The sequence below is a fragment of the Semicossyphus pulcher genome, unplaced genomic scaffold (genome assembly GCF_022749685.1).
Source record: "Semicossyphus pulcher isolate SPU_LCO1_2020_fin unplaced genomic scaffold, fSemPul1.0.p SCAF_20, whole genome shotgun sequence".
In the NCBI taxonomy this organism is placed as follows: domain Eukaryota; kingdom Metazoa; phylum Chordata; class Actinopteri; order Labriformes; family Labridae; genus Semicossyphus; species Semicossyphus pulcher.
Genome location: NW_027211694.1, coordinates 13,089,601 through 13,343,703, shown reverse-complemented (window position 1 = coordinate 13,343,703; position 254,103 = coordinate 13,089,601). Strand labels below are relative to the sequence as shown.

The 254,103-nt window shown below is 41.0% G+C and overlaps 10 protein-coding genes across 14 annotated transcripts; 6 read left to right on the top strand and 4 right to left on the bottom strand.

Annotated features, from left to right (window-relative positions):
• Positions 1–2,926: 2,926 nt before the first annotated feature.
• On the top strand, positions 2,927–8,955 carry wnt7ba (wingless-type MMTV integration site family, member 7Ba). The gene is made up of 4 exons (XM_069670702.1): positions 2,927–3,009; positions 4,188–4,414; positions 7,638–7,909; positions 8,471–8,955. Exons 1-4 carry the CDS (start codon positions 2,927–2,929, stop codon positions 8,948–8,950), a joined length of 1,062 nt encoding a protein of 353 aa, XP_069526803.1. The 3' UTR covers positions 8,951–8,955.
• A 1,904-nt stretch (positions 8,956–10,859) lies between these two features.
• Positions 10,860–21,113, bottom strand: atxn10 (ataxin 10). Its single transcript, XM_069671149.1, has 11 exons — positions 20,968–21,113; positions 20,316–20,504; positions 19,934–20,019; positions 19,736–19,832; positions 19,227–19,391; positions 19,016–19,096; positions 18,705–18,861; positions 18,367–18,484; positions 17,763–17,944; positions 15,248–15,311; positions 10,860–12,900 (listed from the first exon to the last, which is right to left on the bottom strand). Exons 1-11 carry the CDS (start codon positions 21,111–21,113, stop codon positions 12,716–12,718), a joined length of 1,470 nt encoding a protein of 489 aa, XP_069527250.1. The 3' UTR covers positions 10,860–12,715.
• A 2,723-nt stretch (positions 21,114–23,836) lies between these two features.
• Positions 23,837–33,760, bottom strand: LOC138599639 (fibulin-1-like). The gene is made up of 17 exons (XM_069671390.1): positions 33,706–33,760; positions 33,324–33,432; positions 32,398–32,533; positions 32,102–32,255; positions 30,865–30,927; positions 30,587–30,676; positions 30,033–30,170; positions 29,678–29,815; positions 29,454–29,597; positions 29,212–29,334; positions 28,863–28,988; positions 28,618–28,737; positions 28,359–28,490; positions 28,115–28,238; positions 24,790–24,926; positions 24,116–24,256; positions 23,837–23,976 (listed from the first exon to the last, which is right to left on the bottom strand). The coding sequence occupies exons 1-17, from the start codon at positions 33,758–33,760 to the stop codon at positions 23,837–23,839; spliced, it is 2,070 nt and encodes a 689-aa protein (XP_069527491.1).
• A 618-nt stretch (positions 33,761–34,378) lies between these two features.
• Positions 34,379–48,888, bottom strand: trim24 (tripartite motif containing 24). Of its 2 annotated transcripts, none has more exons than XM_069671002.1 (19): positions 48,194–48,888; positions 47,642–47,760; positions 47,362–47,512; positions 46,668–46,800; positions 45,462–45,578; positions 45,182–45,296; positions 43,939–44,085; positions 43,702–43,816; positions 41,902–42,050; positions 41,542–41,787; positions 40,861–40,983; positions 40,608–40,755; positions 40,435–40,492; positions 38,193–38,319; positions 37,650–37,945; positions 37,287–37,398; positions 37,045–37,119; positions 36,244–36,405; positions 34,379–36,071 (listed from the first exon to the last, which is right to left on the bottom strand). In XM_069671002.1, the coding sequence occupies exons 1-19, from the start codon at positions 48,465–48,467 to the stop codon at positions 35,502–35,504; spliced, it is 3,237 nt and encodes a 1,078-aa protein (XP_069527103.1). In that variant the 5' UTR covers positions 48,468–48,888; the 3' UTR covers positions 34,379–35,501. The 2 variants fall into 2 exon arrangements, with proteins under 2 accessions (XP_069527103.1, XP_069527105.1); XM_069671004.1 differs by having other exon boundaries at positions 47,365–47,512.
• Positions 48,889–49,197: 309 nt separating this feature from the next.
• Positions 49,198–51,971, top strand: LOC138599258 (aldo-keto reductase family 1 member D1-like). The gene is made up of 9 exons (XM_069670800.1): positions 49,198–49,402; positions 49,522–49,689; positions 49,836–49,952; positions 50,060–50,137; positions 50,297–50,419; positions 50,651–50,760; positions 50,920–51,085; positions 51,209–51,291; positions 51,371–51,971. Exons 1-9 carry the CDS (start codon positions 49,310–49,312, stop codon positions 51,411–51,413), a joined length of 981 nt encoding a protein of 326 aa, XP_069526901.1. The 5' UTR covers positions 49,198–49,309; the 3' UTR covers positions 51,414–51,971.
• Positions 51,972–52,204: 233 nt separating this feature from the next.
• On the top strand, positions 52,205–69,045 carry kdm5a (lysine demethylase 5A). The gene is made up of 29 exons (XM_069670799.1): positions 52,205–53,434; positions 54,196–54,273; positions 54,678–54,800; positions 54,948–55,118; positions 55,559–55,750; positions 56,146–56,224; positions 56,335–56,426; positions 56,529–56,687; positions 56,810–56,929; positions 57,065–57,223; positions 58,223–58,404; positions 58,549–58,711; positions 58,819–58,938; positions 59,023–59,217; positions 59,324–59,505; positions 59,592–59,716; positions 59,805–59,955; positions 60,308–60,428; positions 60,569–60,745; positions 60,844–61,022; positions 61,121–61,259; positions 61,410–61,589; positions 61,921–62,481; positions 62,609–62,767; positions 63,095–63,223; positions 63,313–63,460; positions 63,666–63,886; positions 64,086–64,562; positions 68,032–69,045. Exons 1-29 carry the CDS (start codon positions 53,288–53,290, stop codon positions 68,347–68,349), a joined length of 5,247 nt encoding a protein of 1,748 aa, XP_069526900.1. The 5' UTR covers positions 52,205–53,287; the 3' UTR covers positions 68,350–69,045.
• A 1,381-nt stretch (positions 69,046–70,426) lies between these two features.
• On the top strand, positions 70,427–76,873 carry LOC138599829 (sodium- and chloride-dependent GABA transporter 2-like). Its single transcript, XM_069671583.1, has 15 exons — positions 70,427–70,433; positions 70,806–70,997; positions 72,264–72,398; positions 72,634–72,774; positions 72,864–72,951; positions 73,050–73,182; positions 73,289–73,423; positions 74,115–74,218; positions 74,320–74,444; positions 74,581–74,693; positions 74,904–75,041; positions 75,666–75,768; positions 76,275–76,375; positions 76,463–76,633; positions 76,724–76,873. Exons 1-15 carry the CDS (start codon positions 70,427–70,429, stop codon positions 76,871–76,873), a joined length of 1,836 nt encoding a protein of 611 aa, XP_069527684.1.
• Positions 76,874–78,575: 1,702 nt separating this feature from the next.
• On the top strand, positions 78,576–99,010 carry LOC138599396 (ubiquitin carboxyl-terminal hydrolase 15-like). Of its 4 annotated transcripts, XM_069671055.1 has the most exons (22): positions 78,576–78,676; positions 79,430–79,557; positions 79,897–80,027; positions 82,347–82,473; positions 83,000–83,145; positions 84,281–84,342; positions 84,755–84,844; positions 88,647–88,794; positions 88,957–89,130; positions 89,560–89,718; positions 90,004–90,228; positions 90,316–90,399; positions 90,795–90,889; positions 91,185–91,373; positions 91,560–91,678; positions 91,762–92,043; positions 92,287–92,357; positions 92,905–93,020; positions 93,134–93,283; positions 94,163–94,266; positions 94,901–94,989; positions 97,064–99,010. In XM_069671055.1, the coding sequence occupies exons 1-22, from the start codon at positions 78,588–78,590 to the stop codon at positions 97,409–97,411; spliced, it is 3,126 nt and encodes a 1,041-aa protein (XP_069527156.1). In that variant the 5' UTR covers positions 78,576–78,587; the 3' UTR covers positions 97,412–99,010. The 4 variants fall into 4 exon arrangements, with proteins under 4 accessions (XP_069527156.1, XP_069527154.1, XP_069527153.1 ...); XM_069671053.1 differs by lacking the exon at positions 84,755–84,844 and having other exon boundaries at positions 78,588–78,676; positions 88,692–88,794; XM_069671052.1 differs by lacking the exon at positions 84,755–84,844 and having other exon boundaries at positions 78,588–78,676.
• Positions 99,011–103,302: 4,292 nt separating this feature from the next.
• LOC138599558 (protein phosphatase 1H-like) lies at positions 103,303–136,798 on the bottom strand. The gene is made up of 10 exons (XM_069671281.1): positions 136,270–136,798; positions 127,920–128,103; positions 124,856–125,227; positions 121,730–121,842; positions 121,463–121,547; positions 119,220–119,338; positions 115,231–115,294; positions 114,222–114,329; positions 108,066–108,217; positions 103,303–107,816 (listed from the first exon to the last, which is right to left on the bottom strand). The coding sequence occupies exons 1-10, from the start codon at positions 136,503–136,505 to the stop codon at positions 107,669–107,671; spliced, it is 1,581 nt and encodes a 526-aa protein (XP_069527382.1). The 5' UTR covers positions 136,506–136,798; the 3' UTR covers positions 103,303–107,668.
• A 790-nt stretch (positions 136,799–137,588) lies between these two features.
• On the top strand, positions 137,589–155,522 carry il17rel (interleukin 17 receptor E-like). The gene is made up of 19 exons (XM_069671274.1): positions 137,589–137,653; positions 142,020–142,285; positions 143,692–143,719; positions 144,954–145,103; positions 146,173–146,276; positions 146,707–146,821; positions 147,133–147,177; positions 147,690–147,829; positions 148,154–148,225; positions 148,349–148,403; positions 148,520–148,683; positions 149,006–149,050; positions 150,643–150,700; positions 150,895–151,040; positions 151,613–151,669; positions 151,758–151,815; positions 153,319–153,450; positions 154,972–155,013; positions 155,098–155,522. Exons 2-19 carry the CDS (start codon positions 142,184–142,186, stop codon positions 155,199–155,201), a joined length of 1,617 nt encoding a protein of 538 aa, XP_069527375.1. The 5' UTR covers positions 137,589–137,653; positions 142,020–142,183; the 3' UTR covers positions 155,202–155,522.
• Positions 155,523–254,103: the final 98,581 nt, after the last annotated feature.

The window sequence follows — 254,103 nt, the reverse complement described above, 5'->3', positions numbered from 1 at the left end:
GGCGCTAACCACTGCATCAAAATCTGAAACAAAATTTATGAACTGTTAAAGGGCCTGTAACGTCCTTTACACTTTAAATTGAGTGTGGACGCTATTGTCGAGTTGTATGAGCCCTGCTATTGTACAGAAAATGTCATGTCATTGATGAATGATGAGATGTTTATTATTATAATCAACAATACCGTGTACTCAACAACCCAGCTAGAGCTTCTGTGCTTCTGAGCCATTTGACACCATTATGACTCTGCACTCTTTAGGCCTGCTTCCAGCTGGAGGCCCCTCTATCACTGCTCCACTGTCTCCCTGCCTGTCTCCAAACCTGTCACTCATCATCATCACATGCATGATGATATCAAAACTACAACTGTCAAAGCTCTGACAGCCGTCCTGATAGATTTAAAAAACAGAAGTCATGTGTGATTTAAAGCCGGTGTAGTCAATGATCTGACGTCCTGTTTGACAGTATGAAGAATTCCTGTGCAGCCTTCAGTCTCCGCGTTCAGCTCGTTTCCTGCGCTAAAAAATCTGAAAAGAAACAGATATTCTGTGTGGGCGCCAGGACAGTGAGTGCACGCTGCTTAAGTGCTATCTTGGCTTTGGAAATTGTGGTTTAGGAGGATTATTTTGACAGAAATTGAGAGGGGGAGAGAAGGAGAGTAAGAGACATACAGAAGACACACACGTACAACAAGGGTTCTGCCTGTGCTGATCATGATATAATCTATGAGTAATGTCCTGAAAAAGAGGAGAATGAGTTCCTGTGACAAGTTTTGAGCAGCTAAATATGACTGAGGATACATGACAGCAGTTTTAGTTACACACAGTCTGAGTGGGCTCAAGAATCAAGCCAATCTTATGACAGCCAAAGCATGAGAGGTATTTCATTCTATTACACTCCAGCTCGGTGCTATCTCTCACATTGCTTTGCTGGCAGCTGCAGGGTATTTAAATTAAAAGGTTGATTTCCGCAAAACTTCCCTCAAACATTTTCTAAGAGAAGCTCTCACTTCTGTTTCGATATCCTGGAATGAGTTCTATTATCTCGTGGTGGTTATTTGTCCGGCTCAAGTAAAGCTCAGAACGTCTCAGTTTTCAGTCTCAACAACAAGCGGTGAAATTTGCACTTTGTCCTGAGTCCGCTCTGTGAAGCAGACCTATAAAACTGTTTGTCCTTTGAAGGTCTTGCTGAAATGAACAAGAAGGTCCCCTCCCAATGTACCTTTTTTTTTTTACTCTCTTTAAAGTTCCTCAGCAAACAAGGTGTTGTTTGCTTTGGGACATCTTTAAAAGGCTTAAATTCCTTTTTGTTTTATCCTTGTTGTCTCTTCCATCTGATTACACCTGGACACAATGACTATTATGTAAGATGAGTCACCTTTAAAAGGTGGCATCTATTCTAACATAGAGGTTAATCAAAAATGAATCCTACAGTCTGTAAGACATCTTACAAAAGAAAGTAGAACTTAAAAAGTGTTGCTTGCAGCGCTGCCTGCTGTTCTCTCCAGCATCAAAGTTTAGCTGGATGTTATACTGGGATGACATTTCCTTCATGCTACCACATGAGGGCGTATTGATGGTTAGGCATATGAACTAAAAGACAAGAGTCTCAATTAAAATGACTGAGAAGAAAAGCATCTGTCCTTCTAAAGAGCCAATACTAAAAAAAACAGGAAAAGGATTAGTTCGCTTCGAATAGGAAAAAGCAAATGTCCCTACAGTTATTTAAAGGCCTGCAACACCAGGTGATGCATGTCAAAGATATGGCAGCCGTAAAAGTTTATTCTTTGACTCATTCATCTCAGTCTAGCTTTCCTGAGTCCCAACTAACATTCATGTATTTGTTGGTGATCATTATATCGACTATGTGATTTGGTTTTCTGTCTTTAACATGCCTGAGTTAAAAATAGCCATTAAAATAGACATCCAAAACCAAAACATATTCCTTTTCTGAGCGTATTTGCTTAAAAAATGAGTAAAACATTTTAAATAGATGCTAATTAATTTTCGGCCGATCGACTAATGAATAGATCGACTGATCGTTTCAGCTCTAGTCGTTACCAGCTTATTACACAGGAGCATGTTTTTCATAAATAATTTCTTAATTACATACATTCATACACAATTTCATATTGACTTTTTCTCTTACTTTAATACTAATTTTAAAATAGTAACCTGCAACAATTACGTAGGTATAGGAGCTATGCAGGCGGGCCAATATTTGGAGTGCCATGACATTCTTTTATTGAGAGACAAAGATGAAGAATTTAGATAATTAGTTGACAATAGTTGCAAAAAATGGTGGCCTTATTATGTATTTATTACATTCTTAAAGCAAAATTCCCTAAAGTTGAGTTTTGGGTTGTTTTGGTGGCAAAATTGTTTCCCAGAGGATCACAGTTTGGATCTCACAACAAGAATGTTGACGATGTAATTTTATCCATTAATGATCAACTTTAAGAAGAAAAAAAGACTGGGGGGGGGGGGGGGGTTGGAGGTGTGTTGTGGGTGTGGATACGGTGGGATGCAGGGTGCGGACTCATCCCGGGGGCTGGTGCCACTTTTGGAGTCGCGAGCGGCGCGTATAGTTCATCCGGAACCCCATCTGCCCCCACCCTCTCGCTCTCCCCGTTCCTCTCTCTCTCTCTCTCTCTTTCCCACCCAGTCCTCTATCAGTCCAGGTGGCAGAGCGCACAGCGGCCGTGGGATGCAGCCTCTCATCTCCGACACATGAAGAGCGGAGCTCGGAGCTGCCGCAGCGCGCCACGGCTCCACTAGCTGAAACACCACCTCACAGAAACGGGAAAAATAAACGGCACTTTTGGACTGCGTATAAAAGGATTTACCTGTTCCATCTTCACTTTTTTTTTCTTCTTCTTATCTTTTCCAACCACAAGAGAGCAGAACCAGTTGTGTTCAATGCGCAACCATGCTCATCATCTCGTCTCGCAGTGCGCTGCTGTCCGTCTACTACCCGCAGATCTTCCTCATCCTCACCAGCGGTAGCTACCTGTACGTTTCTTATCACTGCACTTGCTTTATTCCAACACAGTCGGTTTCGTTTGCTAGCGAGGAGCGCATTATGCGTATGCATTACGCGCACATTGGCGCACGAATTACGCATGAATACGGGTTCATCGCACCTTGTTTGTGGCAGGTGTTTTATTAAGAGGAGAAAATGCTGTTTTTTACGCTTTAAAAGTCACATTTGTTTAAGCAATTGTCTATTTGAATCTTATTTGAATCCTTCTTCTTCTGTTGTGGCACGGGAATTCTTATGGATAGGGAAAAATTAGGAGACATAATTTAGAGGACATAGTTTGGAAATGTGTGGCTTGTCTCCTTTAATCACATTTTTTCTCCACAATTCAGTCACTTCATAAGACAGAAAAAGAGCTGCTGGTTTGATCCCCAGAATATGAGCTGTTCTGCCACATTCATTCCAACATTGTGTCATAAATCCACCAGAGTAGCCGAACACTTGAATGAATGAAGCCAATATTAAATCTACAGGATTTTCTTCATGTTCTAATATAAGCGCAGCTGATGAGATAACCTGCTCGCATGGATTTACACATCACACCAGAACCACTTTGTCTGAGGAGCACCTCGTCAGACAAGAGCCGTAATTGGAAAGCAGCATATGGAAAAGAGTCGTACTGGTCTGCCTCATGCTCCGCGTATAGGAGTGGGGGGATGTAATGAGCTCTTTCTTATGGCATTAAAAGACCCAGGCCCTCACAGAGAGAATGATTGCTGCACCATACATGCCTCTCGTACAGAACAAGGGCAGGTCCTGAAACTTTAAATAGCTGTGGTGGTGGTTCATGTTTTCTGTAACACAGAGAGAGAGACGATGGATTTCAACCTATTTCTATAAGTAACTATTGTTCTCTTTCATGTGTAGGGTAAGGATGAATGTTGCAAAGTCTGCTTTTATCTTATTTGTGACCTACAGGCTGTCAGCTGTACTGAAAAGTTTGGCAAAAATGTTATTGCTTATTCGAAGTTTTAGCAATATTTCCCCAAATTATAGCCAATAATGTTCAACAGGAGCACAGAACTCAGTCCAAACTAAATATTCAGCATGTTTTGGTCCATTTTTCTTCTTAATTTCTTCCCATTTTTCCTTGTAAAAACAGTCTGTCTTGAAGTCCCTCTCACGAAACCCTCTTTCCCTCCCTCTCCAGGGCGCTTTCCTCCGTGGTAGCTCTGGGTGCAAACATCATCTGCAACAAGATACCGGGACTGGCCCCCCGTCAGAGAGCCCTCTGTCAGAGTCGCCCTGATGCCATCATCGTCATCGGCGAAGGCGCCCAGCTGGGCATCAACGAGTGTCAGTACCAGTTCCGATACGGCCGCTGGAACTGCTCGGCCCTGGGCGAGAGGACCGTCTTTGGACAAGAGCTGAGAGTAGGTCAGTCTGTTTGAAACTCAGCTTCTTTTGATTTAAGACATATTTAATTATCTCAATACAGACAGAAGGAAATCAGCTAAGTAGTCTGAGAGAAGGGAAGACTTCTTTGGATATTGTTTGGCAATGATATTTGGAGGACAGAGAATGAGCAGAGAGAGATGGGAAAGAAATGCAACTATGGTTTTGGGTTGGATGACAAACACTAGTAAACATTCAGGTCAATCAAACCAAATGTAGACACAGGATGTAGAAAACAAAGGCTTGAGCATGGTTATGGACTGAAGATGTGTTATCAATTAGTCACATACGTCATTTTGGGGTTGCATGTGTCAACGTGATGTTAACTGGCCTAAGCAAACCAATAAGATCCGTTAGATCTAAGAGAATTGTGTGTGGATGAGCAAAGTTCTGCACTGTGGTTTCTTCTCCTTCTTCCCGTATTGTCCTCAAACATCCTGTAACCGTCAGTGGCATCAGAGAAAGCTGCAGCGTGGCTCGACTAAGTGGCATGAAATGGGCTCCGAAACGGATGGCAAAACTTAAATGAAAGCATTTTTGGCATACCACACGCAACAGCCGCAGAGAATTTTCTGCCTTATTTGACACAAAAACTGCAACTCAAAGGCCTTTCTAGTCCCCCAAACTAAATTTAGTCTGTAGTTCATGTGTGTTACATCACTGTGACACACTGTCTCAGCAAAGCAGTGGTAGTCTAACCCGTCTTCTGAATCAAACACACGCTAACACATCGATCTGGTTTTAATTCAACATTCTTCCCAGTTTTATTTCCTCACAGACGCCTGTTTGCTCCTAATGTGAACCTCTTATATAAATTGTGTTGCAGTCCGAAATGTTTTGTTGCGGTCTTGCTGTGGGTTTGGACCCATGTTTAATCTAGCAGCTCTGGGAGCAATCACTTTCTTTGACACGAGAGACGGGCAGACAGACGTCTGGATCCCTTTAGTTCTTTTGTCAGAGGAAATGTCTCTTTTCTCTTGTGGTGTGTAAGCGAGCTCGCAGGGACACTTAGGGCCCAGTTATGATCCACATGTCCTCTTCATGCTGGCAGTCTGACTTAATAAGAACTCCCTAGAAGACTAAATGTGACTAGAAAGATATAGCGCTATAATTGATGTAAAAGAGAAACATTAGCATGTCAGATTTCCTGTTTCAGTACGATTGGTTTGCTATCTCTGTTCATGTTTAAAAACAGGAATGAAAGCCAGTGCCATACCCCCTCTTGTGTCTCTAACATACCATCCACCGCTTGGTTTGATTGGCCTGCCGGGCCTGTGAGCTCATTAAGCATTGAGAAAGAGCAGAGAGATTCATGCAAACCACTAATTGAAGTCAGCTCCAGCAGCTGGATGGCAACAATGGAGCCCGGCATGCGCTGCTGTACAATCAAAACAAATCACAGTCAAGGAGATGGCTGTTTGGCTGTGGCATGCGCCTGATGCCTTGAGAAATGCTCACCATACAATACATCTGAATGGGTCGCGGATTTAGCCTGATGAGAGAAGACTTCAGAGTTTGTTATGAGTTATGGACCTGGGGAACCGCAGGCCCGATGGTTTCTGCGAGTAAGTTTGTCAGGTTGGAGAGGAGCCATTAGAATCGCCTCTACCAGAGACGCGGCATATTAATACTCTGAGCTGAAAAAAAAGGCCTTGCATTATCCTGATTGGGGAGGGAGGGTATCCTCTTACCAATCATAGTGCCAATAAATTCATTTCCTCCTCCACGCCATAAATAACAACGTGTTTATTCTGAAGGTCAAATGGTGACATACAAAAGCTTGGAAATGGGCGCATCTCAATCGAGCCTGGCCACAGATTATTTCAACATGCAGCACAGCGGTATCATTTGCCATAATAATGTGGACCGCCTAAGATGGTCGCAGAATGACACTCAAGCCGCGTGAGAAATTCCATTGATGAAAAACATTAAGACAGCAACTGTGTGAGTGGAAGATCCAGAAGAATGCTCCTCTAGTCAGCCAGTAGATGTCACTTGTGTTTGCTACACTGTAGTTATTATCATTCTTTCAGTGACTGACTGCTGATGCAGATCAGGGATCTGAAACAAGGCATGAGTAAAAATCTGTGAGTTAGTATGAGATCATATAGATGCTGATTAATGCTCTTCAAAGGTAGCGTCTAATATCCAGCCCTTTTTATCTGCCTATTCAAAGTTAACTAAGGCTGAAAAGAGTAATATAATCTCCCACTGAAGTTGTGTGCCGATACTTGACACTGATAAATATCGGGTGTGGAGGACTTTTGCTGGAAACTTGTCAGATAAAAAGCTGAAATAACAAAGAGGTACTTAGTTGCATACCTACATTTATGTCATTAAAGGGCCAACACTAACGTACTCTACAAACTGACCATGCACAATATCACATAGTTACAAATATCACCAAGTTACGACTATGACACAAGACACATATTGCAGAATGACAAAGCAGTCAATTCAAACATACACACACCCTCTCTCACAACCACACACACATACTGGCAAAGAAATATATGTTGCTCAAGTTAAAGCAGGGATATAAAATCACCTATAAATCACTGCCTCCAATGTGCAAGCAATCTAGTAGTAGTCGAGCAACTTAGTATTGTACTTATATGAGTTGTAAGACTTCTGTTAATTATTCATCATCATTAATTTGCATTGCGCCTGTATTGGAAAGCCAGGGGCATAACATGTAATAAATATCCCTGTCCAGAATCGAACCGTGCAGGTACGTGGTGTGCACCTGAATGGATAGGCTACTAAGGATTTTATTTATTTTGCCTGAGTAGATCGTTTCTTAGGACTTTGCACATGTTCAAGTCTCTATACCTTGTATAAGTTTGATTGCATTTTTTGGATGGAAAAGAAGAAAGAAGAAAAGACCATATAAGCCAGAATAAGTGTAAAAAACTGTCTTACAGGCCTTCAAAATAAAACTTATATGGTAAAAATTGAAACAGTGGTAGATGAGTTACACTGAGGTTTAATCTTTTGTGTCAAGCTTCATAAATTCCGATAATGCAGTTGTGCATCTTTCATTTGAAGCTGAGGCCTTCTAAATACCCAGTTGTACGTACCCAGGTGCAGAATTTAAGGTTGAGAAAATTACTGTTATTAATAATTGTAATCATATTAATAAGTTATGTGTGACTTTGCACTATTTCTACTCAGATTGTATTCAGATTGTGCTCTCTCTCTTCAGGCAGCAGGGAGGCAGCATTCACTTATGCCATCACCGCAGCCGGAGTTGCCCACGCGGTGACCACAGCCTGTAGCCAAGGCAACCTCAGCCAGTGCGGCTGTGACCGCGAGAAGCAGGGCTACCACGACCGAGAGGAGGGCTGGAAGTGGGGGGGCTGCTCGGCCGACGTTAAGTACGGGGTGGAGTTCTCGCGGCGCTTTGTAGACGCCCGGGAGATCAAGAAAAACGCCCGGCGGCTGATGAACCTGCACAACAATGAGGCTGGGCGAAAGGTAACGGCAGCAAAGTCGATGTGACTGCACTAGGAACAGATTTATAAAACTATATCTTTTTTGGGGGTTAAAGGATAAAAACATACAAAAATGATGAGCTTAGGTGCTCAAAAATCAAAATGAAAATGTATGCACTTTTCGCATCCACTTCAGGCTCAGTCACCTGTCAATTTTATCATCTGAAACTCTTTCTATGGCATTATAATATAAATGTGTCCCCAACCACAATGTAACTTTATACGAATACGGTTGCACAACAGGTCTGGTCAGTTTTCTCGCCATTATGTGGTCTGAGGAAAGGTAACGTTAATTAGAGACTACAGTTTTGGGGTATGAGCTTTCTTCCCCAGTATTTGACATAAAGTTGGCAAACCAGCTGGTGTGCTGAAAATTGAAGTGTCCGCAGAAAGCTTACCAGAAGAGAGAACGATTTGCTATTAAGTGCTTCCAATACAAGCCATGGATGTGAATTTAAAAAGAACGTCCCATGTATGCGTCCCACAGAATTCATTTTTAGTGTTAATATCTCTCTTAATGTCCTTTTCTACTCTCTATGATCAGATCCTGGAGGAGAGGATGAAGCTGGAGTGTAAGTGTCACGGCGTGTCTGGTTCCTGCACCACTAAGACCTGCTGGATCACCCTGCCAAAGTTCAGAGAGATTGGTTACCTGCTGAAGGAGCGCTACAGCGACGCAGTTCAAGTGGAGCCAGTCCGCGCCTCGCGGCTCCGCCAACCCTCCTTCCTACGACTCAAAGAGGCTCGAGGCTACCAGAAGCCCACCGACACGGACCTGGTGTACCTGGAGCGTTCGCCCAACTACTGCGAAGAGGACACAGCCACAGGGAGCACGGGGACACGGGGCAGACTGTGCAACGGCACCTCGACCCTCACAGACAGTTGTAACGTGATGTGCTGCGGCCGGGGATACAACACGCACCACTACACGCGCATCTGGCAGTGCAACTGCAAGTTCCACTGGTGCTGCTTTGTGAAGTGCAACACCTGCAGCGAGAAATCAGAAGTGTTCACCTGCAAGTAGAGAAAGAGGAGATGGAGCAGGGGAGAGGCTGGGGCAAACGGACAATGGGTGGAGGTTAAAGGGGTTATGACAAAGTGGAATTTGAAGTGAAGGACTTGGAAATATTTATTCAACTATTTGCACATTTTTACACTCTATTTTGGGATTCTTTAAAGAAAGGAAAAGATGTGAAGTTTGAAGAATTCTGAACAAAAAAAGAAAATATTTTCTCGCCTGTGGTACTAAACTGTAGCATGATGCAAACATGCTGCAGCTGAAAGGATTCGAAATTCTTTGTTTGCTTTAAGCAAAGCAACATTTGGAAGACAACATCTTGTGAAGATGTTACTTACAGATGTCACGCCCAAGAGGAAAAACAACGAGGGCTTTTGTGGGATTTTGGAGAAAAAGGCGCTTCAGACTGCCGTGAAAGGCTCCGGATGAAGATGAAAAGACGGCAGTGGAATACTTTTAACTGTATGCTCACACTGTATTCTGTTTGAACACTGAAATAAATCTAATTATTTATGTAAAAAATATCTTTCATACCTAAAGTCTTGTAGGACGGATAGCAAACTCAATTGATCTTTAACACTTTCCCTTCTTTTATGATTGCTACTGATACATTTCAAGCTGGGAGTAATCACATTGTAGTGAAACTGGGGTACATTTACAGCCACTAGACAGCTAATTTTCTGCTATTTCCATATGTCCATTAACTGTTATGTATTTGCTATAATGTAGTTATTTCTCTTTTTCACTCACATTTCTTCCTCTCTATCACTAAGTTTGGGGATTGCGTTGTTGATTGCTGCGCTGACATCTCTCTCACGGACACATTTCTCCCCCAACAGCCCAGACCTTTTGTTATGCCGTGAGCCAAAGAGGCAGAAAATATTCCCATACTATTTTAAGCATCCAACGTGTCAGTTTGAGCGCCACTTTCCATCCTGACTGTGTTCATCGTTTTGTTTTCAGAGGGCTCTTGACTTCTGAGAAAAGCATGTAAGCTTCATTGGAACTCCATAGAGGTGCAATCAGGTTCAGATACATCCAACATTCCCATGAACGGCAGAGACGTGGAATTCCACATCACGGCCTCTGCTTACACAAGGCCTTCCAGCGCGGTTTAGGCCTGCCTGGGTGGATGGCATGTGCCTTAACCACACAGAAGGGGGTACGAGAGGATCAAAGGCCTAAGAGCTATTTTTGGACAGCACCCTTAATGTATTCAGAAATGTTTATTTAGGGTTTATATAACTTACAAAACAATTTGAAGAGTATATTTTTATATGAGGAACGTGGCACTTTATGTCATTTATAGATGGAAATGAAAGTCACTATTTACAAGTGTTTTTTTTCTAATGTCATTGTTTTCAGATTTGAAAGCTATAAATTATTTGGAATTTCTGTCTTTTATCAAGTTTCCTAAATTGTAAATACTCCACGTGTTTTTCAAAGTAGCCCAGATTGTCTATCTCAACACGATCGTTCACATTTCAACGTAGCTCAGAAAAGCTGAGAGATTCATTAAGTGTTGGAAAGTAAAGGAAATGTTGTGGAAGTGATTGTTAAACATTTGCGAGTTGATAATACTTTGTTAGCTTCAGAAACCAACTGGTCGTGCAGCTTTCAAACAATACATTCTGTGTTTCCAGCGGCCTTCACAGCTCTTTCAGACACCAGAAACAACAATGCTTCCTCAGAGCGTAGTTGTAACTTCACATACAGCTCATTTAAGTGACATTATTTGTTCTGTGGCAACATCAAAGTCTGCATAACTCACACATGTTCAACATGGACAGTTGTATTTTCTTTTTTACCAATAAAATTTGAGCATCTTTTTTTTTTTTACGCCTATCGAGTTTCATTGTCACATTTAGCCTTTATTGGCTTTGTTAAAATCATTACAAACAGATGTTTTGTCACATTCAATACTTTATTAAGCTTAATATAAACATATTATTTGACCCAAACATGAAGTATATACTTTACACCCTGACAAAGTTGTTTTTTGCTGAAGGCGAATATCAAATCAGAAGGCACAGATACAATATAGTAGAGGCCTGTGTTATAAAATGCTGATATGGGAAACGCAGGAACTTCTGGCCCCGGCCGATGTGGGACTAATGTGTTAGGAGGTGAACAGACGGCCGCGACCGTGCCACCTCATTCAGCCCGGCTGACTCGCACAGCCTCTTTCCTGTGGGGCTGAAAAGCATTGCAGCCAGTCAGCCGAGCGCAAGTAACAGCTGTTTTGTTAGCTGTCTGAAATCCTGGGGACCGGAACCGCATAAGCTCCCCTCACTATGCCGGCGGATTGAGGGGAGAGTCCAGCCGATTGTTTCAATACATTTTGTCATTAAAAATCAGAGGCAGAGCAAACAGGGTGGAGCAGGGTGTGGGCAGGCCTGTAAAGCACTACATTGTTGAGGTGTCAGGACCATTCAGCTTATCCAGCAACAGGAGGAGCAGGGAGGGATGTCATTCTGCAGACTAATGCTTCTGGTCTGATTCCCTCACTCGATCATTCACCCCATCATCTATGGATGCAGAATAGCTATCAAAAGAATAAATACACACGCAAACACGCGGCTACAACCTAATAGAAAGTACAATACTAACTCAATCTTAAAAAAAAACTAAATGTGAAACTAAAATGCAGCTTGCTTTTTGCAGAGAAAGTGTTCTAAGGTGTAAAACATGAACTCAATGATGTGAGTGTAAAGATGGTTATTGACCTATGATGCATGCCATATTTATCTATGGAACTAGGAACTATAGGATTGAAATAGAAGATTAAGAATAAGATGAAGAATAAGATAATATTCACTAGACTATGTTAAGTGTTAAACTCATTACTGTTATTACCTAATACAAGAAGCATTGCAAAAGCAAGCAGTGAGAAGCTCTTACTTTATACTGAGTATTGATTTCAAATGAAAAACATGCATAGCATTAGTTTGTTATTCATTTTAGTAGTGCATTTTTCACTCACATGTCCCACGTTGACTATATTAACAGTATTATGCCCTTTAGATAAGCAGTTATTTTACGCCCTTTGAGTAAGGAAAGAATCCTTTGTTCTTCTCGCAAAGACACCACCATGTTAGTAGAAAAGGCGGTGAGGGGGTTGATTACATCATGTTTTGGTCATTCTCCGTTTCGTGGTTACTGCAGAAGTCACTATGGGCCTGGGATTAAAACCCCAACCCCTGCTGGTAACATCAGTGTCTGTGAAAAGTGAAAAGCCACAGACACTGTGGTGCCCTTTGTCTTTGGATTAAACCACAAAGGATCAGCCTTGCCAAAAGGTGCCAGCATGTGCTCGCCTCTCCCAAACTCTTCATTTCCCAGACTCGGGTCAAGACAAAACAAGAGCTCCTAGTTGTATACCAGGGGGACCCTATGGGTCTTTTGTGTACCAAGAATACCTTAAGCCGCATTTGGGCATTAGTGCAAGCATTTCTGAGGTAGAAAAGTAAGTTAGGCATACTTCTCTCATAGAAATATCTCATTCAAAAGCATTTTTTTGCTTAATATGTCGGCAGTGTGGCTGTCAAACATTCTGGACAGGCACTGACGCAGGTGTTAGTGGACAGGTCATTCACCCGCAAATGAAGCTTAAGTATTAACATTATTGAGGCCTGTAGCATAACATGAGTACATGTTCATACAAGCGTATATGTGTGTGCATGAACTTTAATCCTCTCTTAATAAATACTACGCATGATAACCTGCCTGTGGGTGGAGGACCTCCACTCTCTCGCTGCTCCTCTAAGCATTTTAAGAGTCCTTCCTCACAGGTTTGAGCAGCAAGCTTCCATCTCGCTCCTCCACCAGGAAACCCAACTCCTTGAGCGCAGAGTAGTCGGCAGTGCCACGGCGTTCCAGGGCAGCCACCAGCTCCTGGTTCTGCATGTTGTGTTCTAGGAGGTTCCTGATGGCAAAGATAGCCCACTGGCTGATGACTAGAGGCATCAGGTTAAGGACAGGAACGTCAGGATTCAGCTTTGAGAGAATTAAATGTTGTCATGTATTAAAAGATCCAAACATGAACAGTGTAAGCGGGCTTTTGATCATTAGGAGTTCATTAATTAAACAGCATTTGTATAGGAAATACTTTGTCCTAAACTGAATGGCTGTCTACAGACTGGGTGGGCACAGAGCTAAAACCACAAGAGGCCTAATTCTCTTTTGCAATAATTCATCAACTGTTTAGAAATGGGTCAGCAAACTGACTACAATATGTAATAATAAATATCAGCGTATATGAATAGTGGCATTAAAATGTGCCAGAAGCCACCGACCCCCCTAGCTGGCTACTTTTTTCCTCCTGGCCGACTACTCTATACGTTTTATGGAAAGCCCAGTATATAGATATAAGGTAGACTATACGCTAACCGTGGTACATGCAACACAGACCAAACATATCTGACTCAGTATGTCAAACTCATGACCGCCTGGTAATTGCCTCAGGTCACTGAGTACGTGCAGAGGCCGACAAACAAATGAGCTTCACAGACAGGTTATGTTTTGTGACACAAAACATTCTCAGCTCACCGCTCTCAAGTTACCCGCATAAATCCATAAACATTTTTTCCTAACACAATCTTTTTCCAAAGAGAAACAAATGCTGACACCTACATTAAATTGGTAGATGAGTGTGTGAGTGTGTGAACAGTGTGTGCGTACGAGTGTAAGTATGCATGATAGAGGGGCAAAGGGACAAACGCTTGGCTCAAACTATTGACCTGGTTAAAAGACACCCTGGCACGGTGTCCACACATTAGCTAGCTAATCTCTATTTATAGATTCTACCTAGAAATGTAGAAGCTGTAGGCAGGGACGTGGACTATAGGGATGGCAAGTGTTCTGGTTTCCATTTGTGCTACGCTTGTAGTCCGAGTAATATTGGCCAATCATGTATCAGCAGGCTGCGGCATATGCAGGAAAAACAGTCCGTATGGAGAGCAAAAGCAGATGGAACAGTAATGGCCGTAATAACATCCCGGCTCCCATCAGTGGCTATCTGACAACGATTTATCCTCTTATTAATCTCTATAAACACACATCTGCAGGTAAGTTCAGCTAACAATCTGTTCTAGATCTAAAATTCAACTTGAGATAAATTCCTTTGACACGGCGTCACGAAAGCCGTTCAGATTTCTTGACTTCCTCGAATGCATCAGAAGTGATGGATCCGACCTCCGTTCAACAAACGAGCATTTTAAAAGTTTTGTTCTCCTCTTGATGACAGACCTGACAAAGCTTCATTTTTACTTTTTTACAAATCTGCATCATGGTGTTGATGGTTGGTAAGAGCCGTTAATTAAAGTAAATCACAAGAAAAACGGTTTAGTTTTCTCTAAACAATGCAGCACGTGGAAAATGAAGTCTTGACTGGAAGTCATTTATTGCTAACCGCGGGCTACATGCTCGGCATGTTCACCGTTGTCCCCAAAGGCTATATCGTCATCAGACTATAGCCGATGGGATCCCTGATTGCTAGCTAATACGAACTGGTAGGTAGCAGCATGCCCAGCTGGGGCAGAGATGAAAATGATTCAGGAATTGGGAGCTCAGTGACCAGCAGTGCACTTCAAATATTTCTGTGTTCAAAAAGTCAAACTGATGTGATAAAGGGAACCAAGAGCAAATCATGTACACGCCACCCAATTCTAGGTCATGTTTATACCAAGTTGTTAGTGGAGCCGTCTTTCTGAAGCGTGCGCTGTTTTGTTTTTGTTGTGTCAGACATGTTGAGTGAAGCGTAGCTGTAGTTGGTGATTTTGTATTGAAAGGCATTTATAATACTCAGCCCCTCATGAATGTTAATGAGGTCTGACAAAACTTTTGAACCACAAATGAAAATGTGATCTAAAACAAAGCATCACAGTGGTTAGAATTATTACCATGGAACTGAGGTAACTGTCGGATATAGTGACAGACTAGACTTTAACGCTCTACAAAACAACAAGTATCTTTTCCAAGAAGCACCAAAAGACTTCAATGATGACATAAAGCAGACAGTCAACACTGTTGATCAGCTTTAAGTAAAGATGTACTAAAATGTGGCTGAACAGTCTGTGAAAATTTCAACAAGTTGAGACAGCATATTTGCAAACAGTGCAGCAATCAAACTCTCTTTACACAGCTTCCCTGTGTAAACATGCCAAATTCAATTGTAAAAAAGTGCCAGGATTAGATACACAGTGACTTGGGGGCATAAATATAAAATGATGACTTGAAATATATGTGCATAAACACAGACATAACAGTATTTCCAGACCATCAACTTCTGTAAACAAAGGATACATGGGTTGTTGCTGTCTATGTTGCAGTTGTCCAAGATGAGGGGGATGCCTTCCAGTTCTCTCACCTGAGGAGACAAGTGAAGTCAGATGTGAAAAAAGGACCCTCTGTGGAAAACAAGTAGAGAAAGTATTTCCCTTAAAATAATAAAGATTTAAAAGACAGCAGACAGCACTGCTTGACAAAATCATTAAAGAGAAAATAAATGTATTTAACCTTAGTGTCTCTGTCCTTAACAGAGCCCCACATCTATACAAAAGCAGCAGTGTGGTTGTGGGTTAGTTTAAGAGCGTCACAACAGGGTGATCTGTTCTTCATCATGTGCTTCATTCTATAGGCTTAATTATTTTCTTTGCTTGCTGTTGCCCTCCATTTGCCGCTGTGGTTTCCTCATACTGGAGCGAGCTGTAGAACATTACAAAGTGCTGACTTTCACAAAATGGAAATGTCATTTATGTTGTCAAAGAAACACAGTCGCTGACTAGTACAAGCACCCAGCTCTGCTTTTTCCACTTTAGAAATGATGGTCTTAAGCTGCTAACATTTTGTCCAAACCCATAAAGAGATGAAAAACAAGCAACTGGAATCTGTCTTCAGCCCGGTACATACAGTTCAGCACAGTGCATATGCACATCTGAAATTACAATCTCTCCCAAAGGTGAACAGAATGACATTTGGTTTACTGGAAGAGATCTTAGTGAAAACAGATATGGGGTGATTTCTGACCACTGACAGACCGCAGATCAGCATCCATAAATATTATACAGAGGCCAACTGAGGGTGGCCATCCCACAAGCATTCCACAAATCTGTTTCTATTAAGTAGGACTGAGTCTATAATGTGCCGCAGAGAGAGGCCAACTCCTCCCCATCCGCTTTATTATCTATCTGTGCTTTCTCTTAATAGAGAGATGCTGACAGATGGCAATGGAGGGAAACTGATAAAAATCACTAAATCGAGGGAGGGAACGTTTCACATTTCAGTGCAAACCAAGTTGTTATGTTGAGAGAACTTGTAAGCTTGCAGTCATAGAGACACATGGTCTCATGCTACATTAGACATTATATTCATTTGCAGTGAGTCCTCAGGAGATCATGTGGTTTGTTACAACAGCTAATTACTGGCACTTGTACTCAACAAATGCTAATTTAGTCCAGAGATAGGTCTGTCAAAGCAAGATCAGGAGGGCCTCCTAGACTGCCTCTTGACCTATGACCTCATTGTGTTAGACTGATTAAGGGTGCTTACTCAATCTTAAGAGACCTAAGATGCCATTTGAAGAGGGACATGAGTGGATAAAAAGGAGAAAACGCCTAATGAATAACAATACCAACCAACAACAATCTCATTCTAGCTCTTCTCAGTTTCTTTCTTTTTCCTTTTCTTAATTTCTCCAGACCTTAATTTATTGAGGATTTTGGTTATATAACAAAATGATGGTCACTTTAAAGAATCTAATTTCCATTACATCTTCCTTATTTTTCTAATGGCAGATATCTTTCCTGAATATGGTGTAAATGATGGAAAAGCATATAACCGTAGAACTGGAAATTGTGCTTCCTAACACCAGTTTACAACATATGGAATGAGGTGGCAGAGGAAACCTACCCATGACGTATGGCTACATCTATTACTTTAAAAATTAAAGGGGCCATATCATTTGAATGGATACTCTTATATTTTGCATTGGTTTTTACATATATGGGTGTTTATTGTTCACAGTGAAAAAGTGAAAACTGTATAATTCTGTGTTTTTCCAGAATGACATTTTAAAAAAAAAAAGTAGCCTCTGAAATGCGCCGTTCAGAACAGCTGCAGGTTTCTACGTAGAACCTTGCTTTCGCTGAAATTGACCAATCGTCATTCACCGTTGTTCACCTCGTGCTGCCAACTTACCATTCCAATACCTCCTGGTGATTCTGGCTCGTACGTATAAGGCGGAATAACCGATCCTAGAGCAGCCATGTTTTCTACAACTTTGGAGTGACAGTGCAGTGGCCGCTCCCCCACGTGGGGGAGGAGCTACGTGGCCACTCAGCCAATCGTGGCTAAGGTCTAACCTTTGAATGGCAAAACGGCTTGTTCGTTTCAGGAGGAAGGAGAGGCTCCGAAAAATAATCAAATTCAATATGTATACAATTTTTAAAACAAAAAAAAATTGAGCTAAAATATGTCCCCTTTAATCATATTAATTCACAAATATCCATTCACTCATTTCTACCAATAAACAGCATGTAAAGATGTAGCATCAGCATAATTACATGATGGATATGGTGTAATTTAAGGTTGCTAATTAATTACTCAATGCATGTGGTTGCTTTCACCCATAATTGTTTGCCCATTGGGTTCTGTTTGTTAGAGCTGGTGTGAAAGCTGTCAGTCAAGCTCAATGGTAGGCTAAATTGCTTTATGGTTACAGCCGTCGTTTGTTTGTATTAAATACATGTGACCAAAAACTGAACAAGCAATAAAAGGCAATTATATACATGTTTTACTCATCCATCCATTAGTCCCACACCTTGTTCTGGTTGTTGGTATTGCTGTGACAGAGGTTCCCTATCAGCCTGATGAGGTGGGCCTTGAAGCTGATGACAGGAGATTGGGAAGAGTCTCCATCTCCACCGAAGGAAGAGAAGTTTTGAGCAGAACTGAAGATATTCTTACTCGCCTTCCCTATAGCATGAACCTGCTTCAAGAGCTCTGCAGAGAAAATGTAAAGGGTGAAGAGCAGGAGAGCACATACAGAAGTCAGTTGAAGAACAAGACAAAAACACATTTTATTTCCTGAAAATTGGGTTCAAGCATCTACAGCCAAATACTGAAATTAGGAATTTGATTTCTACAGAAGCTAAATCTAATTTAGACATTTTGTATTGCAAAAGTCATACTTATTAAATCTCTGCTCAGTTTTTATTGCCTGCCAACATAAGCCATGAGTTGAGGAATCCTTATTTGTTTTCTGTGCACAATCTGATGGGGATCTGGATCTGCCACAGAACCATATTAAAAAGTGTAAATTGTGCACAGATGACATGTTTAGCCATAAGTAGGCAAAATCTCACACACAAACTCCTTTTGTGAAGCTGTTTCAAGAGGTTATGTGGGTGTGCGTTCTCATTTACCAACAGTGGTCACTAGAAGATCTGGATGGTCCTGTAGGAACATAAACTGCTTGAGGTCTGAGGTCATCTCACAGAGCACATCCAGCAGACTGATCACTGTCAGTGCCTCCTGCAGGACCTACAGGGGATTACAAACAACAGGTGAGACATGTGGAGAAGGATTTTGTGTGAGGTAAAGAAGGGGACATTATCAGTACAGAATTAGAAAATAAACACTAAAAAAAAGGTCTCGATACATTGCCTAGTTACTTCATGAGTGAAATAACACCAACTACAGTTCACACTCGTGCCTTTCAAGGCCTAAGAAACCCCACATCAGCCCAGTGTTCTATCTGTACCTCATCACTAGAAGCGGAGCCAGTTGCGAGTGTCAGCACAGCTCCACAACCTTTATGGAAGGAACTAGCCAGGAAACGAGCCACACTAGGAGGGATGCCACATTCCTCTGTGTCCTCTTCTCTTAGCTGGGCAAAGAGCAGCTCTAAAAGAGTAACTCTGGAAAACACGAAAAAACACTCTAATGAAACATTTATGAAACCTTTTAATATTAGACATTTACAGTCAAGTTAATCCTCCATTATGTTTTACTATAGAAAGTAAATCTCCATGGTGACATTTAGTTTGTGTCACTCCATTTAAAGTAAAGTACCTTTCATGGTGAGACATCCCTGAGTACATGCTCTCCACCAGAGCTGAAGACTTGAGGAAATGCTGGGTAGCAATTAGAACCCTGTAAATGCATGAAAACCAAATAAATACTTCGCCAACAAAAAGTAGAAGATTTCTTGAAATTATACACACTTGATAAACTCTTATGACATAATTGCTTAACACACATCGACACAGACACACACTCTTACGTCCAGTCCAGGTCAGGTTGGGTCCTACAGAGCTCCATGACCCTGAGAGCAAGCTGGATGTTCTGTGGATCAGACATTTCTTCCACCTTGGGTTCATCAAGACATGTGTTGAGTACCATGGAGGCGTAGTTTACCGCCTTCTCATCATCAGCACTGAGCAGCTGCCTGTTCAGACATGTTGGGGTTTACTCAATGGACAAATGTTTATGGGTCCGAGCTAAAGCCTTCACAAACAAACATACTGAAACATAATGTGTTTAATTATAAAAAAACAGGACTTTATATGGTCTCAGAAAAACTTTTAATTTTAATATAAGATGCCTGTGGTTACTGTAAAAACACAGGGTTCTACATATTATGTGAACTATAGCCCATGAGCCACCAGGATGCCCCTACAAAAAGTTAATTAAAACGTTACGATCAAAACAGAGAGAGTATTATTAGAATTTTATGTAACAGTGTAGCAAAGTGTGATAAAACATAGCTGCGACTGTGCACACAAAACTTACAGGAGAAGGTTTGGGAAGCTCAGCTGCCAAATTTCATCTTTACACATTTGGTTTCCAACCGCTAAGTTACCGAGGAACTGGATCCCACAACGAAGAGCTGGGCCACAGAGGATGATTTCAGAAAAAGATCAGAATCAAGCAGATGACCGAAAAAATTTGATTAACTTATTTTGGATCAATAATCTCATTTAAACTTACGTTCAAATATGCCATCTCTGCTCACCAAATTAGTGTTCTGAAAAAAGCTCAGAAGTTTGAGGGTGACATTGATGAAACCAAGCTCCCTAGAGAAAAAAACAGAATTTTGTTCATATTTGTTTACAATAATAACTTGAAAACAACACAATACAACAGCATTGTAAAAGGCAAACAACCATGGAACATACAAAGTTGAATTCTTGTTGAGACAGACTCAAAAATGTATTTTTTCAACCCTAAACAAATTTTCCAAACCAGACAGTTTTTACAAATATATCTTTCTGATATTCCTTAGTTTTGAGATCTTTGAGGCTAAAAACCACCCTTTTCCTACTTTCCCATTTCCACCTTCTCATATACAGTGCATTGTATGTAGACTTACCTGAGAATACTTTGGTTGCGAGTGTTTTGGACACAGGCGTTCCTTTGAGCCCTGAAGCACTCAGCGGTTAACTGGAGCTGCAGGGCACCAGACCCCAAGTCCTCATCCTCAGCCTCAGCCTGCAGCTCATCACACAGTCGGGACAACACCTTGAAAAGGCTGGAGAACGCCTCCTCTTCCACTGCATCTCTGGGAGCGGAAAGTTGACCACCAAAAAAAAGAAAGGAAGGCAGCACAGTTAGTTTAGTGCAAAGGTACGCAAGCCCATGGGCAACCAGGGGAGAGTAGTTTCATTAGACCTAACTCTTCACGGGAGGCATATAAAATCGTCTAACACAGGTGTAACTAACAGTATCAAATACCTTCAATAATTCATCATTAGCAACACCTGTGCTTTTCCAGCTATTACAAGTCAAAATATCTAAATCCTCAAAGAGCTTAGACACTCCAGGCTGAATTGCCCCATACCTCAACTTACTGTTCTATTTGTACAGAAAGGATATCAATCGGGCCTGAATAATATGATAAGGTGGATCCGTTAGGAGGGGCTAGACGGTTATATTTGACAGTACGTAGCTAACGGACTAGCTTAGCTGATAGCCTAACACCCGCAGTCTGTACTTAAAAAGGTAGTAAAATACTTTGTCCGTACCTGTATTCCTTGTCCCGTAACGCAGACGTAAATGTTTTTAAAACCAGCAGGTGCTCAGGGCAGTGTTTTTCATTCAAAATACCAGCTATAGACGCTGAAAGGTCCAAATTGCCGTTGGTGGAAGCTGCCATGTTTGCTTTCTTCATGCGTGTGGGCGGGACTTCCGCATAAACTGCTGACACGATATTGGTTGAATTCAGAATAGAGGCGGAGTCAGAGCATGTGCTGCTGTTTTCACACTCAAAACCAGTCCTCTGTGGAACATGACAGTTGTAAGAGCCAAAAACAAAGACACTGGAGAGCGATCAAACATTTTTTTTTATTATTAGTAAAAGTTGATAAGTAATTACTTATTGGCACTAAAGCTAATTAAACGAATTAGTTATTATTAGATTTTAGATTTCAGATTTTCTATTTTTTGTCTAGTCTCTTCTTTTTGACACAGTATATAGTTGTTTTTTTTGGGGGGGTTCTTTGTTTTAAATTATAGTATTGTTGTGTTTTTTTGGTTTTTTTATTGTTTTCTTTGAAACTGGGACCTGAGTACCTAATTTTGCTCCATCCCATTTACTAACATGCTCTGAAGTGAGAATAAACCTCCTTGAATCCTTGAAAGATATACCACATTGTCTTTCAGTGTTACTGACAAATTAAGTTTCAAAAGAGAAATTCAGGCAGGTAAAATGTAAAACAGTGCATCTTTCTAAGAATGCACTGTTTTATATTATATACTGTATGTAAAGGGGTTTTACAAGTTAACTTATAGCTATGCTATTGGTTAATTACTAATTAACATATGTTGTATAGATTCATTTCTAATCTATTTACGCAATTTACTTCTTTACTTGAGATTCATCTGCATGTTATCTTTATTGTCTTAAGAAAAGCTATGCAAGATGTTGGAGAAGACTTTTACAAATAAACTTTTAACACAGGTCTTGAAACATATACATATATCCACCATGAGATTTATATAAGGTGATTGAGAGTGTTATTTGTTGATCACAATATAAATAATTTAATTCAGGTCCAATGTGTAGATATACTTAAAATACCTACAATATTACAACCAAAAACTGCGTAGAAATTTGTACAGACTGTGAGCTGCAGCTGCACTCACATCTGAAATCCATTTAACCAAAGCAAGTTTTAAGGGTCTACAGATCAATTTATTGAGCCCAGAGAAGTTGAGGAGCAATTGTTGCAGCTGCAACAACAAGGCCTAAGCACAAGCCTTGGGGATTTTCATGTAAAGTGGCAAATTTAAGATTAAACTATTTTCCTGCGTATGGTTGTCCCCTGTGTTTTCACTGGCTAGGCACAGCACGGCAGTGGTGAAAGGCAGAATCGATGTGGAAGAGACTTGATTATGGATGGTAAGAAGTATCCACCTCAAGCAATTTGTCAGCTTTAAGATGAGGTATTCAAAGAACCACACATTCCCAGTATAGGAGTCCCATTATTCACTCTTTGAGTGGAATAACTGGAAATATCCTCACAAACTGGAAGTGGTATGGCATGATGGGGAATCTTAAGAGTTGAGTTACAGGAAAAACATGAAATACTATCAGATTTTTGTTATTCTGGAAAGCTCATTTATGCTTACTAGAAGACGGTTGGTTTAGTCTGCAGTGGTAGAAGATCTAGCTCTTTTAAGTACTTGTTATATTTCATCGTTGTAATCTGCAGATGGACCTACAGTCTGATGGCGAAAAAAAACCCCATTCAATAATTAAAGCAAGTCCATAGATGAAGCATTTCATTATCAAATGAAGCATGTTACATCTGGTCAGAAAAACTGATTGAATTGAGCAAATATGAAGCAGTTCCACAGGTCAACCAACAGTCTATCATAATGGCACTTATGACTACAAAATTTAAGTTAAACAGGGTCAGGTAGACAGATGTTAAGAATAAAAAAACGATCTTGTATGTATAATAATATTTCAGTAAAACAAAACGATTTTGTTGTGTAACAAAATCCAATACTTTGATTTTTGAATGAATACTACAACATTGCTGTCAACCCCAGCTGTAAATGTTAGCTAACATACTAAGATGTTAAACATAATGAACACATCTTATTAATACATCCATGAGTAAACTTGCTAAACATTAACTATTAATTATTAAGGACCTTGTAATAAGTGTTAATTAATAAGTAAATAAGACCCTTATAAGTCTAAGATGCTTATTAACATTATATATATGTTAATAATAGTATCATAATCTTGTTTATTGGAAATTATAAGATATTTATAAGCACTTACAAGAAACTTGTAAACGATGTATAAACAATTTAAGAGCATTAATAAAATCCTTACAAACTCATTCATTGAGTCTTACTCACTTTCCTATTATGCCATTCATTGTTAAGCCTTTACAGTTGCTTTATTAAGATTAATACATACTTTATTATGCAGTAATTTGCAATTAACTATGTGTTTATTAACAGTCAATTATGCTTTTTTGCAGCTACTGGATCTAAAGCGAGAACAGTGGCCTATTAAGGTTAATACATATTTTTATTGCCAAAAAAAAATATTTTTATGAGATGATTTATTTACATTTTATCAACCTTGACCCCACTGTAGTGCTTCACATGGAAGTTACAAAAAGCATAGTTAATAGGTGCATAATAAAGGATAAAGGGTATTATTAACACTTATATAGTCTTATTAACATATATATAATGTTAATAAGCATCTTATAAGGGTATTATTAACTATTAACTAACGCTTATTACAAGGACCTTAATATAAAGTGTTACCAAGTAAATTTAACATTAACTTACAGTAACAGAATCCAGTGATTTATCTTACATCCATGTACCTTGCATTGACATTTGAGGTCTTTGTTTGTTAATAGCTCAGAACCAGAACTCAGAAATGATGACACGGATGACGACAATGTTGCTATGGGAAATGATCCCTGACTTGACATAGTTCATGGCCACCTTGAGCAAAAGGTCCCTGGGGCCAATGATAGGTTTCACCTGCCGTACCACACCTGAAGGAAGGACACAGATTGGGATTAGTGAGTGAAATTCTGTTTTGAGAAAGAGATGCAAGTAAATGTAGTGACTGTTATAAGTAAAAGTTTGATAAAGAATTGACTGCCGAGTTCAAGTGATACTCTTTCCTCTTACCCATGACCATGCCCAGGTGAGAACGCTTCTGCACATCAAAAGAGAACTGGTCATCTGACGCCAGGATGTCAAAGAAAACATCAGTGGCTCTGGGAAGAGGAGCAGGGTTGGCCGGTGCAACTGTCCGCAGGAAAACTATTTCTGTGGGAATAATTGGTTAAAAGTTTTTATTAGTCTGATAATAGCAAACCACAAAGTGCATTTGGGTCGTCACCAGATATTCTTGGCTGCTGTGGGTTGAAATAAGTAATTGAAGCTCATGCACTGTGGCGGATTGGTGGGTGGTTTTGTTTTGATTATTTCTGCTACTACTTTGCTATTACAAGCTACTGAGTTAACCTTTTCAGCCCAAAGTAAAATCCTTGTTACTGTCCTATATGTACTGTACTTTCTGTTTTTTTTAATAAGAATAACAGGAATATTTCAAAGTGAAGAATATTTTATTAAAAGAGTTACTTCTGTCAAACCAGGTTTCCAATTAGGGGGTCCAGACTCAACACTTAGAATGCATAATAGTTGATAAAAAATATTATGACAGAAAAAAGGCTTAATAAGGCCGAATGAGGACTATTGGAAACAACCAAACTCCAATGGGACTAATAAAGTCAAACATTAAATACATATATCAAATTAGGCTGCACACAAAAATGTCCTGTACTGCCACCTGGTCTTACCCTCTGGTTCACTGAATTCCCTGAAGGTTGGCAGAGAGAGGCTGGTGTGGGTGATGAGATTGACGGGGTCTAGATTACAGCCGATGTCGTTAGGTTGGCAGGCCTTAATACATCGCATACTGAATGAAGCATCTTGTCTGGATTTGAAAAGGACAATGGAAAGAAGAGAAGGAAAAGGAGAGCTATATTAGGGTATGTGCCACAAAAAATGAATTAAAAAAAGAATACACACAATCTGAAGGCAGATTGTGAATTTCACATAATTTCAAACGATATAATATACAACCGTATTTGTAAGAAAAGCTAAGAGGAAAGCTTCAATATTGAGTTGTGCAACAAGAACCTGGCAACACCTGAATAGGCCCATAGACCTCCATGGTTAACCAAAAAACAGATGCCTTCAAAAAAAAAAAAAAAAAGGAAAACCTGGATTCCACAGTCTAAACTCATGTTTGTGAGGTTACCCAACGTGAAGACAGTAGCTCTTTCAAACACAACCTCAAATCCAGCAAAGGGAGCAGAGCCATGTAATTAGCAGTTAGCAGGTGAGTCCAAGTTGTCTGCTAAGCATGAGGCCAAAGCCACAGTGATGATTGTGTGGTATTCCATAACAGCAAAATGCCTCTAGGGAAAAAATGGGAAGGTAGAAAACCACAAGAGGGTCTGTAAGAATGAAGGCCACTTGATGATGCACTGACATCACTTTTGCATGGTGGATAAAGTGAATAGGTAATAGCATCAACATAAATGTGCCTCTCTAAAGCAAAAATATCACATACAGACATTATTATGATCATTATAATACTGAATTTTAAAAGTTTTAACTATAAAAATAATTAATCTAACATTTTTGAAAGCAGGTGGTTATGTAATCCAAAGATTGAAGTGAAAAAATGCCTCAGATATGTCATATTGTTGCATTTCAAATCATCTCTGTAGGCATTAAACCCCAAAAACCACCAGTGGAAAATTTGTCTGGCTTCATTCATCCATCTGACCAACACAGCTACTAGCATTTTGGTATTATTTTCAGTAAATTAACTGATAACCACCCAATACCAACACTCAAAGCACCATCCATCTTATGAGCTGAAATGCTGCTCCACCACTAATTGAGCCCCATGCTGGCTTCACCCCAGGTGCCCATAAATAAGTTCCACGCTTATTTTTCTTGCTGTCCGCTAAGGCATGGCCTGTTTGATCTTATGGTGAGGCCGCTTGGAACAGATCATAGGAAAAATCGGTTTCAACATTAGAAATGACCGCAGCGGAGGAAGCACAAGAATAGTGGCAGAAGCCATTGAAAAGCAGAAACCATAAAGACTAAAAAGACATTTTTATCTGTCACTTTTTTATTTCAAATACACAGAAAGCACACATAAAGGGAAGCAGGACAGACATGAGGTAGAGTGCGCTGCCATCAATGCAAAAATAATCCTGTCATGGTGTTATAAAGATACTCAACAGCTAATGAGCCCCATCTAGTGGTACAAGGAACCAATCTTATCTCAGTATCTGCTGCTACATCATATGCTAATACCAAACAACATTTCTCAGACCACATTACGTATAAGCCACGAAGCAATTAAGTTGCAAATGTTGCTTTGAAAATCTAATTGACTGAAAAATGTATCGTTTTAATTCACATAAGAGGAATAGTTTAAGTTTGTCTTAGAGGAATTGCACTTATTACCTTAGTAGAGCAGCTAGTTAGCTTGTCTTAGCTTAAGACCGGAAAAGGCTAGCTTAAGCTTGGCTTTAGCCTAAGAGAATAAAATCAGCTACTAGATCCACTATAGCTCACTAATTTTCTACATTTCCTTTGCTGTAGTTATATGTCGAGCTCTTTCTTGGCAGAGTACAGTGACTTCCAGGAGCATTCACCGGACAAAGCCAGTTTCCTGTTTTTGCACTAGGCTAAATTGACTGCTGGCTGTAGCTTTATTTCTAGCATAAGAATGTAAGAGTGGTATCAATATTGTAATGTAACTCTTGGAAAGAAAGCTATTAAATGTATTCCAATATGTTCAGGAATATACTGTATTTTTTTTAACCACACAGGTTGTATTTTCACAATTATCCATTACTTTCTTTGTATGAAGAATTCAGTTCTGGCTTTTTTTAATCTACAGTCATTAGCAATCAATCAGGGACAAGCTAACAATCCCCATTTATTGCAAAAAAAAGCATTCTGCCGTCCAGCAATTGCGGAGTCCCACAGTGGCCATGGAATAAAAAACAAAATAAAACAAGGCCACATTTTACAACCTCGTGCGCACGATTTACTATCTCGTGCGCACTAAGTAGTTATTTCTTGGGCACAAGATAGTAAAAAATGTCTCTAATAAATATGACATTTTGACTGATACGATAAACTGAAATAAATAGCATCATATTAACTTCCGGTGAGTTATTGAGTGTTTTTCCACTCAACAGGAATTATACATTTCCTTTATTACCTGCATTATAACTTAGTTAGAAAGTTGGAGATGTCGGAATCACGAAAAGGATGAATATACATAAAAAACAAAATATATACGTGATGATAACAAAATAGTGATCGATCTCAACTTCTCCAAATCATTCCTTTAAATTTCACAGACTTCTAATGTGGAAATGTCCTTGAGGGCCGGATGATTTGCTCGTGCGTGACAAACACAGCAATCTTGGCCATGTACAGATGTGACGTCCCGTAGCGAATCAGCCTCATCTCCACAGTCAGGAAGAAGTCGCGGGGCTGGGATAAGGCCCGACGCAGCGAGATCTCTCCTCCATGAGCCGGCTGCTGCACCATGAAGTATCCCTCCTCGTCTCCAGAGACTATGTTGAGCAGCATTTTGTCTCCTGGCACGGAATTGGAGGGTCCCATCCGGAAAACATTAGCGGGGACAGGAGTGTTGATTGGGAAGCTGATGTTGTAGAAGGAGATTCTCAGCGGGAGCAAATAACACGACGCAGGGTCCTGCGTGAACTCGCAAGTTACGCGCTCGCAACGGCTGGAAGGGAAAAAATAAAATACTCAATGGACGGAGGAAATAAACGGCCGCAAACGTGTAGAAGAAGAGTAAATAAGACGGAGAAAGGGAGTGATAGACGGAAGTTGGAGAGAAAAAAAAGAGTTTGTGACCAAGAACTGTCTTCAGAAAGTAAAACTACCCAATCCAAATCATAAAAAGTCAAATAAGAAAAAGAGTTTAATAGGTGAAAGAAGTAATATCTGAGTATTCACTCTAAACTAAAGGTGAGTGAGATGCATCATTCTCTGCTAGGAACAATCAACCCTTTTGTTTCACCTCATCATAACCAAATAACCATCAGCTCTCACCCTTTTGCCAATTGCCGGAAGTTTGCAGGGCATGCATGGGACAGGCAGCGAAATCCTCCCTGGATGTTGAAACAGCTTTCAGAAACAGAACACGTGTGGCTCCCTGCGGCACATTCATCAATGTCTGAAAACACAGGAGGAGGCAAAAGTTAAACATTTAGTAAAAACTGTACAACTCAGTTTGTACAAGTATTTCGAAGGGCAGACAAGCACCAACAGAACCACTGAAGCTTCGTCTACTGACCTTGGCATGTGCGTCCATTGGGCCCGAGTGTGTATCCCGTGGGCGGGCAGGTGCAGTAAAAACTCCCTGGGGCGTTGGCGCAGCGGTAGGAGCATACATGACCTCCAGTAGGAAGTGCACACTCATCGATATCTGAGAAGAGCAGAGAGTAGAAGTGAGTGATATCTACTCCAGGTTATGTTGAGTAATGATGATTTACACGTGATAACATCCATGTTGATTTGTCTCCACCACTAAGCACCATGAAGTCAAACAGTACCTTCACATGTTATCCCATCAAGGTCACTCAGCTGGTAACCACGGCGACAGTAACATTGGTATGAGCCATATACATTGGCACACTCTTGGCTGCAAGGGTTGGCGTCACACTCATTGACATCTGTCAGCATAAGGATCATACAAAGATATTTTCTTAGCATTAATCGTACATACTCTGTATTAAATAGTTCTAACATACAGTTCTAATATATCTTAATGGATTAATGAAATGCAGAGTTATTTTACCTTCACAGTTTCTGCCATCGTGGGACACTTTGAAGCCAGAGGTGCAGCTGCACATGTAGGACCCCTCTGTGTTCTCACATTTGTGGGCACAGAGTCGCCCAGGATAATGCCTGCATTCATTGATATCTAAAGAATACAGTAGACAAACTATGAATTTGAGAGTTGAGATTTGAGAGACTCAAATACTGTTCTTATTTAGACATAAGAGCTAGATTAAAACACATCAACCCATGGTCGTTGTATATAGTGTTTTATGCCCCTTCTTTCTCCTCTACTCACTTAAATATACTCACCTTAATACATATGCACTGAATCAATTCAAATAAAAAGAGATGAATTTGTACTGTACCTTCACATGTTTTGGTGAGACTGTTGAAAACGAAGCCACTTTTGCATTCACAGCGGTACGTGCCCATCAGGTTGACACAACCATGGCCAACACACACATTTCCTGTAAGACACTCGTTCACATCTGTAACATGAAGGGGAGAAATATCATATATAAAATTTCAAAAAGGGAAATTAAGGTGAGATACAACAATTACTGAGACCTTACAAACAGATTGTTAGGTTTAGTGTGACAGTATCTACCTTCACAGCGTGTGCCGTCCTCAGATTGATGATAGCCTCGTCCACAGGTCACTGTGTTCCTGCGGCAAGTGTAGGAGCCCACTGTGTTGATACAAGTCTGGCCGGGCAGGCATGGGGTGGTGTGAGCCACACACTCATTTATATCTAATGAGGAAACACATTAAGCAAGCCAGCTCACCTTTTACCTTTGGAATGTTTTAACTTTCGTGTGACACTGAACTCACCGATACAGCTGCCTGCGGCGTCCTGAATGAAACCGTCTCCGCACCTCTGCTTTGGGTGGCAGCGGAACCAGCCTGCTGTGTTGGTGCAAAGAAAGTCTGGTCCACAGTTATGGGTCCCCAAAGCACACTCATCTATGTCTGGAACAGGTAAGGAGGAAAAATGATCATAGCATAAATATACATATACATGCATCTTGTTTAAACAAATGTATAACGTAACACTAGGTTATTATTGCCACTTTTTTGTCATGGAACTAAAATTACAGTATAAGAATGGATTTTTTGTAACTCTCATGCCAGTTTCGGCCACCTTTATCAATATATATACATTTTTACAGTGCTAATGACTTGTTACCTTTGCAATTGTTGTTGTCTGTGAGTTCATACCCGGTGCCACAAGCAGTTTCTCTCTGACAGCGAAAGGAGCCCTCAGTGTTTATGCAAACTTGGCCTGACACACAGTTATCACTCCTAGTAAGGCACTCATTAACATCTGAAGAGAGAGAGACGTCCACTCAAAGTTAAGAAAAGCAGTTGATGTACTTTGAAATGCTGTTCTTGGGGACAGCAGTGCTTTGAGCTAAATCCTAGTGTTAGCATGCTAACAGGCTAACGATGACTATGATAACAACTATAATGACTATGTACAGACCCTTATTTTTGCATTCTAGCATTTGCTAATTACCAGACAACACAAAGTCCAGGAGCTGATAGAAATATTATTAGTGTTGCAGGTATTTGGACATAAATCAAAGCACTAGACAAATGCCATGTTCTCTTGCAGGTGGCACACAAATTAAGGGATCCTCAAGTGCTCGCAGTTCTGCTTCTAAAGGCTAAAATTACTTTTATTTAAGGAAGTGATTACATTTAAGAATTGTGGTGAGTCATGCTTTCATGTCCACTTACCGTCACATTGCACTCCATCCTTTTGCAGTTGATATCCATCAAGGCATGCACATGTGCCATTTCCTACACACAACTGGGAGCAACTGGAATCTGAAAACAGCAGAGAGGCAAATGGAGAGGGAGACAACACATTGTACAGTGTCTGTCCTTGATCTTAGGACTTACTTACTAGTTGATAGTAAAAGAAAATGGCCAACAAGGGACTAGTGCTGAAGCCTCTTACAGCTCTTCTTATAATAAGAAAGCTTGTATTAAATAAAGAAATGAAAGTGCCAAACCTCTACAGGCGTCCGACTCCTCTGTAGGCTTGCCTGTAACGTTGGTCTCTGGCTTCGATGTGACTGGATAAAAAGTCGATTAAAACCAACATTTAGGAAATATTCAGCTTCCTGTCACAAAGTACAACTCCTCAAATCAAATGTTGGTATGCAGGCACCACTCTGGTTTGGATCTACATCTGTCAGACACTGAATTGTTTTCTTCACAAATAATGTTTGCCGCTCTGTCATGATTGTGTTTTCAACCTGAAGCCAGCAGGCGACAAAAGCTACAAGTCAAAACACCAGTTGGCCTGAAGTACCATTTGGCAAGGTGTCTACAGATTAACCTTTTGAATACCCCCTTGACCCCTAGAATATCTGTCTGTCTGTCTCCCCGGCAGCAATCTGCTCCACAGCTGCTACACCAAGGACATGTATCCAGCCCTTTATGGAAACAGGGCTGCTCTCTCTGCTGCTAGGAACACTGACTGTTTTGACGTGACGCACTCAACTCTTTTAAAACTGGCTCTTTTAACCCAAACATGTCTCTGTGAGTGTCAAGGTTTTGCTCCCAGTGCGAATACAGTTATAGGTTCAACTATTTAAAATTATACCCATTATACACCCATCTTGCTTTAACTTTTAGCTTTTCTAAAGATTAATAAAGAACTTGCTAATAATTGATTAATGAACAGTTATTAAAGTAGAACTCCTGAGATTTTACAGAGTGGTACAGAATCTGACATACGACATGAATATACCAGTGGATCGTCTAAAAAATACTACATTTCAAACCTGACAGTTTTGAACAAGACATGATATCAGAGGCGGGCGTTCCTAGATTGAGGAACTGTAGTTTAGCGAGCTCCCTGGCCTTTGCCAGATGACACGTTTTACATGGTCTGGCTGAGGTTGTCCAGGGCCCATTGGAGAAGCTCCCCATAATAGCATGATATGACTGAGGTTGAAAATCGGCAAACTGGCCCTTTAACACAAACAAATCTTCGGCAACATAGTCTGTGGTTTTGTTTTGTGGGCAATGTAGGCGCCAAGTTTTGACGGAAGATAGAGGAATAAAAAACACTCTGGTTTGGTCATTCTGTTTGCTACAAGCCATTTGGCACCCAATGTGTGCAAATTGCTAAGAAAACTGATTGTGTCACAGGCACCCAGTAGCCAGTCTTTCATGATAAGACACAGTGGAGCTAATCAAGACACAGACGACTGAAAGCACAACATTGTTTGGGTCTTTTACCTCCAACTGTTGGTTTGATTTCCTCCGTTGTGTTTTTACCACAGCAAGTCTTAGCTGCGTCTCCACACTGTCTCCCCAGCAACAAACCATGGAGCTCGCAGCTCGAACCACGGCTGGCTAGCATCAGACCGAGCACACAGCAGTCACAACACATCTAAACAGAAACAAAGGGTGAAGAAAGCCGAAAACGTCTAATCTCAAACGTCCTTCAGTGTATTGGTTTACAAAGGGCTAAGTCTCTATGTGAACAGGAGATGTGTAAAGGTCGAAGACATTGACATTTAAAGGAGGATAACCTTAGAGATTTTGGTTTCCCATGGGTCTCCTTGGAAAAAGGGCCTCTCACAGACCCCTTGCCCCCGGGCCATCTTGATGCCACTGTCACAGAGTTGGTCTCCTACTGCTGCTGCACAGCACTGCTCCTGGGCAATTCTGCACACGAATAGCAGACATTTAGCATAAAGCCTCTTACAGAACAGGAACTGTACTTTTGTTACTAAAAAAGAGTTGGATAACTTCCAAGTAAAGAAATGCTCACTATTTACATAAGATTGTCAGTCAGCTGGCTGTGAAAAGGATTTGTGTTGTAATATGTTGCACATTTACTTGCAAAAGTAAGTATCCTAATTTAATTAAAATTCAACGTAAACGCCAGAAGCAAGGTTTTATATTAAAAGTGCTTCTCTTTGTACAGACAAAAATGTGTCTTTCCAGTGTCTCTCTCCAGGCTTGTCCAGGGCAAATGCTCCCTTCACTGACCTCCATGTGTTGACCAGGTGTTCCTCTATTTCATCAATTACCACCTCTATGTAGTTACAGTCAAACAGGGGCCCTTTAGTGTTAAAAATGCTCCAGGGGGGCACTTAACGCCTGCACTTACTATGTAGTTACTATGTGGCAAACCTCCCCTGTTGTGGGATGGATGGTTGAGGGCTGTGGAGATGATTTGGGGCTTTTAACCCCAAGGGTATTTCCTGCTTTTAAAAAAATACCACTGCATTGCTGGTTTACCGGATTTGCTACTTTCATTTCCCCTTTTTTTGTGTCCCATGTGATGTATTTAGACCCCTAATTAATCATTGTACCCTTCATATGTCTGAAGTGCTGAGGGAGTCACACTGCAGACTCTAAACTCTGAGTATGACCTCTCCTTTGGTCCCTGGATCCCTACTTTGAGACCCTCCAAAGGACTGAGCTGTTCAGGAAACCAGGTGTTGCTTACCTGCAGGTGTGGGAAGAGGAGATGAGGGGGAGGATTGTACAGTCTTGTCCCCCCAGGCCCCGATCCCTTCCATCCTGACAACACTCTTGTACAGTAGGAGGCTGAATTTCTGCAGTGTTGAGATGATGGCACGGGTATTAGAAATAAATAGGAGAAGCTTGAGATACATTGGATGGTATAAAATGGCAAGACCCAGATCGAATCAGAATTTACTCGGATACAGATTAACAGATCATGAAAAATAGGCTATTGTTAAATATCTTCACTACCTCGCGTATGACATCTTCCAAATTATAGTGTCTGAAAGGTTTTTCAAACTACAAACATTAGAAAATATATTCAAATTCTGCATCTTAACGCCAAACTTTAGTTGCGCTCTTACCTTGTCCGTGCAGAAGTCCGTATAAAGAAAAGAAAATTATTGTCCACTGCGCCATTAGACTTATTATACGTGTCTCCTTCTTCCGATATTCAACTTTTTACGTTTATATAAATTTCTTGGAAAGTTCGGCGGCTGAATCACAGCAGTGGACGGCGTCTCCTCTGTAAAGTGACCCGTCAGAAAGGAGAACATCAACAGGCAACAGAGGCGACTCACATCTCTCCCTGAGAGGTCAGAGGATTTGGGAGGGCGGGGTGGAGGGAGATGTGTTCAACTGTCAGGGCTACTGAAGAATTAAAACACATCCGATTTACGGCGTTTTCACTGAAGGAGCTTTAAGTAGATGGGTTTTTTTAAGAAATGAGGTTAAAAAAAACAAAACAAAGCAAAACAGCGAAAATGCCGGCGATTCAATTAAAGGTGAAAAACACCATTTTGCGTGCGCTTTAAAACTTTGCAATGTAAAAAACAAAGAAAAAAATAGGCATACGTTTGTGTAGTGACATTATTTTCTGTTTTCCTCTTCTGTCAATCATCTTGTGACTCTAAAATTATCGTGCGATCTCTTATGGGGGGCACAGGTTGGTAACCACTCTTCAAGCCATGTGGTCTGCTGCTTTGTCTCAAAAACAAACAAAACGCACAATAAAGATGGTGAATATGGAAGCAAAAGTTCAAGTTATATCCACATGTAACCCTGTTTATTACAAATATTGTAAATACAGGTATTTTTATGCTCAACATTGTAGAGTTCATGTACAGGTCCTGTGTATCCTCAATAAATAATAAAAACAATGATATTGGACAAATAATGAAACTTAACTGATAGATCTTTCATTTCCAATGAGTTGATGTCCATACAGGAGCGTTTATGTAGTAGAAGCCTCATTAAAAAACAACTTTCTTTAACATTACTAACTTAGGTATTATTGTACATCTTTAAAATGATTTTCAAAGACCACCAAAACTCAACATACAAAGCAAATCTCATGTTAAAGTAATCACATATCAGTAGGGCAAGGACACACTTTGGAAACACAGTTGTCAGAGGACGATGATGAGAAAGGGATGATCATGTCTCTGAATGATCTCAGACTGATAAAAGTAAAGTCAACAAACGTCTGGAGAATTGTTCTCCAGATTAAGACGAACAAGGCTTCTGAATGATAACGCACTGTTGGGATTTGGGGGATAAGAGGCCTTAAACTGGCATCACAGATAAGCTTCCCTATTTTTTGCATACGTAGCATTAAAACAATACTAATACGAAAAATACTATTGCCATAAAACGTAATTTATGATCCAAATAACTAGTCCAAAGGAGCTCAAGCCTATAAACACAAACAAGGAGGCAATGTTATTCATATCAAGACGTCCTGCATGCATTGCTAATCCAAAGTCCTCTTCCTTATTTTCCTTGCAGCATGTGTGCCTTCAATTCTTGGCATTATACTGTATGTACAAGTGATAAGCAAGATAACTGATAACATACACATGATCCTATCAACAAAGAATATCTTTTGTGTGCTTTTCAGTGTTGTCTTCACAGAAAATTAGTTACAAGAAAATTGTAACCTCTGACCAGAAAGAGCTTACTTGCTCCATTCATAGTTCAGCTACAGCATGACCACTACTAAACAAGTCTATTTAGTATAGCAGAACCCTTTTGTCCTATTGCAAATATAACATATTACAAAAGTTGTCTCATTGCAGCAAATGCAGGTCCCCACTGGGGCGGCTTCTGTGGAAGACTGAAATCATCCGTCTTTCTACAGTCTGTCTTTGTTGTAATTCATCTAGCCCTCGTAGTCTATGGGCCCGTCTGCAGGAGCCGACTCCTCCTCCTGGCCTATAGGTGGATCTGCAGGCTTGTCTGATGGGAGCTGAGTGTTCTCCTCTTTTGGGGAGCTGGGAGCTTCCCCATCCTTTGTTTCACTATCAGCAGCCGGAGAGCTTTTCACCTCTTGCTCAGGAGTTTTCTCATCTTCCTTTACCTCCTCTGCTGGAGGCACAACTTCCTCTGCAGCTGCTACCTCTTTGTTCGTTTCCTTTTCGCTCATATCATCTTCCTTCTCTTTTTCTGGCTTCTCTTCCTCAGCTTGTGCAGTCGCTTCTTCCATAGGAGCCAAGTCCTCCTCCACAGGGGGGATTCCTTCCCCTGGAGGACTTTGTGGTTTATCGTCTTCAACGGGAGCCATACCTTGCTCCATCATCTCTTCCTCTTCTTCATCTATCTCGTCCTCTAAAGGAGGGATCATCTGTTCTTCCCTGCCTCCAGGGAACAGCCTATCTGGGTAGACTTGTTTCAGCTGATCCTCAAAGTAGTCCTCCAAGTACAAGCCTGCACTCCCCACTTCTGAGGTTGCCTGTTCGATTAGAGCACAGAAATTTACATTTATAAGAGTCTGTACTTTTAAGTAACAGATCTTTGGTAAAATGCAAATTTTTGTTCTAGAAAGCACCTGTAAAGACATTAAGGTATTTGCCAATAAGTAAAAAATGTGAAAACACTGACATTCTATATAAATGGATTTTTACCTTGTAGTACTTTGCACAGTTGGTAAATATGAGTCTGATGTCGGCCACAAACTCCTGCGGGCTGCTGTAACATTCACCCTCCCTCAACTTTGACTCCAGTTTCTTCTTCACTACTGACAGATCCATCGGGGTCTTGATCAGCTCCTTGTACCTTTTTGTCTCCTGCATTAGAAAAACAGTAAAAGTTAAGCAACTCATATGACTGATAAGACAAACAGCATTCCAAAAAAAAGTTAAAGGTACTCTGGAATTTTATAATAAAAACACATTCCAAGCTTAATCCAAAAGGCAACTGGACTTGGTTGAAGTTTATGCAGACGTTTCACCTCTCATCAGTTAGAACTGAAGAAGCCTTTCAGATGAGAGGTCGAAACTTCAACCAAGTCCAGTTGCCTTTTGGATTAAGCTTGGAATTAGCATGACCTGGTTGTTTTAACAGACAAATACATTTTTTGATCACACAAAAGGTGGAATTGTCGTCATGATCACTGGAAACTCAGAGCACGACAGCCCTTATAATACTGCGCGGTGCTTTTAGTGCTTTTGTTTGTGACTTACGTTCTTTCTGCCACAAGGCTCATTTACATACAAAGGGGCCAAATTTGCCCCAAATGTTTGCATAATGACTAATTTAAATACGCGCAACAGGACTGGAGCACAGAGACGCTGTTTGCTCTGCAGCACACTTCGGGGTGCATTCAACCCTCTGCGTGTGCTTGGAGAATGAGGCGGAGTCTTTTTGTGTCATTTGCACAAGTTTCCAATCATTTAGTGAATTCCGCCCACAGTGGAGTAACTTACAGATGGAGAAGCAGGCTGCTGGAAATCAGTGCTGAAGTCATTGCAGAACAGACGCAGTAACAGCCTCTCACACTGCTGAAAATGACAAAAAAAAAGGCAACAGAAGAAGAAAAGGAGATGAAAACTGTTGGATTGCAGACTGATTGTCTCGAATAACCAACAATGATGATAAACAAGGCTACCAGGCTTAGTTACTAAAGAACATCTCACAGGTTACTATATACAACACCTAGAAGGCATACCCTTCTATCAAGAGGTGGGAATCCCTCACAGACAGGGTCGTCCTTGCTATCGCAGTCGTACTGCATCTCAGGGGAGACGAGGTCTCGGCAGAAGGAACAGAACCACTCGCCGCTGTTTGACCACAAGAAATACAAGAACTGTAGTACAATAGCAGCATATGCAGCATTTCTTTGAGGTGTTAACCGTGCTTTTTAGACATATCAACAGTTTAATAAACAGTCCAATATCACAAATAAATTGTAGTTAAAATAATAATTTCAAAGTAAAATGGTCTTCAGAAAAGCAATTATAGCTTCAAATTTATTCATGAAAACAGCATTCATTTGTGCAACCACAGCACTGAGAGACGGTCTGTCCCTCACCTGGGGGACTCATTCAGGGTGGGAATGTGGCAGGCCAGGTGGAAAACTTTGGGACACTTGTCACAGCAGAGCAGCTCCCCGCCATTCTGACAAACAGCGCACCAGTCCTCATTAGGATCTTCCTCTGGCTCTGCCCTCTTTTCAGACTCTGGCTGCTCTGCAGGCAGAGGGCGCTGTTCTTTCCCAGATTTGGACTCGGATCCAGGGGCCAGAGCAGGAAGCTTCTGCTGATGGCGAGGCTTTGACTGAGCCCCGGTGCTGCTGTCTGGCAGACTGGACTTTACACTGGACTGCACCTGTAGCCCAAGACAATGAGTGATATGTACAGTTAGATACAATGAATCACAGACTATTGGAGCATTAAGTCTGACATTCAGGAAACAGACCAACTATATAAATTTGTCACCATTGAACACATATTTTAGACACAGGGCCTCCATAAGGTTGAGCTTAAATAAACTAGAATATAACTAAATAATAGTTTTAAAAACACTAGGTTTATAAAGTTATTCAGGACCGTCGTAACAAAAGTACTTTTCTTACAAAATGAACTTCATCTTCATCCTCTGGTTCGTCCTTGATGACGATAACGGGCCCAGGGGACGACCTTCTTCGTCGCTTAGCTGAGGGTGCAGACGGGGGCTCGATCGTCGGCTTCCAGGAGGACATCCTTCAACGAAAAGATTTTAAGAGAGATGAGGATAAAGTTAAAAAAACAGGCCTGTCTTACAGGAATTGGTTTGATGAGTGTTTTTATAGTTTGACTTTTAAATTAATTGAAAGTCACATCTTAGTAAAAACACACAAAACTAGTGTAGAGACTATAGATACAGACATCTTGTTTTTAACCGTTTGCTTCAGATAACATTAGGCTTTAAATTTCAGCAGATCATACAGTATATGAACACAGCATGTAAAGATTACTTTTCATCATCGTCTGACTGAAGCAGACAGCCAATGATCGCTCCTTTTTGTGCTGAAGAAGACGGCCCTTTTTTCTGTGAGCGTGCACAGAGCCTGAAGCAGAAACCTTTGTGATACCAGCTTTCTCTAACTCGGGCTTTAAAATATCACAGATTTTGAATGGTCGACAGCCCATCCCTAACATTTTGGTCCCATCTTGTCTCATCAAGGATAACAAAATATAAGTGTCGTCAGAGTAAATATTATCAAAGGTCTATTTTTAGCCCGTCAACATCTCATCTTCGTCATGGAAATGTTGTTGACGAACATTTATCGTCATAGTTTTTGTTAACAAAATTAACACTTATCCACAAGTATCCTGACAGTGAATTTTGAAGTGATTTCAATGTAGTGAGTAGTGTAGTCAGGCTTCTAATCAAATATCAATAACAGAGGTTAGAATTGCCCACACATCTATCTAGTTAACAAGCAAAGGCAACATAGAAAAATATCTATAATAGCTATTATCTGTTGGCCAAAAAAGCTTTCCTTAAATCTAAGTACATTGCGCCCTGGGGAGTGTACGGCTCCGCCAACCAGTCAACTTTAAACACCACCACTGTAACTGTGGCCGGGATGAAAGACAAGGAATTTATTTGCATACTGAAAATATTTTTACAGGAGGACCTAGATATCAAACATTTCTGTCTCTCTCTTTAACTCCAGGTTTCTCTGCAGAGCATGTGAATATCAGTGGACCCTTCTCTCAGAACAATCATAAGGAGTACAGCGAGGGGAGACTGTCCAATAACCGTTTTTTTTATGTTGTTGTTCCTTAAAGTGGTAATCTCAAAGATCTCAGTTTTCGTTGTCTTTGGCGACACCTATAGTGATATATGGTAATTGCGGGAGCACACTTCCCAGAGTGTCGAATTTGTTTTCTTTTCTTTGGATTTTCACTTATTATATATATATATTTTTTTTAGTTGTATCTGTAGTCATCGATCTTTTCTTTGTTTGTTCAGCCATAGTAGATTACTATTTACTCGCAATACTTGCAGAGACCGGAAAAGCAGCCGCTTAGCTCCGCCTACCCTCTCTGGCAGACCAACCACTGCTGGGTGAAACGCGTCACTAACTGGTCCGCTTGAGATTTTTTGAGACACCCAGTCTGTAATACTGCAAATTCGAAAGCTTTCATCAGTGGGCCATAGGCTCAATCACCATTGTGTGACCTCATTCGGCGATAGATAGTGACATTTATTGAAATGAAAATCTTTGAGATTATATATTTAAAATAGATTAAAATATTTAAAAAAAACAATATAATAAAACACCCACCAGCTTACTGTCAAAAGAATGGGATGGATGTGAATACCAAATCAGTTCAACTGTGAGTCCAAGTGGAATTTTGTAGATTATGAGACGCCTTTGAAGAATTCCTGAAGTACTGCATCCTCAAGTAAAAGTGGATGTTGATGCCACATTTAAAAATACTCCCTCAAGGCAAGAGAATGGTAAAAACATAATGCCTCTGGCCACAGATTTAGAAGTGAGATAAATAGTGACACAAAAAACGATCAAAAAAACATGTCAAATGAGAACAATGTGAGAATTGCAGGGTCTCAAGCTTCAGAGACGAGGTTAAACTTTCACAGCCGTTTAACTAAGTGTTCGGACAAGTTGTAATAAAGTTTATAAATGTGGCCTCTGAAACCAACGTCTGACATATTCGATCAGTTTTGGCATTAATCAACAGAGGCAGTAGTGAAAAAAGCTTCTGGGAAGAGAGTAAATACTTCAACACTCAACCATTAAACGGAACAATGGAAGGAGGAAGGGAGTAAATGTGATGAGTACAGTTTCAGGAATCTTTTCTTACCCTGTGCTTCTGTCTGAAGAAGATGGCTTGGCCATCGGGGAGTTCTGCCTTCCTTGAACTTGAGAGATAAAGAGAAAAAACATCTTTATCACTATGAAAAGCTTGATTTACAATTATTTTTCACACGGGAAAGTATATTAGGGAGGTTGCTACATCACAGCTGTGATATTGACCTGATATGTGATTAAGTGTGATTGTTTTGTCTGCAGCGGCTGATGGAAGACTTGTAGCGAAGCTTGGTTTGGGAATAGAGATGGTGATGGAGGGGACAGATCCTCCCGCCTCACTCCTCTTCATGTAGGATGACTCCACCGGGCCCCGCTTCAGAAACAAAAAAACAGGGTGGAATAAATAAAAATCCAAATAGTTTCTCTCTCTGGAAACGTGCTCAGCCTCCGTCTCGTTTTATTCTCCTCTCCTACTAACCTGATGTAGCGACGTCTGTGTGGCTGCTCCGGCGGACATAGGCTGTGGGTAGCGGGACGTACCCTGCAACATATCCACGGGTTTAGGAGGGAAGGTGGAGCTACGGATCAGTTCTCTCAGAGACTAGATGAAGAAAAAATAGCTTATGTTTTTAACAAGCCAGTTCAGATAGACTGTAAGTCACTTTGTGAGACTGAAGCCTTTCGCTCTACATTTGTAGGGTAGGAAGCAGCCGGTGTTTAAAACGCTGATTAAGACATTGACAAACACATTAAAACTAACAAATAGTATTTTTTTCTTTTATCATCCAGTAAAAAAATGAGTTCAAGGCATTTCAAGAGAGTTAAATTCTGGTAAAAGAAGCTAAACCAGTTTTATTGCCCACAGTTTTTCGAAGCAGACGATTGTCATTTCTTATCAAAACCTGACTTGTTTTTTCTGGATTTCATTTTCTGCTGTGCACCCGAAACGATACTTTGTAGCTTTGTTATTTTTGGAGTTATGCGCGCTACCACAGCTGTATCCATTTCTTATCAAACCCATGGGCTGCAGAGTAAATGCTGGGAACTTGATGTTTGACTTGACTCTGATAAGCTCCATCTCTCATGCACAACATTCAGAACATACAGTACATTCCCCAAGCACTGATATATTCTCGTCTGTCAGCATGCACTTATATACCTGAGCAGGTGGGAATCTTGTGTTGTGAAGCATGGTGGATGTGGGGCTCCTAGGGTTGGGGTTGGAGGTTCCGTATCTGCGTCCCGGCTGCACCAAGCTGAGGGGGCCTTGGGAAGGGGAGGACCCACCATGGATGGGTCTGGTTGGGGGTGGAGGGCCGGGGGGTCCTGGGAGCTGGACGTTTTGATACCAGGACCAGTGGTTAGGAGCTGGCTGTCGGTGGGGGTTCTGGGAGAGCTTGTCGACCTTGAACAGAAGAATAAAAGAAGTCAATCAATTAAATAAGTAAAAAATTAAAGTATAAAAGAGAGATTTAACAAATAAAATGTGATTAACTACCAACTGTGATGAAAATCCTACCTGCATCTGGAGCTGGGCCAGAGTGCTCTGTCGCTGCTGAGCTGCAGTAAGGCCTCCTGTGAGACCTCCTGTGGGTGCTTCTGGTCTGGGCCCTGCCTGGTGGTTGGTGATGGGGGGCCTGCCTGGGCCCCTTTCTACCACCAGAGAACCTGGGAAAAATAAGCAAATAAAGACATGAAGTGTACCCAAGTCCTCGCCCATGTTACCATACATTGGTGTTACCACTCAAGCTACGCTCAAAACAGTACTCTATCGTATTTGCATTGCAATCCTATAAAACTGTCACCAGAAAGCTTAAAAAAAGGATAAAAATCAATGCAGCACAATTGATACATTTTCTTGTCATACATTGCTCTGAAAACCTGTAAGCCAGACACAAATTAGACAGCTAATATAATATCTGCATTAAGGATTCATGCAAATCTTTTCTGAATTTCATTAAATATTTCAAGAAGTACCGTACTTTCACACGCTGATACACTAAAGTAGATAATGAGGGGGAGAGATTCCGTAAACTCAAAACTTGAGATAAAGAAAAAATGTTATTCAGGCCAGAGAAGATTAACACACTGACAGGCAGAGGCAGGGACGCAAATCCAATCCTTACTGTTTACTAGTTTAAAGAGCACACTGACAAATAAAGATAAAATAAAACTAAAGGACGACGCTGCAAATGTTATGTGGAGGTTTTCTTTTTTTCCTTTTCACAAATCTTAGCTGCTGTTATTTCAACATTACTGCGTTAGGCCTGCACAATATTGGAAAAAACATACATGGCAATATCTTTTTGTCCTGCAATACTGCAGCGATTTTTTAAAAAATACAGGCAATTTGCATCTAACAAAACGTAGAGATAGTTCAGGTGGATTTCTTTGGACGTTTCTTTTTAAATTACATACAGATAGACTTGTGGGCTGCAGTTGCGTTTTTTATACGGCATGTCATAAACCAGTTCTAACAACCTTACACTGTGTGTGTGCTGCAGGTGGAGCTGCTAACGGAGCAGCTGCTGTCACAGATAATCTCGGCCGGATGATCGAGGCGCTGTTATGTGGCTTGGTTCTGTGGTAGAGTCGGTCGTCTCTCAATCGGAAGGTTGAGAGACGACTGCTACAGTCACACGTCAAAGTGTCCTTGTCCTGAAACCCAAATTGCTCCCGGTGGCATAGCCATTGGGTATGAATGGGCATAGATCTGATAGGAGATTGGCACTTTAGGCCATTGCCATCAGTGTGTGAATGGGTGTAAAAGCAGCTTTGAGTGGTCGGAAGACTAGAAAAGTGCTATATAAGTACAGCCCATAAGTGAGAGTATTCCCGTTAACAGCCGCACCTCATTCTGGTGCTGGTTAACGCTAGGGTTATATCAACGGACGTGCCGCGGAGGGTTTAGCAGCTATACCTGCAGCACACACGGTGTGAGGTTGTGTAGGCTGACACAAAGCAGGAGATGTCACACTTGTTTACAGTTCACGGGCAGGTGACACTATGTGTGCTCTGTTGATGAGCTGCACTAATGTGATATCAGACGGACTTTTCCTGTTGATTAAGTCATTAAAAACGAGAAACTGGCGAGTTCTTGTTTGCACCAAGCAACAAAAAAGTGGCAGCTTGACGTATTTCACTTGATTTGCTTCACTATCACACGTCCTGCGATGTGACTATATGACACGCGCACATGACCATAGCAATAGTTAAACGATATATCGTACAGCCCTATATTGCATCATTGTTAGTTAAGCAAACTTGTATTCATTATGATTCATCAGTGGCAGAAGTAAAATAATAATGCCAGTCTTACCAAGTTCTACATTCGTGGCCCAGAAACCAGAGCGACACTGGAAGCGAACAGAACTCTGGGGGACGATGGAGGGATTACAGCTCGCCCTCATCAGGTAATGGATCTGAAAAAGGATCTAGAAGACAAAAAAAAAACAGGGACATTTCAAAGGGGTCACTGATACAATAAAAGATATAAGGTACATGCAACAATTGCAGGGTAAACTAATTCAGATAGTTGTTTGTTTCAGTCACTCACCAGTCTCTTGCAGTATAAGAGAGCTGTTCCACTATGGCTGGCTGTAGCCCATTTGGTAAAGCTGATGACGTGGTCAAGGTGCCTGCTCAGAGAGTTGACATCATCTTGCTGTTTTTTCAAACCCAACTCATGGTCCTTGGTCAGAGCCTAGGAATTATTGACACGTTTGTGAAAAGTCTTAAAACCAAAGTTATGAATGTAACTACTGTTCTAGGAATCCTGAATGACTGCCAGAAGGCTGTGCTAAAAGCACTGAATATTCCCTTTTCACATGCGCAGTTCAAGTATGCATACCAACAACATCACCTGTGACCCTTGGATGACCCGAGAGAGGTAATATCTCATCGTCATCAGAGGTTCTGTTCCTACTGAATCTTCTCGCTGGAACACAAGGATTCTGAGTGACAGAGCGCTCTGGCGGTCATTAGGGATTCATAGAACCGTAGTTATATTCGTAACTTTCATTTTATTTCATCCCTGCTGACCGCCAGAAGTTGGTGCTTAAAGCACTGAATGACTCATACCAGCAAAGTCACAAGGAATCCTGAGTACATACCTCACCGAGCAGACCCAGAGGACTCCGGCAGGAGGACCACACCCAGTGGATGGGTAGTGGCAACATTCACCCTATAGAACCTGGAAAATGTGTCACATATAGCCTCCAGGGGTGCAGGGAGCACAGACGCAGCCTTAACCATCAAAGGTTGTAAGCTTCGGCTACTAACTCAATGAAAGTCTAACCAAAGTAACAAATGCCAGGGGGATGGAGCACGGACGCTGCCTACGTCGACAAAATCACAACTATACAAAGTTAGGAAGTTCACTAACTGATATGAGATGTCAAATTAATTCAGGTACATACCTTACACCCGGAGAGGGGAGTGAAGCACTGCCATACCCGCAAAAACAAAAAGGACGCCACAGCGTCATGTGAAAAACTCACACAAACCAAGGAGGGACAGCCGTCGCAGCCCTTGGAGGGCGAAACTTTGTCGCTCCAACCGACATTTAGTAATGCGCTAGCTATGGCAAATGTTATGCGATGCAAACAAACTGCACGTGAGAAGAAAAGAGGAACAGAACCTCTGATGACACTACTTTTCTCAGGTCATCCAGGGGTCACAGGTGACGTCGTTTGTATGCATACTCGAACTGCGCATGCACAAAGGGAATATTCAGTGCTTTAAGCACCGCCTTCTGGCATTCAGCAGGGATGAAATAGAACTAAACAGATTAATCAAACCTCGAGCTGGTTAACCAGAATCTTTCCTTTCCGGTTGATCTCCATAATTAGGTTACAGATGGACTTCTTTATTTCATTTGTGACAGCCTTCCGGTTTTCTTCAACTTGATGGAGTCTGTCAGAACCAACAAAACAATGAAAATACATTTAAATGTTAATAAAATTGTCTGTTAATATATACAGAAGTAATTAGTATTCTAACCAATTTTCTAAATTACTTATACAAATATAATTCTATCTGAAAAGAAACTTTGATTAACTGCAAGCGGCAGAACTTTACCCAGTGCCGATACAGCTGGACACTTCCTCGATGGCTTTTCTTTTCTCTTGCAACTGCTGCGTCATGTTCTCCAAGTACTGCCTGTGGTTTCTGTACGCATCCTCCAAAAACTGGTAACTGCACACACAGAATATGAGCATTAATGCTTTGGACAAGCGCCTGGCGGTATGACTTAAAATCTGCATCACGGTATTTTTTAATATTCTGGCGGTTTCACGTTAGAAACATTTTTTCATGTGTGGGTCTTTTATATAGGTTTATGTAGGGGTGGCTGATATGACCTAAAATTTGTATCTATTAATATTTATTTTCCTTTTGGTGATATCGATATTGAGGTATTACAAAATGAAAAGGTACTCTACTTAAAACATGATTCTAGCTCTTTTTGCTCTATTGTCAAGGTAAGGGTAAACCATTAACAATTATACTTATTATTTGGGACTTTAAAGACTGTTTTCTATGTTACAAATCAAAAATCCCTCCTACTTTTACCACACTTGGTTCATCGACTGCAAATAGACTTGTGGGCTGCAACTGTGTTACTTGTCATCTACTGTTTCTAACGGTGTTCAAATGTCTGTTTAATCAGCCTGACCAGCCCGTGACGGTAACTTTTGGAAACAAAAGTCACACATCTTGTTGCCAAACGCGCAACCTAATGCCGTGTATGTGCTGCAGTTGTAGCCACTCCGTGGCACCTATGCTCCGTTAACGATCTGTTCATGTGGCTACAGTCTTAAACAACACAGTGGTGCGGTTCAGCTAATAACGTCGAGAAAAGCCGACGCGCGTAACTGCGCGTCTGACTTGATCATCCTGCCGACATTATATAGGACGGCTGCAGCGTTGCTCATGTCTACAGGCAAGTGACACACACTCTGCATGCAGAGCGTCAGGTCTCTGTGTGCTGTGTGGAAGAGATGCGCTATGTGATATCAGTCAGACTTTTCCTGTAGATAAGTTATGGAAAACATGTATGAAAACAAAAAAGTTTGTCTTTATTATGGTATTGCAAAATCCATGTCATGGCAGAACGTGACACCGGTGACGGTATGAAACCGGTATACCGCCCACCCCTATTTTGGACATTAACACACAGGATATTATCAAAACTTTTAGCATTCAGAACAATCAGAAGCATGCTTGATTAATTATCTACAACACCGTAACAATTATTTATATTGTAGGAAAAAAAAGTGGACCTACTTGTGATCCTTGTGCTTTAGCAGCTGACAGTCTCTGCAGGTTAGTCGGTCACACGTCTCACAAAACAACTTCAGTGCCTCTTGCTTGTGGATGTCGCAAAACACAGGCTTCTGTGTGGAAATACCAACTGCTTCTGTGATACGGACAAGGGGGATTTAAGAGCAGAAAGAAATTTAAAGTCAGCTTGTGTCTTCTTAAATCTTAACGCTTAGCTTTTTAAAATATCTATACTATCATAATATAATGACCCAACTACTGTCGGCATCTTTTCTGAGCATCTGCCAGCAGTGTAACCACCCCTCTATTCATTGTTGCAAAACCTGACTGCTAACTGTGCCCTGTGCTAGACTCATCTGTACTCTAACTGGGTGAAAGGCATAAAAGCAATGCACTGTTTGGCCTACAGTCATTAGCAGTTTGTTTGCATAAATGTATTTCAATATTGAAAAATAGTCATAGTAAACAATAGTATGTCTATCACATTAGGTAAATTCACATGGATCTAAGCAGACGGCAGACAGACAACAAGTCTGAGGTAGAACAAACAGTCTGAAGGTTTAAGCTTTAAAATGAATCTGAATCCTAAAAATAGTATGCATGATCATAACAATAGAGCATACAACAATGTCATTGTTATTTTAAGGTCAATCTAATTACAGAAAGTTGCCGTTTTCCTGTCACGTACGACACACACTACCTGGAGACATTTCCTCCTTCTGGCGTATGGTGTGATCCCTGGTGAACTTGACCCTCTGGTGCGCCTCAATACACGTCACACACAGAAACTCCACACACTCTACGCAGTAACCTGTCGCCTCCGTGTTGTCATCGCAGCTCATGCACACCTATCAGAGAGAAAAGTAAAGAACAAGTGAAACAAAGATTGAGCAAATTTTAAAAAGTACTGCAGTCTAAGGAGAGTGGTGTCACAAAAACAAACTGTTGTGTGATGATCTAGGAGAGCGATGACCAACCTGGCTGGTTTTCTCCACTGTGCTGCTCGGCACCTCAGCAGAGTCCTTAACAAAGAAATTATCCAACACATCCATCTCCCAGCATTCTTGTCTGCATACCGGACATCGAATGGCACCCACTAGAACAAGAGAACAGATCACCATCGAAGGTTTCAGCTCACCCATAACTACTAACAAATGTATTATTTTAAACACACATGGCTTAGTGATATTACATTGATTTAGGGACTTTTGTTGGCTGATTAATCTGATACAGCTTACTGACATTAACAATGAATGCCTTACATAACTACTGAGTTTCATGTTGTGTGAATACACAAACAAAAGTCTACAACTACTCATTTAATCAATGTCAAGCTTCCAAGTCAAAAACATCCTCAAATTTTAGATTGTCCACATCATGCAGCCCCACGAGGGCTGCACAGTGCAAAAAGTCCCATGACATTAACTAAGAAGGCTTGCCCAGATTTGTTGTCTCAATCTGACACTATTACTTCAATCTCAAATCTTAAAACTTAAAAGACTCCATATCAGTAAAGACACTATGCTCACATGGTTTGTTGTTGTCGGTTTGTCCTTGCGAGTCACGCCTCGGTTCAGGTCCCCTGAAGGGAGCAGGGAGACACCTCTTGCAGAAGGAGTGAAGACACGGCAGGAGTTTGGGCTCTCTGTTGTGGAAGCTCAACTTGCAGACAGGACAAGTGTCCATGAGCCCGAATGTGCCTTGCTGTTTCAGTCTTTCTTCCTCGGCAGGCAAACTTTCTGCCTCGTTCTCCACTATGATGACAATGTCGTCGTTGTCAACATTATCGGCACTTTCATCCATTTTTGTGCGGCTTTAAGATCGTTTCAGTCAACCAATCAATATAATGTTGCGATTGGAAACAAAGGGACGCCTATACTTTTCCTGGCTTACCCCAGAAAGGGAAAATAAATAAGAACACGAAGCATTATGATTTTAAGTCATGCTATCCTACCAGAAGGTGTAATAAACTATGCGTTAACAGCTTTAGCCGATATGTAATTTTCCGTTTTAGAAGCTAAATTAGCAACGTAGCCTTTTTTAAGTGCACATATGCTAAAGACAAAAAAACTATATATCCCCAGGTTTATGGCTTTTCTTCTTACAATGGGCGAAAGTTAAGAGCGCATAATTGCTTAAACATTAAAATTACGCTTTATATATAGTATTTTAAAGCTGATATGTCCACTAGAGATGCGACCATCTGTGAATTCCTAGCTCAAAACACATACCATATATTACCCAGACTGCACTGCGGTAAGTTAAAGCTACAGTGCCCATTAAGGGACAAACTACATTTGTTGAGGGCAAATCTAAATGTGACATTTTGAGCCTAAATAGTCACGTACCTATATTAAGTAGAGAAGCAGAATCAGATTTAAAATAATGATAATAAAAAAATTGAATTAAAATTCTTATTGTTAAATCTTCTTATCTATGTGTGAATGTGTTTGACACGGTTGTATTTTTATTACTCCCTCTTTTATTTGCGAGCTTGTGTGGGAGGCTTTTTTTAATCTGTGGGAGGAGTCCTACACAGGAGTGAGGACTACGATAGAGAAATTCCTGTCAAATGTGTCAATCTGTGGCTAAATAAAGACACAAACAGCAGCACAGGGAAATTTTGGACTCACACTTTGATAGACATGGACATGACAGCTGAAAGTCACTCCATTCCTCTGAGTGATGGAAACAGCATACCTTTGATAGGACTGGGAACTTATGGGAATCCACAGACGGTAAGATGCATTGTGTAGACAGAAATAAATAATTGACCTACATGTCAAAGAAACAACTTTAAATGTTGCTCTGATTTTGTAGGAGATATTGTTTACTCAAAACGTGTGTTTTTTGATAGACTCCTAAAGGAACTGCATATGAATCAGTCAAAGTGGCTATTGAAGCAGGTTACAGACACCTTGATGGGGCTTTGGTCTATTTCAATGAACATGAAGTGGGAGAAGCTATAAGGGAGAAAATTGCAGATGGAACGGTGAAAAGAGAGGACATCTTCTACTGTGGAAAGGTTTGCTACATTCTTTACTTTGTGACTGTGTGAAAGGTGCAGTTGTTTTGGTCTTCCAGTGAGCTTTTTCCCACTGCAAACATCATAGCTATCCTGTGACTGCTACATTTTTGCAACAACCTAACACTTTTGCACTGATTATGCAGTTGTGGAACACGTTCCATCCCCCAGAATTAGTGCGACCTGCTTTGGAGAAAACCTTGAAGACGTTACAGCTGGATTATGTTGACCTCTATATTGTTGAAATGCCCACAGCCTTCAAGGTATACATGAATTAAAAATCATATTGAAAGCATACCTGTTGCAATGAATAAAATTCCACATTGTTTTTTTTGTAAATCATCACTGAATATTAATATATTTTCTGAAGCCAGGAGATACATTTTTCCCAAAAGATGAGAATGGGAAGCACATATACCACCACACAGATCTCTGTGCTACATGGGAGGTGAGACTCTTTCAGAAACGTGAAATGTGACAGGCAGAAAGAAACCGAGTGCCAAATCCAGAAGTGCAGAAGGGTTGGGCGTTTATAAACAGTTTGTTCAAAGTTCAAAGTCTTATTTGGGTTTTTTTTATGACTGTGACCTTTATTTACGTTGAACAGGCTTTGGAGGCTTGCAAAGATGCCGGGCTGGTAAAATCAATTGGTGTATCAAACTTCAACAAGAGACAACTGGAGTTGATACTGAACAAACCTGGGCTGAAACACAAACCTGTGTCAAACCAGGTACACACAGGTTAATTATACACCTACTTTCTAAAAGGTTAGAAAACATTAACCTACACATTATAAATATAGGTCAGTGGCCTAAAAAAACAGCCGCTGTACAAACAGATTTAAAGATGGCATTAAGAAAACTGACGTGGCCTAGGAATACTAAATTATACAGCACACAAAATTCACTCATTACTTCTGCATTCAGCAACTAACATTGTTTTTTGCTTTTTACAAAAACAGGTTGAATGCCACCCCTATTTCACTCAGCCAAAGTTGCGTGAATACTGCAGGCAGAATGATATTGTCATTGTGGGATACAGCCCCTTAGGGACATCCAGAGAAGCATCCTGGTATGTGAGAAAAATACATACTTATCATATCAAGTTTGGGTGTAACTAGTAAATGACAAATGTTGCAATAAGTTATTTGCATGCATAATCACTCATAAGTTGGGCACTGTGAAACTTGTACTCTGCTGTGTCTTAGTATAATACTTATCATTTCAACAGGGTGAACCTAACCTGCCCCCCACTGCTGGAGGATGAGCTGCTGGTATCAATTGCTAAGAAGCATAACAAGACCGCAGCCCAGGTGGCCTTGAGGTTCAATGTGCAGAGAGGAGTGGTGGTCATCCCAAAGAGCTTCAATCATGTTCGCATTAAGGAGAACTTCCAGGTTTGTTTATATGGTTTCACTTTAGGCAGCAATGCATCCAGGGAATAGTCAGCACAAGACCACTGTAAAAAGAAGAAATACAATATGAAATGTGTCTTCACTGATCTGTTTTTAAACCTACAGATATTTGACTTCTCTCTTTCTGAGGAGGAGATGAAAGCACTCGAGGGACTGAACAAGAATATACGATTTGTGGAGCTTCTCATGTGAGTATAGTGCATACTGTGTGAGTGATGATCTGATCCTCTAATAAATAAATAACTATTTCTAATTTTGGCTCAACAGGTGGTCTGATCATCCAGAGTATCCGTTTCATGATGATTACTAAAGGCAACAGATACAAGTGCTGCTATTTTAGTCTACAATTTTCAGATCATAAATTTCTTGTGTTTTTTTTTTTTACTGTCATTTTTATTCAACTTTAAGTGCACTTGTATTTTACAATGTAAAACCAGAGTCAAATTGGTTGTATGTCAGTCCTTGCCAATAAAGCTGATTCGGGTTCAGATTGTACATTATATTTGATACTTCTATGAATTTACTGATTTAAATCCCTGTTTTGGGTGACATTTACTTGTATGTTTTAATCTCTGTTGTTTTTATGTTTTTAACCATAAGCCTTTAAGATGCATTTAAAGACAATTAGAAACACTGTTATTACTTTTTTGGACAGACCTACTTAATCCCTTAGCATGGAATTCCATTATGCGATTGTTAACTGGTCTAAAGACATAATGCTGCTACTGCTGCTTAGAATCTGCTTGAGGATGATTTGGGTCTGGGGGACCTGATGACTTCCATTCTATGTGACTCAGAATATGTTGACCTATGTTTTATTTGTGCTGCTGCTGTCTTGACCAGGACACTCTTTAATTCTTTAATCTCAATGAGGCTTTTCCTGTTTAAATAAAATAAAAACACACACACATATGTATGAGTTTGCTGTGTATATATATTTTACATTAATATCTATTTTATTAAACGCAAAATATCAGCTAGTATTCGTTTATATCTAGTACAAGTTGTAGCACATTGCTAATCAAAACACTGCACTTTATACTCGGAAGTAGTAGAACGTTTCCGAATGTCCGTGAAGGCATCATAACAGCTCACCCAATCTTGCTAGTTGTAGCTAACTCGTTAGCTAATGCGGATACAATACCTAAGGACGACGTTTAATTATGCTGAAAGTGACACTCGGTTAAACAAAGCAAAGGGATTTTGCCTTTTTTTCTAACGTAGTGTGATTACGACAAACCGACTCAAACCACGGCGGACTTTTCTGCTCAGCCGACTTCTAAGCTAATGTCGTGAACGTCAATGTTAGCTGCGCAACGGACAGTGCTAGCTAAGCTGATATTAGCCAACCAAATTAGCTGTATGCTAGTTTTCCATAGCCTCGACCGCTTCAATGAATGGGGGCTGTTGCATAGAGCGAAGGCATCGGCCAACAATGTACGCTTGCTACTGCTAGCCTCCTCCTTGTTGTGATCCAACTTGGCTCGTTCTTAGCTATCAAATGTACGGAGAAGTGGACGTCAAGGCAGGAGTCTATTTGGGGAAGCCTTACTAAGGAGCGTGATTACGTGAGGTAATGGACATTGCCAGCCTGCTACAGGACATAACCAACCGTGAATAACTTTGTTGGATACGCATCATCTCGAAGAAATAATGCACTACCCAGGTACCTAAACGTAGCAATAGCAATGTTAGCTTGCGTATCATAACACCACAACCACCACTTCTACCTGGAGGATTTGTTTTTTGTTTCTTTTTACATCCTGTGATTGCCAGAAGTCTTCACCACTGGGCTGGATATTGTGAAGCTGTCGTCAACGAGGAGGAATGATGGAGTTTTGGACTGACCCTGCCCTCCGTCCCAGGTAGGGGAGTGGTGGTGAAGACTCCCCGGCCCGGCCTGGCCCGTTGTGCACGGATGATGGGAACACATTGATCAGCTCTGTTGTATTTATGCATCCACTTTCAGAACAGATCATGATTGGGATGTCATTGAGGTGTTATTTTGGAGATTAAAGCATCATGGTGGACACAGAGGAAGCTCCCCGGGACGAGAATCATTGGAAATTATCAGGGAACGTTGTTAGAATGTTCGAATGTCACAATGTTTCAATTTCATTTAGCAGACGCTTTTGTCCAAAGCAAATAACATTTTAAAGACTGTTTCAACGGAACAAAACTAACATGTCTGCATTCGCTGAGTTCGTCCCCCCACCTGAATGCCCTGTCTTTGAGCCGAGCTGGGAGGATTTTTCGGATCCTCTCGGATTTATCAACAAGATCCGACCAATTGCAGAGAAAACTGGCATCTGCAAGATCCGACCCCCAGAGGTAAAGTCACACATCCTTTCACACATTTAAATAAACATGGGATTAAAGTCTCCCAGAAATAGCCTGCTATTCCTCCACGTAGCCGCTGCTGGTTTATTAGGCCCTGCGTGATTTTGGCGATAGGCAGCGACATGACTAGTTGCCATTACTCTAATAGAGGTCATATAACGCTTAATTTCTTCGCATTCAAGAGTAGGCCTAGACATTTTTTTTGGAGTGAAATTAAATTTCTGTCTCAGTTCAGAAAAGTTTTGTAAAGGCGAAATAAATCATATGGCTTCCGGTTACAATTCTTTTATTTTTGTTTTCTTCATGGCTAGCTAAGTTACAGTACAGTGATTGTACCACGTTAGCTGCGAAGATGCGACATGGGGCTACATGCAGGCCTGTCGCTACTGTTGGACAATTAACTCTATTTGTGCTGTGTTTTAAAAAAAATATTCCAGTATTTCTTTGGAACTTAACTTGTTGGGTGTGTCTATGTAGCCAGTAAAGCGTACTATCCTTCCAGAATCACACCTTCAAATAGAAGTATTTATGCACAGTTGGTCCTGTACAAAAATATGCACACCTGCCCTTTTCAAAATGTAGCAGGTTTGATATTGTGTCATAAATAGTTCTAAACCCTCACTTCACAAACTCTGTTCTGTTTCATCTTCAAACTCTGATTTATTCCATCCTCCAGTGTTGATGCTGTTTTATCCTCCTTTTCAATGTTGTTTTTAAGGAAGAGCTAACATCTCTGTTTTCTTGTCAATCAGGACTGGCAACCTCCATTTGCCTGTGATGTCCGGAACTTCCGCTTCACTCCTCGAGTGCAAAGACTGAATGAACTAGAGGTGAGTTTGCCAAGTAGATGCATAATGTCATAACATACTAAGTAAAGGTGTATCTCAGGCATTGCTTTATGAGGAACTTGAAAATAATACACACATACTCCTTGGGGCGCATGGTGAGCTGACTTTGTTTTCACCTGCAACGTTCTCTGCCTTGCACATGTTGAGATTTTGATGTGTGTTCTTCAAGCGTTCTTCTCCTTTTTAAATGTCTTACATCAAACAAGAGCAGCAGGACAGCTCCACGACCGGAGTTCTAAGGTTTATAACCAGAGAAATATGGTCGTGTATCAGAGTGCAGCTATTCTAACATAATTTTGCCTGAGGTGTCCAGTATGCATAACAGCAGAACGTCACGCTCCTGCATTTATAGTCTGTCGTTTCTCCTCTCTGTCCTGCCTGTCCAGGCCCTCACTCGGGTTAAGCTCAACTTTCTGGATCAAATTGCAAAGTTCTGGGAGCTGCAGGGATCCAAGATCCGTTTCCCACATGTGGAGAGAAAGGTTTTGGACCTCTATCAGCTCAGCAAGGTAAAAAAAAATTTTTTAAGGAACTGTCAGTCTTTGGCTGATTACACAACAATCACTTAATGACCTTTGATTTTTACATGGATGTTTAGTCTTTATTCTTATTTCTATCCTGGTAAAAATTAAATTTTGCCCACCTGTTTGTTTCAGATTGTGTCATCAGAGGGCGGCTTTGAGACGGTGTGTAAGGAGAAGAGGTGGTCTAAGGTGGTCAGTCGGATGGGCTTCCCATCGGGGAAAGGCACCGGCTCACTGCTGCGCTCCCACTATGAGAGGATCCTTTATCCATATGAGCTCTTCCAGTCTGGGGCCACGCTCACTGTGAGTGACGTTGATTCAAAGCTAACCCTTTTGACCATTAGTCAGACCATTAGTACAGCAGCGCAATAACATGGTTATAAATGGTTTTCTGACAAATCCAACCCACATAGTGAAGCTGTGACACATGGCATGTAAACACATTCTGTTGGTATTTGTGCATACTCTCATATTCTGTTCCGAGCATTAATCCATGTTGCTCCTTTCCAAAATGTAAAATACAAAATACATTGTTCTAAATATATTGCAGAGCAACTTTTAAAAATTAGATTATGTGGACATTCTGTATGTGGTTTGGTTACTTTTTTCCCTCGTGGACGTGATGATGACCAAACACGATGGGAACAGCTTTGTGCCAAATGGCAAAACATTAATACATATGTTTCTTCAAATTTCACACTCTGCTGTTGGTTGGTTTTCATGCTAGTCCTTTCTCCAATCAGGGCATCCAGCGGCTATACGATGAAGGAGATGATGTAGAAGACCTGGATGAGGGAGTTGGGGAGGAGACAGTGGAGGAAGAAGAACAAGATGAGGAGGAAGAGAAGGAGAGGGAGAAAGACGGGGAAGGTGACGCAACGCAAACCAAAGACAGGCTTCTGCCTGAGAGACGCTCCAGGCGCCTTAAATCTGAGGTAAATAAAACACCCAACCTAAGGAAATGTTTCGCAATAATGTGTCATGTTTGCAGTTGTTGAATAGACAAGGAGATCGGGATAAACAACCAAGCTAATCTCAAAGGTAAATAGCCTGTTAGCTATCATCAGGTTTTATGTAATAACATTTTTTGGTGAATGTAATTTTTTATCAAATTAATGTAGTTTGCAAACGCATCTTTTTGTGGTCAGTTTGCAAACTGTGCAAATCAGATCTAATGTTTATGAGCCCCTTTCTTTAAGAATCCCCCTCCCTCCCCTTTTTTAGATACTCACCTCTGGCAGGCATGGTCTCCATAGGTCTTCTTACATTTAGTCTTTTTGCAGGATTACTCTATTTCACACCCTGCTGCTGTTGTTGTTGTATTTTTTAGAGAGAGAACAAGGAGCCAAAAGGCCTAAAAATCTTTGGTACAAGTCCTAAGATGGTCGGCTTAGAGATTGTTCCAGCCGGTAAGTATAACTCTTGTTTGACTTGTATTTTTAACATGAAACTGAGCAATCAAAGTCTTGTTAGTTAGAGTATTCCTATGTATACACTGGGACTTGTTTCTCTCAATAAGATGAGGGATTCAACAAGAAACAGCGTCACCTCAAAGCCCAGGCCTTCGCCATCAAAATGAGACCACGCAAGGAGACCCTGGAGGTCAACTTTGTGAGTGTCAGTTCATAGTGTTTGACATTTTCATGTTGATTATGTATTGGTAAAACTCTGGGCATGACCATCCCTATATGTTCTGTGACACTGATCCCTCAGATTGACCTCTACCTGTGCCTGGTGTGCGGACGGGGCGATGAGGAGGACCGACTGCTGCTGTGTGACGGCTGTGATGACAGCTATCACACATTCTGCCTGATCCCACCTCTACAGGATGTGCCCAAGGGGGACTGGCGCTGCCCGAAGTGTGTTGCGGAGGTAAGACTGTAGAGTTGTTGTTAATTTCTTCATCTCTTTATATATATTTAACCTTCTTTATGCTATATTTGCATGATGTAAATTCCTGTTATGCTAAATGTGCTGTTTGTCTTCCCTCACAGGAGTGCAGTAAGCCCAGGGAGGCGTTTGGCTTCGAGCAGGCAGTGAGAGAGTATACCCTCCAGAGCTTTGGAGAAATGGCCGACCACTTCAAGTCAGACTACTTCAACATGCCTGTTCATGTATGTAAATTAAACTCGGTTAAGCAGGAAATTTAAACTTTAGCGTGGATGTCCTTCAACCATCTGCCTGTTACACGCTTAAAGTGTTGCTTTGAGGCTTTTCAAGATTTCATTATTTCCGCCTTGTGTTTCCAGATGGTCCCCACAGAGCTGGTGGAAAAGGAGTTCTGGCGCCTGGTCAGCAGCATCGAGGAGGATGTCATCGTAGAGTACGGAGCTGATATCAGTTCCAAGGAGGTGGGCAGTGGATTTCCTGTCAGGGATGGTAAAAGGAGACTACTGGGCGATGAGGAGGTGAGAAAATTGGTGTATTTCCATAATCTCTAAAAATGTTGACAAACCACGTTTGAACTTTTCCGATCTTTTTTTTTCAATATGACCTGTTTTTTAACATTTGTAGAATATTTAATATATCATATTAATTAAAGCAAAGTTCATACATACTCTTTCAGAGTTAAGTTTATTACTTACTTTGAGACATTTCCTGGGTCAGTTTATTTCTTATGCCCCTTTCCCACCAAAATTAGCAGGTGGACGTGGGTTTTTCAGATCTGGGAAGACCCACTTATAAATGCCGATTGTGTCTTCTCCCATTGCCAGTGGAGTATACTCTTTTCATTCTCTTTTCGCGTGCGGGTTAGTAAACAATAGTATGCACAAAGAACTGACATTATACTCTTTGGTAAGCAGCATTGCGGCTAGTGAAGATGTTACGGTGGTTAGGTCTTTATCGTATCTATTACTCATTCAGTCAATTTATCAAACTCTGCGCCGACAAATTTGGAACGATGTTTGAGCGCTGCTTGGACGGAGACGGACATAATTTGTAGCTGAGATGACAAGGAGTCGCGTGATAGCATCGCTCCAGAAAGGCGACGGAGATTAGCATGTCGACCCGGGTTTTGTGTTCCCATCATTGCCGATCGGAGCCGAGGTGATCATGCCGATTGTAACCTTTGCCACTAAGGATAAAAGCCGGGTGTAAGTGGGTTTTTTGACCAGTGGGAAAGGGGCTGTAGACTCCCATCTACAAGATACCCCAAAATCGTCTTACTTGAGGTGTTGGTTTAGCCCCCCCTCGGCCCTTTGCCATGTCTCACCCTCATTCTCTCTTACCCTGTTTCCGGCACTATCCACTGTCTTCTCTATCTCGTTAAAGGCATAAACGGCCAAAGAAATTAATTTACAAAAACAAAAAAAGCCTCTTTCTTATTTACTAAATGGAACTGCATTAAGTAAAATCATTACATCTACCATGTAGTGAAATGAAAATCCTTTATTTCCTTCCAATAGGAGTATGCCAACTCAGGCTGGAACCTGAATAACATGCCAGTGCTCGAGCAGTCGGTGCTCACCCACATCAATGTGGACATCTCGGGTATGAAAGTGCCCTGGCTCTATGTGGGCATGTGTTTCTCCTCATTCTGCTGGCACATTGAGGACCACTGGAGTTACTCCATCAACTTCCTGCACTGGTGAGACTGAACAAAGGACGCAAAAGACTTTATTACAATTCTGATATATGTATGCTGGTGGAAAGAATTATTAATGCTCATTGAAACTAACCTTATTCTGTTCCTCTTGTATGTTTAATATAAATGTATTCCTTTGTTCTCCAGGGGTGAGCCGAAGACTTGGTACGGTGTGCCGGCCTCTGCAGCCGAGCAGCTGGAGGCTGTAATGAAAAAGTTAGCCCCAGAGCTGTTTGACTCCCAGCCTGACCTCCTCCATCAGCTGGTCACCATCATGAATCCCAATGTCCTCATGGAGCATGGCGTCCCTGTATGTAGTCTAAGCCATGAATTTTTGGTTGATATTGGAACTGATTGCTGTTTGTCACATTGTTCATATTGATATTTAGTCACATATGTGCGTGTTTCACCCCTCAGGTGTACAGAACCAATCAGTGTGCAGGGGAGTTTGTGGTGACCTTCCCCAGGGCCTATCACAGCGGCTTCAACCAGGGCTACAACTTTGCAGAGGCTGTTAACTTCTGCACAGCTGACTGGGTAAAGAAAAAGCAAATTCGTTTATATTAAAAACCTCTTACGTTGAATGTTGCTGCTCATATTTCACAAATGTCCTTCCCTTAGTTACCTATGGGACGTCAGTGTGTGGCTCACTACCGTCGCCTCCACCGCTACTGCGTCTTCTCTCACGAGGAGCTGCTGTGCAAGATGGCCGCAGATCCAGAGAGTCTTGATGTGGAGCTGGCTGCTGCTGTCTTCAAGGAAATGGGAGACATGATGGAGGAGGAGACAAAACTTAGGCAGGCCGTCCAAGAAATAGTGAGCGTCTCTTTTGTTGTTGTGTTTTGTGCTCTTGTTAAAGGCAAGCTTAATATTTTGTTGGTTGGAGACAGCATTATCAGTTTCCTGTTTTTGTTATCTGCAGGGGGTTCTGTCGTCAGAGCAGGAGGTTTTTGAACTTTTACCTGACGATGAGCGCCAGTGCCATAAGTGTAAAACAACCTGTTTCCTGTCTGCGCTGACGTGTTCCTGCAGCCCTGATCGGCTGGTGTGTCTCCACCACGCAGCAGATCTCTGTGACTGTCCGCTTGGCAACAAGTGTCTTCGGTGAGAGATCTATACCCATTAGCTACATATATATTTACTTGACATACACCACATTCCTAAGTGTATTTCTACTTAATATGTTTCAGGTATCGCTATGATCTAGAGGAGTTTCCGTCCATGCTGTATGGGGTCAAGACACGGGCTCAGTCATATGACACCTGGTCAAAGAGGGTCACCGAAGCCTTGGCTGCCGACCAGAAAAACAAAAAAGGTTTTTATGCTTTAATGCTACTACATGTTTGGTCATGTGTTTGTGGTTGTACACATGCCATTGCATAATTGTTTTGTGTTTCTCATAGATCTTATCGAGCTGAAGGTTTTGCTGGAGGATGCAGAGGACAGGAAGTATCCTGAGAAGGCTTTGTTCCGTCGCCTGAGGGAGATGGTCAAAGAGGCAGAGACGTGCAGCTCTGTAGCTCAGCTGCTGCTCAGTCGCAAACAGAGACACAGGTCAGTGAACATGGATAACTCTTAATTCAATGCAAAAGAAATAAAACTGATTCTCACTTGTACATTTATTGAGTCTGATTTAGACCGTCCAAACCCACCAGTTACAGCAACTATAGTTGTGAGGAACAAAAATATTCAAAGGCTGTCTCAGGCATACGTGCTCTCACTGCCTTTCATAAGTCTGTGCAATCCATATACAACTCTTTCATTTACAATGACCTGTCCAAAATATAGCAACAATATAATGTACTACATGTAAATATGAACATTTTGTCTATTAACAAATCAATACTGAATCTGCTCAGGTCAGAATGTGGACTAACACGTCCCTCTTTTCCATGTGTGTCTGCAGCAGCCGCCTGCGGTCAGAGAGCAGTCGTAACCGCACCAAACTGACGGTGGATGAGCTCAAGGCTTTTGTAGATCAGCTCTACAGGCTGCCCTGCATCATCAGCCAGGCCCGACAAGTCAAAGTGAGTATCCTCTATACCTATGTGCTTACCCAGGTATCCAGTGAAATACAGTTGATAACCTCATTTCTCTTTGTTTTTCCATTCTTCCCTGTTATTAAAACTCCATTTACCTTCACTACCAATGTCTCTTTCACCTGCAGGAGTTACTGGAGAATGTGGAAGACTTCCACGAGCGGGCACAGGTGGCGCTGTCGGACGAGATGCCTGATTCCTCCAAACTGCAGGCACTGTTGGACCTGGGTAGCGGCCTGGACGTGGAGCTGCCTGAGCTGCCCCGGCTGAAACAGGAGCTCCAGCAGGCCCGCTGGCTCGATGAGGTGGGCTTCCAAAACACACTAACAACCTGTTTGTGTTGTTTAGGAGGTGTAGTTGTGTAACACTTCATGTAACACTTTCTGTCCTTATCACATCCCAGGTGCGTGTCACCCTAGCCGAGCCTCACCGTGTCACTCTTGAGCTGATGAAGAGGTTGATAGACTCGGGGGTGGGCCTGGCTCCCCACCACGCTGTAGAGAAGGCCATGGCTGAACTGCAGGAGATCCTTACTGTCTCAGAGAGATGGGAGGATAAGGCCCGTGCATGCCTGCAGGCCAGGTAAGGTTGCACCTATACAAATGCATACAATCCTACAAAAATTACAAAACAGTCTCTCTTTGATCCTCCCATGCCTTTCTGTGCTCCTGTAACCTCAGGCCTCGACACAGCATGGTGACCCTGGAGAGCATTGTGCTGGAAGCTAGGAACATCCCAGCGTACCTACCTAACATTTTGGCACTCAGAGAGGCTCTACTGAAGGCCAAGGAGTGGTCATCCAAGGTGGAAGCCATTCAGGTACTGTCTATATGTACACTATGTCATTTAAAAGCCCTCCTAACCTATATTCAAAGCTAGGTGTCCTATTGAGAATCTTTGATTTAATCTTAACCTTTATCACAACCTGTGCATAGTCTAAAATGTCAATAACCTCTCTCCATTACACAGAGTGGCAGCAGCTACGCGTACCTGGAGCAGCTGGAGAACCTGTTAGCCAGGGGTCGCTCCATCCCAGTGCGGCTTGATCCACTGGCGCAGGTGGAGTCTCAGGTGGCTTCAGCACGAGCCTGGAGGGAGAGGACTGCTCGCACCTTTCTCAAAAAGAACTCCACGTACACACTGCTGCAGGTGGGCAATCATGGAGAAAGTTGTATTGATGTTTCTGTTATATGTTTAAAATTCTTCTTCAGAAGATATATTGTGCTGTATTTGGGCACTCAAACACATAAATGCAATAAAGTGTTGTAGAGATCACATACACTACCAGTCAAAAGTTTGGACACACTTTCCCATTCACTTGTATGAGAAAATGTGTCCAAACTTTTGACTGGTAGTGTATGTTCTCTAAAGCCACAGCCTGGTAATTATTTCTTGCACTAAGAGGTTAAAAAATACATTCTTAAACACTAAACAGAATAAAAACCTTTCATTAATTTTGTTTGCCATCCTCTTCTTTTAGGTCCTCAGCCCACGCGTGGACATTGGTGTCTACGGCAACAGCAAGAGCAAGAGGAAACGCGTCAAGGAGCTCATGGAGAAGGAGAGAGGAGGTTTTGATCCTGACGCCCTGAGCGACCTGGAGGAGAGCCTCGAAGAGGTGCGAGAACCTTCCACAGTTGTAGCAGCCTTCAAAGCCAAAGAGCAGAAGGAAGTGGAGGCCATCCACTCTCTTCGCGCTGCCAATCTCGCCAAGATGGCCATGGCCGACCGCATCGAGGAGGTCAAGTTCTGCCTGTGTCGAAAGACGGCCAGCGGCTTCATGTTGCAGTGCGAGCTTTGTAAGGACTGGTTCCACGGAGCGTGCGTGCCACTGCCTAAGACGGGATCTCAGAAGAAGCTGGGTGTGGGTTGGCAGAGCAATAGCAAAGACTCCAAATTCCTATGTCCACTTTGTCAGCGATCGAGGAGGCCGAGATTAGAGACCATCCTGTCTCTGCTGGTGTCGCTGCAGAAGCTGCCGGTGCGTCTGCCAGAAGGAGAAGCCCTCCAGTGTTTGACTGAGAGGGCAATGAGCTGGCAGGTATGCAAAAAGACCTTACTAAATATGGCTGATGAGGTTACAACTATCAACTGCTTTTTTAACTTTTAATTTCCATGGTTTGTTTTTGATTTCTACTATCACCACTCTGGTCTAACTGTCTTACCAGGACCGAGCGCGTCAGGCTTTAGCAACAGAAGAGCTGTCCTCAGCCTTGGCCAAGCTGTCAGTGCTGAGCCAGCGCATGGTGGAGCAGGCTGCCAGGGAGAAAACTGAGAAGATAATCAATGCTGAGCTGCAGAAAGCTGCTGCCAACCCTGACTTGCAGGTAAATTAGACTTTAATTTTAAATGATTTAACATTGTTCTAATACAGCAAAACATCAGTATGCCTCAAGGAGACCTGTTTTGAGCTGCAGACGGTAATTCTTGTGGCTTTTAGTGGGTCTTTGGATGTAAACATGGAATGCACCAGAAGAGGGCACTATTGTGTCATGACAAAGACCACACTATTACATTGAGAGTCTCAAATGTGGAGAATGGCAGGGAGCTGGAGGCTACAGCATTGAAGAAGGTTTAGTTTAAAAGGATTATACAAACCGACAGAAACAGCCTGACATTAAAATATGCATGTATATGTTTCTTTCCTTCCTTAGGGCCACATCCAGACTTTTCAGCAGTCAGGTTTCAGCAGAGCCACATCCCCTCGCCAGTCTGTAGACTACGATGACGAGGAGACAGACTCAGACGAGGACATCAGGGAGACTTACGGTTATGATATGAAGGTTTGTGAAGGAGCAGTTGGTTCTTTTGTTCAAGCAGTGTATAAGCAAAAAGGATCATTTTCTTATTGTGTGATTGTTGTTTGCTGCAGGACCCAGGCGAGGTGAAACCCTACCTGTTCTGTGATGAAGAGATTCCTGTTAAGTCTGAGGAGGTGGTCAGTCACATGTGGCCGGCTGCCACACCCTCCTTCTGCGCCGAACACGCCTACTCCTCAGCCTCCAAGTCCTGCGTGCAAAGTGAGACTGGATTAAGATTACTCCTGCTGCTTTTAGTCTGACTACCCATAATTCCCTTCTGTGTTCATGCACAGATATTTCAACGATAGCTCTTATTTAGTTTTTATAATACACATTACAATTACACTCTTTTGAGAGATTCCAGTGTTGTTGTGTTTCTGATTTCTGTAAAATAAAGTCCATTGTCAACTTGTTTACGTTTCAGACCTAGGCACGCCCAGGAAACAGCCCAGGAAGACTCCTCTAATACCTCGCAGCCTGGAGCCGCCTGTGCTGGAGCTGTCCTCGCAGGCTAAGGCCCAGCTGGAGGACCTGATGATGCTGGGAGACCTGCTGGAGGTGTCCCTGGATGAGACCCAGCACATCTGGAGGATCCTGCAGGCCACGCACCCCCCATCTGAGGAGAGATTCCTGCAGGTCATGGAGGTAGGGAAATCATCCATTATGCAGACTGAGTACTCAGCTGGACCCCAATGGCAAATGTTTGAATCAATTGTTCTGGTTGCTTCTGTTGAGTAGACACATCGATAAAGGTCAAATTAGGGAAACACATGCTCGCAATAAGTACTATATTAGAAATAGAAATCGACTAATTCTCATTGTATCTTTCCATCCTTTTATACAGCCTGATGATTCTCTGATGGAGAAGCCCCTGAAGATCAAGCTCAAAGATTCAGAGAAGAAGAGGAAACGGAAGTTGGAACGAGCCGAGCACCACCACATGCTGATGGCTGCAGCCGCAGCCGCCGGTGGGGCTTCTGCAATGGGCGACATGCGACAGGCCAAGTCCAAAGAGCTTAAAAGGGTGGGTCTGGAACTGGGTCTTGGGGGCAAACCCAAGAAGAAGAAACTTAAACTTAACTTGGACAAAAACCGGGAGATGAAGCAGCTAGCTAAACGGTTAGCCAAGGAGGAGAAGGAGAGGAAGAGAAAGGAGAAGGCAGCGGCCAAGGCGGAGGCCATCAGAGAGGGCATGGAGAAAAGAAAGGAGAAGAAGATTCTGGACATTCCCTCCAAGTACGACTGGTCCGGGGCTGAAGACTCCAACGATGAGAACGCTGTGTGTGCAGCCAAGAACTGCCAGAGACCCTGTAAAGATAAGGTGAGGACTCTTTCATTGTTTCGGAAAAATACTGGGATTTGAAGAAATATGTCCCACAATTATCAATCTGGGTATCAGCACTGAGATTGTTGACAAGAGGTTGTGTTTTAGTAACAGAGGCACAAGGGGTGAATCATAGATGATTGATAAACACTACACAGCCACTGCTGTTTAGCAATTAACAGAGGTCAAAGGCGACCATGTGACTGTGCACCTTTCCAAACTCAAAGGTCTGCATCTTTTACATGTTTGAATACTGGTCATTGAGCAATATGTTTACAAGGAATACGGACAGAAATCATGTGATAACTATTTCAGCATTTACTAATAATAACAACACTTTTTAACTGAAAACTGCTGCAAGTAATTATTATTTAAAATGTCACCAATCTACCAATTATATTTTTTATTTAGTTTATAAAAAGTCACGATAGAATAAAACATGTGCATCATGGTTTTCCAAAGCCCAGAGAAATGTCTTTAAATGTCCTGTTTTGTCCAACTCACTGTCCTAAATATATTTAGTTTACAGTTAGAAACGTATAGTAATAATGTTTCCTTTTAATTGGAGAAGCTGATTTAGCCTTTGGGAGCGAATTTTCCGGGCATTCCGGTGTAGCCAGTGGTTAGCGAGAAACGACTTCCAGCAAAGACTTCCTTTTCTGTGCGCTGCATTGTTTACAGTCCAGTAAGCAACTTCAGAAGCGACAGTGTGTTCGTATCAAAAGGAAGGCAAAATTCGCCCCTCCAGATATTTCTGCAAAATAAACAGCATCATTACATCCCCTGGAGGAGGGTTGTAGTTCCACTATAGATAGTGAATTACACAGGCTGCACTCTGGCTGAATTCAGTGGTATGAACCCAAGAAAGTAACGTGTCATTTATTTGTAATTAAAGGGTCTTAAGTTTGCTGAATTACAACATCATGATACAGAATTGTAAAAAGTAAAAATGCAAGCTTTGTCAGGTCTGTAATCAAGAGAAGAAGAAAACAACTCTTAAAATGCTTGTTCTGAAGTGAGGTCGGATCAATCATTTCTGATGTATTCCAGGAAGTTGGAAAATCTAAACGCTGATTGGCTTTCGCAACACCGCGTCAAACTAATTTGTAGATTTATAGCTGACTTGCATACAGATATCTGTTTAAAGAGATAAATAAAAAGCTAAATCGTCGTAAGATGACCGCTGATAGGAGCTGGGATGTCATTACAACAGATTGAGTCCCAACTGTTTTTCCCGCATACGCCACAGCCTGCTAATAGGTCACAATATTACTCAGACTACAAACGTGCTACAAACGGAAACCAGAACACTTTCCATAATTAAATCCAGTCCTGCGCCTACAGATTCTACATTTTTATGAAAAATCTGTAAATAGAGATTAAGGGCTTAAATATGATACTGAGTTTTCACACAGGATCATGTATTAGATTTGTAGTAAGCTGAGATGTCTCACTTCTAGCAGATCAAAATACAACGTTTTAAATGTTTATTTAAAAGTTTATTCTGCGCATAGCAGCTTGGTTATACTTTTGGTACTCCCTTGCTTAAATTAAAGGTTGTGAGTAGATGTCGTAATGTTCTACTAACAGCCCTATCATCCAGGCTCCTATTGTTTGTTGTTGTTTGATATTGATGAATTTGTCAGGGTTACATAGGATTTTATCTTGCATGGTAAAGTCCCCTAAACTGCAGATTAAAGGGGTAGGTGTCGATGTTCTTTGGTGTTATTTTGATGGCGAACCACCGTATCAGTTAGACAACCGTCCATCCTCCTGCGAAACATCCCCTCCACACTGACAGAGTGGTAAACTCAGGCTGACTCTTCCATCTCTGCAAAGTTCTCCAAACTCCAAACACCCAGGTGTCTCACCCTGATGAAGGACACATGTTTCCTTGTTTGCCGAGTTAATAACGAACACTTTTCAAAAGTGGAATGGAACTTTATTGAATATCAACAGCTGATAACAGCACTGGAACACCTTAAAGAGAGTTACACATAACGTATTAACAGGACACTCCGATGTGGTCCTTCTCGGAGACAGCAGTGCAGACCGTCCTCTGAGTTAACCAGTGGCCAGTCTCCTTCCCCTGTGTGTCCGCACGGCAGCCAATCAGAGCTCAGGAAGTGGTAGGCCTGCAGATCTGTGGGAAGAGTAGAGATGATGAAATTATTCTTCTTAGATTTAAGAAATCTGTGGTGATTAACAGTTGTGAGGTGTTACTGACTTTTCCATTTTCCATTCAATCCTCATTAAAGAAACTATTGACACTCTGCAAACATTAATAATTTAATCCAGGATGCGACTTCCAATCTTACCATGTCAGCTGCGTGTTTTTATGTTTATTCTGTTTGCATTCACCCTTTAGTCCATAAACATGCAGGTTGGGAGTCTAAATAGAATTGAAGTCAATATATGCCGTATCTGTCCGTACGTGTTAGCTATTTGATAGACTGGCGACCTTTCTGAGGTGTACCCTGCCTCTAGCCTAATGCATGCTGCGATCATGCCCAGTAACTTTCCAACCTTTTACGAGGATCACTTGGAATAGAAGCAAACAAAAACACCTCCAGCATTCACAGATAAAAAATTATTTATTGTGGTCATTTGTTTTTCCACAGTTAATAAGGGGACTATTTTATCTGATTGCTGGAGTTGTGTTTGTTTCCTTTAATAACATCCCTTCACATATCTTCACCTGGTATAGAAAAATAGATGGAAGAAAAGACAGTGTCCGAGCAAAAACCGTATTAATCGTTTTGTGACGTGCCGTGTTTGTAAGCTGCATGTTCATAGCTGCTACTCCTTCACATCGAAAGGAGCCAGATGAGGTGGTTCGGGCATCTGATTACGATGCCCTCTGGGCGCCTCCCTGTGAAGGTTGTCCGGGCACGTCCAACTGGGAGGAGAACCCAGGGTAGACCCAGAGCCCGCTGAAGGGATTATATGTCCCACCTGGCCTGGGAATTCCTCGGTATCCCCCAGGAGGAGCTGGAAAGTGTTGCTAGAGAGTGGGACATTTGGGCTAACTTGCTTACCCTGCTGCCACCGCGACTAGACCCCGGATTAACGGAAGAAAATGGATGGATGTTCATAGATTGGACACTTAGTCTATTAAACAAAGTACACTGATTTTGCTTTCTCAATGTTTTGCTTTATTAAATCTATACCAGTCAGAAAGATGAAGATGTGAAGTGTTTAACTTAGCATTTAATAAGCATCTTGTCCTTAGTGGTGAATAAAACATATCTTAGGTCATCTACAGTCCATCTGCTTGGTAACACTCTGGCTCTGTTTTCACTTTAGATCAATCAAACAATGACCTGCTGGCAGCTTCAGCATGTCCTGTTAAAAATTACACCCTGAATTTTGTGTTTTGCTTGGCCGCCACATGTTTTTCAATAAATAATCTGCTTTGTTGTCCCTCCTAATCCTCACTCACATGTCCTTCGATGTGCATTTCCAGGTGGACTGGGTGCAGTGCGACGGAGGCTGCGACGAGTGGTTCCACCAGGTGTGCGTGGGCGTGTCGTGCGAAATGGCCGAGAACGAAGACTACATCTGCATGGACTGCTCTCGGAAGGCCGTCGGGGTTAGCGTTGGAGGAGGCATGGGGATGACCGTGGAGGAGGTGGCAGAGGAGAGCGTTGTTGTGATGTCGACGTCGATGTGTAGTACGCTTCCGCCGGGGTCTGTCGTAACCTCGTGGTCTCACGGGTCCTCCGCCTCTCACCTAAACCCAGCAACACATCAGCAGCAGCAGGAGCCTCAGCAGGGCAGTTAGCAGTAAAAACACAGCTTAGGACTGAGTTTGAATACTGTACCTCACATTATGAGCATAACACAAACCTAGTATCAAGGCTAGAGTTTCATCCTCTCAACCTGTAAGACTGTAAAGCATCTGAGGGATAGAAATGCCCTTTATGAACGAGCCTGGAAGGAGACAGACAAACCAAAGGCTGTTCTGTAACAGCCTGGATTATAGAGCACAAGACAGAAGAAGAGAAGAGTCCTACTGTCACTGTGTGTCTTCAACAATGACACGCCCTCTCTCCGAGCACTGAGATATAACGAAGGGGTTATTAGTACACAGACAAAGCTTAGTCCTCCTGCAACAGTTCTAGGTCAAGAAACATCCACCTGCTACTTCCTGGTCCTCCCCTGAACAATAACAAGTCATGGTACACGTATAGCTAAACAAACACCAACTTACTCCAGCTGTTGTGTTCAGTGCAAACAGGTAAATAAACAGACGTGTCGTGTTCTCCTGGACATCCTGATCCGCTCCCCCTCTGCCCTCCGCCCCGGCTCTGCAGACAGTAACATCTCAATATGTAGGACTCCAGACTAGGAAACACAAATGGTTGTAATGTAGTGGAATTATTTATAATGTACATACTTTTAAGCAATTAAAACAAATGGATTGTGGCTTTTTTTGTTTTGTTTTCTCACCTTTAATAAACTATTCCTAGTCAAATGATTGATAATTGTGAGGATTTTTCTATGTGTTGATTTCTTTTTCTGCAAATTTAGGGATGTTTCTTATGCAAAGACTTTGTTTTTGTCTTATTTACTCGGCTGAAAAGTCACTTTTTGACGCAGCAATCATCCTGAAGGAATGTGATTGATTTAAAGTGGCAAGTTAAGCTTCACATTTCCTGTCTTACTCATTAAGCCCAATTAGAGGAGAGATGTGGAAGCATGTTTTTTCCTCTCTGTTATGAGGACTTGCATGTTTCAGTCCTTGTTGTGACTGTTTTGACTAATGTTCCTGTGTTACACAAAATGTTTTAAATAATGAACAGATTAGTTTTCTTTTTTTTTATCCTTTTACTTTTCCAAGGGATTTTTCATTTTGACATCTGTCAACATGGCGTCGCACTACTTTTTTGCTCGGAAGAAGAGCAACAACTTCACTGTGATTATACTGTACAAGAATATCTGAAGAGAGTGAGGGGAGGGAAGGATTGTGGTTGGGAGCTGGCGGGGAGGAGGGGGGTTGCTGGTTTCCACTTCTTACTCAGCCGAGTCAAATCCGGTGCGAACTGACCTCAGCTGCTTTTGTGACTCACCTCTGTCACCGTCCTGACCGGGAGAGGTAGAAATATGTGATCACAAGCGGCTGCAAGGCATTAACTAAATGTACTGTAGTCATCGATTACATGACCTCCATCTTCATCACTTCCTGTTTGATGTGTCTATTGAGTTTTGAGTGTTTTTTTGATGGTATCACAAATCTTTCATAATCATCACTTTAATAAGCACTTTTAGATGCTAGCACTGCTAATATAGCCTGTATGTGAATTTCTTTTGATTTGTCACCACAAAAATACAAACTGCGTGTGCTTCCTCCGTCCATCTCAGAGATTGCAATTCTGCTGTGTTGAAATAGCAGCAAGTAAGACATTTTTTTGTCTTGTCTTATCCTTCTGTGATTATTCCTTTAGCCTGATAAACTGCATAGAACATGCGTATACACATTAGGTAACACTTGATTTCAACCTGAAACTTATTATAATGAGGATGTCACATTGATAAACACAGCTTTATTTTTGCAGGACCGTGCAATGGGAGTCATTATTTAAACACCAGTTATGATACGCTTACGACAGGAGAATCATTCTGTCATCCTTTTGGACTCTCCTGTTGTACCTCATTTAAGCTGTTGAGTCAGGGCAGGTGATGTACTTTGCTCTGATCGGGGCAGACGGAGGGAGAGAAAGTGGAGGCCGGCCTAAGTTTAGCATTACAAACCCCCCGCCCCTCACTCCAGTCCATGTTAAATACTAAAACTTGAGCTTTTAGACACAAATCTCCAGAGACAGCCGTGAGACGAAGAGAGAAGATCAAGTGACACTGCAATGAAAGGTAAGCTATAATCTGATTGGAGATGTGCAATTTCTACTGATTTATATTCATTATATTTAGTTCTTTTATTTATTTTGTTACTGTATTTTTTTTTTAAGGTAAAAGATAAGTGAAATTTATACAGTCTATTATGAATAGAAAGCTTTATATGTATTTCAATGTTTTCAAGTAGACTGAGCATGCATGATTTTCTGTCTATTCAGTCTTACACATTCAGATTTTATAGATGCATAGTAAAAACTAAATATTCCCACAATTTTCTTACTACTTAAAGGTGTCTTGGCTGTTCATTATGCCAATCCGCCCCCCCTCAATTCCAGCATCTGTAACCTGCTGCAACCATCCTCTTCTCCCTTGTCCGATGTTTTTCAGGAGACGCTGCCAAAGCAGGCCTCCCCAATGGCACCAGCCAAGCCAAGGACCTGCTGCCCCCGTCGGAGGAGAAGATGGAGGAGCGGGGCCAGTGGAGCAACAAGCTGGAGTTCATTCTGTCAGTCGCCGGCTCCATCATTGGCTTGGGCAACATGTGGCGCTTCCCTTACCTCTGCTACAAGAACGGAGGAGGTGAGTGGAGGATGAACTAAGAGGGTGGAGAAAGCGAGTTATGTATTTTCTATGAATTAATAAATAAAAGGCAGCAATGATAAACAGACCTCAAAATTAAAACACAAAGTTTTGCATATGGAGGAATCAAACATGCAGGATATTTTTGCATGCACTAAATGAGGACAGAGCAAATAAACACAGTAGACACATGCAAATAGGAAATTACAGACCACCTGAGAACCTTTTTCAGTGACAATATTCCTCCCCCAGCTCAGGTAAAAGAGATAAAAACACGTTTTCAAGGACTCACAATTAACTAAAATCGGACCCCGAAACATGATTCACCACTTTTGCTTTTGGGCATGCTTGTGTAGCTGCTAAATTGGCCACCCCTCTTCCTCGCTCCACGGGGCGGCAGGGTCAGGGTTCGGGGCTGAGCGGGGTCAGGCAGCTGTTGTTGCTCCTTGCTCACAGCAGCTGTCCCGGCAGAGAGGCGGAAATCTGAGTGCGCCAAACATCCCCGGCCGCCCGACGGGACACCAACACAAAAAGCAGAAAGAGAGTGGCAGTGGGTCAAAATGTCTGCGACCAAAGAAAATAGCTTCAACTGTGTGTGCCTTCTTGCAGTACTTCATGACCGTTAGGGCTTCAAATTTTCAGAAATCCTCAGACAATTAAGTTCACGTGTGGGCATGTATCCTGTCATATAGAACTTCATCATGGTTCTTCAGTCTTAGACGATCTAAAATCGAAACTATTTTAAGACGATCTTGTTTAATTAAAAGCTGTGTGTTAAGTCGGATACGGGAAATAACAAGCATGTAATAGCTAATTCATATTAACTAATACGTGATCCAAGAAAGGAAGAGATGGGGTCAAAGAGAAACATTGATCCTGCATGAATCATTACTATGTAATAGATGTGTAGTCCTAAATGTCACTTTAACCCAGGATTGACAGTTTGGTAAAGTTTGTTCCACATACAGGGGACTGTAGTGTGTATTCTGTAGTCTGTATTAGTATGTTTGCAGGGTTAGAAGGCCCTTGGGTTTTGTTTGGATTTTGCTTTGTGATGGGCTCTAAATTCTAAATGAATGGTTGAATAGATTTCACCCTACAACAACCAAGAAGGGGGAAAAAGACTCATATATATTAAAGTTATTGAAAATACAGTAAATGCATGGAGGACTAGACAGAGAGGGTCATCCACATCCAGTATTGTTTTGCAATATCCCGTATAAACAAGCTCTAACGCTGAATTCTTTGCTCTCTTTCTGAACTCAGGTGCATTCCTCATCCCCTACCTGATCTTTCTGTTCACCTGTGGTGTTCCCGTCTTCTTCCTGGAGACAGCGCTGGGCCAGTACACCAGCGAGGGAGGCATTACCTGCTGGAGGAAGATCAGTCCCTTGTTTGAAGGTAGGTGAGACAGGTGCAACACCATAAGGGAAAAGCCACATACGACATTATTATGTTAATGAAGCCATTGAAGTAGTTAAGGAAATTCCTCCAGTGGTTTTGCTGGTTTTGTTTATGAAAAATATGCATCTCTTAAGCAGCTTACTTTTGATATTCAAAATATATGTTCTGAGAAGTGATTATTTCTAGTGTTTATTAATGACATGCACCATATACTTAAATGCCATTCCTGCAGGTCTTGGCTACGGCACCCAGGTGATAGTGACTCTGCTGAACTTCTACTACATCATTGTTCTGGCCTGGGGTATTTTCTACCTGTCCTTCTCCTTCTCCTGGGACCTGGCCTGGTCATCCTGCAACAACACATGGAACACGGGTAACTAAAGTGCTTCAGAAACATCAGACGTTCCTCCATTTATTTTAATACCTGTCTACCATGTCTTCATTTTACTCTCATCCCCCCAGAACACTGTGTGGAGTTCCAGAGGAGAAACACCTCAATCAACCAAACAGTAGACCTAAACGCCACCTCTCCTGTCATGGAGTTCTGGGAGTGAGTCCTTCAGTCTGCCTAACCTCCTCTTGGTGATACATTCTGTTATAGAATTGACAGTGATGTCTCATCTCTGTGTTTCTTTCTTGTCTCTGCAGGAGAAGAGCGCTGAGGATTTCCCCAGGCATCGACCACATGGGCTCTCTGAACTGGGACCTGGCCCTGTGTCTGTTCATCGCCTGGGTCATGTGCTACTTCTGCATCTGGAAGGGGGTGAAATCCACGGGAAAGGTGAGTAAGAGAAAGTCACCCTTTTTTGTGTGTTTATTTAGTTTTACCAAAGGTCACATTAAGGATGACATCTGGTGTTTGTTTCTACTTGTGTGTGTCTACATAGGTGGTCTACTTCACTGCAACCTTCCCCTATATGATGCTGATTGTGCTGTTGATCAGAGGGCTCACCCTGCCTGGTGCTGCGATCGGCATCCAGTTCTACCTTTACCCAGACCTGGGACGACTGGCGGATCCACAGGTATAATGTCACACAAACTTCTTAAAATTTCAACCAATGAGGGAATTTAGGAGATTTAGTGATGTGGTCCCCGTGGGCGAGGGTGCACCAGATGCATGATTCCTATGGTTCTCTGCTGGGGAGCCCAGTTTCTGCTGGGTCCATCTGCTCTCCATTAAAGAGACAGGGACTGCAGGGATCAGATGCAGGGCCAGGACACCACTGGGACTGTAAACAAGAGCTCTACCAGGGCCGAGCCACAGACAGTTAGCTAACCAGGCTATTAAGATTATAGTTATTATTATTTTACCATTGCACTCTGGTTTAGCCGTTTGCAAGTTTGCCGTAAAGGTAAAAATCTTATAATCACTCTGTAACCAGAGCCTGATTTATGCCGGCCTTTTTTTTTTTTTGCTTGTCACTAGAATTTATCCGGTTATGTAATCCGTCACAGATCATGCACTCAATGTTTTCGGAAGTTTGCTTTGTAAATTAGTGTTAGGGAAAACGTCTAATGATCAACTTTTAACAGTACACAATTGTGCAACTACATAAGTCACTAATTGTGTAAACTACTCCGCAGCACGTGATTTCCTCTGGATTGTCAAAACACTGCATGGCACGTTTTTGTGTATACTCAGCCTAAGTATATGCGCACTACTAGCTAGCTACTACTAGCTTATTATTTCTTACATGTTTCTTTTTGTATCAGGTGTGGATGGATGCCGGCACCCAGATCTTCTTCTCCTATGCCATCTGTTTAGGGTCGCTGACTGCTCTGGGAAGCTACAATAAATACAACAATAACTGCTACAGGTATGTCACATATCTATATGCATACTTAATCCACAGCTAAATGATGCCGTTAAGCTTTCCTACATTACATAACCTTACTTTACATTTGCTGTCTGTTGCAGGGATTGCTTGTCGTTGTGCTGTCTGAACAGCGGAACCAGTTTTGTGGCAGGCTTTGCGATCTTCTCCATCTTGGGTTTCATGTCTTATGAGCAGAATGTTCCCATCTCAGAGGTGGCAGAATCAGGTGAGGCTTTCATGAACCACTTTAGAGGTTTAGAGAAAAAGAAATAGAAATAGATCACCTAACTGCCTCATCTATTCATCCACCATATGTTCAGTATTTGTTTGACAAGTTTACATTGTTTTCCTTTTTGTTTTAGGTCCTGGTCTGGCCTTCATAGCGTACCCCCGTGCTGTATCTATGATGCCTTTCTCCCCTCTGTGGGCCGCTCTCTTCTTCATAATGATTGTTTTTCTGGGGCTTGACAGCCAGGTAGAAAAATCCTATTTATCTCAAGTTAATTAACACATGGTTTTCCACAATGACACAGACAACTGAACAAATATGATTTGAGGAAAAACAGACGTTTTTGAATAATTTAAACGACCTTTCAGGAACTTTTTTTTATTAGAAAAGACAATTTCATTCATGTTTACCTCTTCCTCCTCTTCTCGTCCCATCTCTGCCCTCCTTTCCCGTCAGTTCGTGTGCGTTGAAAGCCTTGTCACAGCCATAGTGGACATGTACCCTGCTGTGTTCCGGCGCAAGAACCGCAGGGAGCTCTTCCTGCTAGGTGTTAGCCTTTTCTCCTTCTTCATGGGCCTCATCATGCTGATGGAGGTAGGGGTCACTCTCTGGGACCACACACACAAACACAGATGCAAACTATACACTCACAGATATATGCACACGGACACTGCAAAGGGGTTTGACTGCAGGATATCCCCCTAACTCTATTCTTCATAAAGGGCTCATTAGCTGAGTCTACTGAAACTTCTGACTCACATATGCACTCTAATCAGGCTGTTGCGTTTAGGTTGGGGATTTAACCTGCTTATTTTGATGCTTTGTTCTGTTGAAATAAACTAATAAGGAGTCTAGCACATAACATGGTTTCACCTCTGCACAGCTGGAGTCTTTAATGCTCTGCAGAGGTGTCAACATGTCATCATTTTGAAAGTCCAGGCATGTCCAGGGTTTTTGCAGCTTGTCTCAGATAAGTCTCAAGTGCTGGTGTACAATGTTACTAAATGTCTTTAAACTTGGTACAATAACAATTTCAAGTACATAGTTTTAATACCAAAACTACAATTCTTTCCAGACACCTCTAAATATAGACAACTTATACATCTAAGTTTACTCTGGGTATATCTTGTGACATAAGCCTTCAATCTGATTGCTGTGAAGCAGCTTATTTCTCCTAATGTTACGATGACTCAGTGCTTTATCTCTCTCTCTTTGTAGGGGGGCATGTACGTCTTCCAGCTTTTTGATTACTATGCAGCCAGTGGCATGTGTCTTCTCTTCATGGCCATCTTTGAGACTGTCACTATCGCATGGGTCTATGGTAAGCTGTCGTCAAACATTAAAGGTTTACACCACTGCTGATGATGGAGAAATGTATTTTAAGCATTATAACCTTAAAGAGGGGGTATTATGCTGTTTCACATTTTAAGACATATATATAATGTTGCAATGTTGGATGTCCATACTAAACGTGGCTGAAGTTTAGAATCTGTAGGTAAAAGTATGTTGGAGTAATCCCCAGGTTTTTCAGCTCAGTCTGCAGGATTTCAGAGAGCTGGCCAATCAGAAGAAAGGGGGCTTGTAGGGGCGGGGTTTCTTAAAGGGCAGAGGCTGTATGAGGGCCTGCACAGAGCACCAGTGTGAGAAGAATGAGGAGTTTTTTTTAACTGTAGCTTATGCTAAGCTACTTCACAGGTATCACAAAGTGAAAAATGAACCTTGAAATTAGCATAATACCCCTTCTTTAAGCCTAATAACTGGCTGACATACCATCAGCTACAATTTATTTCAAATACAGAATGGACATTTTTTCCTGCGTTATTTCAGGTGCAGATCGCTTTTATGACAACATTGAGGACATGATTGGCTACCGCCCAGGACCTTACATCAAGTACTGTTGGTTGTTCTTAACCCCGGCCACATGCATTGTGAGTATCAACAAACAAATTAAGTAGTTTTAAGGCTTTCCAACAATGCAAGCAATAATAATGCTATTTATTCCTTTGTCTCTATAGGGTACATTTGCCTTCTCCCTCATCAAATACACTCCCCTAAAGTACAACAATGAGTATGTGTACCCGTGGTGGGGCTATGCCATTGGCTGGCTGCTTGCTCTCTCCTCCATGATCTGCATCCCGCTTTGGATGGTATATAAGATCAGCACCACCCAGGGGACACTCAGAGAGGTAAATGTTCTTTGTGAAGTTTTAAGTTCATACCCCATTGTGAATTTTTAATTAAATAAAGTATGTTAATATTCGTCTGTCTGTCCACAGCGCATCCAGCTTCTCATCACACCCTCTGACAGCTTACCCAAAACAAAGAGGGAGCAGGAGCAGTTACTGGCGATCTTTGCCCCCGAGGGAGAGCCCACCATGAATAGAAACGGCTACTATCCTGTCCCAGAGAAAGACTCCAACTTATGAGGCTGCAGTGGCTATGTGTAAGGGAAAGACTTGTGGGTTTTGGTTCCACCGTTGACTTGCTGCGCCCTGGCCCCATTACAAAGATCACAGCAGTGACAGATATGGCAAAGTGTCATAACATCTACTTTAATGCATAAGAGATACAGAGGGCTCAGCAGATAAAGAGTCCATAGTGTGTTGTGTTTTTTTGGTGCATGTACATATTCAGGGATGGCAGGAATGTGATACAGGAGGATGTAGAAAAAAAACATCCTTTATTGTTCATTCCTTTAAGTTTCAGAGGACAGGGACAAAGGTCATTCTCCTACTCAAAATAAGATCTAGTGATATTGGCATATATTGTTCAGCTCTTTCCCAAATGTTGTAAAAGAACTATGACTCAGTCTTGTTCTGAGATAATGTTACCATTTTATAATGGAAGTATGAATGTGATAATTAAAGACACAGACACAAGTTCAGCCAAAATTTAAAAAATAAATGCTGTAGTTTGCATAGTAAGGAGGAATTTTGGGCAAATCTAATATAAAGACAGCAAAAAAGAACAGATCAGGTTCATCAGTTGTTACCTTTAAAAACCAGGCTACATGCAACTGTTTGAAGTCTCCTTGTGAATCTGATCACTTCATGGCTACATAGCCATAGTTGTATCATATATTGTTTGTTCATAACCGACATGGGGGAAAATTCTTCCTTGTGTTTGGAAGAATTGAAATAAGACGTTATGTTTTAAATGAATGGAAAGTGTAACGAAAAGATTATTATGCCAGTTAAAATCATAATACTGTAGCACTGCAATAGCTGTATGACTAACATGACATATTCATTGTAACTTCATATTTGGTACTGTAACATAATGTGACTGTACAAAGAAATGTGAATCTTGTAAGTTTGTTTTTAAATAAACATGCAAAATTTCATGGTTGTCTTCAAACATTTTACCAGTGCTCTATTACAGTAATTCCTCTCTGGAGGGAGAAGCCTTTTTTACGCTTGAGGTAAAGACTTCAGTACATGATGGGAAGAGTAGTATCATATATGCCTATGGGACTTAAAATGTTTATAAATCTTCCTCTGCTGCTCTTTAAAAAAAGAAAAAACACATCCCACTGGTCCCTCAGCTTTGTGGAAGCGCAATACTTAATTTTTGTAGTATCAGTTTAACATACTGATCTTGAGACAATGTACCCATAATCATATTGCTTAACAATCATTACGGATTATGATTTTGCAAAAACCCTGCATAATGTGTCAATATGATAAGAACACTGCTTTCTGCATCTTAATAAATTACTTCCAGGCTGTCTTCAGCAAAACAGATTACAAATCCATCTATTGATGTATAATATTATATCATATTTTAATTTTATGAAATTATTTTATCTGTTTTATCCCACACTGAGCTCATACAGTATGTTACAAATGTCAAATGATATATGCCTCTGGCTTGACAAAAAGATGGATTGTTGGTGAAGACCTTTTTTGGGTTTTTTTTTTTTTTATGGGGCAGACTTTCAATGACATCGATAAGTCTTAGTACAGCCACAATGATGGAGCAGTTTTGAACCATTTTCTAGAATAATTCTACCACTGGGTGTCATGCTTCTCCTGTTCAGTCGGCGAGCTGCTGATTGGTAGAAACAGCAGCGTCACTCCCTGCGTGCCTCGGTGACGCCCCACACTTTCCCAGCATGCAGCGGGTGATGTCTGAGGAAAGATGGCGGAAGGAGGAGCGGCTGATCTGGATACCCAGAGAGGAGAGGTCGCGGCACTGTTGAAAACACAGCTAAGAAAAGGAGACACCTGGTAAGACATGAGCTGAAACATGTTCAAAGATACTGCGTGGCCGCCGGCCGACTCTGCCGAGGCTGTCAACGCCATGAAGGATAAGAAAGCCGAGGTGACGGGCCGTGTTGACAGTTAGCTCTGAGCTAGCTAACGGAGCCTGTCAGCTTCATGTGTGTCAGCTCGGTAGGCTAGCGGTACTTGAGCTACCGTTAGCTAGTAAACTGTCAATGAAGAACTAAAGACCCTTCATTTCTTTTACACTGGCTGTTGTATTGTGGTTATTGTGTGCGTCACTTCCAAATTTGCACCTCTCTCTTTTATCTGATGACATAATTTCAATGCGGCTTCATTTCGTATGTTTGATCCAGTTAGCATGCTAATAGCTAAATGACTAGCCTTCCGAAGCTCCAAGTGGTTAGCCAGTCAGTGGGTTCAGCCGTCGTCTTCGGCAGGGCGGAGTCGGAAAAGAAGCACCTGTCAAAATCACAGAGCCAGCTGGCCAAGCATGCAGCAACCTGAACTCATGTGCTACTGTACCAACTATCATTCTGTGTCATATTAGCCTCTGAAAGCCAGATTTGTTTAGTGTCTTTACAGCGAGGTAACATTAGCATTCCCCCTGCCTTAGCCTCTCACTATTTACAGTGTACAAATAAAAACAAAAGTTTACACCTTTCAGTTTTTACAAGACCCTTGGACAATGTAAACTGATTAGCTGTGTCCCATTGTGCTTTATCAGATCTGAAATAACGCTGCTTGCCTTCTCTTTAGGTACCTGGTGGACAGTCACTGGTTCAAACAGTGGAAGAAATATGTGGGATATGACAGCTGGGACAAATACCAGATGGGTGACCAGAATGTCTACCCAGGACCAGTTGATAACTCTGGTCTTCTCAGAGGTAAGACGCAAGCCTTAACTTCTTAGACCTCCATTACCATAATGATAATACTACAAAGTCTGTTAGGCCTTTACATCACACCAAAGACCCCTGGTCACTCTAGCTTTATCATTCTGGAAGTAGCAACAAAGAGTTCAGAGGAAAAGGGAACAAAACCAACATTGTTGACTAACTCTATAGAGTAGCCTTTTTGTTGGATTTGTCGAAAGCTCTCCAGCATACCTTTTCTTTTGTGTCGTGTGAGACAGCCTGTTCACTGAAGTAAGCGTTGTCCCACAATATGCTTTCTGTCTGCCTGCTTGGTCGTAACTCTTTCTCTCACCCCCTCTTTACCTCTAGATGGGGATGTGATGGCCATCAAGGAGCACCTCATCGATGAGCTTGACTACATCCTGGTCCCAACAGAGGGCTGGAATAAGCTTGTCAGCTGGTATGGACTGACAGAAGTTCAGGAGCCAATTGCACGAAAGGTAAGGGTTCAGTCAAAAGCAGACTAGGAATGGGTGTAAAGGATGCAGAGTGTTGTTCTCGCTGAATTAATTAAACCAGCAATGGTGGATTGTTTTTAGATATGTTTTGTGGTGTGGCTCATTAGTAGCTCTGGTATGTAGTATGGCTTATGTTGGGTTGAAAGGGAGGAATGTGTGCTAATACAGCCATTTGACATCAGGAATGAAGCAAAGTTGTGAGAGAAATTTGGAACTCGAAAACTGTTACTCAGAAAGAAATAGTTAAGGAGACAAAGTTATATTACTTTAACAAAAGGAATAGCAAAACACAGTAAGTCATTGGATTGACTTTACTTGTAATGCTGTAGTGTGCACAGGAGCTGGAAACGCATAAATGCATGAAAAGGAAGCAACAGTGATTTTGTTTTTCATTCATTTTCTTCAGCATTTATTTTGAGTTAATACATACTTTTAAACATAATTTGGTAAAGTGAGTTAACAACTGAATGGCTGCATATTTGGTAAATGTGGATAAGACATAAGAGCACTTCATTATGGCGGCTACAGTTTAACAGGAGCAACAGTATCAGATGCCTGCTTCAAATCTCGCTAGTCATGGCATCATGGCTGCTAGAAGAGGTTCCTCTGTCATTCTCTCTCTCGTTCTTTCTGCCCCCCCTTCCAATGACCCTCCCATTTTGCCATGTATGTCGCGGGACATATCGGGTGGCCACAGGGTTTCTATTTTCAGGCAACGCTCTGGATGACTGAAAAGCTACATGGAGCGATCTGCGAGACACAACATGCAGGAGGTTCATTATTACTTTTCCTTTTTTTCAAAACTCTCGTTTCGCCGCTGAGTTGAAGCATTAAAAAGGATTTAGGAGGATTGTAGTCACAGGTTTGGCGCTGTGTTTCCTTCCGTTGTCCTCTTCTGGTCTGATTGCCAACACCAGCGGAGTGTTCCTGTGTGTCCTTGTTTTTTGAAGTGGAGGAATGCCGGCTGAGGTCACACTGAGAGGAGCAGCGTAGAAGCTTCTGAGAGGAGTGCGAGAGGAATAACCAGTATGGGAGGAGGAAAGGGGGGGTGGGTGGGGTAAATGGTTTTGGCTCGGATCTGATTTGAGAAATTTGGCGATGAGTTGTGCTTTTGCTCTGAGTTTACAAACACATGGATGTTGTGCTGAGGGGTAGGGTGCACCTACCCGGGTATTGGGGTATAGGGTAGGGAAGGGTTGGGGGGATAATCTGATCTGTGTGTGTGTGTGTGTGTGTGTGTGTGTATATATATGTACATGACTGTTGCAGTTCTTTAGGAGAGTTGTCAAGTTGGTACTGTGTGTATATAGCCGTGTGTGTGTCAGAGGGGCTCAGCTGTGAAATAAATAGGCTAGGACCCCTCAGCTGTTTCCACGAGGTGCTGCTAATTTAGGCACTTCACTCCGACACTGCTCCTATCAGGACACCGCATGAGTGGCAAAGCCAGCAGTCTGTGCTCTGTTCTCCATGAGAGCTGAGGGTACTAAAACCCCAAATTTACACTTTCAGTGTTTAAGGTTGCAAATAATAGTTCCCATTCAAAAAAACCCAGCTTATTTAGGTGTTGTGTATTTGGTTTTCAGCTGTAAAAGCTAAGCAGGAGCCTGTGTTTTCAGCTGATTGAGTGACAGCAGAGATTAACTTTGGTTTTGACCACATTCAGTCTTGTGTTTTGGATTAACATCTACTTGTTGCTGCATTATGTTTCCAAATTCCACCCCTTTTACTTGGTGCAATCAGCAAATGTAGTCCAGATATAACATAGAGTTAATATTAAAGCCAAGTAAAGTAAAATTCTTCTATGATGAGGGCTTTGAGTTGGATAGCTGTGGCACAGGAGGTAGATTGGGTCGTCAAGTAATCGAGAGATCGGCTTTTGGAGTCCTCCCCCGGTGTGCATTTTGAAGTGTCCTTGGGAGAGACACTGAACCCCAAAATTGCTGGCATAGATACTGGGTGTGTTAGTATGTGTGAATGAGATAAGACAGTGATTGGGCAGAGTGGCACCTTGCACAACAGCCTCTGCCATCAGTGTATGAATGTGGGTCTAAATGCCATGAATGTGGCATGCAGTGTAAAGCGCTCTCAAGTGGTCATAAGACTAGAAAGGTGCTATATAAGTCCAGTCCATTTACCTTTTAGTTTAGTATGCATGTGTTGGTCTCATGGAGCTGTTACAAAGAATGTGACGTGTTTATACATTTTCTGCGAATACTTTTATTTACCTTTTTTTATATTTGTCATGGTGTCATGTATTAATTACGGGCAACATTTAATAATTACCCTGTGTTTTCTTTCCAGGTGGTCGAACAGGGTATGTTTGTGAAGCACTGCAAGGTGGAGGTGTACCTAACAGAGCTCAAGCTCTGTGAAGACAGCAACATGGACAATGTAATCACCAGACGCTTCAGTAAAGCTGACACAATAGGTATGTCTCAGACACTATGAAGCAACGTGTTATTTCCACTGCTGTTTTACTGAAACAACCTTCAAGGAGTTGACTTGAATTCAATTAGACCTCATATTTTCATAGGATGGATTTCCACAAATTTTCGCTTTCACTTCTTTTAGCTGGGACACACATAAAGAAAATGTTACCTTGAGTCAAAACTCTAAATGCTTGTCTTTAAAACAGCAATCAAATCATAGATTTACTTGGCATCACTTGTTGTTTTAGTTAGTACAACTAATAAAGCTCCACTTTTGTAAGAAGGGTTTTAATGGTACCTCTTTGTGACAATGATGTGCCACCACACCCCAAACTTATGCAGTGTGCAAAGACATAAGAATAGATTAATTTAATTTTTACTTTCTGCTTGAACAAGTATCATACAGTCTGTTCTCCCTCCATTCTGTAAGCAAGTGTAAGTAAACTTAAGGCTCTTTATTTTTTAACCATGTAATGTGATCCTTAGGCTCTTTCCTTTTTTGATAACTTTAACGCTTTGTTGCAGACATGATAGAGAAGGACATGAGGAAACTGTTCAACATCCCTGACGAGAAGGAGACCAGGTTGTGGAACAGGTACATGAGCAACACCTTTGAGCCTCTCAACAAACCTGACAGCACCATTCAAGACGCCGGCCTCTACCAAGGACAGGTAGGGACTTTTCTAGTTTTACCTGAAACTGTCACAATGTGTAGATAGTTTGAGTAGCTCTGCAAGGTTCTTTCCCTGGAGTCAGCCAAAAATTCAAAAAAGTATTTGACAAATTGACTCACAGCTGTCCAAATATGGCTTTGCTATGTGGACAGTTATTATCCCTGAGCTCAGTGAAATATGCTCAAGTTTCAATCCCACTTATCAGATAGTTTTTCCTTTTCCCTGCTCTCTGCCAGTCAGCCCTTTCAGGCCTCAGCAGAGTGGAGCTTCAGAAAACTCTTTGTTTGAATCTGTCCCCAACATGTCATGATGACCTGCAGAGGGCAGTCTAACTTATCTCAGGGCCACATTCAAGCAGGCACTAAAGGGATCTGAAAATAACCCTTTTTGGTTTTTGTTATTTAAAATAAACCATGAAATTGTCCAGTAACCCTCTTGAGAACTCACAACCTCTCTGTGTCAGCTGCCAGGGGGAGGCACATCGCCTTTTCTTGTAAGCCGCTTAAACTGTACAAGTATGTCCTGGCATCCACTTGGCAAGCGTTAAGAGCAGACACAGTCTCTATGCAATCCCAGTTTGATTTCGACACCTGCCCACAATGGGCCTGCAGGCTTCAGATCCCAGAGCTTGTCCTGTTCACCAGCAGCTGTTCCAGAGGATTGTTGAGCCTCGGACAAATCTCTGCTAAGTGGAACAGCGGATAGAACCCATCCCGCTCCCTGTCCTTCCCCATTAGATATACAGTAGCTACAGTAGGTAAAGCAACAGATATTTAAGCAGCAACATATCTTTGGCAATGGCATCATTTGCAGTAGATTATTTATGAAAAATGTGTTCCTTTTTTGTTCTGAACTGTCATCACATAATGTCATAATTTGTTTACCCTGGAAATATTAGTACGATTTGACTTTTTGTTCAAATCTGACAAACCAATTATTGGAATAAAGTAAGTGATTTGTCTACCTGTCTATCTATAAAGATATGCAACAAAACACAGATTTTTTTTAAGTCAGAATGCCGATGATGTACACAATTTCAGTTGACCGCTGTATAGGATGCAAATATTGTTTGCTATGCTTAAAACCTTTGAAAGCAGATGGAGCCCTCTTTTCTATTTGTCGTCTCCCACAGGTTCTCGTAATAGAGCTGAAGAATGAGGATGGCACATGGCCCCGAGGCTCCACGGCACCAAAGTGAGTGAACAACATATCACCTGGATTATATTGATGACTGAAGGAACAAGTTACCACAGATAAAAAATGCAATTTCCCCTGCTGAATCCAAACACAAAAGATTACACATTACACATAGACAGTGTAAATTTGTATTTTTAAGGACTCTAAAACACATTTAAATTTCCGAATACACTTGTTTAACACATTTAAAAGTTGTTCTGTCACTTCAGCACCTCATCATCTTCAAAAATTCCTTCTCCCTATGACTTTGCCCCAGACTACCTCTTCTGCTTGACCTTTTGTTGCCTACACATTCCTCTATTTATTTTAATTCATTTTCTTTTGATTTAATTGACACTCGCACACCTTTCTGGAACAGCCCCTTATTTTTCTCTACTCTAACTCATGATCTATTCTTTATCTTTTGAAGGTCATCTGGTGCTTCCAATCTCTCTGCTTTGCCAAAGATCTCGCCTTCATCTCTCACAAACAATCATAACAGCAGCTTCAACAGCAGGAAGTAAGGCTTAGTAGTGGGCTGAATAGCTGAGGGGTGGGTGTGGATGCCAACAGCCAGAGATGGAGTCTGGAGTATCGCTTAGCACAAAACACCTTGCTGCAACCTTAGATCATATCGGCTTATAAAGCTATAATTGGCTGAAGAAAGTCTGCAGAAATACCTTTAGTTTGATTAATTGAACTTCTTCCAAATTGACACAAATTCAGTGATAATAAATCAAAATAATCCCAGATTGCCTATCTTTGTTTTCTACAGATCTATCTGTGGCTGTATTGTGGGGCTTAAAGCTATCTCATGATGATGCAGTTTCAGCTGTAAGAGCTAATAGCTTGGAGGGGGAAGGGGCTTAACAGGAATTGATCTCTTTGGAAATTCTTCAGCGACAGCACTGCTCTCTATAAATGGCTTGTCTGTGCCTCTGGGTACCTTAGTCAGCATTTGTTAATATTTCGCATCTGATTTTCTACAGTACTGATTGACAGCTCTGTCTTAGGCTGCATGATTATGGTGAATGGGTTAATTAATTTACCCACTCTTAAGTCTTTCACTCAAATAGTGAAATATAAGCAATGAATTTGTGGCACAAATAGATTTTTGTTTTCATTAAGTTGAAGGAAATTTAACTGAAACAGACACTGAAACGTGTAGATAAAAATGTGTGTCATGAGCGTATGGCATAGCACTGTTATAAGAAGTTAGATTTTATAAAAATCAAGCCAAGAGGGGGCACATATAATGGAAATAAAAGAGGCCCTAGAAATGAGCCTTGTGGGACACCACATTTAATGGGAGCGGATGAGGACGAGGAGTTCTGATGAGTAGGGCTCCTTTGGTAGAGGCTGCACAATAGCATGTTTAAAACTGGAGGGGTTTCCATTTGCTAAACAGCCATTTATTATGGCCAAAACAAGTTTTATTTCAGATGTATCTTTAGCCCTTTCTACACAGACTTTCTGCAGCAGCAGCGCTATAAATTTGCTCCGCCACTGGAAAGATTGACGAGCCATATCATCATTTTTACTTTCAGTTTGGTTTCATGACACATTTGGTCTTTACTGCCTTTCCAACTCCCTGAGTCATTCTAGTATTTAACAATGCCCCTCACAACATTTGCTAAACAAACTTAGTTATTATTAATTATTCTTAAAGAAAACAACAGTTTTTGCTCAATCATGCAGCTTGAGTTATAGCTTATATTTTCTGATGCTTTCCTATTTACCATACTTACACAAGATGCAGTGAAGTGCTGTGATTATGAAATCACCAAAAATCTTTGAATATGAATCAGTTGAGTTTTCTTGCTATTCTAAAATCTAATTTGATGCTGTGGGACCCAGCAGCTCCGTTAGGCCTCTGGGAGAGAGCACTGCTCGCCTGTGGGTGGAGCTTTCGCCTCTGCTGTCCAGAAATCTTTACTGTCCCCTCCTTCCACCTTATGTGTGTGATTTGCTGCATGCTGAAGTGTGTCCTGTATGTATGCTTCAAAGATCAAGACACTCTGCATTGTATTTTTTTAAATAGTGTTGGAATGCAGAAATAATAGCGATAAGCTTGGCCACCCTGGAAAATCAATATTGACAAAGAAGGAAGGTGGTGAAATGAACTGAGCTCATCCTTCCTACACGCACTAGCTGAAAAGAAGTATTTTTCAGTCCACTATACTACAGCCCTGAACTTAGCATTTGGACGGTGAGGAGTGTAGTTGCACATTGTCATTTCACAGCTCTGCTTTACATTTGATAACAGTGTCATCTTTAGTCTGCACATGTGAAAGGAAAGCACAGAATGGGTGATTTGAGGAAATTGGATCCTCACTCCCAGCAGCCCTCCTGTCCCTGATTCTCTCTGGTGCCAGCGCTGTCGTTTCCTCTGAATTATGCATGGGGCCTCTTTTTTTCACATGAAGTGTTCCTGCATTACGTAACACTTGTCTTTTTGATTTTGCGGTTTTTGGCCTGGTCGGGTAAGCGTCAGTAGCAATGCTCTGTAACAGCAGTTAGTGTCACTGTCCCGCTAGGCGGTGTCCCCTCATTCTGGCAGGCAGTTTCGCTCTCTCTCTCTCTCTCTTTCGCTCTCTCTCTTTGTCTCTTGGTCTCTTTACCTCTCCTCTCCCCTGAGCTCATTGCGATGCGCACGTTCCGCAGTCTAAGTGACCTTCAGAATCCATTTCATCTGCTCCTCTCATCTACCTACCTCCACACAAGCATACCGGCCACTGCCATAAAACCAGCCCTTACTTCAGCTTATTTATTTAGCCCCTCCCCTTTAAAAGCTCACATAAGGACAGCCATGGCATATTAAAGAGGACGAAAGTGGGAGTGTCAAAGTGTGTGCTTCACTTAGGAGTGGTGCAAATTCACCAGGCAGAGGGGGTAAATGAGAGCGAGAACTTGTGTGTCGAGATGAGAGAGAACCCATTATCATGTGTGCAGAAGTGTAAGAAAAGGGGATAAATGGCATGTCGGCATGAGTGAACGTGTTAATGTGTCTCTATATCTGTGGAGGAGAGAGAGAGAGAATGGTAGAGAGATACTAAGATAGAGTCGGGCCTGTGAATACTGCAGCCTCAGCTGGATGCAGTGGATCAGCTGCTCCCTCCATCCCCATCTCATTTCTCTTCTGTCAGCCCCCCCCTCTACTTCCCCCTTCTACTGTCCGCCCCTCCCCCCTATTCTCTCTGCCTCTCCCTCCTCCCCTCCCTCTCTCTCTCTCTGTGCACCTCTAGCTTGGATAGCAGTAGTCTTCAGCATCCTTGCTGCTGCTGATGCTGCTATAAATATCTGCTGGTAGCCGTAGAGCGGCAGTGAGCAGCAGGCAGGCCAGAGGGAGGAGCAGAAGACCAGAGGACAGGACAGGACAGGACAGGACAGGGGGAAGGGATCTAAAGCAGAGAGGATAACAAGATGACAGGCGGTCGAGCTCGAAAAAGAAGAAGGGGGGAGAAGAGAAGAGAGGAAGGGGAGCTGCTTAGTTAGCTCTAGGAAAGAGGAAGAGTGTTTGTTTTTCTGTTTATGCGTCCTATGGTTTGCTCTTTGGCCTGTGCTGGACTTGGAAGTCAAATTCAGGCCTAAACTTGGTTGGGACTCCTTTCAAACTGGTACTGGAGCTGCACTGGGTTGAGCTAAGTTGCAAACTCAACAGTGGAGACTGGAACTGGACTCTCCTCCTGGCCTTTACAAACCACGTTTTTGAAACGGAACCTCAGCCGAAACCTCATCCAGGGTGCTGGTCGTTAAGTTTTGTGCGGACATGCGGGCCGGCATGGGCCGGGGCGGGGCTGAGATGTCATGCTCCTGTGTTGTTGGTGGTGCCTGAGGCCTGAGGCGGTGGAGCTGGACAGCAGGAGGGTGGACCATCGTGTGCTGAACTGCGAGGCCTCTGCCTCCACCGCCATCACAGCTGTTTCCCTTGACCAGTGGGAGCCGGAGACAACCAACACTGCTTTGCAGCCCTCCCAGAGGTCTGCTGATTGCTGCAGTTGGCCTTTAAGATCTCTCTGATTGTCTAGGAAGCCTGAGAGGGTCTTAGGGTCTTTTTAAGGGGCTTCATAGGTTTTGATCATAGTTTGGTTGTTTTGGTTAAAGATGAAACTGAAGCTGTATGTTTGCCTGGTGGCATTTTGAATGTATTGTTGAGTCTACTAACAACTTTATCTTGATTAAAACAGCATATAACATTTATGTAGCACTGTTATATTTATGTGTACAATAGGACATTAATGATCTTTTCTGCTGTTGGACAAACTCAGCCATCCAGCCCTCTATAACCTGCCTGCCGGGGCTTTTGTTTGTTTATTGCACAGTGTGAAGAACTCGAGCTATAGTCTGCCGTCCTATCACCCCTACAGCAACAGCTATGACTACTCAGACCAGAGCAGGCAGAGTGAGCGCTCTGGCCTCTGTGGACTCTCCAACCTAGGCAACACCTGTTTCATGAACTCTGCAGTGCAGGTAACAGCATGCATGGAAGTTTTCTGCAGCCCAAGAAAATATGTCATGTTGTATTAGTTCTTCAGAGTCTTTAAAGAGTTCTTCATAGTGTCAAGTGCTCGAGAAAGCCTTAATCCACCCTTTACCGATAAGTGTCCTCTCCTGCTTTGTGCCCCCCCTCAGTGTTTAAGCAATATCCCTCCACTGACGGACTACTTCCTCAAAGACAAGTACACAGAGGAGCTGAATGAGGACAACCCACTGGGCATGAAGGGGGAGATTGCCAGAGCCTACGCCGAGCTTATCAAGCAGCTGTGGTCCGGCAAATACAGCTACATCACCCCGAGGCCTTTCAAGGTAGCTACCTGGACAAACTTTAGAGGGATAGTTTCTCAACGCAGAACCAAAATAGTGCACTGTTTATGGATTATGGGAAGAGAGGGTCTCTGAGAGTGCTATGATTGTGTCGCTCACAGTAACTCATGTTATCTTTTACAGGCATAAGCAATAGCAATAACATGTCTTTGGAATATAAACCAGACTATTATTACTTCCCTGGAAGATACAAGAAGGAAAGAGCAGACCAGGAATGGCAAAACATATCTGTGTATAAAGTCCTCAAATATCTTTTTACATTCAGCCTCTTTTAACAACGGTAGTCTTGAGCAAGACTGCACTGAACTGTGGGGTCTATATCTATATGAATCTATGAAAAACCCAACTCTAACCCACCTGAGTTTGTCAAAGTTGTTCCCCTATGTCATCTTCTTCACGTGTCACCTCCAGACCCAGGTGGGCCGCTTCGCCCCGCAGTTCTCGGGCTACCAACAGCAGGACTCTCACGAGCTGCTGGCCTTTCTCCTTGATGGCCTTCACGAAGACTTGAACCGCATCAGGAAGAAGCCCTACATCCAGCTGAAGGACGCTAACGGCAGACCTGATAAGGTGAGATAATAGAAGATGAGATCACGACGGCTCTAAATTAGTTAAATTGTCTCCAGATATTAAATATTATGAAGGAGCCTAACATATTTAAAATTAGGAAGGAAAAGATTTGCGCAGTCCCTGTAAAATATTGTACATTACATTAATGCCTTTTCACATTTTATGTGGGTCAAATATGCCTATTTATAAGTAGTTTTCACAGGAAGGACTGTCTCATTTTTCACAGTTCTATGTTTATTTAGTATTTTTTGTAATAGCTGGTTTGTGTTTTGTTGTTTATCTCAGGTGGTGGCGGAGGAGGCGTGGGAGAACCACATCAAGAGAAACGACTCCATCATCGTGGACATCTTCCACGGCCTTTTCAAATCCACCCTGGTGTGTCCTGTCTGCTCCAAGGTGTCTGTGACCTTTGATCCTTTCTGCTACTTGACTCTGCCCCTGCCCATGAAGAAGGAGCGAACCCTGGAAGTCTATCTGGTCCGACTTGACGCTCTTGCCAAACCCACACAGGTAGCATTCACTGCCTGAAGCGTATTACCCTGACATTCTTATTCCACGTGAGGGGCTGTAGTTGACGGTGATGCATTTCTGTTTCAGTACAAGCTGACCGTGCCAAAGGTGGGCTACATCTCTGACCTGTGCACCTCCCTCTCCAACCTGTCCGGGGTGCCTGCTGAGAAGGTAGAAACATCACAGTCAGCTCTGCTCTGGGCAGTATCACAGTTTAATGCTGACATCTCCTCACACAGCACAAACCAAAATAGCTTATTCCCTTTTAAACTGTCCCTGAACACACCAGCTTCAGCAGCGAGCGGGGGAAACTTTTATCCTTTTTAGATCAAGGAAAGACTGAGAAGCTTAGTGAAAATACAAAAAAAGAGACGGAAATGAATTCACAAGGCGCAAATGAAACAAAAGCAACTTTTCAACCCCGACAAGTCACTTAAGTTCAAAAAGTATGCAGTCGTACTTTCTGCATTTCTATTCTGCTTTACCAGTGCACTAAACTCATGTTTCAGATGAATCAACCTTAATAATAATCAGAATAATTTGAATAATTTTCTTATTGTTTCCAGATGATTGTAACTGACATCTACAACCACCGATTCCACCGGATCTTTGCCACCAACGAGAACCTCAGCAGCATCATGGAGAGAGACGATATCTACGTGTGAGTGTGGCAGACAGGCAGACTCAAGTGTGACTTAAGTGTGAAACAGCCTTTTATAAAGTCTGACTAAGTTTCCGGTCTTTTAACATAAAAAAATCTAATTTTACACCTCCTGCATGGTGTCATTTCACAGATTTTACATTTAGTTTCTGATTTTTGAAGACTATCTTTAAGCTAGTGTTTACCTGCAGCATAATCTTTTAAAGATTACTGCTATGGAAATAAAGATGCACAAACTAGGATTTCACTTTTTAGTCATGCTTCTAAGATTGACTGAGCAGGCTTCTTTCTGCAGCTTTGAGCTGGCGGTGAACCGGGTGGAGGACACAGACCACGTAGTGATCCCAGTGCACCTAAGGGAGAAGTACAAACAGTCGGGCTACAACCACACCAGCACGCCGCTGTTCGGGCAGCCCTTCCTCATCGCCGTCCCCAGAACCCTCAGTGAAGACAAACTCTACAACATGATGCTGCTACGCCTCTGGTATGCTCATTATTTCTGTGTTTGATCATATCGTCCTTGTTGAATATTTAGATTAGCTTGATGCACGTCAACTGTGATAGCAGCTGATTAATTTATCTTACCCATAAGCCAATTTGGCAGCCAGTCAAGCAGATGTTAGTGTCATTTTGAAAAGAAGCTTCAAATACAATGCTTTTGTGTTTGCAGTCGGTTTGTACGATCTTCAGTAGAGGAGGAGGAGGAGGATTGTGAAGAGACGCAGACAACCAAACAACACACTGTCAATGGAAATGCTACTAATGGACTGCTGGAGGAGGGATCACCAAGTGAGTGAACAAACAACCACACATAAAAGATGTTACAATCAGATACTAGAAAGCGCTTCAAAGTCTTTTCCGTCCTCCCTCAGGCGAGATGGAGACCGACGAGCAGGACGACGAGTCCAGTCAGGATCAGGAGCTGCCCTCAGAGAACGACAACAGCCAATCGGAGGACTCGGTGGGCGGAGACAACGAGCTGGAGAACGGCGTGGTCGGGCCACAGAACTCCACCAAAGGCCAGCAGACGGCTGGGCACAACAGAAAGAGACTTTTTACATTCCAGTTCAATAACATGGGAAAAACGGACATCTCACTCATCAAGGAGGACACCAGGCAGATCCGCTTTGACGAGGGACACCTCCGACTCAGTGGTAGGGACCAGGATGAAGCAGAGAAGAAACAAAGAGGCTTTGTTAGAATAGAACCTCAAATCATCTAATATACAATCATTATCCATTTTATCACAGCACAGAATAGTAAATGAATACATTTGTAAGCACAGGGATAAATGAGCCTGCAGATGTGTAGATGAAATATCAGACTGAATCAAGATGATCACAAATTGTAATATCATGTGTGATTTGTGCATCTACATACTTTCCACCTTTTTTCAGACCGCTCTTATCTCTCCTTGGACTGGGAGCCAGAGATCAAGAAGAAGTACTTTGATGACTCTGTTGTCGAGGTAAAGCCAACATCAGCTTTCTTATACAGCTATTCATCTCTACAGTTAATGCAACAGAGCAGCTTGTCCACGTACTTTTCAGTGTACAACAAGTGCAGCTTATTTTCATTTTACAAAATAGGGCAAGGTGACCCAGACAGGAGCAACAGACCTTGAACATGTTGGTCAATGATTAGATGCCTGCAGCAGCTACTGCACCCTCAAAGAAGGTGTTAAACCTCCACCTTGTTTAATACAAGATGCAATGAATGGCTCAAATAAGAATAATAAACTGCACTGTGATCTGCTCTAAGATTTAACTTGGTTTTATGTAATCAATATAAATATTGAAAGTAGCTCAAATTCCATATTCGACTCTACTCATGCACCAAACCTGTCGTGTAAAAATACAAAAGACAAAGAGTGTGAGGCCACTTCAAAGTAAAGTATTCTCTCCTTTGTTCCATTTCGGGATAAGGATGTAATCCATGTCCACTGAGACACAACATTGTTATGAGAAGGGTTTTCTAACAGCTGTGTGTGTATGTGTGTGTGTGACTGAGAGCAGGACTTCGACAAGCACGAGAGCATGGAGTACAAGCCTCAGAAGAAAGCTTTCTTCAAGCTGAATGACTGCATCGAGCTGTTCACAACAAAGGAAAAACTGGGAGCGGAGGATCCATGGTGAGGCACTCTTAAAAAACACAGTCAAAACAAACATCTTAAAGCAGGTGGTGACACCAGCTATCAGCCAAATGCTGCAACACTTCATGGGTTCATCTGCATTTGTCTTGCAGGTACTGTCCAAACTGTAAGCAGCACCAACAGGCCACTAAGAAACTGGACCTGTGGTCTCTGCCGCCGGTGCTGGTCGTCCACTTGAAACGCTTCTCTTACAGTCGGTATATGAGGGATAAACTGGACTCCCTTGTTGACTTTCCACTCAGGTACACACACACTAACACACTCACACACACACGCATATACAGAGAGAGAGAGAGAGAGAGAGAGAGAGAGAGAGAGAGAAAAGGCAATAAATCACTGCAGAAGAATACTGCATCTTCAGCATAATATACATTGTTTCTGGTTTTCCATACCTGCACTATATGCTAACCCCACAGTATATACATATGAATAAATACTATTATGCAAATAAAGGCTCAACTAAAACACATCTAATGATTTTCCTTATGACAATAAGCTTAATTTAAAGAGGGGGTAAAATGCTTTTACGCATTTTAAGACATATATACAACGTTACAAAGTTGGATGTCCAGACTAAACGTGGGTGAAGTTTCAAATCTGTAGGTTAAAGTATGTTGGAGCAATAACCAGGCTTCTCAGCTCAGTCTGCAGGCTGCTGTGAACGCCAGGTTTCACACAGTTTTTTTCTACATGCTGCTACTTTTTTATGTCACAAAGCTGGCTAATTAGAAGAAGAAACCGGGCTTGTAGGGGCAGTGTTTCTTAAAGGGACAGAGCTGACGTGAGTCGTTTCAGGCAGAGACTGTATGAGGGTTTTTTAACTGTAAATTGTGCTAAGCTACTCCACAGCTATCACAGAATGAAATATGAAGCTTGAAACTTTACTGTGTCTATTGCGCATGTTATAGAAATTTTTCTCTTTAAGTAGATATTGCAAATTGTCACCAACCATTTTAGTCTACATTTTCTGTTTTAACCACACATCAGCAACAGTATTGAAATACAGAGCTGTATAGTTTCCGGCATCAAACACAACTGAGTATTTGTGTCTGCACTTTTTCTCATATGTCTCACTCATGCACACAGAGCACAAGATTTACTGTCTGATGTGTTCCCTGCAGAGACCTGGACATGTCTGAATTCCTGATCAACCCCAACGCCGGCCCCTGTCGCTATGACCTCATAGCTGTGTCCAACCACTACGGCGGGATGGGCGGAGGCCACTGTAAGATGAGCTGTTTAAAAGCTTTAAACCTTTCTACTGTTTTACTGCTGCCCCTCAGTGGCACATTGGCTTACTGTCATTAGTTTTTTTTGTATCTTATCAAATATAAACAGCAAAACAAGGCACCTTTTTTATTATAGCTATGTGTTCCTCTATACACCAGCATAATCGAGAAACATGCTGTGCATATACAGTGTTCATCATATGCGTGGAAACGGTGATCTATCTGGCTAACAAGCTTTATGTTATCATCAGTAGTGACAGGTGTTTGATGGGCCTTATCAAACAGAGCTTTGTTTCACTCTGAAGCTCACCACGGGCACGACAGCATGGGTTCTCTGAATTTTGCATTGTCATTCTGTTGTAATTACTGCCAACCATATGCTCTTGTTATTGTACACAGTTTTGAATATTTTGTCTTTGACTGGAGTTGTTGGGGACAGGAGTGTGTGCTTGTTATTTTTAGATAGATCAGTCCAAAGGATGATACATGCACAGATGTTTTGCTTATATTCATACACACTATAGACTACACAAAATGTATATGGAAAATGCTTTTTGTTGTATGAATCAAAGCTGTAAAGAGGGAAACCTGTATAACACTATTGTTCTCTGTTAATCTGATCCTTCTCAGATACCGCTTACGCCAAGAACAAAGACGATGGAAAGTGGTACAACTTTGATGACAGCAGTGTTTCTCCTGCCAACGAAGATCAAATAGTGGTGAGTATCCTCATTTGCAAAAAAAACAGGCACCAGTCCTGCTGTTTATTCATCAAAGGCAATAATATTGTTATGAATTGGAATAAATTATTAAATTGCTAAACAGTCTGATTCCTCAAAGACATCCAACTGTTCTGAAACTCCAAAAAAGCCGTAATAGAGTACTGAGCTCTTGCTTCTCTCGGGTAGTGGGTGTTTTGTTGCTGTTACTGTTCTTGGACTCTTCTTGATATACAGGAGTTGGCACTTAAAAATAATCAGCGATTGATTGAACACTCAAAAATTATGGAGTCTCATTAAAACGTGTTGATAGTCAGGGGTATTGAGAAGATTTGTAAAGGCTTTAACACCCACTGATGATTTCACCAGACATGGACGAAAAACATGTATTCAGTGAGTGGATTTGTTGGCTTCTCAAAGCACAGTGACAGCTGATGTAAAAGTCACCTTCTGCTGTTGGGAAAATGTGTAAAGAATCTCCATAATCATTGACAAAGATGGTGAGAAATGCAGAATAATCTATCTGATGCTCACATTCATTAATTATGTGCTTCTGAGTTATTGTAAAAACACCCAGAAATACATGGTGCACTGTTGGTTATTATACTTAAAGAGGGGGTATTATGCTGTTTGACATTTTAAGGCGCACAATGTTACGGTGTTGGATGTCCATACAAAATGTGTGTGAAGTTTCAAATCTGTAGGTGAAAGTATGTTGGAGTAATCCCCAGCTAAAAAAGTCTGCAGACTGCTGTTAACGCCTGCTTTCAGACAGACTTCTCCATAAGCTTCACTTAGTGATGTCACAAAGTGGAGGAACTCTATATTTGGGCATCTGCCCGAGACACAGTTCAAGGACACACCCACCCAGCAGCCCAGTCTGCCTCGGAATTTTTTTTCACCCCTCCATTGCTCATTAGCTCTGCTCGTCAAGTTGGTTAAAGAATGTCTTTGAGAAAGTGTTTCTTAAGCTGTGAAGGAAAGACCTCAGTGTTTACATTTCCAAAGGACACCAGACATTCATTTCAAGTCGAAAAAGTGAAGTTTAGTCTTTGCCGACAACTCGTAACACAGCCACAAGGAAGAAGGCATGCCTCAAACACTGAGTTTTGCCCATTGTCAGGCTTCGTAGAGCTGGCCAATCAAAAGACAGGCTTGTAGGGACGATGTTTCTTTAAGAGACAGAGCTGACTGAGTCGTTTCAGACAGAAGCTGTATGAGGGCCTGCACAGAGCACCAGTGTGAGAAGAGTTTTTTTTAAACTGTAAATTATGCTAAGCTACTCCACAGGTATCACAGAGTGATTAGTATTTTGCAGTTGTGCTTATCAGAAAATTGAAAATGATTTATCCGCCATGTGATTCTAGCATAAACAAATCCCATGTAAAGAACATAATAAACAACACAATAGTATCAATGTCCACACCCCAGCTGCGGCTCTTAATCTGATCCCATTGGTTCCCACTGAACTCTTCAGAATATGTCCCTTCAATTTAAAAATAGGCTAAATATGCGCTGCTGCTGTTTGTAGTAAATGTTACGTCAACAGGGTTAAATAGTGCTATTTTCAGTGAACCTATAATACACATTTGGTGCTCCAGTGAATATTTACAGCAGCAGGATGGAAATATGTGTGAATGAGTCAGAATATACTACAGTGTTTTTGTTCATGATATTGAAGGACTGTGTTACCCAATGGGTCGGTTTGGCTTACTGATGTGTTTTAAAGAGTCCTTGGACAACAAAAGAGCTCTATAGCTCTGAGGACTAAACTGCAATGCTTCTAACCAAGATCCATTCATTGTTGGTTTGAAACTTTTTATGGAATTTTTGGGCAAAATCAAATTAATAGTCATTATGTGTTTACCTAATTAGACATTAGCTTTGCCTATGAAAAGATATCCACACGCACTTAGTCCTTGGGATAGGCTGTAATTATTGCAGCATACTGATGACTCATTATCGAAGGTTTACAATAAAGAATTAGTGTTTAAAAGAGGTGTCCCAAGTTAAAAAGGAATTTTACTTTACTTGTGTATCTGATTAACCTTGTTAATTGTGGTCTTTCTTTTAGTCCAAAGCAGGCTACGTGCTGTTCTACCAGCGCCAGGACACGGTGAAAGGCACCGGCTACTTTTCTCTCGACCGGGAGGAAGAGGAGGAGGACGAGGAGGAAGATGAGGGAGAGGATGAGGAGAACAACGGAGAGGAGAGGCAGGAGAGAAAGGCCGCCTCCTCCTCTCAGGGTGCCTCGTCTGCCGCCGGTGCCGCCGCTCAGAGCGACGAGGAGGACCTGAACGAGAACCGGCGCAGGAAAAACGACAACGAGCAGGAAGACGAGGAGGAGGAGGAGGAAGAAGAGGAGGAGGAAGAGGAGGAGGAGCAGGCGCCGAATAGAGACGTCACCATGAAAACCAACTGAGGTAAAACGAGGACAGGGATAAATGGAGAGAGAGACTACGATCTTTCCATCCAAAGCCATATGGACACACAGCATGGCAGCGGGCGCCACCGGTCCCACCCAGTGGCTCGGACTCGGCCGCCTGACAGGCGGAGCCACTGCGGGGAGGACGGCTGTTAGGTCGGGGAGCTGCCGGGGTACGCAACTCTAAGAAATCAGGGCCCTCCTCTGTGGTTGGATCACTGTGTGTGAGTGTGTGTGTGTCAAGTGTGTGAGTGTGTCGCCACGTCCATTTGTTTAGGGATTGCTCACCTGCTCTCTGAAGAGACTCACTGAACGACATTGGGGGATGGATTTTGAGTTTTTCTGAATCACCCTCTGCTTTTTGTGTTCATTTGTTTTGTTTTTTTATATATTATGAGAGCGATGCATTGTTGGCATATCATTCTATCATTTAGACCTTGTAAATATTTTAAACACTGAATTATATCGGGTTGTCATGATGCCCTGAAACATTTTGAACTTGCACAATCACCAACCATCCACATTTTTTTATGTATTATTGCCAGACATACTGCAAATGACAACTGTCTCTCAGAGGGTTTCTCACATAAAGAGCTTAGGAAGCTGCCTTCAGCGGGCCAGTGGTGAGACGTGTCTACAGTCTAGACTGATCGTAGAGGAGTGATGCTCATAGTTGTGTGGTTTTATAAAGTTTCAAACAGCCAAACTGTCCTAGCATTGTATTGCTGCTGCTGCTACTGCTGTGATCTTGCATTTTTAGACTGATTATTAGTGTATCGGCATGAACCTCAGCGATTTAAGGTCCTGCTTCTGCTGTCTGGTCTCCTCTGTTGATAATTTATTTTTCTTCAAACCTAAAATAAACCAGGATTAAGAGGTTATCCAGCTAACTTTGCAAAAACAAACAGATAACATAGCATATTTAATCTGCTATAATGAAGTCTTCACATCCAGAAGCACTCTGTTTTAATCATAAAGTGCATGGATGGCAACAAATATCTGTTTAAAGTCAGCTGGAAGACTCAAACATCCTACGCCACAAATCTCCTCTTCAACCCTCCCTCTTAAGTTATTCATAGGTGGTGTTTAAAGCTTTACCATGCCTCCGCACTCTGTCTCCTCTTCATCTTCGAGGCGATGTGAGATTAGAAACTCTGGTGATTCCGCTGACATCAGATGTGTCATCTCTTGTTTGCATCACCGCAGCCTTAACTCTTAATCTCAGACCAGTCGCCTTTTCTTTGCACATTATTATTACCCCGTCTTTCTTGCACGGCCCCGTTCACACACCAAGATTCATGTATGAATGTCCATATGATTTGTCTGCATGTTACATCAGAGACCGTTTTTTTTAAACCCCACAAGAGGGCCAGAATGTATGCTGAATGGAATGAACACTGACCAGATGTATGTGGTTGATGCCTTTTGATTCTTTATAGGGCCAGATTTTCTCTTTTTTTTCATCCCTTTCTTGGTTTGGTTGAATGTGATGGTAATGGTTCTTCGCCTTTGATATAAGTTGTATGAATTAATGGGTACTGCAGAATGCGTCCCTTTCCAGAGGGGGGGAAATGCTTCTTTGTGGTCCTGAGCTTTGAGGATGGGGAAGGAGGGAGGGAGGGGGGGGAGGGACAAAACTAAAAACTACGGGGTGAGTCTGCCTAAAAGGCCTTTCAGCTTTCGGGATCATGATACAGTTAAAATATTTTGTGGCACATTGTTGCAGGGTCGATGTAACTCATGATAAAACTCTATTCTCCATGGTGGAGTGTTATGCTTTCTTTTTCTACCTGTTCTTTCCATTGTAAACAGCATTAGCGTACCTGTTGTTGCCTCAGAATATTAGATGTGTACCATGCCTTTATGAGCATCTCTGTGCTTTGACTTCAGTGGGCTTCACCGCCTCAGCGCTGCCTTGCTTTTTGGGCGACTCACCCCATCCTGACTGAGTGAGATGTGATTGCTACTATAGGCTTATACAATACTGTACATAAGAGTTCACTCTGTGAGTGCACATTTGATAAAGTTTATTTATTTATATGTAAGCATTTAATAATAAACAGACAATATATTTAAAACCTTGGCAAGACCTGAAATGTCCGGGTGGGAGGGGTCGGGTGGGAGGGGGAATGTGGCTTGAACCACACATACACACTAGTTTGCAAAGTCTTGCCTGTGCTCTTGTCAGGGAGGGAATATTTTTAAAAAAGGATGGTTCTGTTGTTTTGGGACTTTTTTTTGTAAAAATAATCCAGACATCCTTGCATGACGACATACCGGGGGTTTCCAGGTTTGGCTGCACTTGAGTTCACTTGGGTTTACATTTGAAATGTGCATGTGTATTTATACACAATCTTCAATAAAGTTGTGTAAAGCTTCCTGTGGGTCCTGCTCTTGTTTTCTTCACTGTGCACTGCAGTGTCTCTGTCTGTCCTTTGTGTGTGTGCGTCTCACTCCCTCGCCAGACTCCCATCACTGTATCCTGCTGTGTGTATTTTCCATAAATAATCGAGCGGGCTCTTGTCTGCTCTCTCCTTAACACAGAAAGACTGATCCTTATCTGTATCAAAGGTAGGGAAAATACCACATGATGTATTGTTTTTTTAATCAGGTCTGGGCTGACTAAACCTAAATATTAAGCCTCTTCCAACCCCGTGAATCATGTTTACATCTTCAGATTATTGGTTATGCAGGAATCTTAACGAGGCTTTGAGTTGTCCTTTATGTCCCGCTCTCTCTAATCAAATATGTGCAGCAGCAGCTGCAGGCTGATCTGTGAGGAGGAACACGGTGTTCTCTCCGGGTTCTGACGGGTTCTCTGCCCGCTCACAGCTGGGAGGTTCCCCCAAGCAGCGGCTGATCGTCCTGACCAATAGGAAGGCGGAGAGGATGGAGCAGCTGTGTTCAGAACAGAGGATCACTCGTGTAGAGAAAACAGAAACCAGACTCACTGTCACTGAAAGTGACCGTAAAGTAAAAACTAAAACTTTATGTAGGACGGAGTAGTACAATACATTTTCAGAAGAAGACAAATATAAACGTAACATAATTTTAACATAACGCACATGAGTCTATAAAATGTAGAACTTCATTCTTACTATGTCTCAAATTAGAATAAGAGTTAGAATTAGAATTACCTGTACATCATAAACAGTTCACATATTACTGTTGATTAAGATTAGTTGGAAATAAGTTCTATTGTATAATTATTTTAATCACAATTTCACGAGATTTAAATAATGTTTCAGCTTTTGCTACATTTTTCATGAGTTAGTTTTTTAATCAAAAACAAGACAAAAAAGTGCTGCTTACTTAGAAAAAATCATAGTAAGCAAACAATTACATAAACAAGCACATAGTTATGATCAACATAATAATTTTAATAGGTGGAAAAGCGTTCAATTATTCAATATTTTCTGCTTTATTATCAGAATTTCAATCATGAAAAATTCATCTACTTCTGCCGCAGCAAAGTGTACGACAGCTGCTGATTGTAGAGTCTGCTATTACTCATAGACTGTACCTCATCAAAACCTCCCTACAAATATACTAAAGTGCTATTTTAAATGCGACCACATGAGGGCACAGCTTGACAGTTTCTCGCATCTGCTGCTGTTTGCAAAATCCGTCAGAGTGGTACCTCTGTGTTTTCTCTAATCTCTGGTCGTGCCTACACCCGTCCTGACGTTCCGCGCGAATTTTATCCACGCTGCTCCGCCAAATCCACTCATTTTCCACACCTACCTGACATGCGGTATTTGCGGGGAGAACGAGCAAAAAAAAATCACCAACACTCCTCCGTGGATTTGTAAATACTTTTTGTATTTTGAATCGAGGGGATTTGATACCGGAACAACTTTGTCTTACGGCGCAGATGCAGACACAGACAACAATAGATTATAAAACAGTCTGCTGCAGTTCAGCTGCAAGGTGAAGGACTGTGTATGGAGTCGATGTGGAATTTCTGCACGTTCTCAGATCCAACAAAACCCGGGTAATATTTATATAGAATTACTGCAGGACTTTTTCTGGACTTCTTGGTAATCTGCTTGTAATCTCATGTGGTTTATTACGCAATTAGAAAGCTAAAATAAGCCTTTTATTAACGTATTTTAAAATGTACATTTTCTTTTGTGTAAGTTTAATCATGTAAATATTGAAATGTGTTTTTGGTGATTTTTACGCGCCTAAGTAAATGTTTGGATGTCTGGAGCATTGCTAGTTTCCGAATTTTGCTAAGAATAATTTGCTTTCTTCGTTATTTATTCATGTAATGCAAACTAAATATTAATGTCATTATGTAAAAACAACATTAATTCCCAAGTCTCTTCTCGTGGTCCGACATGGTGATGAATGTCGTCCATGCCACTCGGGAAATTGACTGAGAGCCCCGCCGTCCTTTCCTGCAGTATGTCATTTTCTCTGAGGTCATCTAAGGAGAACAGCGGGTGCAGGAAATTTGGGAAAGGTACAGGAGGTGTTTTTTTTCTCTTTTTCTTTGGGTGGGGTTTTTGTCTCATTTTATTGCGGCCACGTTTTTGCGCGCACGCCATTTTCCCCGTGCGCTTTTACGCACAGCGACACAAGAATGAACCGAGACTTGAGTGGAGAGAAGAGGACAAAAGAAAAGGCACAGTGCAGCGGCAGCCAAGCGCTGGTTGAGGTAGTAGTTTGTGCTGTTGGTCGGGTTGTCATATTACCCCTCGTGGAGATGACTGCGCAATCTACTGCCTTGCCGGCGCTGGTGACTAACGACGGAGGAATAAAACTGGATCAACGCGATTGACGGGAGCTCGCTGTTTTGTTTGTAAACAGAGTTAATTGAATGGAGACGATGATGCCTTCAAAATAATAAAGTCTCATGTGAAAGTGTTGTGCGCAAATGTGTACTGAGACAGATGTGTACAAATGAAACACGTGCTAATTGGCTAAAATATCTCTGCTTTTGTATATATTTGAAAATAAAATTACTTTAACGGTATGTATCACGGCGGTGTGTGCTTCTTCTCTCCAAATATTTGTTTTAAAATTTGTTTTAATCCTCTTTTTGTTAACGTTAACATGATGATCCAACAAAATCTGGATTTCTATCGAGAAGTCAAAGGGAATGTAATAGGTATTTCTTTAAATAATCATATTTAGAAATGTAAAGAATGTACAGTTTACTGGAAAGTCCTTTGGAACTTGATAACATTGGTGAAACTACAAACATGTTTAGGGAGTGTCAGAAATTGATTTGCAAGGAGGGCTGTGTGTATATTTTGGGAGAGTAGTCTGTTTAGGGAGAGAGCATGGTAAATCTTTTGTACTTAAATTGTCTCTCAAAAAGTGCACTTCATTTCAACAGCTCAAAAGTACAAATTTAAACACAAAGCAGCATAAATGTGTCAAAAAACTAAAGAGAAACAGCTTAGTTTCAATTTAAAGAATGGCTGGAATATTATATATAATGGACATTCGCATTATGCTTTGTATATTATTGCTCTGTAATTTAATTAACTTATTCAGGTCTGAATTTGAATACACAATTCTTTGTGCAATTATAATGGCAAAGAAAATATTTATTCAACTAGGGAGGGCCTTTTTTTCCCAAAGTAAAACAAAGTTCTGCCCCTTTTGACCCTGTTCTGTCAGCGTGTCTTCTCTAAAGTGTTTGAGATTCAGTGAGCACTCTGAAGTTCCACTAATGAATCCCTCTGCTGTCAGAGTCAAACTAGTCTTATGGCAGCCAGTTGACCCTGTTTGGCAGTTTTTGCTTTCCCAGAAGGAGAATAGTAAGAGCAACAGTGTTGATTAGCTCTTTGCACTTCTCTTCTTTTGGGGAACAATTTGTGTGTTTTTAAACTGAGCTTCAGTCAACCTGAAATAACATTTTTACACATAACACATTTTTTTACATTGACCTTTTAACATTTATTTTCTTTTTGGTTTTTATTTCTGGAAAAAAAACACTGAAGGTAAACATTGCTCCCCCCCCCAAAGTCAGAGTTGCACAAGGAAACATTAAAAATATGACTTAATAAGTTATCTTTTTTGTTATACAAAATGTACATTTCACATTCACAAGTGGAGAGGTTGAGGGTAGCACAATGGTCTGTTCAAAATGGTATCCCACTGAGCTTCAAACTTCCTCTCTGCTACAGAAAAAACCTCCTAGCTCTTCTCATTTTCCCATTACTAACCTTATAGTCCAAGGTAGAAAACAACAGCAGCGACTACTTTCACATTACAGCAATTTCAAAAAGCTGGGTCGAAGGGACAAAGTAAACTTTCAAGTCTAAGAGCTTCCAGAACACACCAACAAACTCCTGTCTATTTACACATGTAGTGGTACCTATAACACACCTTGGGGGACTCCGTTCCTTTGAAAATCACTGCTAACCGCTCTTCTGCTTTAACTACACATGATAACTGAACCTGAGTTGATGTGCAGCAGTTGGGTGGCACAGTAGGATGACAAAAATAAATCATGTATTACTTCTTTGACATTCATCTACGAGAAAAAGGCTTAATGACAAGTATAAGGATGAACATTCAACATATGTTCTGTCGCCCCATTCAAACATTGTCCTCACGCGTTAACAGATTGAAACATGTAATCTCTATGTGATGAACTGTTGAACTGGAACGCATGCTAAGACAATACCCATGTGGAGGCAGGACAGTTCTGACTCTACAAAATAAAATAAAATAATTTACATTCAATAAATTAAATAGAGAACAAGTTTCAAAAACCCAGTACCTGCCATATCTGATGGAAGGAATGGATGCAACTTAACAGATAGCCTATAACAGATAAAAATAATGACATAAATTACAATACATATTTTTTATGTATATAACTATGTCCTTTATGGAATGTACAGGAGGAAAATGCACCATATGAACATTAGGCAAATGTAAATGACAACTACTTGGAGGAATGTATAAAGTTGTCAACTGCAAAAATGTAGCTAAGATGATAAATAGCCCATGTAACACAATGGCACGTATTGTAAAAACAACAGTTCAACATTTTCAGAATGATGCTTTCTTGCTTTCCGGCGTTTAGTAAGACAGTTGACACCACTGTCTGATCTGTATGCTAATTCTACAGACAGTAGACAGTTAGCCTAGCCAAGCATAAAGACTTGAAATGGGGAGAGAGCTAGCTTAGTTAGCTAGCTTGTCTTAAAGTAACAGAATTCACCTATCAGCACTTCTAAAGCAGACGTAAAAATATAAATGTTAATTTGCTGTTTTTGAGGGGCTCTGTATCAATTATGCCCCTTGTAAAACAGTAAATTGTCATTTTTAAACTTCAGTTTTTAAAAACAGAATAAAAAAGTGTAAAAAAGTGAATATAAAGTGTTAATTAGCTAGCTTAAGGCGTGCTGGTAGATGGACACAATACCTTATAACAGACCCTGCCTGGCTAGTTCCCCATGTCCACTACTTACGTTAGCTAGACTAAGCTAGCTACTAGCTGCAAGTTGTTACTTGTTACTCTTCCCACATAACTGTGCCAGAAAGCAAGTAAGTATACGTCCAAAAATGTTCCTTTACCATGGCTTCCTCATTCTAGCACTGCACCATTTCCAAGAACTTCTTTGGATTCATTGCCTGTATGCTCTATTCAATGTTACAAGGAGACATACTCTCACTTTACATTAAAAGCTAGTAAAAACTTAAGTAAACCAATGCTACTCCGAAACTATACATATCCACTAATGAGGAACAAAAAAAGTCATGACTATTTTTTCTCTGTCAGTCAAGGTCATGCAGTTTGTTTAAATGTTGTGCTGTTCTTTTGTCAGCTTGGAATCAAACTTTTTTAAAAATGGTGTACTTTTTATTGATCCTCTTCCCCCAGACTAACTCTCATCTCCTGCATCTTAACCAAATGTGGCTGGCTGAGTACAGCTGGTATGACTGCAGAATAATAATGTGGGGATTGCTGTAAAAATACACATGCACATCAGTTTCTGAACTCTTCATAGTTGCTTTTCTTATTGTCAACAAGTTGACAAAAAGTGCAAAAAACACACATACTGCCTCTGAGTCTATCTGTTAGCATTTAGTTTCACTTCATTCCCTTCCTTCACAATCTACCCTTAGCTCTTATGCTAAATTTCTGGGGTGCTAATAACTCCAAAGAAAAAACAATCTTATAAATATATGCTATGCATGATATCTGCACATTAACAAACAAATAACATTGTCACTAACTCTTTGATACATTACAGAAATACAAATTCAGTCCATAAAAAAACAAACCGCAGTGTAAACCATTGCACCGTTGCTTATATTCCCAGGCCTACAAAATGTCATGCACTGACAAACAGTAAATCACTACATCCATCATAGCACATCGCTACTCCCATACCTGTCCCTCTAAAAAGACAAATGTGATCTGTTTCAAGTATCTAAAGCTAAAGAATCATACTTAACATATTAAAGTGGAAGAAAACTTTTACATTTTCCTTGTGAAACTTTTGTCCCTTCCGACTTTGATTGCATTTCATGATTTTTTTAAGTTACACATGAATTTCCCTGTTCGAGGGAATAGTCACCTCTATGTCATTTTCATATATCATGGCTCCTTGATTAATAATGTGGGTCAGCCTAAAGTGCTTGTACAGTGGTGTAAAAGTAATATAGTCTAATGTTTAGTCGTAAAGTAATTTAGGTATAGACGAAAGGGATTTCTTGAAGAACAAAATTGTTATAAAAGTTTCTCAGTGGAAAATGAAACTTGTAGAAATTGTTTCCCTAAAAGTAATTGGTTGACTTTTTTGAAACTATCGTATCCGCTTTCTTGGTGAGAGTCAGATGAGTAGGTTGATACCTCACACATATGTGTGCATTAGATAGGATTTATAATCAGGAACTATTAGCTTAGCTTAAAAACTGCAGGCAGCAGGAAACAGCTAGCTTTACTATTCAAAGGTAAAAACAAAATCTGAAAACTAAGAGCCTGAAAACTCACAAGCTGACTCGTAGTATCACCTTCACTTAAACTGTAAAAAAGAAACAACAATAAAGGAAAATTAAAACAATGAAGTGTAAAAACAACACATGGCTAAGCTAGGCTAAGCTAACAGTCTCCTGGCTATAACCACATATGTAATGCACAGAAATGTCAGTGTTATCAATCCTTTAATCTGACTCTCAGAAAGAAAGAAATTAAGCATATTTTCCAAAATATATAAGGTTCTCACTAACTACGGTCTTTAATAACCTGGGTCACTTCATGAAATATGTAGCCAAATTTAAACACAACAACCATGACTGCTAACCGCTAACACACTGCAGCTAAACAAAAACTCAGTGGTGACTTACAGACCAATGTTTTAAGAACAAATGTTAGATTAACAGTGTTTGTTGAATGATTTAAAATGACCACACAGGCTAATGGAGTTCTCAATCCATATTAAAACTGATTCCTGATCCACCTTGCTACTGTGAAGTCTTCACGTCTACATCCATATAATCAGCAGTGTACTCTCATTGAAATATTAAAACTATGTAAAACAGCATAAAACAGTCCCCTAACTTTCCAACGTGACAAAAGATTTCAGACTCTTAACAAGTGAAAGCATCAAAAATTACATCAAGATGCTCAGAATGGGAACAGAAATGCAGGTCCGACTCGTAATCTCAGCGCTGGAATCAGTCTGTAATCTTAAAAGCATTCAGGAAGCAGTTCCTCAGCAAGGGAATCCTTCAGAGCCACACTGTGGCAAAACAGAAAAACGCAGCTGTGTTGTCAGCTCGGTCCATTGTCACGAGACGAAGGAGGTATTTTTTTTTTTTTTTTTACAAACAAGTTGACTGTACAGTATAAGAGAAGAGGGAGGACTAAAAGAGTAGGAAGATAAGGGGTTAAGTATTGTACAGCACTGCAAGAGAGGTAAGAAGGACATAGAGAATCTTTTCTTCACCTTTAAAGGACAGTCCTCTATTTAAGCATTCACATATCTGCAGAAGTTCAGGGGCAGTCAGCATCCTTCATCACTTTTATCACCTTTAAACACATCAAATTATTTAGCCAAATTAGGTGGCTGACCAACTGAACTCCTACAGATTTATGAAACACCAGCAAATGTAAATATCCAAACTTCAGTATATCGTTGGTCCAAGGAAGAAAAGGAGTTTACAAACGGCACTGAGGAAACTGAATGGGATTCTGAGATCAGGACTAATGAATCCTGTTGATTTAAGAGCCTACATGGGCCTTCAGGTCCCTGAACTGCAGCACCTCTGTCGGGCCTTTCAGGGCTGACGGTTGCCGTACATCAGCGGTATGATGAAGACGGAGATGTCGTCCCCGGAGCCCAGACGCTCGTTGTTGATCCTCCAGCCTCTGTCCCTCAGCACGCCACGCGCTCGCATCACCAGGTCTTGTGCTGCCATCGTGTACCTGAAGAACAGAGGAAACAGTACTTAAGATTATAACCCACAGTGTGTAGGGCCCTTCCACTCTGTAAAAATGATGCCCCAAGGGAGTCACTGATCCTTGCTTCGGAGACTATGCTTGTTAGATAGAGAATTCAACACGGTGGCACAATTTACAGCAGAACAGTTAAACATTCAGGAAAGAAAAAAGCAAATAAAAAAGACAGAAGGAAATAATGACATTAAGAAAGAAAACAGGATAAAGGCAGCAGACCTGTGCAGATCATCAGGGTCACAGTTGGCTAGGAAAGTGGTGACGGCTTCGGCTACTTCCTGGTTGGAGAGGACGTCCCAGAGGCCGTCGGTTCCCATCACCAGAACATCATCAGCCCCATGCTCGTAGTGCATCAAGTTATATACCTTAACCTGCATTACAAACACACATAACACCAAACACTCGTCACTAGGCACTTGATGCTAACCAGTAAAATTACATTGGTACATTCTTGTCACTTGATTTACCTCATGCGACTTTAGACACCAGGCTCTGGTATTACTTTGCTGCTGTATATTATATTTTAACCCTCTTCGACTTATATTTTAGTTAGGAACACTCTCATCATAGATTTAACCATTTACAGCCAAATGGAAATACAGTTATGCTTGGCGCTGATGGCTCCACTCTAAAGTTGTTCCCTGGGTGAGCCGAGCAGCATGCTACGGCTTTCCAGGGAGCGCAGTGCAAACCCCCCCTGGGTATGCAGAGTGGGCAAAAGGCTTCAGACTAGAAAGTAAGAGGCTGGGGTGGTGGAGGCAAAACATTACCGGCAGCAGCAGCAGCAGTGTGTGTGCAGCATTGGTGTAGCAGGGCTGAGTGAGAAGGAAGTTGCATTTACATGTTAAATGGACTGCACTTATAAAGTGTTTTTCTCGTGTTCTTCAGGCCACTTTAAGTGCTTTTACGATACATGTCACATTCACACACACATTCATGCACTGTTGGCAGAGGCTACTATGAAAAGTGCACACATTCATTCATACGCCAATGGCCACGCCTTTTGGAGAACTTTGGGGTTCAGTGTCTTGCCCAAGGACACTTCGACATGTAGACTGCAGAAGCTGGGGATCTAACCACCAACCTTTCGATTAGGAGATGACCGACTCTTCCACTGAGCCACAGCTCAAAGTGGTCATTTGTTAGTGGCGCTAAATGAAAAGTCATAATCATGTGCGATACTTCCTCTTATTTATTAGTACCATGTGCAAAATTACTTTAACTTTTAGTATCAGAAGCAACATAACTTTTTCTTAATTATTATGTACAATTATGTTCTATCTTGTAATCGTTGCATCGTTCTACCTTTAAATTCATAATCTTGTGCAATGTAAGTTTTACTTTATAACTGTCAACTTAATTGCCACAATTACTTTCTACTAACTTTTGTAGATAACTTAGTGTGATATTGTTGTTAGGCACCGTTTATTAGGCACTGTCTCCTTTGCATTAACCCATACACTTATTTTTGTATTTGTCTGTTTTTGTACTTTATTTCTGGAGAAATATAGCGATAGAATTTCCTTCGGTATTAATAAAGTTCTATCTTATTTTATCTTAAAGTTAAAGGATCCCCAAAGTCATAATAATTAAATCTCTGTGGACAATAAATGTCTTTATAAAACCTTATGGCAATCAGCTACATGATGACAACTTTCAGACTGAACCAAAGTTGTTGGCCGACCGACCAACAAACAGCTGCTAATGTTGCTAAAAATGCTGATTTCAAGTAAACATTAGAAATGCATATACAGAATATAAGAACATAAATGACACTGGATCATATTACATGTGTACTTAATGTGCTGAACCTGACTCTGGTGTCATTCGGATGTTTCCCTGTTTCTAATTCACAAATCTGTGTTTCTGTTAGCTTAGCTTCTAAACTCTCCCTTGTTACTATTTGTTGTCATTTTTTTGTTTTCTGTGTAAATAGCTGGTTAATAGTGGTTTCATTATTCTGAATTTACGCATGCAACAATATATGTGTTATTTAGCAAAAAAAAATTGTTAAACAAAAAAACAATAGCTGGCTTTACGCAAACAACTAGACAGGCATCAAATATTATGATTGTACGCTCAGAAACCAGAACAATGACAGCAGCGCAACATTTAAGTTCTACCAAAGTGATACAATTCTTTGAGTGGCAGGGAAGGTCAAACACACTCAGCCAAAGTAGCTCAAGTTTTGCAGTCATATTCAAATCTATTCTGACCTCACTCTTGTGAAGGAGATTGCAAAGCATTTCAACAGCTTAATCATTTCTATGCAGTTTTCATTCACTGACAGCGTCTAAAGACAGCGGTTTTGAGACTTTGCTGAGAGGTGAGAGCGGTGTTTTTGTCTCTTTCTCTCACAGACAGAGACTCAGAGTACTGAGAGGGGTTCAGTCTTCCAAGTGAACCTGGTATGAACCCTGGTATTAATGAATAAAAGATCAAGCAGCGAGCTGTGGGAGGAAAAATGCAAAACTCTATAAGACAAACTACACCCGGGGATGAGAGCGCTTTGAAACCAGTGCCAGACAGTCATATAGGTGAGCTTAAGTTTTCTTTCTGCAGAGGACCTCGTTTAGACGAGATGTCGTAAATATACTACCTCTGGTGATTTTAGTGCAATTCTGACATGTGTAGAAGTAGCGAAAGTCATGCTACGAGCTGGAATGAATGGAGGAAACAAACCCAGTCTGAGGGTCAATGAGTTTAAGGAGACAGATGCACGAACATGTCAGCACAAGATTCCTTCGGTTAAGAAAGCCTAGCATTACGAGATGATATAGAGGCAAGCCCCAGACTTAAGCTGATAGCTACTGTATTTCTTCATGACAGGTATGAGCACCATCAGAAGTTTATTATGTTCTGCCCAAGTTACACAGACAGAAGTCATATTTTACTTCCCCCTGCTGTCAAAGTCTCTTACCTGGTGGGGAAAAGGACATAAAAAATATGTGCTCATCAGAACACGTCAACTGTGTCAACATAAAAAGGCATGGTTCATTGTAACAAGAGTAATCCTAAATGAGATACACAAAAAGGATTAAAGAAATATATAAGGACCAGCCCCTCCATAATTTTGGAGTATGCAGGTGTAAAAAATGTAAATAAAATCATATAACACACTAAAAGCCAAACATTTTGAGAAAGACACTTGTTTCTTTTTCTTGAGTTAGATAAAAGATCAAAACCTCTCTAGCCAGCTTTAAACCTGAACAAGAGAAACAAGCTAGCGTAGCAGGAGATAGCATGTTGATTTGTGAGCTTCAGAGGTGCTGGATGGGGCATTTTGTTTGCTTTTGAGAAAGCTAGGCTAGCCATGTCCAGTCTTTATGCTAAGCTAACTAGCAATAAGAACTTCTGTTGCAAAAAACACAATGCTGGATTGTCTAGGAAACAAGAAAAGCTATGTATACATTCAGTGTTGCTAACCAAAACACATTTGGTCTCTTTTTAATTTAAAGCTCCTGTGTTTGTGTTGATTTTGGCACCCCCTGTGGACAAAGCCGTACCTCTTATCTCTTTGCTGATTTTGTCCTGTACATGCATTAAGTGGTGGTTTTTAACAAAAAATCTCATCCTGCTTTCTTTAACAGTCATATGTATCGCTCACTTTAAATATTTACCCTGGAAAATGTAAACAAAGGCAGCGTGTAGTTAATCGCTTTGTCTGACACCTAGCCCCCGCCAGTAGTTTCAGGCATTAAAAATAACTATATAAAATAATAATAAATTATAATTATATATTAAAATAAATAAATAATCAATCTTGTCGCTGACGGTCTGGTTTGCTTTTGTAGGTCATATAGAGTAATCAGAATGAATTTCAGTCAGTTTCATAATCAGCAAAAAACTCCTCACAGGAGCTCTAAGCAATATCACATGAGAGGGAGTGATGTTGTACTGAATATTATCACAGCTGTGATTCGGCTGTAGATAATCAGATAATTTATCAGATCAGATAAATTATGATAATAATAATCTCGAGTGTGACATTGTTTTATACAACAGCGACACAAGCAGCAAATAATAGTAAAAAGGAATAATCAAGAAGAGATAATTCCAACCGAACTAGTTCCACAATTTCCGCAACTGAAACTGGACTTTTGTTGCCAAGCAACCCAAACGTTCTCCTGAATGAAACATTCTCCAGATCAGCTGTTTTTTTTATGATGTACATTTGTCTGTTTGCTTGAATTTATCATCAATCAGTGAAATAAGAGTCTGCTGTGTGATTTAGAGGTACCAGCTTGATCCATTTAGACGTACAAATGTCTGCTGTGATGTTCATTAACAGTTTTCAGAACACCTGGCTGAAGCGGAGTGATACACAGAGTGAAAAGTCCCAGTGATGTTGTTCTCTGTATCACTACTCATGGAATTCATTATTATATCCATGTTTAGCATCTGGTCATCTCCTGCGCAACCTTTGTTGGCACATGTTGCAGTGTTTCATGGCATGGTAGGACTTTATCACGTCAGCAGCGTCAACAAGCACCCACTCACAAAAACAATGCGTCACCACAGCATAACTAGTCACCGAAAACACCACAGGGTTTCTTTAAAGTCTAACTGACATCACATTTGGTCAGCCACTTTAGATGGACAAAAATGGCAACATGTTTTTTTATTGTACAGTTAACATTTATTTATTATTATACGGAAGAATAAAGTGTTTTTGCTCATTTTTGTCTCTGACATCTAAAGAGGTATGTCTGTGTCTGTGTTTGACTGATAGAAGCTGGCAGGCTGCCACAGTGCCAGTGTTACACCATAGGGGTACAAGAGAGAAAGTCAGCTAAACTTTGTCGTGGGCAGACAGTGTCTTGTTAGTGGTATGTAAGAGTGAGAAACCACAGCAGCATCTAACAAACCTTATGTGAACTTTTGGTTTGGTTTGAAGCTGAGAAGCTAATTAGCAATTTAGCCTGCAAACTGATGTTAGCAGTCCACTTTTTCCCAGTGAGGGTTTGTTGGAATACAAATTCAAAATGCTAATGTGTAGTATAAGACTTTTATTCATGTTTGCTAGTTAGCAGGAAAGCTCATTTTCATTGCAGTAGTACTATTTAAAGATTATTTCAAGTTTCAAGGCAAAAACTTTTACATTTAAAAGTGTATTCCTCATCTGCTTGAGAGTCCACCATCTTAGAATTGATGCGCAATGAATCTCTGGATTTGTGTGGATGCACTCGATGGATCCTTCGTGGTCCGGGAAAATAGACGTGACTTGAAGATATTTAGAAACATCTCAATTTACCTAGTTTGGTTTCAGAATAAAGCATAAAGTAAAACAGAGCAATACAGTTTGAATGCTATAGAAGACAAAAATAATGTTATTTAATTTTAGGGCTGTGTGATAAGATATGTATTACAATACAGGGGTTACGATTCAATATATTGCGATATATTGGGATACTGTAAGCAAGGAGATATATTGCGATTTTTAAATGTATTTAAATCTCAAGGTTTTTGTGGAGAAAAACGGGCTGGTCAACATGCCCAGCTTTCAGGACACTTCTCTGTGCGATTACGAATCAACTGTGTTATTTTGGTCACACGAGTTGAGGTCGGTGGTAACTTCGGTGTGTGAATTTGTTCCAATGTGAGTTGAGTGGGATCCACTCGTTTGCCGTTAGCTGTTCCGTTAACTATACATCATCAGAATGGTGTCTTTGCACGTGCGCTTCGTTAGGTTCGTTGTGTTCCTAGAGTATTTGACTTTGGCACCGCACATTTTGCAAACGGCTATCTCCTTAGTGCCGCCTTTGTTGTGGAAGCCAAAATGAGCCCACACTTCAGCCTTATACGTCGCGGGAGCTGGACCCTGGCCCACACTTTTGGACCCAGCCATGGGTGTTATTGTTTGCAAATGCTAGCAATATGCTAGGGATGTGGGCTTAATTTTCCTGTCTCAGTTGAAGTTGTTGTTACATTGGAGTGAGTCAAACGGCTGAACTGCCATGTAGTGGATGGGGATTTAAACAGCACAACACAAAATGAACCAGTGCCTCGAATTGTTGCATGTAAATTAATAATTAAAAATGGATGCAATGTTTGTGCGCTGGTTTAGCTCAGTGGTTAAATCAGCGGTCATATACAGAGGCTACAGTCCTTGATGCGGTGGCCCGGGGTTCAACTCCTGCCCTCTGCCCTTTGCCGCGTGTCATCCCCACTCACTACTGTCCTCTCAATTAAGGCATGAAAGGTCAGAAAAATAATCATTAAAAAAAAAAAAAAATCAATGCAACGTTTGTGAGAATTGATATAATATCACAAAACATAATATCAGGAGTGTATAGATATTTTCTTACACCCCTATTTAATTTCACTTGGTAATCAGGTTTATTTTTTAATCATTAATTCAGCGCTACCTCTTACCTCAGGGCAGCAGGACAGGAACGGTTTGATGTAGATGTTGGAGTCATGAACTTTGAGGTCATGGTCACCGAGCCCGCGGGTCACACCGATGGTGGCCAACACGCGTGCCTGGAAAACAAAGACTGATTTAGTTTGGGTTTACTCCATGTTTCATTTTACAAAGATTTTTTTTTCAAAGCTGGTGTTTGACAGAAAGCTAATGTTGAACATATGGTTGTAAACACGGTCCTGTCTGGGACCCTGTTACCTCCCTGACAGAAATTACAACACATGTGGGCAGGGGAGCTGGTAATTCCTCACAGTGCAGTTGAGATTTAGCTTTGCATTCTGGGAAAAGTGTACTTGTTTGTTAATATTACAATATGAAACATTGTTCTTTCTGATTATTTTTCCACACTTTCATCGCTTTGTGCAAACTCTCTTCTTTGAACCCAACAGCTACTCATCAGGAAACAATGTCACTGTGTGGTCGTCCGATGCCGTCTTCCTCTCTGATGGACACTCTCATTACGCCTCTCTTTGCATCAGACTGAACTGATTGAAAATATGAAACAAACTGACATGGCCGAGAATTTGAAGCGCTTTGTGCAATTTATTCGGTGGAGTGTTTTTCAGTTTCCGTCTCGTCCTCTCATCTCTCCCCTGCTGTCCCCGTGGGGATTAGCTCCACTTCTCAGAGAGACGACTGTCATCTCCCGAGTGGTGTGTGTCTGTCTGAATGTCCGTGTGTGTGTAAGATGTAGCTACTGGAGTGAAACAGATGGACCGTCTCCTTTCTCTTCTAGCGAGGGTGTACGCTGACACACACACACACACACACACACACACACACACACACACACGCACGCACGCACATCAGAGACCAAGTATTCGCCCACTCTCTGGTTGGCTGGCAGGCATGTAGTGTGTGTGTGTGTGTGTCAGATTGACAATGTGAGAGCGAGTGATTTTCTCTGCAGTTCTGAATTCCAGAGTGGATGCACAGGGTTTGGAGTTGACACACTCTTACCTTTTTCCCTTCCCCGTATATTAGTGGAAACTTGAGGTCTTCATCCTCAATGGTCTTGTATGCCCTGTGTTTGGGCAAAGAAAAGAGGTCAGGTAAAGTCAGTGACTTAATATTTCTATCTGTATGTCTGACATATACATTCACTCACCAATAATATACACACACACTCAAAAGAGTGAAGGGTAAAGGTTTGAGATCCCTTTTAAATGCTTTCTTTGTGTCATATCGAGGCTCCAAAACAAATCCACAGTCTGCAGGTTCTACAAACACTCTCTCAGGTGCGTCATCTCCATCTGGATACAAAATAACAAACAGCTTCTGCACCAACTACGGTGTGACTGATGATTTTTAGCAAAGACTGTCAAGTAAAATAAAAACAAAAATATGCTTGACAAGAATAATTCCAATTTTTCCTGTTATTATTAATCTAATTTTCTACATTAAAACAAACACCATGGTCATTAAAGCTCCACTAGTCCAAATTTTCATATTAGCAATGAATCAAATATTGCAGTTAGTAAGTTGTTTGATTTTGGTTTACTCCAACAGGCAGCTGTTTCAAGGAAAAAGACTGATAAAGCCACTGTACACTGCCTTCCCAGCACCAAACAGCAGAGCAGCAAAGTTAGCTGCTAGCTGTTGAACATAGTAAAGCATCTAATATATAACCATATATTTACCTTAGTGGAGGAGACCAAACCAGGAAAGGAGACTAAATATTGCCAGCTTAAAGAGTTTTTATCTGGTTATGAAACAGACTGAAATCAATTCTGATTACTCTAAATGAGCTACTAAAGCAAACCAGACCATCAGTGACAAGATTGATTACATTGAAGATTGATTGTATTACTATATAGTTATTTTTAATGCCTGAAACTGCTGGTGGGGGGTAGGTGTCAGATGAAGCGACTGCACGCTGCCTTTGTTTACAATTTCCAGGGCAAAAATTTTAAGTATGTGATACATTTGATGTTAAAGAAAGCAGGATAAGCAGGATAAACCACCACCACAGCATGCACAGGACAAAATCAGCAAAGAGATAGTAGGTACGGCTTTGTCCACAGGGGGCGGCAAAAACACAAACCAAAAGTTCCTCTCAGTGGCTTTAATAAAGTGTCAATGTTGTCTTAACAGCTTGCTCTGCTGTCCCCGATGGAAAAAAGATGTCTACTATGGCTGCTTTAAGCTCAATACCATGTGTAAATGTGTTCTTTAACTTGTGATGACTGTTACCTATCCTGACTAATCCGGGGCAAAATCCAAAAATACACGACCCATAATGCAACTTGAAAGTATATCTTTTTAGACCCCCTTCCCCCCTTGTAATTTCATCTTTCAAATTCCATACTTAACACATTACGCAGCATTTCTGTTAAAAATGTAGGTCTCCAAGCCAAAGCAACGATAGCATTATTTTCTTGCTCACTTTTTTTTTAATAGAAAATGAAAGGTGAGAACCAAAACCACTGCCATCCTTCTTGTACGTTTTGTACGTGTTTCATTGCAAGTTCGTTTCTCCAGAGTGCAATAACAAGGATTCTTGCTTCTGGATAGTTTGGGGGGAGAAAGTAAGCAATCAAATAACAAAAAAGAGTTTAGAAGTGCACAAAAGCAAGAAGGACAAAAAACAGTATTTGCCCCGTCAGCCAGTGTGTGTCCCTTCCTGCCCACTTGTCCGTCTAAAAACTGTAACGAGTACTGTTCCAGGCCCAGCACTGTTTTTGCCTTAGTGCGGTAGAGAGTCGTAGAGTGAGAGAAACACACTGCACAAATTTATCTTCCAACTGAGCTTTGAAGGGCGGCCTAATGAGCTCATTTTACTCATTTTCAATATTCTTCCCTTTTAGTTCTTAAAAAATCATTATGCAAAAAAATTCATCGTTTCCAGCTTCTAAAATGTGAGGTTTCCCTGCTTATGTCTGTTTTGTGTAAAGACCTCTTTGAGTTTTAGATAAAACAAGCGATTTGAAGCCATCAACTGAGAGAAGAGCAGAGATGCCCTTGAGGAGCTCTATATGAATACTACCTTGCTCAAGGGCACCTCAGAGCTAGCTGCTTGGAGTAAACAAACACTTATCATCCAAAAGCAGAGTCAGTTTTTTTTTTATCTCTAGACAAACTCAAAATGACACTTCAGCTGTCTTTGTTTGTGACCCAGGCTTATCTATAAGCTGAGGAAATCTGAGGTTTAAACTAAGCAAACAATAGGCATTTCATGCCAACATAGTTTGAACTAAGAGTGTAAGAGAGACCGATGGACAGTTACAATAAAGGGCTAGGTCACTACTTTTTCAAATGATTACAAGTGCTGAAAGCTGATTAAATTCATAACGTCTACTTATTCATTGTGCATAGATCCTAATTCTTATAAAAATCTACCCACTTAGCATTTCAGTTTAATTGCCAACAATTCTTCTAAGCAAGGTATTGTTTTGAGAGTTTCTTTTGTTAAATGAATATTTATATATTGATATAAGTCAGTCTATCTTAACAATAGTTCAAATGACTATGTGGAATGTAAATTGAGTTGGTCGTAGAGACAAACTCACAATTCAACATTGCATCTTCATCACTTGAGCTCCTATAAGCAAACTGTTTTGGTTTTTTGCAATCCACAATTCTAATGCTCACTTCCGTATATATGCTACTTTTGCTAGCTTTGTTTGCAAATTTAGCATTGGTTACTTTTGCGAAAAAAGTAAGTTTGTTAGCAAACAAACTAACAAGTCTGTTAGCTTCTTTGCTTAGCTTGATTTAAAAATTGTTTCTATGGCAGAGAAGTGGTCAAAATTAACACAGTCCTAAATTTGTAAGCATCTTAGCTCCTTTATGCTAATTGTTTTGGTTTTAAAGCCCACAACTCCAATGTCTGGTTCACTGTAGCTGCCCTCATCTGTATTACAAAAATCCACAGCAGGCGGCTGTTTTCAGTAAAGAAATCTCTGTTAGACACACTATACACAACACACCCAGAACCAAACAGCAGACAAAGTAAGCAGGGTTTCTAGCTAGCTGCTAATATAGCATGTAGCAACTAAACATTGAATACATGGACTTAATTTACACAAATGCATCTCCAAATGAATGCTAAGAATGCTCAGTATCCACTACTATATACACTTCTTTTGCTAGCTTTGTTCGCAAATGAAGCGCAACTTACTTTTGCTAACAAAACAAGTTTATTGCTTGTTTGCTAGCTTAAAAACGTGATTTAAAGCTTGTTTCTACTGCATAGCAGTGGTCAAAACATTTATTAATACAGTTTCTAAAAGTTGTTTCTAAAAGATTTATTTGTGTGCTTTTTATGCCTTTATTCATAGAGAGGAAAGTGAATAGTGTTGGAAATGGGGGAAGAGAGAATGGGGGATGACATGCGGCAAGAGGCCAAGGATGGGACTCCGGGACCACTGCATCGAAGCCTTTGTACATGGACCTCCAATTTAACCACTGAGCTAACCGGCACCCTAAATTTCTAGAAGTATCAAAAAACTTGTGTATGAGATATCTTTATGAAAAAAGACTCCAAACAAGTTGCTAGCTTGGATGTGCAGAGAAACACAAGAGTAGCCTCTGCACTGGAACATCCTGCTGGCACATCTCTGCTCCTGAGGGGCAGTCTTATAGTGAAATATACATCACACATCAGTATACACACTGTACTGTACAGTATGTGCCTCTGTGTGAGTGAGTGAGTGTGTCTCATTACTGGCTTCCACTGCAGCCCCAGTCAGACAGCATGGTGCATTGCTAACCCACATAGCACCACACATACAGGACCATCCCTGCTCTATCATTATATCATATAGGTTAGGCTGCTTCCTCATTAGCTCCCTGCTGCTTTCCACAGCTGTCACTTTATAAAAAGAGTGGAAGCAGCAGCAGACGAGGGAAAGGGAGTGTAAGGCAGGTCATCTATCTTAGCCACATATGTAGGTGTCTTTGTCTTGGTGAAAAAGATAAAAATGAAAAAAGACAAGAGGAAGACTTACCATCCTTTCATGGTGAAATCTCTGTAGAGCATCCTCTTGCCCACCTCCTTCCTCTGAACTCTCCGGGGAAATTCCAGGTGCGTGAACTCATTTCCTAACAGGTGAGGCTGCATGAAACCCTGGAGGACAGACAATGATGGCTGTCAAGTCAGTCAAGCGGATAAATGTGGCAGATTTGCAGATCAAATTAAAGGCAGCTGCCATCCCATTTTTTCTCCCTCGATGTCACTTCACTCTCGAGCCTGACAGGAATGTTGAGGCTGATAATATAATAATGGAGAATTAAACAATTCTGATTATATGTTGGCAGTTATTTTCTAATTAATTCACATTGAGGGCGAGCACTGAAAATTACATTACTTAAGGCTGTTGTGATTGACAGTTGCAGAAGAGATGTGACTTTTGATGGGCAGAATGCCTTTGTAACACACCAAGGAAATAGTCAAAAACTGTAGCTTTTGTCAAGGATGTAAAAGAATAGAAATGTAAGAAGAAACACTGTGAATGTGAATTCAGTGTTCTTTTGTTCTAAGTTGTAAGCACACTAAAGGATTTCAAGAAAACTTAATATATAGGCAACAAGTAGAATTGGTTCTTTCTTTTTTTTCTATTTAAAAGTAAAGTCTTAAATTTGTCTTAAATTTGGTTGTAAAAGAATTGACCCTTCGCTAAGCCCCTCCCTTGAACGGCCACTGTCCAATCCTATGTTAGCAACCGTAACTAGGCGCGAGAGGCCAGCAGATATCCTCAAAGTTTAGACGGGGTGCCATATTTTTCGCTTTTGCAAAGCCAAAAACTCAAGAGGAGAGATGTCAGACATGGATAAAAAATTGTAGAAGGCAGTCAACTGGTCTTTGCTTGCGATCCTGTCTGCCCTTCGTGACCACCACCGATGATATCGGCACAACCTTTATTTTACCATCTCTTGGTTTGTGCCATTGTTGTGGCAAACTTGTACAGGATGGGCTTTCCTGTTGTGCCTTTAGGAGATCCAGTGTATAGATCAAGCCCACGATATGCGAGCAATATCCTGATGGCTTTAAACAATGAAAGTGGGATAATTTAGTTTTGCTAGCAATGGGCTAAAACATATTAGATAATGAAAGTTATAGGGAGTCTTAACTAAACATTAGCTTAAAATAAAACAATATATTGACTTACCCTGCTGTGCAAGAACATTGTTGTTCCTGTATATGATTGTCCTTAACATGAATTGTCAAGATGTGGGGTGCCTGACGCTTGCATTAGGCCCAGTGAGTATTTGCCTCGATTTTTATGTCCTCTTCATTCTCTCACACTCCGCTGATATTCTGGATGTAGCTTTCAAATTTGTATTGTAGTCCTTTCTGTCTACTTTTCTCTGATATTTGGGAACTATTGTTCCAGAAATGTGCAACTATTTCCCTTGGAACATTAAACTGTTATAGTTATAGTAATATTTACATGCCGGTGTGAAAGCTTGACCTGCGTAGCAACTGTAACCAAGGGGGGCCGGACTTAGAAAATGGTCAGTTGTACTGAGAAGGATTCAGTCGAAAAATAGACTTATTTTTACTCTCTGTTTGACACATTATGTAATGGAGACACTGTAAATTCCCTCACACTTACCTGAAGTCTGCAATATACTGTTATTTACTGGTAGAAATATATATTCAGAAAATATTTCTCCATGTAATATTGTAGATATACAGTATGTGCAGGCAATACGTGCAAGGGCAATAAGTATTAAACTTTAAATTGATTCTAGCCAAAGAGGCAACTGTCAGTCCCAACATCTCTGCAACATTTATTCATGAAATCAAAGGGAAACATGCAGAAGTGCAGAACCTATTCACTTCTTACTGCCACCAGCTATAAAAAGGTCAATCAGCTGCAGCTATTTTCAGCTGACAAGCTTGTTGAGCTGTTGCACAGGTCTGTAGGAAATTGATGACTTTAAATGCCCCGCTGATTGTGTTGCTTGTTGTGTTAACACACAGGGAGAAACTACAGTAAGCACCATTTTACTATCCAAAATAACCCAGAATCAAACTCAGGTACAGAGCGTGTCCAGCTGCTAATTGTAAGTAGAGACCATGTTGTATTAGGAGGGCTAACATGGCTTTGTGTTACCAACCTTATTAGATATATTTGTGAAGGTTCAGATTAGACTTTGGGAGAATTATTAGGCACTTTTCTCTTAAGAAAATATCTGGTTAATACTGTGTTTTTATATAAAATTAAAGGGCTCTGAGATTTCTTACCAGGAACTGGAGTCGCTGTCGTTCTGATTCTGGTGTGAACTCTGTCGACATGGGAATTATCTCATTGTTTCTAATGATGATGGCCCTGCAGACATACAGAAAAAGTAGGAGTCAGGCATTAGCAGCCTTACATTCAGCTCTGATTATTTCTGCCACTGCTCAAACTGTCAAAAACAGGCTCTACTTTAATCTAATATCATTTATTCTATTTTAATTCTACCATTTTACAGACCTTTTACTTCGTGGATAGACACTAAGCATACACACCTGCTGTCACCTGCATTCCCAACATATAGTTTACCCAGCAGGTAAACCACAGTCAGAGCGGTACATCCTCCTGTCACGTTATAGCCTTGCTTCTCCTTCTCAATCTGGGCGTCCTGAGAAAAACCAGAGGCAGTTTTGTCAATCTTTAATGAAACATCACATAAAAGGACAACAGAAAAAACGCCCACATCCTCCCACATGTGACAAGAAAATTAAGAAATGTCAGAAAAGTCAACATCCACACTGGGAGCAGCCCACACAGGCAGAAATGATCAGACGCAGAAAGTGAGCAAGAGACAAGGCTGAGAAAATGTGATCAACTTTTTAAAAAGACAGACAGTGTGTGGGCAGCGAGGCAGACTATTGATGTATTGATCGCTTTAACCTGGACCTCTTGTTGACCGCATGTCACTAAACGAGACCTCGTTGTGCATGAATAATGTAGACAGTGATATGTTTCTTCACTTTGCATGTCGAGACCCTTTAATATCGATCATCCATGCACACATTTAACAGCACAAAATTCAATACTGTTTCATTATTTACTTGACTTCCTCATTTTCTAATTTAGTTTTTAAACCATCTACAACAGGAGTATAATCATGTTCATTTCTCTTTATTCTAGTCTGGCAGAATTCATAAAATCAGGACTCTCTGATTATGTTTTTGTTGCAGGTGGAGGAGTGGCAGTGCTTGATCTAAGTAGATCTTTCATTGTGACCTTTTTAATCTGGGTACCACAAGGTCCAGTGTGGACTGTTTTCTATCGCCATCTAGTGGTTAAATTGGGGAGACTCTGGCTTCTACATGTTCTCAAAGCAATTAAAAACAAACATGCAAAACATACAATTATCTTTTGAGACATGGGCTGCAGATCTTGTACAAATAAAAGAGTTAAATTATTCTAGATACATTAAATCAGATGCTGCCTCTGAACTTGATATAGTGTTAGAAATCCACAGCCTTATGTGTACGGCTGAGTGGCATTCAGCCAGCAGCCATTGTTTCGTAAGCCAGCTCTCCGTTGGCAGATGTATAAATAAACTCTAAATAGAGTCGCTAAAGGTTGTGGTCTAAAAATAGACTCTGTGTGCATCTCTGTGAAATGTGTGTAGTTGTGGATATACAAGCCTTTGTGTCCTCAGGAATAATGATGTGTAAGTATCCTTCAGTAACTAAATCACAGATATTTATAGCATACACACTGGCAGTATGCTGGAAGAATATACTAATATATAATATATAATGTATCCTAACATGCAATTATACACAACTAACCAATAATTAACTACATCTGAAGTGATAATCACTAGACTTTATCAGCTCTCTTTGGTCAGAAACACATTGTTGATTATGCATTTATTCCATCTCTCAACTCATGATACTAAATATTTTATTATTATTATAAAACTTAAAAATTGTGTCTCATCTTCCTTAATCCAAGTTTTTATGTGATTAATCTTGTGCCTGAATTTGTTGAAAGTTGTATTGTCAACTGAGAGCAATTTGTGTAGCGTTGCAACTACTATTTTAATTCTCCGTGATGACATTCTTGATAAATTGACTAGTTAAGTGGTCTGTGAAATGTCAGAAAGCTGCATGAAAGAGCCACAGTTTTCTTTTCTAGTGTCTTGCTTCATCTCCTGTGCAGCTTAAACAGAACTCGTCAAGTATGACCAGGCCAGTAGGGGTGGGACAAAATATTGATACAGCAATATATCATCGTCCTGAAAGCCTGCCGCTAAATATCGATATTTTAATTTACAAATATATGTGATTTAAACTCACTGCATCACTACTTTATGACTCCTCGCGGTGGTACGCTTATGACATGAATGAGGGTAACTCAAACTTAAAATTAATTGGCTGAAGAAGAAGTTGGCAGCAGGATAAAAGAAGAAGAAGAAGACGACAGAAGGATTATGTCGGTCAGTGGTGAGAAGAGGTTAAGAGATGTGCCAACCACTTTGAAATCCAAAGTCCTAATTTGTTTTTACAGATGTTCTATAGTTCTATTAAAGGGCCCGTTTGCCGATTTTCAACCTCAGTCCTATCGTGCTATTATGGAGAGCTAATGCCATTATGGTAGGGAAAAAAATGCTATGTGCCTCTGGAGGATGCTTTCTGCTTCTCCAATGGGCCTAAAACACATCATCTGGCGGAGGCCAGGGAGCTTGCTAAGTTACACTTACTCGATCTAGGACGCCCGCCTCCGATGTCATTTCTCGTTCATAATCATCAGGTTTGAAATGAAGACTCTGGACCCCAAGATTTTTTTTTGACGAGCCACTGGTATATTCTCGTCATATTTTGGATTCTGTACCGCTCTGAGCCATTGCTTGAAGGGAATACGGTAGTATTTCACTCCAGCATCTCTTGCTTGGCCGTTCCTTTCAGAGGGAGGGGCGTGATGCACGCTAGGTGTTGTAGGAATGTAGAATGGGCGAGACCACAAGCTTTCTCCACAATTCTTTCGACAGCTATGGCGCCAATATGAATTATTATTTCTTGTATTAATTACAGAGAAACCAGCTTTGACTGACAGTGGCTTTTTCCAGGACCAGATTTCTAATAATGAAGTAATTTACAGACTGAAAACATGTACATTGTTTCATCTCAGTTTGTGTATCATTTGGTGAAACTGACACCAAATTGCAGTAAATAAATACATTAATCCTGCACTTCACCTTTTGAGGATAGACTTTTATACATGGTGGATATTTTGACTTGTCGTTGTAGGAAAAGCAAAGATGTGACTAAAACACTGAGGATGGTGCTATAACATTACCTGTACATTAACATTGACAGTGAGTATTGTATGGAGTCAAACTGTACCTTGTTGGTGTAATACGATGCAGCTATCTTTACTTATTCATCACACCTGTGCTTTTCCTGCCGTCATATCATCCTAAATAACTTAAGACGGATATTTTCAAAGTGTGGAACTTGGAAAAGAGACAAAAATAGTATTAGAGATGATGATAACAGGGTCAGACAGCTGATCCCAACACTTTACTGCGACCTCACAGTACCTTTTCTATGAAGCTCAAATCCTAAATGTGAAGTAATGATGAGTGTCAGAGTGACTCAGGATGAATTCATCCTGACCTTGCACCTGTCTCTCACCATCTCTTTGAAGGCGTTCTCGATGGCTCCTATCACCAGGCTCTCGTGCTGGATCTTCTTCTCGGTGAAGAATCGAGGTGGAGGCGGGGTGCTGCAGGGGGGACCGGGCGGACCTGTGGCCCCGCGGAGGGAAGCGGCACGTGTCAGGCCTCGGTGAGGTCCCGGGGTGTTTCCCTGGAGGTAGGGGTTGTTGTCGGACTCCTCGCCCAGGATGGTCGGGGGCAGGGAGGCGAGGTTTCGCAGGATCTCGATGACGGCCTGGAGCTGGCAGGCGATGTGGTGCTGCAGCAGACGGGAGGCGACGACTGCTGCACCTGAACCAGCGTGGCCATCGAACAAGGCCCAATAGTGGAACACCAGTCCTTCACTGTCCTGCAGACACAACATATAAATTGATTCGATATCAAGAGCTAGTTTCAATATATAAATATACAGTTACAATGCAAATTAAGAGCTTGATCACACGAAAAGAAACATTGGTCCAAACCTCATCCTTACCCAGATGTAACATATTTAGTCTGAATGACTAAAATGTAACTCTGGACGCTTTCTATGTATTTTCAAGGAGCTGGGGCCATTGTACGTAAAGTTTATAGTGTAAAACTGCATTATACAAACAGAACCTTCAATAGGCCCAAAGAGATCCGAAGAGGACCAATAAAACGACCTGGCAGTCCTTAGCACTAATGTCCCAATACAAGCAGGGCGTCGACAGAGAGCACAGCTGGGGTGAAGGTCGCTCTCTTGGAAAAAGCAGTGATTGAACAATCAGCCATTGTCAAAACTGATCGATCAATACAGGGAAAAAAATATCCTACACAATTTAGTTTCATTTTTGAGCTGATAATAAAGTCACATAGACACAAAATATTCAGACAAAAGTTCTTTTGTCTGAAAATAAAAGACTTTTGACAGAGAAACAAAACATGCTGCTAAATTACTAATGCTACTACGGATGAACTTGTGAGCAAGTCATCTCTGGGAGGGCAGACCAAGGAGAATACATCATGACTCACTCCTTCCAGTAGTGTGTGGGAGCTGCAGAGGTCAGACCACCTTCTCTACATTTGTCTCTGTGAGCGGAAACAGCTCAGCACCTTTGCTGTGTCTCTGCCGAAACTCTGCTTCAGCTAAGCCTAAAATAATACATTTTAGTTTGGTTTGTGTAGAGAAGTTGGAAAAGGAAAAGGAAAATGACTTAAATAAATATGCAACAATATGTTTTGTGAATTAGATCATCATTCCCTGACGGGGGTTCATCTTGCTTTTCCACACAGAGCAGAGGGTGTTTCTATGGAAACAGATCATATTGGAAACAATCTTTTGGGATTTCTAAAATCAACTCCGTGTGACATGACTTCAGGTTCAGTTAAGGTCTGTCTCAACTGCTTCCTCTGAGAGAACAGTTCTTACAGCTTTAGTTACTGGGTACAAGGTTTGCGGAGGCGACACTGAATGAAGATCTACATGAGTAACCAGAATTGCTGGTACAGGCCTCTGCCTGTTTTCCATGGATAGGGACTGGGGAAATATTTGTATATTGAAAATACTTGAAAGAATAAATTACCCTTAAAACAAAACAATGGCTTAAGTAGGACTATAATAAACAGGAAACACACAAAAACCTTTACAGGAGGGGCATTATATCTCTCTCTGTGTCTCTGTCTGTCTCTCTCTCTGTATGTTTTCTATGCAATGTTTGTCCCTGGACCCTTTTGGTGATGGCAAATAGATAGCCAAGGGGTAGAGGGGAGATTTTCCACTAATCATCACAGAAGGTGTTATTTTCCTTACATCACAAAACCAGGTAAAAACTGGTAAAAAGCACTGAATTAAGCAGTTTCTTGGCTGCTAGCCAAGCTGTGGCTAACTTCAGCTAACAAATTTCTTCACCCAGTTAAATAACTTATAGCAGTTTGAAACAATTTGAAACACTGAGGACGTTGGAAAACTAATTTAACCTCTTCTTTTAAAATGACAAAATTTCATTCCAAAATGTTCGAAAATACAGTATAAGCTACTATTTAAAAGTCTTCATGATTTCATAATGAGGTACACAAAAGCACCTAACATTTCTAGCTTGTGACCATTTGTCAGCTGAATATTGCTAAGATTTTAACAGCTGTAGCTAGCATTTTTTTCTAATGTTAGCTTAAGAGTATTTCTTAAGAGTAACGTGAAATTTCTGTATTAGACTTATTAATGATTTCACTTGACGAATAACTTAATTTTCTAAGATAGAAAAAAAAAGAAGACTTTTGACCACCTCGACATACAGTTCATTCTTGAGTCAAAGTAGACATAGTATATTTCTTCCAGGAGTTCCTGAGATATAAAAGCTGGACAGAAATAATGGCCAGAAAAGAGTTTTTCATGATGTCACTGTGAAGTTGAACTTTTGACCTTTTTTTAAAACTGTTAACGTTTCATCACTTTGTCCTATCAGATATTTGGATTAAATTGTGTCACAATTAGTGTTTGAATTCTTGAGTCATAGCCAGAAAGGATTCCTTCGACCTTTGACCCTCAGAATCGAATCTGTTCCTCGCAGAGGCATAAAAATGACACAACTGAAATCTAAATCAAAGTCCGAAAGAACTTAATTGATTATTTTTTATGGTTGAAATAAAAATTAACATGTGGTGCTAAGAGGACAATCAATTCGTTGATTAATCTCAGTTAATCAACATCTCTTGTTAAAGTCAGTTTATATACCAGCTCCAGTGTCTCAGTTTTGAGGATCTGCTGCTTTTCCTTTTCTTGTGATGTGATTTGGCCAACATTAGGTGCATGCTGGTTTACATTTTGCTCTATTTTCTGATGATTAATTAACAAATTGATCAAAAATCAATGTGTTAATCAAGAAAAAAGCCTGAACATTATTCAATTATAAGAGCTATAATTAACTGCATCTGTTTACCACTGAATAGCTCCACTAGTTAGGTCACTGCGCCATGTGTATTCATGTGTATGCCTGTGAGCAAAACTGTTAATGAATGCATCATGCATGTACATTATATACCCACTGTGCATACATTTAACAGAGAGTGTGCATTTTTCTTACCTCTCCCATCATGCCGTGCTCCATACGCAGGCCTTCTCCGTTTGGCAGGGAGTTGCGTCTCTTGGCTGTGGGGGTCTTGCTGGGCGTTGAGGGGGGGCAGTAGCTCATGGGCCTCCTTCTCGCAACCACCACCTCGCAGCAGGCCTGGTCCTCATTCAGCGCACTCTTTCCAGCATTAATCACCCTGAAACAGATCCATGATACATGTTGACTCATATTTGCTTTGATGTCATTCAGAGGCTCCGTTGGGCAAAAACACTTCTGGAACTTGCTTTTTTCCAATAAAATGTTGCTTCAAGCAACAGATGCATCACTTGCTGTGATTTCGCAATCCAACAGCTGTGGTCCAGAACAAGCAGTTGAATAAAAGCCAACATCTGATGCTTTTTGTTGGATGAAACAGCACTGCAGTCTTTCATGGTTATTATGGCTCACTGCAGGATCACAACAATTAGTCCGAGCCACAGCCTGAGGTTTCTGTCAGTACACCGCACTCGCTTTGTACGCGTGTCGTGTTCCTAATAAAGATCAAACGGGAAAGCTTGTTTGTGGTCCTGCTCGGCTGATGCAACAGGATGGCCGCTTCTGGGTGAATTAGGAGTGTTTGTTGGTGTGTGACTCTATGCCCAAAGCTATGTGTGTGTTCATCTTCTCTCCCGTATTTAACCAGGCAGACGACTGAGAGATGGTACAAAGGAGAGAAGAAAGCCAGTAGCGATTAAGCATAGGCCTTTAATAACTGCAAGGTTCATAAAAATTAGGTCTCAATATCTCCATTTTTCAGATTTCAGCATTTGAGATCATTTTTTTTTACATGGCGGCCTTTTTATGATGACATCACAAAGGCTAGAAGATGCTATCTGAAATATAAGCAGGGCCGTGCTCGAACTTTAAATACACTAAAGTTATAGGTTCCTCTATCATACAGACTTTAAAACCCCTTACATTTTGACTAGAAAGAAAGTTTTTCACCACCATGGTTCTGTTTGTTAATCAGTCAATCACTAATTATCAACAAATGTCTCCTCCTCCCCATAACAAATGGACCAGGAGATTAAAACAGATAGTTGCTGCTAGCTAGCTTTGTAGGTGCTCAGCTTGTTTAGGTTAGGCTTCCTTTAGTGTTCATTGTGGCACTAGTGGCTACTAGTCAAGCTGTCGCTAACTTTAGCTCACTTGCTGGCAAATTCCTTCATCCATGATTTACTCTGAATCAATTTGAAACACTAAGAACGTTGGAGAACTAATTTGACAAGCATATTTTAAAAGGGAAACGTTGAATGAAACAAGCTACCATTCAGAAGTCTTAGTCGTAGACAAAAGCAGCTAACATTCCTAGCTTGTGACTGTAGTTAGCCAATTTGTTTAAAGTTAGCTTAATGAGTAAGTAATTTATTAATTATTCCACTTGATTAATAAAAAAACAAACAATTAAGCACTTGATGGCTACGTATGTGATAATCTGCAAAAATTTGCGCCCAGGAACGCCCAAGAAAAGAGTTAGCATCCCCACCAGTTTTTGAACCATAAGACACAGAAGAAGTGTCAGTATCCTTCATGTTTTGCAGTGAAAAGCTAGTTAGTAATAGCATATGGTAATGAGTTTGTTTTCTAATAATCATAATACCATCTTGGGTAACAGGGTTTAGCAAATAGTCAAAGCTTTGTATTAAACAGCCAAATCTTATTAGCTGACAATATCGGTCAGCTACAGCCTTTAAAAATGTGTTTATCTCGGCAAATAGATTTTCCTGGCTACCCTAATCTTTCCATCTCAAAGGTCATCACATCAGCTGAGTAATAGTTAAGATATTGAGCTACTAATACATGGGGAGTGTAGAGGAAGCTTCAAAGACACTGACAGACGTCTCTGGAGGGTGTTGTGAATGGAAATTGGCATTTCTATTTATAGACCCAGACTGTGGATGTTTTCTGCGAGGCAGCATCATGGTCTAGTTCTCCGCATCATATGTTGGTTACTCTTGGATAGAGAGGGAAAGATAGAGACATGTATGGAAGATGAAAGTTATGAGTGTATTCTAAACATTTATATGGAGTATGTAAAAATGTATGTAAGCAAGCATATACCGTTTAAATTCGGCTTTTGCTGTTCCAATTTTTCATTGTCACATTTGCTTTTATGTTTTCAATCATTCTGGCTTTTGTAACTATGGATTATATTCCTTCATTTACAATTTTTTTTAATTTCAGAATTTGACAGAAAGACGAAGAAAAACACCTCCGCTGTCCATTGCACCTGTGTAAACAACTCTCATAGTTTAAGGACAGAGAGGAAAAAGGTGTAGATCAGGGGTTTCCAACAGGTAGCTTGCGAGCTACCGGTAGCTCGAGGCCTGGATTTTAATAGCTCGCCAAGAGGTTCACAGACTCTGTACAAAAAAATCCTACGACAAAAAATGCACCTTGAAAGCCTCTTTCCACTTCAATTCAATCAAATACACAGATGTCCCAACCCCTCCAATACAATATAATAGGATAGGCCTATCAGCTGTCAATAAAAAACAGTGATGCTCCAGGCAAGTTTGTCAACGTCTGAACCTAACCAATCACAGCAAAGTTGCATTGACGCTAGTTGAGCTAAAGTGAGGAGTTCGGTGCTATTAGCAAGCCTGTTTAGCCAGATTTAAGATGGACAATGAAAGTGGACAATGAAAGTGGCCACGCCAAGAAAAAGCAGAAAACATACTATTTCCACAAGGAGTGGGAAAGCAAGTTTTAAGTGTGTGTGCCTCATGTGCTAGCAACATTTCATTCAACATAGGGCTCCACCAGCAATTACAGCGATGTAATGCAAGTAGCTCTTGGCCACAATCTTTTTTCAAGTAGCTCTCAGATGAAAAAAGTTTTGAGACCCCTGGAGTAGATGTAGGAACAATGAAAATAATCCAGCATTTCAATCTAATTTCTCTTCTGTAGCACAAACAACAATTGCATGTTTGATTTAGTATTTGTCCCAACTATGCAAACAACTCCCAAAAAGCACAACGTATTAACAATGGAACTGGTTGCCATGCTATCTAGGCTATGTCTTGTGTTATCGAGGGAGCTCCTTTGGTTATAATGCGTCATCCAGCATGTATGATAGGATAAAGCCGTCATGTTCAGAGGGCTTGTCTTTTTTGTGATAACCCAGCTCTGCTTTCCAACCTAATATGTTATCACTGCAACCATAATCACAGTACAAAATGCCCTCTGAGTTATTACGGTCATAAAGACCTCAATTGCATCGACCACTTTACAGCTTGTTGATGTACAGAAGTGCAGGAGGCCTTTGTCTGCTTCATGCAATCTGCTGACAACAAACACAGTAATGTGACGACCTGAGTATGTGTCTGTGTTTTGAACGTGTCCTACAGAATTGACGTTATTGTGTGAGGAAAAAAAATAGAAATATATCCGTACGATTGAACCCTAAAGCTTAAACAATCACCATCATCCATGGTCACAATGCATTTAATAGGTTAAATCAATAGTGGATCATTCTGTATTATTTCCCGGTAGATGCAGCTGGTGCTTTTGTGTGTGGTTCAAAGCACTCTTGCATCTAATTTGTCCTCATTTCAGCATTTGCACAAAAATTGATGATTTAATTTCCTTGCCAATCAAATTTTTGTTTTATTCTGAACAATAGTCTTACTCCCATTAGGAACAAAACCTAATTTTCTCCTCCATTGTCAGACATCTAATGCCCTCTTTGTTTCTCTACCCCTGGCAACAGATTCTGGGCCAGACACTGGCCTGAAGGATGTGATAATTATTTGGTGAAGCTCTGCCTCTGTTTAACTCTGAACATCAAAGGGACAATTACAGCGAAACAGCTTAGAGTTAAATGCAAAATCATTCTTTCAAAAAGTCCAAATTTAGCACTTTTTCTCGAGGCATTTGGTCAGGATTGCACAAACACCTGGATACAAGAGATAAAAAAAAAACATCAAAAAGGGAGCGTTTGAATGGAACGTAGAATGGATGTGTTAAGATGGCTTCTTAATTTTTTGTTCAAACAGGACTATTAGGCACATTACAAAAAAATGGCATATCTAGGTTAAAATGAAAATGGCGGAAGATGTAGCCTACCATTCAGAATTCTTCACTAATCTTGCTAGCTGAAATAACAACTGTTGCAGGCAGATTTTATTATATTTAGTTAGCCATCTAATCTTGTTTGCTCCATAAATTAGTCAAAATCACTGCCCCAGAATAGCTCAATAATCATTCAAATAGACTCATTTTAGCCGTCTTGGCTAATAGGGTTAGTTGTGGTTGCTAAAGTATAAACTTTCCAAAGGGCAGAAGGTAGCAGCTAACGTTCGCCTAGGTTCTGGTAACATTTAGGAATAGCTTTCACAAAGTGGGTTAATATCAAATAATAGTAGTGCTGAAGACAGAGCTTTTATAAACTACTCATACACCTTGTAAATAAGGTCCAATTACTGCTAGGTTGTAAGCTACTTAGCTTGATATGCTAACATCTGAAGTTCACATTCAAGCAGGCAAACACTCTCGAACTTAAACCATTCCTTACACTGGAGCTCTTGTGCTTTTTTTTTTTAAACCTAAAGTTGTTACAGCCCAGTGTACAACAATTCAAGATATGCATCAGTCCAAAGTTTTACAGGCGAATAATTAAGTCTGCTAAGCTATAGCTGGACAAACACAGTTTGGGGTAAGGTTGAGTGAACAGTCCATTATTAGCCCTAAAAGAAAAGATATGACTGAATTACAATGGATTGTCTTGGATTAACCTTTATTCTAAGAGAGAGAAAAAAAGGTAAGAGCCCAAATGGCTGCTGTAATGAAAACTCAGGAGGTTTTAATTACAGATTAAACGCTGACACGAGCTGAACTCATTAACCACACTGGTCCCACAGAGACACTTCATGCCTGTTCTGAGTATCAGCGAGCCTTTGTGGGTGTGTTAAAGAGAGCGAAAGAATGAAAAAGAATGAAAGATGTGACCACAAGTAGTTTTGGTGCCTAAACTGTGACCATTCCAGAAAAGAAAAGGGAAAAACCCAAATCCTGTCAGTTCCTGGCAGTTACAATGAGAAGCATCTAAGTGTATCGTCATAAATCCGTTATCACAAACAAACAAAAAATCATGTTTTAAGTTCAGATTTGGTGTGAGTTCAACTGTAGGTTCAATCTTGGGGTTAAGACAAAGATATGGGTTAATAAACAACTTTTTGGGTGACATTTTTGCTGGCTTATCCAAACTGTATCTGGACGACCCAGTGTGCGTTGACAAGAACACGCGCCAGGCATACAAAACTGTGTGTGTTGCAGGATATAGGGCACTGCCCCTGGTGTGTTTTTAGAGAGTCAATAAAACAACTGATGAATCCATTTTGATTTAGGCATATATAGCGCCAAATCACAACAAATTTTTATCGCAGAACCCTATACAAATAGAGCAGGTCCAGACTATACTCTTTGTATGTTATTTAGAGGAAACAAACATTAATTCACCAATGAGCAAGTATTTGGCAGCAGTGGCAATGAAAAACTTATTTTTAACAGGCAGAAATCTCATGCCGAACCAGACCCATTGCTTGACAGCCATCTGCTGCAACAGACAGACAGACTAACAGACAGACAGAGAGATAGATGTGCACACTGCAGTCATCATAGCTCAGTACTGAGGGATCTGAATATGTGGAAAGATTTTGGAAAGCCTTGATTAAAATATGATGGCACAGAAATGGTCTTTACTGATATGGTAATCATGACGTCATGATGCATTTCCACTACAAACTCAATATGATGGAAACTTTACTTAAAAAGACGCAAATATATTAACTGATATTTACCTCATAAAATCTCAGGTATCTCGGCACAACTATCAGACAATGGTTCATTAAGTAAAAATTACGCTATCTCCAGTGGCATACCTATCTAATATTTATCAGCAATTAGAAATTAGCTCCTGAGTTGTTCCTTGATAGCTATTCAGGATTTTGTGAGTCTTACTGTTAAATGCTAACCACACACATTACTCATATCAGGGTGGAGAGATATCTAGAAATAGACTTCTGTGATAAAAGGGTGGAAACGGATACAGCGAGGAAACATTTGATCAAATCATGCTTCTGACTGTAGCTAAAAGACTTTTTGAGCTGCCTATTCTTCAGACAGTTTTTCCTCAGTGATAAAGAAAAGCAGAAAGCTGCTCCAAAATCCAATCATATCGTTTTCCTGTGTGAGGTGGAAGCTGTGGTGTAGGTTTTTATGTATCTGTCATGTATTGTTTTTGAGTCACTGAGTTGAAATGAATGCAACAATCCGCACAATAGGATGCTAACTGTGCCGTGTCTCATATGGCTCAGAGAGTGACTGCTGGCATTTCAATTAAAAGTAATTTACTGCTAAGCAGAGTCACACTTAGCATCTTGTACCGTGCCCTTTACTACAGAGGAAGTATTTTAGTCCCTGACAGGTTACTGAATTAACTGCTTATATGAGCTTAAGACAGACCAAGTGATTCAGTCGATATAGAGCCCTGTATCCATTCAATAATCAACACTGCAATATCATCGATTTGCACTGTGGAAATGTTTGGAATCCAGCAAAAAGGTGTCACATGCCACAATAAGGTTGGGTTTTGCAGGGTAACTCATGATACGATATGTGATACATGGCCCACAATAACGATAATATCGCAAAACAACTATTCTGCGATAATTGATGTATTGCAAGACAATCATATAATGATACGTCGCAATATCTGATTAGCTTCTTCTTCAGCTAATTCATTTCCCTTTACGTTACCCTCATTCATGTCTTCAACACCGATGCGATGAGTCATGAAGTTGTGACCCGGTGAGTCAAATTAGCGGGGAAATCTGTTTAGAGTGCCGTATGTTTGTTAGGAATGGGCATTTCTAGCAAAAATACTATTTGATATTCACTGGGAACTATTCGACTATTACTCAAAGATCGCCCCACACCCCCACGGGTGCAAAGACATGCCAACGTAAGTTTCACAACTCACCCCCACACAACACACCTGCACCTCTGCACACAGCTGCTTGCCACGCCCCCCTCTTTCTGTCTGTCTTGCTGTCTGCTTTGTTGACTGAAGTCTAATTAAGTTACAAAAGTAACATATTTTTGTTGTTGTTTGTTGTTGTCTTTTGCGAGTTGACATAAACGTAACTGATTGTACTAAATGTGCCAATTAAATTGATTGCTTTCCCTGTTTGAAATAAAACCATAATCCTGCGGTGGCAGACTTTGTGATCATGTCATTGTCCAAAGAACTTAATGAAATGTGTTACGTCTTTTTGTCCCTTTTCCCCTTCTGTTGTGTCTTCCAGCTCTTCCCAGGTGATCGCTGAATGAGTCGCACCGGGTGTTAGATGCATAGAATCTTTATTTCAGCCATGTTGGATTTACACTCCTAGCAGTTATTTTACCACTTCTTACCTTAGGGACCTTTTTAAAATTAAAGGTGGCAATGGTGACGCACTCCACTAACACAATGAAAAGCTAAATGTATTGTCTCATGCTATAATTTGGTGTTATACCATCAATTACACAACACTAAGACTTCTAAATCTTTTTGCCATTTTCTGTGCTCTTATAAAGACAGATTTGACAACAATCAGACACACAAACTGTGCAAAGTTGCTGAGAATCAGCATACCCTCAGTTTGCACATTTAGACTTGTGGAGCAGTGGCTGTATAAATGCAAAACTGCTGTTTAAAATGTGATATTATTAGAAGAGCACTGATGATTCTCTGCTCTTTAATGGACTCTGCACTAAACTGCATTTTAGACAAAGTCAGCAGCCAGAATTCAGGCAAGCCAAGCCAGAATAGGAGGCGCATCTTTCTGACCTTTTAACAGTATATTCAGAGACTTTTAACATGCAATCACACACTGACACACTGCTAGCCATTTAGAGAACAGTTGTAGACTAATACGCAGATGCTGCTGGTAGAAGGTAGCCTACATCATCCTCTTGCACGTGAATACCAGCTTGTGCTCTTTGAGTGCTGTGATCCTCTGGATGAATGCTGTCATCCATCTCTAACAGCACGCGATTTAAATGAGATACAAAGCTCGGGAAGTGGGTGCAAAAGGATGCTGGAGATGGATGTAACATGAGTCACAACAGGTGCAGCTTTGATCCCAGTGAATTCTTTCCATTAGTCTGAGACCTAAGAGTGTTTATTTCAACTCAAGAACAATCTAACTATTGTGATGAACACATGAAGTACTTAGGCCTCAAAAGGGTGACCGCATACGCTTTACATTAAATGCTATAGAGATGAGACTTTAAAGACAACAAGAGCCGCTTTGAGTACAGTTGAGGTCGGGTTACATACTCAGCGTATCCGGTGGCCCACGGTAATCTCCTGGTTTCCTTCAGGATGAGGATGGGCCGGGCTATGTGGTCCGCGGAGCACTCGATCTCATCCGGGGACAGTCCAAGAAACTGAGGTCTCATATATGGGAATTTCAGCGGCAGTTCGGAACCATTGTTGCCCCCTCCGCCGGAGCTGCCCCCGGCCATGATTCCACCCATGAACCCGGCCACGGCGGACTTGACCCGGGTGAGCATGTTGTTGGCGCGACGCGGCGGGTTGTCCGTCGGCCGGTGCGCGGCGCCGCGGCTGCCTTTCCCCGGATTCCCCCCCAGGTCGGCCGCGCTGGTCGACGACAGGCTCGATGGAGAACAGAGGCGGAGGAGAAGGAGGAGGAGGAGGAGGAGGAGGAGACCCTCAGATGGTTAACGCTTCATTCATTGAGAGCGGAGACAACAGGCGCAGCCGGAGGGGAGGATGATAAAAGCAGCAAAGATGCTTTAGCTAAAACCCTGCACAGCCCCATGGAGAGTCATTGATAACAGCTCGGCCGTCGTGAACGCGGAAATAACAGAAGATTATCTGGTCATGTGACGCAACCATGGATGCACACTGCAAAAAATGGTCACACCATATATGGTCTAAAGGTGTAGCTATACTCCTGTAAATTGAATTTTAAATAAATAAATAAATATAAAATGTCCTGTGATGTGAGATATGTATGTTTTTTCCTACTGCATGTGAATTTTAAATGTTAACAAAATGCTCGGATATCATGCCTAATTACTTTAGGATATTTCCATTTAGGAACCACTTAAATAAAATATCGGAAAATGTACGTTACTAAACAAAAAATTGGATTACTTATTGAAATAATAGTTAAATTACGTATATTTCTTGCAGTACAGGATAAGCAAAGATTGATCAGTGCAGCTGCAGCATGAGCTGCGTACAGCGGCTGACAGCAGGTTTGAGGTAAGTTCTATTGCCTGTGAAAGCAGGAATTTTGTAGCATTTTTTTTGCGAATGTATTGGGAAATTTCCAGGACAAAATAGGAATTATATTATTTCAATGTAAACTGGGTATAACAGAAATTATTTTGATGATCCAATGGAACTTTTGGCGATCTTTATAAAAGTTCCCTCGGAGTTAGGGAGCACCCAAGGGCGTCTCCTAGTTGTCTAGCCTATGATAATAAATCTGTTTGGTGTGATGAAAAACTTAAAAATACGCGGTGACTTGTATGGCGTGACTGGGCCGTGCTTAAAAGCGCGCAGCACGTTCCACATTAAGACAGTCTAGAGTGCGAATATCTTGTCTACGGCCGTATCATGACTGCACGTGTGAACAACTGAAAGGAGATAACTTCATTCAAACATCAGCAGCCGAATTGGAATATTATTGGTAAGAGGAAACATTTAAATTCATTTTTACCATGAAAAGTTTCTAAAAACTTTTTCTGCTTAGTATTATTGGTGTTGTTTGTATCATCAGTTTGATTAAATCCCTACTACGGTACGACTTTTGAGACAAAATAATGCTTTATGTTTAGGAACAAGCCTTTCGAGAAGTGAGTTTAGGGCCGTGAACAGACACTTTGAGGGCAGGGGCTTAAGGAATAAAAAAAAAGAGGGCACTTGCCCCACCAACATGCAATAATTTCCACCCTGATGTTGTCACACTGGGAACTGTTTGTATTCTACTGAACCACTTATTCCACGAAGAAACCTCAGATTTGACATGTTTTCATGAAGGTAGTTGTTTACACTAATTCAGTCTCATTAGATCAGTGGTTTCTTTGAGAAAGACAGTTAGGAAGGATGCAATTTAATGGCATTCAAACAGATCATACCTGTCCAGTATGTGGCATGGTTCATGCTCTACAGATTGTATCACCCTGTATCACATACTTCCTAAATTGATGAGGCATACTTTATCGTGGGTACTACTTTACAATTCCATCTTTATATTTGATAGAATATATATATATATTTTAATTAAGGGCACTTTTTGACTCTGGGGGCACAAGGGCAGGGGCTCAAGCCCCCTTGGGTCTTATCTGTGCACATGCCTGACAATGACAACCAATGACTAATGATTAATGGTGTTATCATCAGATACAAATACACAGCAAAACTGCCGGCACAATCAGGACTGTGGGGGGAAAATGACACCTGCTGTAATACATGCTGATTCCCAGTAGATAGAGCCATTACACAAAGGCAGACGAACAGGTTTAACCCAAGCTAGCAGTAGAAGGTACCTTACAGTGTTTAATCAGGAAATTATCATACTACAATGCTCCTCTGTTAAATAGTAACAAGAGATGTGAAGATATTCTGTTCTCAATAGCCTTTTCATTCATTTTGTCTCCTGTTCTAGGTCATATCAATATTTTTTACCCCACTAACATTCAAAAACGTCACAACCTGGGCTAAGTGCCAGATGCAACTAGTTAATGCCTATTGTTTATTTATAGCACACTGTGTGGGCGTCTACTGATATTGACATCATTGATTTCATTCAAGTGCGTGGGAATTTGTCTCCTATGTGCATGTCTTACAGGTTTGGCACAACTGAACATTCTTAAACAGTGGACAATTATTTTCCTCTGATGTCATGCTCACAGCGGGAAACTCAAATGCAGTTATACTGTTGTATAGCTGTGTTCCAAGGCCGTTTAACATAAGGAATCTGACAATTCATTGTTATTTTACTGCGTCCTCGTTGAACAGCAACTGAAAAGACAACAGATAGGGAAAATTCTGAGGGAAATCTGGCCATATTTCAAGTTAAAACACATAACAACCTGTTAGCGACAACAGCTAAGAGCTAACATTACCTTTAACTCGGAAGTGGATGAAAACGAATACTTGAGTATTGTTACATGACACAAAAGGAAAAGCATAAATCCCCAGCCTACGTAAAGTAAGCTGGGAAGTTACTCCTTTGCTAACGTAATGTAAGCTAGGAAGTGTTTGAATGCTAACACAAGCTGTTGCTTTAGGGTAGCCTACCTAATGGGTTATCATGATGTTTTAACATGAAATATGACCCAATGTCTCTATCTATCTGTTGTAACTATCCACTTTGTCAGTCCATATGTCAAAAACAATAACAGCAGACATTATAACAGCATAAGAGCTTCACACCGTGAGCATGCCATCAGATGAAAATAGCCGCCAGGTGAATGTGGTAAACAGAGTTGCCAGGTCTGTGTGACAAAACCAGCCCAATGGCCAATCAAAACCAGCCCAAAACCAGCCCAATGGCCAATAAAACCAGCCCCAAAACCAGCCCAATACTAGAACTCAAAATGTACCCCTGTCAAACCATATACACTGCTTTTAAAGTCTTACAGCATTGCTATCATTGCCAAATGCATTATAAAATACACAGATTAATTAAACTCAGACGGTCATAGAGGTGGATGAGAGGAGGATGCTATCAAAACTGGCATCCATCACGGACAACTCCTCTCACCCCTGCGATCTCAGTTTTACAGTACCGACAAAAAGCTTTTGTATTATCAGGCACATGTCCTATCCATACTTTGATTCCATTTTCTCTTTACCAGTCCCTTGTGTATTTCTTCCCATATTTTTCCCACTTACCGGGGCGTCATGTTTCTCCCCGGCCAGAGTTGCTAGCTTGAATTGTCCGGCGTGTTCGCGGTTTACGCTGCAGGTGTCACTGCTGACAATAGCTGGCTAGCTGACTGCACACAGTGCACCGAACGGATGCGGACTGTGTGCAGTTTAAGTTCGCTAACTGTGTCAGGCAAAGTAGAGTCTGTGGGTTTGTTATGTGGGCATGCATGTCCCATGTCCATTGTGTGTAGTGCTGAATGATCTGGAGTCTGTTTGGTAGGATTTTGGTATAAATAAATGATTTAATCTAAAATAATACTAAAAATTAAGGATTTCTATTTATAGATAGCCTATTATTCATGTAATTTGCATGCAAAATAGGTCTACTAAACAGCGGACAAAAATTTCCACCCGCGGCAACACTTAAAAAGTAGCCCAATTCAGTGGAAAAACCGCAGACCTGGCAACCCTGATGGTATTGCACAAGACAGTGTTAAAAAGAAGTGCTGCCCTTGATAGTAAAAGACAACTTAGTATAAGTGGAAAATATAAGAATTGTATATAAACAGGGGAGAGGAAATAAGTAAGATGTCTATGTTTTCATTTTAAAGACTATTACTGATAATTGATTTAAAGCAGCTATAATGTTTTTTTAAAAAACTAGTCAAATGACTCTGTATCCTTCGAAGGACGCAGCCTACGTAGGATGCGTCAATCGTAGCCTACGGAGACCACTAAGGCCAAACTGAAATGAGACGGTCTGGTCTACAGGGGATTTCCTATTGTTTGTTTGTGTCACCAGCTGTTCTTGCCCTTACCCTTGCTTCGCATAGCGCTGCTCTTCTTGCCTAGCAACGGGTAGCCAGCTGACTTACTAGCTAACGTGACTCATGTCACGTAACTTAACCTATTATTTCAAGATAATTTTAAGTTTCCAGGCCCGTTTTATTTCTTTAACATTTGTATCGGTAGCTATTCGATTGAGTTGAATCCAAAAACATTTCCATTTAAAACTGTATTACTTAGCGGCTTAAAAGTCTGTTTTTCCATCTTGTTTGAATTGGCAAGCAATGAATCTCAGGATACGTTAGGCCGCGAAGGATGCAACCGATGGATCCTTCGTGGCTGGGGAAAAGGAGGACGTATTTGTCGGCCTCATCTGAAGAAGCCTTTGAAATGGGACAACATTTGACGCACCACTGTGACGCAATTGGCCTTACATCCTTTGAAGGATGCAGCCCCTGAATTAGGACGCAGCTTCTGTTTACTACTTAAACAGTGTTATTTTTTTAGCAAAAGCCTGATGCAGTTTTCAGGTTAGGTCACATAATGTAAGCCAAGAAATAAATATCGGCAATTTATAGAAATTGTTATTCTTTTTCAGAATTTGTACTGCATATAACTAATCAGATTTTACAGCCTGAGATAGTCCCTCCTGCAACTGTCAATCTGACAGTGTGTTGTGCATGTAAGGGCATGGTTTTGTAGAGGAAGTTTTCTGTATGCGATCATTGGGGAGTTAAATGTCAACCTATGACTAACTGATGCCTTTGGTTAAATATTTATTGTTCTTGACTACTTAGCCTTGAGTTAGGAAACCTGATCCACTCATGAACATTTAAGTACCAAAACATTTATTTTCTGAACTTCCGAGTTCAACTTGTAATTATGTCTTTGTACGTAGCTCTCCATCCTGGCCTCGAGGCTTTCAAAAAGGTTGTACAGGATGAAACAACATTGTGAACATCATGTTTGTATCAAGTTACAGCTCAGTTGTTGTCCCTAACCTGACTCATTGAACCAGATAGTGTAAAAAATGTTGTGTCAGGAAATAGATGAGTAGATAGTAAAGTTTGTCATGAAATGCAAATACAAATACAAGTTGTGAAATTTGTCTCTCTTCAGTTAATTTCAGTCACTTCTTGTCCTGTTTATTGCTATTACTGCGATAAAGAAAAAGTGTGTTGTGAGTGGCAAAATGAAATGAAGACAGAAAGAGGATGTGCTGACTTGTATGACTTGACACATTACACTGAAGAGGAAAACCTTGTGTTTCCCACACACACAGAGAGTAAAAAAAAATATTATACTCATATCCTAGTGGCCCCGCCTCCACTGAAGATTTTTTAAATAGCCTGTTTTCACCAGATGGTGTTTCAGTTTGTGTGCTTGGCTTACAGGACAAATACAGGACAAAATAAGCACAAGATTCTGCTCATCATCCGACTTTTAACCCATCCTACCAGGCATCACCCCAAGCAGAGCCACATCTGACCCTGCGGCTCGTCTTTGAAGAAGAAGAAGAAGAAGAAACAAATAACAGAACCATTGCTGGCTTATCAGAATGAACCTGTGGGTTGCCTTGCTAGTGGTTCACTGTTATTTGGGACTGAATGGAGCTGCAGGACTTGAGAGGATTGATAAATGTAGCACCAGCTGTTCTCAGGTAAAACTGCATCTTTAAGAAAGTTTTTAAAAGAAACTCTCAGAAATATGTCAAAGTCTAACTCAGCTGTTAAATATAGCTATCTTTTATTAACTCTCACTATTTCCTACTGCTGATGCTGATTTAAGAGCAAAACTAATATAACTGCTGCTTATTTTATTGTTTTCAGCTGGAGGGATTTGTACCCATGTTAATTATAATCCTATGCCACTACTACTGCTACTATTGCTACCACCACCTGTTCAGCTGCAACTGCTAATGCAACTAATCTGTCTTCACAGTAAAGGGTGATAGGGATTTGGAGGTAAACCAAGAGTAAGGACTTCCTCGAAGTCTCTCCAAGTATGAGTCCATCAGTTTAATTACATGCTGTAAAGCCCATTCCTGACACTGTATGGCTCACCTGTTATCTCACTTTACTATTATCACGCAAAGGTAAATATGTTTGCAGTTACTGCAAGTATACATACAAGCACTACAATGTTTTGGAATGCTCCTTATCACTTTATGATTTACTCAAGCTTAAAGAGGAAACCAAAATAGCAAAAGTAGTTGAGTGGAGAGGTTTCACCTATCTACTACATCATGTTTATTCTCTCTAAGTGACTTATAAATCCATCTTTTCTTCCTTATGTTTAAAATGCACAATAAAGACCCCTTTTGTTCTCTTTTGCAAGTTTCCAAAGGACTATGGACTCAAAAACACAAATCAGGGTGTGTTAGCTAACAGCACTCAAAGAATAGCATAATTTTGAAACTCAGATGTGGGCTGTGTTAACTGTCAGAGCATCACAATTCCCTATGAGGTACTATGAATGACCACATACAAGGAAACTGAATACTCTTTGTTATATGTAAAAGTGATGGAGCGCCTGAGAGTGTTTAGGAAAACCCTAAGGCGTTCAGTGATAAATTACATTGTCTTCGTCATACAAGTGAACACATAGACTGTTCCATTCACTGTTAGTGATCAATAGTGCAGGAAAAGCCTGACATAGTGTTCACAAGACATATTTCCTGGCTGTTGAATCAACTAGGATGTATTTTACTAAGTATTACAATTAAGTCTAGGTACAATTGCTGCACTTAGTGACCTTGATGATGCACAAAGTTGCATGTTTTATATTAATTTTATTTCATATAGATGTAGTACACACTCTTCATGCAGCTCCACAATAAAAGCACCAAAATACACAAGTTATTGATAGATTGTAAATTGGCTTTTTAACAAACAGGTGGGGTTCACCTGAAGGAGCAATGAGGATGTAAAAATCTAATTAGCGTCTGGGAAGTCCCTGCTTCCTTTGTTCTCTAAAAATAGCTTTATTAAAAGAGCTGCTCCAAATGATTCACAGAAAAGAGTAACACCCTGTTTAACATGTGTGCCACCCCCCCTCTCCTTCCAGGGCCTCCGCTGCAAGACCAAGCCAGATTGTGAGTAAAGACACGCATGGTCACATCTACTCTCATGCATGTACAAAGGACCTCATTCTGATAATAAGTAACCTAAAAGCTTAGGTTGCAACAACAAAGCGATGTAATGCATTCAATAACTATGTATATATTGCCAAAGACAATGTTCAAAATCGAATTCTAAGCATAGTTGGGAAAAAAGTCTAAAATAAACATAATAAAAGCAACATCATTTTGCTGCCCCATCTATTGTAATGAGAAAGCTTAAAATAAATGACTTCCTGACATGCAATGATAATAAAAGCTTGATATGTTGTTCTTATATTGCCATACAAAGCCGTCAAAGGCGTCAAATTGAATTGTACTCATCAGTAATAATACTGAGGATGTTCCAATGCCTTCCTGATATTTATTCCAATACCTACTTCAGTATGTGCCAATACCGAGTGCCTCTCAGCTTAGCTGACATTAGCGGTAGCTAGTTTCACGGATCCTGCCGGTGTCCTCACTCCATTGAAAAGTTTCAAGGAACGTTGAATGTTAAAACTGCTTTCTTTCATGTTATTAGTGCTTTAAATTATCTAAACATTGACTAAACAAAGAAAATTACGCGTTAAATGTGTATTAAGAAAACACTATGCTAGCTTTGACTAGCGGTTACTTTATAGTCTTTGCTAGCAGCAAACTGTTCCTCTTTGCAGCTCGTAGTTGCTAGTAGCAGCCACAATTTATATTACTGCTATGTTGGCTACTTTGCTAGATAATAAGAAACAAGTTGATCAGTGAGGGAGGGTAATAAATTACGGTTTTCAGTCATTGTCAGGTGCATTGAGTTGGAATACTCGATTAGCATTAGGGAGTACCAGAGGCATGTACCTAAATGGCATTGGTATTGGAACAAGTCCAAAAAGAACTGGGCTAAAAACACAATACACTGAAGAGGAAGTGTTTGTTCTTCTAAATAAACAACAGAGGAGGAAAAAAGTATTGTTCATACAGTACATCTTTTCACTTACAGTTGGTTCTTATTTTGAAATGTCAACCTCTTTCCCTGGAAATACAGAAACTAAGCATTAACTTGCATTGAACACATAACACAAAAGTCATCCTAGTGGGACTTTGGCAGCAGAAAAACTCACACAATGAACATTTTCAGTCCTTGGTATGACTCAAGAAAACCTGATAGCATTGCAGTTTTTCTCTACAGCAGTGTTTGCCCAAGATAAGGTGTTATTTCTGGCTGTGTCCTGTGTAGATTTCTTTGGTAATCCATGTGAGAACCCCGCTGACGGTCTCAACACCTCCTCCGTCTTCCACAACATCAGCCTATCCACGGTCATGAGGTGTGAGGGGAGGCAGAAGTGCTCGCTACACCTCAGAATCAGAGCTACATTACAACTTACTGGTATGTGTATATGATGATTTGAGAATATAAACATTTATTAGAAGCTTTTATTGAAAGGCATTTCAGGTATTAGTGGAAAATATAAGATTTTTTTATAAAAAGAGTAAATATACAGGTGCTAAGATGTTTTGCACAGTATAAGAAAAGTAAATTGGGGTGGCTGTGGCTTAGAGGTAGAGTGGGTCGCCCTCTAATCGGAAGGTTGGCGGTTCAATCCCCAGTTCCTCCAGTCTACCCTACTGAACCCCAAGTTGCTGAGTGAATGTGTGTGAAAGATAAGTAGGCACTAGATGAGTACATTAATGTGTGTATGAAAGGCTGAATGTGGCATGTAGTGTACAGCACATTGAGTGGTCTGGAGACTAGAAAGATGCCATATAAGTGCAGTGAAAATAAAAACCATTAAAATGCCTGATTTTGTAACTTGCTGCAAATGCTGTTGTATACAGGGGTTCACTTACAGTTGTCTCAACTATAAACTTGAAACATGACTATGCTTAGCTGTCACTGACTTCCTCTTGTCCATTCTCTATAACTGACCTTTACCCCAATTGTGACTCAGCGTATTTAACTAAATGAGGAAGTTCAAATTGTAGGTATTTGGTTGTTGTCAAGCCAACACGGTCTTGTCTGCTGGTGCTTATCAGGGATGATATATTCAAAGTGCTTGCAAAAGCGCCAGTGAAGGAAGTGACATTTACAAAACGGGACACTTTCCATGATCAAACTTCTGCTTTTGCATAATAAATACATCACTTGATGTTTTCTGTTCCTGATACATGATCTGATAAAGTGTGGGTCAAAGCACACATGCAGTAAGACACATTTCCACCTCAGCAGAACACTTAGATAAACATAATGGATTTTATTCAGTGTCTAAGCAACAGTGGGGAAATCCCTCTGATCCAGTTTGAGTTATCTTTCCACTCAGCCAGTATAATGTGACACATAGTCTCCTTCCTGTAGAACGTCTAAACTAATGCAGACTCATGCACTTTTGAATGGTTAACTGACTGGTTATTAGTTACTGCTTTCTTCTTGCATCTGACTAATACATTTTTCTCCCCAGAGTACATCCATGGTTTGTCCATCTGCACCGTCACCCCAGGGATGATGGCCAACTGCCAAATCCTCAACTTCAAAAGAGCAAGTCAAACAAAGTCTGGAGTGCAGGTAATGGCATGACTGGACATTGTCTTGCCAATATTGTTAGGAAGGATTTTCACATTGGAAATTAAAGTTAAAGGCATGAAACTACATCACCGAGTCATGAAGATGAAGCATCTGGAATATTTTGTCTTTCGTTGAGCGATATTTTAAATGTTTGGTTTGGTTGGTGTTCAGGGTAAAAGATCAGTCATGACTCTCCAGTTTTAAAATGCAGCAACTTTTTCCATGATGCATTTATTATATTAAATACAACTCTCTAATCTTGGCCTAGAAACAGTTGCCAATTTGACACCAAAGGTCTCAGAATCATGTGATCCACTTGTTTGTGCACCATATTTCTTTTGGTTGATATAACAGTTTCCATGATAAAACTTTACAATATAACTAAAACTTTATGTGACAGTGTGTCTTTTAATTCTCCCCTCTTCTGAAGGTGAAAGTTGAGAACGATTGCACTGAAATGTCTCCAAGTGAACATATGAAAGTGACAGTAACAACTGTGCCAAGCTACTGTGGCATAACCTGGATGGGCACATATCAAGCTCCAGGTAAGAGCACGTGCGTGTTTGCATAATTATGCAAACACCCACTGGACACTGACTTACAGGTGATGAATTAGCTGAAAATGTAATGTGTAACATAGTAAATAATTGAAGAAAGTCTTGTGTGATCTCCCAAGTATTTCCTTGTTGTAGAAAGAAACAGGCACCATTAGAGACACTTTGATAGCCCAGTTATGTTAAGGTGAGGGTAAATGATTCATTAGGAGTAAGGTGTACATGTTACTCATGCAGGTTTATATAACATTTATAATCCTTACACTGCTGTTATGATTTCAACTTTATTACTTTCTCCACAGAATGCCACAGTGAAGATCTGCAAAGACATGTCCCAGAATGCATCAGTAAGTACATATTTTTTTGTAACCAAACAAATCAATGCAATCCCCAGCTCCCTCTACATGTCGAAGTGTCCTTGGGCAAGATACTGAACCCCAAATTGCTCCCAGTGGCATAGCCTTCCGCCTGCTTTTGGTCTCCATAAGGACTGTTTTTCCTGCATACGCAGATGCCTGCTGATACGTAATTGGTCAATACTACTCGGGCTACAAATGTTCTACAAACGGAGAACTGAACAGTTCTCATACCAAAGTCCAGTCCGGCCTGTAAAGACATTTTTATCAACCTGATTAATCAAAGAGTAACTTTCGCTTCTGTGATTATTTTGAAAACATTTTACAGGTCAAAAAAAAGTCAACAGCTTGAATTTTTTTAACAAGACAAGTACTGTGGATCCTTATTTGTTACAGAATTTTCTCCCCATTCAGATTTAGATGATGCTTTCATAGGCTAATATAAGCCCTTACATGTACGTATAAAAAAATCTCACACTAACACTGACCTCTGTCTCTTTCAGCTGGGAGGCTGTCATACAATGTAAACCCACAAAAGAAGGAACTGAGTGTCCATGTGTCAGACATGCTGGAAGATCACGACTACCACCTCCGTCTGTGCCATAAGGATTTCATTTGCAGTGGTACAGGGGCATATACACTGGTTAGTCCCTTTTTTTATTAGAAAAATTGAAATTTTTGACATGCAGGGAACAACACATTGTCAAGGGTCTACAGAATCTTGCACTTAGTTGAATAAAAACCTGCAATAAAACTTAAATTATGCAACAGATTTGTAAACATTTTACTTTTAAAAAGTATGGTTGCAACTGTAGAACTGTGTAAGAGTTAAAGGGAATTAAAGTTCAATAGGAACGATGGCTTTAAAACAACTAGAAACACCAAAAGTTATCATACAACACGTACGTGCACATACACGCATCGCATTTATGAGGGCGGCTGCCACAAAGCTTTGATTATCTTCCAGATAAAGAAGGCGGAACTTGTGAAGAGTGCCACCTTTGCATACTCCCGGCCTTTGCCCTGCCTCTGCGTTGAGGTGAGATTTCTGCTGACATTCCTGGTTTAAAACACATGTGATGATCTGTTTCCATTACATCACTTCTGATCACTTCCGAAAAAATAGATTGCGCAATTGTGACTCATGAATACATTTTCACAGGGTTGGTCAGCTGTGACTGATGCGCCAAGAGTTCAGGTCTGCCCATTCAAAGACCGTGAGTCACTTTAAATCACACAAAGTTCAGTAGTTAAAAGATCATGTGCTGAAGTTCTTCCCCCCCAATAATGATTACTTATCATTTGAAAGGATTGTAACCCCTTTTGCCTGCAGGTGTCGAGGAGCTGTGGTTTGGGATTAACTTTGACCTACTGGAGGAGACACTATCATGGGAGCCTGCCTGTCCTGTTACTGCTGTTGTTGTGTTGTGTCAGAAAAGAGAGGACGGCATCTGTGTGGACCTGCCTCATGCCTCCAAGAATGTTAGCAGAGCAAAGGTACAAGTCTCAGACATGCAAGAGAAAGCACACACATCTTTAGAACAAACTCAGAACGGAATTTAATCAGAGATCGTCACTGGATTAAACCTGCTCTGGTGTCACTTAAGAAGGGAGTTCCCTGTTATAGAAAAAGCTTGTGATGCAGACAGCCTCCTATCTTAAAGCTACATTCAGATGACCTCCAAAGTCTGAGTAGAAAAAATAGATAAATTAATAGTGTATTAGAAATTAAGCTGATCTATACACAATACATGCACACCACTGTGTATTAATGTTGTTATTTCTTCTATAATTTATTTACTCAATCTTTGTTTTTCAGATTACATTTACCAAAGTGGACCCGCATCCTCAACTCTGCATGAAGGTAATGATCCTTCTCCCCCTTTGGCTCTTTTCATGGTAGAGACAATATGGCCGACATAAATCATGTTATTGTAAGCATATAAATACTTAACTTAGTTACAGACATCACTCCTTATGTATACTGTATGATTTTTATGCAAGCAAAATTTTCTCCTCATACTGTCCTCTTGGATTTTGATTACCGTAAGATGACCCTGCTATCAGCTGTTGATTAAGCCTAGCATAGTAGCGTTCAGTACAGTAGCTAACGCTCTATATAAAAACGTGCTGTCTTTTTAAGGAATAGTTCCACATTTTGGTAAATTCACTTTAACGCTTTCTTGCCAAGGGCAAGGTAAGAAGATTTACACTTCTGTCTGTATGATGATGAAGCTTAAGCTATCAACTAGCTAGCTTAGCATTTCCCAATTAGTGGAAACAAGGAAAAAGTTGGCCTGACTTAGTATTATGGTGACAAAGTCCAACCTCCACCACCTCTACGTGGGTTCAAACCAAACATGAAGCAACGTTTTTAAGGTGAACATTTACATCCAAATGTAAATCAATATGCGTATAGTAGCAAATGTGCACTGGGCAACATGGACCAATGCGAAAACATGTACACCCAAGTTAAAATGTTTAAAATTGAGCTAAACATCTGCATGTTGCTGTCCTACAAAATTCTTTTAGTGTAGAGAATCTGGATGACAAACTTCTTTCCTACATCTTTGGGCACCTGGAGTTCTATGCCTGTCCATTGGCAGTTAAGGGCAAATAATTGATATACTCCAAAAACACTCCAGCCGCCTTAATTGCCAAGAAACACAAGGTTAAATTTACTTTGTATTAGGTCTGAATACATCTCAATGCTCACTAATTAACAATCCAAATCATAGAAAAACCAAGGGTAGAAAAATGGTTTCGGTGCCAAACTACTTATTCGATGAGTCTGTGTTCAATTGCAAGCTGCTAGGTGGATTATTTTACCTTCATACTGAGCCAAGCTAGAGTTCTAGCTAGCGGTGTCCTGTTCTTGTGCAAAGTTAAGCTAACACAACCAACTGTTGGGCAAATAGGACCCCTACTTTGCTAGTTTAGGTTATTAGTCAACACATTCCAGTGCCAGTTAGCCAGTAAGCTAACCTAGCTTAGTTTACCAGCTAAAATCTGTGTGGTCTGCTTTGCTTAACATGGATAGCAAAAAAACATTTTCTTAGGAATTAAATGTAAGCTAGTTTTCAGTGGTATAGAGTGATAAATAGAGTTATGAAATGGGATAAAAATGAGATAAAACAATGCCTCTATTTGGGTATGATGCAAGTAGCATTTTCGCTGCTAGCGTCCGACACCCCACAGTCAGTCGGCTTTGACTACGGTTATTTCAGTAAAAATGGGAAGCTGTGTTTCATCTGTTCCAGCAAATTTCAACAGTAACAATATCCTAATCAGAAGTACTGGTGTTCTTATTCACAGTGTTTTCTGTGGGCATATGATGTGTTTAATAGGGTTCTCACACAAATCGCACTCTTTCATCTCTTTTCATATAACTACAGGTAATGTTTATCACTTTTATATAACATTTATATAGCATAAAATTAAGTGTTTTATCTCCAGTTTACTGCAGGCTCTAAGTCCTGGACCAAATGCCCCTTTACTGATGCAAGATTCCAAGGTACTACTTTTTATAACCTTCACACGCAAATCATATCATATTTTGTAATTATTGCACTGCTATGGTAGTCAGTGGCAATAAATCTACCTTATAGCCCTTTGAGCGACATTTTAATTATATAAGGTAGTGACAGACAGTATGTAAAGCAATTCATTAATGTTGGTGATTATACTGATAGCTGTGATAATTTGCAGCATGGGAGTTCACTGTGACGCGACATGAAGGTCAAGAAAACGTTATGATGTTTTCACGGATCACTGCAGACTTTTCCGTGGGGCTGTGTGTAAAGTCTGAAGGATCTTCTGTGTGTCAGATCACCGAAACACACACCATGCATGTGGTATGTATCAAACACTGAGTTTGGGGGTAGTGCAGACATAATAATCCCTTTTGATGATGGTGGAGCAATGTGTTGATGTTTCTCAAACCTTTCAATGACCCCACAAGCGTCTGCTTTAGTGATATCAATACGTCACATTACAACATCCTTGTGATGCTTGCCTGGCAACGTCTGTTTATCTGATTATTGTTCTATATTTCCTGTTTGTTGCTGGAAAGCAACAAGTTTCCTTTAAGGTGTTGTAGCCTCAAACCTCTACTTGTTATCACCCAAGTAATTGAAAGCAATTACACCCTTTAAATAAATAAAGTTTTATGGCAATCTCTGGGTATCTGCTATTACATCTGCAACATCAACTGTGCAACAACATGTTTTCAGGTCTTGTTGCTCTGGCTTTAAGCTATTATCCTTCATCAATCACCCATCCATCCCCTGAATTACCACTGAATAGTAGCATAGCTGAAAGCACATGAAAGAGGCAATACAACCAAAACAGAAACCATGTCAACTTTCAAAACACCAGAAAGATTACATCTCTAAGGGGTTTTTTGCGTTTTTTGTCCCTTTTTCAGGAGAAACATAAAGCTGTCAGCTTGAAGATGGAAAAATTATGCAACACCTGTTTCCAGGTATTTTTGTGAAATCAGTAGATCACCTGCAAGTTCCTTCACATTTAGACGGACAATGGCATTGAATACGCATTTTGTATTTTGATAGGTCAAAAGGCTGGATGTGAAGTTTGCTGCCACAGTCATTCACTGTCTAGAAGAATGCAGTAAGTATAGTTTGTAGGGCTCTGCTTTTCCATTCCTATATTTGTCCCATCTTGTGTGGCCTGAGGCACCACATTATGTTGAAATGCAAGTGGTTTCCACTACCTGTTTCTTTGAAACGTGCTTTGAAGCAGTAAAACCCCATATATTTACTGTAATCCCATTAAAGAGAGTAATTACAAATGTACATGCCTCTGAAGTTTCCTTAAGTGTTTTCTTGGCATCATTTTAAAAATGATTTTCTGCACCAGCACCATTTACCGCACTTAAACCTTGTGTGCAATGATGGATGAAGCCATTATGTGTAAACAGAAGGGCTCTTTTGAATCATCCGTCAAAAGACTGCTAAACACAGAGAATGGTTTCATCATTCCTCAGACAGAGTTTTATAGGAATAGGATACCATTTCATCGTAATTTTGTGCAATATGAAACTGAAACATGGAGGAAACACTTTGCCTGCCAGCACCTTCAAACGCACTCATTCTATAACTATATCATTCTATATCTATGCACAGATTTGTAGAAAAGCTGTTTCTTCCTGTTAACACTCTCCATGCTAAGATAGCTTGACATCAGGCCCTCCAGAATTTCATGTTGTTATCAAGTTTCTGTGATTGCTGCGGCCAAAAATGCCTGATTTACCGGCAGCTTTTTAAGAAAGTTGAAGGAAACAATTCACCCCTGGAAAAAGCCACTGTCAGTCAAGCTGGTGTTCTCTGTAATCGATAGAAGCAATAATATTTGAAATTGGCACCATATCTGTGGAGAAAGTTGCACAAACAGCTCGTGGTTTCGCCCATTCTACATTGCTACAACACCCAGCGTGCATTGCGCCCTCTCCCTCTGAAAGGAACGGCCCAGATTGAGGAAGTGTAGTTTAGCAGTCTCCCTGGCGTTCACGTCCAAAGGCACAGAGCCAAATTGGCGAACTGGCCCTTTAAAATTGGGATGTTGTACACATCCACTGTGAGCGACTTGGACAAATGCTCCAATAAAGCCATCTATTGGCTGAGCGAATTGTTTGACTTACATCACTTCCTGTTGATTTCCGTGACAATATGCCAAAAGAAAAGCGTAAAAACTGAAGGAAACTAGAACACAATCAATGCTGGAGAATCTACAGGAAAATCTCCACAATAATTGTTACATTTTTGCTGTTTTACTCGTTATTTTGGCTGCTGCGGCAGTATAAAACAGTATGAAAGAGAGAAGATTGGGGCACTGGTTTAGCTCAGTGGGTAGAGCTGGCGTCCCCCGTATGCAGAGGCTACAGTCCTCAACGCACTGATCGCAGGTTTGACTCCTGGTCTGTCGCTCATTTGGTACATGTGCATTTTTCTCCTCAGCCAAGCTTAAAAAATTATTTCAGGTATTTTCTGCTCAGATTTTTATGATCAAATTAAAACATGTTGATTGAACCCAACGACAGTCACCTTGTCTACTCCTACATTTGTCCCAAGCTTATCCTTAAAAGTCCATGTACACTTTTAAATGTCTTCACAGTTAAATCATCACCGCGCCCTCCTGTATTCTCTCGGCGAGCCTCTGGGGACCTGACCTGGGTCGTTGTGCTTGTTGGTGTTTGTCTCTCTGGCATCATAGTTGTCACTCTGTTGCTCCACGTCCTGTTAACCGGTAGGTATTAAGTATTGTTTTCTCTGATGACATACTGTTATACAAGCACTTGTACTGTAATTTGAATAGGCACAGCTCCAGTTCCCATCCTTCATACAAACAGAGGCTGGACTTTCAGAGCCTTGTTTGCACAATCTTGAATAATACTTTTCTTTTTTCTTAAACCATGATTAATGATGTTCCTTTGTTGTAGATTGAATTTGAAGTACACAATATGTATCATTTATGCATTAAGATGTCTAGAAGGATTAGGCCTTTTAGTTGACTTTAAACAGGCTTTAATCTGCCAGCCCACACTAGTACAAAGTCTGTTTAATGTCTAAATGAGTCCATGGTCATTGTAGGGACCGTTCAAAGCAAACAAGTGGGCGTGGGTACCCTCATCTAAACTGGAGTATTTCCAGTAGTTGAGTGCACAACTCCTCTGGAAAGACTCCAGCTGTGTGCTGCATGTGTGAAAAGTGTGTGTGTGAAAGTCCGGACAATTCAAAGACCTAATCATGTGTGGAAATGGCTTTTGTCTCTCATCTTCTGGAAATTTAAACACCAGATGATATGTTGGAAAGCAAGGCATTATATGTATTTTAGGGCTGAACGATATATCGCAAATGTGATGTGCACAAGTGCAATAGTCACGTTGCGGGATGTGCGATAGTGAAGCAAATCGACCGAAACACATCAAAAAGCTGCTACTTAAATTGTTGCAAAATGAAAACCAGTTCCTCCGTTTCCACGACTTATCTGCAGGAAAAGTCAGTCCAATATCACTTTGATGCAGCCTTTTAACAGAGCACAGAGTGAACTGACCGCCGTGCATGCAGAGTCTGTGTGTCACCTGCCTGTAAGAATGCAGATCATGTCTGCAGGATGATCAAAGCAGACGCTCAGTTACGCAAGGCAGGTTTTCAGTGTGTGTGTGTGTGTGTGTGTTCCCGTTATTTAATTTCAGCAACTTCACCTAGACCACAGACACGGCATGAGGTTGTATCTGCCAACAGGAAGTAGGAGACGGTGAGCTTTCTTTTCAAAACGTTAGGCTCCTGTCTCCTGGTCGGTCATGCTGATTAAACGTACATATTTAAACCCTGTTACAACAAATCCCATGATCCCACACTACTTCACAACATCATCAAACTACCTCGTTTGTTATTGTTTTGATTGTGAGAGCCGTAGCGACAGAAATGATATACTGTGCCTTTATTGAAGCAACGCGTTCTCATATAATTGCTGTTGTGTTGCAAAACACTGAATGACTAAATAACCGTCACACATGTAATGCGTGCAAACAAGATTGTTATCGACCGTAATTTGTCCAAATACATGTAACATTGGAACTTGAGGTGTTGTAAAGTAGGAAAGTTTTGTGTTTGCAAAGTTTACAACACAGACACAAAGAAAGATTCTGCAATAGATCCCGTGTGAATGGTTGGTGAATGTACTCGATAATGCAGATTGCACTACTTTTTTGTTGAAATATTCATTATTCTTTCTTATCTGGTTCTCCTTGTATTCTTTTTTTAGTACATCAGAAGAGAAAAAGAAACACCTCTGAAAAGCAAACAGGTAAGATTATCACACTCTTTTCTTCTTTCATTGACTACATATGCACTTTCACACACGTGACACCTGAATCCTTGTTTACTACAGATCCTGCTATAGACTGTGTGGTCCCTGCATTACAAACTCAAGTTCTCATACCTGACTCACCTTCATGTGGGAACACGGAGAAGGCCAACTTAATCTCTGACTGACCGAAGAAAGCTTCTCCCTCGTACGAAAGCATTAAATGTACTATACATTTGCAGTATAAAACTTTTAAGATGTTACATACAAGTTCTCTGTTGATTGCAGTGTTTAATATTGGTACAGATATTTCAAATGTTATGTATGTCACTGTGCTTGTAGTATGCTTGTTAAAGTTACTGGCTATTGCTTATGTATTCTGTATGACTTTGTCAGTCTGGGTGAAAGTTAACGTTTTATATATATATTTTTTTTACTGTATTCATTCATCTTGCAGCTAAACAGTCGGTTCTTCCAACTGAATGTATATTTTCAATAAAAAATGCAAAATAGTGAAAGAAGATCGCTGCTGTTTTTGTTCTATAGATGGCTAAATGCTGAACCTAAATGTAGCATAATAATAATTGGCTTCGACAAACTGGTCTATTGTGTCATACCTTACTGCAAGGTGTTTGTGGTATGTTGTGCACACCCTGTAGAGGCCTCCAGCCCTCGATAACAAAGGGTCTCCTTTGATATTTCAACATGAGGGTTTCCAAGAAAATTACTTTGGACTGGAGTTCCCACCACTTTTTGTTTACACACCTGTTCAGACAAGCCAGCAATGCTGAGCTGTGTTTCCTTGAAGTTGACACACTTCCTTAAGGTTTTGAATATTTTGTGTCTTCACAATCATCAACATTCACACAACGGTAAACTTCACAAACAAGAATTATTAAGGAGAGCATCTAATTTGTAAAGAGTTGGTAAAAACTAACAAAGAGTTAGTAAGGGAGGGCTAAGACATACTAGGTGGACAGAATAATGACTCAAGATGAATGCTAATGTTGGTTTGATGAACGTAGCAACTGTTAGCTGTGATCCTATGTGGCAGAAATATCCATATTTATAAAATAATAAGGTTTTGATCAAATAATCTGTGCATTATTAGCCTTGATTTTCAATTTACTCTGCAGATTAAGGTTTTTGGGATGACAATATAGCTAATTGTGTTGTCTTATTTGGCTTCATGATTTGTATTAAAATCCTGATGTCATGAAATAGACATTCCAGACATTATATACTTAAAGTGAAGTATTTCCATTTGCACATAACACAAATAAGTAACAAATATAACAAAAACAAAAGGAATATTTAGCCACTTAGCTATGGTGAAAACAGCAACGCTAGCAGTACTCTTAGGCTATAGGAACAGCAGTGCTTCGAGCCAAATTGTAGTTTCAACAATGCAAATTTAGACCGCTATGGCTGAACTGAAATGAGACGGTCTGGTCTACAGAGGAGCAGCTTCCTGAGCAGCTGTTCCCGCACTTAACCTTGCGTCACCAAACGTGTCTCCTGTCGCCCTAGCAACAGGTAGCTTGCGGGCGAACTAACTATCATAACTAATGTCATGTAACTTATTTTAAAGATGATTTGTTTCAAGGGCCCTTTGGCCTTTTTTAACATGGGTATTGCCAGCTATTCAACTGAGTTGAAACCAAAAACTTTTTACATTTAAAAGTGTATTCCTCGGCTGTTTAAGAATCTGCCATCTTGTTTAAATTGCAGCACAGTGAATCTTGGGTTATGTTGGGCCGCGAAGGATGCACCCGATGGATCCTTTGTGGCCCGAATATAGGAGGACGCATTTGTCGGCTGCTCCTGAAGGAGACTTTCACACGCTGCTGTGACGCAATCGACCTCAACTAAAAGTATTGGAGGGACTCAAACTTCTAACTGCTAGTGCATCTATGGAGAGTTAGAGAATCAACAAAACTTTTACAATTCATAGGGTGCATTCATTTATTTTCAAAATGTCATGGCAGTCATTTCAATGTTAATTCTATAAATACCAAAGTGTTAAATTCACGTTAGCTAAGATGCTCCTATTGTTTCACCAAGCTATGAACGCAACGCTTCATAATGTCTCTGTAGCATTAGTGCCATTTTTTTGTGCAACTTAACTCTGCTGACGCTCTGATAATAGATATCAGAGTGTAGCAGTGCAGCAGATATCTCTTTCATGTATAATTTTTAGTTTTAATGTGTAGTTGGCATTACGGTGAGGTCACGTCATGCAGATTCGCGCTACTCTCCACAGTTGGCCAGAGACCCCACTGTGAAGAGGTGAACATGTAGAAGCCCAGTCGTATGAAGTTGTTGTACTAAATGATTTTATTTCAAACAGTGCTGGTGGGAAAATAAACAACACAGAGATTTTTGTAGCAGCGTACCAGGCCAGACTGGCTACAAGAGCACAACCACGCCCAGTTCAACCGAGTGAGAGTAAACACAAAAAAACCTTAAATGACAAAATTTTTAATCTAATTTCCAATACTTTTTATAGTATTATGTTCATACATTACATCCTTATACGATCCTACATGAAGGTCCTGGGCTGCTCCAGTAGTACCTAAAATCAGAGTACTGATCAGAAGCCTTTTTTCTCTGAAGTCCTTGTCCATATAAGGACTGACTGGAAAGCAGTCGTACATCCTGGTCGCCTGCATTGCAGACAAAAGGGCTTACATCACTCTCTTCCAGTTACAAACTCTTCTGTTCTTTGCACATCCTCCTCTGTGTGGGAATGAGTTCTGCTTGGTTTACCCAGGCAAATGATGTTGCTCTAATCAGGACTCTGTACCAGTAAAAGAACAGAGGCTTCTTTATGCAGGTACTTACGTAGAAGCATGCATACACGATCCACCCTAGAACCAGCTGTCACACATGAGGAACTTATTACTGTAAAACTCTAAATGGGCCAGTCCTTCGGTCTGGCTGTACTGGAACACATTCCCTTATCCGAACACAAGGGAGTATTCCCCCCCCCCCCCTTATTTATCATATACTCTTAAATATAGATTACTGGCTTCTTGATCATATGGTGGTCATGTTAATCTGTGGACAGTTAAGTTACAATACAGACTATACAGAGTATATTGGTTTTGACAAGCTGTCTGTACACAACATAAAATATTTCTACTTCAATTAAGGCATTTCCTAATGTAGTATTCAGTGTAATGTTTTTAACTTCAGATAGCAGTTATAGCAGTACAGATGAAAATGTTGCAATGAAGCTTAGGTCATTTTGAAGACAGAAAGGTCATCTTGGGCTCAAACTGAAGCTTATGAACGTGGGCAGTTTTTTTTTTTTTTTTTTTTACATACATGTAAATTAGTCATTTCTAACTAAATGTGCTGAAAAATCATCATTTTTGATGAGAATTTGTCAATTGGACCGTCATTTTTCTTTTTGTCTTTTTGAAGATGTTGTTGGTAATATTTCAGAATACAATGGCAGCAAGCCCGTAAATCTTTTTTTGTTACTGCTCCATAAGTTTCAGGATACCCCCTGCCAAATTTCATACCCGGAAGACTATTAATGCAATTGTAGTACATACGTATGTGCATTGAAATCATGTAGCCAAATGCATCTTTCAAAGAAAGGGTGATTTTGGGCCCCCGAGACCAAATGGCCCCGAGTTGGGAGTGGTCGTTATGGCCCAAGCTAAAGGCTAACACAAAATAATAGTGAAAAAAATGTAGCAAAAATACATCCTGAGGGCTGGACCTGGCTCCTGAGCATGTTGGATCTTTATATATATTTCAATATAGAGAGTATGGTCTACATTTGACTTGAAAATTGACCTACATGACTGAACATGAATAACACCCTGTGCCAACATCACTCATTTTCTTACAGGAAGCAGGAAATTGAACACCAGTGTCTATTTGTGTCTACAGGACAGAAAACATGTGACAAACCTACGTGTTCTTCTTGCCTTTTCCCAACATCTGCATGAACAGGTTGTGCTTCCTCATAGTAAAATGAATTTAATCTTGCATGAGTCATAAAACAGGTCCATATGTGTTTTGTGAATTTGTGTGTGACCTTTAGCTGGCATTATATTACTTATTGTGACTAAGACAAATTGAGGAAATAGTTTAATTTAATTGTTAAACTAATTCATGGTGACAGAGCAAAAAATCAAAGGCAGGCAGCAGGTGGTGCCTAAACCAAGAAGGGATGGAGCTGAAACCAACTATTTACTCACTTTTATAAAGTTTAGGTTCCCCCAATTTTCCTACCAACCATTTTAAACAATTGCCACTGGGATTTCTACTAGCATCCCAGCAAATTAGCATTGGCTTTTGGTTGTCTAAAGTATAAAAAAATAATGATATCAGCTCAACAGAAACTTTTCAGGATGTCTTTTCAGGATGATTCCTAATCTCTAATAAAAACGTATTGCAGTTAATACCCAAGCAATGTTTCTAGCAAGGCACATTGCTTGTTGTTAGCAGAACTAGCATTATGGCTGTATGGATAGCAATGTTGGTCAGAATGTCACTCCGAGATTTTGGTCCAGACTTTAATATCTTAACGCCACCTGGATGGACACCATAACATTTTTTTTTTTTTTTACAGACAATCACTGAAGAATAAATATTAATAACTGTGGTCATTTACTGGCTTTTTACGTAATGGTAAAATTTTGATTTGTTCAATACTTACCTACAAACCAAATAGACCCATCAGCCTCAACTGTACTTTTTTAAAGTGCTAATTGCTAAATATTAGCATGCTGACACACTAAACTAAGATGGTGAACGCTTCATCTCGAAGATTTCAGTTTTATCTCTTTGGCGGCACCAATGGCTATTAACGGTAATTGCGGGAGCACACGTCCCAGATATGCAGACAGTGTTGCATCATAGACTGTATAAAAAGATGGACAACATGACAGCTCCCTATAAGTGAAGCCAAAACATTTCAAGCGCCCCCTGCTGACTGGCTGCAGTTTAGGTCATAAAGCCCGCCTCCTCCATGTTAACAGATGGGACATGAGTCAAACTATAAAATCAAAATACACGCCAAATAAATTTTTCTTAGACATGGTTTCTGTCATTATAGTTAGTTATTATCATGCTGATTTATGTCCAAGTGTTTTTCTCACAAGTGTTAATTGATGCTGTACAAAAAGATGATTGACAGCTCTGTTGACAAATCTGGCTTCTGCAACTGATCTGTTCCAGATTAGCAGAGTAAAGGAGGAACAGCAGGAGGAAACGTAACTAAAACAATCACTACAGTCATTGAAGTTTCCATTCCTGTGAACGTTTGTTTCAAACCAACACAAAGAAGCTGTTCTGCTGTTAAATATGTATATGTATATTTATAATATGTTAGCTAGGAATTGACTTCCTTGCTAACGTAATGTAAGCCAGGAAGTGTTTAAATGCTAACATGAGCTGTTGCCTTAGTAGCCTACCTTATGAGTTACTTACATGTTCTTTTAACTTAATTATGCCCTGATGTGCTGTTTGATTTTCACTATCCTTTGTATTTTCAGTTAGTTATGTCAGATATCCACATTTATAGGACTGACAAAGTGGAACCCAGCAGCAGGACATTAGAACAGCATAGCTACCCACCCTGAGCATGACATCAGAGGAAAATGGCTGCTGTGTGAACATGGGGAGTTCTTGTGGATACTGGGAAGGGAGCAATTTGAATTTGTCGTAACGATCTGATTTAAAGGCTTTAAATCCTCAACTATCTGCAATACTAAAGTACCAAGATAAGGTGAAAGATATGATGCAACATATAATATGTGCAGTTCCCATAAAAATACAAGGCCAAAAAGAAAGTAAAGAATGAAATGAAAGGTAGAAAGACAGACACACCCAAACTGAACAGAGGACTAAACAACCAATCCCATCTGCCATCCCATCTGCAAAGAAGAAAATTACATACGGGTACAGTGAATAAAGAATGTATTGGAAAATGCCTAAAGCATTATTGCATGTATCAAAAGGCACATCATTTTGTTTTCTTCATGATTCATATGAGGGACCGTGTGGGTGGTTCCGCCTTGGTCACCTTCAAAATAAGGTTTCAGATGAAAGCTTCAGCTGATTAAATCATAACCATCATGTTTCTTTATCCGTTATCAGGGAAGATAAATGTTGCTTTTTTTCTACAGCTTTGCTTTCAGTCTTCATCCAGAGACCTAACTGAAACGTTTACCTGATTTTATTGTAACTGGATGTATCAAAAATCGGCAGACTGCCAACCCTGTTCTCACTTTACCGGGTAAAAGATACCTGCTGGTGTACATGATGGCAAGAAGGGACATCACTGACTTACTGTGTCACACTGTGAGAAGTTTTATCCAAACTAAGGATGCAGGCCATCATACTTTGTAGAAAATATCAAGATGATGCTTCTACATAAGGAAACCTCTGTTTCATCCAATTTGAATAAAAGAGCCAGTATAGAAACTAAAAGGTTTAACAGGAAGCAGATCCCTCTCTGACAAAATGATGACACTTTTTTATATAAAAGTATTTAAAGTTAGACACCACATGGTGATTTCGGCCCAAAATATTTAAAATATATTAAAGAAAGTTACACTTTAAACTATAAGAACCATAACTGATGTACAGTTATGTTAAATGGTGAAAGGACAGTATGCAGTATCATCTGTTACATACATGGTGAACAGCACCATCTTCAGGCCATTCCCCCCCAAGAGGAATTACTTTTTAATTAATAACTATAAGACTTAACAGTGTTTAATTTTAATATAAAGTTTGATCAGAGTCCAGGGTCATTAAGTGTTATTTATATATTTAAATAATATTAATTAATTATATTATTTTCAATAAAGGAAAGGTTAAAAACTGTTACACAGTTAAAAACAGAGCATTTACAAGAAATATGACATTATGCACAGAATACAAAACATAGTAAACTATAACATCAGGTTTGGTCAGAGCAATGCAACAGTATATTCTTAACTTGAGTCTCCTTAATTATAACTCGTCTGTTATCATTTTTCTTAGTTTTTAGAATTCCCAGAATTCATTTTCTCTCGGGTCCCTGGACCCCCAGACTCCTTTATTTCTCAACACTTACCCAGTAATAGAGTCCCAGACACGTACAACAGTGTTAGAGATTTAACTCATCAGTTAAACTTGCACTTTCCTCTTAATGGGTCCCAGACCCTGAATTGCTCTTTAATTATAACTCATCAGTTATAATTAATCTTAGTTTTGAGAATTCCCAGAATTCTTTTTTTCTTGGGTCCCAGACCCTGGACTCCCAAACTCCAGAGATATAAAGAAGTGAATTATCAGACGTAAAATAGGCCACCAACTAAAAAATAGACAAGGCATCAGTCCTGAATGCTCCGTTTGATGTGTCATTGATAAGATATTTGTTAAGACTTACTAATTTTTGTATCAATTTCATTAAATACACAAATTGTTATAATAATCATAGAAATACTAAGACCATATTTTAGAAAATGTTACATAGTTGTAGAAGAACACAAAAACAGAAAATCTGAAACTAAGAATGAAGTCAAATCCCATCAGCGAAATTACTCTAACATTTTTTCCCCCCTTAACTTTTTTCATTGTATTCTTTCCTTACATGATGTTCTACAATGTCCACCAGATGGCGGTGTTCACCAAGACTTGACAGAAGATGCAGCTGATTTCTGTTCATTGTACATCTCAGTGAACAACAAACAGTAACACTTGTGACTAATGAGAAAATTAGTTGAATGAGAGGAGCCAACACAACAAGCTGTATTTACTACATTGTATGACAGATGGCTGGGCCACTAAAAATATACGCAAGTAACTGCAGTGGAGTTACAACTGATTATTTACGCCAAGAATGCACTTGAGCAAAGAAGTAAACCTAAAAAGAAATCTTACAACAATAAAGAGCTTTAAGGCCAAACAATGAAGCCAAAGATACAAATCCAATGTAAATATCATCAGTCAGTTTTGCTAAATGCAGTTTTTTATGGTGTTCTGCTGTTTACCTTCATTTAATGTACCCACTTTCCTCACTTCTTTTTAGTCTGGTTTTATTTTAATTGTGGTTTCCTACATTTCCCAGAATGCCTTTGGATAACCACAAAATAATGAAATATGTTAAGAAGGCTTGGAATAGTGATTCCAGCAGCATGTAACAATTTTCCTCTGAAATGAGAAATGCACCCTGTATTATATCTTGAAGCTGTCTTCCATCTATGTCTATTTTGGGATTTTCAAAGTAAAACTCTCCAAAGAAGTCTGACTGAGTGTTAATCTTTGATATGCTTGATTGTTGAAACACTTCCTAAAATAAAACCTATTGTGGCTTTGCTGGAATAATCTGAACATGATGTCATGCTGTCTAAGCATGGCTGGTTATCCACAGGGATAAAAATGCCAGGTGCAGTGCCAGCAGCTGTCTTTGGTGGACTTTCCCTTCAAAACAATTAGAGATCAAATTAGAGCAACACTAACTGAAGCATTTTTTAGACATTGCCACATAGTTGATGCTTAAGGCCGTCAAGTACAACACAAACAGTACCATGCTTCATTCTTTGTCTCCATCTCTGTCTATCTGTCTGTCCATCTCTGGCTCTAAGTCCATGCAGTGAAAGAATGACAAACAGGGAGGCCAGAGACAACAGACAGGGATGAGCTAATCCTTGTTGTGTATAATTCCAGACATTCCGATGGGGTGTTGTTCCAGGGTGGGCTAATCGGTGAACGCCGATGCAGTGCTCGCGCCGGGGCTTTGCGCTACACAAACAAACAGGGGCCTTTAGGGCAGCAGAGAGTGAAAAGCTGATGTCAAACAAGCAAGTATTCACACACAGAGGCACTCACAGCCTCAGGTATGCATGGAAAGACACATATCCGCAAACACATATGTACACATAGGAGAGTTGGGTAACTGGGACAAAGGTTAAAGGTTCAATGGTGGATGAAAGAGAACAGATTGGGGGGATGGGAAGACAAGCAGTTTTAGCAGGATGGTACACACTGATGAGGGAAAATTGCTGTCACTTTCGCTTTTGAAATACAAAGTAAGCTTTCATTAGGTACTTCTTTATTGGATTTTTGGAAATGGTTGAAGAAATCTGTAAGATCTAGCAAACCTGATCTTCCATGTGAAGTTTCATGCAAGTGACGCAAAAAAAAGTTTTTAGGCCTTGCAGGGTTTAAAGGCGCACAGTTTAGAATCTACATTGTTCAAAGGACAGGTGAGAAGTTCAGGAGGATGGGAACCCTTTATGAGTAGAAAATTAAAGGATGTAAGGCGACAGAAAAGAGGAAGAGGGCAAGAGGTACTGTGGTGGAAGTGGTGACAGATGACAAGGTAAAGAACCTCCTGTAGATGAAAGACGGGGATTGTCAGACCAAGAAGACAAGCAGTCCGGAGAAGAGATGACAAACTTGTCAAAGGAGAAGAGACAGGACCACTTTCGAAGAAAAAAAGCACCGTGCGCGTCGGTAGGTCCTGTTGACGAGAATAGGAAAAGCTCTCTCGCACACAGAGACCTCTTTGTTCCTTTGTGAGTCATTCTAGAAAGGGCACAGCTGTAAACAGTCGAGATCAGTCCATTAGGCCCTGAGGTGCCAGAGCTCCAGTGTTGACTGTGTATCCGGAAAGAAACGGCAAGCTTGAGTCATCAATAAACAGAACAGTCAGATGAGTGTGCAAGTGTGTGTGTGTGCGATGGGAGGCAGAGAGAGGAGGAGTGCACGGTTTAGGGGGATAATGGTGCAGAGTAGCACGGGGCAATGATCTCATGCCTCTCCCAGCTGGCAAACAAGGCCTTTTCCATGGGCTCGTATCTCTCCGTCACCCCTCTTCTGTCGTTCCGAATCCTTCCCTTTCTCTCTCACACTCGCTACTCTTTCTCATCCTCGCTCTCCCTCCTCTTTTTTTTTTTATCTCTCTCACTCTGCTCTCTGTTTACAGTGGTGGCAATTCTTTCAATCCCTTGACCCTCCATAAATACTTCAATTCAGAGCAAGTCAATATCTATCCCTTCCCCTTAGACACTCTGAGGCTGTTTACACCTGGTATTAAGATGTGTCCTGAGTGATCCAATCACAAGAGGACAGCCTTAAGTTCAGATGTAAACGCACCCAGGGAGCTTAAAGGACTGCCAACAGTCTGTAGTCGGGGTAAAGACCACTTCCTGTTTGTCTGATATAATACTTATCTTTTGACTTTTGATTTTTTTACATTCCTCATGTCATTCCTAGCATGTGCAAATGTAGTTTTAGCATTTTAGTGGGCTATGTTTGATAATGTAATACATATCGGCACAATATTTGGGACAATTCCGTAAAAACTAGGAAAGCGAGACGGGGCCTGCGCGCAGGGATCAGATTATTAGGGACGCATGTTAATAGCAGGTCTAAACAGAGCCACACATATACACCACACACATAATCAAACTTAGCCTCTAGATTTACACCCTTCCTTTTAATTAGCAGTCACCTCACTCGATTTCGACACAGGACTCAGGTCAAATCATCAGGGATCGCACCACAAATGCCAGGTCACTGGTAGCGCAGCAATAAAAAGCTGTGAATGGCCAAAGGAGCCCTGGGCTGGTGACCTCACCGGAGTCAGTGGCCTTTGTCAGCTTTGTTGACCTCTGACCTTCATGACCCCGGCACACGCCAGGCCTGCTCCCGACTCCCTCCCCTTCCTCTTGGTTGCTTGTTGCCACGTTAAAACCATGTGAGTACACACCAACAATCAGCCACTTCCAACCCCCGACACACACACACACACACACACACACACACACACACACACACACACACACACACACACACACTCCATCTCTGAGAGTCCATCTGTTGGAAGGCAACCTGTGACCCTTGACATTTCAATAGTTGAGGTCAGGCCACGTGCCGACTGGCCAGCTGTGGCGGTCCCACACTCCTGTGTGATTGTGTATGTGTGTGTGTGTGAGTGTGAGTGTGAGACACAGGCAGGTGGACAGGAGTACCACTACACTGCTCTAAAGACAACAAAACAATGGCACAGGCAGCAGCAGGACGCAATGAGCTCACTCAGCACAAACATTGTTTTAGAAAGAAAGGGCAAAATGCAGGGTCAAAAGATGGCTGACCAGTGACTCTTACTGTTCTTGCCAATACCAAGAAATTCTGTCACCTATGTCTGAAAAATATCTAAAAGGAATAGTATCGCAATTTGGAAAAAAAAAAAAATTCACTTTCTAACCAAGAAGTAAATGAGAAGATTGACACCATTCATATCTGTCTGTTAAATATGTAGCTAAATCTAGCCGTTAATTAGCATAGCTTAGCACAAAAACTGGAAGTAGGGGAGATCAGCTAGCATGGCTCCGTGAAGGTAACAAATAATGCCTGCAAAGCAGTGGAGTCTTTTCTGACTTCACAACTTGACACTTTTAAAACAGTAAAGTGAAGTAAACTGCTTCATCGGAATCTGTTTGTAGTAATAAAAGGCATTTAAAGTAAAGCTAAACGTCTAGCTTCTTGCTGTTGTAGGTTCTCCGTTGAGAGTTTTTAATATCTGGTTATAAACTCCTCATAGTAGGTTTAAAGTAGGTGTTTTTTGTTTGGATTAAACACATGTTTAGTCTTAGACTTTATAGGTGCAAGCAGGCAGACTTTTTCCCCCCTTGTAAAAGGCCAGGCTAGCTGTTTCTCTGCTTCCAGTCTTTATGCTAAGCTAAGCTAACCAGCCACTGGTTGTATTGTCATCATCAATAAACTCAGAGAGCTGTACTTCCATCTTACTATTGTCAAGAAAGAAAATCAAACTGGATCACCTTAATGTAATTTTTTAACACTATGAGCACCACAAATGAAACTTCCTTCACCTACTTTGTATCGGATTGACAACATAAGTCTCTAAGGCATATAGTGCATCTCAAACCTGAACAGTAAAGCAGAACTATATGCATTGCTAGATTAGATGTCATTGAAAAAAATATGTGTCTATGATATCTAGATGATCTGATCCTTTAATCACTGTCCTTAGTGGCTTCATATAAAGATAACTCATTGGGCTTTGATTTTGAAATCAAACAAAGAAGAAGCATGTTGCATGGTTCTGTTTGTGTGTGTCAGCACTCAAACTCTTTGATCCGGTTGAGATGTCTTTGTTAGAGTGAAAGCTCCCCCGAAACGCACCACTCCTGTCTTCGCTGCGAGAGCTGGGATTGGCTGAAAAAGAAGAATAACACGGAAACACAATACAGAAGCTGTTTTTTCTGCGGGGGGTGGATGGAGTGTATGCGTGTGTATGTACTGACCCCCCACTGTGTGCTAAGCAGAGAGGTGGGGGTGGGGGTAAAGAGGCCCGTGGGTGGATGAGTGCCAGGCCTTTCCTGCAGTTCTATAAGCTCCCCACTTGTCGGGCTTTGCTTGATAATCACTGATGTGTGTGTAAGTGCGTGTGTGTGTACACTTGGCACAGGAACTGGCATGGCTTCAGAGGGATCTGCCAAACCCCCCCCATGCACAATGGCTTTTGTCAGTACAGGCCCGATGCACCAGACCTCAGTCATATTCTATGCAAGATACCAGGATCCCATCAAAGAAAGATGAGAGAGAGAGTGTGTGTGTGTGATAGATGAGGGAAAATCACTGGCTAATACAAAATAACTGCGAAAGAAGTGTAGAAGAAAAGGAGAGCAAGAAAACTGGTTAGAAAAAGGAGGGGAGAAAATAGAGACAAGTTATGGGAAGGAAAGCAGACAAGAGGGATAACTGTGAAAAAGAAAGCGACTGGAAAAAGTGAAACGGGATAGAAATGGAAACACACTGACACATGCTTTGTGTCATGCTTTCCTGACTGAAGACATGCTATACATCACAACACATGGAGGAATTCAGTGCTGGAAATCACATATGGCTCAGATACTGGCCAGCCATGTGAGGCTATTTAACAGCTGAGTGTATCACACTGATATACTGCTACTCTTAAATCCAAGGCAATGCCAAAGACACACTGACTCATCCATATGGGTTTATATCATACACATTATGTGACAGGGGCGCACTGTTTAGATTTTTTTCTTCATTAATTCCTATTTCCTGGACCAGCTGATATATTAGCCTTCTTGCACTAATATAATAGTAACATAATAAGCTCATCAGAGATCTATCAGTGGCAGTGTTGACTGATGAGCATAAGGATATTGCAGTATCTCCCTTACACCTGTAAATCATCATACATCCTCATAAAAAATGTTTGGAATAACTGTAAAAAGACGTAAAGATAGACATAAGGCCTTTTAACATTGCGGTTCCGCCACAGCGCCGTGACAAAGCTCTGCCGTTATGCTGCCTTTTCCACCAGTAGGGTAAAGCCGCCCCAATGTGTGTTTTTTACGCAGTGTTCCGGCGTTGCAAAAGCAAAAGGTGTGCGCCATGTAAACAAGAGCGAGCTTCACATACACACACACAGCGCTGTTCCGCAAACACTGCCGCTGTTTTGCCGCTGTTACTACCTCTGATGCCAGCAACTTTGCCCCACTGTTCCGCCTCTGCATGTTTGACACATAGACTGTATAAAAATATGGATGACATGACAGCTCCCTAAAAGTGAAGCCAAAACATTTCGAGCGCCCCCTACTGACTGGCTGCAGTATAAGTCATAAAACCCGCCTCCTCCATGTTAACAGATGGGACATGGCGGGATCTTTGCCATTGTTTTCCGGTAAGTTGTGTGTTTTGGTTAGCGGAAGTAGCTATGGCGGCTCCACTTGCCGATCTCCACTGTGCAGCCCTGGCTCCAAATGACGTCACCAGCGCAAGATATCTGTGCTTGTCGCAGGCTTCAATTTCGTACAATGAGAGCAGATGGAGACGCGGCGTCCATCTATATATACAGTCATTGCTTTTACATAAAAGACAAGGTGTAAGAGAGCAGTAATAATCAATTATGTTGAAATTAATGGTGCACTAAATTACATTTACAGTCTTTTCAATACAAAATATCTGCTTTGAATTGGTTTGTATGGAAAGGAGGAACGATTACAGCAACCAATGACTTTCAATGCACTTACCAGCGTTGGAACATTTATTTTAAATGCACACTTATCCTTCAAGGTTCTTTAAACATTAATTTTCCTGCAGAAGCTCTATTGTAGGAAAATGTAGCCTGTGACTCAGCTTGGGCTGCGTCCAACATTCCAGCATAACAATATATGAGGATATACAATACTGTACTGGCAGAGCGCCCAGGCTGCCACCACGCACTATACAGTTACACTGCAGCAGTGCTGGAATGGCAGATGAACTCAGTGGCCTTTATGTAGTAAATGATAAAAAAAAAGAGAGCCACCACATTGTTTAGCTTGAGGGATGCACATTGTATACCTCCACAGCAATGTCTTTCATCATCACACCATATCCATATGGTTGGCCTATATTCCTGCCTGCGTCCCCTCACATATAGGGCCCCTTTGGGAATTCAATTCTGCTGTAATCATGATTGTTGGATCCCCCCACCTCACACATCCCACAACCCCCTCCAAACCTTTATTATTATTGTCACCTTAGGGGCCAGATCTGGCCCTGTTGGCCCTCAGACCTTCCCGAGGCGTACATCCCCGGGGAGCACCAGCTACAACTCATACAATTCATTTTGATGTATACATGTATGATTCATGTGATATTTCTGCATGAATTCTTAGCATTTTCTGTGACTCTTTAGCCTACTGGCGTGTGTGGAAGCATGTTTGGCTTAAACAAACCTGATTTCAAATGGTGGAAGTCATTTGTGATGTTCCTCCTGGGTAAAGCTCACGGCGTGGACATCAGAGTGGCCCTGAGGGTGAATGCCCTGTAATTATTCTACAATACCCATGGGGCCATGGGGCCGGCCTTTTAATGCCAGAGCACTGATGGACTGTTGGTAATTGCCATTTTGGAGAGGTGGAGGTTTGGGAGGAAGGGTAGCTGAGGTTACATGTCAGGGCCTTTAGCTTAGAGATGCTGAGGCGGCAGTTTCAGTGAAGCTGAGCGTGTTCTACATCAGCTGTGCTTCATATTCTAGTTTCCCCTCCTTTGATGACCTCATTAAAAACAAATTTTCTCCCCCGCATTACATGCTTTATCTTCTGTCATACTGTACATGCAGGGCCTTTTATTTGGGGTAATAACATTTGAGGAAATAACATGACCTTCTACCATTTTTTATCGAACAAAACTACAGGTTTATAGCCATGCTAGCAGCTCTGTAAGGCTACACTTAGCACTGTGATTTGTGCTAACAGTTAATGCTAGCATGGCAACATACCTACAATAATAATGCTTACATGCGAAAAGTTCACTATTGACATTTTGTTTAGCGTGTTAGCATGCTTACATATGCTAATTTGAGCTAAACACTAAGTACAGCTAAGGCCGAGTGGTCATTATTTTAGCAGGTTTTGGAATAAATTTTGACCTCACGTCATTGCAAGATAAATCATTGAGGAGTCACCAAAGTTTTTAAATTAATCCTGGCAGGGGCATTAATGTCTGTGCCACATTTCATGTTAATCTATCAAACAGTTGTTCAATTATTTCAATCTGAACCAATGAGGGGCTTAATGCGATTACAGTACAGCCATGTTGCTTACATGTCCTTTCTTTGACTCCAACAATCACTTCCTCTTAAATGTTGTGGAGAAATGCTAGCAATAAATTGCCACACCATAATCTCTCAAAAGTTTTGAGAGATTAAATATCCAATATACTGAATCCCTAAAGGATTATCCATTGGCTTATTCATCTCTTAATATTAAAGGTTTACTACCAATCATACAAATTATGTTCTTTATTACATTTTTATCATTGGTTTTGCAAGTTAACAGGAAAGAACTGAGAAATACAGATGGACTTAAACCAAGCAAATTTTAACAGCAAGGACACATGGCATAGTGCTAGAGCAAGACAATTGTTGGCCTGGATTGTATCACATATAAAAGTACAAAATTTGAATTTAAATGTAATGCTGATACATTAAATATGATTTTTTTTGCGATTTGCATGGTACATTAATAAGAAACATGTCATCATCATTATTCTTCATTACTTTAAACATCATGAGTGCAACCTCACCCACGTTTATAAGAGGAAATCATCTGCACTGATATAATGGATAAGAGTTCGTAAGCCTGTATTCCCTATATTTCCGAAACTATTGCAAGAATCACTGGATTCTGAAATAATTCTGATGTCATTGAAAAACGTTAAGAATCTTCATTCCTTAAAACAAGTAGCTTTAGCCAAGTTAACCTTGGGATACCTGATAATCTTATGTGCATTTTTTTCTCATTTGCCTTTAATACTGTCCAGGCAGATTTATTGACAGTGAACCTGATTATTATGAAATTAAATCAGACTCGGAGAGGCAACAGTATATCTTTGCCTATGGATGTAAGTCATCTGTCATTAGTGCTCAGAGTGGAGTACCACAGGGCTGCGTCCTCAGCCCTCAGGAGTTTTAATGTGGACAGAACTATGTTGACGCGGTGCAACACAACCTTCAGTCAGAGAATATCAACTTTTTATATGCAAGAGCAAACTTGACAGTTAACCTAAGCCCCTCTTATTCCAATCTCTTCTATTCTGTTCTATAGAGACTATATAATTCAGCATTTTCAAACCAAGCTGCAATGACAAGCATTTGTCAATAATGGATAAATTGCTGCTCTCTAATGGAACATACATGTGCGCGCACACACATACATGCACTTCGCATATACACTCTTTTGCTCACACAGCTGGCCAACCTGTTTCTAGGCTGATCCACGATTCATATAGCTGTCAATCACAAACCCTGACAGGCTGTCTCCTTCTGCCAATGGAACAATACATCAAGACACAAAGAGCCAGACACTTGTTACCACTCTCACCGAGGATCCTGCCTCTCTGTGTCTCTCTGCCTCGCCCTCCCTTCATCCCTCCCTGCGTTCTCTTTCCCTCCCTTTTCTCTCGCTTTCTCCCCACCTCCTTCTCTTCTTTCTCTCTCCCTCCTTTCCCCTCTCTCTCTCTTCCCGCTGTTTATTCTGAGGTGGCGGTGATTTTTCCATCCTTTAATTCACTGAATGCCCTGATTGAACAACCAGCATGTGTTTGCACGTGTGCTTCTGTGTACATGAGTCACCACCACCGTACACACACACACACACACACACACACACACACACACACACACACACACACACACACCCTCAGACGAGCTGTGTGTAAGAAGCATGTGAGTGTTTTAAGTATTCTGGGAGTGATTCTCTTTTGTGCACCGCTGAGTGTACATTGTGCATTGTGTGTGTGTTTTTCTAATAAGCATACAAGGACCATGTGCATCATTTATGGGTGTAAAGTGTGTCAGAGTATTTAGGGGGTGGGTCAATTGTTCACTGAAGGTAGCAGCAGTGCACACACACATACAGAAACGCACACACACACACACACACACACACACACACACACACACACAAGGATTTCTTTTCACGGTGAAATAAAGGAGACAATCCTCTGAGGAGCACGAAAAAGGCGGGAGAGGTGGATGCGCAGCAAAGAGAGGAGGTTGGAGCACGTGTGGTTGGGGGGGTGCGGGGAGGGTCAGGAGTCAGAGCAGATGGCAGACACTGCCGCCGCCCCTCCCCCTCTACTCTTCCTCCCCTCATCCTCCTCCCTCCTCCCCCATGGCGGCTCAGCGGGTTATGGAGTAGGGGCAATTAACAAGCAGGGAGGAGGCCCCCCTTTCCTAACCTCACCCACCCAACACCACCTACTCCCGAGTGTGTGCGTGTGTCACAGAGCACCACTCCACCAAGCTCGCCCCAAGGGGAGGGGTACTAGAGTGCGCATACGCGCACTTCCTCCAGCTTGTGTGTTCACAGCTCCATTAGTGATGCCGGAGACAGGTGCAGAGCTTGACACCTGTCAATCAAAAGATACCCATTTTTAAATACAGACACACACACATAACACACAGATGAGACACCGATTTGTAAGCATGCACAGGACCAGAAAACACAAGTGCATACACACACATATACACACAGCGATCAGTTTATTTAATTTGATCTTTTTTCTAGAAGCAACACACTAATGAAGAATTTCCAGGCATCATATTGGCCAATAATAACCCAGCTATCCGAGCAATCACTCACAAACTGTGCTCCCTTCCACCTTACCTTCCCTCCCATTTCCCTCCTCATTGCTGCCCCCTTCCTGCCTCCTCCCCTCCCAGTGGCACGGCCTGTCATGTACAGCCTATGATTAGAATAATACGACTAATTAAATCCATATCGCTGAGGCTCTCAAACACAGTGTGTCTGTCTGTGTGTGTGTGTGTGTGTGTGTGTGTGTGTGTGTGTGTGTGTGTGTGTGTGTGTGTGTGTGCCCACTCCTCAGCTACTGTTGCCTTCCCATTCGAACCAGGCTCCACACACTGACAGTGGGTTACTGTGGAAAGCCCTTTTCAAACATAAACAAACCATTATTAATGCTCAGCTGTTGAACGGAGCTCTTTTGCCTTCGCAGACAGACAGGCAGCACGTATAGACTTTCCATTTAAGGCTGCGTCCAAGAGCTGGAGACTCTTAAAAGAGCCAAGAGAGAGGGAACAGTAACACTGTGTATAAATAGAGAGAGCCGTAAAAGCAAGAGAGAGAATAGTAATATTGTGCATCAACGGAGACGGAGACAGAAAGAGGGACAGACTGAAAGCTAAGACAGAATAATAGCACAGTGTGTAAACATGAGAAAGGAGACACAGAGTCCTACAGAGAAAGAGAGAGAGACAGACAGGGACCAGTGGTGGAAAGTACCAATAAGAACATATACCATAAGTGTGTACTTAAGTACAATTTGATGTACTTTCACTCTATTTTAGCTGCTACTTCACATATGGTCACGTATGGCCCTTAAATACACCTTTTCTCTTTCTTCATGCATGTTTTTCTGTCACTTCTCCTGTTTCACATTTGATTGTGAGGCCTTAAAACTCTCCGGTTATACTCAATTTGCACAATTAAGATGACAATGTTTTGTGACCCAGTTCAAGTGAAGTCCACTAAATCCTTACCTGGTTGAAAATTATAATTATATTTAAAATTATAATATTTTTGGCCTTTGCCTTTATTGGATAGGACAGAGGATAGATAGAGTCGGAAACAAGGCAAGAGAGAGTGGGGATGACATGCAACAAAGGGTCAAGGGTCAAGGGCAGTGCCTCTTTAATGCACCTTTTGAAGGAAACAGACGTTTTATGGAGTAGAAGTCCTGTAACACCAACAGATGACGATAATGTCTACTTAAATACAGATTTTTGTTTTCATAGGGGGAAATCCCACTTGAGTGCAGAGTGACATTAAGGCCTGGTTACTTACTTAAGCTCTCAGACAGACAGGGACTTAAATAAAGTATATTTATAAACAAATATAAGGCATATTTATACCATCCATTCCTGAATGGAAGAAATCCACAGATACAATATAACTGCTTCATCACTTTTGCATTTTTGGCCCTCTGCATGTCACAAAAGTTGAATTAAAGTTGGATTTCCTCCAGTGATGATTGTGCTGTTCCAATCGATATGAACGGAATTTATTCTGAAACTTTACCGTCCTAAATGCTTTAAAAAAAATATATGGCTACAGCCCCCCGGCGACCCTGAACAGGTATACAGTAGATAATGGATGGATGGATGGATGTAAAATATGTGATCAACTTATAGAGGGCACAACAGGGCGTTACATGACAGGAGACATTCTCACTACATAATGAGTAATTAAGTCCCTAACATCATTTCCATATGAGTTCTAAAGTTATACTTAATAATATATACTCATATTTTTATTGCAGGGTTTGTTGTAGAGTATTTTTACATTGTAAATCATCTGAATAGGTCTTTCATCACTGACAGTGCCTCAGACAGAGAGAGACAGACAGGGAGACAGACGGGGAGACAGACTTGAAGTCGAGGTTACAGAGGACTCTTTCTGCTAAAGAGAAAAGCTCGCCTTTCCCTCTCTCTGCGCCTTGTTCCCTGTTCAGGAGAGTTTACGTTTTCTATTAACCATGTGGTACTGACGGGGGCAACTCAGGGGATCCCCTACATGATATAAGACACACGTACGCACACACACTCACATGCGCACACACAGTGGTGTTCTGTCAGTGCTGCAGACTGTCTGTCTCCTTGTCGATCCAGCGGTGACTGTAACTAGGTGTAATGGCCAGTCTGTGGTTAGCAACTCTATGGGCCTATTCACAAGCCCCCAACCTCCTTCTACACACACACTGAACCCACACATACACACACACAGTGTTTACAGTGGTGTATTTGGACTGAGCTGCTAATTGAAACATATTTCTTTTTCCGTCCAAAAGAGTAAAGGGCATCCCTATTTTCCCACTGTGAAGGCTAAGTGTGTGTGCCTCTTTGTGTGTGTGTCTGTGTGTGTGTTCTTGTGGAATAACTCAACTGCAGGGTCCACTTTGGCTCGGGGCCAAAAGCATTACCATACAAATCCAAGTGGCGCTGCCCCCACATTCTCAGCCAAGTTATTTGGGGTGTATTGCACCCTGTGACACACACTCTGACACACATACGCACACAGGTACGTATTCAGGACACTATTCTATACATGGCCAGCAACTTAAAATGTATTAAGGCTTTTTTTTCCAAGCAGGTAAACATTTATGTTCTGGCTCATAGTTATTCCCAGAGCTGTATATGTAACAGGCGTAGAGCTGTGAGGCCTTCTGTATACATTTGGCTCAAGTTTAGGAGACATTACATAACTTAAGGGAGAAAATACAACATAAATATACGTATATGATCATCTGTGGAGTTCTTAAAGAGTTCTTTGAAGAGAACTTTTGTTTTTAAAAGTGCAATAATTATGGATATTGAGATGTCATTTTTTGAAATATTGCCAATTTTTGCTTCATTTTGGTCTCTCATAAATATCCACCAGCCTGTTTGCTTGTTTTAGCTTTACATCTTTGTTTTGACGCACACACATAATGGATTCATGACATATTTAAAGGGGGGGTATTATGCTAATGATACCTGTGGAGTAGCTTAGTATAATTTACAGTTAAAAAAAACTAATTTTTCTCACACTGGTGCTCTGTGCAGGCCCTCATACAGCCTCTGCCTGAAACGACTCAGTCAGCTATGTCCCTTTAAGAAACCCCACCCCTACAAGCCCACTTTCTTCTGATTGGCCAGCTCTCCGAAGCCTGCTGAGGCTGCACTTTGTGACATCACAAAGTGCAGTGTAGAAAAAAACTGTCTGAGGATTACTCCAACATACTTTTACCTACAGATTTGAAACTTCGCCCACATTTAGTATGGACTTCCAACATTGTAACATTATATATGTCCTAAAATGTGAAACAGTATAATACCCCTCTTTAAGGAGGACGTTTTGAGACATGGACCTAAACCTTACTGCTGGGGGAACATAGTTGAGAGACATTTTAATCTGTGCGTATTTCAAAAACATTTGAATAACTGGTTAACCCAACATTTTTTATCTGTTAAGGTGTTAAAAGTATCACAATCTATGAAAATCCATTGATGATTGTTGAAATCAATACATGTCATAAAGCGTATAACAGCTGTATCAGGATACTTTACCTTTGCTGCATTGGAATTTTAAAGGATAAAATGTGTGCTGCTTAAGCATGGAGCTGCTGCGACTGGCAGATCAAGTGGTCAAAGACAGAGAAGAAGAGGAAAAAAACAAACTTTGTTCTGTGACTGATGGATGGCTTTAAGGGCCAAGACACACCAAGTTAACATGAAAAAACTAGCAGTGACAAAGGACGAGTGATCAAAAGCGCAGAGGCTACAGCTGCAGAGAAAAACAAACTTATAATTCAACCCTGAAAACCTGTTTAATGTTTTTTAATGGGCTGCTCTGGCATTGAACATAGTCTGCAAAAAGATAAATAGCTGAGAAGGAGATAAAGCAACAAGAGAGGGTTCTTGAGTCTGTGCTATTTTTCACCATGAAAACGTGTTATCATTGTGATCTATAGTGAAGAATATGCATTAAAGCTAGCAACAGCAGCTGTTCCTCATGAAAGGTTAAACAAACTTTTAACAGCTCCTTTCATCTCGAGTGTTTGATACTCGACAATGGGCAGTTTACAGCTGTTGGCTGCTTTGACACTGTAAGGCAGCTTTACGACCTCAGATGACTGCAGCGACAGTCAGTCAAGTGGCATTTGCCTGTGGTATGCGCTGCCATTGTTTGAGCTGCTTACATTTTAAAACATATCCAGCTGAGTGCCTCTTTACGATCAAAGACAGTTTGTTATTGGCACAGCCGTGTAACCCGAGGATGTTGGAGGATTTAGCACATTACAATATATATCCAGCTTAAACAGTCAGTACCGATGCAGAAAATACTTGAATGTGCCTCTTAATAGCAAGGACTATTGTTATCTGTACCATATCTATCCTGCTGATTACATATAGAGGCTATGCACCTGACGTCACTGTAGGCGGATAGCGATAGGTGCTGCCAAAGAGAACGAAACTGGACTCTTCGAGATTATTAAATTATACTGTACTGACAACTAGTCAGTTAAATATCCAGCATCTTTCATTTATATTCTGTGTAACTGTAGATTTTTTGTCAGCATTTATTAAAAACCATATGATGATATGTACCGTGTTCTACAAACTAGAAGGGGGATGTTTAGACAGTGTTAGCTATCCAAGACAAACTTCTGCCACAGTGCCATAACGAAAGCTCCACCGCCATGCCGCCTTTGTCATTTTACATTGAACCAGGCAACGCGTGCTTCGCATACACACACACACACGGTGCTGTTCCGGTGCAAACGGCTCTGCTGTTTACACAGATGCCTTTTTACTACCTCCGATGCCAGCTCAGAAGCGGAATGAATTCGCCCCACCATTCCGCCTCTGTGCATTTTACATAGAAGACAAATTGTAACAGAGGAGTGATAATCCCGCCTAAACTGCCAGTGTAAAAGGGGCTTTAGTTTTCCTTATAATGGGATACACCACAAAGCAAGCATGTAGTTAGCCAGATATCTTCAGAAACAAAAGTTTCTACAATCATCATCATTAGTATCCTTATAGGTGACTGAATCACACAAAGCTACTTTTGTAATCCCCTCCAGATACATGGGTCTAATGTTGAACGTAATGATGAAACCAAACCTATTTCCTGAACAGAGATGAAAATAAATGAACTTTGATTTAGCCAATGAATCCCGCCTTGAAGTACGACCAAGTGCCTTCATGCTTTGCTTTGTGTACTTCCCCGGCTTTGAAACCAGGTACATAATAATGTCAGGAAAACCCAATTTCTGGCCACATGTCAATGTCCACAGACCACTGTGTCTTTGGTAAACTGTAGTGATCCCTGTCGAGTCCAACTGCCCTTAAATGACTCCCCTTTTTGTCATTTCCCCAACTGAAGGTAGTCATGTTGCAGGATGTTTGCCCCTTAGTCCGACTGAGGGGGCTTGTTCTGGAAGGAAAGTGACGTCAGAGCATCCCCTCTATATTGTACAAAGTGAGGATTTCTTGATTGGCTTTGGATATAATTTATGTCATTTGGATCATGGTTTGTGGAGGAACTTATGCCTGTGTTTTGTATTTATTCATAGAGGGCTTTTTTGAGCAGCACCATTACTATTTTTGGTAGTAACCTTGGTTGGTGGTTATACTGGTCGAAATAAATGCAAAAGTCTTGCAGAGAGCAGTAGCAGATTAGCAGTGAATCGGTATAGTACAACCATAAATACATTTTAACCAAGCAGAACAATTTGTACTCCACTCTTTTACTCATGAGAACAGATTGTACAGTACGCACTTCAACTGGTGCGCACATAATGAGAAGATGGATTCTTCATTTCCCAAAATTTTCCGTGCATGCCTGTACAACACAGACAAAACTATCTTTCTTTGTGTCTCGTTCCTTCATCCTTCCTGAGCCATGTTCTCCGACTCCTTACCCAGGGGGTCACTTGAGGAGAAATGCTAATGATCCCTTCCTCTCCTGTGCTAACCTCCCCGACAACCCCAATCACACTCCCCCGTCTCCAAAAGCTGCTCTCGCCTAACTCATGCGGAGAGACCCAGTCATTTACAACAGCCCTGAGTTCCATTCTAAGTGGATTTGGATGGATAAAAGGGAAAGTCAAGCAAAGAAAAGCTATTAAATGGTTTCTGTAGGTCACCCCAGCTACATCTGTTTTTGCAGCTCACCTCGCATTATGTCAACTGGATTGGAGGAGATTGCCCGGGAAGGTGTGTGTGTGCAAATGTGGGAGTATTCTCTGCAGTGCCCGGGGATAAGATAAGAGGAATATGGACTGTGATTTTTTTACTAAGTAGGGTGAAATTAAACCTTTTTTCCTCCCGTGAGGCTAAAGGGAGTCTGGATTTGTATGGAAATCAGCTGCAGGGTTGTCCTCAGATAGAAGGTCATCGTTTCTGAATGTCTGAAATGAGAGTTACACTGCAGAGGTAAATGTTCAAGCTCTGCAGTGGAAGAGGAGGGGTAATTTGGATGCATCTCACAATGGAAGTCGGGAAAAGAAGAAGTTACTGATGCAAGTCTCGGTTAGCTTTTAACAAAGTTGAGGTTGTGCTGTCAGATGATGTCCGGACTGTCCAGAATTTGAAGCAGCCATAGCAGAGGAATGCTCGTTCCAATCATCAACGGCACAATAAGTAAAAGAGAACACTGTGTCCTTCAAACCAAGGATTTTGAAATTCCATTTGATAAAGACTACAAGCATGCAGTGACCAATAAAGTGAAAGGTTGTTGCTTCGGCATAAAAGTCCTCACAAAAAAAGCAACCAATGTCCTTCAGGAAAAAAGAGGAATAAGCAATGTCTTCAAAGAGCTCCAGAGTTCAGAGGAGGTAAAAGATTGGGGTTGCATTCAGGTCAACAAAAGACTTTAAAATGGGAGACCACTGCTCTGTGAACATTTCCTAGCTTGCTTTAACCAAGTTGTACAAACCCCTACTTCTCCCAACACAGTCTCATCATATGTTTTAAAATACAGACATTTGTTGCCCCTCTGGTGTCTTATTTAAACGTGAAAGGTTCCTCTTAATGGGGTTCTATCAGCAGCAAGTGTCCTTGGGCAAGACACTGAACCCCAAGTCTCTCCAGAAGGCAAAGCCTTGGGAAGGGGAACAGGTTCCTTCTCCTACACATTCAAACCTATTTGCGGCTGTGGCTCAGTTGGGTGCTTGTGGGTCAGTAGTAGAGACTGCTGTCTCTCAACTGGAAGGTTGGGGGTTCGATCTCTGACTGCTACAGTCATGTGTCAAAGTATCCTTGGGCAACACATTGAACTCTAACTTGATTGGAGATTGGCACTTAGAACTTTGCCATTATCCCCCCATCCCCCTGCGACCCTGAACAGGATAACCATTATGGATGGATGGATATTCCTTCCTTTCACAAGAAATTGATTAAAGATAAGGAAGTGTCCTGCAAAGACTGTTGCTAACAGTTTTGTTGTTTTGTATGTTCAAGGTGTTTTGTTATACAAGTGTAATGGGCACCTGCCAGCCAGTCAGAAATTAGCAACATTTAACTATATTATGTCTCAAAACACATCAGAAACATCTGCTACCACCAAACCACAAAAGGGAAGAAGATGCAGTCAATACTCCATTGGCATCATCTCTTCATTGTGTCTGCATTCATGAATGGCCAAGTTCACCCACACATACAAGCTCTGTATGTAGAAGATGAACACAGTGTGAGTGTATACATGCTCAGTGTTTCTCTCGCTACCTTTCTCTAATGCAACAAAAGGAGCCATCTGTAGCCTTTGTCTTAGTTCGGGGATAAGCTGAAGCCAATCCAGCCCTCTCAGGACTGATCTGCGGTTGGGCCGGCGTCCTCATAATCCTATTAGGAGTGGGTGAGTTCTTCAGATCCAACCGGGGGTATGGAAGGCAGATAAACTGAAGCTTTTGGAGAAAGAGCCACATGAGAGTTTCACTTGAGTAGGAGGTATCCAGGTTTAGAGAAAATCTGACAGATGGAGCAAGAAAGCAATAACTCGAGGTTGAATGTGACTGAGAGGAATGAATACCAATTTAAAGTCAAGCATATAAAGAGCTACATAGAGTAATTTAAAGCCCATTCTCTTTAAGCTGCAGTAGTATTTTTTATACTGACGATACTGGGAAGGAAATGGGAAGGGGACCACTTGTAGAGAAGATAATTATCATGTGATCCTGCAGTTCCCCTCAGCTTTGTGGAGTGTCTTGACGTCTTTCAGGTCATTTTCTTGGTTTTATCGCCCACAGCTTCGGCTCCATCTCCATCGAGTCAATTCTTTCTCTCAGGCGGTAGTTTAGATCAACAAAGAGCTGAAAGGAGAATTAATGTTGTCAGGTTTGAAAACTTGATTGCAAATGAATGCTAATGTTGAACTGTGTCTGCTTGATGTGTAGATAGGGACACTGTTAGCTAACTCCTTTGACCTATGGACTTTACATGGTAAATGGATTGTACTTTTACTGCAGAAATTTTGTCTTTCAACCACTTAAAACACTTAATAATCACCATACATGCAACCTTGTACACCAGCAATTTTGGGCTCGGTATCTTGCCCAAGGACACTAACATGCAGACTGGAGGAGTCTGGGATTGTATGCCCAATCATCCAATCAGTGGACAACCAGCTCTACCTCCTGAGCCAAAGCTGCCAATATCAAGTTAATGAGGAAGTAATAATGTTCTGTTTCCAGTTTGGCTGACCTCAGCACTATAAAAACATTTAATGATGCTTGTAGTATGGAATTTGAGGTGACATTAGTTTGGAAATACAGATTTTAAATACTGACCAATGGAGTACGTCAGTCTTCATAAGTCCTATTTGAAACAATTCACACCATAAGTTTAGAAGTAGTCAATCTGCATTATGCTGTATGAATGTGTTATATTACCTTAACCTCACACTTTGACCATGTCTGCCAAACTCTAGTTATAGTAAGGATCTCTCGCGTCAAACAGGTTTCCAATAAATCTTATTGATGGTGCTATTAGTGTTTGGAACACTTTAGTAGAATTAACTTTAGTTTAACTAATAATGGTTCATGGAAGCCAACAAAACTTTCCCAAACATTCAAATCAAAGTGGACACATTCAAAATTTATGTCGCTGAATAATTTCTGGAAAGAGGCTTTAAAGTGTTTTGGCTCATGATCGGGGTGAGAGAGGTTGTTCTTGGAGAAAACAAAGGCAGCGAACCCTGCGAGAGGCCGACTTTTGACAGCTGCGTGTGAAGCAGATTGTTTGTGAGAAAAGAGCGGCAAGGAGGTGCGTTTGTGTGTGTGGGTGAGTGCGCTCACACGCACGTGTGTCTGTTATTGTTTTGATCTGACCTTGGCGTCACCTGATTCTTCTCGTGTGTGCATGGAGTTTCCGTCACATGCTGCTCGGCATACACACTCTGTCTTGCTCTAATTCTCTCTCTTTTACACACACACAAACACACACACACACACACACACACACACATACACACACACACACACACACACACACACACACACATGCTGCTGACTGTTAGCGGGGAGGCAAATGGACGAAGATGAGAAGATCATAATAGTGGAATTAATAACAAATAGTTCTGGCTGAGGGCAGGGTGGCTGTTCTGGGAACAGGCTGGTATGATCCTCCTGAAGAAATATTGACCACACAGTAGGATGGGAGCCAGCTCACACATACGCACATAAACACACGTTCTCTAAGCTTTGCATGATCATCACAGCATATTTTCCCTTCTAAGTGGAAAATAACATTTGAGGGGCTGCTGAGTGTGTATAGTCTTTCACTCTGCACGTGTGTTCCCTTTTTCCTTTCTCCTGCTGTTCTTTGTACTGAACAAGTCGCAGTTACAACATTCAGTACAGAGCAGACCACCTGTGTTGTTCCAACATTTACAACTCACTTGTACTTTAAGTGTCTCTTTCAATCTTTAAAGAAACAGTTTGACATTTTGGGAAATAGCTTTTTTTACTTTCTAGCTTACAGTAGATTAAAAGATTGATACTGTAACCTTGAACCAGCAAGCTTAACTAAGAATTAAAACAATTAAAGGAAACCAGCTCACAGTCACAGCTATCTTGCAAGGCTAGGCTGACAGAAGATGTGTCTCAATGGGGCTGCATCCTTCGAAGGGTGTATTTGAAGGCTGACTGCGTCACAGTGGCGTGTCGAAGGCTGTCCCAATTCGAAGGCTGTCAGAATTCAAAGGCTCCTTCAGATGCGGCCGACAAAAGCATCCTCCTTTTCCTGGACCACAAAGGATCCATTGGGTGCATCCTTTCTGGCATAACGTATCCCGGGATTTATTGCGCGCCAATTCAAATGAGATGGCTCTTAAGTGGCTGAGGAATACACTTTTAAATGTAAAAGTTTTTGGTTTCAACTCAATCGAATAGCTAGCAATGTGTAAAAAGGTTAAGTTACATGACGTGAGTTATGCTAGCTAGTTAGCCCACTAGCTATGCTACCTGTTGCTAGGCGATAGGAGCAGCGTTTGGTGACGCAAAAAAGGAAATCCTCCGTAGATCAGACCGTCTCATTTCAGTTTGGCCTTAGCAGTCTCCACAGGCTATGAATGGCTCATCCTCCATAGATCGCCTCCTTCAAAGGCTGCTGCCCCTGAATTGAGACACAGCGAGACTTGCGGAAGTCATCGCTCTTCAGAATAGTTCAGCACATAACCCCCTTGTAAAAACCACAACTTTTCTTTTATACTTTGGAGGAAACAAATATGCATTAACATGTTAATGAATGAGCTTCAAAGATGCTAATGGTGTTCGGACAGAGCCAGGCCAGCTTTGGTCCTGTTTCCAGTCTTTATGCTATCATAGCTGCTAGCCCTAGCTTCATATTGAGCGTATAAAGGTTAGAGTGGTTTTAATAATCTAATTCTGTGAATGAAAAGTGAATTAAGTGTATTCTTCTTAAATGTTAGGATGATTTCAGGCTGTATAACTTCTAACTATTTAATTGGTGTACCAAACTACTAACATAGAAATAAAAAAAATAAAAAACCTTTCACCCACAGCGCTTTCATGTGTACATTGTGAGCTTCATCAAATACCAATTTTACTTTACCTTATTCATGTATATATCACAACAAATATTAAATATTCCCCCTCTCTCCTCTCACATGTCAGTGGTATTTCTTGTGGCTGTGTCTCTTGGAACTCTTACAGGATTGGGGTTTCCCCATTTTTCCACTTACATTTCACTGTTTACACAATTCTGCCACTGCAAGAGAAGCTTGTTGTGGTGGTTGCAACAAGGCTTGTGCTGTAACCATTTAGTTACCAGAGCACTCCAGGTCACATGTTATGTCTTATTTGTTCAGTACGTGCTTAAAAAAAGAAAGAAAAAGTTACAGTTGATCCTTAAGTGAGGGGTTGTGTGCTGTTTCTTGAGCTGTGACTAACTTGAGCAACCTAACTGAGATAGACTCTAGGTCAGAGTTTCAGGTGGCACAAAAAGCAGGAAGAGCAGTGGAAGTTAATGTTACTCAGGAAATTTACCATCATGATAAATTACAACCACTTATACACAATGCTAGAATATATAACGACCATGTAGCTACATGTATATAATGCGCGATTTATCATTTTAGCAATGAAAGGGTGACCAAAGTGATAATTGAAGCGGTGTTTCTCCAAAATCATTTGCAGCGGTGGGTGTAATCCGGTCTACACAAAGACGTAATTTCAGCGCATTTTAATTCTAATAAAAAAATATAAACATGGCGCTTTATGAGCTGTGTGATGTTAACAAGAAAAATTAAGACTGCGCATGCCCAGGTACTTCGGCTGTGCAGCTCCGACTGTATCCCTGGAAGCTGACGTACTTCATGAATACTTTTTTAAATGTCTTTTCAACTGAAAAATGCTCGCTGGGATTACTAGAAGTTACCTGCTCACATACATATTGGTTTCCGATGCAGTGAATGCTGATTGAACTGATAACTGGTACTAGGATTAATCAAGCCTGGCTGTTAACCTGGTCTGGAGCAGGCTAGCTGCACAGAATAAATCTCCATGGTAACTTATACGCCACCGTTACATGAAACCAAGTCACGACTAAATTCAGCCAGGAAAGGTGGAAAATGCCAGCTTAATCCACTATCTAGTCTGTTTTGTGAAATAACAACAAAAACATAAAATATACATATATAGGATAGCTATGTCCTCCTGTTTTCACTCTTTATGCTAAGCTAAGCTAGCAGTCTACTGGCTTAAGCTGGATCTGATTGGGAAGACCTAAGAGTTTCTTGTCATTAAGTCTCGTCAAGAAAGCGAATAACCTTTCTTTTTTTTCTTTTTCACCAAAATATGTCTAACATTTCCTTTATTGTAGGAGTGAGTTTGGCTACTGCTGTGCTTGCTTGATCTCAGCAACTTTAAGGCCAAAAACAAGGCAAAGCAATGCTAATACTAAATAAAAATATCCTATTTCAGTGCTTTGAATAACAAAAACATGGTTATAAGGGGAAACACAAATGCTTGAACGTTTTCAGAAGGAATGAGTTATGGTAAACTGTCCAATTCCTTTAATATTTGTATGTCTTTCAAACTGCACAGTTTGAGCTTCGCTCAGAGGCTCTGTTGATTTCACTCAGCACACAAAGAGCCAAGTACAATTTAGGAAAATTCTTTTTAAATAACCAAAAACTGGAGGTGGGAGATGTACTGCGAGCCATGTGAGGTGAGTGTGGTGGAGTGTGGAACTTGGCACCGCTACACGCTCTGTCCCGGCGCACCAAGCTGCCAGGCAAACCTCCACATGAGGTACCACATGCACTGTAAATACACACACGCATGCATGTTTAAATGGGCACACACACTGTACATTCTCAAACCACATGCTGTTGTTTTGTTCATACAAGTACAGTACGTACACACATACTTGTACACACTCAGCAGAGCACCCATGCAGTTCACAGACGCATACAAATGCACTGCAAATAGTGTGTCAGTGAGCAAATGCAAATGGGCCTGATTTCGTATGTTTACTGTATGTGATAATGGCATGCAATTGCAGTGTACATGCACCAATAAATATGCATACACACAGATATCAAAACACAAATTTCACTGTTTACTTAGTGTTAAAAATACATGCAAAGACGTGACAAACCTTCAAATTGCATCCTAACACATAAATATTTTTTGCATTTGTGTCAGGTGGGAACAAAATTCTGGAGCTGCTCTACATGTTTTCCAGTTTTCCCAAGAACAGCAGGTTTTGTTTTGTTTGTCTGATTGTGCTCATCCTCACTTCCAACCCATCTGCCTCTTTCCACTTGTTTACTGTTTTTGTGATCTGGGCCACATTTACGCAACGCTGTCCTTATCAAAGTGCAGGTGTTTACCACAAGGAAATGATGTCAGAACCTTGTCTGATGTATGCTGGGAAATTGCAGAAAAATGTACCGGTAAATGAAGCCATATGTACATGACTAAAGGTCCACTTAACTATATAGTTGCATTGAACAAAAAGCTACCCTGTGCTATACATCCTGCCCAGAAGGGAAACAACAAAGTGTGGCATGCAATTCGATTCAATGTTATTCCCTGCTGATACATCTGTGAAGTGTTTAAAGTGGAAAAAATATATAATTTTTACGTTGAACCCTATCAAGACAAATCCAACATATTTATTGTCATGATATAGCTAACGTGTTAGCAAACATTAGCAGTCATTTGTCATCATATTTCTGGCTATCTGAGAAATGCAAGTCCAATATTCCCTCCCCTTTTAGACTTATGAGTGTCTTAGCTAGCTAGCTAGCTACCAACCAGCCACTAACTTTGTCTGACTGTTTGATGCTGGTAAAGCCTAGCCTTTTCCATTAAAACTATTATAATGATTGCAGTGGGAACGAAGCAAAACATTAAACATTGGCTTCACTTTGGTACGAGAGGGTACCAATAGTTTAATGTGACCCCTTTCGCATTAAACAGTTACATTATCTGCTGTAGATAAAATATAATGATAAGAGCAGCTTTAAAATCCCTCTGGGTTATTAGCCGTGAATATAAAGCAATTTAAGCCCCCCTTAAATGTATATTATCTGTGATGCTTATTAAGCATGGGATAATGACTCATTCAACTGCAAAATAAGTTATAAAATCCGTCATTTAGACTCCCATTATCTTACCAGAAGAACTGAATCAACCAATGTTGTGGGTTTCATGTGTGAAAGGAGCTATAGATACACTTTGTGTGCATCCCATTGAACACAAACAGCTTCATCAACTCACTTTGTCAGCGTGTGTAATGACTGTTCATCACATTATGTGTGGCCAATGTATGGACGGGCGGGCAGATGGGTGGGCCGTCCGTAGAGCTGATTGACAGAAGCACAAATAAACCAACACACACACGCTCCCCCTGAGAGCATTTGATTGACGGATGGATGTCTAGAGGGGGTCTTTGTAGTCAGAGCTCCAGCTGCAGCTGCCACATCTGAGCTACTTAGTACACTGATACACACATATGCATATAAACAGTAAATATAAACACATTAAGATGCACACGAATGTTTAGAGACACATACAGTCATGCTCACATGTATTTTGTCTCTGACACACTTACACATGCATACATACATTAAAGCACACACACTTTCCACTTGATGCATGCATAATGCAAAAGGGCCTGCTTGTTTACACTTGCCACTCATCCAATCAATACATTTATGAAACACTTCCACCCACCCACACACACACACACACACACACATGCACACAGACTCATATATGTCACAGCCGATTATCCACATGGGATAGGCCTCATCTGCGTCTGTGGAATTACCGGTATACCTTCACAGATGATTGATCAGATGCATGGCCATCAGGTGAGGTCACAATGTGTGTGTGTGCGTAGGTCCTTCCCCCAACCTTACACACACACACACACGCACACACACACACACACACACACACACACAGACACACACACACTCACACACACACACACACACACACACACACACACACACACAAACAAAAACACACAAACTGCCCTCTGACCTAGGTGTAATAAGGTCTTTGGAGCAGAGTGGGAATGGGCTGTAAATGCCACTGAACGCTGACATTCTCATCCTCTGTGAGGTTACGAAGAGGCCACAGAGAGAGAGCGAGAGAGAGAGAGGCAGAAAGTGATGATGGACGGATGGTTCGGTGGTTTGGTTGACCTTTAGCCTGGCAGAAGATTGACTGAATGCAGCCATCCCCTGCTATAAACTCACAGTATCCCCTTTAGCTTCTGGCCTTGTAAAATCAGGCTACCATCAAGCTAATAATAGTTACTCTTGCAAAATACAGTCAGGGGACAACTGATGTGTGTTAATTTCCATATTGAAGACAACCTTGCAGATAACTGTTAAGGGCATAATAATAATAACAGAACTGAGGAAGCAGCCTGTCATTGACTAAATAGATGTTAAAAGCCTTTCCAACTGCGAGAAATTGGGTGTACCATTTTATTCCTGTGTTCCTGTCAATTGGGTCATGTGACGTCAAGTAAAAATATCAGCAATAGTACTGATGTCTAAGGGTGTAAATTGTCTTTGCAGTTGAAAAAAACAGAAAGCTAATTTAAGGCTTTTCCAGCTAACTGTTCGGTATTTCACATCATCTGTATCTGTGTTCGTGTGTCAGTGTGTGTGTGTGTGTCAATGGCACATGAGCAAGCTCAGTATCCATGGAAACCTTTCAACATCAAGTTGACCCCTGATTGTCTTGGCAGTTGATGTCATTTCATGGTTGCTGACTCTGAGCCAGTACATGTGTGTGTCTGTGTGCATGTGTGTGTGTTAGGGGGTCACCAGTGGGCTATAAAATTGTCAAGCAGAGTTAAAATCATTGACACGTTAGCTAACATCAAAGGAGAAGGTTGAATTCCCTGGGTAAAAATATGTATTTCAAAACATTGAATCTACAGTTTATTTCAAACATGAAATATGACACAGTCGACAATTTCACCAGTGGTTTGAAATGCTTTTTAATGATCACCTGTAGTGCACACATTTTGTGCCGCGCAACAGTAGGAATGCTAAATCTTTATTCTTCTGCATGAGACTGAATGAGACATTTTAGTGTGTATCCCTTTCAGGAATAGTGTTAAACTTGAAGACACTTGTTAGCTGTGTTTCTTGTTTGGAACCCGGTGAGAAGATTGATACCACGCACATATATCCATGCAGTAATTCTGAAGCTTGAAGCTTTAGCTAGCAGCTGGCTAGCTTAGATCAAGAAACTGAGAGACACAGTTAGCATGACTCAGCCAAAAATTGCTAAACACATTTTCTTTTCTTCACATTTATCTATAAAATAAATAAAAGTGACATAGTGTGTTAGATACCAGTGAACTTTAGATGCTGGTCGGCAGATTATGCTAGGTTTGGACAAAGACAAGTTAGACAGTGTTACCAGTGCTTGTGCAAAGCTAATGGAATCAAGCTAGCTTTAGCTTTATATTAACAACAATGAGATTGGTATTGATCTTATCATCCAGTTCACATGTAGAAAGCAAAGACGTGTGTTTCTTAAAGGGGCCATACATTCTGCATTGGTTTCACATTTTTGGGTGTTTATTGTTCACAGTGTAAAAGTCAAAACTGCATAACTCCTTGTTTTTCTGGTATACTCTGAAATGGGCCACTCAGAACAGCTGCAGGTTTCTACGTAGAACCTTGCTTCCGCTGAAATCAACCTCCTGGCGATTCTGGCTCGTACATATAAGGCCAAATAACCGATCCTAAAGCAGCCATGTTTTCTACAACATTGGAGTGACAGTGCAGTGTGACCTAACCCCTAATAATTAAATTGAATTATGTATACAATTTTTAAAACAAAACAAAATTTACCAACATGATTCAAAAACACATGAGAATGATAAAAAAAATTAATTGCTAGCATAGCTAAAATAGGTCCCCTTTATTTTGGCAATCTTTTCTTCTTAAACCTTTAAGTCCCCTTTCATGTTTTTTTTTTTTTTACATATTTTCCATGTTTATGGGAATTTGATTTGTAGTTTGCATCCAGTCTTTTTTTCCCTTTGCCTTTGATCTTTTGTGTGCCAAAGAAAATAAATAAAAATCTAAATGTAAGCCTTAAATGACATACATTAAAGTAACCACCTCTTTACAGTATAAGTGGCAGCTGATGTACAGCTTCCTCTCCTCTCTGTGGCAGACCAGTGGTTGAGAATCATCCCTTGCCACTAAGTGACAGACTGTGACTGGTCTGCTTGGCGGGAGGAAGAGCAGAGATGGACACTCATATCCCACTGCCTGCCAGCTGCACCGCAGGGGTCGTCTGCTGTAATAGGCTTGAGACACACACATGTTGGAAAGGAGCCGGTCCACGTGCAGTCAGTCCACACAAATAAACATGCGGCGTGCGCACGCAAACATGCAACATTTATATACAGACAATGCAAATGCAAGCGAGGCGAAACTCATGAAGGAAAGCAGTTTGATACATGTAATTAAACATAGAGGTTGCTACACATGCAAATGTTTGCATGCATGTATGTTACACGCACACATACATGTAAATAAACCCACTCCACAGGGGCTGTCTAGTGTAATACGACTTATGCTATCATTAGTCACGCTATACTGTGGCTACCGCAGTGTTCGGATTAGCCCTGGCTCATATGGATGGATCATAGTCTTAACTGAAATGACTTAGATTTAGACATGGAATATTAAGATGGCCTTATATGGACATGATGCCACTGAGCTAATGGACCCAACCAAAGTCATAGACAGTGTCAGTTGAGCTTCATTCCTCTGCAGCCATCTGATCTTTGCGCATTTAGCGCGCAAAACAGTCTTAGCAGCAACATCTCATTGATGATAGTATAGCATGATTTTAAGGTGTAACATTGATGCGGAGTTAGAATCAGAATCAACAGCCACCTTTTTTTTTTTTTTTTTTTTTACATTAGGTTGATGTTTGCCTCTTAAAAAGCACTTTTAATGTCCTCAGCTAGCTGCAGTCTTCCTCAAAGCAATATCCTTAACATTGTACATCAGAGGCAGATGCAGCTGTGGGTGCGTCTTTTATCCTCATGTCATTTACAGAATTACAGTCTTTCTTCACGAGGACATAATATTATTACAGTGAGAATAAAATTCACACACACAGACACATTCACTCAAGCAAAAGGGTGCTAGGCTTTTATTTCCACAATTTGGAGTGTTGTTAATTTTTTACGCAACCCTTGCCTAACAAGCCAGCCCCGTTCAAGTACAAATTCTTATTAGAAACGACAGCCTGGGAAGGAAAACAAGTAGGCATGGAGGAAGGGATTTGGCTGAGGGGGATAAAAAAAAGAGAGAGGGAGAGAGAGATGGATGGGAAAAGAGAGAGGAGAGGAATCGTGACCACCACACCAGTGAAATGTCACCAGAGTGCCGGGCTGTGGCAGTGGAGTTACAGGGCACTGTGTGACTCAGGAGGAGGCGATGTGCTGGTTAGAGGCAACATGTGAATATCAACTCATTTATAATGCCTCAGTATGAAAAACATTCCTCTCAATATGTATTTGTTTTCAATTTCATGTCAAAGTTTATATAAAAATGTGACTGTTGAGATTACATTTTCTTTATGTGTTGGGATAACTCTACTAATCCCTCGGATTAACATCAGTCTCAAAACTAAAGCAGTAAACAATAAGAGGACTTGCTTATTATTGGTTAGCATGCAAACTAGAGCCTTTACTACAGTAATTATTACTTTCATTATTCATTAATCTACTGATAAACAAAAAAACCCCTTTCCCTATTCTGTTACATAATCTCACCAGACGAGAACATCCATCCATCCATCCATGCAAGGGGCTGGAGCCTAGCTGGAGAACATGCAACCTCCGCACGGAAAGGCCCACTTTGTTCCAACCGGGATTCAAACTACGAGTCTTCTAGCTGTGAGGCGCATGGCTAACCACTGCACCACCGTGTAGCCCCAAATGAGAACATGTTGCATAAATCAGCTTAATGCAAATACTGCATACTACACAAACTATGCAAGCTACAACACGCTCTCAACTTGTCCTACTTTCATGGAATGAATGCAATGCAACTACAAAAAAAACCCCATTATGCATGACAAGACTTTGTAGGTTAAAAGCTAACCGGCCTGCAGAACAGCAATCCCAGAATATACTGTAACTTTAGACTGATGCAGTCAATTCTTCGCCAATATTCACACGTGTTCTATTGACTCTTATTTTCTTTAGACTCTTTTTGTTTTTCTTTTAAGTGTTTCGAACTTCAGGACCTTAATGTTCTGAAATTGTTGAGAAAATGTCAGGGCTCAGGTTTAATCATCATATGAAAATAAAAACACGAGTGCCTTTGCAAAGCCTCTGGAAGTGTTCATAGAGACGCATTAGATACAATAAACCACATGCAGGCTCCTGACAGCAGCCTATAGAACCATGAAACCTTCTTTGAATGATTCTCAGTATCAGATATATGAAGAGGTCGCTGACAGGATCTCAAGGAAGTAACAGCACATCATATGTTGATCACCACCACCAGCTGGAGGACAGAATGCCTGTTATGATAGGATGCATTTCACAAAAGCCGACCTTGTGTTAACAATTATTGCAGCTTTCTGCCTCAACATTTCACAACAGTTACCTGTTGATACTATTCATTGACTTAGGGGCGGCTGTGGCTCAGTGGCAGTGTCGGTCGTCTCTCAATCGGAAGGTTGGGGGTTCGATCCCTGACTGCTACAGTCACATGTTAAAGTGTCTTTGGGCAAGACACTGAACCCCAAATTGCTCATCAGGTATGAATGTGCATATGGTCTGATTGGAGATTGGCACTTTGGCCTTTGCCATTAGTGTGTGGATGTGTGTGTATGAATGGGTGAACGTGACATGTAGTGTAAAAGCAGCTTTGAGCGGTCACAAGACTAGAAAAGCACCATATAAGTACAGTACAATTTACATTTACTTAAGGCCCCCAGGCCCCCAGGATGCTTCAAACACAAGGGTACAGGAAACTGTCAATGTTACAGTAACACCCACTTTGTGAAGCGACTGGCCAAATGTACAATGGTTTCCCCTTTTCTTTCAGACGCCCTAGTTTCTGTGTGTAAAAGCATCACTACACGGAGAGACTGTAAGTTTCACCATACCGAGTTCACATCATGGAGAGTAATAAGGGAGGCAATGGTATGGAGCTAAAAGGAGATCATAGCGGCAGGACTGATTATAGCACTCCTGAACGGATATCACCACTGTTGCCTTAAATGTGGTAAGACAGCACACCTTTCCTGCTGTTTCATTAGCAACATGTAAATGCGTTACTCCAGAGGAGATTCCACCTTCTCTCTTCTTTTTACACGTTTTTTTTAAACAGACACTTGAGGAACAAGACAAGGTCAAAACCTAGTATGAGGCTGACCGCATCAGGTCAGTGTGCGCTTTTGTGGGCAATGTGTTACAAGATCTGTCCTTATGAGGCCGATGACAATGTGTTTGAAAGCAGGTGCACGCTGCAGATGAGCAGCTGACGAGCAGCCCCGCTTCCTCCCCGAACAAAGTATCCAGAGCCATATAGACAGAGAGTCGCATCGTTGGAGGTTCAATATGCTCCATTATCCGCCATTGCGATGTCACAACTCTCTCTCTACGGCTCTGAAATCAGTCAGTCACATGCAGACCCGTGTGTGAGGCTGACCCCGGTGGTCAGCCAAAAAATGTGACAGCCAAGTGTGTGAGAAGGGACTACTTTCTTTAAGGATGGTTATTTCAAAACATCTTTATTTTGCTCAGTGATTCCAGGTCAAGTACAGAGAAATCTATTAGTTCTCCATCTACTTGCTGACAGCTTGAAATTGACTGTAAAATTAAAATATATTATAAACAATAAATAGATGATCAAAGTAGTTACTAAATAAATCCATACATCATAGAAAAGTAAACAAATCCATCCATCTATTATTTCATGTTGCTTATGCTCCCTCTGAGTTTACCATGAGCTGAACGGAGAGTACAGAACATGAAGGGAACAGCATGTTTCCCTCTCTGCTCGCCTCCGTCCTCACATAACCCACCACAAACTGTTTCCAATCCTCCATGTAAAGCTGAGTACATCTCTGTGTGTGGTGCGTATCTCTTTGTGTGTGTGTGTGTGTGTGTGTGCTCATGCTCAAGGGGATGTATCTGATGCAGCGCTCGACGCTACATGTATACTAAAAAGCCAAAAATGTGTCTAATATGAAGCTTTGTTCACACGTTTCAGATGACAGCCACGGTTGCTTGGGTGCACATTTTGTGCAAAAAAAGTGTGTGCTCTTATGAGAAGACAAAGAAACTTAAAGAAAAATGGCTGTTTAACTGTTGAACTTTGACCTCTGCCTGTCTGCCATGCTGTATATATATGCGTCTGCCCCTGTGCTTGGCATTGATATGACATTCCCTCTGCATGCTATATCTATTTTGAGTGTGTGTGTCTGTGTTTGTGTGTTTTTTTGTGAGATGCGTCAGGGACAAAGAGTTCACACTGCAGCAGTGCTGTCTATCTCCCACCCTCCCTCCCTCATTTCGCATCCATCGCCATCTCTCACTCGTCTTTTCGTTTTTCCCTGGGAGTCTGCTTCCTTCTCCTCAAATGATCTCTCGCCGTTTCTGTCTGTCTCCATGCACAGCACGTCTCTCTCTCTCACTCTTGCACACACTCACACAGTTTTGGGTTGTCTGTACATTTTGTGCCGCATGTGCCAGCCTGCTTGTGCAAAGCTTCCTGTGGTTGCTGTGCGTTTAAAAAAAGAAGTATTTCATAACATGTTTTAACATAAAGGTCGTTTGATCTCCATTTTGAAGAGCATTTCAGGGCGTATTGGTCTCTCAATATCACTAAATATTACGCAACATTTATAAAGCTCTAAAGTGACCTTTCACAATAAAAGCAGGTGTCTTTGTGTTGCTTTCTTCCTGTCCCTTTGACATGTATGATCTGTTCGCACGTCTGCGTTCACCCCTTTCATTCCAGCTGTTTTCCTTCCATCTCCTCATGTGACCTCTCTGTCGCTCTCCCCCGCTGTCTCTCTCTCTCTCTCTCTCCTGCTACATCTCTTGGCAGTATATGTTAGATCCTCCCACATTATGTGTGTGCGTGTAGTCTACCTCTGTCTGCCTGTGCCTGTCTGTGTGTTTGCGAGTGTGTGTGAGCGAGTGAGACCGTTTGATGCATCCTCTTTTTTTGAAGCTGTCGGGTCTGCCTCCGACAGGGATGCTTGATGTGTGTGAAGTTGTTGTGGTACTGATGTCTGCTTGTGATGTACAGTGTACACTCTGCACAGTGTGTGTGTGTGCGTGTGTGTGTAGTCTCTTACCTTAAGGACACAGGGATCATCCAAAGTCAGGTTTTCTTTTGTCTTCAATGTGTGTTTGTGGCCATACACTCAATGTACTTGCATCAGTGTGTATCAGGTGTGTGTGTGTGGGTACCAGTCTGCAGTGTGTAGATGTACTTGTGGTGCCAGTGTGTATTTTGGTGTGTGTGTGTGTGTGTGTGTGTGTGTGTGTGTGGACATGGAGGGAGGCAGACAGTGCGAATGTGACTTGAGTGTCGGGAACACAGAGTTCAGACTACTGCGCCATCCCTCCCTCTCTCCCCCCCTCTCTCCCCCCCTCTCTCCCCCCCTGTCTCTCCTCTTCCTCTCTTCTTCCATCCTTCCCTCCTTTTCATTTCCTCCCTTCCATCTTCCTCTCATTCCTCCTCCTCCTTATCCCTCCTCTTCCCTCCCTCTGTTTCCCTCCATCTCCACCTATTTCCTCCTCCTCTCTCTCCTCTCCTCCTTCCCTGCTCATGCCCTCTTCCTCTTTTCCACCTCTCTCTCCACGTCCGTCTTTGTCTTTCCCTCCGTCTCTCCGTCTGAGGCGACCCACTCAGACGTCGATGAATAATTCAGACTGTGTTGCACTGCAGGTTTTCCCCCTCTCCGCCCCTGCGTCTCCCCTCTTCTCCTCTCTCTCTCTCACTCTCTCTCTCTCTCTCCCACCTTTCCTCCTCTGCATCATCCCTCTTTTTTTCCTGTAAAAATCACCCTTTTTTGTTTGTTTTAATCACTCCTTTCTTAGTGTTTGATTCTTCTTTTGGACTGAATAAATGCACATATTTGTGTGTGTTGGAGCATAAAAAAGATCCCCTTTAGTGTTTAGTATTCTGCAGCTCTTTCTGCAGGGGGGGATCTGGGTGTGTGGAGTCTCCTCTCTTTCTCTCTCTCTCTTTTTCCCTCTCTTCCAACAGCAGGGCTCTCCCACTCCCCCCTCCCGTCCTCACACACCTCATCAGTGTTACCCCTCTCTTCTTCTCCAGCTATCTATTTCCTGTTACCACTGATATGTGATGATGCGCAGCACCGAAAGCTCCAGAGATTTGAGGAGGAGGAAGAAGAAGGATGGAGGGAGGTCGAGGGAGTGTCGGAAGGAGTGAGTCACGGAGCGGACGGTCAGTTGGGAGCAACGTGATGAACGCTTGGCAACCAGGAAAGGGGGCATGCTGCGGGGCTGAGCCTTCCAAGAATCTGCCTGCATGGGACATTTCACTGATAATCCACACACACACACACACACACACACACACACTTCGCCTTCTTTACAGGAAAAAATGACGCCGTGTTTGACGCGTTTCTATGAAATGAAAAAATGGTGACGCTGCTCCCCCGAAAGCTGTCCTGTCATTATCTGCGTCTGCAGCTCTCTGGAGATTCATCCCATCAATACTGTAATAGCATTACAAACACTGTCCCTCATGAAATATTCACTGTCCGCATATGATTTATACGATGAGACGCATGCGTGGGACGTCTCCACGTCTTCTCCAAAAGGGGAATTTATAGGTGAACATAATAAATTGCCTTCGCTTAACGTGAAATTACGAAGCTGTCTGCGATAAATCACAGAAAGAGTGGGTGGTCCTGATGTTTTAAACGTTTTGTGTGTATTTCTGATGAATTATTGCAGCTCTTAACGTGTGTATATTAGTGGGCTAGCAGAAATGGGCAGTGGAAAGTGGTCAACTTGAAAAAAGGGCTTCAGGGAGTCAGTTTCATGCCTATAAAGGTGAAAAGACAAAATATTAGGCCTGTGTTTAAACTATAAGGTAAAGAACTGCCAGTAAAAACACAGCTTAGTGTATTTTTCCCATAAAAAAACCCTCTTAAATCATCAGGTTGTTGGCGCTTATCGTTAGCATTACAACATGTGTTTCAGGCCAAAAAAGGAAGAGACCAAAACAGAGTGAGGTAGTTCATGTAGGAGGAGAAAAAGACAAACAACTACAGAAGAATGGGAAAAAGAAGGATAAAAGCAGAGTAGGTACAACAGGAGAGGGGGAAAAAAAGGGGGTATTTACATGTGGCTGCTCTCCTGAAGTGGCAGTTGCCATGGTGGTGAGCGTCTAAGCACTCCAGGTTCGGAGGCAGTGGGAGGGGCTGAGCGACGGGGGAGTGTAGCCTACGAGCCAATCGCAGCCTCTCTTCTGGGGCTCTGACACATTTCCCACATGCAGAGCCCCGGCGTTAACAAGGTTACACAACGGCCTCCCAAAAATCACAGAATCACATCGCTCCAAAACAAAGCCAGCTCCTGCGGCTGCATGAGGATGACTCAGGGTGTTTTATGAGTGTGTGTGTGTGTGTGTGTGTGTGTGTGTGTTTGTGGATGATGTATCAAACCAGCAGAAACACACCGGAACATACAGAGTATAATAAAGGACAGAACATGAAGTGTGATGTGATAAGAACATGCACAAAATAAAGACACACTTCTCATAAAGAGTGAGAAGACAAAGCAGTTCCCTTGTGTTACATAATTAATGGGCTGACAAAGCAGACCTGAAGATATTGGGTACACAGAGTGCTGGACTGCTCTGTGTCTCACACAGACACATCACATGGCCAGAGAATTAAAAACACCTCCATCTATTGTACAGCAGGAAGAAAATAAGAATTTCAGCACACGTTTAGAAGAAAATTAGACTCCTTGTTTTTTCACTTTTCACTCATTTTAAAATGTGTTGATTGAAAAGTGAATGTTATATGACTTGTTTTTAAAGATTTGTCTTTATTGCAGTGACAATAAAGAAATAATTTAGCTTTGATAAGAAGATTGATGACACTTTCTGCCCACTGAAAGAAGCAACAGCCAGAAGTTACTTAGCGTAGCTTAGCTAGGCACAAACACTGACAAAAGTAACAAGGCTAGATCAAAACCTAGTATGTGGCTGACCGCATCAGGTCAATGTGCGCTTTTGTGGGCAATGTGTTACAAGGACTGTCCTTACAAGGTCGATGACAACAGACTAGCAGCGGAGGAGCAGCCCCGCCTACTCCCCGAACAAAGTATCCAGAGCCGTATAGACATAGAGTCGCTGTGCAGTCACCTTGAGTTGACTTGAGTTGTATTATCCATGAAAAAAGTTGGATATCCACAGCATGAAAAACCTTTAAAAGGAGATGAGTGAAGTGGAGGCACTGTCCTTATGAGGCCCTTGACAATTTGTTTGAAAGCAGGTGCGCGCTGCGGATGTAGGTGAGGACAGCGGATGAGCAGCAGATGAGCAGCCCCGCCTACTCCTCCAACAAAGTATCTAGAGCCATGTAGAGAGAGAGAGAGTCGCGTCAGTGGAGGTTCAATATGCTCCATGATCCGCCATTTCGATGTCTCAAGTCTCTCTCTGGTTGGCAGAATCATCGTCACACACTCACTCCCCAGTCAGTCAGTTACTCAGTTACATACAGACCTATGTGACCCCGGCGGTCAGCCGAAAAAATAATAAAAAAGTAAAAGCAATTACCAGCATCTATCCAGCTCACTAATTACTACTATTTGTTTATGTTACAAAATAATCTTAGCATGAAAAACAATATTTTAGAGAGGTTTTATACCAAAAAATACCATTTAGACAGAGCTAGCTTAGCTATTTTCCCTGTATCCTGTCTTTGTGTGAGGCTCAGCTAATCAGCAAGCTAGCTGTAGCTTTGTATCTCTTGGATAGACATGAAAGTGGTCAATCTTCTTCTTCAATTTTCTAAGTTAAGACAGGTCCATAAAAATTTTCCAACAAAACTCTTGCACAGCAAAGATGGGTAAGATTTATACCGCTAAGAATATTTTTCTGTATTCAAGATCACTAACATTACAAATCACTTATTTAATCCTAATTTGCCAGACGGCGTGTCTAGGCCAACCTTCTGCACTGAGAGAGAGAGGGACTGACTTATGAGTGCTGCACAGACATGCAGGCCTATGACACTATATAAAGCTAATATCATGTAAAAATCTGACTTGACTGACAGAGAAAAGATGTTGGTTATCATTGTTATTTTAACGTTCATTTCAGCACAAGCCATGATAAAAGTTAGCAGCTGGGTGATTTGGGATTTAGGATTATTTGGGGTCTGCTTTTAAGTGAAATTGTACGGTAAGTACTTTTTCCAAAATGTCAAACTACTTCTAAGAATAAATAGTTTTTTCCCTTTTAAATGACATCACTGTCAGGATTTTCCAGACTTGTGTTTGTATTTTTGTACTGATCCAACTCAAGTGCATGTGACTCAACTTTAAATGTGCCTGCAGCTACATCAGCTACAAAATAAATGTGACGTCTTCCTTCCATACTTACGTGCACATGCATATGTTCAACATTTCATATCCAAGTTCATATTTGCATCAAATATGGGTTTCATGCCTAAATAGATGTGAACAGTCAAGCAGAAAATGAGATATGAGCAGCAATGTGGAACTGATCATGAAGGCCTGCAGCCTATATGAGGAGACACTACTGTCTCTGTTTGGTTGTGTGTGTGTGTTTGTCAGCTGGATGTGCTGGTGCCCGCAGATGGGGCTTCACATGACGGGCAAAGTGAAGGTTTGATCCTGCAGCAGCCATGTGCCTCTTAATGTCAAAGTGTGCTTGAGAGGAAGACTTAAAACTCATGAGAGGTCTCACTGGGTCTCATTCTATTGTGATTACTTAAATACAACAATTGAAAAATGCAAACAATAAAGGCCTTTATAAAGCTGGAGCATTCCATGTATGAACCTAAAAAAGTTGTAAGCTAAAAGCAAACGCCTGAACATTTAAATGACAAAAAGCACAAAGTCACATAAGCAAATATAAAGACGACATCCTCTTATATGCAAATATTCTGAATTACATGTGCAAACAGATGAGCAAACAAAAGCTCAAGAGACATGTTTGTGCACACAGACTAACACTAAAATAGTGTGAACACGTGTGTTTGATTGACAGCTTGGAAAAGACTCGCCTGCTGGCCCTGAACTACCACAAACAGCAGGTGAACAATAAGTGGAATGCAAACATGCCGGTTGGATATGTACAGGCCTGTCTCTTAGGTTTTACATTTATATTAAATATAATGTGCACTCTGAGGGAGACGAGACATGGAGAAAATTATATTCTGTTTAAACATAATGAGAAAATGTTATGTATAGATGTACCTCGCAAGTCGCAGAAGTGGTGATACTGAACTCATCAGTTTAGTGTGTACATTAAATCTTGAAGTACTTCACTAACATCCACTCATAGTGACTATAGAATTCTATCTGGCTTTGCAATCTGGGACAATCTCTGCAACTTTTACACAATTTGAAGCAGACAGCTGTGCTGTTTAAGGAGCTCTGGTGTGATCGTCTTCGCTCATAAACTGCCTAATCTGGCCTCAAACTACTTTTAATGAGGCTGTATTCAGTGAATCCATTATACCAAACCCAATATGCGAGACTTCTTGTGATTATTTATCCATTTTGAAAATGTTAGCCATTCACTTAGCCACTTCCTGGTGCCACATGTTGAGTCTACTGACCAATCAGAGGCTGTGTTGCTAACTTTCCACCAACCAGAGGCTCTGTTACAAATGTGAGTCAGTACTGATCTCAAATACCTCTCTCCCACCGAAATTAACTTTGCTTATATTTGCCGATTGTCTCTTTTCCCATTGCCAGTGGAGTATACTCCTGTTGGTCTGTTGGACTAACAGGGTTAGTAAACAGTGAAGATGTTATGGTGCTTAGGTCTTTGATGTATCTATTATCGGATTTGTAGCTGAGAAGGCAAGGAGTCGCAGAAGATACCGACGGAGCATAGCATCGCACTGGAAAGGGGTAGGAGATTAGCGTTTCGACACAGGTTTTGTGTTCCCATCAATGCCGATCGGCGCTGAGGTGATAATTACCCAGGTCTACTGCAGAGTCATTTGACCCGGGTCTGAATGCCGATTGTTGCCTTTCCCATTAAGCAAAAAAGCCAGGTGTTAGCAGGTGTCAGTGGGTGTTTTGACCAGTTGGAAAGCGGCAAAAGAGTGTTTGTACAGTGAGATAGTAATCTCTTATCAGTGGTTTTATATAACTGTAGCAATCAAAAGTAAAACAACTTCAATGTATGAATAATGTGGAGATTCTTCTTTGGGCGTATGGATAGCATTGAAATAGGTATGCGCAGTGCAAAATTACTGTTCCATGGCAATTTCCTTTGGTATATTTCAATTTTTACATATTTCACTTGGCATCTTAACTTGAAATAATGCCAGAAGACACTGACAGTGGATGTGTAACATGTTACACACAAAAAAGTCTGAAAACGTCGTAACTTGCGTTGCAACTTTGCAGCGAAATCAGGTATTTTAGGCCTCAACAATCACAGAAAAAGAAACTGGAATTCTGGAGAGACTGTTTAATAGTTACCTTCATCTTGAAGGACAGCAGTGACTTGAGTATAATGTTTTGGCTTAGATCTAACTGAAAACATTTACTGTGCTATTGTTGCTATTGTTACCTTGCCTGTTGTGTGGAGCCAAAACCAAGACTGGTGCGGCAGTCATGCATTTCATCTGTCCAACATCCAACTCTTGCGAGGTATGTAAAAGTAGAATTTCAATAACTGAAAGAAATACCGTACTATAATTATGAAAACAGCTTAGAAATATACAGATAGAAGTTTTAGGACACAGTAACTGTGTTGAAGGAATCTCCTCTTTCCTGCCTCCTGCTTTGAGGTGAACAACTGACAAAAAGAGATCATAATCAAATGTACACATTATTAAGAGAACTTAACCTGGATGACCAAAGGAAACCGTTTGAGTCCATCATAGGCCGATCAAACGTAGCCCAATAACTACCAAGATGATTGAAGGAAATGCTGTCAGTACATCCATCAGCCATGTGACCTGGCGTGGTGCTTTAATAACAATGTCCTATTTATTGCAGGTCCCTACATTGTTAAGTGCACATTTCTTAAATTTTCCATCTGTACATGTTTTTAAGTTCATTTGTTGTTGAGCTTGAGTGTATTAAATCGGGCCCAAAAACTAGACTGGACTCAAAGCTAGCACACAAGACCCAACATGCAAGTGAGTCAGACAAAATGGAGTGTTTCATCCATGGATTTCTGAATGTATAATAATTCATGTATAAATTCAATAAAAGTGAACTAATCCACGCCTTTAGAACCTGTTTTTTTTTTTCAGAGAATCAGCTCTTTCTTGGAAACCGCCTTTTATCCCTATGAAAGTCCAGCACAATGGCAAAGGTTAAAGAGGCAGCTTTGTGCAAAGGGATGAAAGAGAATAATGCTTTCACCTTCCACAGCCAAGGTGCCCTTGACCCGGGCTTTTGCCCCCGGCTGATCCAGAGCAACTGCTCTGTGGCCGACGATTACAGCAAAATGTGAGCCCTGAAGTGTAGCTGTGGGTTGGAAATCGTGCAGAATTTGTGGTGAGGAAATAAAAGAAAAATAAGATTGGAAAGTGACTTCAGAGGTTTCAACATATGATACATGTTCTTGGCTATTTGGAACTCATATAAACTAACTTTCATACACTGCACATTCAGAAGATGTCTGAAAATAACATAAATGAGTACAATTTTCATGTTTTTGACTAAAAGTAGGAGTAGTGTAAAGAATACGATTACGCTTCTGTCACCATGCAGCAGACAGCCTCTCACAAGTAAAGTTGCGGTATGATGAGAAATATTGTTGTCAGCTGTCGTTTAAAAGATTGTTTCCCTCTATTTTATTCTTCTGTATTTACCTGACAAGACATTTTCTCTCATTTTTTGCCTTTTTCAAGGTTTATAGGCGACATCCTTTTAGAGGCAAGGCTTCTTCTTCTTCTTTGAGAGAGAAACTTACAGCTAAACTGCATTTTGACCTTTGACCCTTAAAGAGTCCGGTCTTCTGTCCTTCCTGCAATATGGCAAGAAAAAACTAATCCTCATTTTCTGTCCACCAGTTATCCAACAAAAGGCTAATCCATTAAACACTGGAGTTCATCCAACGGTGGACAGATTAACCCAATGCATCCTAGGAAACACAGACACACACACACACATACACACTCCCGCCCAGTCAATGATTCAAATGACGAGGCAGCACTGGAATAATGCAGCTTTTCTGAGTGAATCCATTCCGATATGATACAGACATAAAACTGTTTGTCATAAATAACTATAATGTACGAGTTCTAAGTAGAAGTTGTGGTATGCAACCACTGTAAGTACATTTATTGAAATAGAACTTGCGAAATATATCCATTTTATGCTACTACATCCCTTCATTTTAGAGGGAAATGGTAGAGTTTCTAGCTATTTTAGAGACTAAGAAAAACATTTTTTATTCTTACTCTGATGACCCCTCAGATTTATCTTGTGACCCTTTAGAGGGACACAAACCCTATGTTGAAAACCTCTAGACTGACCTCTAATTAATACGCAATTTAATCAGCTAATTTTTGGTAGAAAAAACAACAAACTGTTGCTTATGTAGATGCTTCAGTATGAACACTGAGCTCATGTCATATTGAGCAATATAAGCAACAGACAAAGGACATTTTTTGCAGAAGTACTTTTATTTTTAACACAGTAATTTGACTGCAATTTGTTTCACTTGTAATAATGTATTTTTACACTGTGGAATAGGTACTTTTATCTCAGTAAAAGATCTGTACTTAGTCTGTCAGTCAGTCATCTGACATTGTGGCTCTGATGCTCCAGGGTGCAGTTCCTCCTTTTGGCCACCAGAGGCTCCTTAGAGTCTCTGCAGCAGCCCTGAGGAGGGGCGCGGCTCTGCACCCATCCTGGTCAATGAGTTCCTTGTGGTGATGAGAACAGTCAGGCTCAGTGCCAGAGATGCACACTTGCAGACATGCACACACACACACACACACACACACACACACACACACGCTAACACACACACAGACAGAGGCAGTTAAAAAATCAGTGTGACACCACATTCAATAGTGCTATTATTAGCTCCTCTAATATTTTCAGATTGTCCTTAATATAGTCTATACAGCTTAGCAGTGGGATGGGTTGACACACACACGTTCACACACACTCTCCTGCGCACAGAATGTACTGTACTCATGTTGACCTACTGTATGTATTAATGTATGTTTGATTTGTGAGTGTTGAAAATGCCAAATGTAACTGAAGCAGCTTTACCTCATAAGACCCCAAACCTAAACTCCTCATGGTGTGTGTATGTGGACTAAAATAATCCAGCTTATCCGGCTTTATTGTATGTTCAATCATGTATGGAGCTATGTGTGGGTCAGCGTGTGTTTGGGGGGTAAGTTTTGTGTAGCATTCTGCAGCAGTTGGAATTGAATTACATGTATAAAGTGCAGCACGGAGATCCAGGAGCTGCAAGCTGAGCCAAACTGGCTAGTGCTGCTACAGTACTGCTGCGCCTGCAACACACACATACGCACACGGAGAGTAGGGGAAATGAGGTCGGTTTGGCACTCAGTCAAATTTCTCTCTCTCCTGCATGCTCTCGCCAAACGCTGCGTAGGATACTACACTACACACACAGAGGGGTTCTGCTCTACTGCACCATTTTAGAAGGCTGGGGGCGTACAGTGCACACTTACACACACACACACTTACGCACAGTGCACATTTTTCTAAAAAGGACACATGTAGTAGTGTAGAGGGGCTATTAATCATGCTAAGTGGATTCATCACATAAAAAGAAGAGTCCTTGGTAGTTTGTTGGCTAATTTCAGCGCAGTGGAGCGTTTTTTAGAAAACATTTATTTTGAAAAGCCTGAATGAATTCATGTATTTTTTTTTGTTATTCAAATCTCAATTACCTCTAAAATTGTAGAAAATTTGTAAGCTATAACGTTCAGTAGTAAAACATGCTCCAGAGGGATCAAAATCTTTCATTGTAGCGCAAAATCCTCTGACTCCCATAGGAGCTCAATTACCCCTCCGATGTGGTTTTCATTTTTCACACTAACGCCTCCATCTCGACAGCTTTAGCAAAAAAAAGGAAGAAAAAAAACTGTATCGTGTCTTTTGCATTCAAAAAATCCATTGTTTGTAGAAATGCATGCAGTGTGAAGCCTCTGATATTAACCTGCAGCAGGTTTTTTCATCAGTGAATGCACCCTGCCTGCAGGATCGGTTATATAAAACCACAAAAGTTGATGTGAGTGACATTTAGGTGTACTCTGTGTGCGCTTGTGTGTGATTCCTATCTGCCCTCCTGGACTCCCACTCCCACGTTTACCTTAAAACCACTCTCTTCACCCTCTCCTCTTCCTTTCCATCCCTCGCCCTCCTCCCTGCACGAGGAAAAATAGTAAAATTCATTTCGCCGATATAATCCCTTTGGAGTCCTCCGTGGTATATTTAAAGGGACATTGGCCCTTTACACAAGATAAGCAGCTTAATATTAATACTGCAGTGGTTCCTTGCAGTTTCCTGTGTTTGCAGAGGACGCGTGTGTGCGTGTGTTGGGGCTATATATAGGCTAAATGGGCTAATAAATAGGGATTAGGCATCTGGGTGGCGCTGATTGAAAAATGGACGTCACAAGGAACAGTAAGCTGTAGTATAAGACCCCCCAGTAGTTGTGTGTGGATTAAAGGAGAGTGGCCACCTGACATGAGAGGTGGGAACGAGATGGAAAGAGATGGAGCAGTCATTTAGGGAGAAAGAGACAGAGGTGGAGAGTGAGGTGATCAAAGACAAAAAGTCACTGATGGAAGTATTCTTTAAAAGTGAAAGCCAGTTTTACAAGTCAAAGCTTTCAGGCAACAAATCTACTTGACTCACGGAAGCCAGTCAGCGTTAGATTTCCAGACTTCCTAGAATGCATCAGAAATGATCGACCCAACCTCCATTCAACAAACAAGCATTTGAAAAGTTGTTTTCTTGTCCTCTTGAGGACCAGTGTCAGGGGTAATGTGTCACAAAGTAATCAGACTTTTTTGTAGTAACGTAACCCATTACTTTTGCAATTCAAGTAATCCGCTACCTAAAAAAAAGCCGTATTTTCCTTCTCCATTTTTTGCCACAATAAAGGAAAATCCCCAAAGCACTGTTTTTGTTTCTCTCCTACTTGTTGGCAGGCTGCTAACTACCAGCGGGAGGTAAACACAGCTGTGTCAGTGCGCATGCATTGCTAGCTAACTCAATGAGCGAGACGACAGAGAGGACAGCTTTAACTTTGTGGAAATATTCACATTATTTTTAAACATCACAGTGAAATGTGAGTTGTGTCTGGAGGATAAGTGCTTGTCAGCTGCGAAGAGCTCTACTTCTAAAGTAGCATCTGCAGCTATTATCTGCAGCTCTGCAACACTGGTGGGAATAAGAGCCTGTGTTGTATTGTTGTAATTGAAACCTGTGCCTAATACTTTATGCCTCTGCCCAAGTCCACTGTCAGATTGTTAGCATAATATAGAGCTGTAAAGGTTATATTGTAACTTTTCTCAGTAGGTAACGCAGTAATGTAACGAGTTACTTTTTAATGCCAGTAATCTTGTAACACAACAAGTTTCTTTTAACGTTACCCAACACTGTTGAGGACAGACCTGACAAAACAAATCTGCATCATGATTTTGCAAACTTAAGTAATTCACAAGAACATTGGTTTCTTTTTCGGGTTCATACCGCTCGAGTGCAGCCTCGGTGTAACTTACTATTTACAGTGAAACTGAGACAGTGAAACAAATAAACGGGCGCTCCTCTGGGGGATGTAATGAACCAAGAAATGATGGCGTGTATTTTAAAGACATATCTGGAGGGGCAATTTCTGATCTACGCTTTTGATCTGAACACACGGTCACTTCTCAAATTGCTAGTTGGACTGTAAACAATGCAGAGCACGGAAAAGGAAGTCTTGGCTGGAAGTCGTTGATCGCTAAACACTGGCTACATCGGAAATACAGACAAGTTGGCATCATTCCAAGGGGCATATATCATCGTCAGATGATAGCCAATAGTTTCCAAGATTGCGTTGTGGGTAATGCAGGCACCAGGTTTTAACAGCTGCATCCATTTGGAGTACTTTATAAAGAAACACGTAGGGCCACTAAAAAAATGCATCATATTTTATTAGCCTACATTGTGTGTTATTTCTAACTGAATGCAGTAACCAGTAAAAAAGAACTAACTTTTCCTTTACTTTGCTTCAGTTACATTCCATAACGGGTAAAAGAACATTAAGAAAATTACAAAGCAAATACAGAAAAATACAGAATACAAAACAATTGATTGAGTTATTGATGGAAAAAAAAACTGATCCATAGGAGAGAAGAAAAACAATGGAGGCTGAGAGAGTGAGAAAGAAAGATGTCAGGGAGAACAGACAGGTCTATTGTCAGAAGGACAGAGGGATAACGTTACAGTTTGCACTAAGCAAGCATTTTATGATGAGTTAGCTAAAAGCTGCTGCTAAAACCTCTAGTTTCTCATTTTCAGAACACCCATCGAGTTCACAGGCCAGCACCGCCAAGCTCAACTTTCAGCCTTTGATTGTATTCCACACTGGCTGCTGTCTGAGTGACAGCTCTGCGATCTGCAGGTTGGAAGCTTCAGTTACTCTGCCTCCTTTTCATCCCAAATGCAGAATACAGAGAGGAGGAGGCATGTGGAAGCTTGTCTGTTGTCCCTTGACAACCTTTTTCAGCTTTGACATTTTATTGTTTCCCTTCTGGCTGGGTTCTGTATGCTGTGAAAATGTTCCTACATGTGTGTGAGTGCTCAACTGGCAATTGCCTGTGTGTGTTGAGTGGTGCACTTGCGCCCTGCTCCCTGACATGCTAATAGCAGGTTTTCATCTTTCCTGCAGATGTGTGTATGACGCATGCTCTCTGTCTCTCACTCACACGAGCACACTGTGTTTTGGAAAATTTGATTGAAGCTGCCGATAGTCAATACAGTTTATATTAGAATCAGACCATTTTGTCAGCTGTAAATGAAATGGATTAAATGTTTCCTGCAGACCTGTATACTTGCTAGCATGAAGCTACAGAGCCTGTAAGACTCATAAGAAGCATTAAACTGTACTGGAAGCATCACTTACAAACCAAAGTATTTTGGATTGGTTAGCAGCTCTATAAAGAGTTACCAATTGGTATTAATGTTGTTGAAAATGAATTAAATACAGAATAAGGGCCTGTGTCAAGTAACAGCACATTTTGGCAGCGCCTATTTTCTACACAAAACCAATGCATCGTTTTCAGCGCTCAGCGTCCTCAGCGCAAAAACACCCTGTTTTTTTGGTGCCACGCCCACAGCGCTCTCAGCTGAAAATAGTTCAACTTTTGGAACACCGCTGCGCTCATCAATGCCACTTCTACCTTACCGGCCAATCAATATCAAGAACGGCTGGGACTTTAGATATCAACTTTGTTTACCGGGTTACAATTACCAGGTGTAGAGCTGCTGCTAATGACAGAACACGATTCCTTTCCATTGTTTCATGTTTTCTTTGTAAAATTTCTTTGGATTAAAGCAATATTAATTTTACAGAGTGATTGAAAACAGACTCAACGATCGCTACCGAGGGAAGCAGAAGTCGTGCCAGGCAACTTTCGTAACCTGGTAACAGTAAGCGGTGTCAGGAAGCACTCTAAAATTGAGGTTGTGGGCTCTGCCAGTGTTAAAAAACGGCGTTAGTGGACACAAGGCCCAAAAAGTGAATTTTATAACAACTCGGCACATAGCTGTTCAACATGAGTCTGGTACTGCTCCAGGGTTCTGCCTGTTCATCAGAAGTTTTTCCGTGCCACTGTTGCAAAATGTTTAAGTTTAATCTAGGTCTTGTCAATACGAAGCATAATCCAAAAGGCAACTGGACTTGGTTGGACTTTCCAACCTCTTTTGGCTCATCTCCCAGTCAGTTTAGAACTGAAGGAGCCTTATGGATTGGAAGTGAAATGCCATCAAGAACTTCAATCAAGTCCAGTTCCCTTTTGGATTAAGCTTTGAATTACCATGACCAGGATGACTGAGAACCTTCACAGACATCTGCCATATATGGGAAGTGTCAGGAGATAACTTTTGGTGTGATTGGTAGGTATTAATAAAATTGGATTCATAAAGAGGGATAAGAGTCAGTAGTCATATTAGCAGCTCTGTAACGCTGTACTTCAAGGCACAGTGATGCTACAATCTATACATACTAATGTTAACCTGCTCATAATGTTAACACTGTAAAGCATTGGCACGCTAACTAAATAGCCGTAAACACAAAGATTAGGTCAGTTGAGGCTAAAGCCGCTTTCCCACTGGTCAAAAAAACCCACTAACACCCTCTAACACCCGGCTTTTTTGCTTAATGAAAAAGGTTACAATCGGCATTCAGACCCGGTTAAAATGACTGCAGCAGACCCGGGTAATTATCGCCTCGGCTCCGATCGGCATTGATAGGAACACCAAACCCGTGTCAACACTCTTATCTCCTACCCCTTTCCAGCGCGATGCTATGCTTCATCGATAACTTCTACGAACTACCTAACTTTTCTTCCCATCAGGTAAGTGTGCTGCAATCTAGATCCCAATTTAGTCTCAATCCTACAATAGTAATATGTACTGAATGTCAGTAACTCAGTAAAATGCAAGATGCAGTCTTATGTGTTGTGATGTATTAATTGGTAAAAACATCCTTAAATGGTTAAGCAAACTAACTTCCTTCATATCACCAGTAGCTAAGGGGTGTATCAAACTGTAATGCACATGCACACATCACACACACATCCTCACACCACATCTGGAGATGTGAACCAGCCGGGAAAAAAATGTCAAAAACGAGAGGATCCAAAGCAGACACTGGCCGCAAACTCCAAAGCGCCCGCTGCGTTTTCTCCTGAGTTATGGCGCACTGCGGTCCCCTGTAATTTACCTTCTGTCGGAGCGCGTAGGGCCGTTCGCCCGGCATTCCTCCGCTTGCCCACCACAACACATGAAAGCTTCGGCCACAGCTGTTCTAGATGGCGGGAAATGAATCCCAGATGGCAAAGTGTTTAGTGTGTATGTGTGCGTCTGTGTTTCTTTGCCACATAAGAGAGTGCTTTTACTGTACAACTGGCCTGAGTCACATCCCCGGGGTACTGTGGGGAAGTGTATTGCGGCATGGCGGGGGCGTGTGGGTGTAGCCTACTGTATGTATTGCTGTCCGCAGAGCAGCTGGAATGCACTGGACATGTGAATGCTCGGGGCTTAAACATGCACACTTCTGACTATTCCTACTTTGGACTCTGCAAAGAATCAACCAGACTCCAAGGCAGCAGCAGAAAGAATTTTACAGCCTTGCAATCGACAAATTGCCTGAGCTGCTCTACATATGTGCTGCGTCATGCAGGCTCAGTGCAGCTATTGATTACTCCGCTGCAAACGCTTCCATCCTGCTGTTAAACTATGCATGTAAACCATAGGATATGCTTTGGAGAGGTGGGTTATTCCTAATGGTTGCAGACTGACAGGCACTACACTGTGTATACATGCACACGTTGCTGAATTCTTCCGTCTGCCATTCATGCATGCGTTCGTTTGTTAACTCAGTACAAACACAGTAGCCTCGTGTATTACAAAATCTTTTGAAATCGACTGTGTTCTCAAGCTGAATGAGCCATGTCAAGCAAGGGCTAAAAATAAATCAGTGAGCTGCAGTCCAATGGGAGCTTAATTCTATTTGTAAACTACTGTTTTGCAAGAGGCAGAGTAAGCTGCAAGCAGCTTTACACTACAACAGAGTGTGCACTATAAGAACAACCATTCTCATTCTAAATGGTAAATGGACTGCACTTATATAGCACCTTTTCTAGTCTTCAGACCACTCAAAGCACTTTTACACAACATGTGTAGTTTTAGAGTTTTAAACGAAAAGAGAGAGGACCCAGGCGCAGACAATGGGTGATTTATTAAATAAAACAAAAGGCATAAGGCAAGGCAAAAAAGGGCTTACTTAAAGAGTCCATCTTTCAAAATACAAAAATGAGGTAAGGTCCAAAACACAGTGAAACACATTAAAACTCACGAGGAACAAATCCACAAGCAGCAAGGGTAAACAAAAGACAAAGACGAACCGACAGTGAGACAGGGGAACACAAAGACTAAATGCACAGGGGAGGTAAGGCTAATCAGACGCAGGTGAGACAATCAAGGGAGCAGGTGAAAACAATAAGGGCGGGGCACATAATCAAACAAGCAGGAAAACACACAAAGGCAGGAAGTAGAACATCACGGGAGACAAGGTGACAAAGTAAAACAGGAAGTGATCTAAACACTGAAATACATAACTAAAGAAAAAATCATGACAAGAACAGGGAATCAATCGAATACAAAACTAAATAATAACTCATGACAACATGCCACATTGATGGTAGAGTCCCACCAGGATCTAACTAACCGTATTCATGTGCAGTCACGCACCACGGGCTATGCCTTCAGTAGCAATGTGGGGTTTGGTGTCTTGCCTACTAAGGACACTTAAACATGTAGACTGCAGCAGCCAGGGGCCGAACTGCCAATGTTTTGATTGAAAGATGACCGACTCTACCACTGAGCCAAAGCTGCCTCCACTGTGGCCCAGTGGTAGAGTCGGTCGTCTTTCAATCGGAAGGTCGGAGGTTCGATCCCCAGCTCCGTCAGGCTACATGTCAAAGTGTCCTTGGGCAAGACACTGAACCCCAAATTGCTCCCGGTGGCATAGCCAACGGGTATGAATGTGATATCTGATTGACAGTTGGGCACTTTACGTAGCAGCCTCTGCCATCAGTGTGTGAATGGGTGAATGTGATATGTAGTGTAAAAGCAGCTTTGAGTGGTCGCAAAGACTAGAAAAGCACTATATAAGTACAGTCCATTTACCATTTACTGGGTTTGACGTTGTTTGTATTTTTGTGTAAGTATGCTTCTTTCTATATCAAAACAGACCTAATAAACGTCTACGTTGCAACAGGGTTAAAGCTTCTATTTGAATCTCGTTTGGTCGTTTATTTCTACAAAAATAATTTGCTGTAATAATTTACAGGGAAATGTTTCCTGTCAGTTCATTCATTTTCTTTCAATTTGTCTCTGAGCACTTCAAGCCTTTCAGGCCTCCTCCTTTGTCCTTCTGTGAGATCGGTCGACAGGAAAAGAGTCACTTTGTTGAACAGCACCATCCAGCCCTCCAGGATACAGCCAGATTTTGGAAATCACAGCTCCGTCTCTCTTGCATGGAGGTCCAGTCTCTCAGGACTTACCCAAACCCCGTAGAAACATTTGAAGGACAACAAGACGCTTGGCAGAAAGATCCATATGACCAGAACTTCAGCCAGCCTATACGTCTGTGTCAAAGTATCTTGTGCATTTATGAGTTATAGCTCCGTCCTCCATTGACCTTTATTCTGGGTTAGAGTTCAGCCGCATGAGCTCTTTCTTTATAACCTGAAGAACAAGACACTTATTTGTCCTAAAGAGGCCAAAAGAATGCTGGTGAGCTGGACAACCACAGCGAGGTATGGAGGTCAAAGATTGCATGCGTGCTGGTGTAATATCTTACAGCTAACAGACGAGGGAGGGCCGGGAGGCAGGGAGGGATGGGATAACAGAGCTTACAACACGTTATCCGTTGCTCAGGGGAGTCTGCTGGAGTTAAGCAAGAAGGGGAAAGTTCAAGTCTTGACACCAGACAGCCAGTTGGTTGTGTTTTTTTCTGAATGGAGATGACGACAGCGATTGTCTTTTGGCCGATGAGCCTCCAACATTTTCAGAGGTAGATGATGCTGATGACGGCTGCATGTTCACTTCAAGTTTTCTTTTTTACACCATTAAAACCTCTAAATCTGTTTGTATTAAAATGTATTCACACTATGTATGTTAATTCACCTTTAATTTACATTTTAAGTGGGCTGAACTTTGACTGACCCCAGGGGTGCGACACACTTTGACCTTCAATCCTGCAAAACAGATCTCATTGCAGCAAAATGACGGTGCACAAAACGAGTGAAAAGGAAGAGTGATTACCCCCGTTAAACATTAAATTAAGCAGATCCTTTTAAAAAAAGTCTTCAGTCTTCATGCAGCCCACTCTCACCTCTTAAGAACCATGACAAAACCGTCCTCCCCTTTTCTCCTCTGAGACCTGTCAGCAAGAAAGATGCCGCTTGTTTAGCCTCAAAGTAGCGAGACAGTCAGGCGCCATGTTAGCGGCTTCTGCGTCTAGACACAGCCAACAAGTTTCCTTTTCTCCAGTCAGTAAAACACGGTTTGAAAAGTAAAGTGCAACTTTATATTTTGCTCACATAAGGTGATGTCACCCCACCGCCGCCAACAAAACAGCAACCTCTATTTGCATTTCGTTTTCAGCTGACAGCATCTTTTAAAAACACGTCCAAACAACGTCTGACAAAGATCCTGCTCGGATTTTCTCATGTTTTTTCCCCCCCCTCTTCCTCTTCCGTCCTTTTTTTCATTCTCAATTACTTTTAACTTTTATCTGCACTTGTTACCCCACAGCACACACTCTTTCTCACACACACTCACACAGTACACACACAGAGCAGAGCTTAGAGACAGAGGCCTCTGTGTTCTGAAGACAAAAGCTCCTCTTTCTCCAGAATGGGAGCTGAGCTTCCGGTTGAAGCTCACTGTGTCAGAGGGGAGAGGAAGGGCAGACGACGGGCCAAGAATACGATATCTTGTGTGTGTGTGTGTGTGTGTGTGTGTGTGTGTGTGTGTGTGCGCGCAAATTTACATCTTTTCATTTATCTGTGTTTTGATCACACGTGATGTGTGTGTGAGCTTCAATATGGGTGCCTTAGTTTGAATCCATTGATGCAATCTCTGTCTCTGCAGCTCTCCCACCCAGGGTGTGTGTGTATTTATGAATGTGTGTGTGTGTGTGTGTGTGTGTGTGTTCACAGGGTGGTCCGCCGGCTGGGTGAGGGCACTGAGTTTGTGTCAGCCTGGTGTGAACCGGTTAGCCGCCCCCCTGCAGACACACTAAGACTGATTGGTCGCCAGGGAGCGATGGGAGCGAGCTCAGTTCTCACCATTTAATGCGGAGATACAAGCACCAGGGACTCTCTCCCTCTCTCTCTCTTTGTCCTCTTCATCCGTTCTTTTGCTTCTTTCGCTTTCTTCCTGCCTTTATCTTCTTTTTATTTGTTTCTCATCATCCTGCCATCTCATTTGCTCTGCCTTTTATCTTTTTCTACAAGTTTTGTAACGGTAAAGTTTAACATACAGATGGTAAAAAGACAGCTGGAGATAAACACGGTTGTTGGTGTTTGAAGTATAAACTCTAGTATAATGACTGCATAAAGAGTAACAATAATGGTGTATTCAATTAAAGTGTGGTAAGTGAGTTTTAATGAGATTTTCGTGGGATATAATTGAACATTTAGGACTCCTTGCTTGACATTTTCGGCCCTCAACGGCTGTATCAGTGGTGTTGAAGGGGGGTGCAAACACAGTGGAACCTTTGATCTGCCTCCTGCAAACGTTTCCTCAAAGCGATGATGCTTAAGCTTAAGTTGGGAGTCACTTTTCATACTTTGCTGATGACACACTGCTTTATGTGTTTGCAGGGCTTTAAAATGTTTCAGTCTTAGCCAACCTATATATTTTAGGAGAAATCATTGCCTTCACCTCAGCCTTAAAGAAGACAGGTTAAAAGTCAATGCTCACCTTAAATCCACAACACTTAAAATCTACTAAGGATTTCTGTCGAAACAAGACACAGAGAAACTTGTTCATGCTTTTATTTTTAGCAGGTTTGATTACTGTAATGTGTCTGTACAGGTCTGACTAATCGATCTAACCGATCAGACAGTTGCAGCTCATCCAGAATGCTGCTGCCAGAGTCCTCACCAACAACAAGAAAGTAGAACACATCACACCAGTCCTGAGATCCCTACACTGGCTTCCTGTGTGCAAAGGGATAGATTTTAAAAATCCTACTCCCAGTCAGCATCCAGACCCCTCAGGTCCTACGAGACGTTCCCAGAACCTGAACCGAGCAGGGTGAGGCAGCTTTTAGTTTTTATGCTCCTCAACTGTGGAACAAAGCTTTCTCAAAATGTAAGCCCCTTTGAACAGGTCTTAAAACACTTTTATTTACTGCTGCCTTCCAATGAGTTCAATCACTTCTTATCTACTTTTACCTAATTCTTTTAATTCAATCGCTTTTTATTTAATTGTATCTTATTTAGTTGTTTTATGATCTTATATTTCAATATATTCTGTATGTGAATGTCTTATATTGGGTTAACAATATATTCCGTTAATGTTCAGTAATGGTATCTGTAAAGCTTTCTGTATAAAAGGTGCTCACTACCTACAAATACAATATTCTCATTGAGGTCTTTCTTGGCAGAAAATGATGACTGGTTAAGAAAACCAAAAGATGCAAAAAATATGTTTTTCAGACCTCGAATATCGCAAAGAAAACAAGTTCATGTTCTTTTTTTAAACAAAAGAGTGCTGATGTTTTAAGTTAGGAAGAGCTCAGAAATTAATACAATAAATTACAGCGTTCATGTTGGAAGACTTTCACATTGCTGTTGGGTGATGTTATGCCACTCTCTCAAGCAGCTCGGCTTTGATCGATGACTTCTGACCATCCATCTTCGTCTTGATCACATTGATTTTTCAATGGGGTTCAGATCTGGAGTAGGCTGGCCATGACATGAAGAGAGAAAGGCTGATTTGCAATCATTGTACCACTCGCTACTAACATACTGTATAGCCAAAATACTCAACTTTACCAAAATAAATGACAATACCTTTGAAACTTGTGCTGTTACTGTTAATGAATCTAGGTCGCATTAAATTTAGAGACAACACTACGATAAATCACTCCGACAAATCTGGGCTCAATAAAAGTTTAGCATAAAGAAACGACTTGGACCTTTTCATTGTTTCACTTTAAATTTCCTTTTCTCTGAACCTCTGCTCCTTACGAGACGATGAACATGATACAAAATAATGTGGAGACACATTTAAAGGGAGTGACTCTGTAGAAAAAATCCTGGTGTTGGTTTAACGGCTTATAAGAGAAGGACACATTGCACACATGCATGCAGGTCCACATTGCATTCATGCATTAACTGTACGCATATCGACACATGCTTGCATGCAAGGCACGTAAACTGGGCATGTGAAAATTCTTCATGTGCCCACACATGTCCGCACACACACTTCCACCCTACTTACACATACTAAAGGACAGTGGAAAAAAGCCCTGCTTCCTGATTTTGCTCCTCCACTCGCTGCTTGAGCCCATTGATCGGTGTCTGGGGGTCGCTATAAATCTGCTGCGGCCGACAAGAAAAGAAAATTGCGGGTGGCCACAACTGCACAAACACATCCCAGGAAGCCCAAATCAATGAGTCCAATATCACAGCCACACATGAGAGCAGACAACAGTTAAGAAAATGTTGCATGTTTTTGTTGTAGAACTCGAGAAGACGGAAAATTGGGTGTCAGCACGGGATGGAAACAGGAGATTTGTGTGTTGAGTGTTGCATTGTGTAACCGTATGTCTACAGGTGTTTTTCTGTACATGCACAAACAGTATGTTTAGCGTCTACAGAATGTGGGTACATTTGGGGGCCACCTTGCACGTGGATGTGTGTGTAAGTGTGTGTGGCCAAGGGCTGTTTGTGATGAGACCGCCCCGCCCCTTATTGCTCACACCGTTTATTAGCACATGCTGCTGAGGTGTGTTTTGTTGGTTTATTGGCTCATACTAACCGCACACAAACACACACACACATCATAGTAACTCAACCCTTTTATGGGACATTCTTAACACACACACACACACACACACACACACACACACACACACACACACACACACACAGGGACAAAGAGAGATAGAAAAAGCGACATACAGTACATACCGTCCTTTAGCATGCTCAGTAGTTGTAGTCCCAATCTTGTGTGTATGTACACACACACACAAAGGCACACACACACAAACATACAACACATTGACACCTCCCTGCAATTAGCTTCTCCTCTGGTGTTAGTATAAGCTACTGTAAACGAGTGTAATCCCTGTTCTTAACTCCCAACACCTCCCATATGGCCTGCTGTTAGCTTAGCATTTGTGTTCTGGCGCTAAGCTCAGAGGTTTGTTTCGTATAGCCTCCAGAAAATAGCCACCTTCCACGAATACTTTAAGCGAATATGGGAACATTGCGACCGCTTGTTTATGTTTCAATGTTCATGCCTTCTCTGCCTGTTCCCTCTACGCCTTTTGTATGCTTTTCATACGCCTTTGATGCCTCCTGCATGCTTTCCTTCCATTTAAATTCCAACATTCTTTTAACGACTTAACATGTAGGCCATTTACACACACACACATGCTGCATATCTGCAGGGATGTGTTATCAAAGGTCTCCATGTGGGATGTCTCTGATGTGCACGGTTGAAGGAAAGGAAACCTGTGTAGTCAGCGAGGGAGGAGAGAGGTGGTGCATTAAGGCGAGGCTAATTTGTTTGTGATTGGCATTGATTAAAGTAGTTCCCAGGAGAGCTGCGGGCGCACACAGGGACTCACTCATGATATAACTACGGAGTGTAAGAAGAGCTGTCTCACTGTCTCTGTTTGTTGTCTCTCCTTATGTAACCCTAAGCGGGGATGTTTTGGGGCTTAAAACTCATCTGCATTTGCCCAGTTTTTTCCAGCAGTTTGAAAATGAATGAAAAATGAAAAAAAAAATAGTCCCAGAAAGTCTGAATTTACTTAATTTTTTTGCTTAAGGGCCGTTAATTTGACGTATTAGACTTTACATTAAGACAAAGTACCCAAACATAGTAAAAAGCTTAAAGCATGTACGTAATCATTCGCGTCTCCTGCGTGCGCCTTACTTGCTGCAGCCTGTTCCTTTCCCTGATGTTTGAACTAAAACAAACACAACACAATTAAAGGGGTCACATTAATTACTAACACGTGTCCTGCACAGTCTGGGTCTGATACTAAACTACCTATATGAGGCGACAGAATGTAAGTGTTCAACAAAGTGTCACTTGTCTATTTGCAGCCTAATCCCACACTGGAGCCAAACAGTGTAACCCGAAACCCGAAACCCCTCACTGACAGCCTTTCTGACAATGTTTTCATAAGGTTGGAAGCATGAACAGATCACCTATTCAGCTGCAGGCAGAAACTTTATCTTTAAATGGAGAATTAACAATGGAACAATGGAATCAATGGGATGAATGTGGTTTATTTGAAGTCTGTGACTATGAACGATAAAGAGACAATCAGGGTGTGTGCATTGACTGTCTTGACTCTGCTTCTATGGAAATATGAAGTGATGTGGTAAAATGTGGTTTGATTAGTCATCTGGTTTATATTAAGCATGAAAACGTGCATTTAGATGGAGCAACCATCTTTCTTGTGCCAGACAAAAAAAGAGGGGAGAGCAGCTGTCACACTGGTTGTTGTATCTCACCATTAAACAAAACTGTGTATTCTTCATCAAACTGGGTTTTTAAATCAATTAAAAAGTAGTAAAATTAAAACTTTTTTTTATCCCTTTAACCAAACTTTAAAGACCAAAAAAAAAAAAATCCACTTTCCAATGTTGTGCAGCTCTGCAGTTTCCTGAAATCAATAAGCCACGCCCACTTTCAAGCAATCAAATAAAGTCTGAAGAAATGTATGTTGTCCCACTAGTCAAGTAATTAAAATGTTCAGTTTCAGTGTTAATTGATTCATTCATTAGGCTGGAAATGTTCTTGCTTTTTTAACCTTGCGAACGCATACACAACCGGCTGCATCATGAACGTAATCATTCACATACTTGGCTTGTGTGTTATTGCAGGATACCTCTAGAGGACACATCAAAGATCTCAGGCCATATGCAACTACCCTATGCGCGGGATGTAAACAACAGAGATGGCAACATTCAAGGAGGTGTGTCGGTTACTATTGTGTTACCTCTGTGACAGCTTTTGTCCACACTTCGTGTCTCCAAAATTTTCCTCCGTGCACGAACATAACAGCCCCGGACTTGTTTCTATTTAGTTACTTATGTCGCCACCTTTTTCGACGGCCATGTTTGTCGCTGTGCAGTGGCAATGACACATCGTACAGATGTGCATAATTGCGGACTTGCTCTATCAGCTTGTCTTTAAAACGTTCTGCCATTGTTGTCCCTGCTGCTGTGTTGACCCTGTCACATCCCCTCATGTGCATACTGCATCGTGCGTATGATTAGCATTAGGTTTCCTCTAGATTTAGGTTGCATTTTTTGTGAATGATCCTTAAAATGTTGTGATTTCCCACATTCCAATACATTCTCACACTCTCCTGCACTTTTGTATGTACTCTACACAATACATATAACATCATTATAACATATATAACATATTATCATCATAATGACTTCAGAGGATTGAAACCTCTATTATCATAATGAGCACATTGGAAAGTATAACCTATTTAATTACTTCCCTATTTATTCATCTATTTTATACGGATCACTCCGCTAATTTGTTGTATTTTATTTTGATAAGTGAGCTAATTTCCCTCCCAGACCTCCCCCCAGTAATACTTTGACTGCATACTATGAGTTTGGTGAGGAACAGGCCCCCTGTTGCAAACATTGATGGGAGTCTGCATCACTCTTTCTGTAGTAAGTGCGTGCTGGCGGTGAGTCGATGGGTGCTCTTCACACCCATTTGATCACATTTGCATTAAACCAGTCCCATGTGTGCTTTGGGAGTAAACTGCTGATTTCATCACCCTTTACTAAAAAATAAAGTCCCATCCTCCTTCTCTGTGTGTCTGATTGCACACTATTGACACATCTTGCCATGCACACTCACATGTGTTTGTGTTTACGCTGTGCATTGCGTCGTGCTTGCAGTTCTCCGTCTGTACAACATGTTGAGGCAAGACGAGTAAATGCTGATGCAAAAAGATCCTCCTATAGTCTGAGCTATGGAAACTCCTGGCACGGAAGAACGAAGCAACACTGATGCAACATTTAGTGTTGACTTTGGGCTCATGATGCCATCATAATGCTTCACACACCCACACCCACACGCCCAATCCATCTGTACCCCGAAAGATCCTTGACGGAACAAGTCAAGCGGAGGTCCTTTAATGTTATGGTCCCTATCGCTCTTGTTAATCTGTCAGATGTGACAGCCACAATAATGCCTTTTCCCCCGAGCGCCCTGTGTGTGTTTAAAATCTGCAGTTATGGAAGTGCAAACGGGGACCAAATAATGTACACAAGGCCCCAGAGACAAGTTGGGGCCCCGTCAGTGTGTCCCACACACACAAGCACACATTCATCTTGACAGTGCATTCATTGCAGACATCACATTAACCCCGTTTCCCTCTGGACCTCTACCATTAGCGCTCCGACAAACCCCTCACCCCTCTTTTTCTCCCCTTTTTCCTTGATATGTCTTTGCCACTTCGGCTTGCAAGGGGCCTTTTTGTCTCCTCTCTTGTTCATGAGCTGGGGACTTTGGGGGATAATGTACCAAGAACGTGGAGAAAAAGCATCTCATTACACATTACAGCTTTGAGCGCGAGCTGATAGGTCCCAGCTGAGTCGCCAACATGTTAGTTTAACAAAGCAGCGCTCATTCCTGGATACAGCAGCTGAAATAATGGGCAGAAGGGTCGAGGGAAAGGTGGGTTAAACTGAAAGTGAAAGAGCCACAATGAAGGAATTGTAGAGGTTAAAGATGGTAAGATGAAGCAGTAATGACCCCCGTGGGGAGGTTGGGTTATCTCAGCTACTCATCTAATAGGACTCAGGGAGACACAGATTACAATAAAGCAATAAAAATATTAAAAAGGAAAAAAAGCAATAAGAATAGAGTGAAAAATGTTTCAAAAAGGGGAACAGAAAAGAAAAAGATGAGTGAATGACCCCCTTTCCTCTCCATTGCTACAGTCAGCCACTAACGAATCAAAGGAGGAAACAACTAGAGGAGGGAAGGAAAATCACACAATTAATTAAACCAATTTGATGCTACTAACGGGAGCATCTCACGAGGACTATAACTGACCCTGCGCTAATTGTCGCTACCGGTTCATTAAATGGTTTTACACCGCGCCATGTGACGGCGCAGAGCTTCTTTGGAGATGCTAATAAACAGAATTCATTACAGAAACAATGGGAAAGCAGTAATTAGCAGGATTCACAGCCCTAACAGAGTGAGTGTAGTATGTTAATTTATTCAGCTGATGAATTACAAACAGCAAGGAGCTGAAAAATTAGAGCAAGATGCCTGTGTGGATGTCTTCACTGGAAACATGCTGACAATATGTTACTTCAGTTTGTCTAATGAGGTAATTCTGGTATCAGTGAAATACAAAACTGAAAAAAGAGAATTTGATTCTAAATAATGATGGATTCCTCTAATTAAATGTATATTAATTAAAAATTAAATGTTTAGCTTTGTTATTAACTGTGTTTTGTATCCTTTGTGTGTTGAGTTAAATGCTAGCTGCTGCATACAAATTACCGTAGACAAACATAAATATATTGAATTGAATTAAATTCAGATTAAAGGTTGTCAAGGTAGGCTTAATTATTAACAATTTAAATATGTACACATAATTGATAAACCCACACATGACATTTAAGAGTATACAAGAGCTATTGCATAAGCTAGGTAGCTGTAACGTCAGTCTTTGTTTAGCTGCCAAGTGGACAAGCTGAGTAGTCAAAATTATGCTAATTGCTAGATCTCAACAGCACTGATCTGTTAGCTAAACAGATAACAGAAGCTATTATAAGCAAACATGGTTGTAATGTTAGCTGCAATAGATTAAGGTAGGCTTAAAAACAAATAATTTAAATGTGAACACATAATGTATAAACTCACACGACAGTATACCAGAGTAGCAAAAAGCTAGGTAGCTGTATCGTTAGCTTCTAAGTAAAGGACAAGCTGAGTTCTAAGTCAAAGTTATTGCTAATTGCTAGCTCACAACAGCATCTCAACTGTTAGCTAAACAGAGAGCCTAGGTTATTATAAGCAAACATGATTGTAATATTAGCTTCGCTGAATTGCTCAAGATATAGGTAGTTACATTAGTGTTATAACAAAGTTTTTATTTCATTGTCACATTTGACCGCTAAGCAGTGGAGTCCACGCGATGTGTGAAGTAAACATACATAAACCCCAACAAGTCAGCTTTGTTACAAACTACACAAAAAGTAAAGTTCAGGCAAATTCACACAGCAACGTTAGCCGCATCCTTGACAGCAACACAGAACACTAACCAACCACACGACAGCCAACATGTAGTTAATTAGCCTTACAGTACACGTTCACATCATCTAGCAAATGAAAATTAGCTATCTCAAAGCCTTCAATCAATCATTGTATATTAATGCTACTAGTTGTCCGGTTAACTCATGCCTTTATTTAATTGTCCTTTTAGTAAAGTAGGCTATATAAAAATATCCATCAGGTAAACTGAGGAAGGAGAAAGCAGATTTGTACATTGGCAGTTCAGGTTCCTACGTTAAGCTCCAAATTGTTAATTTAATGTCCATAACGTCACCTGACGAATAGAATGACAATTAAACTATACATTTACAGTTAGCAAGGCTCTTCAACCTCTTTTCTTATCATCATATTAAACTCCATGTGTGTGTTAGAGAGAGATAAATAGGCCCATATTTTACCTTTAGATAAATTAAGATATTACATTAGGTGTGTGTCTCTCTTGTGGCACTGTAACTGCCTGCCTACATAGGCTGTAATACAGAATCTGCTTAAGATCAATAGATGAAAGATATTGCTTAATGCAGTATAACCATTCAGAGTACCAATGACATGTACATTTTTGTGTGTTACCTGGCCTCTTTATCTCATCACTTTTAAAATATAGTATGTATAATATTCTTATTTATCTGAAAACTGATTTATTTTCTTTTTTCTAACCCTATTATAATATTTCTTCTTCATCCCTGCATTTTCATCCTATACACAGAGGTACATCTACTTGATATCACTCACTTTTCCTTTGAGCCGCATCTTTATCAGCATTGTTTCCCCTCTCTGCTGCTATTCGTGCATAAATTATCTCTCAAGTGTCAATTTCTAGCAAACTAAAGGAAAACATTAATGCTACAGCTAAACATGTATTTCCATTAGATCTGTTTTGAAGGACATTTTTATATTCTTCTGGTATATTCTGGAAATTAATAAACCGATAATGCTCTGGGAAAAAAAGGAAACAGTATTTACCTCATATGCGATTTTATGCAAAGTATGCAGTCTTATAACATGTTTCCTCTAAATGTCATCTCCATATCAATACAGAAATGTGGTGCAGTATTTACATTTCAATAAAAATCCACAGCACTCCATGCTCTCATTGCTGCCAGCCAGTGTGGCGCTAAGTTTATAGTCCTTATGAACCAATATGAGCCCACTATACATATAATTCAATATTAGGCCCATAAACATGTACAGTACAATAACCTGGGATGAGTGTAATCACAGCCATGGAGATAGCATCTCCCGTCTTCAAATTGCACCATATCAGCTGATATTAGCATCCACATAACATTATGATCTGAGAGCGGAGCCCCAGGTCCTATAAAACTATTAGCAAGGTATCATGCTGATGATGCCTGCACCCCTGGGGGCTGCAACATCTGTTCATGTGTGTGTTTGCTTGTGATTGTGTGTGTGTGTAGCGAGAGACGGCAGAGAAAGAAAAAAAGACAAAGACAGAAATCATGACAGCGAAAGTGTGCGACAATGGGAGAAAAATGCACATTAGATGCACATTGAAGCTGATGTTAGCCATGCCAGTGCGGGTGACAACATCTGTGTGTGTGTGAGTGTGTGACACATATAGAGGAAGCCACATGGTTCCAAGCCCATTAAGCTGCTCATTAGAGAGCCAGTCACAGATGGTGCTGCTCTTTACACCACACTGGAAATGGCCCTAGAAAGCTTCCTGTTGTCCCCTACAGCTATACCATCCCAGTGCCACCCTCCCACACACACCCTCTCCATGCATAGGCCTACTCAGATATGTACAGTAGGTATGCATATGTATGTGTGGGAGTGCATTAAATAAGTAAATAAAAATAGAAATAAATGTAGGTTTTTTTTTTTGACATGTTGATAAAATTGGCCATGTTTTTATTGTTAATTTCAATCAATTTCATAATATTTTTTGATAATAAAACATAGAATAAAACATTTTTCGTGCTTTTATCATTTCATGAATTTATAACCGCAGCCATCTGTTTCAGGATGCTGCAGGCAAACGCCCAACCAGAGCATAAAAGAAGGATCACATGACCCCAATGTTGGCCTTTTTAAAGTTATTTTGAGAATTCATTTTAGAATGTTTATGTATATACTTTTAATGTATTGCTTTAAAAGATAATGTTTTGGGCTTTTGCCTATTATTTAAGGATGACATGCTGCAAGGGCCTGAGGTTGGATTTGAGCCCAGGACTGCTGCGTTGATGACTGGGCCTCTAAACATGGGATGCTCAACTTAACCGCTGAGTTAAACCAGCACCCTGCTGTTTTGCTTTTCACATGTGGTCCTTCTTCTTATATTTGTGAGGTTTTGCCTATTCAAAAAGCTGAAAATAATTGTGTCTTGTTTCACCTGTTCACAAACCACAACAAAAAAGGGGAAATTCAGGTGTTGCAGCAACATAAAGACAAAAATCAAGTAAGTAAATAACATTTAAAGTGAGAACAGATCAAATAAATAGAATAAAATACAAGGTAAATACAATTGATAAATAAGTGGGAGTAAGTGACAAGTTAAAGTGACAGGATAAAGTGACATTGATGATTAACAGCAGCAACATTTTAGATCATCGAGTAGTAGCAGAGTAGTGGTGGTAGCCATCTTTGAATTATCTGTGAAGACTCTCGAGTAAAATAATGGATGATTTTCTTCCTGCCTTGATGACAATATTAGAATTTAGTATAAGCCCTGACAGAGTGACAGTGAACCAGAACACACAATTCCATGACCCTGAAACTGAAGTAGCTAAATGGAATTCAGCCATCATTTATATTTAGGAATTACAGTGTCCCACAGTGACAGTGGAGAGGGAGCTGAATTATCAGAACTTGGTATGCAGCATTTACAGTCAACACAATTACCTTTTTTTCCCCTACTTGATTGGAAAAATAAATAAATAAATAAAATATTTGTAAATAACCAACATAAGTATTCTTAAGTAGGTCTAAAAATCGTTAGCTTATTCGTTAGCCTACGTTAGCTTAACTGCTTCTGGCAGCTTTCTGTCTAAGTTTCTAAGTGACTGATTGGTTCAGGCAAAACTAAACAAAATCACAATTCATTACAAAAATGAAGGGCTGTCTTTATGAATTGATTTGCCAAAATTCCATTAATCTATTGTTTTTTTCATGTATATGAAAACACTTTTAACGTTGGAAGTGTTTTGTAAAGCGCTATATTAGGAATCCACAGCTCTGATGCGTAACGGCTTGAAGGTTGACCATTTTTAAGGTCTGTTTATGACCGTTAACAGGTAATCACAATACCAAGACATCTCCTCGTTTGGCTGAAGCGTCAGGGTGAACTTGATGCTAACAGTATCTCTGATGGATGAAAAAAAAAGAAAAGAGCCGTCGTCAGTGTCTCAGAGGGGAAAATGGGGCTAAAAATCTTAACCTAGATAATTCCCCAGCCACACAGCTGGCCCCCCGCACCGCTGGCAGCCTCTGCAAGATTGGGCATATGCTCCCGTATCTGTCACTGTCCGCTCCATAAAGTTGATGCATCGTCTTAGGGAGAGTGCGGCCTGAGTGTGAATGTCTCTCTGTGCATCTGTATTGTAAATGTGGGTGTGACTTGAGCTTATTTTAAGAGTGTTTACGACGTATGATAGGTGAGATGTTGACGTGTGGAGGCGACAGATGTTTCGTGCCTGTCTTATAGATTGGCTCTTTTGTCGGCCTGTCTGTCAGATATGAAACATCTCTATTACACTCTGTGATGAGACAATGAAAGGCTGATGTACAGTCGCTCGCTCTATCAGAAATGAAATTCCTCATCTGCTCCAGTTCTCCGCTTGAAAGCCCAGCCGTTTTCCCTCCCTCGTTTCATTTGCCCCGTATCCCCCTTAAAACCCCTCCTCCTGCCACCTGTCCCCTCTGCTCCCTTTCCACTGATTGCCTTGTTTCTTTTTATCTCCACTTTTCTCTATCTTTCCCTTGCTTGCATTAATTGTTTCTCCTCCTCCCCACCCCCTTTTCTATCAGATTTCCTTGATTCCTCCTTGCTTTGTCTCCCTATCTCTTAAGTCTTCCTTGATCAATATATCGCTCACTCTCTCCTGCCCCACCTGTCTTTCTCTCTGACAGCTTTCCTTCCTGTCTCCTCCTCCCTGTATCTCTGCATGTGAGGGAGACAGGCCTATAGAGCAATATCAGCCTTCTGTCTCTCTCTTTGCCCCTGAGTCCCCAGGGCAAGCAGCTGTGATGAGGCCTAATGCACTATTGATCCCTGTCACCTCTCAGAATATACTTGCTGATGCACACATGGGCACACTTACATGCACAAACAGACATAGACCCTATAGAAGTCACTTGTATTCTGCCGTGTGCGCCTAAATACATGTACAAGAATATAAATATGTAATCATGAGCTTCCACCTGCAAGCATGCAGGGTGAAAAGAGCACACACACATCCTCCGACACAAGAAGAATGGCCCGTGCGAGTGTTGTTTGACCCCACATGTGCATTGACATGTCACTTTCACAATAGCAGGACATTATTATTCTTTAAAGTGTGTGAGCACACACACAGACACACCATGAAAGCGTGTAACCTCAGAAGACAAGAGGTCACAAAGCTTCCTACACAAAGTGATAAACGTCAGAGATGAGAGGGATTGGATTGCATTCTCGTGTAGCTTTCCATCTCCGCCATCGCTCATCTCTATCAATTTCTCTACTTCGCCATTCTATCAGCAGGAAGACGGACAGAAGCATGAATGGTGGGCTTCACTAAATCATACACCTCATACACGTGTTTAATATAATTTTTCTTACCTAAAGTTACCTACAATCATGTGTCTAATACTACATGTTTTGTTTCCATCAAAATGAGTGAAAGATTTTCTTGTAATATTGTTCAGACTTCAGACTGTAAATGTATTTAAAAAATATGCTCAATAATTCAGACCAAAAAAAGTAGGATAAGCGTACGTTAAAGGAATAGTTCAACATTTTAGGAAAAATTGTTATTTGCTCTCTTGGCAAGAATTAGAGGAGATGATTGATATGTTAGACATATTTACAAATAGTAGAAAGCCAGGTTGGTGATTAGCTTAGCTTAGCTTAGCATAAAGGCTAGAAGCATGGAAAACAGCCAGCATTGTTCATTCAAAAAAATCAGAACTCTAAATATTACTTCAAAAAAGTTTAACATATTTTAACACGTTCTCAGCCAATGTCATCAAACACACAACATGCCGTTTACCAGCTGTTTAAAGGAACCCTTTACCAACCGTTGCTGTCACTAAGGATTAGGAGACATCAGGGGTGTTTCTAGGGGGTGGCCTGGGCCCCCCCTGAAATCTGATTGGCCACCCCAAATGCAACCCCATAATCCAAAACTATGATTGTCTATCTGCCTGATCAGAGGTGGGACTTGAGTTCAAATCACCTTATTGGGCAGTGTAGCAACAGGCTGCTAGTAGCTGAAGTGACTAGCAGCCTGTTGCTAGCAGTGCTTTGTCGATACTTTTGGAGATACATCTTATTTTTGAGTCCCTAAGAAATAAAGTATGGAAGATTTTTATGTTGCCTCTCTGTTGTGTCATTTTTTAAAAATAACTACAAAAGAACGTAACATCTAAATGATACCTTAATGTAAGTAGTTAAGGTAGATAAGATAAAACTTTATTAATCCCGAAGGAAATACCAGTGCCAGATAGCTCCAAAAAATACAGTACAATACAAATAAAACAAAATGCATACAACAACTCAAATATAAGTGAAAATATAAAATGTATTATATATTATAAGTGGGGAGAAAAAAGGTAAAAAAAAAAAAAAAAGCTATTTGGAAATGTGTGCGAGCACCCAAACTTCATGCCCCTTCTTCAAAAATCAGTGCCCTAGTTTGGCCACCCCAGTCGAAAGTCTGGACACGCCCCTGGGAGACATATCTTGTTGTTTAAAAGTCAAAGCTTGTTAAGTTTTTTACACAATACTCCACATCTGGTTGCCTAGATTATAGTCCTGTGTTGTTTGACCCATCCATCACTCTTCACCCCCCATACCAAGTGGTCTTAATATGACTTCATACGACATCACAAGATCTCCTCATCGCCGGATAACCTGTTGCTGTTTACATTGCAGTTACATAAGGGCCCAAAGCAGCTGACACAACCAATGGAATAACAGATGATGGACTCGATTTTGATGTCCATGTTTGGTACACAGGTATTCAGAAAGGCAATCAATTTGGAGGGGAAAGCAAAAATAAATGAAATAAATTTAAAAAACAGTCAAAACACGAAAATGAGCATGAGCATGAGAAGGAGGAAAAAGGATGGCACACAATAAACTGGCAAACGAGGAACTAATCTCTATTTACAGATTCTACATAGTAGAATAGTTTACATAGTAGACCTGTACGCAGGGACTTGGATTTCTGGGAAGGCAAGTGTTCTGGTTTCCGTTTGAACTACGCTTGTAGTCCAAGTAATATTGATCAATCACCTATCAGCATGCTGTGGCGTGTGCAGGAAAAGCAGTCCGTGAGGAGAGCAAAAGCAGGCGGAACGTAATCCGCTGTAATGCCATCCCGGCTCCAATCAGCGTCATCTGATGACGATTTAGCTTCTTATTAATTTTTATAAACAGACAGCTGCTTGAGAAGAAATCCCTTGATGCTATATCACGAAAGCCATTGAGCGTTCAGATTTCCCAACTACCTCGAATGCATCAGCTCGCTCCGACCTCATTTTAAAAGTTTTCTTCTCCTCTTGAGGACAGACCCTGAAATTTGACTTCTTACAAATCTGCATCATGATGTTGAAATTTCGGCAAAGGTAAGGCCCGTTAATAACAAGCAAATCACATGAAAACGGTTTCTCTTTCTGTAACAATGCAGCACGAGGAAAAGAAAGTCTTGACGGGAAGTCGTTTATCACTTACCGCGCCGGCGCGTTCACCAGTGTCCCCAGAAGATATATCGTCTCAGACTATAGCCGATGGGATCCGAGATTGCAGAGGGACAGACTGACAGGGTATGTACAAAGACAATCAGGGGAAGAAGAGACACAGGTGAGGCCAATTAAGGTGGGGCTGACACAGGTGGTGGGAAAAAACAGGAAGCAGGATGGGTATGTTTCAGAATAAAACAGGAAATGCCATAAAAGACCTCAGGTAACTTGATGGAGTGTGCCAGCAGCGTGGCAAAGCGTCGAAGTGTGGGAATGAGAACTTTTTTGGATATAACAACATAATTTTTATTTCTTAAATAAAAAAATTGAAAATTGAAAAAAAAAGTCAGAGACAGTGCTTAAAAAAGACAATAGCCTATCTTTTAAGCTTATGGGATCCTCTAATGATCCATACTATCATTTAACGTAACATAGCTCATTATATCTCCACGCTTACATCCATGTGTAACCACTTTGCATTAGTGCTTTGCTCCAAATGTCTTCCCCTGTCTCCAAGCCATCTCTGGCTTAGACTTAATAACTCTAAACCCATGAGAGAACACCATTCCAGAGAAAAGTCCTATTCATCCTATACTGTATGTTATAGTAATCCAGCTGTCTCGCACAATAAGATGTGTCGCCTCCAGAAAATAGGAAACCCAATGAAATATGATGTGCATGTGAGATGTCAGAGATTTACTCCCTTTAGTCCTCACTGAGTGGAAGGTGGGAGGAATAATCCATTGTCTTTCCATTGTGTGTTGAACACTAGAGAGAACACTGTGGAGGGAATCTTTGACAGGGGCTGAATACATAACGGCGATGGATGAGGAAAAGGTGGTGCGTTCATTCTTCAGCGTGCTCCCACGCTGGATAAATGTGGGGCGATGCCTTAGGTCTTAAGAGATATGGAGGTATGGATCAACCTGATTGATGTTATACCACAGATAGAAAGACACAATGTATGCAAAAACATGCACACTATCCCATTGCATTTTTTTAACAGGAAAATCCACTATATGAGGTATAATGCATGATAATGCAGGTGTCCATTATCAGGAATTAATGTACGACGTGGAGGCCACAACAATCCGGCTGCTCGTTATACAGTTGCTTCAGAGGAGTCCATACATTCCTGATAATGAACATCTTGAAGGGCATTATCCTGCGTATACCACGGCCTAAAGAAATACATAAAGAATCAGAATCTGTTTATAGCCAAACAGGTTTACACACAAAATAAATAAAAATGTAACAAACAATATTATAAAAAAACATGAACAATGTATAACAGAAGAGCTGTATAGTATGTGCAGGAATGTGCAGGATGATCGTTGAGTGCAAAAAAGCTTACAGCACAAAATAGAGAGACAGCATGTATTGTATTGACAGACTATAGTCCAGTCCAGTGTGTGTTAGTCAGTTGTAGATGCTTATCATTAATGTAATGTTATGTGACTATGAGCCTGGATGCTTGCAGGGTGTTAGATTACAGCCATTCACCATCTCTGCAGAGCGGATGATACGCTGCACCCTGCTCTTGTCCTTAGAAGGTGCAACAGCGTACCAGGCTGTGGTGGAGGAGGTGAGGATGGACTCAATGATGGAGGTGTAGAAGCTGATGTTAAGCTCCCACTGGAGGTCCTGGGTGATGATGGTCCCCAGGAAGTGGAACAACTCCACAGTGGAAACTGGGGAGTCAAAGAGGCTGATTAGGCAGGGTGTGGCTGCATTCTTCCTAAAACCCACAACCATCTCCACTGTCTTAAGAGCATTGAGCTCCAAGTGGTTCTGTCCACACCAGGTCACCTGATGGTCCACCTCCCAACCTGTAGGTGGACTCGTCCCTGCCAGAGATGAGGGTGCTGTTGTCAGCAAACAACAAGCTTGATGGACTGATGACTGGAGGTGCAGCCGTTGGAGAAGACCAGAGGAGAAAGGGGGGACCATTTATGTACATTTTCATGTGTTTTTGTAAGTATCTAAAGTTTTTAACAAGCCATAACCTAGTAACACACGAGGGTATGACTTTTACCTGGAGTTTGCCAAATTACTTTACCGGCTAAAGTGATCACACTTGTAGGTGTTGAGACAAATGGTTTTAATGCCATAAACAGCAAACATTTCTAATGTGACGCTGGTTCACCACATTCAGTCTTGTGTATGTGACATCAACGGCCCAGGGTGTTCACTCATGCCTACTGAGTGCGAGAGCAGATGACAGACTGTTTACTGCAGTTCACTCAACAGTCACAGTGTCATTATACATTTTAGAGTGTAAGGTGATATCCAGATTGCTTGTTATGTCCAACCGAAAATATATAACTTTTACAATCATATAAAACAAAGACAAGCAGAAACATAGGAAGCTTGGACAAGCGCGTTTGCATATTTGCTCGATGCATGACTTAAACAGCTATTGATTAAAAAATGATTGATTACTATCAATTGGTTGATGCTTAATTTTCTATTAGTTTCCAGCTCATTTGTGTTGACTAATTTTCCCTTAATTGACTTATCCATTAACTGACTAATCATTTGTGATTTTCTGTCTTGCTTCGTTTGTCTTTGGTCTCATCTACAGCCTGAATTATCATGTGATCCAGATGGCACCCAATGAATCCTTGACATGGCTCATAGTTCAAAGATGTGGTTTTTTTTCTCTTTCAAAATGTAAATCAGATGTTTGTTGCTCCCAAAACACTTTCTTTCTTTTTTTTTCATTTCAAAACTTTATTTATTCTCAAAATGACATTGAGGTTTCCCTCATTTCCAATGCAATCGAGCTTAGAGACACTAATAAAGAATAAATACATAAAATTAATCACAGAAACAACAGATCAATAAATATCAATTAAAACAGTTTACAATTTGACACACAGAGGCTAGAAATCAAAGTCCTACACTCTGAAAGAGAGGGAAGAACTTTAATCTTTGAGTTATGTGTTGTGTTGTAGGGGCATCAACAGATAGATTTGTCAAGTGAAGCTCACAGGATTTTAAACTAGCCAATCCTTAGAACGAGTCATGTAGTTTCCGAAATTCAAACCCAATAAGTTTGTGATGTAAGGAGGTATCTTACCAAAAACGCTCTTGAAAATCTACAAATACCAGTGTTTATTGTGCCTCTCTTCAAGGGAAGGCCAACCAACCTTCTCATAAAGGACACTATGAGTTCCATATCTATCACCACTTTTTAATCTTAGGGCAGAGTCATAGACAGAGTCCAGGGGCTTAGGAGTTGAAACTGCATCATGCCTATAAATTACATCACCGCAATCCATAACTGAAAGGAACACTGCTTCTTCAATTCTCTTCCTACTAGACAAAGGAAAACTGGATTTGTTTCTGGAAAGGTTTCTTTAAAATGGTTTTGTGCATTCTTAAAATGAGGAAGAAGACATCCTTAGTTTTGCAATGGTATTTGACTGTATTGGACAAAGATATTTTTGAGCTGACGATGTCACACGATGAAAAACCAAGTTATTATAATTTATCCTAAGGGTATTGTGTATGTCTGCACCAAATGTAATGGCAATCCATCCTGTAGATGTTGAGCTATTTACCTTTGGTGGCGCCAATGGAAGGGTTAAATAATCAACAAGGTCGGTTGAATTCATCCTCTGGGCACCATGCATATCCAGCGACCAAACATTTGACACAAAAATGTCTACTTCATGCTGCTCTGGGTGAAAGGTAAGTGAATCATTAAAGTCAAGGGGATTTATTATCTGGGGAAAAGGAATCCATCTAATAGTTGTTTGGATATTAAGGTAGCTGTGGCTCAGTGTGAGGGTGAGTGGGGGCGCCCTCCAATCAGAAGGTCGGCGGTTGGATCCCCAGCCCCTCCAGTCTACATTTTGATGTATCCTTAGGCAAGATGAACCCCTAGTTGCTCCCGGAAGCATAGCAATGAGGCATGAATGTGTGTGAAAATAATGATGGGCCTTGCATGGCACCGACATTGGTGTATCAATGTGCGTGTGAAATGCTGACGTGTAAAGCACCTTGAGTGGTTGAAAAATGAGAAAGGTGCTATATAAGTGCAGTCCATTTACCGTTTATCATATTTCAGTCGAGATCAATGTTGAGGACCGACCGACTGACATTGCTGTCCTTTGCCAACATGGCTATTAATGCCATGAAGGATTTGTCTATGTCAGATGATGAAAAGAACAACATCTAGGTTAGTTATTGCCTCTGTTTGGCTGTTTAGAGAGTCAAAGTTTGTTTTGATGTGCTCTCCAAATGTATAAGTCTGCATAATGTGATAATTCTGTAAATGGGTTTAGTATATTTCGCTCTGTCTCTGTCTTTCACTCTGTCTCAGTGGCTCTGCTCTCTGATGGATGACTCTTAGTCATCGTCTGCCGGGATCAGTGTACAGTCTGGGCATCCCTCAGCCCCGGTGAATTAATGGCCCCTGGGAGTGCAGCACTAGAGCCGTGGGATCAATACATCAGAGCAATAGAAGATGCTGAGAAAGAAACCCTCCCTCTGTTTGTGTGGAAAGTGTGTAAATGTTTGTGCATCCCTCTGAGCATTTGTGTCAAAGGCATGTCTGTGGATTTGTTTATTACTCTGTGCATGGATACGCATCTGTGTAAGTCTGTGTTTCTTACAAGTCCGAACTCTGTTGACAAATCAAAAGCCCCGACTTCGCCTAATGCCCACTTTCCCTAGTCAGCGTCTTCCAGGCAGAGACGGCAAATCATTACCTCTTTGTTTTTCTGCCCTCTCTCCTTCCATTCCTTCTACTCCGTCCATCCAAAGTGCTGCTGTGGCAGTATGCGGGATTAATTAGTAAACAGAAAGTGCTAAGTGGAAAATCTTTGCAGCGACGGACACAGTTTGGTTACAATGATTGATGGAGACGGGAAAACATGTGAGGTGTTACACTCTGTGGTTCTTATTAATGAACTATGGAGCAAATGCTGATATAAGATTTGGGGGTTTATTTTAAGAAAACACCCAGAACTTTCCAACAAAATATACCTGAAAAACATCAATTTTTTTTATATAGATTTTGTCTACCACTGGTTTAATGATTCTTAGGTCATAAACCTTAAGCCAACTTCAATTACCTGAATTTTGCTTGACGATCCACAAACTCCTTCAGGTATGAGTAATGAGAGACCTGGAAACGAAGAATAACCTCACAAACATTCCAGGTTTTAGATTGGTAGGATTAAACACAAAGGTTCTGGTGATTACATAATATAATTAGTTATAAAACAACCAATGACTCACACAAACGGATATTACCGGATCAAAGTCTACACTGACTATTACACAATTTACTCTTCAGTTCACTCATTAAGTGAGTCAGGTAAAAGCCTCCATTACTTATTGGTTTCTCCCATTAAATTATCAGCAGTCGCAAAGGAAGTGATGAGCCTGGAGGACTCATGCCAGCAATCATGCAAAGTTAGGAAGTATAATCTCTATTTACAGATTCTGCATATAAATGTAGAATCTGTAGGCAGGGATGTGGATTTCTGGGACGGATTTGAAGTACGCTTGTAGTACGAGTAATATTGAACAATCACGTATCAGCAGGCTGCGGCCTATGCAGGAAAAACACTAGGTGTGGAGAGCGAAAGCAGGCGGAGTGAAATTCACCATAATGACATCCTGGCTACCGTCAGCGGCTATCTGATGATTTAGCTTCTTATTAATCTCTATAAACAGACATCTGCATGCTAACAGTAACAATCTGTTCTAGATCTAAAATTCAACTTGAGATAAATTCCTGACGTGGTGTTACGAAAGCCATTCAGCGTTCAGATTTCCCACCTCCCTAGAATGCATCAGTAATGATCAATCCGACCTCCGTTCAGCTCCTGCTCAACGAGCACTTTAAAAGTAGTTTTCTTCTCCTCTTCAGGACAGACCTGACAAAGCTTCATTTTTACTTTTTACTAATCTGCATCATGATGTTGAAATTTCAGCAAAGGCAAGACCTGTTAATTAAAGTAAATCAGTTTCTTTTTCTGTAAATGATGCAGCACACAGAAAACTTTACCGCTGACCGCCAGCGACATGCCCCAGCATGTTCACCATTGTGCCCCGAGGCTATATCGTCAGATTATAGTCGATGGGTTCAGAGATTGGAGCAAGTAAAATGAATCATGTAACGGCAGTGTTGGGGTTCCCATTACATAGTAATCAGTGAGTACTCAAATAACTTTTTTTGTAATGTATGGTTATGTAATGCGTTACTTCTGCAGTTAAAGTAATCTGTTATTTAGTTTCATTTTTTATAATCCATATTTAGCAGTAATTCCCTTTTCCTTCTGCCACCACAAAAAAAAGAAGATCCCCGTAGCACTGTTTCTGTTTCCCTCCTACTTCTTGGCAGGTAGCTGTGCACCAGTGGAAGGTAAACCAACAGTTGTGTGCGTAGCTAACTAATTCAACTAGCGAGATGGCAGAGAGGACAGCATTTACTTTGTAGAAATATTCCCATTATTTTGGGGCGAAAGGGACAAGAACAACATATTGGTGAAATGTAAGTTGTGCCTGCAGGATAAGCGCTTGTTAGCTTCAAAGTTGAAGAAGCATCTGCAGCTAAAGCTCCGCAACACTGGTAGCGACAAAGAGCCTGTGTTATATTGTTTTCATTGAAACAGTTGTGTCTAATACTGTATGCCTCTGCCCAGTTCACTGTCAGATTGTTAGCATAATAAGGAGCTGTTAAGGTTATATTGCATCTGTCATTCCTGTTATTAGGCTGCACAGTTACATATTATGGGCTGTAAACAAGGCTACACAATGATGGTAGAGTGAATACATTCAAAGGTAGACGTACAGTAGGCTACACTCCGTCCTGACAATATAACCAACATACCTAACGAGTTGCAAAGTTGTTTTTCTGGGATTTTGTCAGATTTTCTCTCCTAAAAAGAGGCGGAAATAAAAACACAGCATGTGAGCAAAAATGAGTGTGCACGTCTTACAAAAGGCTGTAGAAGAAGAGCAGAAAAGCCTGTGTGAAAGCTGCTCTCTCGCTGCTCCCTTTATGCTGCAGGTGTCAAATATCCTGTTAACATTTTGTCTTTGTTCTTAAATATTTACATTTGCATAAGTGACATCTGCTGTATGTCTGAATGACAAAACTCAATTTCTTTGACAAACATATGAAACATGTGATGTCACGTCCACTATGTCTGGGAAAGCTGGCATTTCATTGGTTGAGCGCATCAGGTGGAGATTGTTTTTCATAATCTAATTACAGAAAGAACTCTTCACATGTGAAAGGTTGTTGAACCGTCTGACCTTTGCAGACACACCTACAGTAGGAGCATTGTTCTAAATTAAGCTGCTAGTATAGATACTGTACATGACTCATGTTGTATGTGATCAAGAGGGAGGGTCTGTATTTTCCCATGATCCTTGAACACACATGTCGGCACATACAAGTATGTGAAAGTGAGGTGCAAGTTTGTTGATATTTCCACGTTCCGAGTGTTTGTGCTCCGCTGGCCTCTGTTGCTTCCCGGCGATCAGGGAGAGATGGAAATCGCCACTGAGCATGTGCAGTAGGTGTTTACTCTCCTTCTGCTTTCACTTCCTTGCTCCTATAGGGTGGACAAACAGAGGGGAAGTGGGATGCTTGAACACACGCGTGCACTCCTCAATACCTATTATATACATTCAAACAGACACACTCACGCACACATGTCTGGCTACTGCCTGGCGGTGCGTTCAGGTTCCACTTTCATTGGGCTTGTTTGTTTGGTTTCAGAGGAAATGCTGTGAGGGACGAATTGTTTACTTACACACATATTCAAACAAGCAAATGAGGAGGTGTTTGTAATTACTCACACACACATGGACAACCAAACATACCTATTGTATGCTGGTGAGAAAATCTTCACAGAGTCTGTCCAGGATCAGGGGAACGTTTTTTGTCAAATTGTTCACATAAATTGATAAGTAGAGCCTTTAAATTTAAATTTAAATAGTGATATTAAAGGGGAAATGTGTAGCAGTAGCAGGTAATATCACAGGTTTTTTTTGCCACTGGAGTCAGAGAGAAATTGCAAAGAAACAGACGTACAATGTTTCACATATGATTTCTGGGAAATGCAGTGCAGCAACAAAGTATTGGGAACTACCGACAATCAAAAAGGTGGCTGAAATCAAATATTATACTAATGCCTTCCTGTTCGGAAATGTCATGCGTCTGTTTGTGTGTGAGTGTTCTTTTACTGACTCTACGACAAAAACATGGAACTGACTCACACACAAAAATGCTGGAACTCGGCTTTAAAGATCCCCTCCAGGCAGGTTTTAAAACATAGAATATTACTACAAATACTGCTTACCTCAAGAAAAAAATGGTTAAAGATTTCTGAAATAACATCCACAAACCTTTCATCTTAATAATATAACTACTGAACACAAGATATCTCTGAGAAGGTTTAAAGTTTCCACATAACACTTGAGTAAGTTGCACTGTGGCCCACACATGGATGCAAAACTGTCAGGCCTGGACTAAAAAGAGGACTCAGATGCAGAGGTATTCGCAGATCAAGCAGGCTTTTATTCTGTGAATTCACTTTTCAGCTCTTAAAACTGAGTGATAAGAAAAAAGGCTAACAACTCTAGACTATCTGAGATTAAGGAACAGGAAAAAGTAAAATTCAAAACGCAACAGAAAATCACTCCAAAGGGAGGAAACAAAAAGGCTGAAAACTGATCTATATGAAAATTTAATAACAAAAAGCACTCCAAACGGAGGGGGGGTACAAAGGCTATAAAATTAGGCTACACTCTTTCCGAAAAAATTACAACACAAAATCACTCTATTTAAGAGGAGACAAGGGAAAAAGAACACCAACTTAGACGCTGAGGACAAGAACGAGACAAGTACTGTGACCATGGGGCTGGAGGCACACGAACAAACGAGATACTCTGGCACAGGACAAAGGGAGACGCGGACTATAAGGCACATGAGGGTAATGGGAAACAGGTGGAAACAATCAGGGATCAGGGGAGACGTCAGACCGGTGACACAAGAGGAAGGGCAAGTGACCTGAAACGAGAGGAGAGTTACTTTTCAAAATAAAACATGAAATTCACAAGACAAAAAAAATCCCAAGACGAGACACCCCTCACCGCGGTGTGACACAAAACTAGTTATGATGTCACAAATCCAGCTCATATGTACACTTAGAGAAAGTTTCCCTCTTTAGCAGATGAATGTGAAATTGGCCTTGTAGTATCAAACTGCACATAAATATTTCTGAGTGTTTGTCAACGTGCAAGAACAATAGATAAACCACATGTTTTCTGAGGAGGGACTTAAAGTTCCTTGGTGTTTGCATGCATCTTAAGGGCCTGTGTCCACTAACTGCATTTTTTGCAGTAGCAGCGCCCACAACCTCAATTTCAGAGCGCTTCTCTTTGGCGCTTACTGTTGCTAGGTAACGAAAGTTGCCTGCCGTCACTTCGGTGTCCCTTGGTCATCACCAATAAGTCTGTTTTGAATTGCTCTGTATGCTTAATAATCGCTTTTAATGAAGGAAATTTTACAAAGAAACATAAAAACAAGGGAGAGGAATTGTGTCCTGACATTAGCGGCAGTTCTAGACCTGGAAATTGTACCCCCCCAAAAATGAAAGGATTAGCTTCTCCTTGCCATTTTTTTTGACAAGGTTGATATCTGAAGTCCCGCCCCCTCTTGATTTTGATTGGTCGATGAGGGAGAAGTGACATTGCCGAGCGTGGTGGAGTTCCAAAAGTTGAACTATTTTCAACTTTGAGCGCTGTGAGCGCAGCGATGAAACACAGCTGATGCTGAGGGCGTTTTTGCGTTTAGAATGCTGAGTGCTGAAAACGCTGAACTGCATTGGTTTTGTGTAGAAAATAAGCGCTGCCAGTGCCAAAAACACCGTTAGTGGACACAGGCCCCAATGGAGTTCTCAACTGTTAGGAAGTTGCCTTAAAAAGACTGCATTCTATTGATCACACATATTGACAACAAGATTCAGTTAAATTTAATGAAACATATTTATCTTTTAGACATGAGCGTCAATTCAAAGTTCACATAACATACATGCATACAATTGTTCGTCAGGCAAAGTCTTAAAGAGCAATGCGTGTGTGTACATTTAATCCTTCGATTATTTAGCTATTTATTTGCACTATGTGTGTGTGTACTACCAGTAACTGTTTGCCTGCTTTTGATCATCAGTGTTTACAGTCCTCTGTTTGAGGACTGTATGTGACCATCCTCAGGCCTTTATCTGAGCTTGTGTGTGCATGTGTTCGCCTACTTGAGTGTGCTGCTGTGACTGTGTGTTGACTTTGTGTTTTGTTTGCTAGTGTGTGTTACTGACCTGCGGGTGATTGAAACCAGGCTACGGTGACAGGAACTACTGCCCTCCTCTGTGTCGCCCACTGTTGATGTTAGGGTGACCCTCACCTCACGTCCTTTCCGCCCACACCATCGTCTCCTCCTCTTTTCCCCCTTTTATCTTCTAGTTTCTTTCCTCTTTTTCTTTTGCCTTTACCAGATTTGACATCCCTCTTCTTTTTGTATTTCATTTACTTTCATCCTCCTCATCGTATTGTCTTCATCTTTTACTCCCCCTTTTTTAGACTCCCTCTTTCTCTGATAAACTTTACCCTCCATCTCTTTCATCTCAAACCACCGCCAACCACAAAGAATTAAAAGACAAACAGAACCTCGATTGACAGCGAGCCAGATCGAAGTCGCACGCAGACACAAATCGTTTTTGCTGTATGTTTATTCAGGCGCTGGCGTTCTCCTATGACCTTATCAGGCACACGCACACACACACACACACACATACACACACACACACACACACACACACACACACACACACACACACACACATATCGAGAAGTCGTCTTTTACAGTAATCAATTCGACAAGGATCAAGTCTGTTTCAACAGTGGGATGAAAGGGATTCTCACAGCATCTGTTCAGTGTAAACATGATCATGTAAGTCTGTTATATATAATATGTTACATGACCAAGCTTTTGTAACATAATACATACATAGATACACATACACGCGCACACACACACACACACACACACACACACACACACACACACACCAGCTTTTTTTCCAACAAAACACAGCAGTCGCTGGTCATTGTTATGAAGACACAGGCTGTGGTGAACTCATTGAACCAGAAAAACAATTGGCTCAGACTTCCTGCTGGCTTCCTCTGTGGTGGGCAGGCCCCTAACACTACTACAGCTCCCTCACACACACACACACACACACACACACACACATAGATAGTGCAGGGTGACAAGCCTGAGTGTCTTCCCGCCATCCTGTTTTCTAGCCAGAGTTTATTTTGGTCGTGTGCCGGATCCGTACTGTACAGGAAGGGGTAGCCTCTTTTGTGTGTGTTGGTGTGTGTGTGCGTGTGTGTGTGTGTGTGTGTGGGGGGGGGGTATTTAGAAGAAACACTTTGGCCGTCATAATGCAAACAAAGCCATATTTGGGACGTGTGCTGCACATGGCTCAGTGTAAACACACACGCATCAACAACTCACTTTCCAGCAACACATCTCCTGCTTGTATCATTATGGAGGGTACTGAACAAAAGGTAAAGAAATCAATGACATATTTAATGATTTCCAGATATTGTAGCTACTTCTACATCATCTCACAGAACACAATTTCACATACGACAGAATGTTTGTCTATATCTTACAGGTCAAAGGTCGAGTTACTAATACAGAGGAAGTTACTAACTAACTGCCAAAAGGAAAATGTCCATAGCAAGGTCACAAATCCTCACTAAAATCATGTGACACATCAGAGAAAAAACCCCACCCCTTTCACTTCAATTAACCCCGCACAGAGCTCTGAAAAAAACCCTCAAAACAAAACACAGGATTGCCAGAAGTTAAAGAAGTAAAACTTTTTCTGCAACTGAAAACGGATTTCATGCAGCAAGGTGATGTTTGTTGTGTTTGTTCATTGTTAAATATGCAGGAATACACAGGCTCATCTTGGTACATTATAAAACGAATGGTGTATTACTGCACATAAAATCTGTGGTAAATTTGTTAATAACTTCATGAGATTCTTCATAGTGTTAAAGGACTGTCCTCTCAAACATACACAGCCGTATTGGTTATCTTTGCAAGCCAGCTATTATTATATTTACGTTTATTGATAGGCAGCAACACATTGTTGCTATAGTAATTATGATGGAAACAAGGAGGAAGTCAGGTGACGTAGTGGGGCCTATAACTAGCAAGAAAGTCCCTGCAAGGAGGCGTTCAGGGTGGATAGATGAGTTAGATCAGTCAAACAAAGGACGTTCACCTGGGAGATGTAGGTTCGTGTTTCAATGCAAAACCAAAACTCTATATTGACTCAAGTAATATGAGTAAGGTTGTGAAATTACATCAAGGAAGTTACATGATGTAACTTGTGATGCAAGTTGTTGCCTGCAATCAGCCTCAGACTCCTCAGACGTTCTGCTCAAATTGGGCGTCTTAATGCCTTGTTTCACTGGTATCTGAAGCAACAGGCCGCCCTCATTGCGGTTGTTCTCAGTCTGAATGTCTAGTCCATCCAGACAAGGATGCAGTTGGTCAATGCTATAAACACGCACATCTGGTCTGATCTACATGGCTAGATGCCACGAAAGCAAAATATGCTGTTTTCTGTTCTGACCCTCCAAAATAAAAGAGATTGAGATTTAAATCTTAAAGTTATCTGTAAATATAACATTTGGATATAACAAATTTGGATAGTCTGATTGTAAATGGTAAATGGACTGTACTTATATAGCGCTTTTCTAGTCTTTGCGACCACTCAAAGCGGCTTATACAATACCACATTCATCTATTCACACACACTGATGGCAGAGGCTGCTAACTAAAGTGCCCAACTATCAATCCCATACCCGTTGGCTATGCCACCGGGAGCAATTTGGGGTTCCGTTTCTTGCCCAAAGACACTTCAACATGTAGACTGAGGAGCTGGGGATTGAACCTCCGACCTTCCAATTGAAAGACGACCGACTCTACCACTGAGCCACAGCCGCCCAGTAAACCAGCCATGTTGCAAACAAAATATTTTTATGACTGCGGCTGCTTTTACTATAGAAACAGCTCCTACAACGACACCCACGACGCCTATAAAAGCAGCTACTTGCACTCCTAGTATTATCATTATTAGCTAACAAGTAATTTGACTGCATCAACAGACACTAAAATCATGCTGGTTCCTTCACCAGAGGGCTGTTGCTGTGTTTGCATTGAGTGAATTAAAAATTACTAACACACACACAAACACACACACACACACACACACACACACACACACACACAGAGAAACCCTTCTGTCTCTTCACATGACTCAGCATTCAGTCGATATTCAGAATGATTCATTCACAGCGCGCCATGGTTTGTGTTTGTTTGATGCCCTTCCTACTGAGCCTCACTGACTCACTAAGCTTAATTAGCGCTAAGCGCTCTGAATAGACAGGGAACATTTTGATGTAAGGAACACAGCATCTTGTGAGCCTCCTGTTTGTCGCAAACTGAGGCTTGAGACCAGAACGTCCCATCCCTCTTCATTTAGACTGAGCACATTTGCCATAATGTCCCAAATTAAATTTTGGGTGTACTTCAAACTAAAAAGGGAAATCCAAATAGCACTGACTGAGAACTATATTTAGAGAGAGCTGCTTTTACCATAAAGAATCCTAGACACAGTAAGGTTTGATAACATCATATAGTTTAGCTTAGCTCAGCTTAAAGATTGGATGTCTGGGGAAAAAGAACTAACTAACTAAACTTATAAAACTTCTAAAAAAGCAATTAAAACAAATTATCTCATATTGTTTCTCTGTATGTGTAATTCATACATAAGAGGGTTTAAACAACAAGTTATGGCTTCAATTACCTGTTCATGTCAAGCTAGTCGCAGCTGGTTCTACCTTACTACCGGTTTTCACATACTGTAGTTGCATTATGAAGTTATGTAAGTTAGGTTACACAAGTGATGTAGCTTTTTTTTGGGGGGGGGGGGGGGGGGTTTAAGGAGTATAGAGTACACTTTAGATAAGCATTAGATCACAAACGAAACCTATCTTGTGTCTGGACCATCTGGCGCTAAGCTCAGCTCAGCTTAAAGATTTTATATAGTTGGAAACAGCTAACTTGGCTTTCTCCAAAGTACATAAATCCAAACTTCCAAAACTTAAAAAAAATAGTTTCTCAAATTTTGTCATTGTATGTTTGATACATAAATAAAAGGGTTAAAAAAAACCAAGTTGGGTTTTTAAGGAGTTTATGTCAAGCTAGTCCACTACTGGTTCTACCTTTGTATTAAAACATACTGTATTTGTTTACTTGCTGAGCGTTATATGAGAAGATTGAGAGAAGTGAGGGTTTTTAATGCCAGCAGGCAATTAGCTTAGCTTAGCATAAAAAGTGCAATCAAGGGGAGGAAATCTTGCCTGGCTATATCAACATAGTTTTATCTAATTTTTACTTGGATGTCTATATTGATCGAAGAAGCAAAATATATGTTTATGCTAAGCTAAGCTAAGCTAACCAATTGCAGGTTGTAGCTTTATATTTAGCAAACAGACATGAGAGTTGTATCAGTTTCCTCAAGTCGCAAGAAAGCGACTAGAATTTACTTTAAGATTAAAAGGCCACATTTAATTTAAACCTACACTGCTCTATTTAGATGGCAAAGTCACTAAATTTATATGTAGTGAATTTTTAATGAGTGCTTTCGGGGAACGTCTGTCAGGAGTGCTCATCACAGAGTCTCCGCAGCTGCAGCAGGACAGAACCATTCAGGCGGAAACACTGGTGTGATGCACACTCAGGCTGAGCTGCTCCATGGTTGGACAGTTAGTAGTGTGCTGACCTCACACCATGCTCCATTTCCTGTTTTCCCCAGAGCCTGTGTCAGCAGTGGGGCTAATGGTAAGCAGGATACTACAGTGCAAAAGCATGTACTGTATGTATACATTTAAAACCCATCTAAACTCATGAGCAGAAAGGCAAATGCATATATTTAGTTCACTTCAACCTCAAAAGCTGACATCCGCCACAGCCATTATTATCCTTCCGTCCTACATGCAAGCACAAATTAGCCTAGCACAAATAACATGTCTTCACTCTTCACTGCTTTTTTTAAATTGTGGTTAAGTTTTTAAACAATTGAACTTGATCTAAATGAAACATCAAACAACAGAGAGAATCAAAATGGCATAAGAAAATGTGCTACAGGCTGGAGATTGTTAGCTTAGCTTAGCATAAAGACTGGAAATAGTAGCAAACAACTAGCCTGGCTCAGGCCAAAGATAACAAATGTCTCATAAAACGGTAACTAATTAGCACTTATTATATCTTGTTTTGTTATTCCACATTGTTGTTTTATGGGACAAAGCCATGCTAGCTACTTTTCAACAGTATTTTTCAGTCTTTGTGCTATGCTAGGCTAACTGGCTGCCAGGTTTAGCTCCATATTTAGTGTGCTTATTTGACAGAGGTACTGATCTCATCAAACTATGGAGAAGTAAACAAACTGTATTGTGTTTAGCTGCATTTCTGAGAGGGTAACATTTAGCCAGGTTCACACCCATGATGTTTAGAGGACATGTAAAAGCTTGCTGATATACTTGCATGCTTTTGAAATGACACTACACATTCCTAACTTTATGAAATAATTGATAATGATTTTTTTATTTTTTCCTATCTGAGTATTTGTCAATACACTGAAAAGTTTCCAGCTCACGCCCAGGGAGTGTCGTCCATCATCCTCTGACAAAGATTTGGACCGTAAATAGATGAATAACTCTCAAGAGAGGAAATGCCAGAGGAAGGCTATAGTTAGCCAGTGGAAGTCCTTGAAGTGAAACCATTACCACTGTAAAAATACTTAAAAAAAACAAGAAAAAAAAATTCACCTGTACTAAAGGAAAAGGTTTCAGCAGCAAGGGTCCTCCACATTCTACAAAACCAATGTCATTTAAATGAACAACTGGGTAACCACTCACTAAATGATTATGCTTCTACGTATTATCGGACGTACTGCCTTGGTGTATTTAAGAGTGTATTCAATCTGCACCTCATCATACTGTAAAAGGCAGTTGCTAGTGTGCAGTATTCATGGGACTTTCTAGGGCGCTCTGCATTGTTTTCAAGAGAGACGGTCAGAAGGTCACTGAGGTCAGCGGAGAGTTTATACATACTCACCACCCACACATACACACACACGCTCACTCGCAGCTTGTTCCCTTTGTTTCGTAAAAAGGTGAGCACCTTGTGATGCATTTGACATCCTGTTTTTCCCCACCTTGGTAAGTTGGAACACCCTTGGTTGACTAATACGCAAATATAGAAGGTATGTGAACACACACAAAGCGTTTAAAACCCAGGAACACGGTGTCAAGGAAGCAAACAGCATTAATGAAGTAAACACTTCCTGGTGTTGTCACATTCAGAATTTACATGGTTACACAACTGGAAATAAAAATATTAAACAGCACTCTGTTTCAAGGCCAACAGCTTCTATCTAAGATAAAGTTTGAATGATTTTATGTATTGCACCTGAGCTGTCATCACCATTCATGTTGACTTATTCAGGGAAAAAGTGAATGAAAGTTGGCTGTCAATTCTTTAAATGGCCTTGAGGTTTAAGTTTAGCAACAGTACTGAATGAGAGACTGAACTCAGTGAAGTTATGAAAGCCTTTATTCCTTTTTTGCCTGGCCATATTTGACATCCTTTAGAAATTAAGCTATGTTCATAACAGTGAACAAATCTCCTCATTGTCTGAACAAGGAAAGAAAAAAGGTACTGAAAGTGACGCACTGGGCCATCCACATGATGTAAGAAAATGTGATTCATCAGACCAGGCCACCTTCTCCCATTGCTCCGTGGTCCAGTTCTGATGCTCACGTGCCCATTGTAGGTGCTTCAGTGGTGGACAGGGGTCAGCATGGGCACCCTGACCGGTCTGTGGCTACGCAGCCCCATACACAACAAACTGTGATGCTCTGTGTGTTCTGACACCATTCTATCAGAACCAGCATTAACTTTTTTCAGCAATTTGAGCTACAGTAGCTCTTCTGTTGGATCGGACCACACGAGCTAGCCTTCGCTCCCCCCACACATCAGTGAGTCTTGGCCGCCCATGAAACTGTTGGAGTTCACAGGATTTCTTCCTTGGACCACTTTTGGTAGGTACTGACCGCTGCAGACCGGGAACACCCCACAAGAGCTGCAGTTTTGGAGATGCTCTCACACAGTTGTCAGGCCATCACAATTTGTTCCTTGTCAAAGTCGCTCACATCTGTACGCTTGCCCATTTTTTCCTGCTTCCAACACATCAACTTTGAGGACAAAATGTTGACTTGCTGCCTAACATATCCCACTCACCGACAGGGGCCATTGTAACGAGATAATCAATGTCTTTCTCTTCACCTGTCAGTTGTCATAATGCTATGGCTGATAGGTGTAATTTGTATTGCAGGTATTTTGTAGATCTAATGTAGTATTGGATTTAATGGTGGAACTAAATCAAGGTCATACAATCTCCAAAGTCAACACAATTCAGTCTGGACCACAGTGGTAAACTTACCAACGGACCGACTGACAGTACCGTTGGATGATGCATTTCGCTAGCATATAGAGATCATTACTCACAACAATGAAATGCTATCAGCTCTTGGTATACCATAATGAATATATGTTGATTTTACTTTGATAGGCTCCTGATGGACGATACCTAAGATATCTTGATTACATATAGATGTAAATGTAAGTAGTGAAACTGTTCAACGTTATATTAGGTACAATGGTGGCCCAAGTGCACAGTTATAGGCAAGAAGCTAGCAAAGATGCTATAGCAACAAGTGTTTTAGCTTCTTGTAGACATCTTCTCTAACTGTAAACTAACTGCTCTTCTTAACCCCGACCGGATTTGGACATTGTTAGATTGATTGAATGATTGATCAACTGCACAATATCTTGTCACACGTCCGTGGTAATCACTTACCCTTTAATGACTCAGGAAGAAAAATAAATTGTACACTGAGTTCCATGAATAACGCATTCATAGTTTGCACTGAGAATAGCTTGTGATAGTTACAAGGCCGCTGCTTCTGTTGAAAAGAGTTTCTTACTTTAGAACTAATCTGAGTTTCACAATAACAGAGGTTTTGCACATTCAGCTTACTCATAAAGGAGCTCTAACTGGATGAATACAGGGTATCAAAAATAGCAATATCTTTGTTGGAACGTCCTTGTGCGAGACTAAGTGAGTCGCTGCAGCTCAGAGCATCAGTTTAATGCTTAAAAATGTTCTGGAGACGCCATGTAAACACGTGTAAACTCATGAAAACATGGAACTTACCAACTTTGGGTTTAGGTGGTGTTTGCCCTCCTGTAGAGTAATATTCTATTGATTTGTCCAAAGCTGGCCTCACAGTGAGTGTAACCCTCAGTAATGCTTGGCAGAGAGGTTGCAGCTTTACTGGAATACACTTCTTGTGTAACTGTTGGCCTTTCCACTATTGACGTGTTCTCGGATAGGGCCGCATTTTCCTCGCCAGGTAAACATTTGGGGTAAAGGTGGGAGGTCAGTAGTGTTACCTGATTACAGCCTTACTAGGCTAAATGAAATGGTTGAATGTTGTCATTTTCTCATGCTAATCCACTTTTGCTCATGGTAATATATATATTATGCTATGCTATACAAACACACACCTCTGCTGCTGGTGTCGGTTAGCATTGATCAGATCACTGGTGCAGACACACTGACAGTCCCACTGGGTCGCTATGGCAACTCCAGCCAAAATAAAGCAGCCGTCGAGACAGCAGCGGCAGCCTCAGCTGGCACACACACACACACGCATACACACACATACACACGTGTTCGCAAACACACAGCCCCCCTCTGGCCTTGGCACCTAGAAACAGACACAAAATGAGCTCTATATTAGAGCGCAGAGGGAGAAAGAAAAGGACAGAGAGAGAAACATGGAGACAGAGCAGCAGAGGGGGGGAAGAGTGTGTCCTCGAATAACCCCGCTAGCTCTGCTCGCTGTTCCAAAGAGGACATATTTAGCAGCCACTCTGACTGGCAAGAACCCAGAGTCCCTCTTAGGCTCTCCTTCACACACACACACACACACACTGTCCAGGTCCGGCTGGCACTCAAAGGCTTGCCCAGCTATCCTTAATGTAGTCTCACTGCCTCGCTTACACACTACATTGCTTTGATTGTGTGTTCTACCGGTGTGTGTGTGTGTGTCGTCCATGCCAAGGGGCGGACAGGCCCGCTGTTCATAGCGACGCACCGTGAACACTGAAGCCTCCGCCCCCTCTGGGCCTTCGCTAGAATGTTCCAGGAGCTCGGAGAGAGACTCTGCAGAGCCAAGCTGGCACCTTCACGCCTGCAGAGACGACCAAACCTTCGAGGTGAGCTGTGGCCAAATAGTGATAGTAACAGCAGGTCTGCTTGACAACAATTCTGGGCCTACAAGGAGAATGCCAATATCAAAATAAAAGTTAAAGCATAGCACTTGCCCTTGGGAGCTGGATAATTTTGCCCTTATTGTGCCAATCCATTTCACATAACCTCATTATGCTTTGCTATACATAGTAGCTATTTACATAAAGCCTGTCAGGCTGCACGGCCCTTTAAAGAATCAGTATTCTGTGAAATAGCGTTTTTTTTCTCCTGAGAATTAGATCAGAACATTGGTGCCAATTTTCATATTTACAAGCTAAATATTAAGCTGGAGGTGATTAGCTTAGCTTAACATAACAACAGGAATCGGGGAAAGAAATAGCCTGGCTCAGTATGTGAACTCTTTGGAGCAGCACCTTTAAAGCTCACTTATTAACATTTTACATGTAGTTTATTTACACTGTACAATAATCCATCCATCCATCCATTTTCTTCTGCTTATCCAGGGTCGCAGTGGCAGCAGACTAAGCAAGTTAGCCCAGATGTCCCTCTCCCTAGCAACATTTTTCAGCTCCTCCTGGGGGATCCGGAGGCGATCCCTGGCCAGGTGGAATATATAATCCCTCCAGCGAGCTCTGGGTCTACCCCGGGGTCTCCTCCCAGTTGGACGTGCCCGGAAAAACTCCACAGGGAGGCTCTTCACCATCTCTAAGGCTAATCCCAGACACCCCGCAGATGAAACTCATTTCGGCCGCTTGTATCTGCGACCTCATACTTTCTGTCACTACCCAAAGCTCATGACCATAAGTGAGGGTTAGAATGTAGATCGACTGGTAAATTGAGAACTTCGCCTTACGGGTTAGCTTCTTTATCACCACGAGTGTTCAGTACAATGCCTGCAATACTGCTGATGCTGCACCAACCTGTCTGTCAATCTCACGATCCATTTTACCCTCACTCGTGAACAAGACCCAGAGATAACTGTACAATAATCAAAAGTGTAAAAGCAGTAGGCTTCCTGAATACTTTTATGTGTATATGTTTATATCTATATTGCTGTTGGACTGGCTTTTTCCACAGTTTTTGGTTTTCGTGCTAAGCTAAGCTAATCTGCTACTGATTTAGGATTCATTTTAAGTGCACAGATGTAAGAGTGGGATTGATGTTCTCGTCTCATTCCCTGTGAGAAGACAATAAGCTCATTTTCAAGATCAAACTATTCGTGACAAGAGTGAGACAACAAGTAGCTGAATAAAAATGTATGATCCTCTTTATTCTCCTGGTAAAGAGTAAAGACGTCAGTAAGCCTTGATCAAGGATACTTTCTATACAACATTGAATAAGTGAAAGTACTGAATGTAGTGTCCCAGTGTTCAGTTTTTCTGAATCATTCACCAAGTATAAAGAATGTACATCATTCAGCCTTGGTTAAATACTGTTGCAGATTTAATAGCATGGTGTCAGAGTTGGTGCATAAGAGTCTGCAAGACATTAAATAAAAAGTAGACTATACATGTCGCTCCATTTGTATACAGTACATTTGTCATTGTGTATTCATTCATCATAGTGTAAACTTGAACACAGTCATTTTACATTTACATTCCAGGCAGATGTGATTCAGAGCGGCCTGGCTGAGGGAATCGAAGGCCTCTGCTGTGTCAGACACACCTGCTCATGCCTGTTCCAGCATCTGAAGCTCGAGATGTTCGATAGGGCTCGAGAATCACACATCGGCTATAAATAAACCCTGCGATCCCCTCACGCCAAGCAGTGGCAGCTGCCTGAAGGTTTTTAGAAATTGAGGCATGTGACTTGGATTTGTAATCTTAGAAGGATCAGCAGGAATACTGTTTGTGGTATGTTTAGTGTAATCATTTTATAATGTGAAACAAAGGAAACAATGGCATGTTTGTGTTTATGACACGTACTTGTATAAAAACGTTGATATTGTGTGTGTAATATTAATTTTATAAGTAATCTTTTAGAAGTTTATACAGGATAAACTGTACTGTTTGTGTATTTATTTGTTGTTTTACATTGTATTAAAACTTCATACATACAGTATATTTTTGCAAATTGAAAGTGAAAAAATGTATATCTTATTGATAAATGTGTGATCAATAAACCAATGTTCAGTTTAATAATGTATTCAAGATGAATGTGTTCATTTTTCATAATGGATGTTTCCTTATTATTTTAATCATTTGTGTCTAATATGGTTTCAAAAAAATCAATGAAGTAGTCAAAAAAAAAGTCTTGAATCTTGGAAGTCTTAAAAAAACAGTCCCTGCCCCTTGTCAATAAATCCACATTCATGAATCTGAAAATATGTTTCAATTTGAATGTTTAACTTCTGGACACAAGAGTTTACCTTCTCCAATGAAAACTCCATTCTCAGTGTGTGTTTGCTTGGTTTTAATGGCCCTTAATGGTCACAAAAGTAGTTGCAATGTCACAATCCTGTACATGTAAGTCTTAAAGTCAGATTTAACGGACAGAGGAACTTCGTTCTGTACAGTAAAACTGAATAATAACAATAAACAATAAAGTAAACCAAAAGTTGGAGTTGAGTAGGACTGATTTCAGCTCTGGCATTAGGCCTGACAGGTCATAGGTGGTATAATAACAAATAAGATATGGGCCAGTCATTCAGTTTCAACACGGTTTTTATGGCCAGACTTCACAGGCAAACATGTTTACAATCTCAAACTTGTTGGAGAATTAATGATTTAAATAACCTGTGCTTATAGTACAGAGAAAACTACACAGGATTTGCCACATTTATATTTAAGCATCTATAAACATTTTAACACCATAAAAGATTTAGAATAACCTTTTGTTAAAAAAATGTATATTCATGCATTAGGATTCTGATTATAATGTGTTTCCTGATTCCTGTTTGGCATTATGTGCACTATTTCAAGTTAAATGTAACCCAAATGGCAATCAAATACATTTGCATGATGTTGCATCTTCAGGAGAGGAGGTGTGAATTCTCCAAGATCCTGTCCTAAAGTCTGCCAGTCACATGAAACCAGGCAAATCATGCTTCACACTCCACTTAGTGAGCTTTAAAAAGCAGGAGACTCTGATGGTTTGAAACAGACGTTTATAAATGCCTTAACACACGCACACACACAAACAAGCGGCAAGTCTGTCAAGGAATGGCCCCAAGAGAGCTCTTGTTTGCAGCCTGGCAGTCCTTTACCTGATCTCTGAGCCCTGACACACACACACACACATTGACACACATACATGATGCTTTCCAGGCATAAGTGCACTCTATAAATACGGTGTAAGGAGAGTTATGAATATTCATGGACTTATTCCAGAGATGGGCGAGTCGACATACCACGTGTGTGAGAGTAATAGGATGTGGCGGGGTGTGTACACTAGTCTATATCTTTGGACCCTGCATCTTCTCGCATCACTGCCCTTTCCCTACTATCAAAGCAACCTTGAAATGATCTTTGGACCACAGAGTCACGTGTGTGCAGGGCCTTTACACTTCTCCCTCCCTTATTCTTTCTCTTTCACATAAACAAACACATGGAACACAGGATTGGGTAACCTGATGACTCCAAGCTTCTCGCTCCTACCTTGGACAATAAACACACATACGGCTTCCAAGAACAGAGCAAAGTTCAACCCTTTGATAAATGGCTTTTTCCGATGGTACCATGCATAAAGTGTGCACAAGTTGCCTACGCAAGCTGCATTTTTTTCCTGTATCTTCTTGTAAATGCCATACACACACCTACCTCATACATGCACAGTCCCACCCTCCTTGTGCTTAAAACAGTTATGGACAGTTTGCTTATGGACAGCAATAATTACACCAGCTCATGCCTCTGAGTGATACAGGCTATGGTTTACATATAAATGGTTCCCCAGTGATGGACTTAAGGAAGCATTGATTCTGCCTCCTCTCCAAGCTGATGGTCACTGCACCCCTCCCTCACTCTCGATCTGTTTATCGTGTTAAGCTGTCCATTTTTATATTGGCATGGTTTTCAGTTGTCCCAGGTGACTCTTTCAGTCACTTCCTGACTGCTAAATCATAAATTAGCCTACCATTTGGTGAGTCAATCAGTCATCAGACCTCATTAGACGTACGCGAGCAATTTAGCGTGGTCAGAGTAGGTTTACCCTCTCAAAATTCATTTGAATTTTTGAAACTGTATATTTTTGATTTCATAAAGACAAACAAAAGCAGGTTTTATTTTTAAATGAAACACTACACTACAGTGGCTGGCAGACTCAGCTGTAGTTGCCATAGCTAGCTTACTGAACAAGCTTTAGCTTAAATAGTTGGTCGGTACCGTTAGCTCTAATAGTTGGTTGGTGTTGAGCTACTTTTTAACTGTTTTCAGCTGACTTGATTCAAAACAAAAATTGTGTAACTTGAATATGCTCGTTATAGCTACATGCATGATGTAAAATTAAGAAACTGAAGCTCATGTAACCTAATGTTATAAGCTAAAGCTACATGTCCCCGGGAAAAAAACAACATCTTCACTGTTATTTTGTTTAAACACAAGCCTGTTAACATTACATGTTCTCATTCTCTAATCGTATGTTGTCGCTACTGATGTTACAATAGACAGGGCTTTTGGAATAAGAACTAACCATTGTGTTTCAGCTACTGTTGGTGGACAAACATGCCAACAAAGAACAGGACAGAACATTTAGCATTACGCTAACTCTGAGAATCCTGGCTTCAGGGGTATATTAGTCTATACAGCTAGGTGCTAGGTGTGAGTGAATCTTTTTTAACGCAACACATCAAGCTAATTTAGTTAATTATGTAACTAGCTTAGAGAGTGCTGCTCGCATGTAGCCAACACGGATGTAGGCAATGATCTGGTTCTCCAAGACATTGTGAATCTAAAGACCACTTTTACGATTTAAGCAAAACTGCATACAGAAATACAAATCTAGCACAAGGCTAACAACAAACTACAGCACGGTTGCATGACTTCAGCTTCACAACTGCTAAGCTTTAACTGTGTTAAAATGTCCCTGACAATGTGTAATTAAGCCATTTGTTAGCAACTGCCTTTGTTAAGGCAGGTAAAATCTTCAAAGTCGGGTATTAACTGAAGTGTTTAAAGTCTTAGAAGA

Coding starts and splice junctions, on each gene's coding strand:
- wnt7ba (XM_069670702.1), top strand. CDS start 2,927: ATGCTCATCATCTCGTCTCGCAGTGCGCTGCTGTCCGTCTACTACCCG. Junction 3,010..4,187: donor CTCACCAGCGGTAGCTACCT/GTACGTTTCTTA, acceptor CTCCCTCTCCAG/GGCGCTTTCCTCCGTGGTAG. Junction 7,910..8,470: donor ACAATGAGGCTGGGCGAAAG/GTAACGGCAGCA, acceptor CTCTATGATCAG/ATCCTGGAGGAGAGGATGAA.
- atxn10 (XM_069671149.1), bottom strand. CDS start 21,113: ATGAAGAAAGCAAACATGGCAGCTTCCACCAACGGCAATTTGGACCTT. Junction 15,312..17,762: donor ATACCAACAACCAGAACAAG/GTGTGGGACTAA, acceptor TTGTCTCCTCAG/GTGAGAGAACTGGAAGGCAT. Junction 12,901..15,247: donor CATAGACAGCAACAACCCAT/GTATCCTTTGTT, acceptor TGATGCCTCTAG/TCATCAGCCAGTGGGCTATC.
- LOC138599639 (XM_069671390.1), bottom strand. CDS start 33,760: ATGGCGCAGTGGACAATAATTTTCTTTTCTTTATACGGACTTCTGCAC. Junction 28,491..28,617: donor TGATGGGATAACATGTGAAG/GTACTGTTTGAC, acceptor TGCTCTTCTCAG/ATATCGATGAGTGTGCACTT. Junction 24,257..24,789: donor GGAATTCAGTGAACCAGAGG/GTAAGACCAGGT, acceptor TTATTCCCACAG/AAATAGTTTTCCTGCGGACA.
- trim24 (XM_069671002.1), bottom strand. CDS start 48,467: ATGGATGAAAGTGCCGATAATGTTGACAACGACGACATTGTCATCATA. Junction 44,086..45,181: donor TTCTGGTTAACCAGCTCGAG/GTTTGATTAATC, acceptor AATAATTCCTAG/GCTCTGACCAAGGACCATGA. Junction 37,946..38,192: donor ATGAAGATGAAGTTCATTTT/GTAAGAAAAGTA, acceptor CTTGGGCTACAG/GTGCAGTCCAGTGTAAAGTC.
- LOC138599258 (XM_069670800.1), top strand. CDS start 49,310: ATGGACATGACAGCTGAAAGTCACTCCATTCCTCTGAGTGATGGAAAC. Junction 50,138..50,296: donor ATCTCTGTGCTACATGGGAG/GTGAGACTCTTT, acceptor TACGTTGAACAG/GCTTTGGAGGCTTGCAAAGA. Junction 50,420..50,650: donor ACAAACCTGTGTCAAACCAG/GTACACACAGGT, acceptor TTACAAAAACAG/GTTGAATGCCACCCCTATTT.
- kdm5a (XM_069670799.1), top strand. CDS start 53,288: ATGTCTGCATTCGCTGAGTTCGTCCCCCCACCTGAATGCCCTGTCTTT. Junction 58,712..58,818: donor TCATGGAGCATGGCGTCCCT/GTATGTAGTCTA, acceptor TTCACCCCTCAG/GTGTACAGAACCAATCAGTG. Junction 58,939..59,022: donor ACTTCTGCACAGCTGACTGG/GTAAAGAAAAAG, acceptor TCCTTCCCTTAG/TTACCTATGGGACGTCAGTG.
- LOC138599829 (XM_069671583.1), top strand. Junction 70,998..72,263: donor CTGCTACAAGAACGGAGGAG/GTGAGTGGAGGA, acceptor TTCTGAACTCAG/GTGCATTCCTCATCCCCTAC. Junction 72,399..72,633: donor GATCAGTCCCTTGTTTGAAG/GTAGGTGAGACA, acceptor CCATTCCTGCAG/GTCTTGGCTACGGCACCCAG.
- LOC138599396 (XM_069671055.1), top strand. CDS start 78,588: ATGGCGGAAGGAGGAGCGGCTGATCTGGATACCCAGAGAGGAGAGGTC. Junction 83,146..84,280: donor CCGGCCTCTACCAAGGACAG/GTAGGGACTTTT, acceptor CGTCTCCCACAG/GTTCTCGTAATAGAGCTGAA. Junction 89,719..90,003: donor CTAACGGCAGACCTGATAAG/GTGAGATAATAG, acceptor TGTTTATCTCAG/GTGGTGGCGGAGGAGGCGTG.
- LOC138599558 (XM_069671281.1), bottom strand. CDS start 136,505: ATGCTCACCCGGGTCAAGTCCGCCGTGGCCGGGTTCATGGGTGGAATC. Junction 121,548..121,729: donor GGGAATGCAGGTGACAGCAG/GTGTGTATGCTT, acceptor GTATGTCTGCAG/GGCCATCATCATTAGAAACA. Junction 119,339..121,462: donor GACAGCGACTCCAGTTCCTG/GTAAGAAATCTC, acceptor TCTGTCCTCCAG/GGTTTCATGCAGCCTCACCT.
- il17rel (XM_069671274.1), top strand. CDS start 142,184: ATGAACCTGTGGGTTGCCTTGCTAGTGGTTCACTGTTATTTGGGACTG. Junction 146,822..147,132: donor GGGCACATATCAAGCTCCAG/GTAAGAGCACGT, acceptor CTTTCTCCACAG/AATGCCACAGTGAAGATCTG. Junction 151,670..151,757: donor TATGCAACACCTGTTTCCAG/GTATTTTTGTGA, acceptor GTATTTTGATAG/GTCAAAAGGCTGGATGTGAA.